The sequence below is a fragment of the Panthera tigris genome, chromosome A1 (assembly GCF_018350195.1).
Source record: "Panthera tigris isolate Pti1 chromosome A1, P.tigris_Pti1_mat1.1, whole genome shotgun sequence".
In the NCBI taxonomy this organism is placed as follows: domain Eukaryota; kingdom Metazoa; phylum Chordata; class Mammalia; order Carnivora; family Felidae; genus Panthera; species Panthera tigris.
Window position 1 is genome coordinate 212,938,162 of NC_056660.1, and position 211,532 is coordinate 213,149,693.

Genomic DNA, 211,532 nt, shown 5'->3' on the forward strand with positions numbered 1-211,532 from the left:
AGAGCAAAGGGCTCAGCATCACCAACACAATTTTGAGGAAGGACTGGTCTTCACAGATATCAAGACTTATTATAAAGCTATTTGAACAACAGGGTATTGGTATAGCAATACAAAAATTGACCAGTGGAAATGGCTAATAACTACGTGAAAAGATGTTCATTGTCAGCGACTACGGAAGACAGATACTGATTGCTCACAAATTTTCCTTTTCTTGCTCACAGACTATCCTGTCCCTCCTCTCCCACATCCAACAACCATGTACTCCAGAAGAGACAGAGTCCTTCTGAAGAGCCACAAGGTGTGAATCTTGATTAATACATGATTGGTTTAGAAGTGAGCATGTGATATAAATCCAGCCAATGAGACATGAGAGTTCACCTGCTGGGGGTTCTGAATAAGGTTTTATAACTCTTTAAAAGGCACATGAGGAAAAGACATGAGCCTCTTCACTTCTTCCCGTCTTTGGAAATTGTTGTGCAAGAGTTGGATCCTTGGAGCTACTGTCCTTTTTGCAACCATGAGAGAGTATCTGAATCAAAAGGCAATATCCTGACAATTACAGAGAGAAAATGAGGAAAAAAGACAGAGGACTCTGGATGTCTTTGAGCTATTCATTTAACTCCTCCAGCACTTCCCTACCTCCTAAATGGTGTGCAGAGCAAAGAGCAATTCATGTGAAGCCCACACTACATGCAGCATACGTGGGATGTATCACATCCCAAATGGCTTAATGGAGCAATTCACCTTTATGATTTAATAATGAAAATAGATGAGGTTGATGTTAACTAGACTTAGTGTGCTGGTCATTTTGCAACACTATGCTGTACATTAGATCACCAGAACTCATTCATCTTATGACTGTAAGTTTGTACTTTTTGACCAACATCTATTTCCCCCACATACCAGAGTCTGGTAACATCATTTTTGAGACTTGGCATAAAAACCCCCTCTTCCCATGGGGCATCTGGGTGGCTCAGTCGGTTAAGCATCTGACTTTGTGTGTGTGTGGTTTCTCCCTCAGGGTTTGAGAAGTACAGAAGAATGTGTACTTGTGGAGAGTTTGCAACTGACGAGATGCTAATGAAGTGCATGTGGACCTGGAGGTAGTTTGAAATAAACATAACAGAAACCCAAACCTGTGACTGTTGAGAAGGGCAACTCTCTGGAACTCAAGAAAGAACGAAATGCCAATGACAGTAAGACTTTTCTCAAACAGAAAGGTCCCTCATACCAGCAGTTTCTTGCATTCACACACACACACACACACACACACACACACACACACACAGAAAAGCTACCTATTATTATATAAAACAAAAGCCAATTATAGTGTAGGAAAGTACAAACTATAAAAAATCAGAAGTCAATAGAATTGAAGCAACTGGCTTACCTGAAAGAAGAACACCTCATTCTGAGCAGTTACTTGGTGAACACTGCCACCACCGTCCACAGGACCTCATTGGTGTTGGCCTTCAGACAGTATCTAAGTTGAGGAGGTGCCGTACTCTCTTGGTGGCTAAATCATACTGCTCGTCCAGAAGAGGAGCGAAAGCATTCTCCAGGACGTCGGAGGCGTGGGCTAGGTAAATAAGGGCCAGCAAGCATTTGTCCATGCGGTGAGGATCATTCACCCATTTGTCAAGAACAGCCTTCTGTACCTTCTTGATGAGGCACTGCTTGATATTGTGGTTGGTGAGGGGATGTGTCATCACATCAAAAAGTAGAAAGTTCTGGGGCGCCTGGGTGGCTCAGTTGGTTGAGTGTCTGACACTTAATTTTGACTCAGGTTATGATCTCATGGTTTCATGGGTACAAGCCCCATGATGGGCTCTGAGCTGACTGCTCTGGAGTCTGCTTGAGATCCTCTCTCTCTCTATTTGCACCCCTCTTTCCCCCTGCACATGCTCTCTTTGTCTCTCTCAAAATAAATAAAGTTTAAAAAATGTAGGAAGTTTTGGGGGCATCTGGGTGGCCCAGTTAGTTAAGCGTCCAACTCTTGATTTCGGCTCAGCTCATGATCTCTGGTTTGTGAGTTCAAGCCCCGCGACGGGCTCTGTGCTGACAGTGTGGAGCCTGTTTGGGATCCTCTTTCTCTACCCCTCCCCTACTCACTCAGTATCTCTCTCTCTCAAAAAAAAAAAAAAAAAAAAAAAAAAAAAAGGCAGAAAGTTTCTACTTGTTTCTCTGTTTCTCTGTTTCAATATGCCCTTTTACACCAGGTATTTAATCATTCTTGCATATTGCTTAACTGGTGATACAATTCTAAGAGATTCCACATCTCACCTAAACAAAAGTTTTTGAAAATTAGAGAATTTCAGCCTTATTTTTTTTCACTCTTAATATGAATAGCAAAATGTGTTCATGGTAGCTGGTGTGTTTCTATAGAAGTAGAACACAGAAAGTATTTTATGTTAGTCTGTTTTCCTCGAATCTGAACTTCTTATGGGACAGGAATCATATTTTATTGATCTCTGTAGCCCCAAGCACCAGGTATATTTCCTGAAACTTAGTACTTGCTCAGTAAGTATCTGTAAAAGAGAACGAATAAACTATTCCAACACACAGAATAGATGCCTAATAGTATGAGGTAGAAATGAGCCAAATTCTGGCACATTTCAGTTGGCATGAAGGTGTCAATTAAATAGCCAAAGGATAAATGAGAGAGGTTTAATTTTTTAAATAAACTTTTTAAAAGAATAATTTTTGATTTACAGAGAAGTTATGAAGATAGTAGAGCGTTCCCATGTGCCCCACACCCAGTTTGTCCCACACCTCACTAGTTTTCCCATTAGTGTGGTACATTTATCATAATTAATGACCTAGTATTGGTACATTCCTCTTAACTAAAGTTCATACAGTATTCAGATTTCCTTAAGTTTTTGCCTAATACTCTTTTTCTGTTCCTGGATCCTGTCCAAGTTACCGCATTCCATTTATTTATTATGTTTGCTTAGGTTCCTCCTGGCTTTGACAGTTCCTCCTTGTTTTGAGGACTTGGACAGTTTTGGGAAGTACTACGTAGGTACTTTGTAGATTGTCCCCCTATTGGGATTTGTCTGATGTTTTCCCCTTGATTAGACTGCAATTAAAGGTTTTTGGAAGGGGTACCACAAAAGTCAAGTACCATTCCCTTCTTATAATATCAAGGATGGACACTATGAACATGACTTATCACTGTTAGTGTTGTCTTTGGTCCCTTGGCTGAGATATCTGTCAGTTTTCTCCGTCATAAAGCCAAAGCCCCTGCCCCTTTTCATTCTGGACTCTTGAAAGGAAGACACTCTGTGCAGCACACATTTAAGGAGTAGTGATCTAGGGGCGCCTGGGTGGCTCAGTCGGTTAAGCGGCCGACTTCAGCTCAGGTCACGATCTCGCGGTCTGTGGGTTCGAGCCCTGCGTCAGGCTCTGTGCTGACAGCTCAGAGCCTGGAGCCTGCTTCAGATTTTGGGTCTCCCTTACTCTCTGCTCCTCTCTTGCTTGTGCTCTGTCTCCTTCTCTCTCAAAAATAAATAAACATTAAAAAAAATAAATAAAAGGAGTGGTGAGCTATGCTGCACTTCTTTGAGGACAAGGTATTTACATAAATTATTTGAAATTGAAAGTGTTACTTTTCATTAAAGAATTGAATTTAGGGGTGCCTTGGTAGCTCAGTCAGTTGGGTGGTTAAGCATCTGACTTCGGCTCGGGTCATGGTCTCGTGGTTTGTGGGTTCAGGTCCCGCGTCTGGCTCTGTGCTAACAGTGCAGAGCCTGCTTGGGATTCTCTCTCTCCCTCTCTCTGCCTCTCCCCTCTTACAAGCTCTCTCTTTCTCTCAAAATAAATAAATAAGCATTTAAAAAAGAATTAATTGAGATTCACGTTAAAGATGGCTGGTTGAATAAGTACTCTATTCCTGACAAAAATGCCATGAAAATGAGAGCAGAGGGACTTTTATGGAGGCAGAAACCTATGAGACTAGTAAAGAAAACAATAGCAGTAAAATTTTAGACACTGCAAAGTAAGTGGAAACGTGGTAGATGGATTAGCGATCCAAGAAAACGAATCCTAAACTGGCAGTGGGTAAAGCAGAGAGGTAACCCACATTACACTGCAGATCCCCAAGGCTCAGAAACTGGCACCAGACAGCTGTGGAAACATGGGTGGAGGAGCAGATAATGGTAGGGCTAAAAATAGAGAGATTGTTTGAAAGTCTTTTTAGAAAGTACCTCCAGATCCTCTCATCTATTCTGTGCAGCCAGCCTAGTAGAAGAGAACAAAACAGAGGGTCTCTGGACTCAGGCACACAGACACAGTCGAAGGAGGCAGGGATCTCTTACTGAAAACAGGGGGATCAAAGAAAAGTTTATGTCCTAAAATTTGTGACATCTTAGCCTTCTCCTTCCTCTCAATTCCTGGAACTCTGGAAGCTAGGATTATACCTTCCAGCCAAGACATTAGGAGAGTCTTCTCTGGAAAATTCTACCAGCCCAACAGAAAAGAATGAAAAACACTGACAAGAGAATTTCCTCAAAGAAGTATAATGAAGCCCCCACTGCACCACCTCCCATCATGAACACACATAGTTTCCAAATAACTTTTTGGGCCTCTCTTTCTAAATATGAACAGACTGCCAGGGAGTGCATTCATTTGGTAAAACCCCTCTAATGTGAAACACAGAGCTCAACATAAAATATGAAAATAACAAAAAGATGTTTATAATTGCCCTAAAATGGAACACTCTTCAGTGACAGAAAAGGGAACGACCTGCTGATGCCTGCTGCAGTGAGAACGGTGTTCACACACAGCATGTGAGGTGAAAGAAAGCAGACACAGAAGAACATTTATTGTACTATTCTATTTGTATGAAGCATCTAGAAAAAGTAAATGTGTAGAGACAGCAGAGTATTGGCTGATTGGGACGAGATGGGAATGGAGATGAATTGCAAATGGGAGCATGAGATTTTTTTGGGGTGTAGAAATGTTCTACAACTGGATTGTATGGGGCACCTGGGTGGCTCAGTTGGTTAAGCCTCCGACTTCGGCTCAGGTCATGATCTCGTGGTCTGTGAGTTCAAGCCCCACATTGGGCTCTGTGCTAACAGCTCAGAGACTGGAGCCTGCTTCAGATTCTGTGTCTCCCTCTCTCTGCCCCTCCCCCATTCATGCTCTGTCTCTCTCTCTCTCTCTCTCTCTCTCTCTCTCTGTCAAAAATAAATAAGCATTAAAAAAGAAGAAAAAATAATAAAACTGGATTGTAGTGATGGTTGAATGATTCAATGAATACTCCAAACGTCAGTGAATTAGACACTAAAAATGAGTGAATTTAATGACATAGGAATTATATCCTGGGTGGCACAGTTGGTTAAGCATCAGACTCTTGATTTTGGTTCAGGTCATGATCTCATAGTTCATGAGTTCAAGTCCCATGTCAGGCTCTGTGTTGACAGTGTGGAGTCTGCTTGGGATTCTCTCTCCCTCTCTCTCTGCTCCTCCCTAGCTCTTTCTCTCAAAAATAAATAAACTTAAAAAAAAAAAGAATTATACCTGAATAAACTTGTTTAAAAAACGAAACTCAGAGAAACAAACTATGGAGGGAGAAGAAAAATGAAAAAGGTCATGGCTATCCCCAGAGAAATAAGAGATGATATGTATCCATATACAAGATGATAGTTTTAAAAAGGACATTCAGAGGATAACAACAACAACAACAACAACAAAAACTAGAAAAATAAAAAATTGGATGGCAGAAATGAAAAACTGAGTAGAAAAGTGGAGGATATAAGGAATCCAAAATGTAGAGCAAAATGGTGAATAACTGGACAATAAGAAAGAAAACATAAGAAATTAGATGGTTGATTCAGGAGGCCTAACAGCTGAATGATAGGAGCTCCAGAAAGAGAGGGCTAAAAACAATGGTGGGGGAAAGTATTGGTAAAATAACATAAAAGAATTTTCCAGAGCTCAAGAACATGAGCTTCTTCTCAGAAAGGACCTTTGGGTATCCAGCCCAATGAATAAAAGACAAAAAACAAAAGCAAACAAAAACCTCAACAAACAATTTTAAAAAACAACAGAATACTCATTATTGTGAAGTTTCAAACACTGGAGATAAACAGAGGATAGTAAAAGCTTCTGGAAGGGGAGGAAGACATGGGGGGCGCAGATAATGGTGAGACAGATAATGAATAGAAGATTATGAATCAGAACGGCATCAAACATCTCAAATGAGAGGTGGAAAATAATGGAGCTAGACCTTCAAATTTATTTTTAAGTTATTTCTTAGCCAAGTGTTCCATATTTAGCCAAACTCTCCATCAAGTGAAAGAGTAGAAAAGAGACAATCTTCAAAAAATTTTTTAAAATATTTATTTATTTTTTATTTTTTTTTAACGTGTATTTATTTTTTTGAGACAGAGAGAGACAGAGCATGAACAGGGGAGGGGCAGAGAGAGAGAGAGAGACACAGAATCTGAAACAGGCTCCAGGGTCTGAGCTGTCAGCACAGAGCCCGACATGGGGCTCGAACTCACGGACCGCGAGATCATGACCTGAGCTGAAGTCGGACGGTTAACCGACCGAGCCATCCAGGCGCCCCAATATTTATTTATTTTTTGAGAGAAAGAGAGAGGGGGACAGTGTGAGCAGGGGTGGTGCAGAGAGAGAGAGACACAGAATCTGAAGCAGGCTCCAGGCTCTGAGCTATTAGCACAGAGCCTGATGCGGAGCTCGAATTCAGGCACTGAGATCATGACCTGAGCCAAAGTTGGCCACTTACCTGACTGAGCCACCCAGGTGCCCCAAAAAGAGACAATTTAGACATGGAGAGGCTCAAAAAATGTACTTCCCAGACATCTTTCCTAGGAAGCTATTTGAGGATGTGCTCGAGCGTGGATGAATGCTTGCACGTACACACACACACACACACACACACACACACACACACGCACACTAAATTGAGCCCTTTTGGGCTCAATTTAGAAAAAAGATATTGGGATATTGAGGTACATGGGATTGAGGAGACAGAAGATCCAATGGAGACAAAGAGAATTCCCAGAGTGACAGCAAATGGAGTTCCAACAAAACAGGAGTGAAGCACCTGCAGTGAAACCTTGCAGACTGGAAAGCAGGGAGAGGCACTAGGAGGATTCTCTGGGACAGGAGTCAGGGGATGCGGGAGGCATGAGGGCCAGGATATAATTCTTCAATCACTGAACATGATTTGTATAAAGTGCAATTTACAGGTATTTTATAGAGCTGTTGAGGATGTGGGAATATTTAATCAGTTGTTCAAAGAAAATGAAGAAAATATTAAAAAAAATTTTTTTAACATTTATTCATTTTTGAGATTGAGAGAGGCAGAGCATGAGCAGGGGAGGGGCAGAGAGAGAGACACAGAATCTGAAGCAGACTCCAGGCTCCGAGCTGTCAGCACAGAGCCTGACGTGGGGCTTGAACTCACAGACCATGAGATCATGACCTGAGCTGAAGTCGGACGCCCAACCGACTGAGCCACCCAGGTGACCCAGAAAATATTTTAAAATGAGGCAATTATTGGGGAGCCTGGGCAACTCAGTTAAGCATCTGACTCTTGGTTTTGGTTCAGGTCATGATCTCACAGTCACTGAGCTTGAGCTGCACATTTGGCTCTATGCCAATAATTCAGGGCCTGCTTAGGATTCTCTCTCTCCTTCTCTCTGCCCCTCCCGTGCTCATACTCTCTCTCTCAAAATAAATACATTTTTAAAAAATTAAAAAAAATAGGGGCACCTGGGTGGCTCAGTCGGTTAAGCGTCCGACTTCAGCCAGGTCACGATCTCGCGGTCTGTGAGTTCGAGCCCCGCGTCAGGCTCTGGGCTGATGGCTCGGAGCCTGGAGCCTGTGTCCGATTCTGTGTCTCCCTCTCTCTCTGCCCCTCCCCCGTTCATGCTCTGTCTCTCTCTGTCCCAAAAATAAATAAAAAACGTTGGAAAAAAAAATTAAAAAAAAAATTAAAAAAAATGAAGAAGCAAAATCAGAGAAAATAGCTAAAAAATTGGAACTGTTAACTTGGTGGATGATGGGGTAGGAGGGTTGAAGAGAAGGGACTGCTCTTTTATAAAAATCACTTTTAGTAATAATTGATCTTTTATACTATTCAAATGTAGCATGCTGATAAAAATAAGTGGATTTAATTATAATTATAGTTATTTTATTAAAAGAAAAAATGTAGGGGCACCTGGGTGGCTCAGTCGGTTAAGGAGCCGACTTTGGCTCAGGTCACGATCTCACAGTTCGTGGGTTTGAGCTCCGCATCAGGCTCCGGGCTAACAGCTCAGAGCCTGGAGCCTGCTTTGGATTCTGTGTCTCCCTCTCTCTGCTCCTCCCCCACTTGTGCTCTGTCTCTCTCTCCTCTGTCTCTCAAAAATAAATAAACATAAAAAAAAAGCAAAAAATGTATATTTGAAATTATTCAATATCAAAAATAGGAAACTTCAAATTATAGTATCAATACTCAATTTAATATGCATAAAATTGTATTTAATCATATGAATTAATACCAAAAAGAAGATTTGATTTGGAAAAGCCATTTTGCACTTTATGATTTGCTTTGTAGAATTGGAGTTTTAAAATTGTGATAATTAATTCATGAAGGGTTGAGGATTTGATTCCTACTTTCTGAGGTTTATTAATATTTAAAAGTCTGTATTTGAAGCATAAAGAACTTTATCAAATTAAAGAGTGGTAAATCATTCCCCTTTGAAGAAAAACATTATAATTTGCATTCAAATTCCTTCCTTATCTTTTAAAAAGAGTAAAGACAGCACTGATTTTTAGGCCTCATGATATTTACTACCCCAGGAAGAGTTTGCAAATGGGAATTATACCCAAATCATGAATGTAATCCTGATTACTTTTTCTTCTGGATTAAACATATGTGTACACACCCATATTTAAACATTAAGAAATTGGGGCGCCTGGGTGGCTCAGTCGGTTGGGTGGCCGACTTCACCTCAGGTCATGATCTCACACTCCGTGAGTTCAAGCCCCGCGTCAGGCTCTGTGCTGACAGCTCAGAGCCTGGAGCCTGTTTCAGATTCTGTGTCTCCCTCTCTGACCCTCCCCTGTTCATGCTCTGTCTCTCTCTGTCTCAAAAATAAATAAATGTTAAAAAAAAAAATTAAAAAAAATTTTTTAAAAATAAACATTAAGAAATTGACAACAGTTATTTTACGCATCTGTAGTCTGAGCCCAATGATGGAACAGCCATTCTCCCTTCTACCCTCCCTCCCTCTTTCCCTCTTTTCCTTCTTTCCTCTTTCTAGAAGCATTTACTTTGTTCCCAGTACTAGCTGAGTGTTGAGAACACAAAAAAATAGTAAAATAAACTCCTTTCTACAGGGAAATTACAATCTGGTGCCACTTTACACAACTAGCCATAAAGCAAGGTGTAAGGGAAAGAACAAAGTATTATGAGAACAGAGAGGAATCAGAATTTGCAGGGTGTCTGGGGACAGAATGTAAAGGGAAAAACTCTCCAAAGAGGACACTTTCTTGCTTTGACTTGGAGAGTCAGACAAGCTAAGGGAGAGAGGTGATGCCCTCTGCAGAGGGCACAGCAGGCATAAAGCATCCAAGGGCACAGAAGGAAACAGTGAAAGGTACAGAGTACCCAGTATCTCTGCCTCCCAAGGTGATTAACTTCTGGTCCATTTTTGCCCTGAACACTCATTCCCTCAAAGTCACCTGCATACACTGGGAAGAGAATAAGAAGCCCGAGGCTGTTGAGTTAGAACTGGACACGCCAGGGTGGAGGGCAGGGAGGGCTCTATAGAACTGGGAATGGCTGTTTCATTCCTGGCATGAAGGAGAATGCATTGTAAGCACATTTGAATAAAGGAGTGCTCTATGAATAGTACTAAATTTGAAATTCTTGAACAAAAGGATTTTCTTCAAGTTCCAGATTATTCAGGTTCAGGTGAGAAATGACTTGACAATTTATATTTGGAAATTGGACATGAGATGTTCTTTCATTTAACAATTATTTACTGGGTGCCTGCTGTGGCTGCTGTCAGTGTTCAAGACACTGGGGAAAAAAAGGTCTTAACGTTTGTGACACATATTCAGGGGCTTCTTTATATTTATAGTTCATCTTTCTAGATTTAAAAAAAATAATTGCCAGAAATCAACTTAAAAGTTCATCAAGATTGGGGCGTCTGGGTGGCTCAGTTGGTTAAGCATCCAGCTCTCGATTTCATCTCAGGTCATGATATAATGGTTTGTGAGATCAAACCCCGCATGGGGCTCTGCATTGACAGTGCACGGCCAACTTGGGATTCTCTCTCTCCCTCCTTTTGCCCTTCTCCGGCTCATGTGCATGCTCTCTCTCTCAAAATAAATAAGTAAACTTTAAAAAAAATTCATCAAGGCCAATTTAAGGGATTTACCACGAATATTGCAGATACTTAGATGCAAATGTGAGGAGGTGATTTTTAAAAAATTATTACAAGAGGGGTGCCTGGGTGGCTCAGTTGGTTAAGTGCCCAACTCTTGGTTTCAGAGCAGGTCATGATCTCACAGTTTGTGAGTTTGAGCCCCGAGTCAGGCTCTGTGCTGACAGTGCAAAGCCTGCTTGGGATTCTCTGCCTTCCTCCTCTCTCTGTCAAAGTAAATAAATAAACTTAAAAAAAATTTTAAATTTATTACAAGAAAATTTAGCATTGCCCCTAGTAATACAGAATTATGAAACTGAAAGCACTTATGTGGTGATCTAGTGCCACCGTGTGTCCCAATTACTCAATTACATGATTTAACAGTCAAGATTCTGTATTCTTTTCCTATTGCAGCTGTAACAAATCACCACACATTTGTGAAAAACAACAAATTACCACAAATTTGTCATAAATTTGTAATGTATCTCAGTGGGCTAAAACCAAGGTGTCAGCAGGGCTGTGTGCCTTCAAAGCCCTACAGAAGTCTCTGTTTTGTTACCTTTTCCACATTCTGGAGGCTGCCTGGATTCCCTCGCTGGTGGCTCCAATCCAGAACCAACAATGGCCAGTTGAGTCTTCTCATGGTAAATCTCTCTGACACTGCCTCTCCTCTTTCACTTTTAAGGACCCTTGTAATTACATAGGGCCCACCTGGATAATCCAGGATAATCTCACCATCTCAAAATCAGTTGATTAGGAAACTTCTATCTGCAATTTTACTTCTCCCTTGCCATGGAACATAACATATTCACAGGTTTTGGGGATTAGGATGAAAATATCTTTGGGAGGGGGGCATTATTCTGTATACCACAGAATCTATTAGGTTTTATTTGGGGGGGGGATATGCTACTTTTTATGTTTCAAATGATAAAGACATTAAACTGTTTCTCTGTCCTTATTTGTAACTTGGAATTGATAAACAGGAAAAACATATCTTTTGCCAATGTCTGTAAAATTAGCCACTGTGAGAAGTGAAATGATTCATTTTCAGAAATACCAAATCAAAGCTGTGCTGTCTAGTTAACAATAGGTTTACAACCTATTGGGAATTTGTATGAGCCCCTCTCCCCCCGCACCCACCCCCCAAATGGATTCCCAAACCCTTAGATACTTCACTTCCTGGTTCTTCCCCTCTCCGTTTTTGGGCTTATTTTCACAGGTTTTGCAGTGAGCATGTGCCAAAGAACTGAAGTCTCTGTATCACCTCAAGGAATGTACATTTATTCCAATCAGACTACTCCTTGCCTTGCATGGGCATAGGCAATGTCGGGTAAGGCTGTAACCTCTGTAGTGCTCAGCCAATGAGGAACCAGGAGAGGGACTTGCACGCTAGGAGATAAATTGCCTGCTGTAACTGCCCCAAGTGTGCCTGTCCACCAGACACCTGCTTTTGCAACACTGTTGATTAAAGCCTTACTCTACTGTGGTCGGAGTCCCCACGTCCCTCCTTTGATTGGGGCAGTGGGCTTATTTCTCACAGCCATGCACTTAGAAATCCTTCCAGTGAATTTTTACTTATGCTTTACTAATCTTAGCTAGAAAAACCCAAACTAAACATTAAAATATTGTTAAATTCATCTTAAAATTATTTTGACTTGGGGAGCCTGGGTGGCTCAGTTGGTTTAGTGTCTGACTCTTGATTTCGGCTGAGGTCTTGATCTCAGGGTTTGTGGGTTCATGCCCTGCGTCAGGCTCTGTGCTGACAGTGCATGGAGCCTGCTTGGGATCCACTGTCTCCCTCTCTCTCTGCCCCTCCCTCCCCTGTTCTCTTTCTCTCTCAAAATAAATAAACGTAAAAAAATAATAAAATTATTTTGACTTGGCAAAGGCAGGTGTAAGCCCAAATACTGCTTGATCATATACAAAGTATACAAGTAGAGGGTCTTTTTTGTTTGTTTACCGGGCAAATGGCTTTGTTCACAAACCAGTCAGAATCAAGTTCACAAAAACTCATAATTGGAAAATTTTGAAGGGATTAAAAGAGGAGAAGAAGGGAACCGGTGGATTTTGTTTCTTTACATGTATCTACCTCCATTACCGTAGCAGGTGAGCACCCCACTTTTGTACTGGTCATTTTCCAGCCAGGGGAAGAGAGACTGTTCTGCACCCACCAGGATTTAATGGGCTGCTTTCAGAGTAGAGATGAGGTAAGGCAGGGTATGCTAATCAAGCCTCACTGGAAAATCAACAAGATAAAATACTTGTGATGTGGTTTGAAGTGTTGGGGTTTGGAGCTGACAGGTAAGAAAGAACTCTTGAGATGTCTTTGGTGCAAACAACGTGGTTTTATTAAAGCACAGGGACAGGGCAGGTGGGCAGAAAGAGCAGCACTAGGATTATGAGTGACTGATTAACTACCCTGGAGCTGGGGGAAGTAGAGATAAGGGGAAGTTTCCAAAAGGACTTTCATATGCTAAAGAAGACTCAGAATCCTGAAGGCCTAGCTATTGTCAAGCTAAAGTTGTTTTTCCCTCTAGCAAAGCATTAACTTTAAGATAGTCAGGAGTTCCTGGAAGAATGCCATACTCTGCCTATCTCAAGTGTTTGTCAATGGGCTGCAGGTTATAAGGAAATTTAATTTTATCTACACTTCTTTCTGCCTTTGTTTCCCACATCACTTATGTTTTCTTTTTATTATTATTATTATTATTAGTTTTTATTTAAATTCCAGTTATTTAACAGTGTAATATTCGTTTTGGGTATACAAAATACTGATTCAACACTTCCATACGTCACACGATGCTCATCACAAATGCATTCCTTAATCCTCATCACCTTTTTAACCCATCCCTTCCCCCCCACCCCCACCTCGCCTCCGGTAACCATCAGTTCCTTCTCTATAGTTAAGAGTCTGTTTCTTGGTTTACCTCTCTTTCTGTCCCTTTCCTCACTTATTTTGTTTCTTAAATTCCACTTGTGAGTGAAATCATGGTATTTGTCTTTCTCTGACTGATTTATTTCACTTAGCATAATACTCTCTATCTCCATTCATGTCATTGTAGATGGCAAGATTTCATTCTTTTTTATGGCCACACCTTTGTCCATTCATCAGTCAATGGACACTTGGGCTGTTTCCATAATTTGTCTATTGTAGATAGTGGTGCTATAAGCATCAGGGTGCTTTGAATTAGTGTTTTGTATTCCTTGGGTAAATACATAATAGTGCTGTGAGATGTAAGGGAGATGATTCATTTTCAGAAATACCAAATTAAAGCTGTGCTGTCTAGTTAACAATAGGTTTACAACCTATGGGAATATGTATGAGCACCGCCCCCCCCCCCCCCCCCCCCACCACCACAATGGAGTCTCAAACCCTTAGACACTTCACTTCCTGGTTCTTCCCCTCTCCGTTTTTGGGCTTATTTTCACAGGTTTTGCAGTGAGCATGTGCCAAAGAACTGAAGTCTCTGTATCACCTCAAGGAATGTACATTTGTTCCAATCAGACTACTCCTTGCCTTGCATGGGCATAGGCAATGTCGGGTAAGGCTGTAACCTCTGTAGTGCTCAGCCAATGAGGAACCAGGGGAGGGACTTGCACGCTAGGAGATAAATTGCCTGCTGTAACTGCCCCAAGTGTGCCTGTCCACCAGACACCTGCTTTTGCAACACTGTTGATTAAAACCTTGCTCTACTGTGGTCGGAGTCCCCACGTCCTTCCTTTGATTGGGGCAGTGGGCTTATTTCTCACAGTGCAATTGCTGGATCCTAGGGTGATTCTATTTTTAATTTTTTGAGGAATCTCTATACTGTTTTCCAGAGTGGCTGCACCAGTTTTCATTCCCACCAACAGTGCAGGAGGGTTGCCCTTTCTCTACATCCTTGCCAATATGTGTTGTTGCTTGTGTTGCTGATTTTTAAATGCTTGGGTTTTCAATAGTGCTTCCCCAGCCTTTTCTGGAATTTCACATATAGTGTACTATGGGAAGGGTACATCAATATTACACAGGTAGGATGAGGAAGAATATAATAATTGCAGGCTTCTTTTTCTGTTGTAAAATTGTTACCAGCTATTAGCAGGACTGACCTGCACATCTCTCCAGGGCCCATCCATGTAAGGCTTCTGCCCAGCTTGAGGAAAGCTTCATGAAAACATTAAAGCATCTCCAACAGAATTTCCTTACAAAGCATTTCAGTAAATTAGCAGTCATTAAACTGCTGTGTAAGTCTCGGCGATAACCTGTCATAGTTTCCATTGTAGAGGTTTTACATATCTTTTGTTAAATTTCCTCTTAAGTATTTTGTGAAGTATAATGCTTCTTTAAAAATAGTAATGATTTAAAAAACATAATAATGGTTTTATTTCTTCCTTTGTGATATATACGACTTTTGTATCTTTTCCTTACCTTTTCACCGTAGGTGGGACTTCCAGGATAGTGTTGAATGGAAGTGGTCCAAATGAACATCTTGTCCTTATTCACTGTCTTGAGGGGAAAGTATTTAATATCTCATGGGCAGTATGGTATTAGCATCAGGTCCTTTCTAGATGCTTTTTTTTTAACGTTTATTTTATTTTATTTATTAGGTTGTTATTAATGTTTATTTATTTTGGGGGGGGTGGGGAGGGAGAGAGGCAGACAGAGAGGAAGACCAAGGATCTGAAGCAGGCTCTGTGCTGACAGCAGAGAGCCCAATGTAGGGCTCAAACCCACAAACTGTGAGATCATGACCTGAAGTCAGACACTTAACTGACTGAGCCACCCAGGCTCCCCAGAGCTTTTTTTTTTTTAATCATTTTTATTTTCATTTTATTAAAAAAAATTTTTTTTAGTGTTTACTTATTTTTGAGAGAGAGACAGACAGAGTGCGAGTAGGGGAGGGGCAGAGAGAGAGAGAGAGAGAGAGAGAGAGAGAGAGGGAGACAGAATCCGAAGCAGGCTCCAGGCTCTGAGCTGTCAGCACAGAGCCCAACGCGGGGCTCAAACTCACAAACCAGAGATCGTGACCTGAGCCAAAGTCAGATGCTCAACCACTGAGCCACCCAGGTGCCCCCAGAGCCTTTAGTTTTAAAATTATGATGGCTATTGGATTTTATCAGAGGCACTTTTTTCACATTTATTGGTATGGTCATATAGTTTTTCTCCTTTGTTCTGTTAATGTGACAAATAACCTCAATTTTCAAAGATTAAGGTGACCTTGTACTCCTGGAATAAACCCACTTAACCATGATGTAGTTAGTGTTGCTGCTTTCAAGTAGCTAATATTTTGTGAAAGATTGTTGTATCGTGAGAGATGTTGGTCACAAATTTTCATGTAGTCTCTTGTCAAGGTCTTGACAGGGTTATACTGGCTTCATAATATGAGTTGGAAATAGTTTCTGTTTTCTAAAAATGTGTAAGATTAGTATTATTTCTTTCTTAAATGTTTGATAGAATTCCCAAGAGAAACCATCTGGACTTGCAGTTTTCTTTGTAGGAAGGCTTTTGATTAGCATTTCAACTTTAAAAATAGAGTTATTCAGATTTCGATTTCTTTTTGTATCATTTTGTAAGTTGTGTTTTTTTTAAGTTTATTTATTTTGAGAGAGCAAGAAAATGCAAGTGGGGGAAGGGCAGAGAAAGTGGGAAAGAGAATCCCAAGCAGCTTCACACTGTCAGCGTGGAGCCTGATGTGGAGTTTGAACTCATGAACCGTGAGATCATGACCTGAGCTGAAGTCAGATGCTTAACCTACTGAGCCACCCAGGTGCCCCTGGATTATTTTACTTAGCATAATATTTTCAAGGTTCATCCATGTTGTAGTATGTATCAAGGTCTCATTCTCTTTCATGATCAAATAATATTCTATTATATGTATATACTACATTCTGTTTATCCATTCATCTGTTGATGGACATTTGGGTTGTTTCCATCTTTTGGCTGCTATAAATATGCTCCAATGAATATTGGTGTACAAGTATCTGAATCTCTGCTTTCAGTTCTTTTGGGTATATACATAGGAATGGAATTGCTGGACTATATAATTCCATGTTTAACTTTTTGAGGAACTGTCAAACTCTTTTCCATGGTGGTTGCACCAGTTTTACATCCCCACCAACAATATATGAAGGTTCCAATTTCTCCAAAGCCTTGCCAACACTTACTTTCCTTAAAAAAAAACCCGGGGCGCCTGGGTGGCGCAGTCGGTTAAGCGTCCGACTTCAGCCAGGTCACGATCTCGCGGTCCGTGAGTTCGAGCCCCGCGTCAGGCTCTGGGCTGATGGCTCGGAGCCTGGAGCCTGTTTCCGATTCTGTGTCTCCCTCTCTCTCTGCCCCTCCCCCGTTCATGCTCTGTCTCTCTCTGTCCCAAAAATAAATAAAAAACGTTGAAAAAAAAATTTAAAAAAATAAAAAAATAAAAAAAAACCCAAAAAGTAGCCACCCGAAGGGGTATGAAGTGCTATCTCATTGTGGTTTTGATTGGCATTTCCCTAATGACTCATGATGTTGAGCATCTTTTCATGTGTTGGCTTCTTTTATTGACTAGTTGTATATCTTCTTTAAAGAATTCTTTATATATTCTAGATATTAATCCTTTATCAGATATATGATTCACAAATATTTTCTTGTATTCATTGGGAGGTCTTTTTCACTCCCTTGATAATGTTCTTTGATGCAGTAGAGTTTTTAATTTTGATAAAGTACAATACAAAGTCTTTAGGGATAAATTTGAAGAGATTTGGCATCATATTGAGACCTCCTATCTATGAATAATAATATTCTCCATTTACTTAGGTTTTCTTCTATGGCCTATAATGTTTACCTTTTATCTTATAAAGATCTTTTATATTTACTATACAATGTTGAATGTATGTTTGAATGTTTATTCTCAGGTATTTTATACTTAGGTTTCTGTTGTGAATTTCTTTCTGTTGCATTTTCTAACTGTCTGCTGCTGGTGAACTGGAAAACTACCAATTTGTGAATGTCTAGTTGCTATCCAGTCCCTTTGTTGAACTCTGTTATTATTTGCCAGTTTTCATCATATTCGTTTTCACAGTCTATCATTTGGTAGACTAATACTACCCCAGAGCCTCAAATCCCTAGGAATGACAGAAAAGTCATATAAAGAATAAAATCCATAGCATGAAGAAATACCCACACTTTCTCTTTTTTCATGTGCACAATATGAGAGTATACTATATGCACTTGTTAGTCATTTTATATTTTCTGCTCCCTCCTACTAGTGTTCAATATCAGTACACAGAGAGGACCTCTTCCTATTTAAGGGTGATGGTATAAGGATGTACAATAACTTACTATGTCGTGCTGAGGAAACCTTCCCCAATCTTTTACTATTACAGTGAAAATCCTTGTATGAAAGTCTTTGCACAAATATCTGCAGGATCAAAAATTCCTAGAAGTGAAAATCCTAAAACCTGGATCAAAGAGTATATTCATCTTCAATACTGATAGCTACCATCAAACTGCCTTCATGAAAGCTGTACCAATACACATTCTCAACAACAGCATATCAGCATGCTGTTTTCTCACACCTTTAGCAACACAACATACGCTGTTTACAATTGTCTGAAAGAAATATAGAGAATTAGTATCTTTATTCTTTTTGTAGAAGATGCTGCTGACGTCCCACCAACTTTACCTGTAGCTGTAGAGGATAGTTCCTAAACATTCCAACAGCACCCAACTTGTGTCTGGATCTCTCTGCTTCTCTTCCTGAATCGCTTTTAGGTGCCATAGGAATTTGCTTAGTCCAAGCAAGGGCAGGCTTTCCAGGGTGGCTGGTAAGTAATAGCATATCAGGCTCTCAGAGGCAACCTTCAACATATGGGGAATGGAAACCAGTGGATAAATGTGCAAGCTTCCTCTTCCCTCAGCAGGCAATTCTAAGCCATGTTCTTACTGATTCCTGAGGGGAACTGAGCGCCTGTTGACTATGGCAGTAATCTCATTGATCTGTTGTTAATTTTCCACCTTCCTACCTTACTTTCACTGCTTCTTCACATCCTGATTTCACCTCCAAGATAAACCACATGCACTCAAATCCCTTCAATACCTGCTCTGAGGAGGACTTAAACTAAAATAGATGACCAGGTTTGGTCCTAGAAAGTTGACCCTCAAGAATCGGACTACAGAATTTGTTCACTCCCTGGTCAGGGAGCAACGAGAATCTCATTGCCGGTTTAAGTGGGGGTTGTGGTAATCCATGGCATGCTGGGTTTACTAAGACTCTCATGTATGATTGTTTAGGATGAGGTGCAGGTAGAGGGTCTGGGCTAGGGAATAGTTACTGCTCTTGAAAGACATGGGGCAATGGTAATTATTAAGAACTGTGGAGGAGGCTGACTTTTCGTTAACTTTCCTGGAAGCCTCGGAGAATGGCACACTAGGTTGGCCAGCTGTCAACTCAGGGCATGCTAGAAGGCTCTCATGGCCAACTTTAATTAATCTGACCCTCATCTCTTGCAGCAGGAGGGCAGATTGTGCTGAATATTAGCCTCAGAATACAATCATAAAAATGTCAGAGCTCTAATGGATATCTAATGCACAGCCAGAGCAGGTGTCCCATCTTAAATTCAGAGCCCTGGAAGGGAAGAAATAGGATTGTGAAATCTGGATGGTTTTATTTAGGTGAATGCACTACACAGTCCAAACCCAATATTTCTCTGAATCTTCCAGACAGGCATGCTTCTTGGTAAACAGGCCGCCTTTCTCTCCTGTGTTGTCTGATACTTTCCTTCCCTTGCTCCCTTCCTTCTTCTCAAACTTGATCCAATTGTAATCTATTTTGTTGTAAGGAGTGAATTGGGAATCCGACCTTTTCTTTTTGAACTAGCTATCCAGTTTTTTAGCACCATTTATTGAATATTTCATCTATCCCCACTGATATAAAATGCACCCTGACTGTCTAATACATTCCAGTATGTACTTGGGTCTTGTGGGAGAGAATGCTAAGTATTCACCAAACCTTTTCCCTCCTCTTTCTGGGGACACAACAGGGTGGTCTCTCAGCTTCCAGCGCAGTTCGGAAATGATGGGCCTGATACCCAGAAGCCTTCAGCATGTGACCTTCTAACCTCCTTGCCTTCTGGTAGGTGGAATGGAGCTATCCTCCAGGAAAACTCAGGAAGCCACATGTTCACAATGGCAGAGTTACAGATACAAGGGGCAGGAGTCCCAGACGCCTCGTTTGCATGAGAGCCTGCAAAGCAGAAACACTGGTTTTGGACTTTATGAAAATGAGGAATAACTTTCATTTTTTATGAGCCATTTGCTTTTTCTTTTTCCCTTAAACTAGATATCCTTACTTTAACTAACATAGATCTATTTCTGGACTCTATTCTGTTCCGTTCCATTGTCTGACTACCCGTATGCTGGTATTACAGTTTTAATTAATATAATTTTATAATGTATTTTGGTACATAATAGGACTAATCCCTTCATTAACTTTTATTTTACAGTTTTGGTTTCCCTTGCATGATCGTTTTTCCATATGAACTTTAGAATTAGCCTCACTACTTAAAACAAGATCTCCTTCATATGCTTATTGAAACTGCATTATATGTAGCTTGATATATACATTGATAAAACATTGACATCTTTATAACATTGAATATTCCTCTACAAACACATATCTTTCCATAGATATTTACACCTTCATTTATATTCTTCCATAACTTCATAAAGCTTTTTTTTGTATAGGTGGTGATTTTTCATTTAGTTTATTCATAGGTTTTTGTTTTTTTTTTTTTTTGAGTGAAGTGATGCTATTGTAAGTAAGATCTTTTCTTCTGTTATATTTTATAATTGTTGTTGCTTATATAGGAAGCCTACTGGAGAGGCTGTGTTGCCCATCTTAGCGTGATGTCAAATAAAAATCAAACACCAGCCTGACAGCCAAGAAAAGCACTTAAAAGCAAAATAAATCTTAAAAATTTTTTGTAGATGTCTCTACTGCACAGCAGAAAAACAGACTGTATAAACAGAAGGTATGTGGTTGTGGGTTGATTCAGAATGGTCATAGAATGTCCTCCTTTTTGACTGAAGTTCCAAAGAGCTACTGCATTTATAAACTTTCCATACTCTTCAACAGACACGCATTGTCATGTTGCAGTTTGAGGAGGCCCAATAGACATAACTGTTCTCCAATAAGTTTCTAAACAACTTAGAAATATGCATAGGCATTCAGGCAGATGGAGACAAAAAGGTCATCATTACTAGTAAAACTGATATTAGAGAACACGGCTTAAGTCTGGGGCAACAACTGGATAGCACCCCAGATGAATTTTGCCGCCCACGGGCACCACTGCACAATGTAAGCTCTCTCTCCCAGGGCCTGTTCTTACAAACTATGGAATGAAGGACAAAGCAGAACATATACAGACTTCCAATAGAAGGCATTCGAGAATTCCCTTCTTTCACTCTTCCTTGCCTGGGGAGGAATGAGTAAAAGGGCACAGCAAGGTCAGGACTCTAATGGAAGGTGCCTCCTATAGAAGGAAAATCAGAAGTGAGGAAAAGTGTTTCTCCACCAACACTCAGCAAAGCTATAATCTTTTTAGGGACCCAAAGTTCATATCCACAGTTTTTGATGGTACTGTCCAATATAGGATTTTAATTTTAGGCCAAATTCAAACTATATGTATTAAAAAAATTTTTTTTAAATTTATTTTTGAGAAAGAGAGAGAGAGAGAGAGAGAGAGCACGCACGCGTGCTCTTGCACGTGAGCAGGGAGGGGCAGAGAGAGAATGGCAAAGAGGATCTGAAGCAGGCTCTGCTCTGACAGCAGAGAGCCTGATGCGGGGCTCAAACACACGAACCGTGAGATCATGACCTGAGCCAAAATCAAGAGTTGGACGCTTAACTCAAAGTATACTATAAACTCATAGACTCTCAGAAAAATACTCAAGGATGTGCAATAGTCAGTGGAAAAAGTGAATCAGCATAGAGGCATAGATAAGATGGAGAACATGATAGGTAGCAAATAGTTACGGTGATTTAAACCGGAAAAAAAAAAAAAAAAGAAATAAGAACTTTTAAGACCCATAACAAAAGAGCCTGCCATACTTCTTCTTTTTTTAAATGTTTATTTATTTATTTTGAGAGAAAGAGAGAGTGTGTGCAGGGAGAGGGGCAGAGAGAAAAGGAAAGAATCCCAAGCAGGCTCTGGGCTGTCAATAGAGTCCCATGTGGGGCTCGATCCCGTGAACCACAAGATCATGGCCTGAGCTGAAATCAGGAGTCAGTCACTTAACCAACTGAGTCATCCAGGTGCCCCAAGGCTGCCATACTTCTAATTTAAGGAATATAATGAACCCATGAAATATTGTGCTGATTTAAAAACTATTTAGTTGAGAGTCAGCAGAACTGCAAGATTGTGGCCCACATTCTCTTGGCGAGCTGCTGATCTAATCTCAGACAACCTTGGACTCCACTAGGATAGTTAGTTGCTAGGGAATGAAACAAGTTTCCAAGCATGCCAAAATTTTGTATAGAAAATGTATCATTCTAGTTCTTAATCATGTTTTGAGATTTGTTTATTGGCATCTTACACTCTGAGTGATGCGTTCATTTTTCTATGAAAACCAAAGAACCTATAAATTTAAAATAAATTGTTTCTTTAGAAAAAAAATAAAGAGTTGGATGCTTAACAGACCGAGCCACCCCGGTGCCCCAAACTACATGTATTTTCACATTACATTAACATGAGCACTGTGGAACATGCTTCTAATCAGGTGTTTTGTTTTGTTTTTTAATTTTTTTTTAATGCTTACTTATTTTTGAGAGACAGAGCATGAGGAGGAGAGGGAGACACAGAAGCCGAAGCAGGCTCCAGGCTCCAAGCTGTCAGCACAGAGCCAGACATGGGGCTTGAACTCACAAATTGTGAGATGATGACCTGAGCCGAAGTCGGTCGCTTAACCGACTGAGCCAACCTGGCGCCCCTACTTCTAATCAGGTTTTATCTCTAAGAGAACAGAGTGCAGAAGAGCTGGAAAACTGACACGATTGCCTTTCTCTCATTTATAACACAGTTATTCTATGGATATGATCACTAGATTACAGGTATTATCTTTTAGTTCTTTTGGACTCATGTTTTTGACATACCTAATCCTTGGTAAATGTTCTTGTATTAGTAATGCCTGCATTTGTCCAATTTGCTGTCAAAAATAGCATGCTCAGAAGAGGATGTACAACATAGGGCACACAATGTCTATTACTGCCAGCCTTCCAATGACCGCTGATATTTTCTGTACTCATTAATTCATTAGACATTAAAAAAATTTTCTTTTAATGTTTATTTATTATTTTGAGAGAGACTGAGCGCAAGTGGGGGAGAGACAGAGAGGAGACACAGAATCTGAAGCAGGCTCCAAGCTCTGAGCTGGCAGCAGAGCCTGATGGAAGGGGGGCAGACTCAAACCTATGAGCCCCTAGATCATGACCTGAGCTGAAGTGGGACACTTAACTGACTGAGCCATTCAGGCACCCCTAAAGTTTATTTATTTTGAGAGAGCAAGAGAATGAGCAGGGGAGGAGGGGCAGAGAGAGGGAGAGAATCCCAAGTAGGCTCTGCACAGCACAGAGCCCATCGTGGGGCTTGATCTCACGAACCTCGAGATCATGAGCCAAAATCAAGACTTAACCAACTAAGCCACCCAGCTGCCCCTCATTAAACATTTTTGAGGCCTTATGATGACCGAGACTATGGCAAGGCCTGGGACTACAAAGATGTACGATATGACCTCAAGGAGCTCACAGTACACTGGGGAGGGCAGATGTAAACAGCTAACTAATGTGCAATCCTGGAGCCCAGTACAGAGTCCCTTAGGAACACAGGGATTCATGACTAACACAAGATTAGATTGCCAAGCTCATATAACTAGTAGCAGGCAGAGGTAGTATTTGAACTTGGACTGATTTTAAAGCCACCAATACCTCAGGGTCACTTTGTGATGACGGTGCCATTCAGTGCCTGTGCTGCTCCAGATGTGGCAATGCTGCAGAAGGTGGATGGTGCTGCCACGCCATTCTCAGGGCAGTTTCTGTTGAAACAGCTGACTTTCCAGTCTAGCTCCAACTCTGCCTCAAGGGAGACAATGAGGTATGTCCCTCCTTGAGCCGTCAGGGTCACGTCTGATGGGCTGCTACATAACCTTATGAGGCCACGCGGATAGAGGCATTCCCTCTTCCTCTGAGGAGCCCACTTTCCTTAACACTCGCCAGGCAGAGGCAGCTCTGTGGTAAGGCTGAGACCCAGAGGAGGGACGCGTGTGAGGGGTCTGGAAATAATAGTGAATTGGTTGGAGGTACTCACTCCACCCCCACCTCCCTGTCATGCTCCAGTGGATACATGAGGGACTTTTTTTGGTACCAGGTCACCTATACATCAGCAACATCAAAAATGATGACAATTCTTGGGGCGGCTGGGTGGCTCAGTGGGTTAAGCGTCCGACTTCAGCTCAGGTCATGATCTCACGGTTCATGAGTTCGAGCTCTGCATCAGGCTCTGTGCTGACAGCTTGGAGCCTGGGGCCTGCTTCAGATTCTGCATCTCCCTCTCTCCCTGCCCCTTCCCTGCTCTCACTCTGTCTCTCTCTCTCTCTCTCAAAAATAAATAAAGATTAAAAAAAATGATGAAAATTCTAGATTCTATGAAGGTAATTTTAGATTCTATGAAGGTAATTTTAAATTGGGGGGCAGGTAGCAACTTCCAAACAATGTCTACATCAGGGGTTTAGCATCACAAATTCTAGCTTTATCTACAAGCAGGCAGGAGGGAGTGTGAAGAGGAACAAAAGCTGGGGCAGGCTTTGACTTCTCTGACATGCATCGCCCCCACCCCTGCCCCCAATTGCATGAATACACGTTTTACAATTACGAATAAATAGATGCTTGCACCAATTTCAAGACAACACTTTTACACTATGAGTAACTCTGCTTAAAGCTGTTACTTCTTGGGGTACCTGGGTGGCTCAGTCGGTTGAGTGTCTGACTCAGTTTCAGCTCAGGTTGTGATCCCAGGGTTGTGAGATCAAGCCCTGGGTCAGGCTCTGTGCTGAGAATGTGACAATGGAGCCTGCTTGGGATTCTCTGTCTCCCTCTCCCTCTCTTGCATTCTCTCTCATGAATAAATAAATAAATAAATAAATAAATAAATAAATAAATAGATAGCTATTACTTCTTTTCTTATGGGCAAGGACCAGCTTTCTTTGACTAAAAAAATTTGAAAATCCATTATTCACAGAAATACAGTGGAAGCTAATGTAGGGTTTTAAAAAAATCAGTGTTTAGGAAAGGCATAAGAAGAGCAGTTGAGACTTGGAATAGCCATCACAGGAGACACTAAGTAGGGCTGAGTTTGGAAATAACAGTCAATGTTTACTGAATGGTTCTTGTGTTAAGGGTTTTGTGTGTGTTATTCCTCACAACATCCCAATGAGTTAAGTTCTCTTACTGTAAAAGGGAAGCTGAGACTTAGGTCACGCAGCAGGAACATGGACAAGGGGACACTGGAGCCAGGCAGTAGCTCTTTGAAGCTCACAGTTTTACCACTATGCTCTACTATATTTCAGTCATAACACTTCTTTCTTGTCTCAGTCTTGGCATGATTCACATCAACTAGGGTGCGAAGGCTCCTAAACAGTGCTGGTGGCCCACGGACGGGCTTCAGTGATCTGTCTGCTGTTGATGAGCATTTTGACGTTACAGACGTGCTAGGGATGCTTGTAGCTGGAGGATGGCTATTCAACAAGGTCTTCAGAGAACGTGAAATTGTGCAGCCTCAGCCTTGTTTCAGCCTCTGCAATGAGCCCCTGCTTCTGAACCACAGGAACCAAACTCACAAGATACTAATGTATAGAATGTCAACTTACTAATTTGCGGTGGTGAGACATACCCTTCCAGTGACGAATATTTACTGTGCAGAGAACTCCCTCCTAAGAATCCAGGTTCACAGAAACCTTGTCGCCATAACTTCATTTGTTGAACTCAAATGAGAATAAAGGGACAGGATGGCACTGGTGTTTGGGATCCCAGAAGTGCAGCTAGAACTACAAAACCACAGAGGCAGTGCAGGACCAGTTAGTTTAGAAACAAGCACAAGAGAGCGCTGTGACTCAGAATAACCAAGTACAGCCTAATAATGAGTATTTACACAGCTGATCCTCATGTATCTCGGGCATTTCTAAAAGATGTCCAACAAAAACTCCTTTAGTTTCATGCAAGTACTTTCTCCTAAGCTGTCTGGTGAATGAGATAATCTTGTAGTAAGAAACACACCACTAACTGTAAACCATTAGCAGTATGATGCACCCATTGCCAGCAATCCAGGGCCACTACTGCTGAAACAAAATAAAGATTTGGATAGAGTATCATATAAAGGTGAAGAACTTTGACTAAGAGCTCCTTGAGGACATAGAACAAAGATAGAGGCCTACAGAAAAAAAAAAAAAAAAAATATATATATATATATATATATATATATTTATGAAATTTATTGTCAAATTGGTTTCCATACAACACCCAGTGCTCATCCCAACAGGTGCCCTCCTCAATACCCATCACCCACCCTCCCCTCCCTCCCACCCCCCATTAGCCTTCAGTTTGTTCTCAGTTTTTAAGAGTCTCTTATGGTTTGGCTCTCTCCCTAACTTTTTTTTTTCCTCCTTCCCCTCCCCCATGGTCTTCTGTTAAGTTTCTCAGGATCCACATAAGAGTGAAAACATATGGTATCTGTCTTTCTCTGTATGACTTATTTCACTTAGCAGAACACTCTCTAGTTCCATCCATGTTGCTACAAAAGGCCATATTTCATTCTTTCTCATTACCAAATAGTATTCCATTGTGTATATAAACCACAATTTCTTTATCATCAGTTGATGGACATTTAGGCTCTTTCCATAGTTTGGCTGTTGTTGAAAGTGCTGCTATAAACATTGGGGTACAAGTGCCCTTATGCATCTCACTCCTGTATCCCTTGGGTAAATTCCTAGTAGTGCTATTTCTGGGTCATAGGGTAGATCTGTTTTTAATTTTTTGAGGAACCTCCATACTGTTTTCCAGAGTGGCTGCACCAGTCTGCATTCCCACCAACAGTGCAAGAGGGTTCCCGTTTCTCCACATCCTCGCCAGCACCTATAGTCTCCTGATTTGTTCATTTTAGCCACTCTGACTGGCGTGAGGCAATTATCTCAGTGTGGTTTTGATTTGTATTTCCCTGATGAGGAGTGATGTTGAGCATCTTTTCACGTGCCTGTTGGCCATACAGAAAATATTTCTAAAGAAAAACTTTTCTTCCTCAATACTGAGAAATATATACTTGTTAATACCAAAGCTATAGTCAATGCTTACATTTAAGTCCATTTTCAAGAACTTGCCAAAATCTCATGTGTCAGTGATAGGTGTATATAATCCAAAACCCTGTATTGTGGTATTCCTCATTGATATTTAGAACACAGATGAAGGATGTCTTTATAAACTGTTTTTTTTTAAATCTTTAAAAAAAAATTTTTATTTTAGAGAGACAGAGAGACATGTGAGCAGGGGAGAGAGGCAGATAGACAGAATCTTAAATAGACTCCACACTCAGCACGGAGACTGACTTAGGGCTTGATCCCACGACCCTGGGATCATGATCTGAGCCAAAATCAAGAGACGCTCAAACGAGACACCGAGGTGCCCCTAAACTAAACACCTTATTTGAAATGCCGGTGATATAATTTACCAAATTGGTGGTAGTCAATAGACAGGGACTGAATTTCATTCAAACAGAATTACAGAGCATGAGAACTAAATGATCTGAATGCTCCTAAAATAGAAATTGGTGCCCTTTTATTCCACCTGAATTAAAACGATGCTTGAGTCACATCCTAGTTCATGGGAATTATAACAAATGACTACTGAAGCAGACTCATAAGATCAGTGCTATGAACACACTGAGATCATACACAATTAGTGCTATGGTTTGATTTTAAATCTTTATTTTTTTAATTTCTGTTTTTTGTTTTAAATCTTTAAAATCTCAAAACATACCTTTTTATTTATTTTAGCACACAAAATAATTTACTCATAAAAGTAACATCCGTTTATAGAATTCCAATAAAATTTTTTCAAAACTTAAAAATAAATAGCACTCTTTTGCAATTCTGATTTTACAGAGAAAACTTTTTGGCACATAATGTTCTATCAAAATAGAAAGCTGAATCACTTTGCTTTGCTTTTCACAACAGAAATAGGCATTCACGCTATCAGCCTTGGGAAATTGGTGACGAGAAAAATTCGCAGGAAAATAGCATCATTGGAAAAATGGGATCTGGTGCCATCTATTGAGTGGCAATGGTAATGTGATCTTGGGTATTAGCCATCAAATTAGGTAACATACAATTGCAGTTACATGCAGCTGCACATGTACACATGTGGTCAAGGCCTGACAGTAACATGCAAAATGAAAACAAATGCTATGTTAGGACTGAGGAATGGATGGATTTTTTTTTCCCCCTTTAAATGCCATCCTACCTTTTAAAGAAGAAGAAATTAGGTAGTGAAAAATAATTGCTGAACATGGGGAATGCTGAAGACGGGAAGACTTTGGTAAATTAAGCAAATGGAAAGTTCTATGATTTAGAGGGACTCAGATAGGGTCTCTTCCTCACGGGGAGGCTGGTGGAAGGCAGTTATGTCTTTGGGTATTTACCGTAGGTCAGAATTAAGGATTTATCTTTTTTTCTACTACTTACATTAAAAGCTAGTTTATTTGAAGAAATTATCAACCCAGACTGCCAATAAAGTGGCACTTAGGAACTGTAATGATAATCGATGCCAATACTGATCATCTGGAGGCACCAAAAACCCTGAAGGGCTTTTCTGATTAGCAAAGAAAATTTTTGTTTTGTTGACTGCTCAAATAGACCTTCTCCATACCAACAATAATGTGAGTTTGCCACAACAGCTGCACCACAACCCTGACAGTCTTGGAAAGGTAGGATTCCTGCAACATTTTCATGGACTAGCAAGTTTATTTATTTATTTTTTTGGTAGCTTTTGAGAATGTTACTTTCTTATTCTGCCAGGATGCCTTGAGTACTAAGAGGATGCCTAAGACATGTTTGTGGTTGCTCCTTCATAATACTTCTCGTAATCCATAATTTGTTTCTTAGCCATCCCCTAAGAGGGCAGGGGGCCTTGTCTATCCTGTTCATCATCATATACCCAGCACTTAATTATGTTTGGCACATGTAAATGCTCAATAAATGTCAGTTGGTTGAGTGAATAAATGAATGAATTTTGTACAGTCCAACAGACCTAGGGGGAAAAAACAACCCGCACAAAATGAGGAAGACTATGATGGAAAGGAAGAAAAATAAGCAACAATCAGTTGGAGGTGGGGAGGGTAGAACTGATGTAAAAAAAAAATTGTCATCATTCAACAACTGATAAGATCTGTTTGAGATTCAAACTATCTGAAAGATTTTAACGAAGTTAATATAAAAACAAAAGTCTTCTCTGGAAGACTCATTTATAATAAGTTAATGAAAACCCTGTTATTACATCAAGATGTTATAGGAACCTAGTGTTTTGTTGTTTCAAGATGGAGAACACTCTGCTAAATACACCAGGTGAATGTCTACAGCCCCATACAGGGAGCTCAGCACATTAAGGACTTTTTCTTGAATGGTGTCAACTTGCTCAGAAGGACAGTAATCGTCCAGACTTGACCTGGAACCAAGAAGGGAAAGAAAAAGAAAAATACACATAAATGTGATCATACTGTGCAGTGAGGAAAAGTCTGCATGTGTTGATTTCAATATAAAATAGAAACGAAGGTGTACTGAATTTTGGAATAATAACAGTTGGAAGCTACTAAATAGTTACTCTATGTCGGGTACATTACATTATATTCTTTAATCTTCTCAGCAACTCTATGAAATAGGTACTTTTACTATCCCTTTAAAGGAATCTAAACAGAAAGATTAACCTGCATAAGTCACATAGCTAGTAAGTGCTAGTGACAGGATTTAAAATGACACAGCATGCTTCAAAGCCTCAGTGCTTTATCATTAGACTGCTGTTTCCCTTAGAGGGAGATATGGGAAATACTGGGGGTTCTTAAGTGGGTGGACATCTTTCCTATCCTTTTATTATGGGTACACTAGGGCTAGAAATTACAAGGGTAGAGTCTTCCTAACTGATAATAGGTTTCTACTTCTACAAACTTTGTTAACAAGCATACAGAATTATCCAGAATCAAATGTGGAGATGTGCTGGTATTAGGATTAGTTTCCTAGATGGTATTAAGGAGAAAAGAGCAAAGTAGGATAAGGCAGGAATCTGTATCTTGGTGACTCTTTGTAGAATCACCAACTACAACTTTAGTTACCAACTAGTTACAATGTCACTGACAATTATAGCCAGATTACGTTCTGAAATGACTTGATCAGCGTTTCCAGGTTCTGGACTCGGGTGAGGAAAGCCATTTGAGGAGGATGGATTGGAAAGAGTGGCATAGAAATCTTTATGGAAGGAAATGGAGGGGTGTCTGGACGGCTCAGTCAGTTAAGTGTCCAACTCTTGATTTCAGATCAGGTCATGATCTCCCGGCTGTGGGATTGAGCTCTGAACTGGGCTCTGAGCTGACAGTGTGTAGCCTGCTTGAGATTCTCTCTTTCCCTCCCCCCCCGCCCCACTCTCTCTCTTTCTCAAAATAAATAAAAATTAAAAACAACTTAAAAAGGGGTGACTGTGTGGCTCAATTGGTTAAATGTCCAACTTTGGGTCAGGTCATGATCTCACTGCTCGTGAGTTTGAGCTCCGCCTTTAGCTCTGTGCTGACAACTCAAAGCCTGGAGCCTGCTTGGGATCCTGTGTCTCCCTCTCTCTCTGCCCCTCCCCGCTCATGCTCTGTCTCTCTCAAAAATAAATAAAAAACATTTAAAAAAAACACAAAAACTTAAAAAGAAAAGAAGGAAATGGAATTAGTTATCTAGTCCTTGTCACAAGTATTTTAGACCTAAATAATCTGTGAGACATAATCTGTGAGACTTCTGATAAACTCATTCTATTCTCTGGTGATCAGGTTATTTTTGAGACTAGATGTAAATATTTAACACACAATAAATAAGACAGAGCGATTAAAATTATTAAATACTACCTAATATATACATATGGATAAAGACCTACTTCAAGAAAGTATCATATATAAAAGTTTAATTTATAAGCCTCAATCAGTCAAAGCTTTCTGGCTTCTTTAAAACAGTTAGAGTAGTTCTTGATGGAAACTACCCCCAAGATGTAGTTTTGGAAATCTGTTGGTGCATTTTTGATTGTCACAATGACAACCGAAGGGCCAAGGTGAGAGGACAGGGCTGCTAAAATGCTTGCAACATGCAGGACAGTCCTGCACTATGAATGTGAATATGAATACTTGTCCTGTGTCCTACATACTTTTTTCCAAAGTTCATGGAGCACTCACATAAGTGAAAACCATTTTTAATTTTTTGAGCCTAGAATTTAATACTCTTTTACATATGAACAAAGTATTTTTGAAAATGAATTAAATATAAACTATATTTCCCAAGAATGCAACTACTCTGTATATTGAGGGAAGATTGGACTTTAAGTTTAGAACTTTACCAGGAAATTGTTATGACCAGAAAAAACATGTCACATGGGGCACCTGGGTGACTGTCAGTTAAGCATCTGACTCTTGATTTCAGCTCAGGTCATGATCTCACAGTTCTTGAGACTGAGCTCCACATCAGGCTCTGTGCTCACAGTGCAGAGCCTGCTTGGGATTCTCTCTCCCTCTCTCAAAACAAATAAATAAACTTAAAAAAAAAAACAAACATGTCACTATGGCAGTGCTGTTAGGGTATTTGGCCAATACATCACGTGATTATCTGTCTGCATTTGTAACTGTTACATTTCGAGACTCCTTGTAAAGATGCTAGTCTTGTGTGGCATTTTAATACATATTATTTTATCAATTACTTTTATTTCTTTTATGTTAGGATTTTCTTGTGTGTACACACATATAAACATATGTTTAAATTATGTGTACAGGTATATTATTGCTATAGAATAAATGTTTGTGTCCCCCCCAAATTCGTATATTGAATCCAATCCTCAATGTCATCATATTTTGATTAGATAACAAGGGTGGACCCCTCATGAATGAGGTTAGTGCTGTTATAAGAGACCCTAGAGACCTCCTTCATGAGGTTTACAGGGAGAAGATGGCTGTGAACCAGGAAGCAGGTCTTTACCACACTGAATCTGTTAGTAACTTTATCTTAGACCACCCAGCCTCCAGGACTGTGAGAAATGGATTTCTCTTGTTTATAAGCCACCTGGTCTATGGTATTTTTGTTAATGCAGCCTGAATGAACTATGTAGGTTAGATCAGCTATGAATTTCATTTCAGGATGGTAAAAGGATGTTACAAAATATTTGTCATAAAATATATAAAGTACTAACCTCATAGTTCCATACAAAACCAGCCCAAAGATGAACACAGAAAAGTTTCATTAAATTGTTGTAACTATTCAGCAATTATGTTCAAATTTAAAAAATGGCAGCAGCTAAATATTCATTTGTAGGACAAAGAAATAGGAATTCCTGTGTTCATCTGAATAGTATCACCAACTTCAAAGACAAGATAATAAGAATTGTATGTTTTTTGCCAACCATCACTAAGAGGAAAGAGAAAATACAACATCTGAATTTTGAGCTGAGTAGGTAAAAAATTGGTTAGTAATAGTAATCATTAGATTAACCTGTGGAAACCGTATTAATTTCTTATGGCAGCTGTAACAAATTGCCACAAATTTAGCAGCTTAAAGCAACACAAAATTACTACCTTACAGTCTTGTTGGAGATGAGAAGTCCTAAAATAGAGGGGCTAGCAGGGCTGCATTCTTCTCTAGGTTCTAGGGGAGAATGTTTGTCTTTCCAGTTTCTGGAGGCTGTCTGCATTCCTTAGCCTGAGGCCCTATCCTCCACCTTCTAAGCCAGTAGCCTAGCATCTTCCAATTTCTCGAATTCTGACCCTCTTAAAAGGACCACTGTGATCACACTGGTCCACTGGATAATCCAAGGTATTCTCATTTCAAGATCCTTGAGTTAATTACAACTGCAAGGTCCCTTTTCCTATAGAAGGTTACATATCCGCAGGTTCTGGAGATTAGGATGTGAACATCTTTGGCGTACCACTATTCAGGCTACCACACTTACCTTGCAATTGTCACGAGAGTAGGTTTTGGTAAATTTTTCAGTAAATAATATACAGACTGAATAAGATACTCAATTTCTTGTTCTGTGCTGATATGGTGAGGAAGTTCTGAATAATCACAGGTTAGACCAGCCTGGTGAACCTGAAAATAAGAAAATTAAGAATTACACTATAAGGCTTTATTGTTTTTAGAAAATTCTTTAACCATTAGAGGACTTGCTGATACATTTTTTAATAATATTGTGGACTGGGATTGTTTTTTCCTTAACAGCTTCTGTGTCACAGAAGTTACCTATTCTCTCAAGTTTTGAAAGAACTGGCCTGTACATTTGTTTGGGCCTGATGCCTTTTGTAGGAATAACTCCTTAACTATTTTTTTTATTTTATAATTATGGATTAATTCAGTTTCTGTCTTTACTTGAGTCTATTTTGACAATTCATATTATCTAGCAAATTATCTATTACACCTAGATTCTAAAAGCTGATATAAAATTGTACATAATATTCTGGTTTTACCTTTTCTTTCAACATATTATTTTATTTTTAAAATACATGCATGTAGTGCTATATTCAAAGTTTTAAGAGGATACAAGGGAGAGTTTTCCTCCTGTCACCAGTTCCTTATATACCCTTTATGTACAATCAAATAGTACTGACATCCATTTATGTGTCTTAAATGTAAATGACTGATGTTCCAGTCTCATAGCACTAAACTGTGCCTGAAAGCTAGAAGTGGCTCACAGGCTAACATTTTATAACCTTTGCTTGAAGTTTTGAAAACTGGAACTCAAGTATGTCACTGTTTTGCCTACTGTATATAAGTGCAAAGCATGGAAAAAAACCATTAATCTGATATTTTATTGGAGGTTCTGAATACACATCAAAAATTTAACTAGGAACAATCCACGTAGTAAAATGATATGAATGTTCTTTTCTACTGAACTGATCAAAACACTTAGTGTTCTAACCCTGCAGCTATAGGCACATCATATTTGATTACATTATCTGCAACCAAGCCCATGCCATCCCTTCTGTCTTTCAACAAACAATGTACAAACCACTCCCAACCAGTGGAAAATCCAGATGTAATATAATGATTATAGCAGACCTGCATGAAGACACATTCAATAATGTCATGTGAACTCAAAACATTTTTAAATCCTAAGGATCTTCTAACTCTATCACTCTTAATAACTGCCATGAAAAAAGGGGTGGACTAAGGCGTTTGGACTAGCTCCAATTTAAGCAAAATATTCTTTTGCTAATATTTTTTATTCTTATAAAGTTGGCATTAAATCAATACATAAACTTCAGTTCAAGTAAGGTGGTTTAATTGTATTCCATAACTAAATAAAACACTAGAACAAAACAATTTATTGGAAGTAAAAGCAGCAGCAGGAGTAAAAGAAGAAGACTTAGAGGTCTTAGTTTTAGCACAAAATCTGAGAAAAGGCACTTGCACTTCAAATAGGAAATTTTATGCCTCAAATACTGAAAAATGATATACAAATAAAAGAAATTATCATTAGAAGTATTCACTTTTGCCATAGCTTTCAGGTCACTGTTGGCAAACAAAGTCAGCAATACAGCTGATACGGCTGAGATGTACTTGTCAGAACACCTTCTTTTATCTTCCTGCTTGGTTTTTATAATCAGGAAAGTTTTTAGAGGGAGGAAAGAAAGAAGGAGGAAGGGAGTATAAAAATGAATCAATAAAGAAGGGACAACTTTAGAAAGCTTATTTTTTTGGAAAACTTTTCCAATGTTCTGACTTCTAAGAAGTGTGTATTTTTTCATTTCTTCTCATTTTTTAAAAAGAATTCATTTACACTTCCCTGGTACACAAATAAAAGCAAACCACTTAAATAAAAAGTACTTTTTCTACCCAGAAAAATGTCTTTCTAAAGGGTCAATTTTATACTGCAATATATTTACCATTTCATAGTCTGGTACTTCCATCCGTTTTTTCAAACTCTGTACAAGTGGAATTAGTGATTCCATTCTGGAAAAAAGCCACCCCTCAATTAAACATCACACCACCTCAACTAAAATTACAGAAGCAAATGATAGATACGTAACATTTAAGGTATATCTTTAACAATACATTTCACATAATTGAGAAATGAAAGATAAAGACATTCAAATATCATCTTAAAATATTAAGAAATAAATGTTTTTTCTTACTTAAAAAAGTATACATTGTGTTAAACGTTGAAAATTAACACTCAAGAAACTGAGATTTTCCTCTTTTTTAAAAATAGAAGCTCTATTGTGATTTAAAATTATTTTGATCAATAAGAAAACTAAGTGCCTTGAGCACATGGTGTTGAAAAAGTTACCCAGAAGTTCAAAAAAAAATTAAGAATATATTTACTGACATACACAATTACACCTGGGAAAGTTCTATACCATTTAGTATACTAACACTAGTGCCTTTAAGTCATTTAAATTTTATTTATTATTTATTTTTGATGCTTTTTATTTTTGAGAGAGTGCACGCAAGCAAGCGGGGGAGAGGCAGAGAGAAATGGAGATAGAATCTGAAGCAGGCTCCAGGCTCTGAGCTGTCGGCACAAAGCTTGACATGGGGCTTGAACTCGTGAACCACGAGATCATGACCTGAGCAGAAGTCGGACTTTTAACCAACTGAGCCAACCAGGTGCCCATTATTAAATTTAAATAGAACTCTTTGGGAGTCCTGACTGATGTTTCTAGTATTTCGTCTTCCCCATCAATATCTATGCAACTGCTAGGAGGGAAAAAAGAAAGCAAGAGGGGGTCATGGAGACCTATCTATCCACTCATTCTGTTACTCTCTTTTTATGAAAAAACTTTCTGGTCTTCTAGACCCTAATCACCTACTTTATTTAATTCTTTTTTTTTTTTCTTTCTGAGGGTAGGAACCCCTGCCCATTTATTATTATTTTTTTAATATGAAATTTATTGTCAAATTGGTTTCCATCTACTTTAGGTACTTCTTAAGGAACAGTGAAGACTCCTTCATGCTGAGGGTCTGGCTCTTCAGGGGCATGGTAAATTTGGGGAGATTCTTCTTGCTGTCTCACCCACTTTTCCTTTGTGCTATTCTATTTTCCCTCCATTCCAATCATGGTCTGGACTCATTTCTGTTGTAGCCTCATTGTTTCTTCAACTCTGTGACAGAACTCTGCAGGTGCTGAAGAGTTAACTGGGCATGCTTACCAGGCACAGTGGGTTTCAGTGAAAGTGGCCCCATCTATAGGCTAGATCCAGGACTCCAAGGTTTTCATGCTATTTTAAGTTTTAAACTCGGCTTGAGACATCACAAATTCACAAAATAGTAGGTACTTTTCAATGTTTCTAGGAAGAATCATGTTCTGTGAGATATTTCTAGATCTCCCTCTTCCATCATAATTTCAAGAAGGAGGGAATCATTTTTTGAATGAGTTCCCTATACTGAAGAAGAAGAGCATTAACTGATGTTAAAGCGCCTGGACAATATTTATTGATGTGATGAATACAATTATGGTTTTTATTCCATACTACTCTTTTTTTAGAGATAATAAAGTTTTATAATGTTTGTATTTCAGGGAGGTTTCTCAATATTTGAAACAAAAATTACACTGAATATTTTGAATAGCCATATTCAATGGGCTAATATTTTGAATTAGCCATACAATTCCTCTCTCCAGAGGCAACCTCTATTCCAGTTTCCTATGTATTCTTCTAGAAATCTGATGAATTATTACCAATAACAATGACATAATAAGCCTTAGTGGCCCAAAGTACTATGATTCTAACTTTCTAATTTATGTTGGTATCTTATGACTGATTTCTTACATTTACACTGTGGAGAATAATCTGTTTGTGAGAGATCAATTTGAAAATAAGCTGGTTCTGGTCTTCCTATGCTCATGGGGACAAAAAAGTTGATGTCTGATGGTTCCATTTTAGTTTTCAGGCTTTTTGTTGAGTCTATATGATTTAAAGAATTATTTCAAAGACTCAACATCACTAATCATTAAGGAAATGCAAACCAACACCACAGTAAGAAATTACCTCACATAAGTCAGAATGGCTAGTATCAAAGAACAAGAAAAGAACAAGCGTCGGTGAGGATGTGGAGAAAAGGAAGCCTTTGTGCACTGTCTGTAAAAATGTAAACTGGTACAGCCACTATGGAAAATAGTATGGAGGTTCCTCAAAAAATTAAAAATAGAAATACCATATGATCCAGTAATTCCACTACTTGGTATTTATTCAAAGAAAACAGAAACACTAATTTGAAAAGATATATCCACTCCTATTGTTACTGCAGTATTATTTGTTATAGTCAAGATATGAAAGCAACCCAAGTGTCCATCGACAGACAAATGAATAAAGAAAACGTAACACAGATATATGCACATACACATGTCTATGTATACAATGGAATATTACCTAGACATAAAAAAGAATGAAATCTTGACATTTATGACAACATGGATGAACCTAGAGTATCATGCTCAGTGAAGTAAGTTTGATAAGTACCACATGATTTCACTTGTGCAATCTAAAGCAGGACAAATGAACAAACAAAAACAGAAACAGACTCATAAATACAGAGAACCAGTGGCTGCCAGAGGGGGTGGGGAGACAGGTGAAACAGGTGAAGGGGATTAAGAGGTCCAAATTTCCAGTTATAAAAATAAGTCACAGGAATAAAAACTAAAGCATAGGGAATACAGTCAATGGTATAATAATATTGTATAGTAACAGGTGGTAACCACATTTATTGTGGTGAGCACTATAGAATATATCGAATTGTCGATTCATTATGTTGTATACCTGAGACTAATATAATATTGTACGTCAACTACACTTCACTAGAAAAAAATAGAATTAGTTCCAAGAAAAGTAACTACACTATTTATGTCAACATTCTTTCAAACTTGCTTTTTAACACTAAAGGCACTCTTCACCCCACCCTATAAATCGACAAATGATCACACGAAAAGAACTTTCTCTTCATGTTTTCAAGGTAATGTTAATGCTGAGACAATTGGCCAAATAGATGACCTGATGAAGAATCCAGCTTTCAAATCGTGCTTCCTCATATGATGGGCAGTTTTGACCTTGTACTCATATTGGGTTATCCTTAAAAGGAAGCAAATTTTCACATTTTAATTTACCAATCTAGTAATTTACTTTTTTATTGATAGGTTAATTTTTTTTTTTTCTTACTCTCCTTTGAATGGGGGCTGTCTTACAAATCATTAATCTTCTGTAAGACCCAGCACCACATCTTATGGGGCAGCTACTGCACAATGATTAAAAGCATACCCACTTACTATGGGACTCAGAGCAACTTAAACCTCTGTGTCTTAGCTTCCTCACCTATAAAATGAACACAAAGTCTTAAGATTATTAGAAGGAATAAATGAGATAAATGCAAGAAAAAAATCTTACAACTGGGCATATAGATAGCACCTAGTAAAGGCTAGCTATTGCTAGTAAATTTGTGTTGGCATTTTTTTTTTTAAGATACTATTTTTAAGTAAGCACTACACCCAATGTGGGGCTCCAACTCACAACCCTGAGATCAAGCATCACATGCTCTACAAACTGAGCCAGCCAGCATCCTTGTGTTGGCATTTAATACTAATTTTTAAAAAGTAATTTATCTAGCAAACTTAACAATATATCTAGGACTGAAATAAAGTTGGGTAAAAAATGTTTCAAGGTCTTACCCAGGGTTTGAAGCCCATTTCTGTACCGTTTCTTCATCATCACCATCACACAAATCAGCAAAAGCAGCTTCTAAATCTTCTAACTGATGAATTCGAGTATCAACACAATCTACCAAATCTTCCTTTAAGTACATTGAAAAGCCAAGATTATAATTTTTCTTTGAAAAAACAAGTGAAATTCCATTACAATGAAAATATCAGTTCAATTAGTTAAACCATGACTTGTAAGTACTAACCATGGGTTTACCCAATAAACACACAAAGATTCTGGTGAGATGTCCGAGAGCACTCTAACGGGCTATAAGATATTATTAGATATGTAACAGACAAAACACAAAAGAAATAAATGAAGGATACCTCTGTCAGGTTGGTATCAGGCTTTTTAAATTGGTACAACTCTTGTAAGATTTTGTATTCTTCCTGGAAAACAAAACAAAAACCCATATAGTAGGGGAAAAAAACCTAATTTTTTTGATGATATTCTTTAAGTAAAAATGGCTGTGATATTAGGAAGATAGATAATTATTTAAAAATCAGTCTGTGAAAATCCAGCAAATGTATAGTTCAGATATCGTTATAAACACTGTCATTTCTATACTGACAAGAATGTATGAAATAGCTATGGAAAAGACTTGATATGAAAGATTTTTAATAATATTCTACTCTACAAATTGGTACATCCTAGGATCTAAACAGATTTTCGCTATTTACAGGAAATATACATGTCCTGAATAACAAAAGAACGTTCCATGTTCACTTTGCAGCCCTTTCCCTAGCTGCAAAAGAGAACCCTGAAATTTAAAGGTGATAGGGGAGGCAGTTACAATGGAAGAAGGATACTTTCTAAGCACTGACTTTGCAGGAGAGTGTCTCTCTTCATTCAGCACACTAAATAGCCCCATTATACATGGGTATATCTGGCTCCAAAATCCCATTTAGGAGTATTGTTGAGAAGAAATTATATGCAAGAGCTGAAGTTCACAAAGCACAGTGTTGTGCCACTACCCTCACTGTAATAATCCTGTGACTTGGGTGTGATTATTTTGATTTTATACTTGAACTGTGGGTCAGAAAGGTTAAGTAACTTTCCCAAGAAGCAATAAGCAGAAGCAACAAACAGAACTTAACTCTGGACTTCTGCACATGCTCTTTAAAAAAGGTAAACAAGTGACTTTAACTACATTAAAAAAAAGTCTATTAAATTATAAAGTACACTACATGCTCTTTTCCAAAAGTTCCATAGTACCAAATGGTATAAAGGATACAAAAATCTCCACTACCCAGGTTTCCTGATAGTACTGGAAAAGGAATACCTGCCATTAAGTTCCTTATGTAACTTTTTAGAAATTTTCATTAAAAATATTTGATGAGTATATTTGTAAAATAAATTCCTAAAGTCAGTTTCTTCAGCTTTCAGACATGCCTATTCTTCAAGTTTTCTAAATAGCTCTAAGGTCATTTCATAATTCTAAGAACTTGTGGTTATAGTCACTGGCTCCAAATACAACAGCAGGAAGAAATAGAGAGCAATTTTTCTCCCTTATTTACAAGTTGGGAAAATACTCTAGGTCCCCCATTCTTGTTCCAGATTATACTAAATCCTCAAATCTTACCTATTTTTAATCATTACCTACTTAGAGGTCTTTAATAACTTAGATAAACCACCATGGCTTCTTATACGTACATATTATGATTGTAAGGTGCAACATCGTTGTTATAATCAAACACTGAATTTGGATAGAAAAAATACAGTTGATCTGAATCACTGAAATAGGTCTGAATAACCTCCCAAATGTTGAAGAAAGCAGTTGTGCCCATAAAATGCACCTAGGAATGCTCATTTGGATCATGAATTTACCAGTTTCTTAAATGCCTAGTTCTATCTCAGATCTGTGCATACTAATATTGTCTGGTGATTTGCATTTAAGATCTGATGAGGTACCCTGCGGATTAGAGGCCTGAATCATTAGCTGCAAATAGTACATGTGTGATCAGGCACCTGATTGTTCAGTGAAAAATCTGTCACACAGGGCTTTCTTTACATGTATAGAATATCTCTGGAAAGATACACCAAGAAACTGGTGATGTTTCTTTCTTAGTTTTTTCAACTACCCATGTACGTATTACCTCAATAAACACAAAATAAATACTATCTAGAGCAGGGATTTGCAACCCACAGCTCACAACCTGTTTTTGTATGGCCTTCAAGTTAAGAAAGGTACATATAAACTTCAATTTAAAAAAAGGTATGTATAATTTAAAAATGTTTAAATACAACAAGGAAGAATGTGTGATAGAGACCATATGGGACCCCCAATAAAGTAATTAATATCTGGTTGCTTGCAGAAAATTTGCTGAGCCCTGATCTAGAGAAATGTCATACAATTCTCAAGATCTACATTTTAAAAATGCCACTTGTTTACCTGAGTGAACATTTCTTTGAAGGGATTCTTGACTGAAAAAAAATCCAAGTCAATATCCAAAACAAATGCATCCCCTTTCCTCAAAATTTCTAGAATTTCCCCAGTGCTGACTGTTGTCTGGCATTCTTGGCTTTCAGAAAAGCATGGATGTGACTGCTCTAGGCAAGTTTGGCCCTTCTTCTGTGTCACTGTGTCCTTTTCCAGTCCTTCTGAATAAGAGTCACAGTTAGTAGAGGCAGTGTTTTCTGCATCTTCCAGTGCTAGCTTTGGCTTCTTAGCAGAAGACACCGCATCATTTTCTTCTTGATTGTTACAGAGTTTGTAAGGTTTCACCATAATCACATCCAATTGCAAAGGTTTTTGGTTCTCTAGCTGGTCTTCAGTTACATAAAGACCGTCACTTAGAAAGTAATGATCTGTACTTGTAACCCTGCATTAGAGTAAAAAACTATTTTAAAGACAAATGGACAAATTAGCTGACATTTCATATAGTATTTCCAAAGCACTCAGAAACATAACAAAGAACATATTTAACAAAAGCTAAGAGCTATCCCTACTTTTTGTAATTCCTGTTCTTTTGCAGAAATAGCATTCCCCAAATTTTTAGCTGGGCACACAACTGCCCAAAGTAAAGACTGTTAAGTAAAGATTTCATAATCTACCTTGCAGCCAGGTGTGGCCATTTGACTAAGTTCTGGCCTAAGGCTGTGAATGGAAAAGAAGTGTATAAAACCTTGCTCTCCTTTCCTCACTGACTGGCATATGAACATGGAAGTGGCAAGCCCACCTTGGACTATGAGGACAAAGGCAATACTCTAGAGATGAAGCAAAAAGATAAAAGGAACTGGAGTTGCTGAACTGGTAAACTGCCACAAAGGCCCTGGGCTGCATGTGGTAAACTCTCATATGAGAAAGAAATAAATGATCTTCTTTAATTAACCTAGTGTGTGTGTGTTTTTTTAACTTAAAAAAATATTTATTTTTGAGAGAGAAGAGAGGGAGGAGACAGAGCGTGAGTGAGGAAGGGGCACAGAGAGAAAGAGACACAGAATCTGAAGCAGGCTTCAGGCTCGGAGCTGTCAGTAGAATCTGACGCAGGGCTTGAACTCATGAACTGTGAGATCATGACCTGAGCCGAAGTCGGATGCTTAACCAAATGAGCCACCAAGGGGCCCCTTTAAGCTAGTGTTTTGGAGCTCATATCAGCTGAAACTTTAACCAAATAATCACTTACGAGAAAAATTGTATCTGGAAATAATTTCTGTTAACAGAAACTCCCTCCGATGTGTTTCAAAGCTTTGTCAAATTTTATATGAACATATTTTAATATGAAAAGCAACTTAAAAATGTTATACATATGCAGAATGCATTTTACAAGTTACAGATTTCTACTCAGTAAGTTCTTAGCTTTTCACTATTTTATGCCTTAGTAAATACTTTGAAAAGCAAAACTAAGTGCTTCTTCCAGAGGCAGGCTCTATCCAACTAAAATAAAGGTCAATATTTATTTTCTACTCCCCCTCCTCCAGTTATACAGCCTTAAACTTAAAAAGGTATTAATTTTCCAAAATAAGATTAATGACATAATAAAGCTAATATCCAGGCTTCTTACAAATTATGCCATCCTAAGAAAGACAAAGCCTGTATCCTCCAAACTAAATTTGCATTCTTCTTTTTTTTTTTTAATTTTATTTTTAATGTGTATTTATTTTTGAGACAGAGAGAGACAGAGCATGAACAAGGGAGGGTCAGAGAGAGAGGGAGACACAGAATCAGAAGCAGGCTCCAGGCTCTGAGCCATCAGCCCAGAGCCCGACGCAGGGCTCGAACTCATGGACCGCGAGATCGTGACCTGGGCTGAAGTCGGACGTCTAACTGACTGAGCCACCCAGGCGCCCCTGCATTCTTCTTTAATAGAGGACCCTTCACATTCATCTCATCACAAGAGAATGTAGAAAGTCAAGAACATGTTGATATTTATAAAGATAATTACAGTATTGCAATACACATAAAACATTGATTAAACTGCTTATACAACAAAAATAGTTGCACATGTAACTCAAGTCAGAGAATGCTGTAATTTAATTTAGGTTAATTACCTAAAGTTAGTCATAGTACTAAAATGAAAACTCCAAATCTACTTTTTAGCTATTGGATTTACAAAAAACAAAACAAAACAAAACAAAAACCCAAAATGAGATAATTTTGCTTTTCCACTGCTAACTGTTAAATTCAGTGGACAGGGGCGCCTGGGTGGCTCAGTCGGTTGGGCGTCCGACTTCAGCTCAGGTCACGATCTCACGGTCCGTGAGTTCGAGCCCCGCGTCGGGCTCTGGGCTGATGGCTCAGAGCCTGGAGCCTGCTTCGGATTCTGTGTCTCCCTCTCTCTCTGCCCCTCCCCCGTTCATGCTGTGTCTCTCTCTGTCTCAAAAAAAAAAAAAAATAAACATTAAAAAAAAAAATTCAGTGGACAATAGTTATATTGTAAGGAAATAGCATTTCCTTAAATATATAAATCATTAAATATATATATGTATAAGGTATTTCACTGATTTAACGGAATTAGTCATCAATGGAGCCCGAATTCCAGAAGATGGAGACCATATTATTCAAAACCAACTTGACTAGCAACAAAATATAAATGACATGTGAAGAAGGTCCAGAGACATGAAAGCTTGGTTCCTGGTGTTTTGAGAACTATTTAAATAGTTGAGGCTTAATCTGACCCTATCTGTATGTAGAGAACTTACAAGTTATTATGGGGATTCAAAGTAAGATAAAAGAAGAATTCATTCCCTTTCACACTCACAAATATGATGAAATTACCTGATGGTTGTGGTAGAAGTGTCTCTGCCTACTAAAAAGTGATGTTTTCCCTCTCTGATTTGCTGAGCCCACGTGGGATGAAGCCATAGAACATGAGAAAAATGGCCAGCATAAACTGCAGGCATAATCCAATTCTCAATACTTAATTCTCTGGAAAAGAAATAGAAAGCATGAAAGAAATAGAAATAGAAAGAATAGAAAGAAAGAATAGAAAGCATGAGTGGGCTTTCCAAATGTAATTTCACCCAGAACAAGATTTTAACAACTTTCGTAATGACATCAAGGGCTTATTTCCCTTTTTCATTGTACTGACATTTGCACTAACAGTGCAAAGCAATGGTGGGCTGATGTTCTGAGATTAATCAAGGCAACAGCATCAACTCTACTAGTAGTCACTGTATTCTTCACTACCAAACACCACTGACCCCTCCCAAAGCCAGTTTCATGTAAAAAAAAAAAAAAAATCCAGTTTACTAGTTTACTAAACCTTGATCCTGAATATACATTTTAAATAGTCTGTGCAGTAAAATGAGAAATGCACAAAAAGTACTTCTGCTACATACTTTGAGGTACCATGGTTGTTTCAAGGAAAAGTACTTGTGACTGAATTGAAAACACCATTTTTCCTGAAAGAAAGATTGATCAACATACAATGGTTATTCAGACTTGAAATTGAATTGTTGGATTTCCACATTCGAACTGAGCTTTAAGAACCACTACTTGTCAAGTTTTGGTATGGTACTGAATATTCATAATTATCTGAAAAAGCTATGAAAATACTGTTCCTAAATTTTCTTCATATAGTTCCACCAAAACAACATATGGCAACAAATCGAATGCAGAAGGAGATAGAAATAGCTGTCTCTTATAAAGGCAAATATTAAAGAGATGGGAAAAAAACTTAAATATTGTTATTCTTCTCCCCAGATACTTTGCTTTAGAAAATACATTTTTCATAAAAATATCATATTTATGCTAACACATACAGGTTTATTAATTTGAATGAATTATTACTTTAAACATTTCTCAGTTTTAATTTCAAATATGGTAAATGTCAATAGATGTAACCTACACTTAGAAGAAAGCTCAGTAATTTTTAGGAATATACAGGAATCCTGAGACTAAAAAGTTTAAGAATTATTCTACAACTGTGCAGTCTGCATACTTATAACTTTTTTCAATTTCTAAAATATGAAATCTCTAAATTTATAAAAGAGACTAACAACAATGGTAGCCCTACCACATTTCTTTAGAAATTAGCGCTCTAGGGGCGCCTGGATGGCTCAGTCGGTTGAACATCTGACTGGCTCAGGTCATGATCTCATGGTTTGTGGGTTCAAGCCCTGCGTAGGGGTCTGTGCTGACAGCTCTGAGCCTGCAGCCTGCTTTGGATTCTGTGTCTCCTTCTCCCTCTACCCCTCCCTCACTTGTACTCTGTCTCTCATAAATAAATAAATAAATAAATAAATAAAATAAATAGTGCTCTAAAATGGGGTTCTGGAAAAAGTTAACTAAAAGAAATGTAGTAGGCTAAAATTAATTCATGTAAACATCTATCTCTTAATTTTATATTATAAATAAAAGTTACTGCTATGTAACTTTTTACCTGATATGAGTAGACTACATTCTAACAAAATGCATACATAAACTGGCAGAATTTCAGAGAACTTTATTACTAAAGAAAGGCTTATAAGTTAATGTTTATAGATACATTAGGTATGATCCTTCCTGTGGATTGAGGTACAAATTGCGAGGTTGGAAGGACAATACTGGAAGAAAGGATATACAAATTAAAGATGTGTTGCCTATATAATTATTGAATAATGTGTTTAAGACACATTATCTTGTGCCTTAGTATTCAGACTTTTTAAGTGGAGGGGTAGGGAGAACTGGCTCAAGTAACATCTAAAGTCTCTTCTACTTCTTTCATTGGCTGGGCCACATTTTTTTTTTTTAAATCAGATTTTAATTAATTAATTAATTAATTTAATGTTTATTTGTTTTGAGAGAAAGAGAACATGAGTGGAGGAGAGACAGAGAGACACAGAACCCGAGGCAGGATCTAGGCTCTGAGCTATTAGTACAGACAGCAATGTGGGGCTTGAACCCACAAACCAGGAGATCATGACCTATGCCGAAAACTGGATGCTTAATGGGCTGAGCCATCCAGGTGCCCCAGGCTACCTGTTTTTGTAAATAAAGGTCTATTGGAACACAGCTACACTCACTTGTTACATAGTGTCCACCGTTGCTTTCATACTACAGGGGCAGAGATAAGTAGTTGCAACGCAGACTGTATGGCCAGCAAGCCTAAAATATTTAATATCTGGCTCTTTATGAAAAAGTCAACAATTGGTGTAATTAAAATAAAACAGGCAAAGAAAAGAAAAAGAAAACACACGAGCTCGGCAAAGTCTAGTTCCCTTAATAGTTCATCACATCTGCAAATTGTATTTCAAGCAAATAAAAGATCTCTAACAGGGGTGCCTGGCTGGCTGTTGGTGGAGCATGCAACTCTTGGTCTCAAGCTCTTGAGTTCGAGCCCCACACCAGGGGCAGAGTTCACTTAAAAACAAAACAAAACAAAATATCATTAACAAAAATCACGTATTACCCAAAAAGTGTTTCCTTGTCAAACACAGTGTCAGCTGGCATATTCACAGGAATAAGGAGGTCTGGATGTGAATCGAAATGCACAAAACTTATATTACTGGCAGGAAGATGCTTTGAGCCAATGGCCCGGTATATGTAAGGCAGGACCTGTAAAAACACACGCACACATTCAGAATTGGCACTGAAATCATGAGCATCCGCTCAGCTGCAGACTGAGAAACCATGCTAAACGTAGCTGCCCGGAGTTCGAAGCGCACCGAATCGTTAAACGGTAGGCAAATACGAAATCTGTTCGTCCTAGGTGGGTTTAGATAACGTTCTCCAGCTTTTTTCCCTCAGAAGTCCCAGGTTGCACCTCCAAAGGCCTTAATGGGCATCTCTTGCTGCCATCTTGCCCCCAACACAAACTCAGAAGATGAAGCGGGTAAACAGATGGGCTCTCAGGAAAAGACCGGGTAATGAAGACACATTCCGGCATTAAGGGTGTGTTCAAGCCACCCTGGGTCTCCTGGCCTTTTCCACACCTTAGGATGGTGCAGCCGGGCTAGGTAGTCTGTCAAGCTCTGTGGCTCTAGATTTAAACCGGAAATGGGACAGCACCGCTTAACCCACGCTTGGCTTTTGCTCAGGTCCATGCACTCTATCTCTAGGTCCTGGGAAACCCAACTTCCCGCCTCTCCTCTTAACTTTCTCCATCCATAAATCCGGAGCCCACTCCTTCCCTCTTTCATATCCGGACAATCCCCAAGGTCTACTAATTAAAAAAAAAAAAAAAAAAAGTCTTAGATGCATGATCCTCCCTCATAGGCTTCCAGAAGACCAGATAAAGGCACCATTTTAGCTACTCCAAAGTAGCCCTGCCATAAAAAATAGAAAACACCTTCAGTGTTTACAAACGCAGGGCTCTGTGTTAGAAGATTCATAAGGAAGCTTTTTAATGTTTATTTTTGACAGAGAGAGAGCGCGAGAGAGCGAGCGAGAGACAGAACGCAAGCGGGGGAGGGCCAGAGAGGGAGCGAGACGCAGAATCCGCAGCAGGCTCCAGGCTCAGCGCTGCCCGCACAGAGCCCCAGGCGGGGTTGAACCCCCGAGACCGTGACCTGAGCCGAAGTCGGATGCTTAACCGACTGGGCCACCCGGGCCACCCCATATTGAAGGATTTATGTACACACCCAGCACACAATACTAGCAGCGGCCCTACGGGTGCTAAGGTGATAGTCCCGTTTCGCAGATGACAGCCCACATTCTTTGCTAAAACCTTCCCACCTACACGGCAGGACTGTGTTGGAGACGCCAGGGAGAGCTGGAAGCCTCCGTTAAGAAGCAGGTAAAGGACACGGGACTCTGCAGTCAGAATGCGCAGGTTCGAAGCCCGACGCCACCAGTTGTTGGTTGTGGGATTTCTGGGCAAATCGCGAGGGTCAAATGAATTGCCCGACGCATACTCAGCGAACCATAAATGTCAGGGCCTGTTCCTCCCAGTTAGTCATTTTGGTGTTTTTTTCCCCACAGCAATGGAACTCGCGCGGGTAACAAATTCCGATTATCTCCGGCCTTCGATGCCGAGGCTCCGCCGCCTCCCGGGCCCTCACGCGATTCTGCCTCAGGACCCAGCAGTCGCCGGCTCACCTCCTGGTGATCCTCCACGACCCACACTGGGAGTTTGGAGTAGCGCCGGAGGCGAGCGCGCTCTCCCACAGAGTCTGCGCTCATGGTTTCCCTGTCAGCGTCCTTGCCAGCCGCAGTGCCGGGGCTAGGACTCCCGAAAGCGGGAGCTGCGGCCTCACAGACCCTCCCGGGTGGAAACGCGCGCTCACCCGGTTGTGGTTCCTTATTGGAAGATGTAGAGGACAGGGGGCGGGCGCCGAGGGGTTCTACAAAGACTATTGGCTTAATTATCCATCGCTCTAGTTGACGGACCAATCACTGCGCACAAGGCGCTGTGGCCAGCCCAGAAGCTTTCTCTGTAGAGGTCCAGCTTTCTCCGGTTTGCTTTTTAATTTCCTCGGTTTCCTGTTCCGGAGGCGCGGGAGGCGCTACAGTCCTGGCAGCTGTAGAATAATCCTAGCTTTGCTTTGACGGCAACCTCGCGGCGCGAGAGCCTTTTGTAGGTAAAAGGGGCAACTTGCGGGTGTTGGAAGAGGGAGCGTTTCCGAGTGTCCGGGTTTAAACGGGGCTAAGAGCCCGGGGCTGGGGCGAGAGGCGCCTTTGAGTTCTGGTCGTGCAGCCCCTCTTCAGTTCTGCAGCTAAGGGCAAAAAAGCGACCCTAGGCCCGAATCCCGCAAATAGAAATGAAAAATGAGACCTTTCATTCATTTGTGGAACGCAGGCGGTGGTCCAGGCCCGGGGCTGCCGGGGTCTCGGAGTGCCGCGAGACCCTGAGCCCAGCGCTTGCCTCGTGGGGCTCACAGTCTGGCGGGAGATGCAAACAGGGGAAACCGCAACTACAGATGAGCTCGACGAAGGTGACCGGCCTGCAGATGCAAGTGGGGGGAAAGGTGTTCTTAACGTAGTTGCGCACTTTGCAACTCTTTGAGCATAGGCTGATGTTCCTGGTCGTGTTAACTGTACAAAGCAGTTCCCTCAGTTTTCCTGCTTCCAGACAAGCAGTCTAGGAGTAGACCTACGCCGCAAACAATTTTCCAGTTGCAGTGAATTCCTTGACTTTTGAATTAAAATTTGCATCCATAAGATAGCCCGACTATGCCTTTAATATGTCAGTTTCATAATTAGTGTTTTCAGATATTCTCTCCATAGAAACATCCATGAGGATCTAATCCTGAAAGTATAACTATTACACACTGTCCAACAGTGTTAGTGTTCCTGTTTCGCACCTCTAGGTTCAGTACACTCCTTTGTATTCCTCTAGACGCTGTGTTGAAATCTTTTCTCTTGTTTATTGCTTTATTTAAGGAAAATGTATTTGTAAGTGGATTGAGAGCTTGAGTCTTGCAGGCTGTGTGTCTTACTCAACTTGGAGTCTGTGGGACCTGTGACATGTATAGGCTCGTTGAATATTGTATGAATCAGTGAAAAGGTCCACTCTTTGGTTTTGATAATGCCAATCTGTGCTGGATATATGTGAAAGGGAAATGTACAGTAGCAAGTAGAAACATATGCCATTGGTGAGATAGTAAACATTTATTGACCACCTATGTGCAGGATGTTCTGCCAGGAGCTGTGAAGGATACAGAAATGACTTATGAATCAACCCATGTCCTCAAGGAGCTAATAACCTAGTGGAGAAGTTAGAAATGTACACACATGACTATAATATGAGGCAGTCTCTGGTAAGTGCTGTAAAAGAACTAAGTATGGACTAAGCAATGGTAGTCTAGGGGGAGTGGGGTTATTTTCTAAAGGGAACTAGGCAAGGCTTCCCGGAAGAGGTGGCATTTGTAGGTAGATGAAAATTCAGTGGGCAGATTAATATGAGTAGGGAATTTTAGAAGAGTGGGAGCAAAGAACAAGCTGGCTGATAGCACCTGGTAGGTTAGGCAACTGGGGAAATCTGGGATCATAGGCACTTCACAGGGAAGGTAATGGAGGATAAGCCTGCAAGAAGTTGGGTCCAGGTTGTGAAGGGCCTTAAATGCCAAACATGGAGTTTGAATTTGATTCCATTGGCCGTGAACCATAAGTAGCCTGTGGTGGCAAGATCAACTGGGTAGGTCCTGGGTTTATCATGAAGGTCTTAGCCTGAATAATAATCATAAGTCAGACCATATTTGGTGCCTACTAGTTATTAAGCACAGTGATTGGCACTGCTATATAATCTGAAATTATTTTCGTGAGCCTTTTGAAAATCTACCTTAAGCCTATTGGTAAAGCTTTTAGTTAGATAGACTTTAAGAGGATGCTTCTGCATTAAAGTTCTTTGCACTTAATATTTATTTATTTAGTTTTTAAAACCTTTTGCTGAAGCTTAAGTATTTGGAAAGCCGTTCATGTTCACAGAATTCTTCAGTGGAAAGAGTTGAGAATGAAATCAAGGATAACTGTTGTGTTTACAAAGTTATTTTGTTAGTATGCTAAGTGCATTAGAGAATGCAAAAATCAATGTTAAGATAATTGCGGACATTAGCAGTTTGGGAAACATTTTTATGTGTATTTTATTCTTTCTGTTCTCTCTGTTCTGTTTTATTCTTTCTGTTCTCCCTATTCTTTCTGTTCTGTTCTCTAGAGTTTATATTCTCTGTGGAAGATGTGACGTATCCAGACAGTACGTCATGATGCAAGGCAATACGTGGTGAGTAGTGTGACAGTCATGGCAGGGGTTTTGGAAGAACAGAGAGAAGAAGAGAAACACTGGCACTGGGCCCTGAGAGTGGGAAGGATTTATATATGTGGGGAGAGGAAGAAATGTGTTCATGAGGGCCATGTACATAGTTAGGAACCCAGACTGCCCTGATGGAACTTACAGTTCTGAGGTGCAGGCAAACATGAAAGGTGGAATTAATTGTGAATTGGAATTACTGTAGGAGCTGCCAAGAAGAAGCACAGAGTGTGAGAGCAGGGAGCCTGACAAAGGCCTGGTAGGTTGGTAATAGTGATTGTAGAAAGGCCAGCAGTGGCGTTATTATTGTAGCCAGGGGAGAAACAATGATGTGAAGTGGATGAACTCCGGAAGTATTTATGAAGTAGAAGTGATGGGAATTTAAAATAAATTTTTGGCTAAGGGGGATAAGGGAGGAGAAGTTGTCAGATGTATGTCAGATGTATCCCTGGTGTATGACTTGAGGAACAATACATGTTATTATCTATTGAGATAGGCAACACTGAAACGGGAGCCAGTGGTATTGTCTTGGCGGGGAAGGTCATTAATTCCTTTTGGGACATGTTATGTTGAATTTGCAGAGTCTCTGCTGAGTGTGGAGGAAGGTGAAGACAGGGAGATACTGGTGCAGGTGGAGAAAATGTGGGGTGTGTGGGTGGGATGACATGGCACAGTTCACACTTTTGGGGAGCCTGAGCGAGGACATAATAGCAAACGTTTAAACAATGGGATGTTGAGTTGGTCATTCTCGAGGAACAGCTTTAGGGAGTGACGGAGTCCAGGGACTGAGACAGGGGAAGAGGAGTTTATTGGCCTTGAGGAGTCTGAGGTGTTACAGAGAACTCAACGTTAGATGGGTGGAATATTCCTGTGGCTGAAGGGGTCTGTCAGTTGCTCTTGAAGATGATCAGGCATTGTGAAACCCAGCTTATGGTGAGTTTTTAGTTCTTTTTCCCTTTTCTCTTTTTCTTTCCTCCCACAAAGTCATAGAATGTCGTTCCACCCAGGACGAGGGTGTCCCCGAGGGCGAGGAGGACATGGAGCCAGACCCTCAGCCCCAGCCTTCAGGCCCCAAAATCTGAGACTACTTCACCCTCAGCAGCCTCCTGTGCAATATCAATACGAACCTCCAAGTGCCCCTTCCACCACATTCTCGAACTCTCCAGCTCCCAGTTTTCTCCCTCCACGACCAGACTTTGTACCCTTCCCTCCACCCATGCCTCCGTCAGCGCAAGGCCCTCTTCCCCCCTGCCCTATACGACCCCCCTTCCCCAACCACCAGATGAGGCCCCCCTTCCCAGTGCCTCCCTGTTTTCCTCCTATGCCGCCTCCGATGCCCTGTCCTAATAACCCCCCAGTCCCTGGAGCACCTCCAGGACAAGGCACTTTCCCCTTCATGATGCCCCCTCCTTCCATGCCCCATCCCCCACCACCTCCAGTCATGCCACAGCAGGTCAATTATCAGTACCCTCCAGGATACTCACACCATAATTTCCCACCTCCCAATTTTAACAGCTTCCAGAACAACCCCAGTTCTTTCCCACCCAGTGCTAATAACAGCAATAGTCCTCATTTTAGGCACCTCCCTCCATACCCACTCCCAAAGGCTCCCAGTGAGAGAAGGTCCCCAGAAAGGCTCAAGCACTACGAGGATCACAGGCACCGAGATCACAGTCATGGGCGAGGTGAGCGGCATCGGTCCCTGGATAGGCGGGAACGAGGCCGAAGTCCTGACAGGAGAAGACAAGATAGCCGCTACAGATCAGATTATGACCGAGGGAGGACGCCGTCGCGTCACCGGAGCTATGAGCGGAGCAGGTAAGGCACAAACACGTGTCTTTTTAATGAACTGCAGAGGTCCAGACACGGGCCATTTGGGTTTCTCTGCAAACCAGACCAAAAAAGTTCAGCAGTGCATTTTGATTTATAAAGGGAAGAATACATGTTCTGGGCTGTTTTAAAGAGGGAGAGACAACTGACATGTCAGAAAAAGCCACTTTTGAAAAGCATTTCAAAATTAATGTAAGCTCATTTCAATGAGTGTAAGCTGATTACGCTGTATACAGCTGACATTTTACTGGTGATCTAATGAAAGTTCATTAGGTTTTTCGCATGTTTTTTGCATTATCGTATTTACTTTTGTTGTATGATCACCGTGTCAGCTTACAGCACCTGAGTTCTTTGGAATTGATCTGTGTATGTTATCAATTAGGAATCAAAGTAGTGAAGCAGAACTTGCTTTCTGGTTTTTAGGATAAGTGGGAGTTTATTGTACGTAATTGCCTTCTTGTTTTGTTTCCTTGTAAAGTGCAATGACATTGGTTACACATCAAAGTTTTCAAAATAGCTTTTAACCTGTTTTGTTGCATTGAAGTGTATTCATACTGAAGAAAGTTATATTTTAAAAATACCGTTTTATTCCAGATTACATGTTTTTTTCCCCCAAAAGACCAAATATGTACATATATAAGGAAGTAAGGTTTCCAGCAGATACTTCTTTTTTTGTTTAAAAATTTTTTTTATATTTATTTTTGAGAGACAGAGACAGAGCATGAGCGGCAGAGGGGCAGAGAGAGAGAGGGAGACACATAACTCATAGTAGGCTCCAGGCTCTACGTTATCAGCACAGAGCCTGATGTGGGGCCTGAACCCATGAACTGTGAGACCATGACCTGATCCGAAGTTGGACGTTTAACCTCCTGAGCCACCCAGGTGCCCCTCCAGCAGGCATTTCTAAACTGAGATTCATAGATGGGTTTGTAGAAATGTTCTGAAATTAATATGCAGCATTTTATGTGTATGCATGTTTTTCTGTAATTAAATTGGTAGCTTACAGCAGAATCTCGAGGTGGTGTGAATCTATTTCTTCAAAAGTCTAAGAACTATTGGTGTAGATGGAAAATACAAATCTACATATTTTTTTGTAGAGAACGATCGTACCAATTAATTTGTACCTTTGGCAAACTCTTTGTATCATTGAAGTTTTCCAGAGGTGGAGCTAGTAGTGGTGCTTCTCTTTCTGTCCCTTATGGTGTGTTTACCCTCATTGTCCTGTGGCACTTCTGTGCTAATAATAAAAATGTTCGAGCTCCCCAAACCAGGTCACTTCACTATGTGGGTCTAGAGAGCTGGTGTTGGCTCCTGTGGCATCACTTTGCTTCTTGGTTTCCATGTTTTTCTCGTGGCTGTTGGCTTGATTCTGACTGAACATTTTGCCAGTAAGTGGTGGTGGTCATTCTCAGTCTTGAAGGGAGTTACTAATGCTTGGAGGGTTGGAAAGAAAATGTGTTGTGTCCTCTCCCTGATGCCCAGTGGAAGATGGAAGGGAACTTGCTTCCTGCAGGGATGACTGATTTCTGGTGGGCCAGAGCTGACTGAAGTTGGTGGACTTTAAAAAATATTTTCAGCATGAGTTATGTCTCTGGTCAATTTTGTCCTTAATTATTCTGTGATGGGTTAATTAGCAGAGGCTGTGATAGTTTATTTTATAATTTTGTGGCAAAAATCTGATCTGAAAAGTGTTTGTTAATAGTTTTCTGTAAACCTTAAAGTGATAATCTTTTTTCTGGGGACACACTTTGTTGCAAACTTTAGCATTCTAGAAGGCACTTTTTTTCCTATTTGGGGTGCTGCACTTAGAGGAGTTTTTAGGGTTCTGCTGTAAAACATTCTGTAAAATTCTTCTGTAAAAAAATTCTTGCATCAGGTTTTAATTTGGGGCTATGTATTTGTTTAAAGAAATTCATGTCCTGTCAACTGAGGATCTCTATCAGTAAGTGAAATTAAGTGCTGAGAATTACCACCAATCTTCGTTATCCTAAACCATAACTCCTTTACTGTGAAGGACCTGTTTAGGCAGTTAGTTCATCTTTCTAAATGGCCTTTATTTATGTTGGAGTTGTTTTGTAACATCCTTGGGGGTGTTTGTCCTGGAGCTGCCCCAGTGTCATGGCCACATTATAATCGGCTCCCTTTGAGGTCTTATGTAGAGTGCCAGTCACCTGTCTTATATGGAATGTTTTTGTGAAATAAAAATGGGGTGTGTGAAGTCCCAGTGTAACTGCTAGAAGTATATTGGAGAAAACCAAAACTTCACAAATTTGTGCATTAAATTGTGTTGAGTCTATTCAAATTCTATAGTCTGTCCTCTGGCTACTTGTCCCCTTATTCCTTAGGATAAGTCAGTCTATCCTTCTTCAGATTCCATCTTTCTTCTTTTTCTTCTCCTCCAAAATGTGCTTGAATAGTAATTACCAGATTGTTTTAGGACAAACTGTTTTTAGAAGAAGTTTGTGAAGAAGTGGATCTATGTATTTGTTATTATGAAAGATCAAAATTACTATGGGGAATGGGAAAAGAAACAGCCATAGATGCAGTGCACTGAGCACGCTGTTTTGCAGTGTGGTGGGACTGGTGCAATGGCTTCCTATAACTGAGTGGTGTCAGAGCACAACAATCCCCATAGCTGTCCTGTTGAGTACAGTGTGTAGCCATCAGGGAGCTAGTATTATATACCTTATATATCTATCTCAGTGCCTGCAGCTAAGGAAGAGTCTTTGGAAGAGTAACCCAAACGTTGTTTTTCTTGCTCTAAATGTGTTCATTACATAGTGTTAACTAATGTGGTTTGTAACCAAATTGGCCTTTTCAGTTCATACCAACTCAGAGGTAGCAGTCATCATCAGAAGTGTCATTCTCAAATGCAAAATTCTATTGCCTAGATGTTAAAATACAAACAAAAATCAAGAGTGTCCTTTCAATAGAGTTTGATTCGGAAATTATTATTATTGGCAATTATTCTCCACTGCCATCAGTACACATATCTGTTGTGTGTTACTACTCACTAGTTGGGATTTTACTGCTTAAAAGTAAACTGTAATTTTTTAAATTTATTTTTTAAGTGACCTCTGCATGCACTGTGAGGCTTAAACTTACAACCCAGAGATCAAGAGTTGTATACTCTACGCACTGAGCCTGCCAGGCGCCCCAGTAAACTGTAATTTTAGAAGTGTATCAGATAAAGAATGTAGAATCCCAAGCTCTGGCCACTTTATTTTAGACAGCTGGTGTGTCCCTGAGGCTTATGTATATGGTAAAAGTATCATTCAGTGGAATCTTTCTTGAGGAGGGAGTGACCTTTAAGTGAAAAAACATTTCCTGTTTTAATATCTAAACAGTTACATTTTTCTATCAGTTTTGTAAGTTTTGATTTTCAGTGTATTTACATTTCTTCTATTTGGCTATAGGTTGGGGGATATTTTTGATTTCAGACATTTTTATAGTCTTCTTGCTGGACTCAGGCTAATACATTTTTTTTACATGCTGAAATGGGGTGGTTATTTCCCTTAGACTTAGTTGTGATTGACACACACTAGAATTCCAGTTTTGTTCAAGATCTTCATTGTACTTATTAAATAGACTCAGACATTATTATTGTTATTACTAAATTCCCGTTTTACATTGAAAGGTTTTAAAATCCCCTATTCTATTTTACATTGTGTAAACTCTGTCTCTATTTAGAGTTGTTTTCAGATTAAAACACTATTTAAAGGTAAAGTGACTTACAGTCTCATGGCAGTTAATGAATGATACCTAGAACTATAACTCAGGCCTTTTTTTTTTTTTTATGTTTTTATTTATTTTTGAGAGAGAGAGATAACACGTGTGGGGGAGGGGCAGAGAGAGAAGGAGACAGAGGATCCAAAGTGGGATCTGTGCTGACAGCAGAGATCCCGATGTGGGGCTCCAACTCACAAACCGCAAGATCATGACCTGAGCCGAAGTCAGATGCTTAACCTACTGAGCCACTCGGGCGCCCCCAGAGTTTAGAACCTTAGCTTAATTTTTACTATAAAAGCTTTAATTTACATTTATTTGATGGATGAGATTTAGAGTTTTCTAGCAATCACTAGGTAGTAGAGTCCTTTAAAGTTTTCCCTATAGGTTAAATAAAAGAATTGGCTGCTTGGAAGGTCTGGAGAGAAGATTATGATAAATCCCCTTGTTGCTTAGCATCAAGTATGACTTCTTTCTTCAAAGAAAACAACAAAAAATGTCCAAGTTAGTTAACTTCTGTAAAGAAAAAAACCTCCGTTATCCTTTAATAAATGATGAATAAAAATGTCCCATCGAGAATAGTGCCAGAAAAATTCTTAGGTGAGGTCCATTTATTTAGAAGATGAATTTATTCAGTGAAAAGAGATGGTGTTTTTGAGTCTTTCTGTTGAAAACAGCTCTGTGTATTAATTCCTTTAAGAGAGCGGGAACGGGAGAGACACAGGCACCGGGACAGCCGAAGATCACCATCTCTGGAAAGGTCCTACAAAAAAGAGTATAAGAGATCTGGAAGGTAAGCAAGGAGTTGACACTGAAAGAAGTCATAGGATTATCTCCTTGAATTTAGGTTTTGTGCTTCTGCAAACATCACCAAGTCTTCAAAATAGCCTAAGAGTCTGTCCAAAATGCCCTATGAAAAGCTAAAACAGCCAGTAACTTAAAAACCTTTACTTTCAAGATGTATTGATGATGCACAAGGAAAATTTTGATAAATTTCCAAAAATTAGAAATTATACAAGCCACTTTTTCTGACCTCAGTTGCTATAAAACTGTATATGTTAATAATTCAAGGTTTTTAAAGTTTTTTTTTTTTTTTTTTTTTTTGAGAGAGAGAGGGAGAGCACAAGTTGGGGAGGGGCAGAGAGGGAGAGACAGAATCCCAAGCAGGCTCTGTGCTATCAGTGCAGAGCCTGACGCAGGGCTTGAACCCATGAACCCCCGTGAGATCATGACCTGAGCTGAAATCAAGAGTTGGATGCTCAGCCAGTTGAGCCACCCAGGCACTCCAGTAATTCAAGGCTTTAAAAAGAAACCTTGGAAATTCATAATTATGCTCTCAAATTTACTTGTTTCAGAAAAAAAAGAGTAAAACTGCAGCCATACTTTATTTAGAAGAACGACATTGACATTGTTGTAAACCGAAACTTACAGGGTGTAACCAGTTCTATACTGAGAGGTAAAATCATGGTCTTATGTAATGGTAATTAAAAACAGCACTCTGGAATCTGACAGATTTGGGGTCAGTTATTTTCCCAATTTGGATATTAGGCAGAGTTATCTAACCTTTTTAAGCCTCAATGTCTTTGTCTAAAATAAGAGCAGTTTTACTTGCCTTTTTGCATGGTAAGGAGACGTTGAGAGAATACATGTAAAAACACTTAGAACTGGGTCCAAAGTTAGTGCCAAATGAATGGTAACTATGTATGTGTGTATATATATATATATGCGTGTGTGTGTGTGTGTGTGTGTGTGTGTGTGTGTATATAGGTTAAAGTTATATTAATATGTATAAATATGCATATCTAATTACTGTCTGATCACTTGGCTCTACAAACTGGTAGAGTATAAGAAAAGCAGAAAAAAGGATTTAAAGATAAAAAGAAATTAATGAAATAGGAAAAAGAACTATAATACTGTAGCAATATTTGAAAATGAATGCAAGACTTCTTTGAAAGGTTATACAGTTCAAAAAGTGGCAAATCTGGAAAAGAAAAACATACATTCCATTAGGTATAAGAAAGAATGTATCATAAGAATGAAGGGGATTTAAAAAGTATAATATGTTGGTATAAGTACAGATACTATATTTACAAAATTTAAAAACTTGGATGTGATGGGTTGATTTCTATGAAAGCAAAAATTACAAACTTCACACAAGCAGAAAGTTTTAATAGGCCAATAACTGTGGAAAAAAATGGAAAAAGTTGGATTTTTACCACTTCCAAAAATGTATTAAACTGTTCTAGGACACTGATGAAGATGGAAGGGAAAACAGAGATGGCAAAACCTAACCCAATGTAGAAAACTATAAAACAATCTGTTATGAATATGGCTATGAAAATTTTCAGTAGTGCGTTAAAGTAACAGAGTTTATTCCAAGATTGCATGGATATATAGGTTAGTATCAGGACATCTATAATTAATTTTTTGTGTCAAAATCTGTAGAGTTATCTCTGTACCTGTCTATTAGATATTTAAAATAGAACCAGCATCCTTTTATAAATAGAAACTTTGGTAAACTAGGCATAAAAGTAGACTTTTTTAACATGATAAAAGAATATAGAATATTTTTAGAATACTCATAGAATATTATCTTATGATGAATATGATTGATACCATTTCAGAAAAGTCATATTTAATGTTGAAACCTTTCAGGCCTTCCCATACAAGTTAGAAAAAGGATTGAGGCTCCATTGCCTATCACTGTCACCTAACATTGTATAACTGAATGTTATACAATTCAGTTCTTCTTGAAGTGAATGAAAAACAGTGCATTCTCGTGTGTGCCAGGTATTGTACTGGTGTGAGTGAAACATTCACAAGAGTCCCCACTTTACAGGCATGAGAAAGTTAAGTGCTATGAGGAGTACTTTTGATAGAACAATTACATGTTCTGGGAACACAGCAGCGAAAGCTCAGTCTTGGGTAGTCAGAGAAATTGGTAGAGAAATTGGTATATTACCTTTTTTATAATTGGTACTTGAAGTGTGTGTAGGAATGCATTAGAGAAGGGGATGGTGAAGGGAGAGAAAAGAGCACATGGGAAGGTTGCAGTATGGAGAAGTGGCTCTGAGAGGGTTAAGCCTGGAGCTTGGGAAATAAGTTTAGACAGCTTTTGTAGTGATCCGTACAAGAAGTGATTGTGCCTAGATCAGCTCAGTGACAGTGGTAACGGGGAACGGTAGAAGTAACTGAGAGGTGTTTGTGAGATCGAGTCAGTAGGATAACTGATGGTGAGGGAAGAGCAGTCAGCACCTGAGATCTGGTGGCCTCCATTGGGGGTGGGGAGCACTAAGAAAGATGCAAGGTGAGTACAGTTTGGGCATGTGGAATATAAGAATCTGTGAGACAACCAGGTGAAGTTGTGCGGCAGTTTATTGGTTACACAGGTGTAAAGCCCAGAAAAGAGATCCCAGCTGGAAATACTAAATGCCAAGGATAGATGAGATTAGCTAGAGTTTGTTCAGTGAGAAAGGGCCTGAGGAGGAGATAAGGGTAGGAAAAAAAGCCAGACACTGTGTTGGTAGATATTACTGAGGACCCATTTCAGGTTGGTGATTTTTAATGTAGAGTGCTGGAAACATCTTCAGTCTAGTGGTTTTCTTCTCCTGTGCCCAGTAGCTTGTGGGGAAGGCAGAAACTTGGATTCTGTGAGTTCCAACTAATGCAGTGGATGAGAAAATTAAAATCATAGATGTACATACTGCAAAGGAAGAAAAGTTATCATAGCCTGTACTATAGCTTATTGTTAAGAAACAATTTGTAGTTTGAATTTTGAAGTTTGGAGTGCCTGAGACACTTAGCTAAAAAAGATGTTTTGCCCCTGTTTTAAAATGACCCTCTCAAAATCTTAAAAAAAAAGAAAAAGAAAAAGAACATTAATTGATATTCACAACAGACAACCCTGGCCATCCATCATTCAAGACACCTGCCTTAAGAGAAATGGAGTGAGGATATTTTTGCCCGTGTTTCTTGACAATAATAATAAACATTTCATGGGCTTTTAGTACAGGTCAAAATGTCTGTGTTAGACAACCATATTAGCATTTAACTACCACTTTAATAGCTTGGGAATATGGGTAAGTGATGCAGTTTCTAATTCTGTTTCCTCTGTAGGAGATGTTCATATCTGCCTCGTAGGATTCTTCTAAGGGTTAAATGTGAGTGTCAGTAAAGTGCTTAGCAGAGTGTCAGGCTTGCAGTAAGCACTAAAATAAACATACAAACCAAGCCATACCAGTGGGAGGTAAGAGTTGCCATTATTAGCTAATGGTATTAGCAGGAAAATTCAAGAGGATCAGCTAAGAAACAATGAGAATAATTCACTGAAGTTGACAGTTGTAAACAAACAAACAAAAAAAAATCAAAATTAATATCCTTCCTAAATACCAGAAACACCTAAGAAAATGTAATGGGGGAAAAATAGACGTTCACTACAGAAATTTTAATTAAAATAAAATATCTTGATAAGCTTAAAAAATACAGATCAGTGTGAAGAAAACTATCAGTGTAGCTGATGACAAGATGACATAAATGAATGGAGGGCATGCTGTATTCCCATAATGGAAGTAGAAGACAGTGTTGTAAAAATACCAGTTTTCTTCAAAATAATGTACAGTATAATGTAACTTCAGTTGAACTGTGGGTTTTAAACTTTATAATGATTTAAAATAGAAGTGAGAATAATGAAAAATAATAATGCACGGATATTTGAGCAAAATTAAAATGTTCTATACCCATAATTATTAAAACAATTTGATATGGGTATAAAATATTCCAAATATTGAGCAACATTCAAGTATATATAAAAAAATTTACCTCTGTCATAAAATTGTTTCAAATCAGAGGAGAAACTGATGTGGGGACAATTGACAAAACATATGGAGGAAGAAACTAAAGTTAGATTTATGCCTTACATCTTAGAGAGGTAGAATAAAAAAATTTAACGTTAAAAAGTAACTGAAGAAAATAGAAAATATTTATTAATTTTGGGATGGGAAAGGATTCCAAACATAACACTAAGGCTGGCAGTATAAACAAGATCTCTAGGTTTGGCCATGTAAGTCATAGGTAGCAATAGACAGAATTAAAAGGAAAAAGGTTACATTACGTTTGACAGAAGGGCAGTTATCTTTTTATTATTTATTTTAATGTTCATTTATTTTTGAGAGAGAAAGAGAGACTGAGGATCTGAAGCAGGCTCTGTGCTGACAGCAGTGAGCCCGATGTGGGGCTTGAACTCCGAACCATGAGACCATAAGCTGAGTTGGACGCTCAACTGACTGAGCCACCCAGGAACCCCAGAAGGGCAGTTATCTTAATAAAAAAACTTTTTCAATAAATAAAAAAGACTGTACTCCTAGTTTTAACAATACTGGCATAGCATATGACTCAGATGTTCATAAATGAAGTGACCATGAAACGTTATTTCAATAGTGATAAAAAAAATTGCAAGTTAAATAAGACACTTCTTTCATTGGAATGGCAGAGATTAAAAACAGTCATGTTGACAGGATGTGTGGAAATGGGAACTCCCATATGGTTTTGATTTTAGTCTAGACTAGTACTACCTATCTATAGAGAAGCCTTAAAAAAAGTACACATTCTTTGTGTGAAATAATTTGACAGGTTGCAGAGAATGCAAGTGTGTTCACAGTGGCATTGTTTATGATGACAAAAAAAAATAAATGGTAACCTTAATGACTATGATCAGATTTGTTAAATTATGGCATACATGTGTAAATGAATAATATGCACCTATTAAAAGTGGTTCAGGAATGGATGCTTATTGAAGGGTATTCCTGATTTTCTTTTGAGAAGGGCAGGCTATAGAGTTGTGTGTTTTGTTGTTGTTGTTGTTAAATGTGTGTATTTTTATGTATATATCGTCATATTTATAGGTTTTAACCCATTTGTTAAATATAGCAGTTATTTCTTAGTGGTTTTATGGATGACGAGTTTGTTTTATTTTTGTTAATGCTTTATTTTTCTACAGTGGGCGTATATATATTTTACTTTACAGTAAGTTTTCTGGTAACAAAATGTAATATTTAGAAGTTATGTCAATAAGTAATCAATATATAATCTAATTACCCACCGTTTCCCCCTCGATGTATACACACCTACATACTCACACTTTCCCTGTCATAAAGTTAGAAGTTAGTGGTAGAGTTGATGAGAATAGTTAATTTGTGACTTTGATCCAGATGTGAGCTTTCTTGGATAATAGTGACTTTGTTAGTGTTGCTGCAGAGGATGCTACCATAATACTAATACAACAGTTTCTCTCCTTGGCTAGATTCTCAGGGTGTGTATGGTTGCATTTAAATTTTTGGATGTCAAGTTAAAACCTGTCCTTTAGGTTTTTCTCTCTAAACACATCCATAGGATAGGCCTTTGCACATGTTAAGTCCTAGAAATTCAAGGAGATCAAGTTGTTTTTATCCTTTTTAAATGAATTAATATCAGTATTTGCAGGGATCAGAATTAGACAGAGTGGTGGTTCACTAAGTAGTAACCCAAGTCTGAGCTTCCAGAGAGATGGTTAGGGATGATATAACTGATTTTCTCTTAGATTATGGTCCTCATAATCTATGGTCCTCAGGCTAAATTTATGGCCAAGTTGAGACTGTGTTTTGTGAAGCCTTTTTTTTCCCCCTTGTCAAAGCAAGCTGTGGAGGATTCAAAAGTAGTATTCTCATTGCTGAGATTGTCCATATGTGGAGATTTTCAAATATTTCCGAAATATCTTTCTCTTCTAGGAGTTATGGTTTTCCAGTTGTCCCTGAACCTGCTGGATGCACACCAGAATTACCTGGGGAGATAATTAAAAATACAGATTCTTGGGCCCCACCCCCGGAGACTGTGAATCAGTAAGTAGATCTGGGGTAGGGCCTGGGAATTTGTATTTTTAAACAACTAACTTCAGGTGATTCTGATGCCACCAGACTAGTGTTTGGGAATCACTGGTTTAACAAAAGTAAATATGTTGATTTGGTATGGCATTTTTATTTTAGGTGAAAAAATGAACTAAACAGGTGAAATAGAATGATCTTACAACATAAGAACATGTTAAATAATTAGCCTCTTTTACCTCCTTTTAAAGTCGCTCCCCAAGTAGGGAGAAAAAGAGAGCTCGTTGGGAGGAAGAAAAAGACAGATGGAGTGACAGCCAGAGCTCTGGCAAAGAGAAGAATTATACCTCAATCAAGGAAAAAGAGCCAGAGGAGACACTGCCTGACAAAAATGAGGAGGAGGAAGAAGAACTTCTTAAGCCGGTGTGGATTCGATGCACCCACTCAGAAAACTACTACTCGAGTGACCCCATGGATCAGGTGGTAGGTCTGAGAAGCGATGACCAGGGTTTCTCAACTTTGGCACCTTCAGCATTGGGAGTTGGGTAATTCTTTGTGGTGGGTGCCATCCCGTACATTGTAAGGTGTTGAGCAGCCTCTCTGAGTTCTGTGCACAGGATACTCCCCAGTTGTGAACCCAAAGCTGTCTTCAGACATTGCCAAATGCCCTCCACCCCTCTCCCCAGTGGAGAATCACTGCTGTAGACCAAAGCTGTCTCCCACAACCAAAGGCAAGAGTGCGGTAGATTAAAGTATCTCTTCGTTCTGCATTTTTATAACACTGTTAGTCTTGATAATGGTGGTTTTCTAAGTTCTCACACATAACTGCTTTATGCAGTTTGTGGTTGTGTTTGTATGTACATTTCCCCCCCAAAATGGGAAATAAGGAAGACTTTGAGTTTGTCTCTTAGAAGTCTGACCTTGACCAGAGATAACCACAGGAAGTTTCCCATGCATATTGGCTGGTTTTGTGGAATGGCAGGGGTTATCACCCTTCATGGGCTCTTGAGAGAGCCTGTGCACAGGCTGCTCAAGGGGAGGTTCCTGGGCTCCGCAGCCCATGTGGAGTCTTTGTTGTGTCAGACTCCATGACTTCCTCTTTCGTATGCTTGTTTCTTTTGCCTTTTTTATCTTTTATCTTCATTTTATTTTTGGTCACTCTCTGTTTAGTCTCTCTCTTTCTCCAGGTAGGTGTTAGGACTCCATCCCATTAATTTAGGCCTATTTGCCACAGGGTAGACACAGAGTGACGCTCATTGATTAGATGGGTGAGTGAAGGAATGATCGTCTATAAGTCTGAGATGTAAGTGGTTGGAGATGGTAGATTTTGTGTATGGGGTTAGATAAAAGAATGTTCTGTTTGGAATTTTGTGAAAATAGCTTCTGCTTGGCTTGGGCTCTTATCTGTAGAGAATGTAAAAGTAGACTCTCTTGTCTTTGGGAAAAAGAATTTGAGCAATCTCATGATGCTGTGATATTTTACTTGATAAATTAGAGCAGGGTTTTAAGTCATGGTTCATGTGATACAGGAAAGGGAAAGCTCATGCTGAGCATTTTATGGTGCAACTTTACTCGTGCTTCTCATATCTTACTTAATTCTGAAAACAGTCCTGGAAAGAAGGTATCTGTTGGTTAAGCATGTTTGTAAATTATAATACTTGACGAATTGTGACTTAAACTGTGAGCCAGGTTTGTTTTTCTCAACAAGTTGTCTGGAAGGAAGTGGTGGCTGGTGTACATTTATTGGCTCAGTGATGGCAGAGCTGGCTCTACTTTGCTATCTGCTGCTTTTGGAGCATCCACTGTGAGTTGCAGGGTGACTGCAGGTGTCATGTTCTTACACACGTCTGTCCAGACACAGGATGCAAGGGCAGTGCTGTGTAGGGCCAGCGTACCCATGGATCTTTCCTTCTATTCCTTCCCCAGAACTGTATCATATGTCTTTCCCAGGGCTTCATTTTCCATTGCTGCCATAACAAATTTCCACAGACTTTATAGCTTACCACAGCACACATTTATTACCTCACAGCTCTGTAAGTCAGAAGTTAAACTTAGGTGTTGCTGGCTGAATCAAACAAGGCTGTGCTCCTTTCTGGAGAGAATCTGTTTTCTTGGCTCATTCAGGTTATAGGCAGAGTTCAGTTCCTTGTGGCTATAGGATGGTCCTTGCGTCCTTGTTGGCTGGCTGATGAAGGCTGTTCTCACCATCCTGAGGTCATGTGCATCCTTTGACTCATAGGTCCCTTCCTTCATCTTCAAAACCAGTAGTGCAGGTCGCGTGTCCCTTGTGGTTTGAGGATCTCCAGCCTCTCCTTCCCTTGCACCTCTGATTCCATTGCGAAAGGTTCTCTGCTTTTAAGGGCTCATATTAGATTGGGCCCACCCAGATAATCCAGGATAATATCTTCTTCTCAAAGTCTGTAACCTTAATCACTATCTGCGAAGTTTTTTCTGCCACATAAGGTAACATAGTTCCTGGGCGTTAAGGCAGGGACATCTTTGAGGGTCAGAGGGGGACTCTGAACCCACTTTTCCTAAGACCAGGAATTCTCTACCCCAAATCTGAAGGGAATCATGGTTCTTTTAGCAAAGAAGAAAAGGAGAATGGCTGCCATGGATATTATTCTTAAAACAAAATAAAATAGCAAAGGTTCAAAGAGTTTACACAGGCAGTTTTTTTTTTCTTATATATTTTATGGGTATATTAAAATTGGTGTAGAAGGAAGACTAATAAACTGTAAGCCCAACATTTGCCTTTGTGTTTTGTCATCTGGTGCAGAGAGGTGGCAAGAATGTCAGCTGTCCTCGCATTGCCAGTGTCAGTAATGAGCTGGGGCTTTGAAAAGCAATTACCCTCTTCTGGGATAACTGCAGATTTTATGATTTGCTGTAATTTGCCTTTTTCTGTCTGATAGGTCTGGTCTTTACATTTTGGAAATTACTAAGTTGAAGAATATGGACATTTAAAGTGATTTCATCCTGGGAAGAAAGAGTGGGGGAAAGTGGAGAGTTTCCTCTAGGAATGCATTGTAGAATCCTGTGTTTGTGGAGTGTGGGTGTGTTGGTGTATGGGTGTGCGCACGTGAGTGTGCATGTATGTGTGTGTGTGTGTGTGTGTGTCTGTGTTCCTGTGTTTTATAGGGTGTATTTGTGTGTGTGTGGGGGGGAATCTATGCTTCTTCTTGAAAAAAATTTTTTATTTGAGTATAATTGACAATGTTACATTAGTTTCAGGTGTACTACATAGTGATTCAACATCTTTGTTATGCTGTGCTCACAAGTGTAGCTACCATCTGTCACCATGCAATGCCAATGTCACTATCGCAATGTCATTGACTGTATTCCCTATGCTGTGCCTTTTACTCCTGTGACTTCTTCATTCCATAAGGATATTTATGTTTGATCATTGGGTTGATGTGGAAGGTAGACTATCAGTGATTTTCAGTAGTGGGGAAATGTATGTTCCCTAGGAGAGTGTCAGATATCATGAATTCTTGGGTGGCGGGGGTCATGATTTATTTTTTCATATCAAAAGGCATAGGTGAACAGTTTTTATATTTCTTCTGAATGTTGGCAAGTACATTTTCCTGAGGATTGTGTTAGCCATAAATGTTGTGTGTGATTCAGAACACCCATGCCAGCATTGGCCATTTTGTTTTTAAATGTTTGTTAAATCCAAGGAAATGGCATCTTGCTGTTACAAATCCTTCATTATTTGTGAGGTTGTATGTGTCTTTGGTATGGCTATTACTAATGTAGTTCCTAATATTGATTCTTTATTTTTCAAAGGGAGATTCTACTGTGGTTGGAACAAGTAGGCTCCGTGACTTATACGACAAATTTGAGGAAGAACTGGGGAGTAGGCAAGAAAAGGCCAAAGCTGCTAGACCTCCGTGGGAGCCTCCTAAGACGAAGCTAGATGAAGATTTGGGTGAGTTAGAAGTTACGAGACCAAGGCCCTGTGCTCCTGTTACTGCTTAAACCTCGGCTTTGGGGATATGTTCTTGAGAGTCGTATATTGAAATTTCCTCTTTTTGATTTATTTTCCTTAACTATAGTAGCAATATATATAAAAGTAGAACTTTCTCTGTTTTGATCTTATTTTTCCTTAGTTGCATTCAGCTGAATACATAAGCGATCTCATTTGTAAGGCATGCTAATAATTGTGTCCCTTGTAGAACTGTCCAGTCTTAGAATCAGCACCATAGTCCAGCCTCTCCACCAGAAGCAGGAGTCTATTCCCTGTCACCTGTGCCTCTAATGGGCAGGCATTCCCTTGTGGCTCTCTCCACTGCCAGGGAGCTCCTGCTTTGATGAGGAAATGCCAGCTGTAGGCCAGTTCTGATTGAAGGTTTCTCTCAACTCATATGGATAGTTTCCATAACTTTATCATGTGGTGATCTATTTTTTTTTCATGTGTATTGTGAGGTTCCAAGTAGATGCTGAGATCTTTGAGGATAGAAACTGCTTTTCACCACTTTGCAGCCTTAGCCCCTAACAGAAAGCCATTCATAGATCAGGCACTCCCTGTGCCTTTTCCCTGTTTTCTGGCTCTCATCTGCCACCTTCATTTTCCCAGCTGAGAGGCAGTGTCCATGGTGGGTAAAAGCACCGACTGAACCTCAGTTCAGACTCCTGCTCAGCCACTTGCTATATGACCTTGGGCAAGTGATTTCATTCTCTCCATGCCTTACTTTTCTCATCTATAAAAGAAGGATGAACAGCGTCTATCTCATGCAGTACTCAAGAATCCAACCATGTCGGGGTTGGGTTTTATAACTGTGATGTACTGTTAATCTCTTGTAGGAGTAATGTAAGTTCTGGGTCTGTTTTTTCATAAATATATATATTTTTAAGTTCATTTATTTATTTTGAGAGAGAGAGAACATGAGCAGGGGAGGCGCAGAGAGAGGAAGAGAGTGAGAATCCCAAGCAGGCTCCGCACTGTCAGCTCAGAGCCCAGTGCGGGGCTCAAACTCACAAACTATGAGATCATGACCTGAGCTGATATCAGAGTCACCGACTAAGCCACTCAGGCACCCCTAGGTCTGTTTTTTTAATTATGGTAAAATACACAGAACAGTAAATGTACCATTTAGCCATTTTGTAAGTATACAGTTCAGTGGTATTGAGACTATTTACATTGTGTGCTGTCTCCAGAACTCATTTTGCTCAGCTGAAACTCTGTATCCATTAACTCCCCAGTCCCTCCTTCCACCTAGCCTCTGGCAACTACCATGCTACTTTCTATTTCTATGAATATGACTACTCTAGGTACCTCATAGAAGTAGACTCACGTAGTATTTGTCTTTTTGTGACTGGCTTATATCGCTTATCATAATCCTTAGTCTGTTTTTATCCAGTCACTTTCAAGGACTAAAATCTTTTATTGCTACTATGGGGAGGAGAAAATAATTTAAAATCTTCAGTCTGGTACTCAGAACCTTCAGTCTGGCGTTTGTGACACTTAAACCCCTTACCTCCTGGTATTTTTCTGTGGGGCCTTTGTCCAGTGCTTGTGCTCCTCCCTCCATGCTTTTGCCTGAGTGCCCCCTTTGCATTCTTTTCCTCTTACCCGCTCATCAGCTGAACTCCACCCCATCCGTGTGCCTGGGTCATGTGAACCTCTTCCAGGAAATCTCAATGACCTGAGTCAGGGTAGACTCGCCCTTTTCTGAATTACTACACCTATTTATTTATTTATTATTATTATTATTATTATTATTATTATTTTACTACTACACCTTTTTAAATGTGAGACTCCATACCGCTGCTGTGGTTTGCATTTTCCCTGGCATTGTTCATTAGGTCTTTCTCTAAAACTCTTGTTTTCATTGCTTCCTTAACTAGATTGTGACTTAGCAGTATGGGCTGCATTATTTTCCTGGTATTGCCTAGCAGAGTGCTTGGTGTGGAATAGGCTCCCAAATGTTTGCTGAAAGAAAAAACAATTGTAAATTTCTCCATCTTCTCTGTTTTCCCTTGCCTTCTATTAGAGAGTTCCAGTGAATCCGAATGTGAGTCTGATGAGGACAGCACCTGTTCTAGCAGCTCAGACTCTGAAGTTTTTGATGTCATTGCGGAGATCAAACGTAAAAAAGCCCACCCTGACCGACTTCACGATGAACTTTGGTACAATGACCCAGGCCAGGTGCGCATGTTTTTATGCCGTGTTCTTGCTACAAAGGTTGCAAACCCACACATCACATTTATGACTCCGGGCTCAGAAGATGCATGTTGGCTAGTATGAAAACTGAATTTTACTCTCAGGGTTGTGTGTCATCCCTCAGAGCTTATTCCTCTTCAGCTTCAGAGTTCGGCACCAAAGCATAAGTACCAGAGCAACTGTCTCTTGAATCATGTTTGACGATGTTTGTAAATTCCATGTTAGGGAGCAGGATAATGGTGCTGCCTCATTAAAGTTGCAGTAAACGGAAAGAGACAAATGGTAGGCTGAGGGAGAGAGCACTTGTAGGTCTTTTTAAAAGCAATTCATCTGGAAGGTATCTTGCAGCAATATAGTAAACAATAAGTCCTGTAAGACTTCATATTTCTTAGCTGGTAATAGTCACAATTACTTATAAGTTCTTTTCCTATTAAGCATTTTTGAGCTAACGATGTCATGGCTGGACATAATCATTTTTATTTTTACTTACTGTTTTATTATGAAGTAATACTTAATACCAAATAGTATCTTTATAAAAGATTTATTTTACAAATATACAACACCTGCAAAAATAGTATCTTTAATGCACATGAAGTTATTAAGCTTAATAAAACATACACCCATAAAAAGATACTTTATATTAATTTGAATGCTTTTCTGGTTCTTATTAGATGACTGCTATCTAAGTGGTTTGTTGGTTTTTTTTTATACAATTAATATAGTTGGAGTACCTGAACAGAAATGTATTTTGTGGTGCTTTTTGCTCTCTTGGAATTGAGCAGAAATGTTTAAAAATTGCAAATGTGTTTTGAAACTTACTTTGATTTATTAACCATGTATATGATCTCTGTGAATAGCTTTACTGAGTTATAATTCACATACCATCCAGTTTACACACTTAAAGTATACAATTCATTTTTTGTGTTTCTGCTCACAAGATTTAACAGTCATCATCACAATTTAATTCTAGAACATTTTTGTTTCCCTGGAAAGAAATCATGTGTCCATTAGTTGTCCCTCCCCTTTCCTCGTGTGTGGTCTTTTTAATGCACATAGTTCTATCAGGAAGCCTATCCCTCAGTTTATGTCCATTCTTATTTTTATTAGAGATTACAGAGGCTTCCAATATAGATAGTCTCACTCTTCTGTTTACTGTTTAGTTTTGTGTCCTCTGTACAGTCGAACCTTGTAAAGTGCTGATTTGCACTGGGGCCAAGACCCTGGTAAAAGGCAGGAATTAGGATGTCTGTCTACATCCTTGCAAATCAGTGAGGATGAAGTGATTTTTCTACTGACCAGCATTAGGAGTGTGTTGTGATTTTTGAGGGAATCCCATCACATCACTGTTTGCCAGCTGTTACTTTGAATAATACCTTTTTTTTTTTAAATGTTTATTTTTGAGAGAGAGAGAGCATGAGCTGGGGAAGGGCAGAGAGGGAGACACAGAATCTGAAGCAGCCTCCAGGCTCTGAGCTGTCAGCACAGAGCCCGACGTGGGCTCAAACCTACAGACCATGAGATCATGACCTGAGCCAAAGTTAGACGGTTAACTGAGCCACTGAGATGCCCCTAAATAATATCTTAATGTGATTTTTTTTTTTTTTTTTTTTTTACATAGCAGTGTTATTCCTCTGCTGTGCTACCTGAAGCTTTAGATTTCACAAAAGGATAAAGAAAGTTATAGTTTTTCATTTTAATACTTTTCAAAGTTTTATTGAGACATTTTCCTTGGATGTGAGTTATAAATCCCTAGAACTTTAAAGAAACGTGTGTTATGTGTGTGTTGTGTACATACATATGTATATATATACATATATATAACATATACATATTAACACATACATATTTTATAATTAATACCGAGAAAGTGAGAGATGGATTCTCCCTTCTCCAAACTGATGCTCTCTGGTCTCTCTTTTGATTCACTGTTACCATCTGTATTGAATAAACTCACGAAACTGGCTTTTAAAGCCCTTGATGATTTTGACCTCAGTTCTGCTTCTGTAGTCTTCTTGCTGACGTAAATGATCTATTCTGTTTAGATGGGTCTCATGTCCCTGGAGCATAACATAGGATTTCTTCCTTCCCTTTTTTTCTCATGCTGGCGCCTTGTGTAGAATAGCCATCTTCTTCTCCTGTCCTGTTCTGCCTTTCACATTTTGTTTCTGAAGCCAGTGGTATCTCCACCTGGACTTTTTTCCTTTTTCTTTAAATTACTAAGTATATCATATGTATGTTATATGTATAGAATATACATATAACTCCTGTATAGAATAAATATATATATGTATATATGTATATAAATAAATATACATATAACTCCTGTATAGAATAAATATTCCTTGAATACCTGAGTTATTTGTCACCCTCCTTCCCCCCACAATGCTTAGCAACCATCTTTCTGCCCAAGAGGCACTCAGGAATTATTCACTCATCTTATCATGTGGGTGCAGTTCATGGCAGTAAAACAAATTCAGGTGAAAAAACAGATGTTGACTCACCTGATTAGCACTGAGCTAATGCTACTCTGCTTCTAGTGGCATTTTTTTCCCCCTCTGCTTTAGATACGTTTAGGTTTCTCTTTTGGAAACATTAAATCTGGAGGTCACCTTCAAAGCATTCTGTGTGTTCCTTCGGGGTATAAAATATGCTTTTCTTTTGTGAAAGAGTCATTTTTCCTGAAATAAGAAATAGGAGAAACACACTGAAAAGTGGTAAGAGAAGATGGGGGCAAACAGTGCAGTGACATTGATATTTTCTGCTTGGTTGCACAAATAACTTGGGAATCCAGCGGTGTCATACAGTTTCCCTTTATCAGACAATATAGACAGTTTGCAGCTTTATTGGTTTTGGAACATCCGTTTAATCTTCTAACCGTGACAGCCTCTTCAGAGCTTCCGTACTCATGACATTAAAACCCACACAGTTTCTGAGGCATCATTGTGCATGGTGTGGATTTTCCCCCCAATAAAAAAGAATTACATTCTGTTTCTGACAGATGAATGATGGGCCACTCTGCAAATGCAGCGCCAAAGCGAGACGCACAGGAATTAGGCACAGCATTTATCCTGGAGAAGAGGTAACCGATTTGGGTTATTATATTTGTAAGTGCTGAGAAGCCAGAAGTAGACAGATGCTGTTGCTGTTCTTTTCCCATAAATGAAATAATACCATCAAAATAGTCTTTTTATCTTCCCCTAATAGTCTCTGTTACTGATAATTGGAGAAGAAAAGTACTTGGGTTTTGGGGTGGGAGTAGGGAATGTTATCAAGGAAACTTAACGTTTGGAAGTTTCATTATTTGAAATAGGCAGGGTGTATTTGAGGGGTTTTTGTTGTTATTCATATCTTAAAACTGTGCATACAGTGAAATTTTTCATGTTTTCTTATAAATGGTTATGAGTTACCTTGGAAAAATGATCTTACTAAGGCACGTGTTCTCTTACCTTTGGGGTATGTAAGGGTCTGCTGTTGTCTCCGTTAGTCTTTGTTAGTCTGTTGTCCTCACTGACTGAGTGGTGTGTGGACTGTTTTACCCTGTGCCCCATCCCCTGGTTCATCAAGGACACTCCAGATGTGTCGAACCGAATGAGTTGAATACTTTATTTATATCATAGAGTTACATGTAGTTGCTCCCTTTCAGTGATTTTCCATCATTTCCCCCTGCCATCTTTTATGTTACTCTTACTAATCCCAGACTGTCACTTAATGATTCAGCACATTATATTTAAAAATAGTATGTGTAAATCCTTAATTACTATTTAAAACTTGTTTGGGGCTATAATAATAATTAGAATCAAGACTATGAGACAATGATGGATATTTTTAACCACTTCCTTGTTTTTACCTCATTTGTCTTTGGGTACCAGCAAGTGTAGCTAGGAACTGAGGGACAGGATCTGCACCTTGTGAGTGTCCACACCTGTGCTTCAGACGCGGCTCTCTGAAAGCGGGTGCTGCAGTAGAGTTTGCGATGTGAGATGTTTCATGGGGTTTAGGCAAGAAGAGAGTGGAGGCAGGATTGAGCAAAGGGAGAAGTTCACCAGTGATGGACAGGTGTCTTAAAGCCAGAATTATTGGAATTGTCTTACATCAGGCTGGCATAGCCTTCACACCCCCACTGCCCTCTGTCTCTAAAGCAGGCTGCCCCAGGAAGGGCATGATCTTGGGGGAGGGGGCTCTGTAGCAGAGGCAGACCCTGAAAGAGCTGGTAGCTATAGGCCGTCTGCTGTCCTCATAGCTGGGCAGCAGGCCCTCCTTGAAGGAAGATCCAGGTGGCTGGCTGTGCTGACTGAAGACCTGTGGGAAGACAGGCCCATACTCGGTACATGTTTATTCCTGTGAGAGCAAACTCCTGGCCCTTTCAAGATGGATGGGGCCTATGTCGTCAAATGCATACTAAGTGGCAGGTTGGTCTCCTCAAGGAATGGTGCCATTTGAGGGGCCCATCATTGGTCATTGTAGATGGCCTGTTGGATGTTGGGCGTTGGCAGTCAGCTTAGCCAACTTAGCCTTGATAAGTCAGGTCCATGCTGTTGGGCTCATGTGCTACTGGGGCCACTTCATTCATGTGCCCATACTGTCAACTCTGGGTAGCTGACAACTGAGGCTGGCTGACTCCATCTGACCGAGTCATATGTCAGTCAGGTGGTTTAGTACCTCTTCTGTGGTGTGTGCTGTCTGATGTACACTTGGCATCACTCACTCCCACTTGTTCACTCAGAGGTCTACCCAAGACCTTTCTTTTTTTGATTAAAACAATTTTTTAAGTAATCTCTATACCCAGCGTGGGGCTCAACCTCAAAACCCCGAGATCAAGAGTCACATGCTGCACCGATTTAGCCAGCCAGGCACCTCTACCCCAAGACCTTCTTATCCCTCATCTTCCAATCTTTTTCCTTCTAGGCCTCTGACCAGCTGGCATGGCCACTTGCTTCTGCCATGAGTCCATCTATATTCTAACCTCAGGCTACTTTTCCCCCACAAAGTGGATGACCAGGTACATTGCCTGAAACTCTGCTCACTGGGAAGACTTCCCCTCATCGCTGTCTTTCATATTCCTCCCTGAACGATGCTGCGGCACAGTCCGTCTTTGGCTTGCTCCCCCATCCCTGACAGACTCATCTGCAAACCAAGCTTGGGCTTTTCCCTCTGCTTTCATCCTTCTGTCCTCAGCCATCGGCTGAGGGAGGGGCGCTCGTGCAGCAGTGGTGGGCCACCTGCTTGCGCAGCTTGTTTGTGCCTGCTGCTCCTGTGTGTGCCTGATTCTGGACGTACGGCCTCTGTCTTGGGATGGAATGTTGCTGGTCCCTTCCAAACTTCTGCCTGGGTGAGACTGACAGAACCCAGCTTCTGATGGGCACTTCAGCCACACGTCTGTTTCTGTCCCTTGGCTGTGCTTTCCATATCCACCAGGGCCCAGTAGCACACTGGGGGTTGTTTTTCAAAGGCATATAATTCTTTACTACAGATGGCATGGCTTTGCCCCAGAACACCACATACCAGCATTATGATTCTCCCAGTATGGCCGCAGACTCCCCTCAGCATCCTTTCCTGCCAACAATGTAGGATTTGCTGAGTATTGTGGCCCCTGCATCAGGGCTGCTCTCACTACAGCTTGGAACTGCCGAAGCCTTTGTCGCTGGAGCCACGCTCAAAGCTGGCTGCTTTTTGTGCCACTCTGGGAATGGGCTGGAGCAATATCCCTGGGTGGGGGTATACTGCCCCCGAGCCCAGAGAGGCCCGCCTGGTGTTGTGCTTTCTTCTTCATTGTAGGAGGTGGACGATGCAATCATTTGTCTTTTACTTTGGACTGATATCTTGGTATTGAGATCATTGACTCTTAAAAATGGTGTGGCTGTGGTAGACCCTGGAGTCTTGGTGGGGTTTATCTCTCACCCTCCAGAGCATGCGTGCTTTGCCAGGGCTTTTAGATGATAAACATGACGTCATAGATGTAGTGGAACATTACAATGTTCTGCAGTATGTCCAGAAGGTCGAGAGTTCCTTGGACTGTTGTGACAGTGAGTGGGAGAGTTAATACAGCCTGGCAGCAAAACTGTAAATGTTGTCTTTTCTGTGTGAATGAACATAGAATGCGAACCATTTCTTATCTTCATTCCGATTGGGATGGAAAAGAATACATTCAGCAAATCAGTTCCTATACACTTTGTACCTGGGCTCATATTAATCAGCTCTACGCCGTAGCACCTGGCGCAGCTGGTACAGTCTGAGGTACTACGTGGTTGAGCTTGTGGTGGTCTGTAGTCATCCTCCAGGATCCATTTGTTAAACAAAGCTATGATGAAGATCGTCACTCCTGAGTCTTTGGATCCTTTAGGATGGCACTAATCTACACCATCCCCCCAGAGCGATACTGTTTTTGATACCTGTGTTGGGAATGGCGGTAACTTCAGTGGCTCCTCCTTGACCTTTCCCATTATGATGGCTCTTACTCCTCTTCTAGAGCAGTGTGGAGTGGTGCCATCTGCCAGTTTTGTCAAAGACAATGAAACATTCAGGGACAAGGGGAAACACTCACTGGGCAGATCTGTGTAGTCAGTGGACCTACTGTAAGCCAGACCTTGACCAAGATTCCATTTGTTACCTTAGCTTTATATCACCCACTCTAATGTGTACTAGGGTGATCTATCTAGTCTCCTCCAAGTATCAGTGTTGATTCAGATGCTGTGTCCAACACTCCTTGACCACTCTGGATTCCCCTTTCCCCAACGTACAGTTATTTGGGTAAATGACTGTATACCCTTTGGTGGAAGGACAGGGTTGTCCTGTCCTGTCCAGGTCTAGTAGGGCCCCCTTCCTCCTGTAGGCCTGGAACTGGGTAAGGGATCATGACTTTCTGTTGGGGCAGCCTACCTTCAGCCTCTTGGTTATCCTTTCTAGATTCTTCTGGTGGTACAAACTAAGTATTATTTTTGCTAGCTACCCATTCATTTTACCTAAGGACACCATGTTCTGTTAACTACTTCCATGACTCTCTGTGAACCAGACCCCTTTGGTTGCTACTTTGATTTTGCTGGTTATAATGAGACCTGGTTTCTAACAATTAGTCCCATCATCTTGCCTCCCTTGTTTCAGAGTCTTGTCATCCACATTGCTATCAGCAAGCTCTGCTCTGTGACCACCTCTCTTACAGTCAGCCCTGGCCTGCAGAGAAGGCCACCACTGATCTTCCTAGTGAGGCTGGTGCCCCTTCACCAACACATTCCTTTTGGCCTTTGGCATGTGCTCTGGGCCTTCCCAAGGAATATGAGAATCTGGTGTATTTTTCAGTCACAGATAATATATCTATTCCAATGTGCCCACTTCCTTGAGTCTTTGAACTACTTCCTTCTCTGTTACAGCAATTTTGGCATTTTAACTTCACTCATCGTGGGCCATTGCTTTTTCATGCTTTTAGGAGACATCCTAGTAGGCAGTTCCTGACATCTGGTGTCCTTGAATCCTGAATGTTCCCAAGTCAATTAACTCTTTCCTAACTACTGTTTTGTTCTGGCCCTGTTGGTCAACCACTCTCATCTGGTCCCGTGCAGACTCTTGCTGCTGGCACATGCTGACTAGTTCTTGCAGTTCCTTTGGGATATAACCTCTCCTCTCAGCACCTCCCCAGCTGGGTTATGCTGTGACCTAATTATAGGTCTGTTGGCCGGGAGGGGAGACTGATGGGTGCTGGGACAGAGGGAGGTAGTGTTGCCTTACAGGGACATTGCCTTCAGACACAGGTGAGTGCTTGCTCTTAGTAGACAGGGATGGGCCACTTCTGAAGAGGCAAAAGGTTTCAGGGAGTCTGAGGAGTTAAACCTGTATGTCCTCATCTCAGGTTTCCAGGTCTCTTCCCTTGGTCAATACCTTGGTTGGCCGTCAATTTTCTTTAGGGTCCATCCAATTCTGACCCTGCACTTGGTCCTGGTGCTCTTGGACTGATCCCTGCAGGTAACAAGAGCTTCTTTGTGTGCCTCCAAGAGTCCGTCTGGCTTCCACTTGCCTTTCCTCCCCATCTCCTGTTACATTTCTGTGGACCACTGGTTCTCCAAACATCAGCTTTACCTGGGAACCTCTTAGAAATGCAGGTTTGTAGCCTTCTTCATCTGCTGAATCAGAAACCCTGGGGTGGGGAGCAAGCAATCTGAGGTTTAGCAAGCTGTCCAGGTGATCTCAAAGCACACTAAAGTTTGAGGGGCTTAGTGCAGCATCAGTGGTGCTTAGCAGTAGCTGTCTATCCCATTATACTTATAGCACGCATTTTCTCATAGTCTTAAGTACCTGGTACACTGCATCTGCTTCCGCTCGTATACCCTCCCAATTCACCATCTTTGAAAGTTTCAGTTGGCCTGCCATCTGGTGCCAGGGACTCCACCTACCACCTTGATGGGGTCCTCATTGCCAGTGGGTGCTAAGTGATTCAGATCCAAAATCCCTTCTTGTCTCTGGTTTTCTTGGTTCATACCTGGAGCTACACACACTGGATTCTGCAGAAGCAGATGTTAAGATGAAGTTTGGGTGCCCAGTGTTTCTTAGGGAATCTTTGCCTGGGAGGGGAAGAGTGTGTAAGCAAGACTGGACAGAGGGATTATTTGGACTATGAGTCAGTCCTAACAGCCCCTGTCAACCTCATGGTGATCCAAGGAAGGAGAGCAAAAAAAAGCATCAGTTTATGTTTTCCTTTTCCCATCTTGACCTCCATGCATACCCTATTCTGCCACCTCTCATGTGTTCTTCATTTCAGGAACCTTCTAATTTTATTCAGCGTATTTGATCCTTTTACTGTTTTTTTCCCCCTATCAAAACCTGCTATTACTTTCGAGATTATTTTCCCCCCCTTTTTTTTTTCAGTATATTGGGAGTTTAGCCAAAGGTCAATTATTGTGTTATTTTACAAATAAGAGGAAGATAGAGAAATTTAGATCTAGAAAGTTCTTTATGTTGTCTGAACTCCTGTTATTGCACATGAGGAAATAGGTTAAATACTGGTAACCGGGCAGTCCTTTTTTATCTTGTTAATACTGTTCTTCCTACCAACCTGTGAAGGAACACATTTAAAACCTCTTTTGTCAGATGTAAATCTAGAAAATACAGTCTATTTTTGAATAAAAATAATTTGCTACTTTACTTTTAAACTCATTTTTGGTTCCCCCCTCAGGCCATCAAGCCCTGTCGCCCTATGACCAACAATGCTGGCAGGCTTTTCCACTATCGAATTACAGTCTCCCCTCCTACAAACTTTTTGGTAAGTTCCTAACAAAATCAGATTTCATTCATTTTATTTATTTAATTAATTAATTTATTTATTTTTCACATTTTTTAACATTTATTTATTTTTGAGACAGAGAGAGACAGAGCATGAATGGGGGAGGGTCAGAGAGAGAGGGGGACACAGAATCCGAAACAGGCTCCAGGCTCTGAGCTGTCAGCACAGAGCCCGACGCGGGGCTCGAACCCACGGACCGCGAGATCATGACCTGAGCCGAAGTCGGACGCTCAACCTACTGAGCCACCCAGGCGCCCCGGATTTCATTCATTTTAAAATGTAAATAGGTTGTGTGCAAATAAGTTAAAATGTGAATAGATTCAGTACTGATTCATTTTTTAAATTTTCTTTAAAAAATATTTTATTTTTGATAAAATTGGCCTTTATCATAATGACTTTTATTTTGCTTCCTCTCACTGTACTACCTTCTGTACCTTTTTTTCAGTTATGTCGTCAGTACCACATAGTAGCCACATACATAATAGCCATGACTTTTGGAGCTATTCATTGGAGCTATGGGAGTTGGAAGAATGCACAGAACACTTTTGCATCTCTTAAAAATCCGTGAATAGCTAATATAAGCTAGCAATCAAGAAGGTCTATTGTATTTATGACAATAGTAGTAATACCTAATATTTATCAACTGTGGTACCAGGAACCACTCTAAGTATTTGACACGTGTTAACCTTTTTCTCACAACAAACCAACGAAGTAGAATTATTATCCCCACTATACAGATGGAGCAGTAGTCCACGTTTTACTCTGAGGTTAAGTAACTTGCTCAAGATTATTCAGATAGTAAGGGTGGAGTGAGGATTTAAGACAGTTTGACTGCAGTGTGCATGACTGTTGGCTGTTGCCCTTTGCTGTGTTGTCTTTCACAGTGCATAATTTATTAATTCTGGTTACTTGTATCCAGAGATTTCAATTTCAAAATTAGATTGTTAGTGATTATATATTTTAACATTATCGAGAGATAATTCATATACCATAAATTCACCCATTTAAAGTGTATACTTCATGATGTAATTCTTTTCACAGAATTGTGAAACCATCACCAGAATCTAATTTCAGAACATTTTCATCATCCTGAAAAGAAACCCTGTACTTAATGTAGTCAGTTCTTTTGTATCCCTCAGCCTTCAACCACTATTAAGAGACTTTCTGCCTCTATCATTAGCCTGTTCTAGATATTTCATGTGAATGGGATCACAGAAAATGTGATTTAGCTTCTTTCACTCAGCATGTTTTTGAGATTCACCCATGTTGTAACATAAAACTCCATTCTTTTTTTTATGGCCAAATAATATTCCCTTATATGGATATACTACATTTACCTGTTTACCAGTTGACGAACATTTGGCTAGTCTCCACTTTGGGGCTCTTACGAATAATGCTTCTGTAAATTTGTAGACGTTTCTCTGTGGGTGTATGTTTTCTTTTCTCTTGGGTATAAACCTAGGACTAGAGTTGCTGGATCACGTTGTAAGTATGTTTAAGGAACTACCAAGCTGTTTTCCAAAGTGGCTATACCTTATTATCTTGTCAGAAGTTCTTTCTATTATATTTAATTTAGACCAGCTTTATTTAGAGATATCCGAATAGAAAGTTAACAGTAATATTATGTTACTAATGTACAAAACAACTAATGTACATGTGGATATTCTTTAGCGTGTTCTTTCCGTTCTTCACGTATATATAATGTTTAAAAGAATAATGTTCAATACCTGTGTTAAAAACTGTCTTTTAAGTTACCAGTCTTGATAATTAGTTCCATAGTTAGCATCTAGGATTAAAAATGGTGGGTTATAAGAATAGCATAAGGAAGAGAATCTCATACACTTAGATTAACAATTGTATGTTTTAATCACAGATTGAATTTTCAGATAATTAATGTTTTTGACATTATGTGGGAATTGATTTGTAACTGTGTGTGGTGGGTAGCTTCTCTTTGGAGGGCCTGGGAATGGCGCTGTGAGGGGTTGTGCCTGTGGTACCCTGACGTCTTTCAGAGACTTTCAGGTGGTTGCTAGTCTTGACTATCGTGATCCTGAGTTTTTTTTTCCAGTTTGAGCTTTGAGTTGACTGTGCTATTATCTTGTTCTTGTTAGGACTTTTGTTAGGTCAGAAATATAGTTCAGTAAGAGTAGATCTGGTAGTATTGTGGGACTAAATACAACAAGTTCCTAGAAAATGAAGCCATATAGCCTTTTTCTCCTTTATGATACCCATAATAAACATTTTGATAGTCTCAGTATGTAAATATTACTGAAGCTAAAGAATTCCACCAACCAAGAGAATTCCACCTAAAATTAAACTTTTGTATAAAGTTGTCCCTGGAGTTTAGAAAAATGTCAGTGGAGTCCATTGTTGATAGCTTTGTATTCTTATGGATTTCTGCACATGCAAATTATATTATTTAATTCATGTTTTGTGTTTCTGTTTGCTTTCAGACTGACAGACCAACTGTTATAGAATATGATGATCATGAGTATATCTTTGAAGGATTTTCTATGTTCGCACATGCCCCCCTGACCAATGTAAGTACGTGCTAATTGACTGGCTTTCTCCTTTCCTGTACCCTCTTCTTTCTTTTCATTCTTTCCCTCTAAAAGTCAAAATAAATTTTTTTCTTCTGGCTTCTAAGTAATATTTACTTTGTGTTCCTCTGCATGAGCTGCAGGAAGTCTGCAGCAGTTTGTGTCAGGTGGGGGTGTGACATCTGTGCTAATGAGTCACAGGTTTGGTCCACATTAAATGGTGTAAGTAAACATGTGTCAGAATAACATTTTGAGAGTGTGAAAGATTGGAAAAGAAGGATAAACTGTGGATTAATGTGTTGAAGCTATTTTGAGTTGGGTGTCCTTCAGAAGAAGGTTGGAAAGTTTTAAGGAGCGGCTATTTAGTCTTGGAGCTATAGAAAAAGAAATAGCGCTGTGTATAGGACATCTGGACCCTGAATTAATTTCATACAAGTTTCTGCTTTCAAATCCCAGGACTATGTCTTCTTTAAGAGATTTGGTCTGACATACAGATCTGTGATATTTTTATATAGGTATTAAAGCTGCTTTGTTGGTAATTGGTTCAAATGGGAAGTTCTGTATCTATGAGTCAAAATCTTTCTCATTCAAAGCTAACAGTCTTGGTAATTGTCTTCTTCCGTATTCTAGTTGGACATAGAGTACAATTTGCTGGCAGCTCGAAAAGGCAGTACAGCAGTATACTTTACCCAGTCTAGATGCTGTTGTAGAACTTACTAAATTATAGCGATGATGTACCTACATTAAAATACAATGTTCTTTAAATCCTTTCTGAATTGTTTATAAGAAATTACATTTGCAGTTTAAAAAGTTATTTAAGTGCTGTTTACTCAAAATGTGAAATTCTGTTCCACTGGAGAGTAAAGAATAAAATTTGCCTAACTTTGTTCCTTTCTGTCATTCTTTTTTCTTTATAAGTAGACATGATTCTATAATAGTGATACTAATTTATTTATTTAATGTTTGTTTATTTTTTGAGAGAGGGAGAGAGAGTGCGAGCATGAGTGGGGGAGGGGCAGAGAGAGACACACACGCACGCACGCACGCACGCACGCACAGAATCTGAAGCAGGCTCCAGGCTTTGAGCTGTCAGCACAGGGCCTGACGCAGGGCTTGAGCACATGAACCGTGAGATCATGACCTGAGCCAAAGTCAGATGCTTAACTGAATGAGCCACCCAGGTACCCCAGTAGTGATACTAATTTAAAGCAGATTTCTTTTCTTTTCTTTTCTTTTCTTTTCTTTTCTTTTCTTTTCTTTTCTTTTCTTTTCTTTTCTTTTTGATTTTTTTTAATATTTATTTATATTAGAGAGAGAGAGAGAGCAGGGGAGGGGCAGAGAGAGAGACGGAGACAGAATCTGAAGCAGGCTGCAGGCTCTCAACTGTTAGTACAGAGCCCGACAGCTTGTGAGCTGTGGGGCTGGAACTCCCAAGCTGTGACATCATGACCTGAGCCGAAGTCGGATGCTCAGCTGACTGAGCTACCCAGGTGCCCCAAAGCAGATTGTTTTCTTAATGGAATTTTTCTTACTCTACTATATATTTTATCCTAGAGAATTTTCAAGCTCCAGGCTCTCAGCTGTCAGTACAGAGCCTGACAGTATGAGCCCATGGGGCTTGAACTCCCGAGCTATGAGATCATGACCGGAGCTGAAGTCGGACACTCAGCCGGCTGAGTCACCCAGGTGCCCCAAATCAGATTGTTTTTTTAATGGAATTTTTCTTCACCATATATTTTATCCTAGAGAATTTTCTTTAGAAGATAGTTACATTCTAAATATAAAAATAAAATCATTTGATAATATATATAACATCTACCTTCAGTGTGGACCATAATATAAAACAAATGTAATGTTGGACCATTCTTTTTCTGAGATATAATTGACATATACCATTATATTAATTCCAGGTGCATAGTGTAATGATTCAACATCTGTACATATTGTGAGATGATCACCACAGGAAGTTTAGTAACATCCATCACAACACAGTTACAAAATTTTACATTGAACCATTCTTTAATAGTCTTTATGAAAAGCCACTAAAAGGACTTTGAATTTTGATGGGTTCTTTACTTTTTTTTTTTTTTTAATGTCTCAGGCACTCCAACCTTTTGTTACACCAAACCTCATAGTCTTAGAGTAGGAAAGGCCGTTGGAAGTCCTATAGCCCAGCTCCCCCAAAATAATACATTTCTGTTTTCCCCTCAGTGGGCTTGTAAATATAAATATTTTAGTTACTATGAAAATATTTAAAGTTATCTATCTTATCTCTTATTTCCTTAGAAGTAGTATAGATCTTGGGATCCCTGGGTGGCTCAGTCAGCTAAACATCCGACTCTTTATTTTGGCTCGGGTCATGATCCCAGGGTTATGGGGAACAAGCCCCGTGTCGGGCTCCGCACTGAACATGGAGCCTGCTTAAGATTATTTCTCTCCGGGGTGCCTGGGTGGCTCATTCAGTTAAGCATCTGACTCTTGATTTCAGCTCAAGTCATGACCTCATGGTTTTGTGAGTTTGAGCCCGGCATAGGGCTCTGCACTGACCACTCGGAGCCTGCTTGGGATTCTCCCTCTCTGCCTCTCCCCCTTGTTTGCTCTCTCTCTCTGCCTCTCTTGAAATAAATAAACTTAAAAAAACAAGTAATCTCATCTTAACTTTCAGGCTCACCTTAATCAAAGGAGGAAAGCATTGTGGCTCCAGAGAAACCAGGGGTTTAAACATTAGTGAATTCCACTTACTAGCTGTATGGTTTGACATTTCAATCTTTATAATCCTTGATTTTCTTATCTGTAAGATAGAAGTATTAGTTGTAGCAATCTTACCAGCTTCTGGGAAAAATAGAGGACACATGAAAAGTGTTTGTCATGGTTTTTGGCACATAATACATGTTGGCATTTCTTATTTCGGGTAGTATGTCAGACCTTGGTTTGTGTCTTTCTTCTAATTCTTTCTTTTTTTTTTTTTTTTAAGCCAGTTCTTAATATTTATGTGACCTTGGATGAGTGATTCTTTGCACTTTTTAAAAAGCCTGTCAGCACAGGGTTTGGCACTGAGAGGCTGCTAATGCTTCATTAATTGCAGTTGTTACTGTTGTTATGCAATAAAAGATAGGTCTGAAAAAATTCCTGGCTTCAGCATATATTTTATATAAATACTCAAGTTCTCCAAATTTGAGAACTTAACTCTGTAACGAGAAGATAAGCCTCATCATTTATGTTAGAGATGTTGATAAAATAATCGAGTTTTAAGCTGAATGTTGTACAGTTCATAGGGATTAGATCCATCAAAGGCCTCTTGAATTTGAAATAGCCTCCCAGAAAAAGAATTATTAAATCGCTTTACTGATCTGATTCATTTTCTTGCTAGAGAGAACATATCAGCAAGAAGGGCATGCAAATGATGGTAACATTAGAATCTCAGCAAATCTAGTTCTGACAAGTTTTCTTAAGATCTTCTTGAAGTGGATTGAAAGCCTTGTTGGCTAAGTATAGAGCATTTGGGAGAATTTTATCCTTTTATGTAGTACATTTTCTATTACTTGCAATACCTGATATTATTAAAGATTTTGACAACATAACTAAAGTTATAAAGATATATGTATTAGATACATCATGTCCTGTCCTCAAAAACACAAGAAAACCCCTGCTTTTAGTTGGCTTTCCATTTCTAGTAGTCTTACTGCCCTGGATTTAGCTGTCCAGCACCTGGAAGTAGTAGAGTTAGAATGTAGACATTTAGGGAGTGTTTTCTGTTTCTTTTTGGTAGTATGAAATAAGAGTTGGTGTCAGTCAGTATTCAAACATGTTTTAAGAAATGGTAGGCATTTATATTATTTGATTGGCCATTGGCTTTGAAATAAATTGAGCTTGCCATATGTAGAAAAATGACAAATTCTCTGAGTCTTAGAGAGAGATGAAGGTTTGAGTAGAAAAGGAGACTTTGCCTTTCCAGAGTTGTATATCTCACAAGAACTCTAGTGGTGTGGGTGAGAGCCCAAAAGAAAATAAAGTATAGGGACACCTGGGTGGCTCAGTTGATTAAGTGTTGTTTGACTTTTGATTTCGGCTCAGGTCATAATCTCCTGGTTCATGAGATTGAGTCCTGTGTCTGGCTCTGCTTTGAGCATGGAGCCTGTTTGGGATTCTCTCTCTCTGCTGCCACCAACCCACCCCCCCCCCCCCCCCCCGCCTCCCCTGCCCTTTTCCCCAGCTCACACATTTGCTCTCACTCTCTCTCTCTCTGTCTCTCTCTCTTTCGAAAAAAAAAAAAAGAAAAGAAATGAAAGAAAGAAAATAAAGTATGTAGAAGAGAAGAGCTCAAAGAAGGAATCCCAGGAAGTGATTTTAGTTGAAATGATATGGGAAAGGACCAGTGGAGTTGCTTTTGCGCATGGTAGGAGGAATCAAGTTGACACTTTTGCTCTTTCTCTGACTGCCTCTTGGGCTATTCCCAAGGGCTCTGGTCCTTTTCTCTTCTGGATGCTCTCTCCTGAGTAATGTAGTCTCGCCCACGGTTTTTCCTCCCATGCATCTTCTGATCAAATTGATACTTTTGGCTTTGACGTGTGCTCCACACTCACATTTCAGATTGCCTTTTGGACATATCCACCTTGATATCCCCTCAAGTACCTCACCTTCAACCTATGCAAAACTGAACTTGTCCTCTTCCTCACATACTGAATTTGAGGTATTCAGAGGACACCCTAAGAATTTCTTTGTATTAATGCCATTGTGATTTATCTGTTCATTAAGGCCAGAAATCTAGAGATTATTCTCTCTTTCCTTTTTCACTTCCACATCAGAACAGTCATTGTATATTTCACTAACATCTCCCTTGTTTAAAATTTGCTCTTTTATTTCCAGTCTTCTCTTCATTTGGCTCCTGGACTGTTTTTTTCATCAGACTCCAGTCTGGGCTTCCAGTGTCTGGCGTTGCTCTACTATAAACCATTGCCACACTGTTTACATAGCAGCCCATCCAAAATGTAAACTCTCTCACTTAAAGTACTTGGGTAACCTCTCGTTGCCATAAGGATAAGCCTTGAATCGGTAACATGGTTTATACAGTCTGTAGCACACAGTTTATACTTTTCCTGTCTAGAATCTCCTTGCTTCTCTCTCTCCATGTATTTCACGCCTGAACTGCTTAAAGACTTAGTCTTCCCCAGCTCCCTTTTCTCTTTCTTGCTAAAAACTAAACACCTGTTCTTTCCCAACTTAATTTTTCTGGATGACCTAGAAAATTTCTCCCCGTCTTTGCAGACTCAACTCAGATGTTACCTCCTCTTTGGTTCTTTTGTACTTTATACTTTTTTGTTTGCTTATTTGTTTTCAGGTGCACTTACACGTTACATTGTATACATTCTATTTGTACTTGTTTACATGCTTGTTTGCCTCTTTAGATTCTTGCCTTTTAAAAAAGGCTGTGGCTTATTTTAGAGTAACTCCGAACCTAGCATAGTTGTTAGCAAAGAATAGATATTTAAAAATATGAATAGGGGCACCTGGGTGGCTCATTTGGTTAAGCGTCTGACTTCGCTCCAGTCATGATCTCACAGTTCGTAAGTTTGAGCCCCGCGTTGAGCTCTGTGTTGACAGCTCAGAGCCTGGAGCCTGTTTCCGATCTGTGTCTCCCTATTTCTTCTGCCCCTTCTCCAACTCGCACTCGCGTTCTCTCTCTCTCTCTCTCTCTCTCTCTCTCTCTCAAAAATAAATAAATATTTAAAAAATATGAGTAATACACACATTTGTAACTCAAATATTTTTATATGCTATAGGAATAAAGAGCTTAAAAATAATAGTGGCCTTAGTATAAGTTGGATTTCTTATTAGAGTTAACTATAAATTTCACTCAAATTAGCCACTATCCTTAAAAAAAAATGAAAAAGCACCAAAGAACTAAACTTCTTTTCTGAGAAACACATTTCCAGCAGATGGCATTATAAGACTATTTTTGTTTTTCTTATCATTCTTTTTGGTGGTAGAATTAAAGTTTGTTTCTGGTTGCTATGGTTTCTAAAAAGATTGCATCTATATAAAATCATCTGTGGACAGATTGAATGGCCAGAAAAGCCTACTTAACACATCTCTAGGCTTCTGAGTCTATTGTTTTCCCCAGCTAGTCAGCTAACACACTACAGTGACCTCACACTTTCCCTCTCATTCCTTCCTTCCTTGAAAAATATACTTATGGAAAACCTATTATATGTAGGCCCTTGGCTAGTGTCTGATGACCAAACAAAATAGATGTGGTTTTATTTCACCTGAGCCTTCCTTCATTTTCACACAGACCCTGAGTATTAGAACACCTAATGAAAGGTGTATTCTCTGGTGCCTTAGAGCTGTGGTCTAGAGCAAAATTTTCTTATTTACCAGCTCCCATTTGCCTTAGACAAGGTAGCTGATGACCCTGCCTTAGTTTCCTCCACTGTACAGTGGGGATAATAGCTGTGCCTATCTTATAGGTGTATGTGAAGTAGTACAACAGTGCCTGGCTCAATAACTGTTAGCTATTATTATTTTTATTACTGTGTATGCTTTTGCTCCAGAGCCACATGGGCAAAGTGAGTTATGTGCACTTTGGTGACAGGAATCTATAACCAGTGGGTTGTCATCTAGCTGTCCCTGATGTACCTGAAGAGCTAAAGCTTCTGAAGGATTTTAAAAACCTGAGTAAAAGAAATATTTAATTGTGGTTTTATTAATACTTTAGAGGCAATATATTTGGTTTAAATGGGTTCTTATCATATTTATGCTGCTGCTAATATAACATAGTTAATTAAGCACCAACATTCTGCAGGCTTCCTATAGAGGCCAGGCTATCTGGGTTCTTGCCATTAAAATCCAGCAGTTGTGGTCAAAGCTCTGTGTATGGTACTGTTAGCAGCTTAGGTTAAGGTGAAACTTTCTCATTTGGTTCATGGCCTTCTGGGTCAGATAGCAAGTGCATGTGTACTGTGAAGGAAGAACTGAACCTATCATTTTTCTTATTGCAGATTCCACTGTGTAAAGTAATTAGATTCAACATAGACTACACAATTCATTTCATTGAGGAGATGATGCCTGAGGTAAGAGAAAAGGTTATTTAATAGCTTCATATAGTTTGCTCTTTTGTTTATTTCACACTCATTTGTTTAAAGCATTGAACTTGGTCAGCTCTGGCTATTTGCCATAGGAATGCCCTTAAAGTGTGGTGTTCACTGTTGAAAGGGCAGTGAGATGTAGCTCTAGGAGCAAGGTTAAAATTTGGGTCCTTTTTCAACTTCTACTGACCTATTTTGGAACTTCTTTCTCCTCATGTTGCATTTACTGATGGTAACTTTACATCTGTTTCCAGTTTGTTTTGGAAAAGGGGACAGATTTTGGTTATTGGTCGTTATCGGAGAGGAAATTAGAACAGTGAAACTGAATCTGATAGCTGTTGGAATAATCTTATTCATTATCTCCAGTGACAAGATCAGTGCTTGATTCATTTTTCTTCCCATATATTTACATATTTTTCCTAATTGTTTTTCATTGCGGATGCTCAGCAGCTGATTTATCTAAATATATGCAAGAGGTTTAAAATTCCAAAGCAAGATTAATGCGAATCTCAGAATGATTCATTGCCTGATCTTGAATTTAGTGGTGTCAACAAATCACACTAAGAAATAGCAACTAGACAGCAAACAAGCTTGTGCACTTAACATTTGTTGAGTCGGGGTCGATTTCCTGAGCCCCCAGCTCTTCTTGCGAACCTTGTTTAACAGTGCGGCTTTGTCACGGGCAGTGGAGCACTGAGGGGGATTGACGAGCACGACACACATGCTTAGCTTGTACCTGCTTCATTCTGAGCGAGTCCTGGGAATTCTACCTGTCTTTCAAAAAAAGTAAAGAGAAGGGGCCACCCCTTCATTCTCCAGCTTAAAAGGGCGTTTTTGCTTCCTTTTGATTTTTAAGGTCATAAGCCTTCATTTGCTGTTGTAAAGGTTGATGACTTCTGGCGTGATCTCACACAGGGTGATTTGTGAACCCTGAGCAAGACAAGTGGGAAGAATTAGGAGACAAGTCTCACTTGTAAATATATCGTCTGTTAAGCTTGTTGATGGGAGAAATTTTGGTACTAGGTTTTGTAGTTTTTCTTAGCCCTTTATTTGCCTTCATTAAGAATTTGAACTTTTTTGGGCACAAAAGACCTCTTTTTATGGTAACTCTGTAATAGTGATTCTGGGTGTTTGAAGGGTAAGGGTGAGCAGGGGTAGGGTTGGGGGACAAACCTATTAGAGCCTGTCAGTATGTGTGTGTGTGTAGTTTGAATTAACAAAAAGTCCCTAGGAGATTCTAATTCTGAGATTTATAAGTGGATTAGGAAAATACAAGGTTTTAATTTTTAAATTTCACATCATTTTATTTGTATGTTTGGAAGGGCTGAGTTCATATTTTTGTAGGAATTCTAATGGCATTATTGCCTACTTTATATAGCCAGCCAATTAGCTCTTGTAGGACAGTGGCCATATTTTTTAGGAAATTACATGATTTTAGTATAGTTTTAATACACATTTTTTAAGACACTTGACTGGGACAAGTTGAATCTTTCGTTGATATATATTTGCTGTAGTATAGTAATTTGATTTTGGTTTATTTTTCAGAATTTTTGTGTGAAAGGACTTGAGCTCTTTTCGTTATTCCTGTTCAGAGATATTTTGGAATTGTATGACTGGAATCTTAAAGGTAAATAATAGGATATAAAGAAAAGTATAGTGCTTATAAAAGAATATTGTAATATGTGTAAAAACTTATGAAAGTGGGGAAACAGTTGAAATTTCCCTTATTTTTGAAATACCCAGGGAAAAGTATATTATTCATAAGAACAGTTGTTATCATTTGATGTGAATAAGTTCTTATTTTAATACAGTTTGACAATGTTCATTAGCTAAAATTACCATTATCCATTATCTGATGATACCTCAGAAGATGATACCAGTTACTATGAGTAACTACCTTGATTTATGTACACTAGGGAAAATCTCATTAGTTAATATTTTAAATTTATTGACCTTTACTGTAATAAACTTCTTCTAAGATGACAGTTTACTAAAACAATTTTGGTTAGCCTTCAAAACACACACATACACTTTGAGCTGTATCAGTTTAAAATTAGTTCTTTTTAAAATTTTTTTTTTTTTAACATTTATTTTTGGGAGACAGAGTGTGAATGGGGGAGGGACAAAGAGAGGGGGAAACACAGAATCTGAAGCAGGCTCCAGGCTCTGAGCTGTCAGCACAGAGTTGGACGTGGGGCTCGAACTCATGAACTGTGAGCTCATGATTGCTTAACTGACTGAGCCACCCAGGCACCCCCAAAATTTAGTTCTTAGATAATTGTTCATTCCTTTGGAAGTATCTGTATTCCATCAGTCATTGACTTACCTAATTTTAAAACAGTGTATTGATGGATGGCTTTTCAAACCAAGTTTTTAATGGCATTTCTCTCTTTACCCCCCCAGTTGTATTGATTAAAGTAGAACAGAATTAAAATACAAGCATATTATATCATGCAGTAGTTCAGTTATAACAAGTCTTTATATTTTTGGATTTCTAAAAATAGCTTTCCTGTACATGTCATATACTAGGTATATCCTTGGGGCCTTTATTCTCCTCTGACTTTGGGGACTCCCCTAACTGCAGTCTTCATTGGGTGTTTGTGGCAGTTACCACATGATTGATTGAGCTGTTGGGGAGAAGAAGGGATCGTGTTTTTTATGTCCCTACTTCTCTGGTGGTGTTTTGTTGTGGTTGTCATAAATCTTAGGAATTAAGTCGCAGCGTTTGTTTTCTAAGGCTGTTTTATTTATTTTTTCTTTCCTTTTCACTTGTTTGCTTTAGGCCCTTTGTTTGAAGACAGTCCTCCCTGCTGCCCAAGATTTCATTTCATGCCACGGTTTGTGAGGTTTCTTCCAGGTAAATCTTTTGGCTTGTCAGTGACCCAGTGTGATAGTGCATCTGAAAATAAGCCTGCCGTTCTCCTTTCAATCTTTATGGACAACTTCCCATCTCAGATACTGTTAATTATCTACTTCTTAGGTCAGGAATGAAATGTAAAATTACACATTCTGATTTGTACCCCTGTATAATATATGATAACCCCAAATTAGATGAGCAGTGGACAAGCGATTTATAAATTTTGAAGATCTAGATAAAATATCATGCAAGTATTAAAATTAATATGGGAAAACTATGACTCTAAAAAATGCATATAGTTAGTTGGAAAACAATTGCTATAAAATTTTATATGCACTATGATTATAACTAAGGCAAAAATTACTGCAATAATAGGTATATTAATATACTGTATTATAGGTGGTTTTTTTCCTATTTTTTTTGACACATGCTTTTATGCATTTTATAGTGAAAAAAGAAGTTATTTTCTCACTAAGTAAGTGTATTACTTTTTAATTTTCATTTATTTATTTTTTTATTTTAGACAAAATACGAGTGGGGAGAGGGGCAGAGGAGGGGTGGCAGGGTGGGGGAGAGAATCCCAGGCAGGCTCCATGCCCAGTGTGGAGCCTGATGTGGGGCTTGATCCCAAGATCCAGGGATCATGACCTGAGCCAAGATCAAGAGTCAGACGCTCAACCAACAGAGCCACCCAGGAGACCCTTTAATTTTTTTAAAGCAGTATTTTAACTTTTACATTTTTTTTTCAAGAGTCCAGCTATGCGATATGGTATTCTATTTAGCATTTTTAAAAATGGCAAGGTTTTCAGTGAAATCTTCAGATGCATTTTTGTTTGCAAAATCTTTACCTAAATGAATTCATCCCTAGAATCTCCTTGTGGCGTCACACTTTCTGGTGACATCTTTCTATTCCTCCAGCCTCTTATGCCCTAGTCTGTTTGCTTCTACCTGAATCTGTCTTCCCTTTTCTCCCTGTGTGGAGCCACCTTTCTTTGCCTTCTCTCTTCAGTCTTGTGCTCTGATGTCTATCTCTCAGCTCTACTGACCTCAGCCCCTTGTGCTAGCCACCAACCTCCATTGAAATATCAGTTTGGCCATTTGCCTTTTCTTGTTCTGTATATGGGCCACTCAGTGATACTGGAGAAAAACAATTAGCTGCTGCAATAGATCTGTGGTCTACAGTTTCATCTGGGGAGCTTTTCAGAGTGTAAACTTTCTGCCCACATCTGCATATCAGCAATTTCAGGAGGTCAGCCCTGTGTTCATGCTCTCCTTCTCATGCCTCTTGTCCTCCTGGGTGCTGGAGACCTTGCCTCCCCATGCCTCAGAACCCTCGTATGAGCCTGTCAGACCTTGGCCCATTCACAGCCTGGCTTTGCGTGGGCGCCCTACCCCCTCTAACTCTGTCCCCACCCCCTTGCAGCTGCTGATGCCAAAGCTATCCTCCCAAAAACCACATCAGTTTCAGTCTCTTCCCTGATGTGGTACCTGGGCTCTTGACCCTCTCTTCTGTGTGCTGAGCTCTTTTCGCTTTCCTCCTAGCTCTCTGATTTGTCTTTTATGGCTTTTGTTTCTTGTCTACTCATTCTAGTTTAGATTTTCCTCAAGATTTTGTCCTTGATACCCTTCCCTTAGTTGAGACACTCAGTCACAATGGCTTATTTTTATTTTAGAGTAGCGTTACTTATATTTTTGGTATTATTGTTAATGCTTATTTTATTGGAAAGTTTCATTTGGAAAATGCATTCAAAAGCTTTTCTCCTTTGTACAGCTGGTTTTATTTTATTGAGAAGTCCTTTTTTCTTTTCATGTGAATGTATCTCTGATTTTATAATGGAACTTTAGCAACGAACTTATTAGAAAATGGTGTTAGAGTGAGCTTGTTGAAAGCCTTTCCTTTCTCTATCTGTCTGCCTCTAGGCACTTTATAACCAAACAAATTCTAAGAGAAAGTGGACAGTTTTAAAATCATCTTAAAGAAAAATCTTATGTCAGATATTTACTTTGTGGGATTTGAACTCTTACAAAATGTTTCCTATAACTATGTAGGGATAACATTTAGTTTGTCATAAAGAAAAAGGTCTATTGATTTATTTTTAAGCAGGATTTACTTTTCCTTGGACTTCCTTTTGGAAATATATATATATTAAAAAGCCCTGAAAGATACAGAAAAATATTTAACATATAAAATGCATTTTGGTATTGGGTGGCAAATTATGATTGATTTGTTTTCCACAATACGATTTCATTAAAATCTTTTAGAAAATGGTGAATAAAAAACATTTTAATATATATTTTTATTGTTGTTTGTGCAGAGGCTGTTTCTACATAGTTGTCATCATACTAATGTATGATTTGCATCCTAGTTTTTACTAATTCATTGAGTAGATGGATACTTTTAAAGAATGTGGTATATAGTACCAAATTTCTTCTCTAAAGAATAGCATCAGTTTATGCTGCCATGAAAAATGCATTATTAGTCATCTTCACATTTTGGACCCTCCCTCCTTTTTTCTTCACTTCTTCCTTCCTTCCTTCCTGTAACTTCATGGGGCTAAGGAGTAAGCAGTGTCTGTCTTGTATCAGTGCTAACATACTACTTGGCACATAGCAGGGACTCAATAAATATTTGTTTACTGACTTTAATTGATCACAGTAGTGCCTTAGTTAATTATTCCTGTATTTTGTTACTAATAAGAGTGAATGTACTTTCAAATGTTCTCTGGTATTGTCTCTCATTTTTAAAAATAAAATTTTTAATGTTTATTTTTGAGAGAGAGAGTGACAGAGTGTGAGCGGGGGAGGAGCAGAGGCGGGGGGGGGGGGGGAGAAGGGGGACACAGAATCTGAAGCAGGCTCCAGGCTTACAGGGCTCAAACCTATAAACTGTGAGATCATGACCTGAGCCAAAGTCGGATGCTTAACTGACTGAGCCACCCAAGTGCCCCTTGTATTGTCTCTCATTTTTATTTTTATTTTTTTATTTTATTTATTTTATTTAAAAAAAATTTTTTTTTCAACGTTTTTTATTTATTTTTGGGACAGAGAGAGACAGAGCATGAACGGGGGAGGGGCAGAGAGAGAGGGAGACACAGAATCGGAAACAGGCTCCAGGCTCCGAGCCATCAGCCCAGAGCCTGACGCGGGGCTCGAACTCACAGACCGCGAGATCGTGACCTGACTGAAGTCGGACGCTTAACCGACTGCGCCACCCAGGCGCCCCTGTCTCTCATTTTTAAAAAGTAAACCGTTGAAGTATAACACAAACACTGAAAAATGCCCATATCATAAATATAAGACTTCAGTGAATTTGCACAGTGAATATGACTGTGTACTCAGCACCCAGATCAAGATTATCAGCATCCAAGATCCCCTTTGCAGTCACCTCCCTGCTCCTCAAGGGTAGCCTCTGTTCTGACTTAAAATCACCATGTTAGCTTTGCTTGTTTTTTAATGATAAAAGCTATAATTGTGTGTTCCTTTTTATTTTTGTCTTATTTTGCATTAAGAGTTTTTGAGACACCTGTTATACTTAACTGTAGTTGGTTCATTCTCATTACTGCATAGTATTATATGGTATGACTAAGATATATTCAACCTATCTGTGATTGATGGGCACTTGGGTTTTGTCAGTTTTGGGCTCTTTCAGATACCATACATATGTTCATCGTTATACTTGTACATGCCTTTTGGTGAGTGTGTATTTGTGCTTTCTCATTGTGGATATATACCTAAGAGTGGAATAGAAGTTTTGGTTGTGTTTATATTAAGCTTTGTAGATAATTTCTAACAGTTTCCCAAAATGGTTGTTTCATTTTCCATCCCCACCAGTAGTATTATATGACCTTTCAAGTTATTCTGCATTCTCACCAACACCTGGCATTTTTCTTTCTTTTTCAAGTTAGCCATTTTGTTGAGTGTTCAGAGGTATCACATTATTGTTTTAATTTTCATTTCCCTAATGACTTATGAAATGGAGCATCATTTCATATATTAACTATTTGGATATTGTCTTTTGAAGTGTCTGTTTAAGTCGTTAGCTTATTTTTCTACTCAGTGATGTCTGCCTTTTTCTCATTTATTTGTAGGTATATAGTATATGGATTATAGATGAGACTTTTGTGAGATGTATAGATTGCTAATACCTCCTCTGTTGATTGCTTTTTAATTATCTTAATGGTGATTTTTGATGAACATAAATTCTTAATTTTAACATAGTCTATATCCAATTTTCCTTTTATGCTTAGATCTTTTTGTATCTTGTTTATGAAATCTTTGCCTATCTTAAGGTCATCAAGATACTCTCCTGTATTTTCTAGAAATTAGATCTTTAATATGTCTCAAAATTTGTTTCTCTAATTGGTATAAGAATCAAGATTCCTTTTTTTAAATATGGACATCCAGTTGACCCTGCACCATTTATTGGAAAGATCATTCTTTCTTCACAGAATTGAAGTGTTACCTTTACCCTTTATTGGCTCAACTGTGTGTGTGTGTGTGTGTGTGTGTGTGTGTGTGTGTGTGTGTATGTACACAAATAAGACAAAAGTGTGTAAAGCAAAAAAGTAAACATCCCCTTCTAGAAGGGTGAAAATGAGTAGGTGCTATAAATGGTTTGGTTTGTATTCGTTTTAATCCATATAGGGAAAATTATGCTTTTCTTCTTCAAGTGGGATAACACTAAATATGTTATACAGCTTGCCTTTTTTTACTTGACTATTTCAGACATCCGCTATAAAAATACATTGCCTTATTCTTTAACACCTTCATAGCATTCTGTAGTATGAATGGACATTAATTTTTTGGACAGTTCCTCTAGTGACGAATATTTTAGAGATCTCTGTTCTTTTCTCCAGTACATATGAATACTTCAACAATAGTCTTGTACATCTTCTATGAGCTAGAGTTCTAGAAGTGAAATTATTTGTTAAGACAGTATGCACATTTTAAATCTAGAAAGATGTTGCCCACATGTTCTCTAGAAAGGACATAATAGGTAGTTCTAACCAACATTTTTAACAGTATCCTTTTTCTATGTATCTGTCCACATTGGATATTATGTCTTTTATAGTTTGTCTATCTGACAGGCAAAATGTAATCTCATGGTGATTATCTGCATCTTACTTGAACTCTTATGAGAAAGAGCAGCTTTCATATATTTCAGGTATTTCATGATCCTCTCATTCTCATTTACTTTTCATTTATATCAATTTATTATATCTAATTGACAGTGTATCAGTCATCATAATTTTTCTTTAGTTCCCCAGTTTACACAGTTTTGAAGACAGTGGTTTCATTTGCTCCATACAGATTTATCCAAAATTAAGCTTATAGTTTAAAACCAAGGATTATTTAATGCAGGCCAGTTTACCAGGAGTCAAATCACAGAGCAACTAGTTTATTGAGATTTTAAGGATTTTCTCAAGTTTTTGTTTCTTTCCAATCCCTACCTCTACCTTTGGTAGCCAGACTATTGATAAGAGCTCTTCTTGAATTAAAGGTTTTATTCTTGCTCTACCTGGGGCCAAGGCAGGGTATAACTCAAGACAGGAAGCTGTACTTCTGGGAAACCTGGTCATTGCTTACATCATCACTGTAGTAAACCCTCGGAATTCCTGAATCCGTTTTGCAAATCTGTTTATTACCTTGCAAATTGATTTCTGGAAATTGCCCCATTCTGGAGAAGCAGTTTTCAAGGCATGGCTGAGAGAGAGCCAGAGAGGGAGACTATCTCAAAATTCCCAGGGGGCCAAGTGTAGTGGGATAAAAACATCAATTGATATAGCATCTTAATATGATTTTCTATTTGGAGAGTGATTTTTTGAGGGGGGAGTTTAGAAAATACCTGTTAATACACATTTTCAAAAGTTGAGATTATGTGAAGACATGTTAGCAGGAATATACAGGAAACATAATAATGCAGTTATACAGTTATTCTCCATGTAGGAAAGAGGAAGGTATTTTTATAGTTCTTAAAATAACTATTACACCATTGAAAAATACTTGTTTAACCAGCCATATTCTTAACACAGATTCCCTAACAAATTGTCCCCCCCCCCCCCATATAAATAATCAAGCAATATAAGCTGAGAGAATTGGGTCTCTGAGAAACAGTTTATAAAGTCTGTCAGTTCGTTAATGACTGTCCAGATTCATTCCCCGAAACACAAACTCCAGTTCTTCCCGAATAATGAGCCGTTGTCACAGCTCCAGTCCCAGTGCTGGCAGAATTCCTGCTAACCTTAGCTTACCCGCTCTCATTTCTCATTTATATCATGTCCTATTTATCTCAGCCAATGAGATAAAAATTACTTCCTAGCCCTCAGTGACATAGTTCCATAAATCCCCAACATAAACATGTAGCAAAACAGACAAACCAAAAGAGCCAATTCATTAACATTAGTAAATTCATGGCAGTCTGTGAGCAAGTGGCCATGTTATTTATCTGCTTCAGAAAATCATTCCACAAGTATTTATGGAGTGACTTTTTTACCGGGCTGGGTGTGAGGGATGCAGCCCTTGCCCCGCAGGCTCTGGCAGGACTCTGGTCTCATCTTCCTTTTCTTACATTCCACAAGGATTGCGCCCCAGTACTGGACCTGGAGTAGTGCCTTGATCCTCCCCTGGGTAAAACTTTCATCTCCGGTTATCTGTCCTGAGTTTCTGCTTTGTCACAGTGGTAAATACCTATCTTTTTAGGTGTTAGTTGCCATTTAAAATATTTAGCAGGTTTCAGCATGGATTTACAATTTCTCCTTCAGCATCACCGAGTTTGCACCGATGTGTATGTTTTTACATGGCTCTAGTTTTGATGCTGCTATAAAGCTCTCTTTTCTCATTAGCTTTGTATGTGAACTAGGTAAAAGCATTCTTAGGAGCATTTGGTGGCCTTTTTTCTTTATCTTGCTGGTATTCTTCTAAATTGGGCTTTGCCCTTGGTTTGTAGGCTCAGGTATTCCCCTCTTCCAATACTTTTTGTTTTTTTTAGACTTTTTGCTTTAAATTCATAGCACTTAGTCTATTTCATTGCTGTTTTGTTTTGTTTGTTTATTTATTTATTTTTAAATTTACATCCAAGTTAGCATATAGTGCAACAGTGATTTCAGGGGTAGATGCCTTGATGCCCCTTACCCATTTAGCCCATCCCCCCTCCCACAACCCCTCCAGTAACCCTCTGTTCTCCATATTTAAGAGTCTCTTATGTTTTGTCCCTTTCCCTGTTTTTATATTATTTTTGCTTCTCTTCCCTTGTGTTATCTGTTCTGTGTCTTAAAGTCCTTATATGAGTGAAGCCATATGATGTTTGTCTTTCTCTGACTGACTAATTTTGCTTAGGATAATACCCTCTAGTTCCATGCTCGTAGCTGCAAATTCTATTTCACTTCTCTTTGCGGGGCTAGGAAGTCAGCCCTCCGTAACTGCTAGTAGGGAGGTTCTAGTGCTCTTTTGTATACCTGGCGTTGCATGTATTTGCTCCTTCCACCGTACACCAGTCTCCCCAAATAAAATCTGAGTGTTTTTTTCTAATCCTTATAACAGAACAACACTCTCCACCTTCCTATGGCATCCTGGGCTTCTGTTGGATCCTTGTAGGCTCAGAGTTCTCTTTAGGGGTACTACCAAATGTAGAGATTATGAGCCAAATATTATTTTGTTCTTTTCTTGGTTCCTAGTGAATCTAGTCAGTGTGGTAGTTCTTCTCGGGGCTCTCTAGGGTTCCTTTCTCTCTGCTGTTCAGTATGTATACACATGTAGCATACATCAGCGTAGTCTGGTTTTAAAGTTCTCTTGTCCATCTGTTTGCCTCAGACCCCCTGGAAGTAGAGACCACGGGGGGCTCAGACAGAGAGGCATTGTGGCTTTGCCGGGCTCCTTAGCAAAGAGGGGAACATCATGGATTGAGGAAGACATCTTATATGCAGGGAGATTGAAATGTTTTTGGGACAGACTCTGAGAAATATGCCCTTAACAGTGGAAGTTTGTTAATCAAAGGTGACTCTTGGATTTAAAGCAGATGTTTTGTCATGAGGCATAAAAAGATTTCGCTGCTGTGAGCAGTATTCTGAATCAGTAGGTGGAGCATGTCCTCATGTGGGTTGATTGTATTTTAGTCACTTCTTGGACTTTTTCTTTTTTCTTTCTTTTTTCTTTTTTGGAGACTCTATCTTTGATTAAGGGAACTCTGTTTTCAGAATGCTATCTATGAAGATTCCTCTAGGAACTGTTGTGATTAATCATTATTAGCTTACATATATGTCTTGAGGACCTGGAGCTTGTGTTTTTGTTTGTTTTTTTCCATGGCTGTGACAGGGGACCGCTTGTAGTGCCTGGCACATAATGGTAAAAACCCTGCTCCCTTGTGAGAATAGAATGCAGAGCTCTTAGTGTGCTCTGTAAAAGCTGTGCAAGATCTGACTTCCCTGCCACCTCTTCCGTACTCTGTTCCTTACTTCACTCCATCCACGGTGGCCTCTTTGCAGTTCCTAGAACACATCGGTCCCGCTTTCCATAGGACTTCTGCTGTTTTTTTCTGTCTGAGACACTCTTCTCCCAGATTGCTGCATGGTGGGTTCCTCTGCTTCTTTCTAGTCTTTGCTCACATGACACCTGTTTGAAGACTCGTTTCCTGACCACCATTTTAAATACAGCCGTAGTGCCTTGCCCATTTTGATTCTGCTTCACGGAAGAATGTTCATCTTGACCTGCTCTGTCATGTAGTTGTTTTTTATGGTCTCTTTCCCTTCTCTGGAATATAGGGGGTTTTAGCTGTTTAGGTCACCATTGTGTCTCCAGGGTCTAGAAGAGTGCCTGCTGCATAATAGGTGCTCAGTAAATACTTACTGAATATAAGCAAGTATTTAGTGAATGAATGCATGCCTACATATATAGTAGCTCTAGAGCAGCAATGCTGTCCAGTTCCATAACAGCATCTGAGATTTAAAAAAAAATACAGATCAAAAAGGAATTTTGATCTTTACTTTCTTCTTTCTCAGATGTGTAATCCTGTCCAGGCTCTTATCTCACAGCAACTTATATAAAGATCTTTTATCCTCTTTCTAGTAACCCAAATTCCTTGGGTACCACGAATCCCTCTAGCACAAATAGGACACTCTCATCTGTGCCCACCCATCCCCATCATCTTGGTCCCCTTGTTTCTCCATGAAGTGTTTGGCCCTATGTTGCAGTTCCTAGCATATCTCCTGACCTGGGGAGGGTGGTCATTGGTCCCCATACCTTCAGACCTCTTGTCCTTCCTTGGGTCAAGATTAGGCAAAGAAAAGGGGTACAAGGTGGTTGCATACATTGGTCAAGAAGTTAAGCCCAAAGAGACGGCAGAAGCATGTGAACACAAAATTAATGGCCACATTATATTAATGTCTTTGGTTCATCAAGTACCAGATTAATTGGCTCTTTCCAAGGTACTTTAATTATGTCCTTTGTTGTTTTTATGCTCTGTACTTGGTAATATATGCTTCTGTAAGCCTCAGAGTACTTGGTATTTTTTCCGTATACTAACTCCATAATGATCTTCATGATATTAGTACAGGCTTTTTAGTGCTATTCATCACGGCAGGTGCAGCACATTAGCACCAAAAAATTAGACCATAATGCAACAATAGCTTATTGGAAACATCCATAAATACCTCATAAAAGCTTAGAATTTCCTTAAGACAGTAACATCACTTCTAAAGAGCTTTCATCTGTTACCTTAGAAGGAATGATAAAATATTTAAGACATAACATAGTTCTGTATATTATAAACTGTGGCTCTTTATGCTAGGTGGTTTTAAATTTATTTAGGTAGGCACTTTTTTTATATTCATGCCTCACAAATGGAGCCTTTTATCATTTATAATGTTGTTGTTGCCATTTTAGTAAATGAGATGGTTTATGAGCACTGTTCATCAGTGAAACAAATGGCTTTTGTATTATTTGGCACCTGGTTAAACAATGTAAATTCTAAATTTCTTTTTTATAAATGTCCTTTTTTCCCCTTATTGTTTTGTTTTTCCTTATTCGGCTGATGATTGGCTGTTAAGTAGCCTTATTTTTCCCTCTCTTTCCACTCCTACTCTAGATGGAGGAAAGGAAGTGCTGTCCATGCACCAGATTCTCCTTTACTTATTACGGTGTAGCAAAGCCCTGGTTCCCGAAGAGGAGATCGCCAATATGCTTCAGTGGGAAGAACTTGAATGGCAGAAATACGCAGAAGAATGCAAAGGCATGATCGTCACCAACCCTGGAACGGTATGTTCTGGTGCTTTCACGTTCTGAGACTGAATTACATGTTCTGAGACTCTTTCCAGGTTTGAATGTTGACAAAAACAGTAACAAAACATTTTAAAAGTTTTAAGTATTCATTCTTGTCCTTTGAATAATTTTCCCTTTTTTAAATTTCATTTTATTTTTTTAATGTTTATTTATTTATTTGGGGGGGCAGAGAGAAAGGGAAACAGAACCCTAATCAGGCTCCACACTGTCAGCACAGAGCCCATTGTGGGGCTTGATTCCACAAACCATGAGATCATGACCTGAGCTGAAATCGAGAGTCAGGTGCTTAATGACTGAGCCACCCAGGTGCCCCAAGTAATTTTTCCTTTTAAATATTTAGTAAATAAAAAAAAATTGACAAGGTAGTCATATTGAGTAGTAAATTTCTCTGATTAGTAAATTTTGCCCATTATGGAGAATTTAAAAGTTTTTAGATATGTTCATATCTGATTTTTTTCTGAGTATAAAAGTAACATACTTCACTATAGAAAATTAAGATAATAGAGAAAACATCCCAGAGAAGACAATAAAAGTTATCCATGGTTCCATTTTCCAGAGATATTACTATTTACTTTTCTAACCTCTTTAGAGACTTTCATATTGTTTTAAAACAAAATTGGCATCATACAATTAAATATTAATATTCAGATGTTTTTCTTTTCTTCCTCTTCCAGAAACAACCACAAAATTAATTTTTCATAGTCTTAATTTCTTTATGAGTATAATTTGAAAAGGCTCCTAAGTTATTTAATTTACCCCCTATTATTGGACACCTAGGTTGCTTCCAGAGTTTTGCTGTCACAAATAGTGCTGTAGTGAATTTGTATATGCATGTATAAACACATATATACATAAATATGTATGTATCATTGATTATGTGTCCGTTTAATATTTTAGGAAGAAGTCCCATAAATGATATTAGTAGGCTGAAGATATACACATTTTAAAAAGTTTTTATTTATTTATTTTGAGAGAGACAGAGAGTGTGAGCAGGGGAGGGGCAGAGAAAGGGAGAATCTCAAGCACACGCCGCACTGTTAGTGCAGAGCCCGACAGGGGACTCAAACTCATGAAACTGTGAGATCATGGCCTGAGCTGAAACCAAGAGTTGGATGCTCAACTGACTGAGCTACTCAGGAGCCCCTGAAGATACGCACGTTTTTAAGGCTTTTGATACATGTTGTAAATTGCCTTCTAGAAAGGTTCTAAAATTTGCACTTTGACCGGGAGTATATGAGCATGCCCATGTCTCCATATTGGTTATAGTGTACTAGTTTAACAAAAATACTATCAATTTACCCAGGGGAAAAATTATGTAGTTCAGTATGTATTTTGGTTTCTAGCAAAAATTGGTATTTTAAATGTTTCTTGGCCTTTCATGTTTTCTTTTGATAATGACCTATTACTATCTCTTGTCTAATTTTCTTTTGTGATACTTGTCCTTTTTCATTGATCCTTTGCCATACTTATTACCAATATTTCCCATTTCTTTGTTTCTTATTTTTTTTTCTAAAAATTAGCCTGTAATGTTAATTCTTGAAGTAAAAATGAAAATATTAAGAGCAGAAAGTCAAAAGTTAAATAGATTCTCTTATGAAGAAAATGCTCTTTTGTATATTTATATGAATTAAAAGTTTTTTCTCTAAAGTATGTTACTGTAATCATAAAATAATTATATATTGGCTTCTTATCAGGGTAAAGTTTTCCAGAAATGGAGAATTAAAATATTTTTATGTAAAGAAACAGTAATCTATTTAAACAAAGCTGTTGTTTTTAAAAGGCTGCCAAATTGTTTAATAGCCTTGATTCATAAAAATAAAAACTCTGGATCAACTTTTTCTAGCATGACAGTAACATCTGTACAGACAAAATGTTACTATTTACAAATCAAACATTCCAGCTAATACTGATTGTTTCAAACAAATTTAGACAGTGAAAGTGCTTAATAAAAATATGTTTAAACATAAAACTTGTTTAAAACTTAATCATACAGTTTTTACAATTACATTGTTAGGCCACATAAATAATTGTTAAAGTAACTCTAAAATCTATAAGTCATAGCATTATGACAATATAACTGTGAATTTGGTTTTTCTTCTTAAATAGTTGCATTAATTTACATTTCTTCTGCCAGTTTTAAAGTGGGGTCAGAGGATGGGTGGGGGTGACGGTGGTGGGAGACACACCTTTTCATCTTGGTGGGTCTGCCTGAAGAGTCTCATGATCTGTAGTAGACACTTTGGGAACACTTTCACCCTGGGGCTTCCTTCCACAGAATGGCTAACATTTCCTAAAATCCTAGAATCAGTTGGAAAGCTTTTGAAAATGTAAGAATGCCCTGACTGTCCCCACCCATATATACTTCAAGTATGGGGCCCAAGGATCTCTAGTTTAAAAAAAATCCCGCAGTGCTTTTCTGATTCATCCATTGCTTGTTTTTGAGCCAAAGGCATTGAGGATATTTACTCCATTGCCATGATTATCATTTAGCTCCTTTGTTGAGGGACTACTGTTTGAGCTAGGTGTTAGTGAAGTACATAGATTATATATGTTGTTTGTCCGGACACAAACTCGTGGCATAGCCATGTGAAAGTAGTCTGCGATGAATTGTTGAATCAGTGGACTAGTCAGTCGAAAAGCCAATCAAGAAGGCCTGTAGTTTCAGGCGGGATCCCTGGACCAGGCTGCCAGGGATACTTCATAAAGGCTACAGGGAGGTCTTTAAGGAATCGGGAAATTGTAGAATTTATTGGCATGAATAAATTCATATACTTGGAAGGATAAATGGCCAGTTTTGAAGATAATGAAACCAGATTAATCAGGATGAAAGGTTTATGTTGGGAAGTAATCAGAAATAAATTAAGAAAGATAAGTTTGGGTGCCAGACTTGGTGACATGTTAAAATTAATAAAAATATGTTTAAAGGAGGAAAATATTCTGAAATTCAGTATCATGGAAACATCATTTCATTATATCTTTTACGAATAGAGCAGAGTAGATATGGCATCACATTTTATCCTCTGCAGTGCTTGCTTTGAAAGATTACCCAGTGGTAAGAATATTGGAGACTTTATTAAATTTTTCAAGCCATTATGGTCACATTAAGTACTTTATTGCTGCAGAACTTAAAAGAATTAATCTCCCTCCTGAGGCACTTTGCCTCTGCCAGGGAATACTTTGGTCATTAGCAAGAACTTTTTTTTATTCTTCCTCAAAGCTGGTATGATGGATATTGTAGGGTGTGGCCAAAGTCTAGAACTTATTTCATCTTGCCCCTCTGTAAATTTAGAGATGCTATAGATATTTTAAATCACAATTTCTTTGGTTGATGCCATAGCATGGTGTTTAAAATCATGAAAACATGAATAATTCACTGGCATTTTCAGTTGTGCGATTCCTCTTTTAAAACTGTATCCTGCTGCTTAGATATACAAAATCTCGGTAACATTTCTTAGACATAAATAACATGTTGCTACTGATGATGGGCGTTTAAATAATTTCATATTAGGTTACCTGTTTCTAGAAAATCTTCTCCAAGAAGTTTATTAATTTTGAGAGCAGAGTTCAACTTTTCCAAATACTAGTGAACTTTTGACTGTTAAGTGACATTTAAATATTCTTTTAAAACTTAAGTATACATTGTTTTCTAATCAATGTGTATGAATTTACACAGATGTATTTATTTTGTCACTTACTTGGATTTGTCAGATGGCTGAGTGGGGCTACAATTATTGGTAGGGTAACCAGCTTGTTTCAGTTGCTGGGGGTTTTCTCAGTTTTACCATTGAAACCCCTCTGTCCTGGTTAAACCAGGCCACCAACCAGACTCTGACTGTGGGCATTGCTGTATGGCAGAACGAATCTTATTGGCCTCCACGTGGATCAACTCTGTGGCATTTGGCTCTAAAGCAGCTGAGTCAAAGAGTTTAGTTTCTAATTAGGGACTGCTGTGAGAGCTGGATTATAAGCAAGGAGGTTATATAATAGCTTTTACCATCTTTTCACAAACTTCACCTTTTAGGATGAAAGAAAGGTATTTCACAAACAGTATGTTGTTAACTGAAGAAGGAAGCACCTGTTCACTTCTTCCTGTATTAGAATAAAAAAAATGAGGCTTCTATTAAAATTAAAAAGTGTTCTCCATGGACATAATGAGAAGCTTAACCATTTGGTTTTTGTACCACCATACCTTCTATTTTAAAGGTGTAGAATTAAAGGAATACATAAGATCGGGAGTAAGACAAGGATGCTCACTTTTATTCAACATGTATTGGAAGTCCTACCAGAGCAGTTAGGCAGGAAAAAGAAATAAAAGGCATCCAAATTGTATGGAAGAAGTAAAACTGTCACTATTTGTGGATGATATGACTTTATATATAGAAAACCTCTAAAGGTTCCACCAAAAAACTGTTAGAACCAATAAGTGAATTCAGTGTAGTTGTAGGGTAAAAAAAAATCAACACATAAAAATTTGTTGGATTTTTATATATTAACAGCAAACTATCAGAAAGAGAAATTAAGAAAACAGTCCCATCTATAATTACATCAAAAGAATAAGACACCTAGGAGGAAATTGAAACTAGGAAGTGAAAGGCCTGTCCTCTGAAAACTGTAAGACGTTGATGAAAGAAATTGAAGACACAAATGAAAAGGTGTTCTGTGCTCATGGATTGGAATTAATATTATTAAAATGTCCATATTGCTCACAGAAATCTGTGGATTCAGTGCAACCCCTATCAAAATTCTAATGGCATTTTTCACAGAAATAGGATAAACAATCCTAAAATTTGTGTGGAACCACAAAAGATTTTGACTAGCCAAAACAGTCTTAAGAAAGAACAGAGCTGGAGGCATCATGTTCCCTGATTTCAAACTATACAACAGGGCTATAGTAATCAAACAGTATGGCATTAGCAAAAAGAAAAATAGACACAATGATCAGTGGAACAGAATAGAGAGCCTGGGAATAAACTCCTGCATATATGGTAAATTAATTTATGACAAAGGAGGCAAGAATATACAATGGGGAAAGGAAGTCTCTTCAATAAATGGTGTTGGGAAAACTGGACAGCCACATGTGAAAGAATGAAATTGGACCACTACCTATGCCATATGCAAAAATTAACTCAAAATGGACTGAAGACTTGAATGTAAGATCTGAAACCATGAAACTTACAGGGGAAAACATAGGTGGAATCTCTTTGGCATTGGTCTGGGCAATGATGTTTTCGTACCGGACTCCAAAAACGCAAAGGCAACAAAGGCAAAAGTAAACAAATGGAACTACATCAAACTGAAAAACTTGTGTTCAGTGAAGATCATCAACAAAATGAAAAGGCCACCTACTGAATGGGAGAAGATATTTGCAAATCAGATATCCAATAAAGGGTTAATATCCAAAATATATAAAGAACTCACACAGTTCAATAACCAAAAAACCCAAATAATTTGATTAAAAATGGACAGAAGATCTGAATAGACATTTTTCCAGAGAAGATACAAATGGCCAACAGGCATATGAAAAGATGCTCAACATCACTAATCATTAGGAAAATGCAAATCAAAATCATGAATTGTCACCTTGTACCTTTCAGAATGGCTATTACCAAAATGACAAGAAATAACAAGTGTTGGTGAGGGTGTGGAGAAAAAGTAACCCTTGTATACTATTGGGAGTGTACATTGGTGCAGTCACTGTGGAGAACAGTATGGAGGTTCCTCAAAAAACTGAAAATATACCACATGACCCATGAGTTCCACTTCTGAGTATTTATTTGAAGGAAACAGAACCACGAATTCAAAAAGATATGAACGTTTATGTTCTAGCAGTATTATTTACAGTAGTCAAGATACGGAAAAAAATCGGTGTTCATCAGTAGATGAATACACACACACAATGGAATAGTGCTCAGCCATAAAAAAGAATAAAATCTTACCATTTACAACAACATGAATGGACCTTGATGGTATTACCCTAAGTGAAATAAGTCCCAGAAAAAGACAAACACTGTATGATTTCCCTTACATGTGAAATCAAAAAACAAAATGAATGGACAAAGCAAAGCCAAACTTAGATACAGAGAACAGATTGATGGTTGCCAGAGAGGAAGGGGAGCGGGCAAAATGAGTGAAGGGGATCAAGAGGTATACACTTTCAGTTATAAAATATATAAGTCATGGCGATGTAATGTAAAGCATAGTGAGTATAAGTCAGTAATACTGTGTTGCATATTTGGAAGTTGCCAAGAAAAGATCTTGAAGGTTCTTATCATAAGAAAAAATTTTGTAGCTTTGTATGGTGACAGTTGCTAACTAGACTGTGGTGATCATTTCATGGTGTATACAAATATTGAATTATTATGTCCTATACCTGAAACCAATATAATCATATATATGAATTCTACTGCAATTTAAACAAAAGAAAGGAAAAAACAAGGTACATAGAGAACTAATGGAAAAAAATATGGAGAGAGGCATCTGTGTACCCTGAGTAGAAGTAAGCCATTCATTTGATATGTGAAATGAAACAGAATAAGCCAGCACATTTCTTCCCTGTAATGTGGAATATTTCCCCTGTGTCTTTAGAGAGGTTAAGGAAAAGTTATATCTGACTAGGTGTCCTTTTAAAAGTTTAATTTTTAAAGGTTTCTATGTGGACTACAAAAAAGGACAGACTCATTGTTCATTATGCCAAATGGCATAGACTCATTTACAGGGATGACATTATAGTTTTTATATAGAATAGCTGCTATGATTAAAGTATTTTAAATGACATTTTCCCTTGGGGGATGAGGCTTTCCCAGAAAAAAACCCGATTGATTTCTTCCTTACTTAGGTTAAAGTCAATATTGAAAGTCTTCTTATGGGAATAAACGGCTTTGATTTTTCTCTCTAGAAACCTAGCTCTGTCCGCATTGATCAACTGGATCGTGAACAGTTCAACCCTGATGTGATTACTTTTCCGATTATCGTCCATTTTGGGATACGCCCTGCACAGTTGAGTTATGCAGGAGATCCACAGTAAGATATTTCTCAGTGTTTGTCATAGCCAATTTCACCTTCTACTAACAGCTGAATTAGCAGAGGAATACCCTTTAGTGGATGCTTTCTTTGTAAAAAATTAAGACCTGAAATGAGCCATGTTTCCAAATTTAGGTTACCAAATGAAACACGTTTTGGTAGCTCCTGAAGAATTATTTTCTCTATTGATTTAACTGTAGGTAATTATTATTCAATAGGATTATCCTTGGCAGTTTTGGTCAACATGAGTCCTGTATGTTTTTAACCTTTAAGGAACTTTTCCTTTATTCATCATTATAATATTTATTGTTATTATTATTATTTACTTTTCCAGTGTACTCTAGAGGAAAGTAACACCATGTTGGTTCCTAGCACTGCCGGATTTATGCAGAGTTCTATTTTGGGAGGCATCTTAATAAGCTCAGGATCCTATGCAAAGTCAAAGGTTGTGTTCTAAGGAGAAGGCATGACTTCTGACTCTTAGAATTGATGTTACTTTCCACGTTTGAGTTTTTCCAACTCGCTTGTTAGTGTTTTTCTGGGAGAAGCTGAGGATGTGTGGGAATAGAAATAATTCCATTATATTCTTCAGAAGTGTTTGGATTTCCTACCTCGTTAAACAAACGAAAAAATGGTTTCCTGACTTAATTTTTTTTTTTAAGGATTCATAATGGGAGAAAAGGGCATGGGAGATTTTCAATTCATAAATACAATTCTGGCTGATACATTAGAAGAGGCTAAAGGGTTTTGTTCTTTTTTTCCCCCCTTTGGATAAAAGTATGAAGCAGTGAACCAGGCACTGTGTAAGTACTTCTTTCTTTCCTCCATTCTCTAAAAAATTGTTACCAAAAAGGAGAGACCCAGCTAAGGCCAAGAAAGGAGCAGTTTGAATATGACAAAATTCTTTGAAAGTCCCTTCTTGTCAAAAATGTTAGTAGAATGTGATAGGCTGTCGTGGACTCTCCGATGGCAGGACTGTGTGCTGCTAAAGGACCGCATTTCTCTTCATTCCCAGGACGCTTTAACAGGATCCTTTACACTGAGCCAGCTTATCCCATATTTGGCTGCAACAAATAAGCTTATTTTTGTCATGGTAAATACAAATTGGTGCACACCATTCGTCTTTTTCCTTCTCCAGTGGAGAAATGGAGACATCTGTGTAGCTTGGGTTTTGGCATGGATGGGGTTCTCTTTTCTAATATTCTCCAGCTTTTATTTTCAATGTAGGCAGTTCAGAGACCGACAGTATGCTTGTTAAGTAAGGGATCTTTCTTTCAACAACCTCAGAAAGTACATATTTAAATAAAATAGGTAATGATGAGAAATGATACATATTTCTGTTGGTTTTTATGTTTCTTTGGAATTCTTTCCAGAGAGATTCAGGCATATAGTGACACCTCATTTTCAACACAGACTTATAATAATGAACTTAATTACTAGGTTCCAGATGACTCTTGGTCATCCTGCCCCACTGCCCCCAAATCATATCCTTCCTTAGAATGAAGGTTTGTTACCATTAAGGATCTCCAAAAGAATGTAATTTATGATTCAGCAGGCCTATTAAAACAACTGGTTTTATTGCACTTCAGATTCTCATACTCCTTGTCTGAGATGTCTGTCTGTCCTTTTCCTTAGGTACCAGAAACTGTGGAAGAGTTATGTGAAACTTCGCCACCTCCTAGCAAATAGTCCCAAAGTTAAACAAACTGACAAACAGAAGCTGGCACAAAGGGAGGTTGGTATCAAATCCTGTTCTGTGATAAATGATGATGTGCTTCAGATTTATTTCAAGATTATTGCATTACACCATTCTTCTAGAATAAGGTGGAAAAACACTTAAAAATATCATACTTTTTCCTCACATTGGTATATAGATTGATTTTCTTTTCCATCTTTCAGTATCTAAGCATTTTCCCCCTAAAAAGGCCAGTTTCTTCATGGATTCCTACGATTGGGAATAAATGTATCTTTTAGAAATTTTCCAAATTTTAAAACTTGCTAGGTCAGTTTTTTATCATTAATTAGACTGCATATAGTACAACGTGGGTCTTACTCAAGTTTCTTCATCTTAAGGTTGTAAAAGATTATCTTCCATATGTCTGTTAGTTTAGTAGGGTGAACTTCTAAGGTTTTATATCCCAAATTCCATATTTTTTACTAATGGGTAGTATTATCCCTGTATTCCAGGATTATTTATGTTTTAATTCTTAATTCATAATTTTAAGAATAAGTGGATTCAATGTCAACATAGATTTTATCTCATTGAAGTTTTATTCTGCTTTGGTAGTATAAGAGAACCAGACTTTGAAGATGGGAAAAGCGTTTGAATTCTGGTCTTGTCCACTTCCTGTGATTTGAGCCAGACATCTTCATTAAAAAGGAGGGAAACAAGGCTAAGAGAGGCTGACTCAAATTTCTCTCTGTTGGTGGACCCAGGGAAATAGGTGCTTGTGTGGACTTCTGAAATACTCCATTGAACTTTCCCCCCAATGGTATTTGGTCTGTGGTAGGCACTTAATGGTGGGAGTGGTGCAGTAGTTGTTGTTGTGAGTTCCTGTGAGATGAGTTCCTGTGAGATTCTTATTGAGTAAGCATACAAATATAAAATTATTTTTTATAATTAGTTTTTTGAAGGGAGGTAAAAGAGTCTTGCAAAGTCTTGATTATGTCTTGCAAAAGTTTTGAATCATTGTCTTTTTAAAATAAAATGTACCCCTGCAAGAGTTTTTGTAAGGGTTTTGCAAATTAGAAGCAACTTTTAGAATTAGGTGGGTTGCAGGTTAATTTACTGATTGTCTTTCTTAGATGTAAATGCTTAACATAAGGCTTGATATAAGTATAATTTTTACATGATGATTTTAAGTCCCAAACATCACATTTTGTTTATCAGTACAAGGTCATTTTTTACTTGAACTCACCAGAATAGTCGATTTGGTTTAGATTTTTTTTCTTATGTAGTTACCAAGAAAGACCGACTTACACCCAAGGCTTTGAGGATCCTGGCCTTCATTTCAAATAAAATATTGTAATTTGGCATAAAGAGGTTTGAATACCTGAATATAAGGGTGATATTCAGTGAATCCAGCTTATAGTCTAATGCTTGATGTTTGGCTTAATATTACCTTACAACTGTCAGGTTACTTATCGTAATGAGTTCTTTTTTAGGAAGCGCTCCAAAAAATACGACAGAAGAATACAATGAGGCGAGAAGTGACTGTGGAGCTGAGTAGTCAAGGATTTTGGAAAACTGGCATCCGTTCTGATGTCTGTCAGGTGATGACGCCTCTGAGAACACAATTATACCTATATATCTCTTTTTTTAAAAGACATCTGCCACTGAAGTTTACCTAATATCTATGAATTTCCGTAGAACATACTGTCTTATAGCTAAATGGAACACCAACCATAAATTGTTTTCTGTTGTTTGGGTTTTGTTTTTGTGTCCATTTTCAAGTTGTCTTGTTCAGTTTTGTGTGTGTGTGTGCACGTGTATGTGTGTGCCACTGCGTGTGTACACGTGTGCATGTGCGCAGTGGTGGGCAGTTACTTAGTAGTACTAAATTCTGTCTCTGCATGTTGAGTGAAGGCAAGTCTGTTCTTGAAATGCCCCCGCCTGTTCGCAGCACCTGTGTGGGTGCTTCTGAAAAGAGCTCCAGCAGCTCTACAGGCAGACTCCTGAAGGTGGTGTGTACAAACTTTCCAGACAGATGACTCAAACTTATACTTTAGAGAATTGAAGGCATTAATGAACAGAACCAGTGTAAATTTCATATTTGAGCCAAATGATAATTGTTTTTGATGGGTGAACTAATAGAAGAACAATTCAGCTATATATGACTGTCTCACTAGTAACTATTTTTGTTTTCCCTATGAGTGGAATTTATACCAGATTAGAGATTCCTAAAACCGAGCATCTCCCTGGGCTCTTCACTTGATTCTTTTGTTATGATTGGTACTGGTTATGCTCCATGGGAATTACAGTAGCAGAAATGAGTACACAGGCAGGGATCAAGTAATGTAGTTCACTGTGTTCAGGCTTTTGGAAGAATACTTACAGGCTTCCACTTAATTCTGTTTTGATGGTAGTATATATTGTAGTCAGTTCAAGCAGTCTTAGGAATTTATTTCATCATAATGAGGTTTATTTTTTCCTTAAGTCGGTGTTGGCATTTAATTATTATATTGAACAGTGGGATTTAATCTTATCATTAAATGTATTGCTGTGTAATTCATTTATGTTGTGATGTCTGGAGCTACATATTTTTGTGTTAAGATTAATTGCTATTGATGCAGTGTTACTAAATAGTTTGAGAATAGTTACCAACAGTGGCAACCACCTATATCTACCAAGTCTTCAGTTACTTTGTTAACTGACCAATTTTTTTTTTTACCATAAGTACTTTCAGGAGTGAGTATCTCTGTTGATTCTTTCTTAAAGCCACTTGAAGCCATGATACCCAGGTTTTCAGTTTCTCCCAAACCAACATAATGTCATCCTAAGGTAGACATTATAAGAACAATATGTGGAATGTTCAACAATCTGTTCAAAATCTGGTGCTTTCAGTGATGAGTCAGAATTGATAGAGACATCATAAAATTGTGGAACATTATAAACTGGAAGGAACCTTAGAGATCTTTCAGTTCAGTGGGTTTTAAACGTGTGTGTGTGTGGTTTTTTTTTTTTTTTTGACAAAACCCTATAGAGCCCTAATTTGTAAAAAGATAGAAAATAACTAAGGGGTGGTGGGAGTGGATGGAGTATCCTGTTGTATTGATTTCCACCCTTGTAGCAGGCCCTAAGGCAGTTTTGTTCCACTGGACACAATTTTGTTTAAAGTATTGAGCCCTTGGGGCACCTGGGTGACTAAGTTAAGCATCCATTCTTGATCTGATCTTGATTGGCTTGGGTCATGATCTCACTTGTTGTGAGATTGAGCCCCACCTCTGCTCTGTGCTGGGCAGTTGGCTCCATGCTGGGCTTGGAGCCTGCTTAAGATTCTCTCCATCTCCTTCTGCCTCTCTCCCTATCCTCAAAATAAATAAATAAATAAATAAATACAAAATAAAATTAAAATAAAACAAAGAGCCCTTTTCCCCCCCTTTCTTTCAGTGAAATGCGTGCATATGGGTGCTGAATAATCTTTTCCACTGCAGTTCTGTGTTCTTCAGCTGTGTCACAGATTTCTTATTCTGGCTTGTCAGCTAGATTAGAAGTAGCTGGAGGACTAGGTTATCATCTCTTTATGTATTATATTTAACCTTCTGTCTGGAGATTGGCAGGCAAAAGCACTCAGTTAATTCCTTTTACTAACTGGTCAGAGAAATTGGACCCTGATTAAAACTCCTGCCAAGGTGAGTACTCCTTGATCTAATAATAGTCCTTTGCTCTGAAGGACTCCCACTCTCCCAAAGACAACTGCCATCTGTTTAGAAGCCATGCTTCCAGTCTCCATCCTATTTTTTACAAGTAATGTTGGCTTTATTTAATTTCTTATCCTAGAATAAATGTTTCTTTTTGTGTGTGTTCCTGAAATCAGATGGCAGGTGGCATGTAATAATGCAGTTTAAAACATTCAAACTAAAGGCATTTAGTATGTTTGGTAATGAAGAATAAGAATCTGAGAAAGAGCAGTTAAATGAAATTATACACTGAATACTTTGAGTAATCCTGAAGCCTGTGAATAGGTAGACTCATACCTAATTTTTTTTTTAAGTTATTTATTTATTTTGAGACAGAGAGCACACAAGCAGAGGAGGGGCAGAGAGAGTGGGAGAGAAAGAGAATCCCCAGCAGGCCCCGCCCTGACAGTGCAGAGCCTGATGCAGGGCTTGGACCCACGAACCACGAGATCATGACCTGAGCCGAAACCCAAGTCAGATGCTTAACTGACTGAGCCAGCCAGGCGCCCCTCACACTTAATTTTAAGGGAAAAAAAACCACTTCTCTAAAATTCTCAGGGGTTGGGCAGGGGAAGGATTCTCTATTTGGTAACACATTGATGTAGAACCCACTGTTCATGAGTAATAATTGCTACTAGATTGCTGGCAAAAGCCTTTTGATGTTATCTTGCTGCCTCTGAGATGAAACTGTTGTCACACATCTGAGGAGGAGAAACTTAAGTACCAGCCCTTTATTCTAGATGTATAACCTCCCACCAGAGAAGTTACAGGGTTGTTAACGAGGTTAGAAAATTCTATCTGATGCTCCAACCAATGTGAGGAGGAATGGGAAGCTAGGTGTGGGCCTGTAACCTATAATTACATGTGAACTAAATGCAGACTTGAAACTGTGTTTAGAGACAAACTATTGAAAGATTTATTCTGTGTTGCTGTTTATTAGAGTGAATTCTAGGTAACATGGGAGGAAAAAAAGCAAGAATTAAAACCTGAAACCAAGGCTGAAAAATTCAACAGTAGGACTCAGAAAAGGAAGAAAGGCAGCATGTTGCTACAGGATCTGTATTTTAAGAGTGGGGTTCTGCCCACTGAGGTTGAATTGGTATCTTATAGAAGTAGGTGCCTGTACCCTCTGCTATGGTAAGGAGGTAGATGGTCCATGGGAATCAATAAACTGAACCATAAGAATGGAGAATGGATAAATGTGACAAACAGAGACACCAAAAAAGAAGCAAGGAATCTGCCACCATTATGGTTATATAGCCCATATAAGGCTTATCCCAAACTGGGGAGATGAACTCATTGAGAAAACTAAGGAGGCACAGGTGCATGGAGAATTGCTGTTGGTGCTAGGGAGACAAGCTGAGTTGTGGTGGTTGGTCTTTGTACTGGGTAGATCCAGGGCTATATTTGGATGCATTAATAGCTGTGCTGTCTTCCCATAGTAACTCTGGAATGGAATGGAGGGCTGCCTTGCTGGATCACAATAACTGATACTCTCGCTTCATGATTTATCAAGGGGACTGAACAGTGTAAAGAAATATCTCTAGGGATTAAGAGTTTTGGACAACACATTGAAGGAGTCATTTTCTAAGTTTGAACTTGGGAGAGAAAATGGAGATTTATACCTCTGAGAGACATATGGCTTCACAGTTACTGATAACAAATTTTTGGACAATGAGAGGTACTTGATTTTTTTATTTTATTTTTTTGAACTGGAGATGTCGTGCTTCTCGTAATGGAAGAAAAGGAGATTTTGCTTGATGGCTGACTGGCCTGATAGAGAACTGTTAAAATTACATTTTTATTATACAAATTTCAGACATATAAAAGGTCAGGGAGAAAAGTGTAATGAACTCTTTGTAGTCCTCACACGGCCTCAGTGGTTATCAGCAGCATTTCTGTAATATCAAATACCAGCCAGTGTTCATGTTTTCCTGTCTGTTAGATCTGTGTCAGTCTGCTTGAATTGGGATTCAAACAAGATTCATACATTGCGATGAGTTGATGTATTTTAAGTCTCTTTACCCTAAGTTCTCATTCCATTTTCCCTTTGTTTTCCTTGCAAATTTTTGTTATTGAAGAAACTCAAATCTCGTGTTCAGTAATGGTAGTGTTCCTGCGGTCTGATCTGATCTGAATTTTGCTGATTGTAACTTTATGGTATCATTTAACATGTGCTTCTCTCCCTTGTATATCCTATACATTGTTATAAACTGCTGTCTAATACAATACTACTGGCTACACATGGGTTTATAAACTTAAATTAATTAGAATTAAATGAAATTAGGGGTGCCTGGATATCTGTTAAGGGTCTGACTTAGACTCAGGTCATGATCTCACGGTTTGTGAATTCGAGCCCCATGTTGGGCTCTGTGCTGACAGCTCAGAGCCAGGAGCCTGCTTTGGATTCTGTGTCTCCCTCTCTTTGTGTCCCTCCCCGACTTGTGCTCTGTCTCTCAAAAATAAATAAATATGAAAATATTTTTTTTAGAATTAAATGAAATTAAAAATTCAGTTCTTAGTTGTCCTAGCCACAGTTCAAGCCCTTATTAGACACATCTTGCTATTGCCTCTTATAACAGCAGAGATGCAGAATATTTTCATCATCATAGGACGTTCTGTTGAATGGCACTGATCACTTGTAAGTGTATTTTTTTGCGCAACCTACTCTTAAGTGGTAGTGTGGTGTCTCTCTCCCTGTCTCTTTTTATTGTAAGTGGATTATTTAAGGGTGCCTGGGTGGCTCAGTCAGTTAAGCATCCATCTGACTTCGACTCAGGTCATGATCTCATGGTTCTTGAGTTCGAGCCCTGTGTTGAGCTCTGTGCTGACCGCTGACACCTGGAGCCTGGCGCCTGCTCTGGATTCTGTGTCTCCCTCTCTCTCTGCCCCTCCCCCTCTCACACTCTGTCTCTTTCTCTCTCACAAATAAATAAACATTAAAAAAAAATTGTAAGTGGATTATCCAAACATTTAATAGTTCTTTTAGAGAGTAAATTCTGTTCATAGAAATCTGACTTAATCAGACCATTTTTCAATTGAAGAAATAAGTCTTTGAATTGGAATGTATTTCTCCCCAGTCGTATACCTTATTTTAAAAATTGAAGTATAGTTGACATAAAATTAAATTAGTTTCACGTATACAACATAGTGATTCAGCAACTGTATACATGATGAAATACCACAATAAGTGTATTACAGTATTATTGACAATATTCCCTATGGTATACTTTTTACCTCTGTGACTTATTTATTTTATAACTGGAAGTTTGTAACTCTTAATCCCCTTTACCTATTTCGTCCATTTTCCCAATCCCCTCCTGTTGGCAATCTCCAGTTTGTTTTCTATATTTATGAGTATTTCTCTCTTTTGTTATTGTTTGTTCATTTGTTTTGTTTTTTAGATTCTACATGTAAGTAAGTCATAAGGTTTTTTGCCTTTCTCTGTCTGGCTTATTTCACTTAACATAATACCTTCTGGGTCCATCCATGGTCTCTCTTTTGTGTGTAGCATTTTTAGTCACTAATGAATTATGACCTAGACCCAGTAATTCACTAAGAGCTTCCAAAGTGATATTTTAATTCTTTCTGCATTTATTAGTTAGAATACTTTAAAAAAGAATCTTTCCCTCATCAACTATTTGATATTCATACCAAAAAAAGTACTCATTTTTCTTTAATACACTAATAATAGTCCCAGGATAACAATATTAATGGCACCGATTATGGGAAGCAGTTGTTTGGGGGTATTCCTTTTTATCTGTGATTATCTACAGATATGACACAAGGCATGCACACACATTACTGTGGTTTGGTCACTTGTGCTTATATCACAAACTGGGTACACAGATTCATTTATTTCATTTGACTTTTGATTTAAAGTGTTTCTTTTAGAAAGTATTGTTTTGTAAATCTGTAAAATATTTTCCATGTTTCCAAACTCAGGTTTATAAAGCCAAGTCTGTTTTAAAAAAAATCTAACTTGTATCTCTTTCCTCTACTCCTTTCTTGCCCCTCTGCACCCCTAAGGGTAGCCATCTTTTAGAAATGGTTTAATTTTTTCCTTTAATATAAGAAAACACGGACACACGCGCGCGCACACGCATGCATACATTCTTTGTATGTTTGGCCTCCCCGCTGTCAAACTGTTTTTTGTTATGTGGTCCCTGTGAGCTCCATTTTCGTTGTTTGTTTGTTTTTTCTTTTTTTCTTTTTACATCTCTTTATATTCAGGAAGGTTCATAATTCTGTATGAATGGTTATCTTTTTATTAACACCTTTGTAGTCTAATGAAACTTCTCCCTCCCCTCCTATGTGTGTCCCATTGCCCATTATTGAAAATAAATGATTATTATTTCTTGTGCTTCTCTCTCTCATCCAGCACCTAATTTGAAGTGATTATCCTTTTTTTAAAAATGTTTATTTATTTTTCAGAGAGAGAGAGAGTGAGCACGAGCAGGGGAGGGGCAGAGAGAGAGGGAGACAGAATCCAAAGCAGTCTCTAGGTTCTGAGCTGTCAGCCCAGAGCCCAACATGGGGCTTGAACTCACAAACTGAGAACATGACCTGAGCTGAAGTCGAATGCCCAATTGAGCCACTCTGGTGCCCCTCAAGTGATTATCCTTTTGCTGCAAGTTAGTATTTATGAGACACACAGCAGCCTCATCCCTACTCTTCATGGACTTCACGTTCTCCCCTCATTTTCTGATAGTTGTAGTAATCTGTTAGAGTATTAGGCATTTTCTATAATGTTGACTCACTTATTGATTATCTGTAGTTAAAAATATATTTGAAGGTAATTGCTAGTTTATATGGCAGTGTCTATCCCCCTTGTTTTGATTGTCTGAGCTCCTTTCTGGCAGATTCCTTAAGAAGGGCTTATTGAAACAATTATCCTTAAGGTCCTGCATGTTCCTAACCCTTTGTCTTTAAATATAAAGGCCACCTAAACTAGATTTAAAATTTGTGAGTTATGTTTTCTTTTTTTAACATCTTAAATATGTTCTCTTTGTTATCTGGCATAAAGCTCTGTTGTCAAAAGTGTGATAATATGAATTTTATAAGTGACTTGGCCCTTTTGTCTCAGTGCCTAAAGGATTTTTTTCCTTTAAAAACTAATAATAGCCATACTAGAATATGTCTCAGCTTTTTTGGTTAATTTTTTCAGATATGCCGTATACCCTTCAGTATATACTTTCAAGTTGTCTTTTATCTCAAATGTTTTCTTGAATTACACATTTCATTATTCTGTCCTGTTGTATTGATTTTCTTTAAGGATTCATGTTATATGCACTTTGTACCTTCTTTGTTTATCTTCTATATCTATCACTTTCTTTTGAATCCTTCATTTCTTTTTGATTTTTTTATTTCTCTAAAATTTTGCCTTTTTCCATCTTTTATTTCTCAAAGGCACTATCCATTGGTTAATTTGCTGTTCATTCTCTTTAGTCTGTATTCTTAAAATGATTTTTTCCTTTTGTGTCTTTTCTCTGAGGTTTGTCACTTTTTTTCAAATCTTCCTTTCCTCCAGTCATTTCATTTCTGAATTAATGTAAATGTAATACTTATTTGTAGGGGTTTTTTTTTTAATAGCTTCCTTTGTTTTCTTAATTTTGTTTATCTTATTTTGAAATGTTAGGTTACAGCTTTCATCTGTTTTGTTGGCATGTTTTTCTGGCTTTATTTTTTAATTATCTGAGGAATCTTATTCTATTCTTTCCATTTTCTGATAAAATCCTTGGATGGGGTATGATCATGATTTTGTATTGCTCTTCAAGTTAAATAATGTTAGATAAGTAAGTGAAATATTTTCTCGTACTTTTAGGAGGGAGGTAGAAGTCAGATTAACTTTTCACGGTTAAAGAGCCCCTCCTGCTGCTTTTGCAAAGTGATAAAAGACATGGCTTCATAATATCTGAGACCTGCCCTCTCTGCTTTCCTCCCCTACTTTTATCTGGACTTTCTCTTTCTTTTGCCCTTTATTCTTCCTCTCTTGCTTAAATGTGGCTTTTACTCTCCGTACTTGCTTCACCATGGGACTTTATCCTCGAAGGGAACTTCAGTTTTTAATTTTGAGCATTTATAGGGCCTTAGCTTCTCTGGCAGCATTACACTGTCCTCTTGTACTCACCCGGTAGATTGGAATCTGCAGAGCCCTCTCCAGTTTTGGTCACAGTTTTATTTTTTTTATTTTTAAAAAATGTTTATTTTTGAGAGGGATGGAGACAGAGTGTAAGTAGGGGAGGAGCAGAGAGCGAGGAAGACACAGAATCCCAAGCAGGCTCTGGGCTGTGAGCTGTCAGCACAGAGCCTGATGTGGGGCTTGAACCCACAGACCATGAGATCATGACCTGAGCTGAAGTCATGAATGCTTAACCAACTGAGCCCCCCAGGTGCCCCACAAAGATTGATAATACAAAAAAGGGCACCTAGGTGGGTCAGTCGGTTGAATATCCAACTCTTGCTTTTGCCCTGGGTCATGATCCCAGGGTTGTGAGATTGAGCCCCACGTCAGGCTCTGTGCTGAGAGTGGAGCCTGCTTAAGATTCTTTCTCTTTCTCCCTCTGCCCCTTTCCCCTGCTCATGCTTGCTCACTCCGTCTAAAATAAATAAAATGAAAAAAAAAAAAAAAAACACAACTGAGCTAGAGATTTTAACAGTCTTATACATAATGTTGAGACTTTGTTGTCTAGGTTACAAGATGGACATGGGGCATATATACCTTTTAGTGATATTCACAAGAAGCACTCATATCTGTAAAGATAAACTAGTATTATTTGGAGCAAGTTTAGAGGAAGTAGTGAAAGGGATCAGAGCTGTTTGACATGAGTAAAGGTTAAAGGAAATAAGACTTAGGTTAATGAAGAAAAGATGTGGAGACATTACCATTAAATGTTTTTTTTGTTTTGTTTTGTTTTGTTTTTTTTGTCCCCAGGGGTATAACTAGGTTTCAAGGGATAAACCTCCAAGAGATAGATTTAGATTAAATGTTAATAATAACTTTCTAATCACCAGAGTACTCTAAAGAGGGTGTTCTTTCCTTTTTAAAGAATTTTTTATTAGAGTGCCTTGGTGGCTCAGTTGGTTGAGCGACTGACTCTTGATATTGGCTCTGGTCATGATCTCATGGTCGTGAGACCAAGCCCCGCTTTGGGCTCTGTGCCAACAGCTTGGAACCTGCTTCGGATTCTCTCCCTCTCTCTCTACCCCTCCCCTGCTCTTCCATTGCGCGCGCGCTCTCTCTCTCTCTCTCTCAAAATAAGTAAGTATTTAAAAAATTATTTTTTATTGTTTTTAATTTTTTTTAAGTTTGTTTATTTTGAGAGAGAGAGAGAGCACAAGCAGGGGAGGGGCATAGAGAAAGGGAGGGAGAGGGAGAGGTGGAGAGAGAGAGAGAGAGAGAGAAAGAGAGAGAGAGAGAGAGAGAGAGAGAGAGAGAGAGATCCAAGCAGGCTCTGTGCCATTAGCACAGAGCCCAACGTGGGACTTGAACTCATGAACTGTGAGATCATGACCTGAGCCAAGGTGGAGAGTCAAATGCTCATCTGACTGAGCCACCCAAGTCCAGCCCGACCCAGCATTTTCTTTAGTAAGTATAGTTGACATACAGTGTTATGTTAGTTTTAGCTGCACAACATGGTGATTGAACAGTTCTATTTATTACATAGTGCTCACTGTGATAAGTGTAGTCATGATCTGTCATTATACGTTATTACAACATTATTGACTGTATTCCCAATACTGTACTTTTCATCTCTGTGACTTATGTATTTATAACTGAAAGTTTATACCTTTTAATCTTTCACCCATCCTCCGCCCCCTTTCCCTCTGGCAACCACCAGGGTGTTCTCTGTACTAATTTCATTTGTTCGTTTTGGTTTTTTTTGTTTGTTTTGGTTTGGTTTTTTTAGATTCCATATAGAAGTGAGATCATATGGTATTTGTCTTTCTCTGAGTGATTTATTTCAGTTAGCATAATACCCTGAAGAGGGTGTCATTTTCTTGACAGGGGATGATCTCTTACTGGAGGTATTAAAAAAATAATTCATCAGTTTGAGTTCATACTTAAAGAAGATAGTTGCACTGTGTAGTCTTCATGACCTTTCTACCTTGAGTTTTTAGCATCAACTCCCTTGAGCTTTCTGCAATTTAAATGCCTGGAAAGTGATACCAGACATTGGTCACAATTTTGTTTCCCTATTACAATGTTCTTTAATGCAGCACTTATCAGAACAACATGGAGGAAATGCCAATACTTCTGATCATAATGGCATATCTCTGGGAAGCCCTTGAGGGCAGAGAGTGTCTATCTTTTTTCTCTTCCACAACCCTAGTAAGCCTTGCACATGGAGGTGTTCAATACGTATTTATTGAATTGAAATGGAAAAAAGGACTTCCTGTTGATTGGAATTCCTAATTGGGAGCATTGATCTTTCCTTATAAGTTAATAATACAGGAAACTGATTTCTGCATTTTCAAGCAAATCCATTTTCATGTATTTTTAAACAATGCCATCTGAAAATACTTCAAAGAGTAAAATGATATAAAGCGTATGTCAGTCATTTTGTGGGCTGTGCCCATCCTCTAGGTTCTGATGAATAAGATGAATAAGAATGACTCCTTTCTCTCAAGTTCTAGGGAAATATTATTAAGAAAAAGAGAAGGCTATGCCTTTTATGAAATTATTTCCCAATAAGGCATCTTTAGCCAAATGAGAAGTGATTGAAACCAAAGTAAAAGTTCCATGTCCTCAGGTGACTTACCTGTATTGGTGGTTTTATAAAAGTTATCCTCAGATTATTAGATCATTAAGTATTAAACCTAGAATGGCCCTTTGAGATCATCTGGCTGAGAAGTTCTTACCTGGAGGATAGTGATAGGCTTTTAGGGGTCTGTGAACCCATTAAATTTGCATACCTTTTTTTTTTTACGTGTTTATGCACATAGGCATTTTTCTGGGGAAACAGTCATTTCCTTAGATTCTCAAAAAAGTCTTGACCGTGACAAAGTTTCAGAATTTGTAAGTCCTAATCCATTCTCTTGGAATTAAAGGCAGGAGGCCCAGAAATTCTGATGACTTGCTGAGATTACCCTGCTGTATCCTGTTGAAGCCGGGCTACTCCTGCCTGAGTGAGGCTGAGAGGCCTTGTGCTGAGCATTTTTTTGTATTTGCTCATTTCATCCTTTTAACCACCCCCCCCCCGCTCCCCCCCCCCCCCCCAGCAAAAAAAAAAATAGCTATACTGATTATTCCCATTCGGTAGGTGAGAAAACTGAGAGAGGGAGGTTAAATAACTCCCCTTTCAAGTCCCACAATTAATGAGTGACAGCAGGAATCAGACCGGGGCACTGTGGTTCCTGAGACTACACCCTTCGTAACTATAGTCCACCACCCCTCATATGGGATTCGCAAAGATGCAATCTGGGATGGAAAATGGTTCTTGTTTGTTGTAAGTTAGATGAAGCATTTTTATAAGTTTTTATAGAGTTAAACATATTGAAATTTTCTTTCCTAGCATGCAATGATGTTGCCTGTTTTGACCCATCATATACGCTACCACCAATGCCTAATGCATCTGGACAAATTAATAGGATATACTTTCCAAGATCGTTGTCTGTTACAGGTAAGAATTACTCTCCTGTACACTCATAATGACAAAATAGGGGTAATTCATCTTGCAGGTTACAAATGGAACATTGAGATTCTCTGTTCTGGGAGATAATGAGGACGTTTAGAAACATAGCTCTCCATTACTCTGGTCTCTGGTTGCCACTTTTAAACGCTTTTTCTCACCTTTTTTTTTTTTTTTTTTTTTTTTTTTGACACTGTCTTTAAAGAAACAGGCTAAAATTTGCCTGTCAAACCTGAGTCCCTTCTTTCAGCCTTCCCTTCTCTATGGCTCTTCTTTTCAGGTGATGACTATCCTAGTTCTCCTTTGAAAGATGTGGATTTTTAGGTTTCTTTTCAGACGAGGACTTGTACTAGAGCTCTGGTACAAGCTCTGACACTGGAAGAGAGAAGATGGAAAGATGAGGGCTTAAAATTTGACTGGATACATAGATCTCTTTCCTGTTTCATTTGAAAACCATTTCAAATGATGGCACTTCTGAGTTAAACTAAATTTATTTCATTGAAATTTTAGCTGGCCATGACTCATCCAAGTCATCACTTAAATTTTGGAATGAATCCTGATCATGCCAGGAATTCTTTATCTAACTGTGGAATTCGGCAGCCCAAGTATGGAGATAGAAAAGTTCATCACATGCACATGCGGAAAAAAGGTATGTTTGGATTCTATCATTGTATTTTGGCCTGTGTTCTCTATTGTAAACTAAATCCTCATGATATGACTGTTTTATACTCTCATTCTTTACTGCTTTATGACCCATATATAACAGCATTCACTTTGAGCATTATTATAAGGATGGATAAAATTTTTAGAAAAATTTGTTGCTCCTTTTCAAGTGCTTTAAGTAACTTTAGTTGATCACACTTGTAGACATGCAGATATTAAACCTTTTGAAATCAAATTGGGGTAAAGTAGATAATTATCTATCTGTCATATCATGATCCTAGAATGCTTCTAACAGTATTTATTTGTGTATTTTTTTAATAGGAATTAACACCTTAATAAATATTATGTCACGTCTTGGACAAGATGATCCAACTCCCTCAAGGTAAAGTAACTTTTCTTAATAACAGCCTTATTGAGATATAATTCACATACCATATAATTCACCCATTTAAAGTATACAATTCAGTGGTTTTTAGAATGTTTACACAATGGTGCAACACTACTTAATTTTAGAATGTTTTCAGCACCCTGAAAAGAAACCCCATACTTCCTGTTTCCCCTCAGCCTGCCCATCCCCAGGCAACCATATTTTGCTTTCAGTCTGCTTTCAATCTCTATGGATTTGCCTATTCTGAACATTTCATGTAAATGGTATCATACAATGTGGTCTTTTGTGACTGGCCTCTTTTACTTAGCACAATGTTTTCAAGATTTATCCATGTTATAGTATGTGTTAGCACTTTGTTTCGTTTTATTGTCAAGTGATACTCCATGGTGTGGGTATGTCATGTTTTATTCATCGTTGATGGGTGTTTGGGTTGTTTCCACTTTTTGGCAATTATGAGTAATATTGCTGTGAATATTTGTGTACAGGTTTTTGTGTGGATATATATTTTGATTTTCTTGGGTATATACCTAGGAGTGGAATTTCTGGGTCATATGGTAACTTTGTTTAACCTTTTAAGTAACTGCCAGACTGTTTTCCAAAGTGGCTGCATTATTTTATGTTCTCAGAAGCAGTATATAATAGGTTCTGATTTCTTCACATCTTTCCCAACATTTTTTATCATCTGTCTTTTGTGAATCTAGCCATCTTAGTAGGTAGGAAGTATTACCTCATTTGTGGTTTTGTTTGTATTTCCCTGATGGCTAATGATGTTGTGTATCTTTTTGTGTGCTTAATTGGCCATTTGTATATCTTACCTAAGAGAACTATCTGTTGGGAATCTTTTCCTGTGTTTAATTGGGTTATTTTAAGTTATTGATTTAGAATCATTTTTATATATTCCAGATATAAGTCTCATCAGATGCAAATTTGCAAAAATTTTTTCTCATTCTAAGGATTGTTTCTTCATTCTTTTGAAGATGTCCTTCAAAGAAAAGTTTTGATGAAGTCCAATTTTTCTGTTACTTCTTGTGTTGCTTATACTTTTGGTGTCATGTCTAAGAAGCGACTGCCTAATATGGAGTCACAGAGATTTACATCTTTTTTCTTTTAAGAGTTGTATAGTTTTTTTCTCTTACATTTAGATCTTTGGTCTATTTTAGAGTTAATTTTTGTGTGTGGTGTGGTGTAGGGGTCCAGCTGCAGTCTTTTGATGTGGATATCCAGTTGTGCCAGCATCATTTGTTGAAAATGCTAATCTTTCTCCACTAAATTATCTTGACACCCTTGTTGATAATTAATTGATGGTATATGTGAGGATTCTTTTTGGACTCTCAGTTCTATTCTGTTGATCTTTATGTCTGTCCTTATGCTGGTACCACACTGTCTTGATAACTAACTTTATAGTAAGTTTTGAAAATAAGAAATGCAAGATCTCCAACTTTTTTTTCCTCTTCTTCTTCTTTCAAGTTTGTTTTGGCTATCCAAGAACCATTACATTTCCACATGAAATTTTGGATTAGCTTATCAATTTTTGCAAAGAAGCCAGCTAGGATTTTGGTAGTGATTATATTGAATCTGTAGATCAATTTGTGAATGATTACCATCTTGATATTAAGTTCTGATCCCTAAACATTATATATCTTTACATTTATTTAAATCATTTAAAAAAATTTTTTTATTTTGTAAAGGTTATTTATTTTGAGAGAGAGAGAGAGAGAGAGAGAGAGAGAGAGAGAGAGAGAATGAATGGAGGAGGGGCAGAGAAAGAGAATCCCGTGCAGTGCAGAGTCCGATGTGGGGATTGAACTCACCAACTGTGAGATCATGACCAGAGCCAAAATCAAGAGTTGAATGCTTAACTGATTGAGCCACCCAAGCACCCCAAGTCATGTTTTTTTTTAAAATACTAATATTATTGTGTTTTTATTTATTTATTTTTATAATATTTGTTTATTTATTTTGAGCGACACATTGAGCGGGGGGAGGGACAGAGAGAGAGGAGAGAGAATCCCAGACAGGCTCCATGCTATCAGCGAGCGCGGAGCCTGACAAGGGGCTTGATCTCAACGAACCATTAGAGTATGACCTGAACTGAGATCAAGAGTTGGACATTTAACCGACAAGCCACCCAGGTGCCCCTAATTAAGTCATCTTTAATTAATTTAATTTATATTATAGTTTTAAGAGTACATTTTGTCTTTTGCTAAATTTATTCCTAAGTATTTTATTCTTTTTGATGCTATTATATATGGAATTGTTTTCTTAATTTCATTTTTGGATTGTTCATTGCCATTGTAGACAAATAGAATCAGTTTTTGTATATTGATGTTGTATCTTGCAACCTTGATGAGCTCCTTTGTTAGCTATAATAGTTTTTTAGTGGATTGTGTAGTATTTTTTTGTGTATATGATCATATCACCTACAAATAGAGATGGTTTTAGTTTTTTCCGTTCCACTTTGGATGCCTTTTATTTCATTCTTTAAACATAGTTGCCCTGGCTAGAGCTTCCAGTATAATGCTGAATAGAAGTGGTAAGAGTGGGTCCTTGTCTTCTTCCTAAAATCTTTAGGTGAAAGCATTTTTTTACTGTTGAGTCTGATGTTAGCTGTGGGTTTTTCGCAGATGTCTTTTTTTTTTTTTTTAATGTCTATTTATTTTTGAGAGAGAGAGAGACAGAGCATGAGTGGGGGAGGGGCAGAGAGAGAGGGAGACACAGAATCGGAAGCAGGCTCCAGGCTCCAAGCTGTCAGCACAGAGCCTGACGCAGGGCTTGAACTCATGAGCTGTGAGATCATGACCTGAGCCAAAGTCGGATGCTCAACTGACTGAGCCACCCAGGTGCCCCTGTAGATGTCTTTTAATCAGGCTGAGGAAATTTCTTTCTGTTCCTAGTTTGCTGAATGTTTTTATTACGAAAGTATGTAGAATTTTGTCAAATGTTCTTTTTGTTTTTTATTCATTTATTTTTTTGCTATTGAGATGATCTTTTTTTTTTTTTTTTTTTTTTCCATTTATTCTATTCATGTGGTATATTGTGTTCATTGATGTTGAACCAACCTTGCTTTCCTGGGATATATCTCACTTGGTTATGATGTATAATCCTTTTTATATGCTACAAACCTTGCTTTCCTGGGATATATCTCACTTGGTTATGATGTATAATCCTTTTTATATGCTACAAATTTAATCTACTAGTATTGTTGGGGATTTTTATGTCTATAGTCATAAGAGTTATTGGTCTGTAGTTTTCCTTTTCTGTGATGTTTTGTTTGGTTTTATTATTAGGATAATACTGGCCTTATATAATGGATTGGAAATTTTTATATGTTAATTCTCATTATTGTCTTTCTTGATTTTAAGGGATACTCTCATATATTAACATTCTTAATTTTGTGTGGCCTTAAGCCCCTGAAGAATCTGGAAAGGAAGTGGATTGGGTCTAAACTCATTAACACCCCTGGAAAACTAATGGAGGCAATTGCCTAATGGCTGAAGAGTCTCTGATGTTGCCCTCAGGAAGCTTATCTTTGTGTGTAAAACACAGTGGGTTATACTCTGAAAGCCAATAGAGATTGCTAGAGGGCAGATTTCTTTTTAAAATGGACAGTTGAGAAGTTAAATAGCCAGGCTTATCCGTCTTGGATCCAGACTTAAATGGATTAAAGGTGGGTAGAGCCGGGATAGAAGTGACAGGGTTGACCGTTGCTGCAGCTCATAACTGGCTTCCACAGCCAAGAGCATGGCCAGCCATAGCTAGCATAACTTCCTTTTCTACCTCTTTCTTCGTCTGTTACTTTTCTTTTTAAATTGGCTTGCCTTGAGTTGCTCTCTTTTGAAATTATCATAGACCATACTATCTTCCTCTTCAATCAAGAGGTGAAAAGAAAGGCAGGATGAAACTTTAAAATTTTCGTTTGAAGATGATCATACGCCTTACTATGGTATTCTGTGAGAGCCTAAGATCAGAAAAGAGCTGTCTAATTAAAAGAGCCCTTAATCACACCCTCAGGGACGGTGTGGCCATGGTTTCCTTTTACCCTGCTATATTGTAGAGTCTCCAGATGACCAGTTCTGTGTTTTGATAAGTGGAACCCTGAGTTCCCTGCGGCCCCTTTGAAAAAGGCAAGGCTACACATGCCCTACACGTGTACTTTACACTGATGAAAGCATGAGCTTAAGTTATCTTTGTCTCATCTACCCCAACCATAGTTGTTGGTACGTAAATTGTCTCTGATAGCGTTGTTCAGACCTCACGATTTGTTTTCTTTTTTTCCGTCACAAAGAACAGGGCTTTCTTTCCGTGGCAGAAGGAATGATATCTGAGAAACCGTGTTCATTTTGAACTCAACCATGTTGAAAATGATAGAGAATAAACAGATATCATGTGTCCTTTGCTGCTTGTGTCGAGAGCCTCCTGATTATTGCTTATTGCTGATGTGGGGTTGACCCCAGGTTTCTGTTCAGTGAGAGCCTCCTCGCTTCTTTGGTGGCAGCGTCTGCTACGGCTGGACTGTGGTTGTCCAGCGGTCTCCGCTGTGCATGGCTCTTCATACATGTTTAATCCAACAGACGTTTATCAAGTACCTTTTGAGTTTGAGGTAATTTGTAGGTATTTTGGAGGATTTAAAGGCAAGTGAGACAAAGCCCCCACTCACCAGAAGGTGTGACTACCTTAGGTGGGGTAAGAGTGCTATGAACATAAATAACTTAATGTAAAAGATACTCTGCTAAGTGCTTCACTCAAGGTCAAAACAAAATATACTTAGTCTGCTGTGGGGCTGAGGATAGCTCTGGTGGTTGTTTAGGGATTATAGGTCAGTTTTATATTATGCACTTGAATAATTGAGTTCACTTGAAATGATTTGCCCTCTCCTTTATTTCTTAGTTTGCTATTTTAAAACGGGATGCAGTTGTCCCTGCTCCTTGGAAGTGTTTGTGTATCTTTAAAGTAAACCCTGTCGGGGCACCTGGGTGCTTCAGTCAGTTAAGTGTCTGACTCTTGGTTTCAGCTCAGGTCATGATCTCACAGTTTGTGGGTTCGAGCCCTGTGTTAGGCTGTCAGTGCAGAGCCTGCGTGGGATCTCTCTCCCTCTCTCTGCTCCTTCCCTACTCATTTTCTCTCTCTCTCTCTTTCAAAACAAATAAATTAATTTAAAAAAAACTATCAAATTGCAAGTGTCAGTGGTTGTATCTCCTCCCAAACAAGCTTGCTCAGAACCTCAAACTTGAGAAAGGAAAAAGAGAAAGGGTGAGGTACTAATGGAAATAGGAATGTGGAGGAGCAGGACAGGCAGAAGAGAAGGGTGAGAGGAGGGGCTCTTGATCGAATCCTTCTCCTGATCCTCCTGGAAACCACTCCTCCCACCCCTGTCTATCCTGCACTGCAGTTAGTGACCACATTCTGCCACTTCTGCCCTCATACTGCCTCTGCATTCAGTCCCCTGGCTATTTCTGGAGCCTTACTTCTAGTATTTTTTTATGTCTGTTTATTTATTCTGAGAGAAAGAGAGAGCGCGAGCATGCACACAAGCAGGGGCAGGGGCAGAGAGAAGGGGAAGGGGAGAGAGAGAGCATGCACACAAGCAGGGGCAGGGGCAGAGAGAGAAGGGGAAGGGGGGGGGGAGAGAGAGAGAGAGAGAGAGAGAATGAATGAATGAATATCCCAAGCAGGCTCTGCACTGTCAGCACAGAGCCCGATGTGGGTCTTGATCTCATGAGTCATGAGATCATGACCTGAGCTGAAATCAAGAGGTGGACACTTAACTGACTGAGCCACACAGATGCCCGTCTCAATTCTAGTTTTTAGCTGTAACCTGCTTGAAAGCTTTTAATGAGATCTCATCACCTACTGGATAAGTCTGAACCTCCCCACCTGGCAATCCCAGCACCTGTGATCTGGCCCCAGGCTAGTGTTCCAGGTACACCTTTCTTTTCCCTGTGGCTACCTACACACCAGTAAGACTGAGGTACTTTACTGTGCTATCTGGTGTACCCTTTCCCTTCCCCAAACACCAGCAGTCATTATACAGCTCCCCCTGGAATGCCCTGGAACTCTGTGTGATGGGCTTATTTTCTTTAGTGTAAGCATTTTGAAGGTCTGTGGTCATACCCTTTTTCTTTGTTTTGTTTTGTTTTGTTTTGTTTTGTTTTGTTTTGTTTGCAACTAGTGCCTTGCATAGAGCAGAAGCTCAGTAAGTAAGTATTAAAGAAAGAATGCCATTCGTGATAATACTTTCCTCTCAGGTTATTTACTTGTTTACATTTCCCTAGAAATAGGGAAACTTGATGTTAAGGGTCATGGTCAGAGCCATCAGTAGAGGTTTAAATGGCAGTTTAGTATCTTATATAACCTGATTTGACACTGGCTAGGATTTACAAAAAGGCATGAAGACTTAAATAAAAATATGTCTGCCTATCAAAACTATAAAATAATTAACTCTTATGATGGCATCATCTCATGTGAATATGCCACCCTTAATTTTTGAAGTGTCACTGTTTAACCACATAAATCTCAGTTCTATAATTATATTTAACTTCTGTAGATTGTAATGAAATGTTACCACAGAAAGGGTCTCTGAAAGATTAAACTTTAGGTGGCATTCAAGTAATCCATATATTATCAGTAAGACCTTTAGGAAAGAGGGGCGAGAAGACTGTTAATAGAAAAATAAGCTGCCACGGGGCCCTGGGTGGCTAAGTTGGTTGAGTGTCTGACTGGCTCAGGTCATGATCTCACGGTTTGGTTCGTGAGCTCAACCCCCATGTTGGGCTCGCTGGTGTTCACGCAGAGCCCGCTTCAGATCCTCTATCCCTGTCTCCCGCTCTGTTCCTCCCGCTGCTTACGTTCTCTCAAAAATAAAAATGAGCTGCCTTGTTTTATTTTGTTTTTGATTTGTAGAGACAGGTATGGACTATTTATTAATGTCTCTGTGTTTAAAGAAGTGGTGGTAGTTAAAAAGTTTCAATTATACCTAAGTATCTCGCATTAAAGACAGTAAAACATGCTTGAGTATATGTGAATTCTACTGAGTAGATTTGCTGTCTTAAATAATTTCAAGTAAAATCCCAGAGATGCTTATCCTGGGATCCCTATGTCCAGTGAGTCTCAGATCTAGTAGCTCTCTGACCTCCCTACTCCCTAAGTGTCCAGACAGTTGTAATGAATAGAATTCCTGAATTGGGTGGAAGGTTCAGCTGATCTCTAGCACCCCTTCTAGCTTCACTTTACCTGTCACTGGTTAAGGCCTGAAATGCAAAGGTGGGAAAATGTCCATGCTGTCACTGTAGTAGTCACCCTTGGACTTGGCCCATCCCAAGATGGTTTTCCATGAAGTAAATGACACCTTACAGGAATTACTGTTACAGGGAGACCGTTATGTTTTATAAAGTGCTTTGAATTCCTCAGGCCAAATGTGCTGTATAAATGATACACTTAGTCTAGATTTCATAATGCCTTTGCTGATTCAGTTCTCAAAAACAAATGGAGTGTTTATTGCTCAGTAAACATCTCCTCTTGGAACTAGTTAGCATTTATAAAGAGGGTGATTAAAGAGTGTAGAAACAATAGAAGAAGGAACAAAAGCTTGGCCTCTGCAGTCAAGTGACTAGCAGCTCGGTGTGTCCATTTTTTTCTAGATAAACCGTTGAATTAGGAATTGTCCGTTACAATAATGAACTGAAGTGGTATTTAATCCCCATTTTTGTTTGTGACTCACGGCCAGCATTTAGTCACAGTGTAGACACAGAAAAACATACGCTGGATATGAGCAAATTATTTAGTAGATGGCAGACTCACTATTGAATAAACCTGTTTGAAACTGTGACCTTGTATTTTTAACACATTAAATAATAATAGTCTAACTTTGTGGTTATTAAAATCCTAGACATAGTTCTTGTCCTGAAAGTTTATAAAACAAATTAAAGTAAAATTTATGCCAATATGACTTCATTCAAATAGTATATGACTCAAAGCAGCTATTATTCTTTGACCAGATGTCTTATTTTTTTCCTAGATGTCTCACAGTTTAATAAAGCATAAGACAATCCAAATATGGTTTGTCCGCACCCCAGGTGTGGTTTCTTACTTTCCATGTTAAGCAGATTTTCTGTACAGTGCTTTGAACTATTGGCAAAAAAAATAGTCTCCACCACAGAAAATGCTATTCTCATTTTACTGACTTTTGGAAGAGAATAGGGTAATACTAATTTCTTTCTTTATAAAAACATTTCTTTTTGCTGTTCCCATCATCTCTCAGGATAACAGTTTATTAGGTTTCATGAAATTAAGTTAGCAAGAGGTCTTAGGCCTAGTTACCATGTTAACCAGGGCCTCTACTCCTTGATGCGCTAAGAACAATGACAGACACTTTTGGAGTTTTGGTTTATTTGGAAAACAAAATCACAGTATCAAGTAGCTTCTAAAACATACTTTTAAAATATAATGTTTACTTATTCTTGGCTAATGGATTAGCAACAAAGTCTTCTAAAATCTAATACAAAGTAGGTAAGACTGAGGAAAATATGTTTGAGGGCTTTTTTCTTTTCCTTTTCTTTCTTTCTCTTTCTTCTCTTTCTGTAAGCTATTAGATTATGAATTCTTCATCATAGCTATAAATTGTTTACTTTTTTCCCCTGCATTTTCCATTATTGACTATTAACTGCTTTCCAGAATGCCTTTTTCACATAAATAAAGGACATATTGAAATGAAAGTTCAGAATCATATCTTTGTTGCTCATATCTTTCTAGTTTTCTCCTATTATTTTTATTTTTCCTTTAAAATTCTAAAATGTGGAGGAATGAAAAAAAATGTGGAGGCATGGTAGGGTGGAAGAATTAAATTATGAGATATGTGAGATAATATAAAGTTGAACTCAAGTTACCAAGTAGATGATTTGGTAGCCAGGAGTCATTTAATTTATAAATAACTATCTTAAAAAATTTTCCACATGTATGGAAACTATAGGGTGATTTTAAATATGGGAACTAGGGGTGCCTGGGTGGCTCAGTCAGTTAAGTGTGTGACTCTTGATTTTGGTTCAGGTCATGATCTCATAGTTGTGAGATCGAGCCCCGTGTTGGACTCCACACTGGACGTGGAGCCTGCTTAAGATCATTTCTCCCTCTCTCCCTCCCTCCCTCCCTCCCTCCCCCCCCCCCCCCCCCCCCCGCCCATTTTCTCTGCCCCTCTCCCCTGCTCATGCTCAGGTACTTGCACTCCCACTCTCAAAAAATAAATAAACAGGAAATAAGGAAACTAAACTGGCATACATGAGGCAGTGAACAATAAAAGATAGTATATAATTTTGTTATAAATTGAGTGATAAACGCTTAAGTCACGTGGGGCTAGGGGTGCTCCCGGGAGCTCCAGTATTCAGGCAGGCCCCCAGCTGACATTAAGAACAAGCAGGATTTGGGAGAGGTAACATGGAAGGGAGAAGCAGTGGTGTGTCTGGTCAACTTAGAGTCGTGAACTGCTGTTGAAAGTAGATGAAACGGCTGGTTACTGTGGGACTAGATAAAGAATCGCCTTGAACACCAGGCAGGTTTGGACTTGATAGTCAGCTATTGAATTTTTGAAGAAGATGAGGGTCAGTATCAGAAGATGAGGAGAACCCTGGAGTTAGGGAGGTGAGATCCTGCCCAGGCCCAGGTCTGTCCCCTTCATTGCTCAGGTCCCAGGGATTTGGTGTGCTCTCCTTTCCCTGTCACTGTTGTCACCACCCTTCCTGGCTTCCTTCTGTTATAATCCTCCAGACCCATAGTTTCTTTGTCTGCCGCTAGCCCTGAAACAGGAACCCGGGTTCTTCCCATAAGAGGCTTCAAACACACGTTAGTTTGCAGCCTACTCTAATCAGAATCGGGTTTGTCTTTTCTGTTTCACAGAGATGATCCCCCCCGCCCCCCACTCCAGTGGCCTTAACAGTGTCCTCAGCATCACATCCATGCTCTCTTTGCATCTTACCTGGATCCGTTTCTTTCTTGACGCTTGTTCTTGTTTGCTGAGGGATAACACTGGCCTCCTTTTCCGCCCACCTCCCCAACCAGTCCCCTCTCCTTTGCTGGTTTTTCTTCTGCTTGACCTCAAGTGTGGCCCTCCCCTGGGCTCAGTCCTGAGATCCTTTTTTGCTAGCTTAATTCTCTATATAGGTAGTATCATCCAGTTCCATCGCCCAAAATCCTGTCTAAACATTGACCACTCCTAAAGATTTATTACCAGCTTTGTTCTTGCCCGTGAACAGTAGGATCATAGATACTGGATTTCCCCATTTGGATGTTTCATGGACATTTCAAAGTAAACATTCTTCAAATGCACCTCCTGCTTCTGCCCAAACCTGTTCCTTTTGGTCCTCCCCTCACAGTAAATGGCACCACCTTTCACCCAGCTATGGAAGCCAAAATCTAGGTATTGACCTTCATTCTTTTCTTTTCTCACCTTCCCCACCATTTCCTCCCAGCTTGAGCCTCCGTCATGTCTCACCAGACAGCCACAGTACCCCTCTCAGTGCTTGTCACCCTGCACGCTTTCTTCGCACAGCAGCCAGGGTGGCCTTTTAAAAACCTGAACCAGATCATGTCACATCTCTGCTCAGCCAAAGGTAGCGATCTGCTTTAGCACTGAGGGAAGGTGGCTGTGCTGGACTTTCTGAGAGGCAGACAGAGGTTTCCTATGGACTACCTTCCCGGTCATTCAGCCTTACACTTGGATATGAGGAACTTAGCCTGGGAGATGTGCCTTCATCACACGATGAAGGTGTAAATAAAGTGTGATGTGCACTGAAGGGGGAGTATTGATTTAGATGAGAGCCCTCGGGCAAGCATTCACAGAGAAGCAGCATTTGGTAGGCCTTGAGGAATGAGTAGGCTCAGTGCACAGGAGCAATGGTGGAAAGCTTTAGGGCATATGCCCTTTTCAGAGAGTACCACACAGTTTGGGGGCAGGAGCCCAAAACATAAGTGGGAGAGGATACCAGTGGATACTGGGACTTGAAAAAATAGGTTAGGCCTCTTTTGAAGGACTTTAGATGCTAAGTTAAATTTAGAGTTTGGGCAATGGGAAGCTGTTCTTAGAACATTGTACCAAATCTTTTTCAGTGCTCAGTTCTAACTCATTAGAATGCATTCTCCTTTCTCTTACCCACCTTTTAGCAGTGTGGAAAGATTCACAGTTGTTAGGGTGATAACTCCTCACTTTAAATCTGATTCCCAGGGGAAGGAAGCCCTCAGGTAGGAAGGCCTTAAGTACAGAGTACGATAGAATGCCCCCTCCCTTACCCAGTAGGTGCGCCATACTTCGACTAAGATGGTGGTCAGTGCTTTTGATTATGAAGAATAAGGTAGAGTGTTTCAATTACAAAAGGAGCTCTCATGTGTCTTTTCTTTGAGAAGAGAGGGAGGGAATGTAGATGTTTGCTATTTTAAGTGATTTTTTAAAATTTTCCTACAGGATTAATCACAATGAAAGGTTGGAGTTCCTAGGTGACGCTGTTGTTGAATTTCTGACCAGGTAAGGAGGGTTTTCTGCTGTCCCCTAATAATTACATTTTATAGGTAACATACTTACTCTGTTACCCTCTTTGTAATTATCTAAATAAGGGATTGAAACACAATGTATTTTGTCTCTTCCGTACAGCTTGCAAGCTATCTGTCTGTGGCTCTTGCCCTGATAACTTGTACTCACTGACGCTGTAATGCACAAGATTATAAGATGAAAGGCTAGTGTCTTTGTCCTGTCAAGTTTATGTTCAAGTTGCTACAACCACAAGAGATCCAGCTTGTCTTGGTCTCGATGCTTCAGAGCTTATATTCAATTTGTAGAGAAGGGGATGATATTTTAAAATGTCATTTCATTTTCTAGGATTTGTCTTTAATCCATTTCTCACTCTTTCTGATCTCAAGGGAAGTAATTTTAACGACGAGATTTTGGTATGCATATGTGTGTACGTGCATGTGTGTATTTGTATGTATTTTCTCTCCAGAAGTGTGTTTGTGTCCTTAATTCAGGGGTAGGGGTAGGAAAGCCCACAGGGTCTCTCTTTTAAAGGGAGACAACATGTACCTCTCTGGGAACTATCTTGAGCTATTTGTATTCTTTCTGGGTCATTTCTTTTCCCAAAAAGGACATAATGAGACAGAGGGGGCTGTTCTCCAAGCCTGTTCTCACTGGACACAATAGGACTAAACAAGCTAGCTGCCCCAACCAACAGCAGATCCTAAAAACTGGGGTGAGATTTAGGAGCGGCAGTTACTGTCATGGTGCAACTGTCCATGTGGCCTTCTTCCAAATCTCCATGCTTTCCATCAACCCCTTTGGCTTTCCTTGAGGCCAGTCTTGGTTCTGTTCCTGTCCCTGTTGTATTTGTAAAGGATATGCCACCACTGCTGCCTGCTCGGGGCTTCCAGGCTTGTCTTCAGAGGCTACTCATAACTCAGCCCCAGCAAAGGTATTTGTTTCCAGGCCTGGTATCTGAGTGTCACATAAATTTGCTCTTAGCAGTCCATGACCAACCGCTCAGGTCTTTGTTGTCATCAGATTTGTCAGAGAAGTCTTTTAACACAAGTAGATGTGAAAATAGGAGTGAATGGTGCTGTTTGGGTTTTAGTACATTCAGATATACTGTGCTTCCTATTTAACTTTCATAGACTTTTAATCAAACCCTTCAGTTTGGTTCAACACAGCTGATATCTGTTGTGCAGATATTGTGTGCCAGGCCTGTTTTTGTAACTTGGAGCTACAGACAGAAGGTTGTGATGCATATTTATTTATGTACCTTTTTTTTTTTTTTTTTTTTTGCAGTGTCCATTTGTACTACTTGTTTCCTAGTCTGGAAGAAGGAGGATTAGCAACTTACCGGACCGCCATTGTTCAGAATCAGCACCTTGCCATGTTAGCAAAGGTATGTCAAACATCTGAAGCATTTGTGGTAAAGTCGGAAGTTTTCTTCTTCATTCCATGCATAATTTTGCATTTGAATAAGTAACTCTTTAGGGTATATTAAGAGTTTAATATTTTATAGACTGGGAAGGATTTTTTTTTGTTTGGGTTTTAAAGATTCAGTCTTATTAGTTCTGTTACCTTTGTGAGTTCACCAGCAACTAATGAACTCCATGGTGAAGTAACTTGATAACAGAAGAGGAAAAATTTGACAGATGTGCGTGAATAGAGTTAAACATTTGGGGAAAAAGAACAAGAACAGAGCAAAGAAATGAAATATTTTGTATCTTCCCTTTGTGTAAAATTTCTGTATGGCATTTGTCTTTAATTTACGCTAATAAGCAGCATTATAGCTTTGAATGAAATATGCCTGCCCATTTATACCCACAAGGGATACTTTCTAGATGTTTGAGAATTCCCAGATATCACAAATCCCAGTAATTAAGATTTAGGGTTTAGGTTGTCCAGCCAGCCACATTGACTTCATTGTTTGACTCTTTTCAGTTTAGATTCATGGTGGACATTTTACTTATTTACATTATCTTATCTGATCTTCCTGTCTCTATATGGTGTCTTAGGACAGTAAATTAGAGCAAACCAATTCAGGCGCTGGAATTGGCCACCAGGATTCCAGTCCACGCCCCTCTTACAAACAGTGGGGTGAGGGGGACCTAGGCAGGTTGTTGTCTTTCCTCCAAGCCTGTGCTCTCTCATCTGTAAAGTGGAGATGACATCAGTGCCTGCCACTCAGGGTGGTTGTAAGAAAGGAAATTATTGTTTGAGTGGTTTTGTTTTTTTAAGTTTCTTTAGTTATTCTGAGAGAGAGAGAGAGAGAGGGAGAGAGAGAGAGAATGCCAAACAGGCTCCACACCATTAGTTGAGAGCCCTATGCAGGGCTCGAACTCACACCATGAGATCGTGACCTGAGCTGAAGTCGAACACTTAACCAACTGAGCCACCCAGGTGCCCCAATATTATCGTTTGAGTTTGAAGAATTCACTTTGTAAAGTACTTGCCATAATCCTTGTTCGTAGTAATCACAGAAAGAGGTAAATAAATTAGTAGGAGTTTGTTGTTTTATTGTTGCTACCACTGTTTTCATTATAAATTATGACATTTTAAAGACCTGTGTGTTTATTCAGTAGTAAGGGAAACTGTGGCTTTTAAATCTCCAAACACCAATCATTGATTCACTGGAAAAACTTTTCTGAGTTTCCCTTGATTTTTGCTTTCTTTTTCTTTTTTTTTTTTCTTCATTTTATAGAAAAGACTGGATTAAACCCATCCTGGTTCTTAATTTGATCTTGCTAAAGCATTTAATATATTCAAAATGGTTAATTTTAGCCTCTGGTTTTATGTTAGCAAGAGTGTATTATTTAATTTTATGTAATACCATCATCATAATGATGGCATTTGAGAATGCAAGTAATGACACATTAATGAAAAACTATAGGCGACATGTATGCCAACTTGGTTTTAGGAGCTTCACAATGAGTGAAATTCTACAACCCTACGTACAACTACTTCAATGTTTCGTTGCTTTAATTGTCAAAATGTTTCCTGACAGGGCACATAAATGTCCACTGGAAATAAATGTTAATAAGTAGTTATCAACCCCCTCCCAATTTTTTTTTCAGTTTAAGATATAATGGATTGTTTTTCAAACAGTTGTAGGCAGGACATTTACAAAGTTTGAAAAATTGCCATAGCAGGAAAACAGAAACTGTTATGTGACACCTGGGGTATGTACAAACCTGCGAGTTAATTTGCCCAGTTTCTCCCTTCACTTTTCTGTATGCTCTTCTTCCACCCCAAGTACTGACACTCCCATAGCATTCAACATTCATCTGCTCCAGCAGAAGGCAGTGGTGGCCTTGCCCTCTGTCTAGACCAGTGGTTTGAACCATTTGGGAGGGAAGTACTTGACAGAGGATTGCTGAGAATCTCTGAGAATCTAATGAAAGCTCAGGTCAGCTCTCCACAGATAGATGAACTTTTAACACAAGCACCAGTTGAACACCACTCTCCTTTTTAAAAGTTCCACTAATGCCTACGGGAAAAAGTAAAGATGTAGAGCAGGGATTATGAAAAGTTGGAAAATTCATAGCATTCCAGACTTGTTTGTAATATAAAACATGACTTGCAGTCTATTCTCAAACAGGGCTCCAGAGATTAGCAGACAATTGGATTTTCCCAGTGAAGTTGTGCAACAGGTGAAATTTACATATTCTAGCATAAGCTCTTGCACTTAGGGATCAATTTTTTAAAAGATGTGTTTCCTGCTGTTGCATTTGTGGTAGTCGAAACTCATTTGAATATATTTTGTACTCATGAATTCGTAGCAGTACAGAATACTGATAGCACATATGTCTGATTTGTATTGTCTCTTTTTCCAGTGTAAATGGATATGGATATTAAAATACACTGAGACACACGAAATCTGAGTATCCTATTTGAGGACTGATAAGACTTATATTGTCCTAGTTGGTTCATTAACTTGTGACTTGTTCCATAGTACATAGCATGTTCCTGTTTAGTAAGAATTTATTGAACTGAATTATAGGGTAATGGAAACAGATTTATTGCATGCATATGCAATGTTTGTATTTTTCTCCTTTTATGGGAAGAATTGTGATTTCCATTTATTCAGTTTCAGGAGTTTTATTTTAAAAAATCATTCATACTGTGTCTAGTTCTAAAAGGACTTGATTTGTGTCTTATAATATAATAGGGTAAGAAATCAGTAGGACTTAACTCAAAGTAAAGAGAAAATATGCAGGAAAATAAATGAAGCCAGAAGCGAAGTTACTCTACACAGATATATTCATAAGTCCTACACAATTTCCAGATCTTGGCCACAAATTTGGTTCTAAACTTTTCTGAGGCCAAATTAAAAAAAAAGAAGCATAATTCATTACAAACAATAGTCCAGGAGCCCTTAAGGTGAATCCAACCCTGTTGCTCAGATTTCACTGAGCCTTCTGAAAGATGAGTACAGAGACCTCACAGAGTGGACACAAGTACAGAGATAAAGGGCCACAGATACAGAGATAAAGGGCCACAGAAATCCTTAATCCAAACTACAAAAAAAAAAAAAAAAAAAAGATTTAGAGATACAAGGCATTTTGAAATCTTCCAAGGGTTCCCATTGGTTCTGCCACATACAAATTTGTTCTGTATAGTACAGACATCAATACCATATAAATTGGGAATCAAAGAGGTTGACTTTGGGTTAGATTTGTGTCTCTAGACATGTTGGGTGACCCCAAAGGCCCATGGTCTTATAGCATAGTCTTTTTCCAGCTTTGGCTAGTGCTTGGTCTGAACTTGGAATTAGACTCAGATCTGATCAGTTCTGAACCATCAGAGTTGAAACATCAGAGTTCATAGAAGCCTAGTTGGGGAAAGGTTGAGATTAGTCAGATCTGAACCATATGTAAGGACTCCTAATGAATGGCAAGCTAAACTCTCTTACTTTATTGACATAAGACCAATTAATTTGTATCCATAACCCCTTACCCCCAGGAGATGTAGAGTTGTTGCAGTTATGACTTCGTCAGATTCTTTCTTTCTTATTGTCATTTTGAATTTTGTAGAAACTTGAACTGGATCGTTTTATGCTTTATGCTCATGGACCTGACCTTTGTAGGGAATCAGACCTTCGACATGCAATGGCTAATTGTTTTGAAGCATTAATAGGTAATTTCTCTTTTTATAATCTAATTTCTTGTATGCTTAAAATGTTTGGAGACCATATAAAATTCAGTGTGGAAACTTGGGACAAAGTTAGTTGTTTCCGAAGTGTGTGAGGTCCCTAGTAGAACACTAACTTCACGTATTGTGGTTATTGTAGCTCTTCCAGAGCAGCAGTCTTGCTTTCTTTTCTTGCATTCCCCATGCCTGAACTGGTGTCTGATGTCATGTACGTGCATGGTTAGTATATACTGAATTGAACTGAAGTAAGTTAATATGTAGATGGATTACTTTCCAGATTTGATTCAGGACCACATGCATAAATAAACAGTAAGTAGGTTGCTTCTGAGGCCCTAACACTGTTTTTAATCACATTTTAAACTATTTACAAGATTTTCTGACTTCAACATCTTGAAAACACTGCATTTTTTAAATCCCAGGGCTTGAGTCTATGTAACTATTACTTACTCACTTGAAGCAAGACTGATGCAGACACTTTACTTCCTCGGTTTCTTTTTTACTATAACCAGAATATAGTTAGCTATTGGCACAGGAAAGTTAGGAAGAGTTAATGAGCTCGTGATTGCAAGTATGCTTTACAGTGAAATATAACAGTAGATTGACAATTCCTTGATTTTTTTTTTTTTTTTTTTTTTTAGGTAAATGATTGAGTACATTTTATGTTTCAAAGGCCTTTGTGCTTCCTTATCAATTTTTCCTTCTTCCTTTGAAAATGAGTATAAAAGCATCCCATTATAGTTTTGTACTGATGATGGTAACAAGAGAATGTTTAATAATTAGTATCCACAGTCTTTTCACAGCTATGTCTGTTTTGCACAAATATGTCTATTTTCAGAGAATGTGTCACATGGAATTACTGTGCTCTGTACACATAATAATTTTGACAGTGTTACAGTTGGCTCCCAAGCCAGGCAGACATGATTCAATTCCTTTTTGCTTTATTTATCAGCACTGTGTCTTCACCAAGTTACTGAGTCTCTTTGAGCCTCAGTTTCCCCATCTGTGACATGGAGATAGGATCACTTATCTCACAGAATTGTGAGAATCTTAATATGCAATCCTGGCAGCCACCCCTTCAGAGTTCCATTTCCTTAAACCTTCCCCAAATCACCTACTATAAGCCCAAGTCCTATAAATCTTTTGTAACACTCTTTACTGAGGTGTCCTATGAAGGTGAAGATAAGAATGCAAAAATGCTTTGCACTTTGCCTAGGGCCTGAGTAGTCCCCAAACCACTACTGCTACTTTTACTATCCTCCTCATTGCTATTATTTTACTATCCTCCTCATTATTATTATTATTACTATAACTATGGACAAATAATAAATGTATTTATTCATCAAAAGTCCTGGTGACTAAGTGTCTTAATGTTTTACTTAAAAAATGCCTTTCTGAAGACAGATATAAAAATATGATTTCAAAAATATAGGACTATCTTACTCCAGAGTTATTTGATACCCAATTAAAATGTTATTTGATTTGATATCCAGTTTAAATGTTAAATAGTTATTTCAAATTAAAGAAAAAGGTTGTCCTGATTTTTTAAAATTTATTTATTTTTTATGAGAGAGAGAGAGAGAGAGACAGAGAGAGAGAGAATCCCAAGCAGGCTCTGCGCTGTCAGTGTAGATCCCGACCTGGGGCTCAGTCCCATGAACCGTGAGATCATGACCTGAGCTGGGATTAAAAGTTGGAAGCTCATCACCAAACTCCACACCCAAAACCAAATAATCCAGTGAAGAAATGGGCAGAAAACATGAATAGACACTTCTCTAAAGAAGACATCCAGATGGCCAACAGGCACATGAAAAGAGGCTCAACATCGCTCCTCATCAGGGAAATGCAAATCAAAACCACACTCAGATATCACCTCATGCCAGTCAGACTGGCCAAAATGAACAAATCAGGAGACTATAGATGCTGGAGAGGATGTGGAGAAACAGGAACCCTCCTGCACTATTGGTGGGAATGCAAACTGGTGCAGCCACTCTGGAAAACAGTGTGGAGGTTCCTCAAAAAATTAAAAATAGACCTACCCTATGACCCAGCAATAGCACTGCTGGGAATTTACCCAAGGGATACAGGAGTGCTGATGCATAGGGGCACTTGTACCCCAGTGTTTATAGCAGCACTCTCAACAATAGCCAAATTATGGAAACAGCCTAAGTGTCCATCAACTGACGAATGGATAAAGAAATTGTGGTTTATATACACAATGGAATACTACGTGGCAGTGAGAAAGAATGAAATATGGCCTTTTGTAGCAACGTGGATGGAACTGGAGAGTCTTATACTAAGTGAAATAAGTCATACAGAGAGACAGATACCATATGTTTTCACTCTTATGTGGATCCTGAGAAGCTTAACAGAAACCCATGAGGGAGGGGAAGGAAAAAAAAAAAAAAAGAGGTTAGAGTGGGAGAGAGCCAAAGCATAAGAGACCCTTAAAAACTGAGAACAAACTGAGGGTTGATGGGGGGTGGAAGGGAGGGGAGGGTAGGTGATGGGTATTGAAGAGGGCATCTTTTGGGATGAGAACTGGGTGTTGTATGGAAACCCATTTGACAATAAATTTCATATATTAAAAAATAAAAAGATAGAATTCCCCCCCCCCCCAAAAAAAGTTGGAAGCTCAGCCAACTGAGCCATCCAGGTGCCCCTGAGATTGTCCTGATTTTTATTTGCAGAAGCCTTCATTGATCTGAGCTCAAGTTTTATCAGGTCTTTTTATGGTCTAAAACATAAACTATAAATATAAAATAAAACCTAACATGCTCATAAAGTCGGTATTTGTGCATAGTTCCCTTAGTAAGTTCATACCCATACCTCACATGATAGTTCATAGTAGGCCTCTTTTTACTTAAAATATTGGATTTAGGTTTTAGTAACTTGAATTTCACATTTCAGTCTAATTTATAGTACAAATCCTGGCTAAGAGAGGGAAGATGCTACCTTTAAAATAGTTGCTCTGGTCTTGTCAGTTTTTTTTCTTTAATGTGAGTGAATTTTGGCTTGCCTTTTTGCTTTATTTATAGAGACATATAATTTTCTTTGAATATTAATGCAGCCTTCCGTTTGGCATTCTCTTCCTTTTATCTAGGAGCTGTTTACTTGGAGGGAAGCCTGGAGGAAGCCAAACAGTTATTTGGACGCTTACTCTTTAATGATCCGGTATTTATCTTGAATCATTTGATTTTTCTCAAGTATCATTATAGAAGATTTTATATCAATTAGTGTTTGTGTTTAAAGAGAGTGTAGGAGAAACAAAGTTCCCGAATATGCCATGGATGGTAGGTTTCAATACAACAAAAATAACTTACTCAACCCTGTTGCAAATGGGAAAGTCCTGTGGGCATTTGCACTAGGAATTTGCCTTCTACCTGAGACCCCATTTCTCCCATGGCCACTTAACAAATTCAATAATAATACTTTGCTTTATTTTCAAGTATCTTGAAGTTGATTATGATTTTCTGTTTTATAATGGTTGGGTACCTACACCATGCAAGCTTACTTGAAGCTATAGCCTTTTGGCTTTTCTGTTTAGGATTTATTTTTATATAAACTATGTAGACTAGATAAATGTATATTTATTTTAGAAAGTGAGTTCATAGGGAGTTTCTGACAGGGCTATGAATAAAGAGTATGAAGGTACTTTTTTTTTTCTTCCTTAAACAAGTTATAGTTTAAGAACAAATGATAGATTCTAAAATAGTCCCTATTGTTACTAAAGTATTAAGCTATTAATATTGCTAGAGCCACTTTTTAAAATCCTGCATGTAATAGAGCATACTGGATGCTTTTTGTACCAAAACAAGTCAATTTAACATTTAAAGGGAGACGCAACTCTGTATTCCAAATTGAAATGTCATTATAATTGAGTGAAATAGCCCTCATGGAGCAATAAAGAACATAGGAAGCCAGTGTTTTAAGCCTTTGTGAAACCTTCAGCTTAAATGGCTGTCAGATGTTATTACTGAATTACTTAGGATATTTAAAAAAAAAAAAAGAATAGTTTTGAAAAATGTGACCTCAATAATGTTCATATTTGAGGATTTGATTTTTTTATATTTGTTTTTATAGAGATCTGTGATGATTTTATGTTTGTGAATTTTCTCCTGATGGGGAAGTTATCTACAGATGTTCCATGTCCCCCATTTTGTCCTACACATACAAATGAGTGTGCATCTTGATTTATATCTGTAGCAGATGGCATGTATTTTAAGTCTTTTTCTCAAATCTTAAAATATCTTTGTTTTGGCCTTTATCTTTTGTTGGCAATTTCAGCAACTTCTTTACTTTCTTCCTCCTTCCAGGCTTGCCTTACACTAGTCCCCTCACTCCCAGCTACTCCCTGCCCCCTTCTCCCATCGTACCTGCTGCCCCACCCCCCCCCTCAAATCTATGCTGTGTTCCTGGTTTCCTGAATTATATGCAGGTTTACACCATGTGCTTTTCATTGCATCAGTTTTTGTTTAGATTCGTTTCTCTTTTTAAACTGCTTCTTTCTCCCACTTGTCTACTTAGCAAGCTTATCTTATATTTCCAGTACCGAGTGCAGTGCTGGCAAGCGCAGTATTTAATAAATATTTGTTAACAGAATAAAATGAATAAGTGATTCAATGAAAAAGCAGAGTCTGAACATGATCTTACAAATGGGAAGGCTGAGATGCAGAATTCATCTTAGTGTGTCTTTATGAAACTGAGCAGTGCTTAGTAATACATGGTCTTTCTGTTTCACCATTTTCAAGTGCACACACCAGGCCATTCTGACTCATTTGACATCTCCATATTGGTTCACATCTATTAGGTGTAATGTGTGAGAGACGGGGGTGAACCGTTGAATTTTTTCTTGAGTAATGATACTGTGAAAGTCTAATCAGCCACAGGCAGCCAGACACAAACCTGTAGGCCCACAAAACAGAGTTATTGAATCCATGTAGTGAGGGAGGCAGGAGGGCTGGTGCTGGCGGATTGTAAGGAGGAGCCAGGGAAGCAGGGATCAGTTCTTGGTTGGTAGTCTTTTCTGAAGCTGAGTTAGAAGAAGCCATGGGTTGGGGTGCCTGGGTGCCTCAGTTGATTGAATGACCACCTCTTGGTTTTGGCTCAGGTCATGATCCCATGGTGGTGGGATTGAGCCCCTCGTCAGGTACTGCACTGAGTGTGGAGCCTGCTTGAGATTCATTCTCTCTCTCTCTCTCTCTCTCTCTCTCTCTCTCTCTCTCTCTCTCTCTCTCCCTCCCTCCCTCCCTCCCTCCCTCCCTCTCCCTCCCTCTCCCTCCCTCCCCCCATCCCCCCATCCCCCTCTCCCCCTCCCCCTCTCCCTCTCTCCCCCACCTCTCTCTCTCTCTCTCTCTCTCTCTCTCTCTCTCTCTCTCTCTCTCTTTCAAAAAAAAAAAAAAAAAAGGCAGCCACAGATTAATTTGGGATTGGGTGCTGTCAGGAGCTAAGGGCAAGTTAACATAGTGTCCCCAGTAATGTTTATTCAGAGGAGAAGACATAGCAAAGCAGGTCAGAGGGCAACATCAGCAGAAAAGCAGTGGTCCCTCAAAGAGGGTGTCTTTTCTGGCATTTTACAGCGGCTGTAAGACCTTGAGGGAAACATAGTTTCCTGCCATCTTTGCAGTAGGCTTGATGTCTGTCGTCCCCCCTAGCCCTGTTGACAGCGGGACTGTTTCTGCATTCTCAGCCTGGTCTGATGTTCATTCACTCGTTCATCCCAGACTGTTTTTCCTGGCTCCATGTTTTCATCTTTGTGTAGCCCTTCATGGTTTCCCAATACATTCAGATCCATTGTTGGAATCTGATCGTCCCAATGGCTTCTTGGAAAGATAGGGAGAGATTACTATGTAATCTTTCATATTCTCCTATTCCCTTCCCACCCCCTTTTTGTCTTTATGTGTCTGTCCCAATATCTCCTTCCCTGGCCTTTCTCTGGAGCCCCAGAGATTGGGATGTCTTTTCAAATTGCCCCTGGGCAACTTCATGTGGGTACATACCTCGTTTCAACATTTTTAGTGTTTGAACTCATCACCTTAATACTAAAACGTATTTCACCTCTTTTATTTTTATCATCTAAACCGAAAACCTTACGATCTTCTTTCGTCCTGAAGCTTTTTCCTTCCCATCTCTATGAGTTGCAGACTCTTCTATCAGTTCTGTCCCTAGTATGTCTTTTTTTTTTTTAATGTTTATTTATTTTGAGAGAGAGAGAGTGTGTGCAAAGGCATGATTGGGGGTGGGACAAAGAGAGAGGGAGAGAAAGAATCCCAAGCTGGCCCCGCACTGTTAGCGTGCAGCCCTATGCGAGGCTCAATCTCATGAACCATGAGATCATGACCTGAACTGAAATCGAGAGTGGGATGCTTAACTGACTGAGCCACCCAGGCACCCCTGTGTCTAATATGGCTTGAATTGGTTCCTGTTTGCTTTAATGTTTGCCCTCCTCATTTCTCACATGAAGTATTTAACCATTCCAGTCTATCATTCACACTACATTTAGAGTTGTCTTCTTTTTAGTGTATGGATTTGACTATTTTCTTTCTTGCTTAAGATCTTTGATTTCTTTACTGTCTGCCAAGGCCTATATTATACAACAGAGCATTTAATAGTTTTCATAATCTAATTCCCATCTATTTTTTGTTTCTTTTCTTCTCCCCCTTTGTGCCATTCTAGGAATTCCCTTTTTTAATTAAAAATTTCTTTTAGACTTGATTTTTTAGAGCAGTTTTAGGCGCACAGACATATTGAGAGTAAAAATTTCCCATACTCCCCCTCCTCCGCCACACGTTCCTAGCCTCTCCCATTTTATCAACATCACCCATCAGAGTGGTACATTTATTACAGTTGATGAACCTACATTGATACATCATCATCTCTCAAGGTCCTGTAGTTTACCTTAGGGTTCACTCTTGGTGTTATACATTCTGTGGGTTTGGACAAATGTGTAATGCCATGTATCCATTATAATACCATATAGAGTATTTTCACTGTCCTAAAATCCTATGTTCTACCTATTAGGAGTTACCTTTTTGTGCCTGTTTTCTTTGAGACATATTATTTATGCATATACGGTGCCCTGCTTTTGATTGCCGCTCTCTGCTGATTTGCCAAATTCCTCATGTCATTCAGGATACATCTGAAGAGTTAGCTCTTCTTTGAAGCTTTATCTGATACCCCCAAGCAGAATTTTCCTTGCATTGATTTATATCACTATTATAGAACTGATCTCAGTTCATTAAATTATACTTATTTACCTTCATTTTCCCCCACTAGGCTCCTTTGAGGACAGGAATAGTGTCTCATTTGTTTTAGTAAGCTAATACATAATAGGTATTTGATAAAAATATGTTGCTAAACAACAAGCGTTGGTGAGGATGTGGAGAAAAATTCTCTTGTACTGTTGGTCAGAATGAAAACTGGTGCATCCATTCTGGAAAACAGTATGGAGGTTCCTCAGAAAATTAAAAATAGAATTACCCTACAGTCCACTAATTACACTACTGGGTGTTTACCCAAAAAATACAAAAACACTAATTGTAAAAGATACATGCACCCCTATCTTTTTTTTAATGGGTAAGGACAGATTTTAATCAGTAATATACTATTGTGATAAGAAAGAAGGTCTAGTGTGAACTGATCCAACTTTGATTTGGACAGAATGACTGGGCATTTTAAATAGAGTCAGGGAAGTGAAAATGACAAAGGAGGGATCAGTGTAAATCATGTACTTTTATGTTTATTGCATTATTTTATGTTTATTGCATTATTGCGTATGTTATTGCATTATTTACAATAGCCAAACTATGGAAGCAGCCCAAGTGTCTATTGATAGATGAATGGATAAAGACACACACACACACACACACACACACACACACACACACACACACAAAGAGAAGAATATTACTCAGCTATAAAAAAGAATGAAATCTTGCCATTTGCAATGATGTGGATGGAGCTAAAGAGTATAATGCTAAGCAAAATAAGTCAGAGAAAGACATATACCATAAGATCTCACTTATATGTGGAATTTAAGAAACAAAACAAATGAGCAAAGGAAAAACAAAAAGATAAACTGAGAAACAGACTCTTAACTATAGAGAACAAACTGATGGTTACCAGAGGAGGTGAGTAAAGGGATGGGTCAAATAGGTGATGAAGATTAAAGAGTACACTTAGCACAATGAACAAAATAAAAAAAAATGTTGCATTAATAAATGTCTCAGCAGTCAGTGAGCATTTTCTGGAACACACTGAAGGAAGAGGTTTTTGCCTTGAATAGATGGTAGAGCTAGAATTCCAGTCTGAAGTTTTTATTTTACAGGCTATTTTCTCTCACACCAAGGGATGGCAGAACCTGATCTCTGAGTAGGGTAGATAAAAGGAAATGGAGGCAGTGGAAATAATTTAGGTGTGAGGTGTTAAGTGGTTATACATCTAAGACATCTCAGGAGACATCACAGTGTCACTGAGTGAAAAACAGGAGAAAGGGGAAAGAGGAATTAGAATTAAGTTCCTGAGAATTTCGAATATTGGAGACGAGAGTCGGTTAGAAGAGCTAGCTGTTGATTGTTACTGTTGATATGATCAACATTAGTAGTAGCATCTTCTGTGTGCCAGCACTGGGCCTGTTGCTTTGAGGAGGAAAAAAGCATGAGAGAACGTGAGAAAGTTGTAAGAAGGGAGTGACATTCTGCATAATTCATGGTACAGAGAATTCAAGGGAAAGGTTATTGGTTAAGAGAAGCTCTCTAAAGTGCCTTAAAACAGTTTGATATTTAAGCTTTCTTTTTTTTTAAATATTGGCAACAAGACACAAACCCAAAACCTCTTAAGTGTATTTTACTGGGATGCAAGTTGCCCAAAAAAACACTGAATATTTTATTTCACATGGTCATCATGTGTGCCACAGTGATACTAAATTTTCCTATTCTTCTCTGCCCCCCCCCCCCAGTTTTTAAAAAATATTTTCCCCTCTTTTTAAAAATCTTTTGTTACTTGTTTGAAAAACCTAACATCAAGGCCAGAAAGTAGATTCAGTCAGAGGCTCCCTAGAGTCTAAAACTGAAGGAAAAACGCTTTAATCCTGAGGAAGTTCTAATATAACTGCCTCTAGATTTAGCTCAGTGGATAAAATAATGTACTGGGCTTCTCCGTAAAATCCACTCATTTCCATATTTCAAGAGAACATTTGTAGTGACCCACAGTAAAAGTGTGGTCTTATAGATCTGAGAGTTTAGGCACTAGATATGGATGTTTTCCACTCCATCTTAAAGCAGCTCAAGTGATAATGAACGAGTGCCTAAAATAAAAGACATCTGAGATGAGTTTTAATTACAAAAGGCACAGCTGATGCACATTTCTAGGGAATGATAAACTAAAAAATATGATTAAAACAGCAGCTTAATCCCATGTATTAGGTTAAGCAAATGTGTAACTGACTTTTAAAAGGTATCTTTGACTTCTGGGGGTGGAGGTGGCTCTTTTCCTCCCCAGCTTAATAGGCTAATTAGAGTCACTACAGGCGGTTTGAGTGGTGAATACACTTTAAAAAAATTAGTTTGCTAGCACTATTGAATTTGCAATAAGTGGAGTCAGCATCTGAAATAGTTCACTATTTCAAATAATGGCATTTTATTTAGTACTCCAGAGTGTGTTAAATGGCTCCCTCGAGCATTAAAGGCATCACTCTGTTTTCCAGGACCTACGTGAAGTCTGGCTCAATTATCCTCTCCACCCACTCCAAGTAAGTGTGACCTTCCTGTCTGCAGTGAGCTTTAGAAATCTGGGGGTTCACGTTATTTTAGCTTGCCTGTTTCCCCTCCTGCTTTTATAAACCTTTGATTCCCTTCAGTGGCACTATGACTTTAGGCTGGGTGTTAGGCAGAATTGGAAAACTTTGGAACAATAGTAAAATGAACCCATTTGTGTTGCATTTGTGCTCTGGGATGGGGTGGGGAAAGCCCTGGGAGTCGTCTTCCTTCAAGTCAGGAGGATCTCCTTGTGTGGTTATGGTTTGGTGCCCTCTCTCCCCCAAAAAAGTGATATTCAAAGCTTAATGTGTTGATTGCAGTATATCTTCCTGCATGCTATTGTAGAGAAAGTAATATGGAGTCAAGTCTGGGCTTAGTAAAAAGAACAAATACTAAATGAACCTTGCTAAATTGTAACCTACTTTGGATCTTGGAAATTGAAGGCTTTGACTCAAATTGCATAAAACATTGTAAATTAAAATTTTAGTACAATGTGATGACTTTTTGCTCAAGATTTTGGTATTTAAAAGATGTGTGTATGGTAACCCTCTTTTTCCCAGTTTAAAAATTCTTTGTATTTGCTTGTATTTCTATTTTACTTGGAGATATACAAATGTATGTATACATGTATATATATACCTACATACTTTTATATATGCATGTGTGTATATGTACATTATACATATATAAGAATAATCACTAGTGGCTGAACTTTCATGAGAGGCTTTATGGTATGGTAATAAATGGCATTAATTCAAAGAACTTTAGAAACATTACTATGAAATTGTCCAAAGTTGTTGAAAATGTTCACTTTAATTATGCTTTTCGTGTTTGCTCTCTGCCAGTTGTTAAAGGCTCATTGTTATGTGGAGCCACCTGCCTAGTGGTATGATAATCTCCAGTGTAAGCTGAATCTAGTTTTAGTGGTGTTCATTTACCAAAATAGGTGGTCCCTAGAAGACACACAGAGGTCATGTTCCTCTAATACAGTGGTTCTCAGAGGGCAGTTCCCAGACCAGCAGCAACTGTGTCTCTTTCTCCTGGGAACTTGCTTGATAGGCAGACTCTCAGTCCTTTCTCCAGATGTACTGAATCAGAAACTCGGGGGGTAGAGCTCAGCCATCTGGATGTAATAAGCCCTGCAAGAGCTCCGATGAACATGAGAGTTTGAGAAGCACTGTGTTACTAGATATACATATTCTCCATCAGCAGTCCTTCCTTTTGCCTCTTCCTTGGGGAGTTAGTATAATACTTGGGATTTTGAACTATCTGTGTACAGTACTTGGCCTTGAAATTTGATAGAAGATTGGAAAATATTTTTTGAGCCTTCTTTAAATATTAGGTTTGTTTGCCATTCTAAGGGTTGAGAAAGAAGCTTCCATGTTTTATTGGCATTTCAGAAATTTCTGCCCATAGGAGAAGGAATTTTATAAAACACTATCCTAGAATTGATAATTACTTTTGTAACCAAACACTGCACATAGTTTTTTATTTATTTTCTTCTCATGCAGCTACAAGAGCCAAATACTGATCGACAACTTATTGAGACTTCTCCAGTTCTACAGAAACTTACTGAGTTTGAAGAAGCAATTGGAGTAATTTTTACTCATGTTCGACTTCTGGCAAGAGCATTCACATTGAGAACTGTGGGATTTAACCATCTGACCCTGTAAGTTAGAATTGCTCGTGTAATCCCAGTGTGACCATTTAGACAGGAAGTCCCAAACCTTTGCTGCATGCCTTTCAAAGGAATTGGGATTTCAAACATATTTCCAGGAAGGTCACATCAGGAGATGGTGAGTAGCCAGACACTGGGATATGTTCCAATACAATATTTTTGGTTTCATTGTCGTGCATCTTATTTCTTCGTAGAGTAGAAGAGAAGCATGAAGGAAGTAAAAATTTTATCTGTAAAGGGATAGATATTAAGTATTTTAGGCTTTGCAGGCCATGTGGTCTCTGTTTCAGTGATTCAGCTCTGCTCTAGTAGCATAAAAGCAGCCATAGAGAAAATGTAAATGAATGAGCGTGGCTGTGTCCCAATTAAATTTGCAAAAACAGACCAAGGGCTGAAATTGGCCCTCCACCCTAGCTCTAGATGAGTGATTTGGAGATAAGCTAATGTAATAATTAGGAAAATAACCAAAATGTTATTTTTTTGCATGTTGTTTTTCATTCTGTTTTTGGCTTCTCTCCCCCAAATCAAATATTCACAGCTATCTTTAAAGTGTAAAGATTTAAGATTCTTGTCATAGATATTTTTTTTAGTGTCCTTAAACTGGATTCCAGATAGAGTATATATTTCAATAAAGAAGTAAAGATTTAACAAAAATCTTTTCTGGACCTTTTTGCTTTATTTCGTCTGAATGGGGGTTCTCTGTGCAGATAACAATCTGTACTATATTTTTCAGTTGATATTCCTTAACCTCTGACCAGACACCATTTACCAATCTTTATTTTAGCAGTTTTGTAATCCTAAGATGGTGCTCACTTTCTTCTTCAAGACCCAATCTATATTGACTCAGATCTCTCCTCAATTGAGAAGCCTTAGGGACTTGTATTTAATTTTGTGCTTTAAAGCAAGGTGAATACATTGCCTTTTACAATCATGTCTTTTTAAAAATTCTGTTTCTTTTTTTAATAATACAAATGCCTATTGATCTCTTCTGCATTGATGTTGTTTTTTCCAGAGGCCACAACCAGAGGATGGAATTCCTAGGTGATTCCATAATGCAACTGGTAGCCACTGAGTACTTGTTTATTCATTTCCCAGATCATCATGAAGGACACTTAACTGTGAGTTTGTGCTAAATCATTCCCTCCAGTAAGATTGCTATATAATAAAGTGAAGATTGGAAGAGCCAGATATATATTTCTGTAATTGATTACTTAATTCTTGGTGACGTTAGCATAGTATATGGCTTTGTTCATTTCGTTATGCAAATTGTATACAAAGCAGTTTACGAGAAGAACTCATTTTATACGTCTTCATTAATGGTTACCTACTCTGTGCAAGACATTGAGCTAGGCTTCATGGGAAGAGCAAATATTAGTTGACACCAATCTATCCATAAGGAGTTTAAAAACTGGTAGCAGCAATGAAAAATGTAAGGCAATAACTGCAAATTGTCTTTCTCTTTGTGTGTGTGTGTGTGTGTGTGTGTGTGTGTGTGTGTGTGTGTGTATACGTGATGTATATGTGTGTTATATGTGTATGCATACCCATACATGTGCACTATGAAAAACAGAAGTAAGTAATTGTAACTAAATGCAGGAAAGAACCATATGAAATATTATGAAGAGCATAGGTAAACTGCTGCACTTGTGCTGTTTAGGAAAAGATAAGCTTCCTTGTATCTCTGATTTGTAAGAAGGCTTTGTGGATATGATGATCTTTGAGCCTTTAAATACGAATAGGATTGGGCCATTAGGAGTTAGTGGGAAGAAATTTCTGTGCAAAGACATGCCACAACATGGGTGTACTGAAATAAGGGCACAACCTGAAAAACCAGAAGATAGAGACACAGTAGGGAATGAGTTTGGCTGGATCCAGGGTGGAGTTGAAAGGGACATAGGCAAGGTTTGATTTAATGAACAAAGTGAAACAGCCCCCATTTCTCTCATTTTTATTTTATTTTATAAAATTGTATTGAGCTTTTTTATTTGTTGCGTACTGTTTTTACTCTATGAAACTGATCAATAATATAGCTGGAATGGTGAACAAAGCATATCTGGAAGCCCCTCTAGAGTTGGGCATTGAGAAAACAAATACATTCCTGGGCCAAGAAAAACAGTAGTATGCTCTAAGATATTTTGTTAGTGTAGATTTTCTTCTTTATTATATTGAAGAAATAATAAGTCTTTCATAGTTTGCATCTCAACAATTTTATGCATGTTTTGCTTTGAATAGAATTGGATCTTATCTTTGCAACTGTGAACACTGGAAATAGTTTATGTGAGACACAAATATTGGAATTAGGGAGAATGTGGTGATTTAACTGTGTTTAGATATAATTTCTCAGTGAAATTTCTAAGCCTAACAAAATGTGGTCTTTTATTCACTCACTCAGTGAGCATTGTGTTCTTACTATGCCCCATGTACTATTATATGGGAAATCAGCAATACACTTCTTTTAAATTTAACTTAAGGGGCTCCTGGGTTGCTTACTTGGTTAAGCATCTGACTCTTGGTTTTGGCTCAGGTCATCAGCTCACGGTTTGTGAGTTTGAGCCCTGCATCAGGCTCTCTGCTATCAATGCAGAGCCCACTTCTGAGCTTCTGTCTCCCTCTCTCTGCCCCTCCCCCACTCATGCTTACACGCTCACTCTCTCTCTCAAAATAAATATATAAACATATAAAAAAATAACAGTCTGATGACCATTTGAAGTTAACTACTTTTGGATGGACAAGGAAGTATTTTCCTCTTGAATTAATATTAAATTCTGAAGAACATAGGAGTATTTACCAGAAATAAACTAGTGTTTAGTGTCTTGTTCTACATTAGGGAGTCAATAACTGCTTGTTCAGTGTCTTCCATTAGGGAATAGACTTCATAGCTGTCAGAGTATCTGGTCGGTCTGAGAAATTACCAAACCAAGCCAAATGGCTTGAAGTAGTAATTCATTTTTTGGCCACATAGAGGCCAAAATGTAGAAAATGTATGACTTCAACACACGCATTTACCCTTGTATTCCTGCAGAATTAACTGTGAACTCTTGGGTTTTGTGGCAGTGGGATGCTATAGACCAGTTTACTGCTTCCTATCTTGGTCATTGCACACATGTACACATTGAACATATGATAAAACCAAAACTCAGAAAGGCACAAGTCCTGCCCAAGGTCTAGATGAAGGTAAAACCAGAACTAAAGACTCCAGTTTTATGTTCTTTCCCGAAGTGCTTCAGTGCCATAACTATAGTTTTATCCAAAGTGTGTTTATCAGCCTTGCTGTCTTAAAATTAGAGAATTTTTGAATAGCTTATTAGAAAGATGTTAAATGACAAAATTATGATATGACGGTTTTATTAACTATATTCACAGAAAGCTTTGGTAGAAATCGATAGGACTGACAGATCTGCTGGCAAAACAAAGATGATCTGTCATCAGTTGAGTACATATTTTTTTTTTTTTTTTTTTTTTTTTTTTTTTTAGTTGAGTACATATTTTAAAAGATACTAACTCTCATCGGTGCTGCTGCAGTTGCTCCCCCCACCCCCGCTTGAAACACTGCCCTTTGCTGGCTTCTGTGACACTGCATTTCCTGGTTTTCCTCTCACCTCCTTAGCCATACTCTGTTAGCCCCCTGTGCAGCTGATGGATATTCCAGCATCTGAAAGGCTCCCTTCCAGGCCATGTCTCTTCTCATGAGAGCCTCTCCCAGACAGTCTTTTCTGTGTCCACACCATCAGGTCCCCTCTAGGGGCAGTGATGTCCACAGGGACCTCTTTGGTCCTATTTTTTTGGTTTTTTTTGTCTAAGCTGTTGTGGCTGCCCTCTCAGCGTCTCCACATGTCCAAGACAGAATGTATGGTCTTCTTGCACCTGGGTCCTCTTCTAGTATTTGCTGAGTAACCGAATGGCAGCATCAGCCAGCTGGTGTTGCAAGTCAGAAACCTAGGGATCATCTTTGATTCCTCTCTCCACCCATTTGCCTATATTGTAGACCAATCACGAGTCCTGATGTCCTTACTTCCTGAGTAGCCACCTCGTCTTCATCACTTAAATTCTCTCAACCAGCCTGTCACCTGGACCACTGTAGCAACTTCTGCATCATTAGCAAAATGGTACAGGAATATGCTTGACAAAGAAACCCCATTAGAAGAGGTGGCATTTATTAAATTGCAAAGGATACAATCTTTTTTTTTTTTTTTTAACATTTATTCATTTTTGAGAGACAGAGCATGAGCGGGGGAGGAGCAGAAAGAGGGGGAGACAGAATCCAAAGCAGGCTCCGAGCTCCCAGCTGCCAGCACAGAGCCCAGTGTGGGGCTCCAACCCACGAACCGTGAGGTCATGACCTGAGCCGAAGTCAGATGCCTAACTGACTGAGCCACCCAGGTGCCCCACAAAGGATATGATCTTAAGGGTGTGTTTATACCAAGCACTAGGCAGTGCAGCATGTACAGATTTCCCCGAGATGTTCGCAGCTGTCTGCAGAACTGGCCTTTGCAGCTGTGTGCTCCCCCACGGTGCGTGTTGTCTCAGCGGAAATCCTTCAGTCAGCCCAGGTTTCAGGCCTGTTGACAGTGTCATAGCTTCCTTATCCTGTATCCTTCCTGTATCCACTCCTGCCCCCACTCAGTGATGCATTCTCATGCTGTAGCGGTGGCTGGCGTCTTTTCACAGCAGACCTCCTGTGACCGTGCTCGCTGTTCATCTTCAGTTCACTTTGGTCATTTCTGTTATCTCCCCAGCCTCTAAATGTTGGAGTGCCCCTGTTCTCAGACCTCCTCCCTTTTCTCTTGGTTTCTTTTCTGAGTAATCTCATAGCTTTGAATACTTCTGCCTGTACCTCTCCCCCTAACTCCACTCAGGTCTTTATATCTCCAAATACACTTGACTACCTAGATGTAAAGATATATTGGAATCCCTAGTTGGATTTCTCTTAGGCCATCTCCATGGCCAAAACAAAACTGATTTTTCACCCCAAAACCTGCTTTTCTCTAGCTGTGCTCCATATCAGTAAGGACTGTTTCATTCTGTATTTGCTCAGGGGAAAACCTTGAAGTCATCCATAACTGTCCTCTTTTCTTCATGCTATACCTATTAGCCACTAGCGTCCTGTTGATTTTACTTTAAAATTCTGTCCAGAACGTGACTACTTTTTACCAGCTCCGCTGTTAACTCCCTGGTCCAGGCTACTAATACCTTTTCCCTAAATTATAACCATAGCCTCCCAACTGGTCCATCCCCCCTCTCGCTACCCCCCCCTCCCCCGCCCCCCAGCCCTCGGTCTGTGTTTAGCACATCATCTACAGGGACTGTTTTAAAAGGAAGTCAGATTACAACCTCCTTGTTACCTACAAGACCCTATGACCTGCCTCTCTGATGCTGTCTCTGTCTCTCCTAGACTCTTCACATTGGCTTCTGTGCCATTCTACAGGACACTAAGCAAGCCTTTGCCTCAGGGTCTTTGCACATGCTGTGGCTAAATCCCCCATCTGCTTCAGGTCTTGGTTCAAATGCTATCTTACTAGTGATGCCTTTAACTTATAGTGACCTCTTCCCCTTGTCCCTAGTCCCTGTCTCCCAGCCTGAAACCTCATTTCCATTTTCTCCTTGGCATTTTCTATGTATTTTACTTGTTTACTGTCTTCTCTCATCAGAGTATAAACTCCTTGAGGGCAAGAGTTTTTGTCTGTTTTCTTCATTCCTGATTCCCTGGGTCCTTGGGAGTTGGTATATCATTGTTCTGCAAATATGCTCAATGAATGATTGTCATATCCCAGTCCAGCGGTTTTTGTTTATTCTTTGGATAGTAACTAAAGAGTAAGCAAGGCCCAGGGTGCCTGCCCAGCTGTCCACCTCATGTCACATATTCTTCTTTTCATTGTGCACCTCTATGCTGGCCTGTTTTGTGTTCCTCCAAGCCCCCTCCTGCCATCAGGCTTTGCATGTACTGTTCTTGTTCTGGAGAATATTCTGCTTCCAGCCCTTATTCCCATCTGCGTGGTCTCTCCTACTCTTCCCTTAGATGTCAGTTCTGGCTTGACTTCTGGATGCAAGGAGAGCCTTCCTGGATGCCCTCCTGCCCACTCAGAATTCCACGTTCTTTTCTTTCCTGGCACTTTTTTTCAATTTGCCTGTCCCACTAGCCTGGAAGTTCTGGGAGATCATGTTTTTATTTATCACTGTGTGCCCAGGCCATATGGTAGGCTTTCCATACATATTTGATGAGTAAATAAAAGAGAGTTTTGTGGGCAGCTAAGTTGTACAGAGAGGGAAGTAGCAGTGGCACTGGAGGGAAAAGTGGCATGTTGTCTTATGTGTAAAGAAGGAGGCTGAAAACTTATTTATGAATGTCTAAAGATTAAAATTCATTTAAAATTTTGTTGGAGATTACTTGCTACAGTTGCATTTGTATGAGGGAAATAGCAAATTATTCATTATTGGATTAAAGAACATACAACTACATTAATTTACACTGGGAGGCATTCATTAGCTTTGAACCATTTCTTTGTACACTTGTTTTACAGAGAAGAAGGACAGCTGAGCAAATGAAATGGGAAGTTTTGGATGCTGATGGGGAAAAACATAGTGTTGTAGGAGTTGGATATTCAAAAAGTCCTGCGTGGGAAGGAATATCAGGCATATATAGTTGTACTAGGATGACTGAGGTTCATTTCATAGACTGAAGTATTTGTTTTTCAGGGTTGGGATTAGGTAAGTAGTGAGAGGGTAACAAAGAGCATTAACTCAGACCAGATGCCTGTCTTGTCACACTTGCAAGTTTCAAACCTGCATGTTGTTCTTCCCTCTAGATCATTCCTCCTTCTTAGCCTTTCCTCTGTGCTCCTGAGCTAAAAATAGTTGTTAACCCCATACCTACTATGTGCAAGGTACTATGCTCATTTGTGTGCGTCAGTGAGGTGAATGTGCAGAAAATTCTGTTTGCTTTTAGAAGAAAGCTTTGCAATAATGAGAAAGCAAGGATTATAAATAAAAAGTTTGAGAAACAGTGATCTAATCCCTCTCTGCTGCCTCCAGACAGCACTAAACATAAATCATTTGGACAAACACGGATCTTATGTACAAGATCTCTTTGAGAGGATAGATTCCACAGCCTCCTATTTGAGAATTTCTCTGTCACTGACATAATTTGCCTCTTTGTATCTGACCTGCATTTTGCCTGCTAGCATTTGTGTACCTTTTCTTTAGTTATCATAGGAAATGGAGACCATCTGGCTACCACTCTTGGTAAAATAGACCTGTGTGGCACATCACTGTCACTTTTAATAATATATTCTGCGTTCACCCCATGCTCTTATATTAAAGCCTGTAAAATAATAAATCACAGTCTACTTATTTTACACTAGGTGGCCCTCTTTGGTTGCTCATGTCCCACAGCTGTCGCTTCCTCTTTAGAATCGAGAGTGAATAGAGAAGTTGAAGGAAGAATGCCAATATGTTTCTTTGTTTGTTTTAAAGCAGTAAACCTTTTTCCTATTAAAAGTTAAGTTTAATTATGAAGACTGCTCTGCTGAGATAATAAAAAACATCCTGGATTCTCAAAATCAGAATTCAAGGTGTGTGATATTTATACTGGGCCTGCCATTGCATCAGGAACTCAGCCATCTTCTCAGCTTCACAGAGAGTCCTAACTCCATCTTCATTTTTTCTCTTGATCTCAAGTATAATTTGTGGGGCACCTGGGTGGCTCAGTTGGTTGGTTAAGCATCTGACTCTTGATCCTGGCTCAGGTCATGATCTGTGGTTTGTGAGTTCGAGCCCCAAGTCAGGCTCTGTGATGACAGCGTGGAGCCTGCCTGGGATTCTCTCTCCCTCTGCCCCTCCCCTGCTGGCTTACAGGTGCACACACGCTCGTTCTCTCTCAAGATAAATAAACTTAAAAATTTTTTTCAAGTAAAATTTTGTCTTTTGTGGGTGGGGTTTAAAGAAATAGTTTTTAAGGGCAGCCTAGCACTTGCTAAAATGGAAAGCTTTGAAGACAATAAGTAGACAGGTATCTAGAACAACTGTGTTGAAGAAAAATCCAGAGGAATTTCTAGAACTTTATAGAACCCTTTTCTTGTAACCAAAGAGTGAGCTTATCTTTCCTAATAATGATGATGCTACTGTGGGTAACAATAGCGGCTAACACAAATTTCTTGTGTGTTTATTGCATGCCAGCCATTGCACTGTGATTCATTACAACCATGTGCAGTAGGTACTACTTGCTCCATTTAATTTTTTTTTTTTTTTTTTAACATTTATTCATTTTTGAGAGACAGAGCATGAGCAGGGAAGGGGCAGAGACAGGGAGACACAGAATCCGAAGCAGGCTCCAGGCTCCGAGCTGTCAGCACAGAGCCCGACGCAGGGCTCGAACTCACGAGCCGTGAGATCATGACCTGAGCTGAAGTCGGACGCCCAACCGACTGAGCCACCCAGGTGCCTGCTTGCTCCATTTTATAGATGAGGAAACAAACTCAGAGAGATGTAGTAACTTACACAGGGTCACTGAGCCAGGAAGTGGTAGGGCCACAGTTGGAACCCAGGAAACTTGGTGCCAAATGTTTTGCTTTTCACTACCACATCTAATGCAAGGCATTGTTCACAAAACACTCTAATAACTGTCTCAAGCTTAATTGGGTATTTAATATAATTTTCTAGCATTCTACTAAAAAATAAAAAGCAGATATTTCCTCTTTGTAAAATAATGATCTATAGCATCGATGTCGGCAGGTTTTCCAACCTCGTATCTTGCCCCATTCAAATCTGTTCATCAGAACAGTCTTTCTAAAATCAAAAAATTACCTTGCCCCTGTTCCCATTTGACACTTTTTGGGATTCCTCCTCCCCTACAGGAAAGTACAGACTTCCTTATATGACCTGCAAGACTTCCCCAGAGACCAGCTGGCCTCACCTGCATCAGTGCTTCCCAACTCCGCTCTGGAAACTCTGACCTCTCCTCCAGTCCCACCCAGTGATCACCTTGCTGTGTCATGGTGCCTTGTTTTGCCAAAGCTGTTCCCTCTTCCTGGAAAACCCTTTCCCAGCGTCTCAATCTGTTCAGGCTGTTACAACAAAATACCACAGACTAGTGGTATTTTGAACCACTTATGAACAATAGAAATCTATTGCTCACGGTTCTGGAGACTGGAAGTCCAAGATCAGAGTGCCAGCATGGTGAAGTGAGGGCCCTCTTCCAGGTCACAGACTCCTCCTTGTGTTCTCACAGGGGAGAAGGGGCTGCAGATCTCTCTGAGGCTTCTTTTATAAGCGCATTGATCCATCAGTGAGGGCTCCACCCTCATAACCTAATCACCTCACAGGCCCCACCTCCTAATGCCATCATCTTTAGGGGTTAGGATTTCAACATAGGAATTTTTAGGGGGCACGGACATTCAGACCGTAGCACCTACCCTCTGGCAGACTCTTTCCTTTGTTCAGTTCTGATTTTGTGTTTGTCAGAATCCACCTATGTGCACATGGCCAAGTTGTATCCCCAGAAATACTAATTCCTTGGTTCTTGGAAGGGGCCTGAGCACCAGTATCTCAGAAGCACCTTATGATTCTGATATAACAGCCAGGTCAGCGAGCCTCTGCAGTGTTTTTACTCAGGGGTCAGGTCCTCCAGGAGGCCTTTAGGCTGAGGTAGAAAGGAGTGCCTCCGTGCACCGTGACCTCTGTGCTGTCACAGCAGCTACCACAGTGCATCACAATGGCCAGTTCGCGTGGCTTCCCTGGATAGTAGCAGCAATGGTGTGTCAATCATCTTGGGGTCTTTAGCTGTCAGCATAGTGCCTGGCACAGAATTGGGCTCCACAGCTATTAACACTGAACTGCCATAACTCCAGGTGGTTTTCTGCCTTGTGACCCCACCTTGATTCCACTTGTTGGCAAACGGCATGATTCATTCTGAAGTAGGGTTCAGCAGAGGCCAAGGATACAAGCTATCATTTAAAGAACTGCCATTCAGACTTTGTGGTTTAGGTAAAGAGAAAGTCCTTCTCATCTTCTAAATTTAAATTGACTCTAAAAATATGGATGGTTTATAGCTTCCTTCTTCCACACTGAGTTCTGGTTTAGGCTCTTAGTTTTGGCAAGAACTTGAAGATCACTTTCTGCTGGCCACCCTACTGCTTCAAGACCTGTCAGGGCGTATCTTAGGTGAAACCAGAAGCACTTGTTAGCATCCTCACTGTTTTCCTCCTTATCCATCAGACAGCATTACTGTATAATAGTGAAGAATGAGCCCTGACTCTGGAAGGCAGCTTGTGTATGCTCATGTGTTCATTAGGCTTGTTGATTTTGAGGCCTGAAATCTCCGTATAGGCAACCTAAATTAGAGTTTTGTCTTCTCACCAAAGCATATACTGAGAGAGAACCCAACTTGCTCAGCACAACCGTATTCTCAAACTAGCCCTTCTATTCCCCCCTGTCCTCTACTTTGAGAACTGCCTCCCCTCCACCTCCCAACTGGGAATCCAAATGAAAAAAGATCTCTCTCTTCCAGTTCAGTTATTCTGGAATTACAAGATATTAGGCTAGTGGGCTCTTATTGGTTGGGTCTTTTATTAACATTATATGGTAAGCCTTTTTAATTTTGAGCTTCTCTGTGGATATTAATTTTAATGAAACATTTACTATATTGAGAAAAAAGATAGAGTTGGGGGAAATAGGAGGAGGAAGGGGGCAGAGACAGGCAAAGAATAATAGTCTGTAACTCAGCAGCAAGCATGGCTTATGAAGATCAAGTTGTATTTCTACTTCATGCATCACTGTCAGGCAAATTAAGAACATATTGTTTCTTATTTATCTATTGTCAAGGATGCAATCTCAGGCATTGAGAATAAATCTTGATTTTCATAAGCTCAGTTGGCACTGTGGAGCCACAGAGCATAAAACTTGCATCTAATAAAGTGCGATGTGGAATGGTAGGGGTGTGATACTAGCACAGCCCACAGCTGCTTCCTGCTCCTTGGCCCTGGTGTCACCGGTTTTCCTTAGCAGGAAGGGATTGTTGTAATAGACCAAGAATTTGTTCTAGCTGTTGTAAGAAGAGTTCTAGCTTTAGGTATGTTATTCCCCGAAATCTTAGATTTGGGGATAATAATTACTTTCAGCTTCTGTTTGGTCCATCTTGGCTTCTACCTGCTTCCCTAGCCACCCTCCCCACCTTCCTCTAGTGAGTGGTTAGCGAATGCTGAAATCCTAAACCATGCTTGTTTTATGGGCACCTCTGTGAAGGGTTTGTTGTATAATTTTCATGCACTGTTTAATGTTATTGCTTAGGATGGTGCTTAGAGGACTCTTTGCTGACTAAAATTTCTGCTAGAATTTTTGTTTTGAATTCTTGAAGTTGAAATATGAAAGTCATATTTTAATATAATTAGAGACAGTCTCAATTTGATAAACTATAACTCAGGATATATTGTATACATTTTTAAAATAATAAAAGTAAAAATATAAATAAATAATTGAAAGATTTTTAAATAATACTTACTAAAACATTACTTCCCCAAATCCTATAATATATAATTTAACATCAGTGCTGTGAAATGTGAAGTTTATTTTAGGCTTCTAAAAATACTCCCTTAAAACTAATGTACAGTGACAGAAAGCAGGTCAAGTTTGCCTGGTAGGTGGTGCATTGGACTGATTGATTGCAGAGGGGCACGTGGAACCTATTTCAGGTGACAGAAATGTAGAATGTTGTCAAAACTCATCTAACTATACTTAAAATGGGTACATTTTACTGTCTGTAAACTATGCTGCAGTGAAGTTGACTTAAAAATTTTTTAATACTCCTTCACTTAGTAGCATTACATTTAATGGATGCTGTGCTCTTTAATCATAGTACAGTATCCTCCCCCCAACATAGCTCACTGCTACTAAACTAAATAAACTGTTTAAATTGTCAGGTAAAATCCAGGAGCAGAGTAAGCTATTAAGGGGAAGCTAGAAGCATATGGAGTTTGTCACGGCAGCCTGGGGATAGCAGTTGAGGACTTCAACCATTGCTTACCTTGGTGCCCCTGCCTGTGAAGGGGTCTCAGGCTAGTTGGACCCAACACAGGAGCAGGAGAGAGACCACAGTGAGATGGTTTCTAAACGTATCTCACTTTCTTTTGGCCAGTTGTTGCGAAGCTCTTTGGTGAATAACAGAACTCAAGCCAAGGTAGCAGAGGAGCTGGGCATGCAGGAATATGCCATCACCAATGACAAGACCAAGAGACCCGTGGCCCTTAGGACCAAGACCTTGGCAGACCTTTTGGAATGTGAGTCTTAGGAATAGAGCTTTTCTCTTAACCTGCAGATTCAGAGTTTAAATCAGATGCACCCACATTTATCTTACTGCTCATTATTATTATGTTCTAACTGAAGAAACCTCTCTTCCATTTTAATTTTTATTTATGTATTTCTCCAAAGTTAATTAGAAGGAGGATAATTTGGAATTAAGATAAGTGAATAATGAATTTTATATTCAGTCTTTGTTCAGTGGTATCACCCCCATCCCTGCCCCTGCACCCCTCCATTCTACTGTTTAGCCATCACATTCTTTGTGTGAAACAGTAGCAGAGTGTGGAGATGGGTAATAGTGAATCACAGCTTTTTTTTGCCACCCAGCAGCCTTCATATAGGGGCATAGAAGAAAGAAGGGTAATTTATTCACTAAATACTAAAACTATTATCTGTTGTTTTGAATGAGCTCAAAGCTCTACGGACAAATGTTGTCATCTTTGGCAGTTTCTGATATGGTCTGGAAGCATCATAAATAATCCTATTATAGATAACTAAAGGATTTTACACATCATTTTATTGTTTCTGATACTACTTTAAAATAAGTGGACCAATCACTGGGCCTTGGACCTTTTTTTTTTTTTTTTTTTTTTTTTTAAATATTATAGTATTCTTGACAGTTGGAATTATATACAAATATTAAAAAGTCTACCATGCAAAACCAGCTCATTTACAAAGTGCAAAGGCAGTCTAAGGAACTTAAAAGAACTTTTTCAACTAAAGAAAAGTAACTTAAAGATTAAAATTACAAAAAAAATTGAGTAATCAGTTTTACTGGAATTTTTTTTTTTCCTCAATGAAAGCTACTTTTATACCTTCCTTTAAAAACTCACTGTTTCTTTACTTGGTTACAGTACCTTTTAATGAAGTTATCTTTGGGGTCACCATTTATTAATCCAAAGTTTGATATATTGTTGTATTGTCATTAAGCCCAGTATTAAGTTTTTTTCTGGGCAGATTGAGTCTATAAATTATTTCATTTCTGTTCATGAAAGGTAACATAGACCATTGTAAATGGCTAGTCTTCTCAGGATTGGTGTTGAGGATGGCAGGCCCCAAGAATGTGCTCATTCTGATGTCCTATCTGATCTTCAGGTTTTCTTCTGATTTGTTATTAACACAGTTGTGTTCCCAGATACCATTTTTTCCCTGCCATATAGTAGCATTTTGTGTATCATTTTAACTATTTATTTAGCCTTTAACCAAATGTAATTTGGTCTTTGTACCCTCTGATTTTTGCATTTTAGTCACATCTATACTATTGCTTCTAATACCAGTGATGAAGGGTGATTCTTGTTTTAAGAAAGAGGATATGATAATTCTAAAAAATAGTGTCTGGCAGTTGAAAACCTCATTACAACATTTCTTAAAAGTCTGGGTCTCCTGATCTTTCTGGGAAATGGCGATAACATTGTGGTTTTATTTTTTAATGTTCTCCTTCTCAGCATTTATTGCCGCGCTGTACATTGATAAGGATTTGGAATATGTTCATACTTTCATGAATGTTTGCTTCTTTCCACGATTAAAAGTAAGCTCATATAAAATATATATTAGTTCTATGCTTTACGCTCGGTGATTCCAGAGCCCATTACTAAATACTTTCTGGGGACTTGCTGCAGGAGTTTATTTTGAATCAGGACTGGAATGACCCTAAATCCCAGCTTCAGCAGTGCTGTTTGACACTCAGGACAGAAGGAAAGGAGCCAGACATTCCTCTGTACAAGTAAGTACTCATTCCTGCAGGCGTTGGATGCTCCGGGGTGATCATGACAGGGGTCCTGCACTGGGACTTCTTTACACTGACTCTGGGCCCAACACGGAGTCTCTCTGGGCATCTCCGTGTTTTCGTTCTAAGTAAAGTAGGTCACCTTTGATTATCGGTGCTTTGTTTGTCTTCTTTCTTGTAACCTCTGCGGGGCCATGCATCTAGATTAGAAGGTTGTGCTTCTTTCTCACGGTATTTGGGTGTTGGTCCCCACTCCGCTTTGAAGCCCTGTTGGCCTTTGTCCCTGTTGCCTGACAGCTATGCACTCTGTCGGGCAGTCGCTGTGAGAAACAGGCAACTCTTCACCGCCACTGCGTTATTCACGTTTGGAGTTTTTCTTCTTAGAATGTGTGTCACACACTGCCGTGTAATTTTGAATATCTTTAGTGACAAATCGTTATCCTTTGAATGGTAGCCAAAAGTCATTCAGAAAGAATGCAGATCACTACACACAAGATACTGGTTTTGATGAAAACAGGAGATTTGACTCTGACGTAGAGTAATTATCTTGAGACTCTTATACATTGATTCAGAAGGTGTTTTCAAAGAAGAATTGCAAAAGGGGAGAATTATCAAAATAGGTGGATCGCCTCCCCAGGTATTATGTGGGTGTATGTTTTGAAGGATGTTTAAAAATCGAATTTCAGTACTGGTTTACCTCCTGTCAGTGGACACACATGGTTGCAAGTACGCACGTTGGTGCGAATGTTCCATATGGAATAAAAACCCCTCTCTGTGGGCTCTCTCAGACTTCAAAAGGAGAAACACCAGAGTGGCAGGGGGAATTTTAATCCTTTCTTATGTCTTTATTTAATAGTCACAACACGTTACAGGCTTTTTCGCTAAAAGAACTGAGGCCAAGAGAAGTTTGAGTCACCCCACAGCAAGCCACTATAAATTGTCCCAAGAAGCTGTCACCGCCAAACAATGTTTCCTTTCCTTGTTGGGAAAAATCCCCAAATGTTTAGAAATAGCACTTTAATATGTACCTAATAAGCATAATGAATATCCAAACCATATTACATGAAAGGCTAAAGCTATTTCCTCATCAAAGTGATAATTAAGGTTCAATAAATAAAATGAAGACGATAAACTCGTAGCCCAGGCCTGATTACTATAATAAGTGCCACCTTGAAGAAGCCATCCGTGTGCTTTCATCCCACAGAGTGTAGAAACACAAAGGAAATGACTGTTCCCTTCTCATAAATCCCCCGGATGCAAGTACATAGCTTGTTCTTTTTCATCAAGATGTTGGGGTTGTTTTACATATTTTTTTCAAGATTACTGTGTTCATTCCATTATCTTTGTTGGCTACTTTCAATTTCCCTTTTCCATAAAGTTATCGGTTTTACTGCGTTAGAAATCTGCACCATGTCATTAAAACCCAGAGTACCTGGCATTTTGTGTTTTGGCAATTGTGTTGTGTAATTGGCATCATAGCAAACCTCTGAAATGATCTCAGGTGTTTCAGAAATTAAATACATCTTCTGATCTTTTAGATAAGATACCAGACATGGGGAAGAATTCATAAAGGATGAAACCATACAGGTGTGGCTTGAGGTGTATTGCCCAGATACTTATCATTTTCAGTTGTGATTAGCACTGAAGAACAGTGAACAGGCTGAAATAGTTACGTTTTCACTGCTGAAAGTTTGTTAGTTTTATGATACTTGGAGTATACACACTTAGAAATTGTTCAAAATATCTTACACTTTGGTGCTAGCCTTCAGATACTGTTTATAATGCTTTGGGGAAAAAAATATGAAAATCCAGTGTAGAATTTTAAAAAATTTCCTACTTTAAAAGCTCTCTCTATATTTGTTAGGTTAGCAAATAAACTTACTCCTTGAATTTTCTTGTTATTTTTACCTTTCTCTGAGTGGTAAGTACATGTTTTTTCCTAGAGTTATATATTACCAGTAACAATTAAATAACACTTTACCCTAATTAAAGTTCCTTTTTTTCCTTTCAGGACTCTGCAGACAGTAGGACCCTCCCATGCTAGAACCTACACTGTGGCAGTGTACTTCAAGGGAGAAAGAATAGGCTGCGGGAAAGGACCAAGGTACGAGAGAAGATACTTTTAATTTCTTTGAATGAACATCCTGTGTGTCTGCGAAGTCCTTGCTTGGTACTTCCAAGCTCTCTGCAGTCTGTCTTTCTAAACTCCGATTATAGAATGTTAAAGGGTAATAGCAAAGTGAATCCCAAGGATTAGTGTCCCCACCGAGCTCAGCCCCAAACTTGAGATTGGCCTTGGACAGTGCGAATACCGTTGGATAAGGGACTTTGGCTACCTTGAGAAAGCCACATTACCTGGTGCGCAGGTAAGTTGTGTCCAGTTTTAGTTACCCAACATTGCTGGGTACCCAACATTGTTGCAAGTATTTTATGGGACACATCGTGCATGATAACAGCCATTAGACATTTGATTTCTTATCGTTATTCATTTGAGCTTTGTTGGAAATGCTTACATCTCTCAGATAAAAAGAGTTATGTATATTATCATCTTTCTTTGAACCACCTAATTTATATCTTAAATTGAGAAGTGATTAGAAGTCTGTCTATACATATATTTTTTTCTCTTTGCTTCTTTAAACTTTATGCTAAGGATGTTTAAACTTAAGTAAGAAATACTTCAGACCTAATATGGAAGGCATTTTATTACAGTATTAAGTATTAAAGATGGGGAACAAATAACTTAAATAGGCTTTGTGCAAATAAATAATGTTCCTGCACGCCCTTGTGTATATTCCTGACTTGTACAATTCAGTATGTGACAGAAGTAATCTGATAAAATTTTATGCAGTGAACATAAAAATCAGCCTGAACAATTTGTAGCCGTAGCTTGTGTTTCTGAAAAAAATCTTTAAACTGCACCTTACCTTTATTTTATTTAATAGTATTCAGCAAGCGGAAATGGGAGCAGCAATGGATGCACTTGAAAAATGTAAGCCTGTCCCTTTTTCTATAATTGTATGTTCATAATGTATATTTTATAGAGAGAAAATGAGGAAATGTAAAAATGGTAAGTACTGATAAAATGTGATCTTCTTTTCTTCATAATTATTCTCCACATAGAGTGTAGTAGAATATAAGATATGTATAAAATGGGTGAAGAATTTTTTTTTTTAAGTATTTCCAAATGCTTTTTGATTTTCATTTTCCTTCTTTGTGTGGAGTTCTACTTTTGACCCAGGGAGCCCGTGTGAACAACCTAGTGTATTTTTTTCTGCATATTTCTCTATATTTCTAAAATCTTATGTAAGTGAAAGTTTTTTCTTTTTAGTTTTTGGCCACTGTTTTAGTAGAATGATACATTTACATACTTTTCTGCATCTTTCTGTTCTTACTCAGTAACATATCATGGGCAGCTCTATAGATGGTAGGGTGTAGCCCCAGTTCTTTCTTTCTTTGTTTCTTTCTTTTCTTTCTCTTTTTCTTTCATGTTTATTTTTGAGAGAGAGAGAGAGAGAGACCAAGCATGAGGGGAGGAGGGAGAGAGAGAGAGAGAGGGACACACAGAATCCCAAGCAGGATCCAGGCTCTGAGCTGTCGGCACAGAGCCTGATGCAGGACTTGAACTCACGAACCGTGAGATCATGACCTGAACCGAAGTCGGATGCTTAACTGACTGAGCCATCCAGGCACTCCCCCCAGTTCATTCTTTCTTAATAGCTGTGCAGTATTTCGTGCTATGGATTTGCCATATTTTATTCACCTTTTTTAGTTTTGGTGGACACTCTTTCTGGTTTCTTTTTTGAATCACTGTTGACGATAAATGACAATATATTGGTCCTTTTAGTTCTGTGAGATAGATTCCCAAGAGTGGGATGGCTGGGTTGAAGACACTGCAATTACATAATTGGCCATGTAGGAAATTGCATAGTCTTTTGTAAATTGAAGGCTTAAATGCAGAGGATTTTCTTCTGAAGTACATATACTTACTGTGCTGCCCAGCAGAACCTGTGAGCTAAACATGACAGTGCAATTCTATTACGCTTCAAGTACTGGTACCTGCTAAGTGTGGGAGAGAGAGCGCACAGTGGGGGAAGCTAGAAGTAAAGAGGCCAAGGGTTCTCAGCTGTGCGACATTCCAGGAAAGGCAAGAGGGCCAAGAGCCAAGTGGAAATCAGCAGACAGTAGCTTCCTCAGTGTGGGGAGGGAGGAGAAGTCGGGGCAGTAGCTAGTATTTCCAGGTTCCAGTGTCCATGGAATCTTCATTGAAAGTTTTAAGTTAACTCTGTTGGGAATTTTTTCATTTCTTATATACAAACGTACAATCACATATTGAGATAAAAGTAAGATTCTGTTTTCTACCTATAAGACTGTTAAAGGTTGTCTTTGGAGCTTTTTGTTTGCTTTTAACAATAGCACGGTATTAGAGAGATGGTCTGTTCTGAGACTGACCTCTACACATGTACTGGTAGAAGTGAATTGTTTAATAGCCGGAAAGCAATTTGACCATCTGTATCTGGTCCTTAAAGAGGATCTTTGATCCGGAGACTTCATTTCTAGGAATCAAACCTAAGGAAACAACTGGAGTTATGAGCTAAAGTTCACATGCCATGATGATAGTGACAACTTGATTTATAATAGTCAGAAAATAAAAAAGTAAATCAAACTGCATGTTAAACAGTAGGGAAATGTTTAAGTAAATTATGGTATATCCCAGGGATTGGCAACCTTTTTCTGTAAAGGACCAGATAGTAAATATTTTAAACTTTGCTGGCCATAACGTCCTGTCATAATTACTCAACTCTGCCATTGTAGTGGGCAGGAATGATTCATATGCAAGTGAGTGGATGTGTCTGTGTTCTAATAAAACCTTATTTACAAAAACAGGTGGTGGGCTGTATTTGGCCTATGGGCAGTAGTTGACCCATTCTTGCTTTACCCAAATGTAATATTTTGCAATCATTACAGCAGTATTTTTGAAGAGTAATGGTATAGAGAAATGCTTATACTAGGATACATTTAAAAACAAAAGTGTACCCATAAAAACGTACCTATGGTGTTCTCTCCCAAAGTAAGGGTGGGTGGGGAAATGATGAAGTCTTCATGTGTTTATGTAATATATACACATTTACACTGTGTATGTATGTGTGTAGCATAACTTTACTTCTTAGGGAACTTAAGGATATATTCTAAAGGTTTATCAATGATTACATCTGAGTGGTGGGATCTTTTTAATGCAAATTAAGTTTTAGAATAGAATTTACTGAGGAAGGTAGGACTCATTTTGTAGAAACATGCTTTATAGCTTACTTTTATTTATTTTATCTATCTATCTATCTATCTTTTTTTAAAGTCCTTACAGTGTGTGAAACCTGTGTTTTATATAATACAGAAGGTCAACTTGATATCATTTAGGGAATTGGATTTTATTCCTGCTTTATTTCTAAAATACAGATGTCATTATATATGTCTTTTGTTCAAAATCAGCCAGTGACTTAGATATACAACATCTGATTCACTGCTTGCCACTCAGATGTTTTTCCTACCACTGTGTTCCTGTCCCTTCTCCTACCTGGGGCTGAGGATGAAACGCTATATAAAAAAGGGGGGGAAATAATTTAGGAATTTGCTGTCTATTTGTATCCACTTTAATTAAGCTTCAACTTTAACAAAAAATAAACTTGCTCTTCCCCAAACATGCCGTGCTCTCTCTCCCACATCTCTGAATCTTCATATTTTTAAATGTGACGTAGGAGCTCTTGTATAGAACGACCCCTTACTCAGTTAGGCAGGACAGCGCCATTTTCCCTCTGTGTTACCAGGTATCTTGGGTGGCTCTCATTCATGCACACATCCGTTTGTGATGTTTGTTGTTGAAACATATAAGTGTTTGTTGACTGAGTGTATAAAGTGACTTTTTCCTTATTCCATCCTTGATTTCTTATCCCATCTCTACACTTGTTATATACCACAAATGATAGCTGAGTCATAAAATTTTTAAATCTTAACCAAGGTTTACACTGTGTCTGACACTCTTGCACAGCGTCAAATATCAAACCACTTGTAGCTTAAACTATACCAATGAGTGACCTGTTTCCTTTAACTAAATAAAAATGCTTTACCTGTGTTGCTGTTGCTGACATAACTTTGGGTATCTCGTGGTAAACTTTTAAAAATAGAATTATCAGAAATAATGACTTAACGCCGCTTGTCCACCAGTTCTTTTTCTTCTTTTCAGAAATTTTAATTCTTGGTAACTAATGGTGTGATAATACCTTTATTTGTATGAATTTTTTGGTTTTAACTTTGCAAAAATACACAGGTCCATTTGACTGTATTCTGTAATCTCTCTCTGACAATCACTTCTTACTAGGAGAACTGTGTTAAAACATCTCCTGCCTACCTGGAACCATTCTGAAACCACACATCTGTGTTCTAACATTTCTATATGTTTTGGTGCCTTTTATACTCAAGTTCATCTCAGATATTGCAATCTAGAATTAGGGGTCCTGGTGCAGACTTCCACTGTGTTTCTGAATGATAAAAGACTAAGGGAGCCCACCGAGCAGTTGCTTGCCTCTTGCCTTAGAATATGCAGCTCTCCATTTCCCTTGAATGTGTGTGTGGTTAGTTTACATCATTCTTTGCACTAGAGGCTACCCTTTATTGAGTATAAAATGTATCTCCTCGTGTCAGATAACTTTCCCCAGATGGCCCATCAGAAGCGGTTCATTGAACGGAAGTACAGACAAGAGTTAAAAGAAATGAGGTGGGAAAGAGAGCATCAAGAGAAAGAGCCAGATGAGACTGAAGACATAAAGAAATAAAGGCGGGCACGGAAGTGGTGGCGTATTTACTTGCTTAATAACTGTGACTGTTGCCCATTGAGATCTAGCCTAGTTTTCCTACAGACAATGAATGAAGTGTGCCCATTGAAATAAAACACAAAGTCAAAATCGCTCTTGTTGTTTTACTGATCTAATACGCTGTTTTTAGCTGGATGGTCTTTATTACAAAGTATTCGGTTTCTCTTCTGTTTAATGGAAAACCTTACTTTGGTGGATGTGCATATTCCCTTTTATTTTGTTCTTTAAACAATAAAATTTGAAAAGCATATTCTATGTGGAAGAGATCATGTTCTTCTATGTCCGTCTGAGATTGTGTCACAAGACTTTCAGCTGACAAGTGAAAAATTCGCCTCACTAGATATTTGGGCTACACTCTATTAACATCTATACTTTTGGAAATCGCTGGATTATTAACTAGATTTTTCAGCTTTCATCTGGATGTTTATCGTCTTCTCAACTGCAGAAATTGAACTTACCCCTCATTAAGCAGTGAATTCTTTGTAGAAGGGATCCCTTTAATGTTTAACTGGTTAGTGGGAGTGGGGATAGACATATATTCTTTGAGTCATCAGAATAGGGGAGAGATCACGACTCTAAGCCAGATGACACTTTAAATCAGATACTCTAACTCTGGGGTCAGTGGATGCTTTAAGAAGTTTATAGATGGACTTAAAGGAAGTCTCAGAAGCTCCTGAAATTGTATTGGATTTTGTGTCTATCGGGGGGAGTTGGGAGTGGGCAGGGGGCAGGATGAGGACCTTGTGGCTTTCATCAGCTTAAAGCGGTCCCTGCAATAATGGGCTAACGTTACATTAAAAGGCATGACATTTTTTTAAAAAATGTTATTTTAAACTGAATATCACTTGTTTTTTATTAATAAAGGCAAAACCTCTTCTTTAAAACAAATGTGTTTTCATTCATTATTTTGGCAAATACATAGTGAATGACTACTGTGTATCAGGTATTGTTCTAGGCTCTGGGGCTACAGCAGTGAACAAAATAAAACTCCCTGCCCTCAGGGAGCTAATGTACTAGTAAGGAATACACACAATAGACAAGAAAATAAAACATAGGTCACATGGTGGTGTAGATGATGGCCAAAAATAAAGCAGGGTGGTGGGATGGGTGCTGTTTTCAATCAGGTGGTTCATGAGATCCCTAAACGGTTGCATTTGAGTTAAGATCTGAAGGAGGAGAGTGAGTGAGCTTTTCAGGTATCCGGAGAGTTTCTTACTTACAACTATTAAATGTTACATATGCAAGATTGAAAATTTGGGGAATATATTACTTTTATTAGCAGGAGAAAGAAACATATGCTATTTTGGAAATTCTGTGGAGAAAGTAGGAAACATAGGCAGAAAAATAAATCACCCATGATTCCATCACCAAGAACTTTTGTATACTGTCAGACCTTCTGTATATAAACACATGTACACATATGCACTCAAGTATGCCTTAACAATTAGATACCATACATATGGTTTCCATAGACTTCCTTTTTCATTAACTAATACATCATGCATATCTCTGTGTTGAATCCACATTTACATTTACATTGATGGCTGCATATTAATGCATATCTTAAGTACCAATTGTAGATACACTGTAATTTATTGACTAATGAAAGATGTGTAGGTTGTAAGCAATCTGTTGTCGTAAATGTTGCATGCACATATGCACACACACACACACACACACACACACTCACACACATATTAGAGGAGTGAGAGAAGACCTGTCTAGGGCTTCTTAATTTGTTAATCATAAAATGTAAGATGGTATCTGTAAGAAAAGGGTGTCCTCGTGCTCCCCCTCCACACAGATAACAAGACTGGACGGGAAGGAATGCTGGATTCATCAGTGGCCTTGAGACTGTTACAAGGGAAGATATTTGAAATTTTTATACAAGTATTTTGACTAGTCTTTATGCATTAAAATAATGCCAGAGCCACATGCTGCTTGGGACTTTTTAATGGACTTTGACTTTTTCTCTAATATTCTGGCCTTTTTCATTTACTCTCTCCATATTAATAGTTCTTGAAACCTGAAGAAGTCCATTAGAGTACCTAACAGTGAAACACATCAAACACACCATCAGGGCAGTTTAGCTCCAGGGGCTCTGTAGAGCAATAATGAGGCCAGCAGACACATTCTGTGACTAGGCACGTTAACCAACTCAACATAGCAGGCCACTGTGACCACAGCGTCCACCCTGCCTCCTACCCAAGCCAGCCCAGCCTTCTCACCTTATTCTGATCATGAGAAGTGCCAGTGAGAGTACATTCATATATTATTTCAACTGCATTATTATTTATGGAGGCTGAATATGAAGGTTCCTTCTCATAAGTCACTTGGGTCTAGTTTGGGAAACAGGTAATGGTGTGTCTATAGACAGAGGGTCTCCAACTGAGACTGGAGGGGAAGGAGGGAGAGTAGGCCACACTGGGAAGGTTCGCATTAAGGTTTAATATTTGGGGAGTTAACTGAACCTTAAAGATGAGAGACCACTTGCAAGGTGGGGGAGGACAGGTCTTTCCAAAGGAGCAACAGGATTGGGTAACAAGAAAATGGGTTAGGATCCCACTGTATACCATGGGAGATGTAATGAAGGCTTGTAACAAGACATTGGGAATGGGGGTGCTGGGATAGAAGAGATTTGAAAGATAGGCTGTAGAGCTTTCAGGACGTGGAGTAGAGCAAGGTGTCTGTCTTGGCACTGTTGACCTTTGGGGCTAGATAATTCTTCCTTGGGGGCAGGAGGGACTGTAAGGTATTTAGTTACATTCCTAGTCTCTACCCATTATGCCAGTAGCATCCTTTCCCCTGGTTGTGACAACTGAAAGTCTCTGGACATTGCCAAATATCCCCTAGATGCAAAATCACCCCAGGTTGAGAACCACTGAGGTAGAAGTGAAGTGAGGGAACACCAGGCTAAATTTTATACAATCAGGTTACAGACCATTTATGGAAAAGCAGAATTAGAAAGAAAGGTGTTGAGTTGAGTTTGCTGTTGAACTTGAGGGGCCTGAGGGATGTCTCTGGAGATGTTGAATAAACAGTTGGATACATGGTTTTGCAGCCCAATAAGGATATTTGAGCCAAAGTACAGATTAGAAATGGACTTAAAACCTTCAGTGCCATTTGTACATCTGCAAAGGAGAACACTGGTTTTCCTATGTTGGAGACAGGACACCATTCCAGTGATGCAGCACTTTGAAACTATAGATGTCACACATTCGGTACATGTATACCAGAGAAGGAACTCTGCTCTCATCTGAGCTATTTCATCTTTAGATAAGATTTTCTTAAACCAATGGGCTGTTTGAGAATTATTTCAATCATCTTTTAAGTTTTGTAATGTTTTGTGACATTTCTCTGCAATGACCTTCTACAAAGTGAAGAAGACCCTTTGTGAATTACGCAGGTTTCACATGAGAGTGTTCTCAACTGGGAGTAACAATGTATTTACTAAAGCGTGGCACACAAGTTCCCTATAGCTATTAGCCCCAGATTCTTCACTGGACCCTTAGTACTTATTCTATCTTATGAGGGATGAAATAAGAATAATTAGACGTTATAATAATTTATTTTGCATAAATATCAGAACATTTAAGAGAACAACCTGTGGAGGAGATAACTGGCCACAAAGGGTTTTTGCTCTGTAGAGTTGTGTTCAGGAAGTCCCTGCCCAACATTCCAGGTTCTTTGCATTGAAGTGAGGTTTAGTGGCTAGTTCCCATGCGTTGAATGTCAGTAGCTCCTCTCCAATTTACTGACTAGATTTTGGTATCCAGGGAGGGGGACTTTGAAAGCCACCTTCAGTGAGAATGTGAATGGCTGCATGGAACAGAGCCTTTATCCCTATCCCACCACTTGCCCTCCTTTGATAGGGGGCTCCTACTTGGACTTTATATAAGTGAAAAACAAATAGCTGTGTGTTAAGCTGCTTGAGATTTGGGGGCTTATCTATTATAGCAGCTAGCATCACCTTAACTAACACAACTACTTCTGAGGCAGGCACTGAACAACCCAAATTAAATATTTGCCAGCCCAATCACATAAAAAAGAACATGTTCACCCACCTGTTACTAGATGCTATACTGAACTAGATAATGTTCCTTATTTAATTTTGATATGTTTTATTTATGGGTCAGAAATGCCCAACTCATATTTTAAAATGTTAAAATGTAATGACCATGAAATAGAGTAAATTCATATCTATGACTTAGGGTTTGGAGAGCATTCATTCTGAGATTTATTAGTGTTTGTAGCATCTACTATGTCCTGGGCATGGAAGATTTAAGCAGAGTCCTTGTCCTCAAGAAGCTCGCTCTTTAGAAAAGGAAACACATACACCCGTGTTTGTAAGGTACCATACAGAGGATCCGAGAGAGGGAGAGGCTCATTCCTTCTGGAGGAAGGATGGAATCAGAGGACGTCAAACCTCAGTTTGATCTTGGGAGATGATGTCAGCCCCCATGTCTGTTGACTCTCTTCCCCATGACAAAAAAGCCTTTTTCAGGTCAAATGTATTGTTTTCTTTTTCAACTACAACATCATCATGACACCTAACAAAATCATCAAGAACTCCTTAATAATTCCTAGTAACCAGTCCATATTCAAACGTACAGCTGGGTTTGTCCAAGCAATTATTTGAGCAGGATCCATACATTGCCTCTGGTTTTTATGTCTCTTACGTCACTTTTAATCTAGAACACCCTGCCAGTCCTCTTTCTCTTCATAACTAGTTGAAGAAACCTAGTCAGCTGTTCCATAGAATCTCCCACCTTCTGGATGTGATAACAAGCTTTCTTGTGGTTTTGCTTGCTTTTTCCCTTTATCCTCCGTATTAGATGTAAAGGCTTGATTTTAAATTTAGGTTCAAAATTTGTGGCAAATGTAATTTTAGCCCTCCCTTCCCAATAATAATTATTTTAATAGTGCCAGTTCTCAAATTCTTTTGGGTAATAGATGGCTGTGGTGGTTCATTTTATGTCTCAGTTTGGCTAGGCGAGGGGTATTTTTTAAGCAGCTAAGTTTGTGGACATTGGTTATATAGCAGTAGAAAACAAATATATTCTCTTTATCTAAAGGGTAATCTTTTCATGTTACTATCCTGTTTAAAATATTTCATGGGTTCCCCATTGCCTATAAGATAAAGACCAGATTCCTTACCAGGGAATTAAATTTCCTAACAACTGGACATTAGCGCCTCTGCTACCTCCTCTCTCTCACCCACTGCCGCCCCCCGACTCCATCCTGACTGAACAGGTTGCAGATGTTCAAACACATTTTACGTTTCCCTCCGGGATTTTGTGCTGCCGGAATAGGCCACCTCCTTGCTAATTACGGCTTACTCATTTTTTGGGCACCAACTCAGGAACTGTGTCCTGTAAGCCTTTCCTTGAACCTTAAATTTAAGTGTACATCCTTGGGCTCTTTCCTCATCTCCTTTGTCACGCCATCTTGTTACTATGTCTTGACTCGCCAATCTTGCCCCCCTTGGACCACCAGCTCCTGGCTGGCAGGACCATCAGAAATTACCTTTGAACCGTGGGCTCTCCGTCACTGTCGACTGAATGAAAATAACCAGCCTCCTCCTTGCCATTCTTCCACAAGCCTCAGCTACCTTAAAGCACAACTCCAGCTTGTTCCAAGCACCCTCCTGCAGGAACTCTGAGGCTGAGGCAACAAGAATGACACATAGGAGACGGCATCTGTACCCTCTTGGGACCTCCTACACTTGGACTTGGTCAGGAGCTGGAGGCCAGAACAGGACAACACAAGCCCACGGGGATCCTGCAGGAAGCAGAGGAACCAGCTCGACCCCTCTTGTCTTCCCGGAGCTGATGTTCTCACCGCTCTCCAAGGCGGGCAGCTCACATATGTGGACAAGACAAAGAATAGCTCCAGGAGCTTTGTTCTAGATCATGAGATAGAGCCACAGAAGCCCGAGGTGTGGTCATCAGTGATGGTGGCTTGGGACAGGCTTTAGTCACCTGACCTTATAATCTCCAGCAGCAACTCCCTCTCCAATATTCTTTGCTGTGGTCTAATGATCTTACTCCATCTCATATCATTGCACTATGTAAACGTTGCTCCGATAGGCACCTCCAGCTAGATTGCGACTTCTATTTGGGAATTTGGGAGCGGCTATAAGCAAACGAGGGCAGAACCCCTACTTTTCCCTCAACTACATTCCCCCCCAACTACATTCTACCTCTCTGTCTTGCACCCTCAGAGGCCCCAGAGATGTCCCTTTGAAGAGACCCCTGTCAGATCTCTGCCAGTAACCCGGTGGTGAGTGAACACAGCTGTCCCATCACTCAAATAGCTGCTTCTCCAAATGTTCTCCCATTTGTCCTGAAATACTTGTCTGGTTAAGGAGGAAGCTTTAAATGGAGTTTAAAAAACAAAACAAAACAAAATCAAACAAACAAAAATCCACAGCTAGCTAATCATTTGTATGCTGAATATTAGCCCATCACAATAGAAAACTCCCAGATAAAACAACTCATAATGAAAATGCAGCAAGACCCTTAACTGTAGCGATTCTAATGCTCACCTCTATTATTATAATAATAGGGGTCTCAAATGGAGCTGTTGAGAACAGTGACTGCCCCTGACTAGAATTCAACCAGAAAGATCAAGAGAGAGCCCTAATTGCCTTTCTTCTCAGATCAAACAATTGACTTAATTCTCCAGGCCTACACACGGAAATGTGTTTGAGGAGATTCAAATAGGTTACTGTAGAGGATTAAGGTTTTCTCTGCAGATTATACTTTTATGCCCTGTAGTTCATTGCTTGAAGTGTTAAGTAGTTTTGTCAAAATAAGCAGGGCTGGAAGGATTTTTAAAATCTTACAAATCACACACTCTTGCTGAGTAACACAAGGGACGTCTGTTTTTCCCCCTCTCCCTCTTTATTATTATTATTTTTTTTAATTTAATGGTTGAGGCTTGGGGGTGGGGAGAAATTAAGCACATTAAAGATTAGTTGGAACTTGAAAGAGGCATCACAGATAAGAGCAATACAAGTGTGGGGGGTTATTGTGTTTCGTCTTTTAAAAATTGTTTCACAAAGTGATGCGGCTGAAGAAGCCACATAAAGAGAAGGGATTTTCTTGTGAACGCTTAACTGCCTGAAGAGAAAGTCCAGAGGGGCGGTGAAATCAGACCCTTGAGGCTTTTCTGCAGTGTTGTGCTAATCAGGGTTATTTTACTCGCTAAGACTTCATTTCTGCTTAAAGGAGTTGGTGGCGAAATAAGCTTTCGTTTTCTTCCAGTAGAGTGTTCCCAGGAAAGGGCACTTGTCAGAAAGTCTTCAGTGACATTCTGTCCTTGGTTCCACAGGTGGCTCGGTCATCCCCCCATTCCCCCGGAGAATCCATTCCTCCTTAATCAAAGGGTTGTTCGATGCAGGTCATTAGCTGCGCCCTCCACTTCCTCAGTTCTGGATCCATCGCTCTTTGCAGAGCTACGTTAAATAGCTTTATTGATGTTGCAACGGTGCACAACATACCCAGCAAAAGTAAGCCGCAGACTAGGGAAAGCCCTGATAACGACTGGACAGTCCCCTCTGGAACCACAGCAAGTCTGTTTTTGTCCAGCCTGGCTCGGAGACGGACACTCCTGCCTCGCCTTTTCAGTTTTTGCAGAGCTCAGCTCCATGCACTGGGTCTTGGCCGGTGCAAAGAAGGTTGTTCCTCTTGCTTTGATCTCTTGTCTCTGTCATGGGCCTGGCTCCACTTTCCCATGTGTTAGAAATCCACACAGAGACACGGCGCTTGTCAGTACTGCCAGTGGGGACATGGCACCACAACAGTCCCCAGTGTCCCACGGGCCAGGAAAGCTCATAGGTCCTTTCTAACCCCACCCACGCCACCACCCCCACCCCTGCCCCCTAGAGGGCACCTGCTGGTAGACCTCAAGGAAGAGTCCAGTGGTGAGTGCAGAGATGTGAGATGGTCTGGACAAAGCTAAGTCATATAGGAGGAGAGAAATTGAAGGCCTGGAAGGAAGGTGAGGCTGATGGGGCCTGTGGTTCTCAGAGGCTGGGAGCAACCTGACCTGAGAAAGGAAGATGGCAGCTGAGCAGAGGAGGGGCAGAGAGGGATGGGGATGGGGCCGGAGGAAAATCCGCTAGGGCATAGGAGGTCCCAAGTGCTGTGTGTTCCGCATTGCAGACTCCCTTCTCTCCCCGCCCGCCCCCAGAGCATCAGAACCCTCGATTGCTCGCTCCGTTTATACCTATTGCTCAGTAATGGAGGAGGGCAATAGAATGAATAGTGTTGAGTCCAATGCCCAGACATCCCACACAGGGCAATGAGACCACACATGGGGCCACACTGTATCTGGGTCACATCTCCAAGGGGACTGAGGAACCAGTTTCTTCCACTGCTAGCATTTTACATCTCTTCTTCTCTCTGTCACATTCCTTTGTTTGGCCATTCCCATCCTGATCAAGTCCTAAATGGACCCATCTGCTCTTTCAGTCCCCAAGCAAACCTTAGTCTTCTCTGCCTATAGAACATCTCTCCCTTAGGGTCTCAGCACAAATAAAGTCCCTGAGTGGCATGGAAGCATTCAAATTGATGAGGACTTTTGAGTCCCTTGGATTCAAAAGCAAAATGAATGCTTTAAGACAGGAGCCAGCAGACTTTCTGTGTAAAGAGCCAAATAGTACGAATTTTAGGCTTCACAGGCCAACAGCCAAAAATCAAGAGTATTAGGTAGGTACTTGTAGAATAAATTTTTACAAAATTTGTTATTGGTAAAATTAAAAACTGTAGACACTGAAATTTGAATTCCATATAATTTTCACATGGCACGAACATTATTCTTGATATTTTTCCAATTATTTAATATTGTAAAATCTATTCTTAGCTTGTGGGATGTATAATAACAGGTCATGGGGTAGATTTGGCCCACTGGCTGTGGTTTGCTGACCCCCATTATGAGAAGTGTCACTAAAAAGGAAGCTGTACTCAAACACCCTGTTCTGTCTCTATACAGACTTGTTTGTGATGATCTGGGCAAAAACGTTGGTCATCAGAACCTCAGTTCCAAAATCATTGCCTATGATTCATGACAGGTAGGCAAATGGACAGAGTTATAGAACTTCTAGTCTCCTTCCAGATAATCACCACAGGCCCAAATGCCTTTGTAATGAATGCTGGCATGTCCCTTACGTACATGGCCTTTGTCAGCCATGGTGCTTGACATGGTGGTGGGCTTACATTTTTATGGCGATAATGTATGGTTTTCAGAGCACTTTAACTTAAAATATCTCATCAGATCTTAACAACCCAAGGGTAGAAAGGGTGATTATCCTCATTTTATGATTGAAAAGAACCTAAAAAAACACAAGTCTTCAAGAAGTTGTGCAGCTATCTGAGATCAGTCATCCGGTAGTGGGCAGGGATCAGACCTCAGGTGTTGCCGGGAGCAGAGGACAGAACGACAAGCACAAAGTTGGAGGTTCAGCTGAGAGGGCCACAGCAACAGAGAAAATAATCCTCCTAATGTTAGAAGTGGTGGTACACATATATTAAGATGAAAAAAAAAAAAAAACACTCCCTCTGAATATTTCCAGAAATATTTAACCTTGTTTATTATAACATAGAAGCATATCTGAAGGCAAAAAGCTCTAAAACTGAATAAATTCAAAAGATAAAAAGAACAGTCTTCAAGGTATTAATTATACTTCCAAACACACTCCCAGGGTGCTTCTGGGGGCCAGTCCCTAGAACGTGTGTTTTGTTATTACCATATATGTTAGTCTTAAAGCAGGCAGCAAAGAGAATGTTAAGAAAATCACAGAGAACAGGTTGACCCTAAAGGAAAGCATGAATCAGGGGACACAAAGGCAATGATCATGACCCTTTCTCACAGATATGAATGAGATCACAGAGCCGGAGACTTTAATGAGCCGCGGCAGGTTAGTGATATAGGCTGTCCGGCTGCCCACTTATAGCTGGCTCCCTTCTGGAGAGAGGTCAAGGAAGCAGGGACAGCCTGCTGCTGCTGTCTGCTTCTATCACAGCCACGTGGTGACATCACACAAGTCCAAAGTCCTTTGAACACTGCCCTCAGGAAGTGTCACTTGGAGACAGAACTGATGCATTTAGAGGGTACTGGTTAAGAGTGAGAGCTCTGAACTTGCACTAGGACTGGGTTCAAATCCTCAGTCCTCCCCTTACTGGTCTTGACCTTGGGGAGCTTGCCTCTGTGTTGTTCATAGTTTATAAGGGAGGATGATACAGTAGCTACATCATTGGCTTGTGGGGAGCATTAAATGAGATGATGCAAATAAAATGCCTGGCACATAGCAGGTGCACAATAAATGTGCACTATTGTTATGGGTGTTATTTATTAGGCCCAAGAGCAAACCTGAAATGGCTAATGACTCTGGAGAGGCAGCTCAGAGGCAGAAGAAAGAACACTGGGCTGAGATTCCAAAGACCTGGGTTGCACGTCAAATTCCGACCCTTGCAAGAGGTTAAGTAATCTGAGGAAAGCCACTCTCAGAGTCTTAGTTGCCTCATCTCAGAAATGGAGTTACTAATATCTATTTTACGGGGTCATCGGGAGGATTAAGTAAGATGGGATGCGAGATTGCTTCATATATTATTATAGAGTTTCACAAAGTGTTCATGGCAACATCTCTAAACACAGAATGTTTATACACACATACACACACACACACACACACACACACACCCCACATCTTGTTCCATAAAAGATTTGAGACGTTCTACAAACCTTAAGCAAGGCTCAAAACCCACATCAATTAAAAGAATCCACACAAAATAATGAACCATAAACATGACTTAAAAATGAGGACTGAGGACCCAGGAATGGGTAAAAGTAGGAAATAAACATTCAAAATTATAGGTCAGTTTTTTATCTACAATTCAAACTGAATATGCAATTTATCTCTTAAGTTTTCTGAGAGTCAGAGGGGAAAAGAGGAGAGGTGATTTATCAAAAAAAAAAAAAATATCTCTTTCGTGCCTTCTCCTGTCCTTCCTCTCTTCCTCTCCCTTCCCACTTCCATTCTTCAAGAGAAGCAGTAATTTGCAACCTTTATTACAACCTTGTCAAGGTAAGTACTATTTATAAATGAATAAACCAAGGCTCAGAGAGGTTATTAGCTATCTTGCCTGAGATCACACAGCTAGGAGGAGGCAAGGTCAGGATTAAAGTTCAAGTCCAAAGGCACCAAAGCTCTTGCTCCCTCCACTGTACTATAAGTAAAATTGTTCCACAGGAACCTTCCTGGGCTGTAGTAGCCAAGGATGCTGTTTCCTAGAGAATTAGCTGGAGACTGTCTTGGTGCCCCAACTTTCTGCTCAACGTGTGATTCTGCAGAAAATTACTTGTGCAAGGCAAAATATGCAAAAGTAAACCTTCTTCTTGCATCATTGCTGGGCCAGCAGAACCAGTTTTCATGGAGGGCATGGACTGGGGGCCCCAAGGTAAGGGGCAATTTGCTATCCTTGGGCTCATAAGTGGATTTGGTAGAGGGCACTTGCAGAGGTGTCCTCCTCAGTCAGCATTTGCTGAAGGCTCGTGTGACAAACATGAGCAAGAGCACAGAATCTCATAAGAAAGTGCTCAGAAACAAGAGAAAATTTCCGCTCAGGTCTGGATGGGCCAAGAGCAATGCAGAGCCTGTTCATCAGCAGGAAGGGAACAAGGCAAGAGGAGGAGGAAAACAAAATGATTCTCAAAGTCCCAACCAGCCAAGCCTTTTATTAAGGCCTGGTAACTGATACCACTACTCCGTTGTCCAGAATTCCCAGTCATCATAAATAAATGAAGTTCAAGTTTACTATATAGTATAAAGTATATAGTTCCCACTGGTCTTTTTAATAGATCCATAAAGTCCTGAGTTAAGGAGCTCCTCTAGGCACCATCATATTGATAATCTGGACTGGAGGAACCTACCCATTATTGCAGCCCAGAGTCAATGACACCCGTGATTTTAACAAGGTTTATATCTCTTCAGGTGGCTATAGATTATGTTAGCATGGATTCCAAAATGCATTTCATGGTAGGTTCATAAAAGGGGCACTGAGTGACTGAGAGTGCAGTGTCTTCAGGCGATATTCCTACAGCAAATGTGGCATCTGGTCTCATAAGCTTTTCCCTCTAGGGTCTCTTGATCAAAGCCAAGGGCTTGGCACCTACAGTACAGCTTGGGAAGAGTTCTGCAGAAGCCAAGACCACTTGGTTCGGTTCTGTGCCTTCTGATGTCGTTTGATCAAATGATAGACTTTATGTGCCACTGGGTGATATATTCTAAATAACTGTCCATCAACATCACTTTTCTAAACCTGAAGCTTTGATAAGAATTGGACAGTTGACAGTTTGGTGTTGTATTTTTAGACACTGTGTTCTTTTAAAGAGAGTTTGGCAATTGAGGATGGAATTGTGTTCTTTGGAAATAAAAAATAAACAGATGGCAATTTTATACTATTTTATGAAATGTGACCAGGCAAGATATGCTGTCTACTTGGATTGATAGTCATTGGACCATCACGTGGTGGCCAAATGCAGAAAACTAGCATATATCTTAGGAACTAGTTCTGGGGCTTTTCTGGTACTTGAAAAAAAATGATTAATTAAGTCCTGAAAATTTTACACTATAGAGCATGAGAAGAAGCTTTGAGCCTGTAAACTGTTGGAGCAGTTGTTACTAGTTCCCCTCAATGACCATATAAAACCTGGACAGATAACACAGTTTTGATCAAAGCAGTGTTCTGGTGAAACTGCCAGGTTGAATTAATTTAAAGATGTACTTGCTTTAGCTTCTAAATAAATGTACCTATTTTATGAGATAATTGAATATGAACCAATTAGACTTTGGACAATATCTGCCAAAAATGATTTTAGTTGGGTCCTATAATTAATTAACTGGAGGCCCTCTGAATCAGAAGGGTTTGTTTGTTATCAGATATAATTTGGAGGAATTTTGGCCACAAATCCTTGGCTTTTTTTTCTTTTTAAAGTTTATTTATTTGGAGAAAGAGCATGGGTGGGGAAGGGGCAGAGAGAGAGAGAGAGAATCCCAAACAGACTCTGTGTGGGCCAAGCCTGATAAGCCTGATGTGGGGCTCAAACTCAGGAACCATGAGATCATGACCTGAGCTGACGTCAAGAGTCAGACACTTAACTGACTGAACCACCCAAACACCCCCTCCACCCCCCCGTCAGGGTGTTTTAGAGCGGGAGTTGCTATATATAGGAGAGGACCCTAAATGGAACCCTTGTCTTTAGTTTGAATGACAAGCATTCATGGACAGGACCAGTGCAAAAAGCCATAAGGGGTAACTGAAACACACACACACACGTGCACGCACACACGCAAATGTGAAGGAACATGTCCCAGGCCCAGCATTACCCAAATGAACTGGAATGACACATTAGTAAGTCCAGAAGTATCCGGCTTCACAAATAAGTCAATAACCACTCTGCTGATGGGAACCTAGTTTTGAGAGTAAGGTTGTAACGGCAACATATTATTTTTCTGCCCCTTTTGTTCACACATCTTCGCCCAGTGAAGATACCAGTCACATAAGTAGAAATGAGAGTCTTTTCAGACTAGACACCCTTCAGGCACTAGAAGTGAGAGCTTATCAAGGAAGGGCCTCAGGTAGATGGCAGCCTTCAGGAAACTCTGTCGTCAATAAACAAATGTTGTCTTTGTCCTTTAGAAGGCTGTGGGGTTACCAAAAGACTGTAATATTCCACTTATCTGCCTTACATCTTCCACTTCAAAATATCAACTTCAAAATACAGCTCTGACTCAGAAGTATTAAAAAGCCTCACTTAGGAAACTCTGCCCCAGATGAAGCCATGTATTTGCTTCCTCAGTTCTCTCAGATTTATTGGCTCTTCTGGGTAAGATTCTTAACAAATACATGAATCTGGCTTATCCTGCTCTTCAGATGAGAAGCAGTGTACTATGACAGGAAGAGAAAGAGAATGTCTCAATAATAGCTGGAGATGTGGTCAGAGCCAGTGAAATGTTAAGTTCAGAGTAATAACAATATAAAATCCAATTCTAGACATGGAACCATATTTTATATAAGAATAAATTGTTGTGTATTCATTATAATTCTGAATTGAGACCTGACCAAAATGCCATTTTCCAGGGCATAAAATAATAAATGTTAAAATCGACCATAAAATGTATTTTTAAGCTCAAAATAAAATAATATTTTAGCATGAAGCAGATTTTACCATATGAAGGAAAATAAGTTTGCACCAAAGATAGACCAAAAAATAAGAGAATAATGAAAAATGAAAAAAATATTGGTTTAACAGGAACCACTTTCCATCAGATGTTACAGAAAGCAAACATCAGGCTTCTCACAAATCTGGATCACAGAAGCTCAAAGTGGTTTGCACACATTACTTAGAAGAGATCACTGGCATTAGGGTTTTCACCAAGGAGGAACTGCCAGGCCACAAACCAGGAAGCTCGGGACACAACACCGCTCTTGGAAAGATGTATTTGTGCGAAGAGGGGCCTGCACAAGTGAAACATGGGCATGAAGCCAGCAGCACCATGGAATTGCCTGGGGGTGGTACAGGATGTGCTGGGAGTGTGCTGAGTGGAAACCAGTTGTATAAATATACAAGATCAAGTATATGTGTTTGTGAACATTTAGAGGGGAACCAAGTCAGCATAAGGAAAGCAGTGCAGGTAGACAAAGCCTCTTCTTCCTCCTTCTCATGTTCACGCATCAGCAAGGGCTAGAGGAGTTCATTTGAAGGTGTAAGAGTTAAATTGGGATCACACCTGACAGCCACTGTTTTTGCTCTGTGATGAGAGAGTAGAAATCAGGGGCCACGTTTAGTTTTCTCTGTTTTTGAATCTGGAAATGTATACTCCATTTCTGAAAGATTTTCATTAAAATACATCTAAAATAATAAAATTTGATCTTTACAGAGGTAATACTGTGTAGTGGTTATATTTCTGACAAAACAATTTCAAGTTCTGGCTTTGCTTCTTATTAGCTATATGACCCCAGGCAAATTTTAAATACCTTTACTAGCTGCATGACCCCCAGGCAAGTTTTAAATACCTTATCTTTAAAAAAAATAAGAAACAGAACATATCAAAATGATAAATACCATTGGCAGAGGTGTGGTTGAGAATACCTGTGTCCCACTTGAGGGGCATCACTAGTGACCCCATCATTTGCCAATTTCTATGATTCTGAAGACTCATGGTTAGACTCATGTCATGTCCTTCCCATTGCTCATCTAACTTGTGGGGGAGAGTTCACAAATGAGATGGAGTAATTGGAGGGAGCAATGAAGAAACTGGAATTTGATCTGAATCCTGAAGGAGGGGACAGAGTTAGGAGAAGCAGAAGATAAGTCCCCACCTGACCATGGGATTTATAGAGGCTGCCAAAGCAACTCTTCTCCTGTGGGCAGAAGACATTGTTTCTTTCTGCTGTTTCTCAGAATTCTCATCCTCTCTCAGTCTCAGCTTTCCAAGGAAAAGGCCAGAAAGCACAACAATTATACTCAGAGAGACCTCAGGCTGCATGAGAAATAAAGACCATTTCCTGTTGATTTTCTATTAATTCAGCCACACCTAGATTCTCAGAGTAGAGCTGTTTGGAGAGTAGGCGTGGCTGAGAGTGTTTCTTGAGGTAAGTAAGGCTGAAAGTGGACAACCTCCTACCCTGTTTCTCTTCTTCCATGATGGGGTCTACAGGGCCTCCACTTTGCCTTCTGCCTCCATGTTCTTTGAGTTCATCTGTCCTTTCATTGTCCATAATCTTGAATGCTGCTGCCAGAATCAACAGAAACAGGAGGCAGCTGGGCCTTTCAGACCCAGTCAGACACAGTCTTCAGCTCCTACCAGTGGATGGACGTGTGAGAATCTGGGCTGCCTAGAGCCTCTCCATTCCTGGGGAACGCCTGGTGGTTTGCCATGACTCTGTTCACATCCTGGAACTCATGTCTGATGACCCGGTCATCTCTGGTCTGAACCCATGACTTTGGCCATGGAAAATCCATGGTGTCACAGTGCTTAGCAAGTGGCTCCTTTGTTGCTGGCCAAGGTGCTGATCATGTGGGAGGCAGAACTCCAGTCTTCCTGCCAATGCAACTCCTGCAACGGAATGGAGCTGGAAACTTGTCCTGATTGGATGACCCAGTAACATCCTGCTACTTGGGAGGGGCAGTTATCACTACATTTCTGGGGTCTCCAGTGGCAATTCCCTCTTCAGCTGGGATTGGGGAGGGAGAGAGGGGGATAAGTGCTTTAAAGGCAACACATTCAGCAAGAGTAGTTTTATTTTGGGTAGGATGAGGTAGAGGATGAGGAGCTTGGGGTTAAGGTTCAGGAGACGGTTGGGAAGGACCATAGAGACTACCAAGGCAGCAAAAGAGGCTGAAGGATGGGATAAGGCAGAGGTGGAAGACAGGGGTCAGGGGATGGGGCCAGTAGGGTTTAATCCTGGACTATGGCAGAAAAACCTATAGTGACTAGGAGGAGCATCAGGGCTGGGAGTGGAGTACTTGCCTAGGAAGAATCTTTGAGATTTTGCAATATAATACATGACAGAGAGTCCCAGGGAGGGACAATTAGGGAAAGGAAACAGCAGAAAGGAAAAAAAAAAAAAAAAAAGCCTTTTGAGGGCATCTCCTCCCATAGGAGAAGAGCTGCTTTTGGCAGCCTCTATAAATTCTAGCTGGCCAGGTGGGACCCCTGCTGTAATATTAGGTGGGGATTTATCCTCTACCCTCTCTCTCTAAGTGCATAATAGCTATCTGAACTGTTACTCATAAGGCAAAATCCTTGTTTTCAAAGAGTTTACAATTCAGCTGATGATATATCATGTTCACTCAATGGAGGGTTAAATAAAAACCTAGCAGTACAGAATAAAGTGACATGGTATTCAGAATGAATGGATGTTCTAAAAAGAAAGAGTTCACAAATGAGATGGAGTGATTGGAGGGGGCAACATGGAGAAACTGGAATTTGATCTGAATATTGAAGTAAGGGGCAAGCCTTGGAGAGGTAGTCGTTGGAAGAGAGGGGTTTTAGGTGGGAAGAATATACTATGGCAGAGTTGAGGAAGGCATTTTATCAGGAAAAATACAGTAGGCTGGCCAGGGTGGAAACTATATGAAGGGGGAAAATGAAAGATGCTTGGATAGCAAGGAGGCCACAGTGATGTACCCTTCCAAGAACATGGAGGAAAGAAGGCTGTCAATACATAATATGCCAGAGCTTAGATATGCCAGGTTACCTTAAACATCAAGCTGTATTTTTGGCCTAGAGGATTTTACTGTAACAAGATAAAATATATAAAGTTAACACATATAAAGAAAACAATCAGAAAAAGTAGAGTTAGCCAAACAAATGAGATTTGGACATCCTCATCAAAGTCTGTCTGAGTTTTGTACCCAAATGATTTCTAGTCTTCTGGTCTTATTGGTAAGAGCATCACATGGGCAGATGTCAGCATCAGAAGGCTTGAGTAGCTATTCAATTAGATGAACAAATAAATGATTGGATGATCTTATTAAATATTCAATTAATCTGATTCTTCTCTTTTTTTCTTCTCTTTTCATACTCACCAAGGATTCTTTTGATTATAACTTAGCACTTCTTTTATATTTGCCTGCAAAGAGACAATGACTGATCATAGACATCTTAAGTATTTTAGCCTCTACCACAAGAATTTCCACTGTAAAATAAATCTTCTTGTTTCCTACATTATACTCATGAGTTTGGCTAATGGAAAAGATCCCCTTTTGGTTTCTGAGGCTATCAGATGCTGATGGTGGTCAATTTGCTGGCACAAAAATATCTTTGTGTGAGGTTTCTTGAGGATAACCTTGCCATGGTTGAGTAAGTGCTGTGTGCAGCATGATTATGAAGGGTCTTAAGTGCCAGTGTGATGAGTATTGAGTTTATTCTGTAGGCATTTGGGTGTGGTTCAGGTTAGTGAATGCTTACTGAGCACTTGCTTTGGGAGAGGCATGCTCCTTGGGGGAGGAAAGCCTCAATTAATAGTCTCTGTGGAATCCATGGTATAGTAGGGAAGGCAGCTCCTCACAAAACCATTTATGATGAACATTTCAGATAAAGGTAGAAAGTAGACTTCAGGAAGGAAGTGGCATTCAAACTGGGCCTAAAAGAGGAGGGATAACTTTAGCTGGCAGAACTAAGGGAAAGGCCATTTTAAGATATGGGAGCAACATAAGAAATGACAAAAACCCCTCGTGCCTGAAGATGGGTGATGAATATCGAGAGGAGAAAGGTTGGTTGAAGCAGAGATGACCTTGACTAATAGGCTATCTTGTAATGGTGGTTTGTGACCAGACAAGTGATGCAAATGGATTTTATTTATTTTAGAAAAAAGTTAAAGGATTATGAATAATGAATTTGAAAAGGACATTTGGGAAGAGAAATATACATTATAAGACTGTGTTATGTATCAGGTGAAAGATGGAGAAAAGCCTGAACTACAGATATAAAGGGAATACAGTGGGAGTAGAAGGAAAAAGGCAGGTTTCAGGGCAGAGTTTTTAATATAGTGGCCGAGGGGCTTCTACAAGCCCTACAGGTGACCTAAGGGGATGCATGAACCTCAAAAGCTGTGTGTCAAGTTTTGTGGGAGTGCAAGTGTGAATTTGACTGGGGAGAGGATTCTGTTAGCCCATATCCCCTAACAAGCAGATGCCAACATGCTGTTAAACATTTAAGAACTTTTGTAGGGAAAATGCCTGTGGGAGAAAGCTGGGAGGAAATTGACAGAGGCTGGGAGAGCCCTCAGCAAAGGAAAGCAGGAAGAAAGTTTTGGTGGAAGACTTATAGAATGCCCTGCCATTGAAAGAAGGTTCAGCAAAGCCATGGACAAATCCTCCAGCCAACTTACTGGAGAGAGGAGTCCCTACTCTCCCAGGAATGGCTGTGCCTGAGTATCCCTGCCATGCTTAGTAATTTTCTGTGAACGGCCTGTCAGAAGCATAGCTGGGGCACAAATGCAACAGCTCTGTTTCCAAGCACAGAAGCTGTGGTGCTTTTCACTGGCACTTCTGCAGCTGGAGACCTGAGAGGTTCATTCTCAAGACCACCACCAAGGCACACAGCCTTTATTGGATTCCCAAGGAGGTTCATACCAAAATAGGGTTAAAACATTACCTTTTAGAACATTTTGAGGTAAAGCTAATAATATATGCAGGTAATTTTCTGCATACTAGGAGAATGGTGGTGCCATTGCCTAATGCATGATGTGCAGGATGAGGCACAGTGCAAGAAAATGTGTTGTTTCTGCCACGTTGTGTTTGAGACGCTATTGAGAGCCCATTCAATATCTGTTGAGTAAGCAGAAGTCTCACGTGGCACAGGCTCAGCTGTAACTCTCTGAAAGACGGTGTTCATGTAATAACTGAAATGACAATGGAAACAAGAGACACAAATGAGTTTCCTTCAGGAAGAGTGTAGATTGAACAGAGCAGAGGGTCAAATGTTTTTGTTTTAGATGGAGGTATTGAGCTATAATTGTCCTCACACATGGTTGAGAGAAGCCAGGGTAAGAGTGAAAAGGAGTGGTCCAAAAGGGAAGGAGATAATCACTAAAGAACTTGTATCCTAAAAGCAGTGAGGACAGGCTCTAAAAAATAGTGGTGTTGTCAAAAATGCCCAATACTACCAGAATATCAAGCTGGAAGAGGTCCAAGGAAGAGAGTCATATTTTAAGAAGAAAAGAATCATGGAATAGAGACCTCGTGTTATCACTATATTAGCTCTGTGTTTGGTATCTCTGCATTTTTGTGAAGAACTGTTCATGACATTCAATCCCTTCTCAACTCTAAACCAGAATAAAGTGGGTACAGTCAGGAAGGAGGCTAGAAGAATCAGGTTTTATCCCCCTAAAATGAATAGTGTTCTTCTTTAAGTTTATTTATTCTGAGAGAGAGAGTGAGCAAGTGGGGAGGGGGCAGAGAGAGATGTTGGGAATCCCAAGCAGGCACCACAGTGTCAGTGCAGAGCCCAACATGGGCTTGATCCCACAAACTGTGAGATCATGTCCTGAGCTAAAATCAAGAGTTGGTCGCTCAACCGACTGAGCCACCCAGGCACCCCTATTTGTGTATGTCTGAGGCATTTTTTTCTTTTCTGTGTCTTGAGAAGTTGTCACTCAAATCCCACAAAAGAAAAACTAAATAGTACCTAATGCATGTACTTTATATTAGATATTTTAGACCTACTACTGTATATTTGCTTTTGAATGATGATGATAGCATAAAAAAAAATAGATGATTGATATCATCTTTTATTGAATTCATTTTTGAAAATGTATTTTCTAGTTGAAGATACCTTTCCCTGTGTCATGTTGGCACTAGAAACTTACACTATTGTCTGATAGTTCAGAAAAGCTTCTCAGTGCCAGTTACATATTCACATTGTTTGATGACCAAGGCTCGATTTCTATAAAGCATAAGTGTGTGGAGGGTTGATTTAAGCATTGCCTATTTGATCGACATGTCTTTTTTTTTTTTTTTTTTTTTTTTTTTTGGGCAAGATGGTAGTTTTTCTTTTCTCCACTACTCAGTGTTCTCTATATAAAGATCCACATGACTCATTTACTTGATTTTTGTTCTGGGAATATTTTATTTCTAGTGTGAAATATATACTTTTAACTTTTTAGGAAATACAAACTTTGTAATATAACCTCTTTCCGCTTTCCTCTTATTGATAGAGCATTACTTGATACTTAATTGTAATATGGTTTAATCTTAGTCCTAGGAAGGTGACTTCTAGAGAAGTGCTTGGTAATATATACTTGGTGAATTAATGAATGGATTAGTTCCTTTTGATCAACTCAGTCCTGTTTCTGCAATAAGTGTCATATTTTACATTATGCTTCAGCTTGTAAATTACTTTGGGTTATCTCAGAAGTAGACTGAGAATTAATCTTGAATTCAATCTATAAAACAAGTAAACTGCACCTACAAAAAAAAGAAGAAAATGAGTTTCTTTGATTTTTTTCACCAATTAATGTCATATAATGTCATCTGTAAGAGTACAACCAATGTTGGTTTCATTTTTAAGGAAGGTCAAGAAGAAAAGTCACCATTTTTGGTTAATACTTTGAGTTGATTCAAAGAAATACGGGCATGGGAGTAGCATTGTCTTTGAAGTCAGATAGATTATATAAAACTTGCTAATGCTGTAACCTTGGAAAGCTAAATGGCTTCTTTCAACTTCAGCTTCTTTGTAAAACTGAGGCAATAATGCCAACTATCTCCTAGGGTGGCTTATGAATTAAATGAGATAAAATATGGGAAGCCCTGTACATATGATCAGACAAAGTTAAGTGTTCAGAGGACTTCAGATCCCTCCCTCCTTTTCCTGTGAGCATCACTACAAGCAGAAATTCAATTATGGGAGAAGAAAGGCAATCAAGGAACACTCAACTTTCCTTGCTGTTATAAATCAAGAACATATTTATGAATTATATTTTAGCGTGCTTGCCAGAGAAAATGAAAACAACAAACAGAAAATGCAGGTACAAAATCTCACTCTTCTCTTGTATTGTCCTGGCTGTAAAATGTCTATGGGCATTTTTTGTTTGGCATTTAAAATCTGGTGTTTCTGAGTCCTACGAGGAAGCCCACAAACCACTCACTCTGCTTCAAGTATTGACATTCCTGTGAAGAACTGGTATTTTTTATAGGATTATTACTCATCATGACTGAAGTTCAATAGATAAATTAAAAACACAGCCACTCCTCAGCCCTGGAAGTGACTCACTTCTCGAGTAATGCTCTGCGTTTGCTTCAAGATGGGCTTAAAGATGCCCTGAATCAGAAATGCTCATTGTCAAAGTGGCCTCTGGACCGTTCCCAGAAGAATTTGTGGGTTGTCTAATAGAACTGCACAGGCATTTGGCCCGGCGCTTTCTGGAGCTTGTCCTGCAAATTCCTGTAATTTGCACCAGGTCACTTGTTATCCATTTTAGCTGACTGAACAGTTTGAATCATGAGTGTGAAAAGGCAATAGTTAGCAGAGACCTTCCAGGAATGTGCTGTTGCCATCCTGATCATGTCTAAGCAGGGCCATGAACTACAACAAGCTCTTCACTTTGCAGACACACACACACACACACACACACACACACACACACACACACACACCACTCTTTCAGAATAATTATCAGTTGCTGTGAAAACTAACTTACAACAAGAATCTGCAAAAAAAAGAAAAAGAAAGAAAGAAAGAAAGAAAGAAAGAAAGAAAGAAAGAAAGAAAGAAAAAGAGAGGAAGGAAGGAAGGAAGGAAGGAAGGAAGGAAGGAAGGAAGGAAGGAAGGAAGGAATCTAAGCCCGACTGGAAAATACTTCAACTAACTGAAAGCAAACACTTTTAAACTCTAATGGGTCTCCAGCCTTGTTTTGGATATTTTCAGTGTTCCTTTTAGATTGATTAGAGCTTAAACAGTTCAGTGTTGTTCTCTATGTACATTGCAAACGTGGTGTTCAGGTAGTTATTTTCCAGTTTAGCGTTTCACTAATAGTCTGTTATTTTCCGCCTAGGTTGCTTTGTGACAGTCTCATGCAGAATTTCCTCTTCTGTGGTCTTTTCTCTTTTAGATATGTCTTATTATCCATTAAAGAGTAATGAGATAAATAGGTGCCATCAAGTTACTACAGGGAATAAGTGCCTAGCGCAACCTTGCAAATAAGTAGTTGCTCTCTCACCTGGAGAGCTTTAAAATATGTCCATGCTGGAGACATTTTAAAGGGCTGACTTAAAAAAAAAATCTTTACTTAGTACTGCATCTATACTGTTCTCATAGGAGCTTTGTTAAAACTCTACTTATCATGAATATACGTGGGTGTTTATAGAAGAAAGAAAGTGAATATGAAATGATTTTCCTGTTGGGCATGTTTCAGGCAGGTTGTAAAACACAGAAATGACCAGAGATTCTGAAGGGGAAACCAGCCACTCAGCTCAGAGCCCTGAGGAATGGTGGTTGAAGGCAGAGGTGCTCTGACTAGAAGAGCTGTCTGCTGCAGCCACCAGGGCAGCAGACACTCCCTGGGCTTTTATTGCAGGAAGGAGGGCGTGTAGCCCCTACCGGGGACCTGACCCTCTAGGGTGGGAGGAATGCATCTGTAGCTCACTGTGCAGTGTTTGGTATAAGGGATGAGGCCGACTGCCGGCTGGGCTTTCTACATCCTGTGTTGTCAGGCGGTGCTTCATTAGAGTAGGAGGTAGAACGGTCCACCTACAATTCCAGACAACATTCTTTTCTTCCTCTGTAAGTGTCCTATAGAGTTGCCACATGGTCTGTGCCATTCTCTGACCTCCATGTTCCATGGTTAGTGTCCAATACTCACATTCCTTCCTAGTTAAATTTGTGAAATGGACTTTGGAAGCTGGAATAACTCAGATTACAGTCCCAGAAACTTAAAAATAATTATTCAGAAAATCTCTTACATCGCCTCTATCTATCTGAATGTCATGGGAATTCAAATTTAGAGTTTCTCCTAAAATCAGTCCTAATGTTCATGTTGCTGTAGTAACATTGCTAATGAAAGGGAGTTTCCATGAGATCCATTTGTCAAACTCTGTTCAATTACAAGGGCTGGATTTATAAGCTTCATAGCTTCAACGTATAAGCTTCATAGCTTCATAGTTGAAGCTTCAACTTCAGCTTTCAAGTATATTTCAAGTTGAAATATACTTCAACGTTATTCCTCCTCTGCAACTTCCTGTTGGCATCAAACTTCCAGGCAACTTCCAGGCAGGCATCAAACTATGTAGCTGGATGAAAAGTTAATAAAATACTATGACAGATAGGCTATCTATATGGGGCAAATTAGAAAGATCATGGTCATTATTGTACACAGCCAGTATTTTCTTTGTTGAGTTCATATAAGCTCTTGGGGCCAAATTTTTCCAAATCCTGCCCTTAGCCATGATATAAAGACAGATGCCATCAAACTCCCCAGTCCAGAAAAAAATTATACATTCAAATTTCTGGAGCTTTGGTAAATTAAATCCCAATCTCAGATTTTGGCTTTGACCCCATTCTCAGTTTGATATTACTAGTTAGTGTGTGATGCATTCTTTTGGAAACGATATGCCGGAGTATGATAGGATATACTCTGTGAAGTTATACGCTTCAGTTTTAAGGTGGGATATTTAACACATGTTTGTCTTTTCACAATTCCCAAAAACCACTGGGGAAAAAAGGACAGAAGTAGTTAACCCATAGTGAGAAGACCAAGATAAGGGGAAAAAGGGATGGGTCACCAATGGATAATCAAGTTCAGTGAATTTCTAGGAATGAAACTATGAGGAATGAAGGAAGCCCAGAACATGCCATGGGAGGTAGCAGTGCAAATGGAAGCCAAGAACCTTGAAGAGACTCCAGGTTCTGCATCAAACCATGAGATAAAACAGGAGTAAAGGCCACTAGTCAAAGATAATCTTATGGAACAACAGCACAGGTGGGTCCCACAGTTCTGTATGTAGGCTAGGACTTACCTGTAAGCCAAACCAACCAACCAACCAACCAACCAACCAACCATCCAATCCAAACCAACCAACCAATCAGTAAAAGCAGAGGGCTATTTTCTAAAACAAATATGAACTCTGAGAAAAAGTCAAGGTCCCAGCTGTGTTGGTGCCTAGAGTAGACCTCTCTTCATTCGTCCTTTGGCTGACTTACAGCCTAACAGAAGCTGACCTTTCACTCATTGTAAAGTAAAACTGGCAGCTGACTCATGTCATCCATGTGAACAGACTTCCCAATCAGAATTCCTCAGAAAAGGAGAGGGCCTTTGAGGATATAGATCTACTTAAGCCACACCAGCCACTCTGGTTTCTGTTGTCAAATATGAATTTACATTATGAGTCATAGGACAAAATAGGATGAACTATCAGTCATAGGACAAAAACCAGTTGCATGGAAAAGAAAGACCAAGTAACCTGTATCAGCTAGAATGCATTCAAGTGTGAGTGACAGAAAACCCAACTAAAATGGACTCGAGCAAGGAGGATATTTATTTTCTCATATAAAGAAAAATCTGGAGATGGGAAGATTCTTTTTTTTAAGTTTTTTTTTTTAAGTTTATTTATTTATTTTGAGAGAGTGAGCACAAGTTGGGGAGGGGCAGAGAGAGAGGGAGAAAGAGAGAATCCCAAACAGGCTCTGCACTGGCAGCAGAGAGCACGACACGCGCTTCAAATCCAGGAACCATGAGACAAATACCTGAGCCGAAGTCGACTTCTCACTGAATGAACCACCCAGGTACCCCTAAAAATTTTTTTAATGCTTATTTATTTTTGAGGGAAAGTGAGCCAGAGAGGGGCAGAGAGAGAGAGACAGAGGGAGACAGACAGGCTCAGTGCTTCCAGTGAAAAGCCTGACGCAGGGGTTCGAGCCCATGAACCACGAGATCATGACCTGAGCCAAAGTTGGACACTCAACCGACTAAACCACCCAGGTGCCCCAGGATGGGAGAGTTCTTAAATGGAGCAGCTCCACAATGTCTTCAAAGACTTAGGGCCTTCATCTTTTTATTCCACTCTTCTCAGCATGTTAGTGATTTCTTTCCTCATGGTTATGGCCAGCAGGAGGCATTATATGAATAAAATTGCTTTTGAAAGTTCTTAATTGTTTTTTTGGGGCGCCTGGGTGGCTCAGTCGGTTAAGCGGCCGACTTCGGCTCAGGTCATGATCTCGCGGTCCGTGAGTTCAAGCCCCGCGTCGGGCTCTGTGCTGACAGCTCAGAGCCTGGAGCCTGTTTCAGATTCTGTGTCTCCCTCTCTCTGATCCTCCCCCATTCATGCTCTGTCTCTCTCTGTCTCAAAAATAAATAAACGTTAAAAAAAAATTAAAAAAAAAAAGTTCTTAATTGTTTTTTTTTTTTACCATGTGTTACTTATTATTAGTGATTATACCTTTCCCATAAATGTTGCAGGAGATTTTCCCTAGGATCACATTGGATCTCATGAATTGGGTCTCACACCTATGCCTATAAAATCACTAGAAATGGGAAGGAGACTGTTGAGAATGGCCTAGACCAGGGTCTCCCAACATTGGCACTATTGACATTTTGGAACAGAAAATTCTTTGCCATGGAGGGTTGTCCTGGACATTGTACAATGTTTAGGAGCATCCCTGGCCTCTACTCACTAGATTCTAGTAATACCTCTACCCTGTTGCAACAACCAAAAATATCTTCGGACGTTGCCAAATGTCCTCTGGGGGGCAAAACCACTACTTGACAGTAATTCTCAGACCTTTGATTTTACACCAAGAGGAAGTGAACTGCAAAGTCCTATAGAATTCTAGAGGAGTATCCTCTCGATCAGTCTCCAGTAGGCCATGAAAGACAATGGACAACAATGAGTTTCCTAGAGAGCAGAACCAGGGGTAGGAAAAGGACCATTGGGGCTGCATACAGAAAGCAGAGTCAAAGATCAGCTTTGCTATAGTGGGATTTGATATATGCAGCAAAACACTGACCTGTGTACATTTCCTGTTCTGCTATTTCCCAGATGAGTGGTGTTCATCCTGTTTTGTCTTGTTTTTTTTGGTTTGCTGGGTTGTTTTTCAGTTATTCTGTGTCTTCTCCCCCCTTGTATATCAGATGTGTTGTTTCTTAGCATACACCATCTAACCCCAGGGAGAATCATCTACATCTGGCAGAGGATAATCACTCACAGACTGAGAACTTCAAGCATCTGAGTGAGACTGTGTGTGTGCCTCCCTTGGTGAAGGGGTGAGTGTGTTCTGCTAGTGTATGTGGGTATTGACGAGCCAAAGGGAGGACTTTGGCAGACACTGTAAATTGGATTACTCAACATCTATTTCCAACTTCCTTCACTTTACACATTTCACTATAGAGGTTGTAAATGTACATACTTACCCAGTCACCCACACAGCTAGTGGTAGCCACATGACACAGTTCTGATCAGGGAGACACAAACAGAAGTTTATGGAGGAGACTGTTCTAGGGAAGCATTTGCTTTGTTGATAAAGGAAACAAATGCAGCTGGCCCAGCTCTTTCTTCCCTTTTCCTCTTCCTCCTGCCTGGATCCCAAATTTGATTCCTGGCTTTACAGTCATGTTGCAGCCATGGGACAGCGAGTCAACATGCTTGGAATGGCACAATGGGAAGACAGAGTCTGGGATTTCCATCACCTCATTACCTCTCTATCAGTTCTGGTTTGTTGATAAGTTCTCTGGACTTACTGATAACTGAGCAATTTATAAGTCAGGTATTCTGTCATTTGAAGTTGAACAGGAACTGATTAACAACGTAAAAGAATGTTGAGTAAAGGAGAAAGGGTGGAATGAAGGATAGGAATGCTAATAGCCTTGCCTTATATGTAGTGGAACTGAAATTATGACTTCTGTCTTTGAAACCTGGTCCATGATAATATTTGGTAGTTCCTTATCTACCCTCACCTTTTGTTGTTATTGTTTTTGGTTTTTAATCTCAAGATCCTTTCCCTATTCTGAGCTTAGTACCTGGAGGAGGCTGGCATAACCATATGCATCAATCAAGTTCTTGGCTTTTGAGATTCTAAGTATGCTTTTGAAATTCATTTTCTTGAAATCCAAAGATTTTCAATTTGCAAGAGCCAGGCTTCTTGAGAAAGAATATGTCATTAAATTCCAAAAGCTGGGTTTTAAGTATCTGAAGAAAAATGTCTGCAGGAATCAAGCCATAAAGGAAGGTGTGTCTGAAGTGAGGAAGAAGGCCAGAGGTTCAGGGAATTAGAGGGAAAGCAAGTACTGTACTTAGGAAGTTGGTTGTGTTCTGCCCGGAGCTCTTCACTGAGTCCTGGGGCAGGAGAGGGTGAGGTTTGAAAATGTAAGAGTGAAAAGGAGCAATGCATTCCTTTATGCATTCATCTCCTGGAAGGCAGCAAGCCAAACAGCAGACCTCACAGAAGTCCCCCCCAGTGCCTAACAGAATGACGCCTTAGCGAGTGGGAATTGTAGGGGGACAGGCCAAGGTAAAGAAGGCCTGACACAGCCTTGCTGAGTTTGCTGTGTCCTCATACATCATAGAGGAGAGTTAGAAAACTGGTCATGGCCCTAAAAATGACCAGGATGGCTAGTGGATCTAAAGGGATCTCTTATCGGAACATGGATGATGCAGTCCATGTGAACTAGTGATCAGAGACCATGCTGGTGCCTGGATCAGCTCAGTGGATGTCAAAAGAGATTCTGATGACCAAAGGTCAGGAGATGCCAAGGAGGACGGAGGTCAACCATAGATAGAAGCCTACCTATTCCCAGAGATCTGGCACCACATAAATACCTGGGAAACAACCTGCACTCCCGCGAATGTGGAGAAGGGGGGAGTTAAATCTGACCATATAAGAGATTACATGCAAAATGACTGAGTTTGCTTGGAATTAATTGGTAATGAATAAGGTTTCTGCCAGCTGGTGCAATGGGATCTCTTAGTTATAGAAATGAAGTTAATCCTTTTTATGTTTAAGAACGTGGCTTGAGAAAATCAAAACTGCTACATAAGAAACCGAAGCATATTATTTAAAGTAATTACAGATAAACAAGCAAATAAATAAAAATGATAGCACATCAAATATTATAAGGAGGAAGAGGTGGGAGAGGAGAGAGGATGGTTGTAAAAGTTAATTAAATCCTCATCTTTCATTTCTGGAAGACAATACGCTAAATATAAATTTGATACATTCAGAAACTTCATAGTCATGTTTAGTTTTGAAGGTAACAAGTATAGGAATAAAAAAGAATTGTTTCTTGGGAGAGGGACTAGGGATAAGTAGAAGACTTTCTTTTCATAATTATTTGTGCTCTACTACTTGGTTTTTATTCTTACAACATACTCATTTTACTTTGATATAAATTAAACTAAATAAAAAATAATCATGAACCTGTGAGTGTTTGTGCTATATGCTGTAGCAGTATATGCTAATAGAATATATATTCAAAAGATAAAAGCAGCATAGGAAGTACAATCGATGGTGTTGTATGGTGATGGATGGTAGCTACACTTGTGGTGAGTTTAGCATAACATACAGAGGTGTTGAATCACTATGTTATACACCTGAAACTTATGTAACATTGTGTGTCAACTACACTCAAATGAAAAAATAAATAAAAAATAAAGATAAAAGTACACTTAAGTTTTCTAAGAATATGGAATATCATGCTCTAGAAAATGGCTTTGCAGAGCCCTGCAAGAATTCCTAGACTGTATGGGTAAATACGGCAACCACCCGGCCACTAGGAAATGGATATTATGAGTCAGGAAACAGAAGAGAAGGACAAATACATGTGAAGCTTAGATAGGGAGTCTTTTCAAAACAGTTACTGTGAGAGAGATTGTATCAAAGGTTGTGTCATAGCAGTTGGAACTGTGAGATAATAATTGTGGAATTTGAATGGTCTTGTGTGAGATGTACTAGGAGCAGTTTCTAAGGCATAAATACAGGTGCGCGTGTGCATGTGCACCCCCCCCCCCCCCACACACACACACACTCGTATTGGATTTAGCTTGCACTCTAGCCCACTAATCATCTTTTTCTCACTTGGCCTTCATATCGGATCCTCGGAGCCCAATTAGAGCCCTCAGAAGTAAGTCTGTTATACTCTCTGTTTCCCCTACTTCATCCATGGCCCCACATAGACAGAGGACTGACAGACAGGGGCCAGAGGGTCAGGACTAAAATCAGTGGTCATTTGACCCGTGTGGAAACACAGCTCCTGGAACAAAGGACTGAGACTTCATAGGGGTCTAGGAAACAGACCAGCAAAGCCTTGTAGCGTTGAGCACATGACCTCTGTACAATTACATCAAAACCACTCTTTTTTTTTTTTTTTCCCCCAGTTTGGGTAACTTTTGTACTGATAACTCAGGCCAATAACCTTCGTTATTATTTTTGGGCTGATGGAGCCATAAGAGTAGAGAAATATTCTGGGAAAGGTGAATTCGTGATGTGAATGACATCTCCTGATTACTTCTTCAGACAATATATGCAAAGAAGCATTTTCAACATTCTATCAAGTTCATTCTCTTAAAATCTGAAGAAGCAAGTAAGGGTTATATATATTTGGATCCCAAATCAGTTCAAGTTGATTTATGGCTGGTAACAACAATTAGTGTGATTAATTAAAATGTTCAGCCAGGCAAATTTCCTGAAAGGATTTGTAGAAACTCTTGAAAATCAGAGAATGAGCTAAGATTTGTTTTTTAAAATTGATTTCAACCCATGACACCTTAGGGTATAATCATGCTGTTCACAACTATATTATGGTCCCACCAAAGAAAAATTCTATTCATGTGGCTACAGAGAGGTGAATGGGAACTTCTGACCTCTAACAGTGCAATTTTGCTTTCCCAATAACAGCATCCTGGAAGCACTGGGGCAGATTGCTTTCGCTAGAATGCAATACCTGAAAACTGGCCTTTGCTTTCTGGCCGTTCATTTGACCACCTAGGAGAGCGTTTATTCACAGCTGACAATACAGAAAGAGATTTAATCAAAATCAAGCTCCATACACATATTTTATACCTACATCAGGGTGCTTTGGTTGAAATTCAACCCTAGGATTTTTGAAGTCTTGATGGGTAGGAGTTGGAAAACCTGTCGTTTAAAAACTGCCAGCAGTTGTCTAGTTCAATGGAGGTGTCGAAACTCCTTTCTGAACAAGATGGTTCTTTTGTTCTGGGTGAACCACCTGAATGGGCTGCCCTAGTCAACTAAGCGCAAATATACCTAATCCTTTTCTATCGATTTGAATTCTTTCCTGAAACCCCTGCCATTACATGAAAAGCTGCTACATGGAAAATATTTCCATTAGTTGTAATGAATTCCGTCCTCACCTGAGGTTCCCAATTTTATCAGAGAGAGAAATATATCAATTGGATAATGAAAATGAAATTCAATAGTTAATAAACAACAATCATAAAACAGAATTTTCACACAAAATGTAGTGTAATGGAGGTTTATTTTGCTTTTTTTCTCTTATACTGTTTTCTTCACCAATCTTTCAACCATTTTAGAACCCATGGTTATCTGGAACTCAAACAATATTGAGAAATAAATTTAAGCACCGATGATTATCTGTAGGGAGAAATAAAGGCTAATCTTTCCACCTTTCCATCTTCCTTGCTCCATGTAGGCACACAGCAAAGCATCCGAGCTTCCAATGTGTGTGCAATTCAAATGTGTTCCAGATGATATTCTCTAACCAGAAGCTGTTGGCCTGAGTAAATTAGTGAATGTGTCTTTGCCTGAAAGTATAATTTCAAAATATCACTTCTTATGGCTTATTTATTTAGTATGTTTTGGGATATAAAGTCATTATAATGAAAAAAAAAGGAGTGTGGTAGGCTATTATAATGAACCCCCCCCACAAAAATATTTAAATCCTAATCCCCCAAATCTGTGAATGTATTACCTTACAAGGCAAGAGATTTGCAGATGTGATTACATGAAGGATCTGGATTATCTGGGTGGGTTCTGTGTAATGACAAGGGTCCCTGGAGGAGGGAAGGGAGAGAGGGTAAGAGAAAGAAGGGTGATGATGGAAGCAGAGGTCAGAGTGATGCAAGGAAGGTGCCACCAGACAAAGTGCAGATGGGTGGCCCCTAGATGCTGGAAAAGGCAGGAATGGATTCTGCCCTAGAGCCTCCAGCAGGAGCACAGTACTGTTGTTCCATTTTAGATTTCTTGCCTCAAAAGTTGTGAGGTAATCAGCAACCTGATTGTCCATCAGTGGATGAATGTATAAAGAAGATGTGGTATATCTATACCATGGGATATTCTTCAACCAGGAGAAAGAAAGACATTTCCTCCATTTGGGATAACATGGAACCTGAGGGTATTGTGTTAAGTGAAACAAACTAGAGAAGGACAAATACTGCATGGTCTTACTTACATGTCGAATCGGGCGGGGGGGGGGTGGGGGGGAAGAAGTCAAACTCATAGAAACAAAGAGTAGAAAAATGGTTGCCAGGGGTTGGGATGGTTGTGGGGAAAATAACGAGAAGTTGGTAAACGGGTACAAACTTACCACCTAGGTGGCTCAGTCGGTTGAGTGTCTGACTTAGGCTCAGGTCACGATCTCATGGTTTGTAAGTTTGAACCCCGCGTTGGGCTTTGGGCTGTCAGTTCAAAGCCTGGAGCCTGCTTCAGATTCTGTGTAACCCTCTGTCTCTGCCCCTCCCCCACTCACACTCTGTCTCTGTTTATAATGAATAAACATTAAAAAAAATTAAAAAAAAAAGCGTACAAACTTTCAGCTATAGATAATCAGATTTAAAAAATTGGCTAGTGTTTGTACCCTAGGTCTGTGAATTATCTTTCATTTTAAAAATTTCTAGTTTAACCAAAAGAGCCTGCTGATTACTTTCCTAAACAACCAGAAATTTAAAAAGTGGTTTTGAAAGTTGTTTTCCATAGCTTTCCCTAGGCTTGATAAAACGTGGGCTTGATAAATATCAGTGTATCCAGTTTAGTTCAGCAAACCTTTAATGAATATTTGTTCTATTTTGTCTTTCAAAATTCTGTCTCAGGAAATTCATGGGAACATTTTTTTCCCATTGCACAAATCTATCTCATTAAAAGATGTCTATTAAAAACCTGCTGTGTGAGGTTCTATGGGATCCACTACTATAACTTTAAACCTGGCCCAAGAAGAAGATACCATATGTTTAGTATGAGGGAGAAAAATTTATTGCTGGAGTCAGAAAACCAAACTCAGATAGGCTTAAACAAATTTAGAAATTTATTGACTTAACTGAAAAGTATAAAATTAGGCCTGGCTCCAAGCACTGTCTTCCCAGAGTTTCAAAATATCACATTTTCTTCATGATTCTTTTAGTTGTCCCTCCTCTTTGTGCCAGATTTATCTTCAGGCTGGCTCCCCTCATGTTAGAAAAATGACTTCTGCAATTCTAGATATCACACCCTCAGCACACCATCTGAGAAAGAAAGAATATGTCTTCTTGGAGTTCCTTCAGAAGGTAAGGGAGACTTCTATTCTCAAAGCCCCAGCAAATAGCTCTTATGCCTCCTGGACCTTAATTAGATCATGTCTTCTCTTCTAAAGAAAATATCAAGACTCAGACTTGGGTGGGACTGGTGGATGGTTTATGTTCCACTTGAAAACAAAAGAGGAGTAAATTCCACCCAAGTCACATGGCTGAGAATAGGACAGGAACAATTGTCCCAGGAAAAATGTGGGTGCTCTTCAAGGGAAAAGGTGAATCAATGTATGTCCACAGTGTAGAGTAAACAAAATGCAGGAAGATAAGCACAAAGTGCTATGATGCTATGGTATCAAAGAGAGAAAGGCTCAATCTTTTGTCAGCGTTGGGGAAATAAAAGATTTCATTAAATAGTTGTAGTTTGTGTATTGATTCCTACTTATCCTTAAAGGTCCATTGTAGAGAGGGGGAAAAAAAGACATCCTTTGAAGTAGGAACACAGCAGCAAAAGGAAGGAGGCAGAAAACTGTAGAGTTGTGCAATGGTGACACTAATTAATGCAGCATGACTACAATACAAAACATTGGAAGGCAGCTGAAAAGGGAAGCTGGAGTCTTATTGTGTAGGACTTTCCTTAAATTCCAGCAGGAGGAGTCATATTTAATTTAGAAACCAAAGGGGAGCCATTGACAGGTTTTGAATAGAGGAAAGATATAACCAAATATGCCTGCTGGAAATATTAATCTGCCAGGAGTGAATTGGATGAATTGTAGCAGAGAGAGACACAATTCATGGAGAGCAGTTAGGAGGCTATTGTAGTATTCTGATGAAAATGATGAAGGAGGGTGGCAGTCAAGAAGTGGGAGGAGATGGTGGGCATGAGAGACTTAACATAGTGGGATCTTCCTGGCTTGCTAATAAATAGGTTGTAAAGGGCTAAAGGAGGAGGATTAGTAGTGACACAGAGCTCTGATGTCACCGTGATTAGCAAGACAGTGGTATCATTCATGAAAATGGAGAAATCAAAAATGGGAGGTGTTTTGCTGAGCAAGAACCTCCACAGGTAGGGAGCCATAAGACTGCCTGCCCCTGTGCCAGTTGATCCTTAATTGCTTGAAAAGCAAAGGGCTCCTCTGCTATAAGTCACCTCTTTTACAAGCAAAAGTAGTTAACTCTGACCTTTTTTACCGTGTCAATTCATTAGCTCTTAACATCACAGAGCCATAACCCAGGGGCAGAATCATGCGCCTTCAGAAGTGTGGGGGGTTTGAATGGGTTGGAATGACATCCATTTTTTCCCTAAGCAGGTTCAGATTTGAAACTCTAGACTCAGTAGATGGAGATCAAAATATTATCTCTAGTGCTGAGAAAACCATAGGAGAATGTGGGTCAAATGGACTTCTTTAGATTGCCCAATTAAAACAACTGACTGATACACAGTCACTCCTTGGGATGCAGGCTTTCTCCTGTGGGGACAGAGCCTCTGAATGAAGACTTACACCGTGTCCTAAGAGAATGGCCCTTTCTCTATGGGCAGGTAGGTCCCAGAGAGAAAAGAGAGACATACAGGCCCATTTCTTTTCTTCACCAGTAGGTCCTTCCTCTCCCCCTGGGAGGAATGGGTGAGAGGGGTAGAGACAGACCTGAGGTTTTGTTCTCACTGACAGTGGGACTTTCTTGTAATCATGTGCAGAACTTGCCTTCTGTTTCTTCATCGTCTAAGCCTGGTATCCCCAATTCATGATGGCTTCTGGACTCTGACTCTCCCTGATTTTGACTCAATGAAGACATAGAGGAAGCCAGACAGGCAGATTTCCTAGTGACTGCATAAGGAGCTCAAAAGATTTGAATTTATGACCTGTTGTGATGATATTGGAGTTTTAGAAGGTTCCCTCTGGTGACAATGTAGGAGAATGGCACATGGTGGAGAGGTCAGTTAAGAAGATTGGGCTGGAATCCAGAGGGAAGGTGATGAAGGGTTGTAGCAAAACACTGACCATGAGGTTGGAGTAGGGGAAACTGATTCAGGAGTCATTTAAGAGGAATCCACAAACCATTTAAGAGGACTACAAGTAGACAGAAAGAAAGAGAAAGTGAGATAACTCCAGGTGACTGCCTTGGGTCCGTGGTTCAACAATGATGTCATTCTTCAAGAAAACTATAGGAAGATGAGCATGTTGAAGGGGGCAAAGTGAGATTTCATTTTGTGGTCTTTTAGTTGCATATGGTGTTTCCAAGTGAAGATGGCCAGAAATGACTTCACTTCTTTTTGAAGTACAGACAAAATAAAGCTAGAGATTGGCTTGAAGCGGGAGCATGGAGACACTTATTTTTCACTCTTCACGTTTCCATATTGGGTAGGGAGTTACATTGCCTCACTCAGAGGAAAAAGGAACACTCCCAGCCTCTCTCCAACACCTTACTCACTCCTTTGCAGGGCATCCTCCTTCTTCCTAACTGATTCTGTGTCCTCTTTCTTTCAGATCTGTCTGACTATCTAGATGGCTTCCTCAAATTTTCCATCTGATATGTTTCTAGGCAAGTCCTGCTGCTTTGGTTTCGATGCAGGCTCTATTGACTGCTGATCCAAAGCCATACTCTTAAATCAATTTTATCAGTAATATAGCTTTGATCCCATCTCTGTTTCCGTCTCTTCTTTATCAGTTGGTTCAGAAACTCTGGAGGAGAGTGTCTTAGCTTTCTAGAGCTGTTATGACAAAATATCACAGAGTGGGTGGCTTCAACAACATAAATTTATTTTCCTACAGTTCTGGAGGCTGGAAGTTCAAGATCAAGATGTCAGTAGGGTTTGTTTACTCTGAGGCCTTTCTCCTTGGCTTGTAGATGGCTGTCTTCTCTCTGTCTTCACATGGTCTTCCCTCTGTAGTTGCCTGTGTCCAAATTTCCTCTTCTTTTTTTTTTTTAAATGTTTTTATTTATTTTTGAGACAGAGAGAGACAGAGTATGAGCAGGGGAGGGGCAGAGAGAGAGGGAGACACAGAATCCGAAGCAGGCTCCAGTCTCTGAGCTGTCAGCACAGAGCCTGACGCGGGGCTCGAACCCACGGACCGTGAGATCATGACCTGAGCTGAAGCCAGATGCTTAACCGACTGAGCCACCCAGGCGCCCATCAAATTTCCTCTTCTTATAAGAAAACAGTCATATTGGATTAGGGCCCACTCTAATGACTTAATTTTAACTTCATTGCCCCATTTAAAGGCCCTATCTCCAAATAAAGTCACATTCTGAAGTACTGGGGGTTAGGGCTTTAACATATGAATTTGGGGGATGAGTAGGTCACAATTCAGACAATAACAGAGAAAGAATGATATTTATTAACCCTCCAAAACTCTATCAACAGCCCCTATATTGTCTTTTTTTCTTAAATACATTGTCATACACAATTTTGAAACAGATTATTTTTTCCCCTCACCTCATTTAACTTTTTAATGTTTGTTTGTTTGTTTGTTTGTTTGTTTGTTTGTTTTGAGAGAGAGAGAGCAGGGGAAGGGCAGAGAGAGAGGGAGAGAGAATCCCGAGCAGGCTGTACACTATCATCACAGAGCCCTACATGGGGCTCAAACTCACCATCTGTGAGGTCTTGAACCAAAATCAAGAGTCAGATGCTTAACCGACTGAGCTACCCAGGTGCCCCTTCTTACTCCATTTATTTCAGTGCCAAGAACTAAGAACATTTTAATCAGGGCACTGCTTAGTTTCCTTAAAATAAAAACAGGGCAATGATGCTCAAAGGCTGGTTCCTAGTAGGGGGAGGGTTGCTAGGTGTTGTATTACCTAGAATTGGTTCAAGACAAGACCTGGCGAAAACCTGTCCCCTGCTAATCAAAGCATCTGTAAGTCTTCCCTCAGAAACAGTGTGGAGCAATGAGATCATTGTTTGTACAACCCTTTGGAATTTACAATTTGCCGAAATACCCAAGGTTGATGTTGTGTACATGTTTAGGTTCACAAGTAATTATAAGGCTATAATCCAAGCCTATGTTTCTCCATTAGTTTTGTTCTTTGATATTTCTCTTACCAAATTTGAGCTTGAATGGTTTTCCCAAGGGAAATTATGCACCTGGAGTGATGGCTGATTTTTATGGAATTCTGTTAATATCCTACGTGACTGAAGATGGTCATTCAGAGCTTTGTTTCAGGGACATAAAACCTTTAGGCATTTCCACACTGTGAAAGGAAGAAATGACAGATCTGTGGCAAGGAAGCACTTTTTTTGATCAGTGTGATTATATTAGAATGCTCAACTTGGATATATTGATTTGTCTTTGAGAGCACTTTGTGCCACATAAATCTCATAGAAATATCTTTAAGGAGCTGCCCCAGAAGGCCACTACTTCCCTTCTCAGCAAAGAGAAGCAAAGCCAGGGAGTCATTTGTCAAAGTTTCAAACAGAATGGTCCATTTATGAACTGACACTGCATGGTTTCCTATTCTGACATTCATGGGATTTTAAAACAAAGATGCATTTTATGATTAACCTCGGCATATAGAAGCAAAGAGCTATATTTGTCTCTTTTGACTTCAGCAACCTGAATTTTTAAAAAATCACCTTCAAGGAGAATCATATTTATTATACCTCAAAAATTCAGTTTATATGCACCCTTGTTCAGAGCAATTTCTTTTTTCCTACATTTCATAGCCAAGTGGTCATTTGTTTTGGACATGCATTCATGCTTTGGAAGATTTGGCCACCAATGGACAAGAACATTTTTGAGGGTGTTTTTTTTTTCCCCTTCCCTTCTGCCTTAGTATATGGGAAATAGGTCTAAAAAATTATAAATGAATTTTAAAAGATTGATTAAAAGCTTCTCACTTGCTCCGTGTTCTGGGACACATAGCCTCAATTTTCTAATTTTTAAGGGCTGTTGTGTAAAGATCATCTTCTCTCTCTCTCTCTCTCTCTCTTGAATTGGATGACCTTGAGCAAATTACTGGTTGAAATTTACTGTTTTTCCCTCATAAAATGAATATTATGATGTTCATATTACGAAACAGGCAGTATTGGAGGAAGAGGGGAAGTAGGTTAGGATATTATTTATTTAGGAGAGAGGATTTTGAGTCAGTGTGGCTTGGTAAATCTATTACTTGCTGGTTGGATGATGCTTGGCATGTGACTTAACTCCCTAAGCCTCAGTTTCTGTATCTGGGAGTAGGCATAATAATTGCTCCTTTCCCATGTGGTTGTTTGAAAAGAAAATGAAATAGTTTACAAACATAGTGCCTAACACACTGTAAGTGTGAGATCATAATCATCATCATGAAAATAACAAATAACCATTAACAGGTTTAATTACTTTATTTCCCTTAACATAATGAGTAAGACACAGACTCAAAGGGAAAGTAAAATCCATAAAATTCAAACTCTGCGCTGGGCAAAATGGATTGAAACGAGAGTTATAGAATTTGGAATATATC

General features: G+C 39.3%; 2 protein-coding genes, 1 long non-coding RNA gene and 1 pseudogene across 14 annotated transcripts; 1 reads left to right on the plus strand and 3 right to left on the minus strand.

Moving 5' to 3' along the window:
* Positions 1-1,419: 1,419 nt before the first annotated feature.
* Positions 1,420-11,031, minus strand: LOC102968456 (annotated as a pseudogene).
* Positions 11,032-17,948: 6,917 nt separating this feature from the next.
* On the minus strand, positions 17,949-47,987 carry CA1H5orf22 (chromosome A1 C5orf22 homolog). Of its 6 annotated transcripts, none has more exons than XM_042997104.1 (9): positions 46,710-46,928; positions 46,187-46,332; positions 43,573-43,722; positions 40,747-41,176; positions 38,681-38,743; positions 38,324-38,445; positions 34,551-34,617; positions 32,618-32,757; positions 17,949-19,588 (listed from the first exon to the last, which is right to left on the minus strand). In XM_042997104.1, the coding sequence occupies exons 1-9, from the start codon at positions 46,914-46,916 to the stop codon at positions 19,540-19,542; spliced, it is 1,374 nt and encodes a 457-aa protein (XP_042853038.1). In that variant the 5' UTR covers positions 46,917-46,928; the 3' UTR covers positions 17,949-19,539. The 6 variants fall into 6 exon arrangements, with proteins under 6 accessions (XP_042853038.1, XP_007097503.2, XP_042853030.1 ...); XM_007097441.3 differs by lacking the exons at positions 17,949-19,588; positions 46,710-46,928 and adding exons at positions 27,028-29,104; positions 47,815-47,987; XM_042997096.1 differs by lacking the exon at positions 17,949-19,588 and adding an exon at positions 27,028-29,104.
* A 173-nt stretch (positions 47,988-48,160) lies between these two features.
* On the plus strand, positions 48,161-173,367 carry DROSHA (drosha ribonuclease III). 7 transcript variants are annotated; one of them, XM_015544399.2, is made up of 35 exons: positions 48,161-48,292; positions 49,348-49,475; positions 50,369-50,434; positions 51,446-52,279; positions 56,718-56,810; positions 62,779-62,889; positions 63,123-63,354; positions 66,661-66,802; positions 68,868-69,022; positions 72,036-72,116; positions 78,198-78,284; positions 80,759-80,845; positions 87,844-87,915; positions 89,476-89,557; positions 90,713-90,787; positions 100,866-101,035; positions 107,955-108,055; positions 109,715-109,814; positions 111,245-111,352; positions 122,995-123,102; positions 123,622-123,760; positions 124,096-124,156; positions 135,609-135,668; positions 136,959-137,058; positions 140,693-140,795; positions 143,911-143,981; positions 150,511-150,555; positions 152,074-152,231; positions 153,253-153,358; positions 164,365-164,506; positions 165,974-166,056; positions 166,148-166,251; positions 168,266-168,358; positions 169,197-169,243; positions 172,948-173,367. In XM_015544399.2, the coding sequence occupies exons 3-35, from the start codon at positions 50,415-50,417 to the stop codon at positions 173,076-173,078; spliced, it is 4,101 nt and encodes a 1,366-aa protein (XP_015399885.1). In that variant the 5' UTR covers positions 48,161-48,292; positions 49,348-49,475; positions 50,369-50,414; the 3' UTR covers positions 173,079-173,367. The 7 variants fall into 7 exon arrangements, with proteins under 7 accessions (XP_015399885.1, XP_007097505.1, XP_007097506.1 ...); XM_007097443.3 differs by having other exon boundaries at positions 48,164-48,296; positions 107,955-108,079; XM_007097444.3 differs by having other exon boundaries at positions 48,164-48,292; positions 107,955-108,079.
* On the minus strand, positions 146,271-161,874 carry LOC122241345. Its single transcript, XR_006221425.1, has 2 exons — positions 161,648-161,874; positions 146,271-146,629 (listed from the first exon to the last, which is right to left on the minus strand). It is a non-coding gene; the product is annotated as an uncharacterized LOC122241345 (long non-coding RNA).
* Positions 173,368-211,532: the final 38,165 nt, after the last annotated feature.

Excerpts from the sequence above, each read along its gene's own strand:
- CA1H5orf22 (XM_042997096.1), bottom strand. The coding sequence starts at position 46,916 with ATGAAAGAGGGAAGGAGTGGGCTCCGGATTTATGGATGGAGAAAGTTA. Across the intron at positions 46,333-46,709 it reads CCCGGCTGCACCATCCTAAG|GTCCTGCCTTACATATACCG; the intron begins GTGTGGAAAAGG and ends GTGTTTTTACAG. Across the intron at positions 38,446-38,680 it reads CTGATACCAACCTGACAGAG|GAAGATTTGGTAGATTGTGT; the intron begins GTATCCTTCATT and ends ATGTACTTAAAG.
- DROSHA (XM_007097443.3), top strand. The coding sequence starts at position 50,415 with ATGATGCAAGGCAATACGTG. Across the intron at positions 140,796-143,910 it reads TTGTTTTGAAGCATTAATAG|GAGCTGTTTACTTGGAGGGA; the intron begins GTAATTTCTCTT and ends CCTTTTATCTAG. Across the intron at positions 169,244-172,947 it reads AATGGATGCACTTGAAAAAT|ATAACTTTCCCCAGATGGCC; the intron begins GTAAGCCTGTCC and ends TCCTCGTGTCAG.